The sequence below is a fragment of the Plutella xylostella genome, chromosome 7 (genome assembly GCF_932276165.1).
Source record: "Plutella xylostella chromosome 7, ilPluXylo3.1, whole genome shotgun sequence".
NCBI lineage: Eukaryota > Metazoa > Arthropoda > Insecta > Lepidoptera > Plutellidae > Plutella > Plutella xylostella.
In genome coordinates this window covers 4402960-4691317 of record NC_063987.1, presented here as the reverse complement: position 1 = coordinate 4691317, position 288358 = coordinate 4402960, and the positions used below count along the sequence as shown (strand labels likewise).

Genomic DNA, 288358 nt, shown 5'->3' with positions numbered 1-288358 from the left:
CTTAATAATTCTATTAATAATATAAAAATATTCAACATTCACCCACACATGTAAAATATTTCTAATACCGATTTTGAATCATAATCCGAATATATTGCGAATATTAAAGGCTGAGCCTGTAGTATTTGATACCGTGTACCGTATTCCCGAGAGCCCAATAAAACCCGGGCAGATATTAATTCTAGCCGTTAGTCGGCATATTTAAGTACTTTTAGTACCCGCGCAGCCCCATTTGTGGAACTAAAATAATGCCATTATAATATAGAGCAGGTATTAATTCGGAATGTTCGTGCCTGAGAGTGGTAATCACGTTAGGCTGTGCCGGTGCTATATTCACGTGCAGTCACTGGAGTTATAGGGAAGAGCAGAACAAGTCCGGATAGAGAGGTCTGGTATATCCGTTGGGAACCACCGCTTTTTCCATAGCTTTTTCTATTCTAATAGTAAAGTTGTGGTATGTAGAGAAGTTTCATGTTTTTTTTTACGCACGGTTGGCTGAAAAAGAAGAGCAGCGGTTACTGTTACCAATGAAGTCTATAATAATATAATATGTACCAAAGTTTAAATTAAAATACTAGTGATGTTAAAGTCACATCTTATTGTATGTATGTTCGACGTTGGATGCGAGTGCAATGCTGGTTCCATTTAAACCCAATACATTACATTACATAGTAAAGATTTAACCAAATCCAACTTTTCCGAAATTAAGAAACTTCTATCTAATAAACTATTGACGTTAAGAAAATTAATAATAAGTCTTACATAAGTAATACATATTTAATTAAAACTCACTTTGCAGGTGGTTAGGTCTCTATTAAGAATTCAAGAGATGTAATCTTAATCATAGTCCGAAAGTCTGAAACGTAGGATGTTCTTTTCATTAAGAAGTTTAACTTCAACTTTACCTACTTTTAGATGGTCACTCTAGCCTACGAAAAACTAAGTATCGGACCGCTGCCTGCAGGTAAAGGTAAAGGTTGCATAAAAGCTCCCGTTTGTTCGTTTTGTAAGAAAAGAACTTCTCAGGAGAATAGAGTAGATTTCTTGACCGTGTTGAGAGCATAAGCTGCAGTCATATTAGTATACTTTGTTTTACATTGGAGCTGATAACTCGTAAGAAACATGCATACTATCACTGTTTATAAAAAACAAAATTAAACAACCATCTTCAATTCTAGTTTACGTGTCAGTGTCATAACCTCGGCATAACATGATAACATACTACCCCAAACATTGTGCCATATCGATTATCTAGCAAACAATGTAGGCATGCCTGAACTAACACACGGCAGCTGCTCACAGAGCCCACAACTAGAACGGTGAGAATAAGCCAAGGAAATCAATTCCCGAATCCTTTGTCAAAGTTAGCGGTTGCAGAGTTTGTCGAACACCCACTCATTGTGTGGAGGAAATAAATCCAGCAGACAACTGGATCGCCGGCTTCCAGCTCACCTGCAGAACTCTCCTTTTAGGGTACGTTTCCACCAGAGATGTGCTATGCTACGTTGCTATTAAACGCGTCTGCTCTTAACCAAACATATTCATTGGTCCACATAGTGACACTGGTAAGAACGGTCTGTGATGAGAGATCTGTGACTTTCATTGGTGCATAGCAGATCTCTGGTGGAAAGGCACCCTAATGCCTGTAGTTAGCGATAGCTGCTTTGTTTCCTACACAAAAGAGAGCTACGAGTATGACACAGCTTCATGAAAACACTTAAAGGTCAAACTGACGACTGAATTATAATTATACTTTCTTATTATGTACAGCGTTATATTACCTATATATAGGTAGTTATAAGCGATCTATGTATTCTTTATCTACATCTTTTGTATCGGAATCCAAGAGGAGAAGCTATACTGAATAATGCAATTCCACTGAACCAACAGAACGCGATCATAACCGCATCAGCCGTGTGTGGCGGCGCGTGCCGCGGCCGCGGTTACTTATTCAGCGAACCTTTGAGGGTCACTCTCTGAATCGACGAATGTACGATCAAGAATTATCATGTAATCGACAAGATAGATCCGTGGTTCCCGCAGCGCACCGAAGCTTCGGAAAAATAAAACAGCAGCGTTAACCACGACTCTACCTCGTTGTACTTGGAGTACCGATGTTCGATCGCCGATTAAGAGAATGACCTCTTGTACAGTTGCAGCTGTATACTTCACTGTGTGAAGCTCTGTCGCTGTGTATGTGTATTTGGGTGAACTTTTAAAAATTATCGAGATATATCGGCAAGTCTGTGCAAGGCAACATATCGGCATTACGTAGTTAGGTACAGTCTGGAACAAATATTTTTTTCTACCTAAAAGTAGAGATAAATGGTCATTGCCAAGCGAGTTACTAAATATACTCATTATTATCATAACCGGGGTAAGCAAAAGTGCAGTGCTGCCAGGATGTTTCTTTTTTGAAAAATCGAATGGCTTTCTGCGGGATTGCCACTACGACGATGAGGACTGCACGTGGAGTCAAATGTGAGTTCATGTGAGCCAGGCACAAGGCAGGACAATTTCGAGTAAGTGGCTTGAATATGACAGTGGCACATACAGCTTCTAGGTTAACTAGCCTAGATGTTTTCAGTGACAAAGATGTAAAGGTCTGGTATGATATTGCAGCAATAGGGTACTGAACTAACAGTCAGATGACAGTCAGTGAATTACTGTAGTAATGAAACAAGAAATTAAAGACATATTTTGAATGTTATATTTTTAATTTATTTTCTGTGATTCCACTTCCACAAAAAATGTGTCAGTAATCCCAAGGGATATCGGTTTTTCAGCAAATAAGAATTTTTTAAATTGGGGCTTGCATATTTCTTTAGTTAACCTTCCCATATCGGGATATAATTTACTTACTGACCTATTTAAATAAAAACTTTAAAGGTTATAATTGAAAATTTCTATAAAGACAATGTTTTAAACGAAGGATATTATAATTATTCGATGTCTCATTAAACTCAGACGACATTGGAAAGATGCTCGAGGAGTTTCTTACGCCATTTCATCTCCTCAGTGACTGAGCCTTTGTGAAACGGTGGTAGGTATAGATAGACTCATAACACTAATCACAAATTTTAATGATTGTGAAATTTTACGTTGAATAAATGATATTCTATTCTAGAAGAGATTCCGACACACCGGATCACTCGCAGCGCACTGCAGAGCAAGCGGACAAAACAAAGGCATATTTACCGACCGCTCGGCCTCAGTCCGCTCACCGCTTGTTTATTCAGTGGAGCGGAAACCGTGTGTCCTGCAACATTCTGCTAATGCCGGAAATTAATAACAGGATCTCAAATATTGGGATCTGATAGGTGATTCTAGTTTCATAAACACAGTTGTTCTAGTTTCGAAAACACTGTGAACACGATGCAACCTTAATTCTCACATTAAAAAGACATATTTGGATTTACAGATTTGCGGATCCAGAAAGCCGACGAAACACAACTAAACAAGGCGTGCTAACCGAAATTGGTCCAAATACAGACGAGATTACGAGCCAGTGGTGCATAAACAAGCAAATCAGTCTACAAGACAAATGGAAACCGATTTTCCCATGCATTCAATAAGAATGAGACTCGAATGATCGATGATTGATGGCGTAGGGGGCTGATATTTCAGGGAATCTACAATTCTACATCCAATCATTCGGACTGCCTAAGGGTCGCCTTGGTGCGACAAGGGTGTAATGAAAACACCTCGTCCTCACTTTAAACGGTTTCTAACAATGCTCGAGAAGGTTCGCTCGGAAATTACTGTTTTAGAAGATCGTCGCCGTAAATTCATGGTCTTTGTTGAGTCCTTTCAGTTTGTGAAGAGTGGAATTATTTCCGAACGCTTTCGTCTGTGATTTACTCGGGGAAGCGTTTACTGCAATGAATGAAATTGTACAAAAGGAACTTAAAATATACCTACCGATTTCTTTTTCTCTTTATTATATTATCCTGTTGAAAATAGGTTTTTTTTCGTGTTATATCAATACCTCTGAAAACACCCCATCCTGGTGTCATGATTATACACTGACGAGGAATGAAAAAGTTCTACTCACAAAATGCCAACACCAAAATAATGGCCTCAATTTTTCAAAACATTTAGTTTAAAACTGTAACGCTATATTTACGTTTTCAGTTGGTATGCGTTATATCCTAATGGGCTGTTAAATGTACTTCAATATTTCAGACGGTGGCGTCATTAAGCTAAGCTCAGCTATGCTATGCTATGCTATCCTTTTCCGTGTAGGAGTAATTTGGTGGTATATCACTGGAACTTTTTAATTGCTCGCCAGTTTACTATGTAGATTTGTATAACCTAACCCGACCGCCACTAACAAAAGAAAGCGAAACTCTTGCCAAATTCCTAACAGGAAAACTCAGGATAACTGAAGAACAAGATAGTAAAAGAGGCGTATTCTAATGTGACGGGTTAAATTGCTGCTCGTGAAGCAGTCAGCCTCCGATATTGTTTCGCTGTGACACGTGACGAGGGGTCGACAACGCAAAAAGGGTAATGTTCGAAATGTTACCGATAAATTGGAATAGGCTCGTTTTTGTAGGCTGCGGAGCAATACGTATGTGTCTGGTGTGTAGGTATCAATGTATAGTAAAACTTATACCTAAACCTTGAAACGTGGGGTTATTTAATGTTTCTGACTGACTATGCACCTCTAGGTAAGACATCGAGGCCTCAAATCAGTATATAAGTACTATAAACTTTAATCTCTTCTAAAAAAACGTGGAAATTAATCTTTTAAAGCTGAGTTTAGAACTACTTATAATTTACTTGTGCGTAAAGTTCCACAAACCCGAGAAAACTGTCGGTTGAGGGTAAACATAACATATTTCGTTTCAAATAACTTGAGAATGTCGATTCAGTCAGGAGGGAGTCACCCTCAAATGAAATGAACAATTTTAAATTAACCGAGACATCAGCATCATCGTAGTATTTTGAAGTTATAGTATCACCTTTCTTCGTACTTTCTTACTCCTGATAAGAATGGTACTTACACATTAAAGTGGCTGATAAATCTAGCACTGCAGATATAATGTCTCGTAGAGTAGATTTTCACTATTTCCCTACATACCAGCCAATATTAAAATGAGAAAAAAACCTGAAAAAGAGATAGGTACCTACATATAAAGGGAAAATCCGCAGTAGTGTTTTCAACTAGCAATACTGCGGTTTAATAAAAACATCCTGAAAAATAAGGATAGGTAACAATAGAAGCCATACTGAAAAAAAACTTTGTACTTTACTTTCTTTGTAAAATGATTTGTACTTTTTTTCAATGTTCAGAGTAACTATTTCTCCATTACACATTTCCATGTTGTATAGGCGCTTCACGGATCTGTGCGCCTCGCAATATTCAATCAGCGACTTGTCTCTCGTGGACCGTAATCTAATACATCACCTCATGTAAATGAGATATATAAATACACATACATATTATATGTAGTATAGTAGGTTCTAATTCGGGTGTAATTTAATATCATAATAAGATTTGTAAAATTTTAAATTCCTATAAGTACCTTACCTTTACACAAAAAATACATACCTACCAATAATACAGGTACCTATATCTACATTATTGACCAATATATTTATGTAGATACTGGCAAATTATGTTTATTGTTGTCTAATGTTTCTACGAATACCTATTTATTATTGAAATTTTACTTTGTTTTTGAGTAAGAATGACGTACAAAGATCAGGTATTTTAAATGTATTTGTTGTTATAAAATATTGCGGTAATTTTTATATTCGTTCGTACAATTTACACGGATGTTGAATATTAAAGAGTTAATCTTGACATTATCTATGCTGAGCACGAATCAAGTTCGTTTGCAAACATTAAAATATTTAAATTATCTGTATTTAGATCGTTACGTGCTAAATAAAAGAAACACTGAAGTATACTTCCTATAAGTCATTTTATTGCAACATAAGAATTAAAAACCGTATGCTAATGTTTAATGTTATAGCCACCATAATTTTGCTTGTAATTAGTTATTCGACAAATAATATTCTATTCTATTCTCTGTGGGGGTGTAGGTACCTGCACCTGGCTCTCTCGAATGGAACCTTTGTGCATATCCCCAAGGTCTAAACTGCCTTCCTAAGCTTGGACCATTTTCCCACCACGCTACCGCTGCCGCTGGTCCACTGCGGGTTGGTGGGTTCACATATATCTAGATGTGCTCTGACAAATAATATTAAAAACAGATACTTAATGGGAAGCAGGGAAATATTTAGCTAAATATACTGAGAACTTTCTTGAAACCTACCGGTTGTCCGAGAAGATTTTGGAAAATTATTTAAATTTAATTTACAGCACGTTAATTACCTGCCTTTACCTTCATCATAATTATACCGTAGATATCTTAGTAAATAAGTAAGTCGCAATAAAGTAGGCCGGTAAATCTAACCCAGAAGTAGTAGGTAAAGGCGACTTAGCGAAATAATCCTCACACGGGGGCGCCACCTGTTTTATTAAATCAGCCGTCTGCCGCGAATCCGATTACTGCCGCGGGCTCGGGAGGAGCAATCTACTATATTGACACGGCCAGGAGACGGGTTGGACCAGCGGCATTGAACCCACATTTGTAGTTACTGATTCTGAAGAAAATATATGAAAATGAAAAATATTTATTAATATTTAAAGGTAACTTAAATAACAACACACTGTGATCCTCACACTAGGTAACCCGTATCGTACCGAGATCAGGTTCGAATTAACTAAGTGAAACTTAAAATTCTTCGCTAGTTATTCGTCCCAGTCGTTATGATCGACTGAGTAAATCTTATGTTACATATTCTTGTGCTCTGAAAAGAAAAGCAATCAGGTGAATGACGGTGTCTAGCACTTCTATCCTCCATTTTATCATGAATCCTTTTCATGTCTCGTCCGTAGACAGTCTGCGAAAAGCAAAATGCAATTCTAGAAGGAAAACAGGGATGGGAGATAAAATTTGTGTGATATCATGAAATGCCTTGTAGGTAGACCCACTTGATTGAGATATGATTCGTAAGAATGTTCAGGAGTCGAAACCAACGTCCCATTTGGTTCGACTCCAGACTTCTAGCAAACACGAGGAGGTGCGGCAACTAAATTGTTTATCCGCGTACGTTTTAGCAGATTTCCTTCGGTTTTCTTATGTTTTTCTTACATTTGAGATACTTCTCATTAATAATAGAAAAACTTAAAATCGTTAGTAAATACCTATATACGTACGTACGTTACATACCCAAACCCAGCCTTTACCATGTTTAAAATTAAAAACACAAAATTTACCAACTTAACTTTTAAAACTCTAAAAAGGCAATGTCTGTGTTAAAGGTGTCTCAAAAAATAAGTCTTATTACTATTATGACACAAAATAATGTCTGCAACAATCCTTATATATAAAAGCTATAGGGGAATAATCTCTTTTCCCTAAACAATTTTCAGTATTTCACGTGTATTGAGATGCTAAATTGCACATTAGTCTAGTTCGTAGCTGCAGTTCCTGGCTCAAAGCCAAGCTGCCCAAACTACCACATTGATTCTATTTGCAACACAATTCGGTAGATCTCACTTTCTAATAACCAAAAACTATATTAAGTTAAGTGGGTAAAATGTATGAGTAAGTAAATATAAAATTAAATTCGACTAGTTACTGCAACTCACGCACTGAGTACAAAGTACTTATAATAGATAATAGTATCGTGATTACACTCACGTGTAAAGAAACAGTTCCACTTACAAAATGCAGACACCAAATGGCCAAATTTTTTTTAACATTGAATAGGAAATTATTACAAAATATTTATGTTTTTAGTTGGTTTAATATTTAGTTGTTTAATATAAGTTAGTTTAATATTTATGTTTTCTGATGCGCTGTAAAATTTACTTAAACATTGCAGAAGGCGTCATTAAGTTAGCTTTTTTCAGTTTAGAAGTAATTTGGTGTTTTTCTCAGTGGAACTTTTTCAGTGCCCGTGAGTGTATTATTGAATATTGATTATTCCTGGAAATGATCCTGTACCACCGAGTTTTATGAACCATGACCAGCCAGCGCCACCCTGTGGTAAAGCAGTATTTTTTTCCATTGACCAAACTCACATAAATAATAAACCCGTGATCCAAACAAACCTAGTAGTACCGTGTGCCGTTCAAACGAAGTGATGCTAGTTTTATTTCGGATTGAAAATACTGAAACCGTTTGCAAAAACAAATAGTAGCCTTATTTATTCATCTCGGAACCGACGCTACGTTTATAGAGCTTACTCTGAGGTCTGAACTCAAAAGTAAAGGCACGTTCTGCACTACAAAAAAGCCCGTTAAACTCGGCCCGATTCCGCATATTTGGTTAAGAAATGCAATTGCATTGATCTAGACTTAACAGAGTAGGTAAATTTACCTACTCTGTTAAGTCTAGATCTAGGTTGAACTTAAAAATCTATTGCAGGTTAGGCTAGCGAGCGAGCGTGTGGACCACAATATTTGTACAATAAAGAGACAAGTACAAAAGAACAGGATTTATAAAGCATTGTACGTGTTTACTCTATCCTAAATTACTATATCACCACCAAAATATAGATATTTAAACAAGGTTTATCACTATTTTACGTGTCTAAACTAGATAGTTTAGTGGTAGGGTTCCGCTCATCTGGCATAATCTTTATTGACCAAAACTCATTTCGCATAACTCGTATGGTCTAAACTTTTTTGGCCGAACCATCACTTTGCCAAGACTTATGTGGCATAAGGCTCGTTTCGTCTAAAACTCTTTAGGCACAATCTTTAAACACCTAAGTTCCGTTTGCTCAAATTTATGTTCGTCTATACCTATGTATAATCTTGTTTCTCCTAATGTTATCTTAATAAATAATATATTAAGTATGTAGTAAATGTACAAATTGTGGTATTTTTCCCCTACATCCCGAAAATCACGATATTGTATGATCAAAAAATCGAAAGTTAACGACCAATATAATTATTACAAACCCCATGAGATCGAAACCTAAAAATAGGTGCGACGACGAGCAAAGCGAGGAGGAGCGTGTTAGGTGCACATGTTCATCAAAACCAAAGCGGAGCGCAGCGAAGCGGAGCGGAGCGTTTTCCAAACATCGGAAACAATACAAGGCACCAGTTTGCGCTATGTAGGGAGACGCTCCGTCAAAGTTAAAGCCAAACGAATATTATTACTTTGTATAAACCTATGCCATAGCATTATTAGGCTATTCAAGATTTGGCCATACCATTATTAGGCTAAACAATGTTATGCGAAATAACTTTTTACTAAACGAGATTTATGCCATACGATTTTCGGCGTAACGAGACTTTGACCAAACGTTACTATGCAATACGAGATTAGGCAAAAAAATCTTATGCCAAAAAAGGTAGAACCTTAGTGGTAAGACCATATTTTTTTCAATACTTAATCAGCAATTACCGACGAAGCCTCGTGTGCGGAATCGGGCATCTGTCGGCAGCTGCGTCACCCGTGTTTGTTTTAGCTACAGAAAATATTTCGTTCCCTGAAATTGTTCCGGCGCTGAGCGTCGGGCGCAATAGAAAAGCGAATTTGCGGTTCCCAATAAACTTGTCGCCGTGTCGTGGCCGGCTGCTGTGGCTCTAACGTACTATGTACCTACTAGTAGTGTAGGTAGTACCAACGTTCAACTACTCGTACATAATATAGGTATATCTACGTGATCCTGTACGAAAATCGACGACAGGTATGAAAAAAATGGAGAATGTCAATGTTGTCTGGTACAGATTGATAATTATAGGTAAATAATAATAGACTAATAAGGTCGCCTTTTGGTAAAATTTTAACGAATTATTTAATAAATTGTATTGTTTTGTAATGTCAGATAGTAACAAGTACACTCACGGGCAATGAAAAGTAGCAGTGAAATAAACACCAAAAAGTACTTACTCCTAAACTTAAAATTCTAGCTTATAATGACAACGTCAGCGTTTCAGCATATTTTACAACCTAAAAAAATGTAGAAAGGGTGCAGATATGTACCACAAACTGGCAAATGTCTAGATTTGCACATCTCTACAGGACGTTACCCGCGTGATTGGCGTTGCATAGCAGTTACTGTCCAGGATCAATGGTTTCAAATGTAAAAAGCACTGGGCTCCGTTAGTATACAGAGTGTTACCAAGCTAAAAAACGGTAGCTCAGGGGGCAATCTGAAAAACTATGTGAAATTTGTGAATAAAATACAAGTTTCCATAGTAAAAAAGTCACGTGACCAAAAACGTTTCTATGGAGGAGTTTTTTATACTAAGTTCTTTTTCAAAAGTCGTAGAACAAAAGTTGTTCAGATTGACCTTGAGAATGTGCGACTTCTTAAAAGGAGGTGACCCCTTTCAGCATAGCTTATACGAATTTTGCAACACTCTATATAGATAGTCGCACATTCACAAAACGTCAGATTGAGTTTGATCGTGTTTTCGTCGTATTTTAAACTTAAGTATATAAATACTAAATAGGTGCAATCCATCATCATCAATCTGTATTCAGCCTTCCTCATTCTACCGGCCACCTGCCTGATAAAAACATTAATTCAGGCAATGATTTGCTGGTTACTATCAACAGATAAGTTAAATACGATTACTTACATAAGAATATAAAACGATGAAAAACTGCTCAATCGAACAGCACTACAGAAAATCGATGTGATTCAAAATTACAAACTAACGGACATAGCAATATACCGGAGCGACGGCAGCCAATAAAATGTCTGCGTTTCAAAACTAACATATGAGTGGTTAAATCTAACTCGACATGGCACGTTCCACTGTGGAACAGAAATACCGGAAACCGATTTTCATTCCATTTTCAAATTCATGCATTTATGAACTCTCGCATTTTCCGAAGAATCGGAATGTCCGTACATATTTTAAAAATAGAATTTTCCCTTGATTTGTTCGGAATAAAATTTCTTTTCTACAACTTTTTATTTAAAGCTATTGTTACAGCCTGGCAAATAAGAGTACTACTCTACTCTTGTCTTTCAAGCTGCCGCTGTAAGCAAAAGTGACCTACTCGAATAATAAATAATAATAGCTTTATACAGGGTGTTGCAAAAAGGGTATATCAAGCCGAAACCAGCATGTGCAGCATGTTATATCTAAGCCCGGGAAAGAAGTCAGAATCCCAAAATACGTTACCGTTTTTGAGTAATTAACGTCCAAAGTTTTACTCGAAAACTGGGTACCAACAACCCTAGTGACACAGTGACCTACATATCAACGAGTGTCAACGACCTTATAAAATCACGTACCTATGGAAACCGATCCGTTCATTTTTAAATATTTTATTCTTTAAGCCCGCGCTACACTCGCGCCGCGAAAGCGTAAAATGCGAGTTCACGCCGGTATTTGTTTTTACTTGTCTCTAATTTTACGTAAATAATAGACAGTGAAAAAAAAGACTTAGTAAAACTATTTTTTCTGTTTATTTAATTGGGTTATGAAATCCGACGAAATAAAAATGCCGGAAACGGGAACGGGTCTTCGACTTCGTACGACTGGCAACATCGTAGTTTATTTTCTCTATTGGCAACAAGGCAACAATATGGCAACGGGTGGAAAAATTGCTTTCTGCTTTTTTTATGTTTACTAAATAATATTACTAGTAACTAATTTGGAAGTTCATAGGAATAATTATAATCGAGATTCAGTGCGGATTTAAACTTTAGCATAATTAAACAGAAACACTTGGAACTTACACAAGTCTGACCGATTTAACCTTTTTCTCGTGGTTCAAGTGTTTTGTTGTTTTTCGTGTTAAGTATTACTTCAAAACAGTTAGTATTGTGAAAGTGGAATGTGATTAATGTGATTATTTGAGGCTGCGGTGGTTCATCAAATGTCTGTGAAGAGTTGAAGATGTAGTGTTGTGTTTGTTGTGGAAAATGATTGTTGTGAAAATGGATTGAACTTTGGAATTAACTAGGTATGTTTTTCTTTGATTGTATCCCAAGAATGTTCTTGTTGCAATGTTTCAAAACTAGAGAGGTATAACGTACAAATTCCAAACATACTCTTGTGTTTCTAATCAGTAATATTTCTAATTTGCGGCCTCCGATTTATCATATGCTTTTGAGGTTATGTTTTTGTTTACAATAAACACGTCAGCTTTTGACGTAATGATATTAGAACGTAGGGTTGCCAAAAACGATACAGACTAAACTATGGATTAAATTTTGTATGGGACGATAAAAATGTCGTGCGCCCGATTCCAACATCGAAAACGTTATCTCCGGGATAAGTTGTGTGGACCCTTTTCGGCTTAATATACCAATTTTGCAACACCCTGTAGTAGTAAAAACACTAAGTATAAGTAAGCTGTAGCAAACTAAAGTAAAAGTATAACTAATATAAAATATTCCAGCACCATGTAAGCAAGGATAAGAAAGTTGGTCTGCGAACTCCCATCATCCATTTACGTCGTGTTATCAGCTGAGTTGGCTCAAGTTCAGCAACTTACGGCAGATAAGTGAAGTCGCCGCGAAACAACTTAAAGACGCTTTAACGGCATTATCAAACTCGGGTTTTGATGTCCGTAGCAAATTGTTTTTAAATTAATTTAACAACTTTTTAATTCAATTTTAATCGTAATTGATGATCCATTAATTATTCTCAGTATTTATTTACATAAAGCTGTAGGAGATAATGTTGTGTTAGGTACTTTTTATGAGTGTCATCATCATCAGCCAATAATATGCCAAAACTAGACACATAATAATAGTCCATAATTCTCGATCCTTTTACCTCAACCAACCATGACAAATAAAAACAGGTTCATGGGTCTATCAATTATTTTATTTTGATTTCAGATATTCAGATGTCTTGATTGCTCTCACAGATATTCTACATTCAACAACTACAGGTAGCTATACTTATCATGCATGTAGCGTAGCCGTGGGCTCTTCTTTAAAGTGTTGCCCAAATAGACAACATTTTGAGCCATAGCTTTTAAAGCGTGCCCGGGGCAGGATTCTCCTCTAGACTTTCCGTCCGTGGTTATTTTCCGTATATTCCTTCGGGGAAATAGTCTGTGCTGGAATCCCTGAAGTCTGCATGAAACTTCAGCTTCAGGCGGATTCATCGTTACAATGCAAGTACACGCGTGTACAACCTGCTTTATAATGGGTTTACACGTCAGCGCAGGTAACGCTTTGCTGAAACCGAAATATAGGGACTGAACAGGGAATTTTGCTGAATATTTCTATATAATATAGAGATAGGTACCTTTACCTACTAGGTATTAAGTGTTGAGTTAAAACTTACGGGATAAAGGAAAAAAACATATTATGTAATGTGAATCATTCGTAAATGAGTTACGGGATAACGAAAAAAAATATTTAAGTGCCATAATTTTTAATAAACCGATTCCAACAAAGGGGTCACTCTAGTTTACGAAAAACGCAGATTCTGCACGACGACAGTGGTAAGGACGGGCGAAGAGGGCGGCGGGCGCGGCGGCAGCTCTATAGCTCTCATTCGGTCGTTTTTTTAAAAACTAGAGAAGCCCTCCAGCCCAATCGAGCACAAGTTATCAACTGATACAAACTAACCTAACATGTCCATTAAAGTTTCACATGTAACTTGAAGCTGCTAGCGGCTTAACTTCATCAAACATGTTACTTACACAACTGTCGCAGATCTCTGTGATGTTTTAGATGGATTATAAAAGTTATTGGTATGTTTACAATTGGTATTAATTAATTGGTATGTTTATATTATTATACATACGTATTTACGTCATTAACGCAACTCTTCACTGCATCTTAATAGAGCTCCACCTGTAGTTTAAAAAAAACTTTTAGTCCACCTACAAAAAATTATACAGACAAAACATCTTAGAGACAACTTCTATTGGTATACCTACCTAGACTTTTTTAACCAGGTCATTAGAGTAAATGTTGACTTTCCGAATAGAATTAAGGAGCACTAGTTTACTCAAGAGTGCTTACGACAAATAACGATTTACGGAAATGAAAATTGGTTACGAAAATCTTTTCATCTGAACTCCTATTTATGTGCTGAAAGGAGTGTCTTATAAAGAAGAAATCGGTTTCTTTTGATACGTATTGCAAAGAATGATACAACTATCAACTTGTAGATATAACTATGTATTAGTGATGTAACGAATATTCGCATTCGCATTCGCATTCGCGAATATTCGCACTTTTTTGGATATTCGCATTCGCATTTGCATTCGCAAAATTTTGTGCGAATGTTTTGCGAATATCAGTACTTATTAGAAAAAAGTATTTTAAAATAATGGTAGGTTAACAATATCAAAATTCATTCGTCTATAACCTTTTATTACTAGTTTATCTTAATCACATTACTAGTCTTACTTTATCATTTGGTATTTTTATATTTTCTTTATTTATTTTTTTTGGGTAATGAAACTTTAGAAATAGTTAATACAAGGTGGGCCAAAAATAATCACCCTATTGGAAGTTGCTCTCATTTGTACAAATGGCAAACAATTTCAAATTTGTTTTGATATTGGTGGACTATACAAATGCAGAATAAAAATTCAGAAGCCATGGAGTGATATACTCCCCAAGATCGCGGAATAATTGTGTATACTTATTCATTTTTCAGGACGCTTTTTTTTCGTTTTATCTGATTATATGCGCAACCTGTCAAAGGTCACTATAAAAGGTCACTCATTTAACTGTCTGCACGGTGACGTCACGTGTAGCTGCACAGTAGTCGAGCAAGTAATGAGCTATAAGTACATTGGCATGACAATAGATGAACGATTTAACTGGACGCTACACATTGACGACATCTGTACAAAAATGAGACAAGTACTGGGCAAGTTTCGCATACTACAATACTGTACACCTCGAAGTATACTATATTCTTTATACTACGCTCTAGTTGAATCTATTGTAGGCTATGGTGCGGGTGCCTACGGGTCAACATTTGTTACTCATACTAATAAGATTAAATCACTTCAAAAACAGTTCCTAAAGACATTAACAGATGATAAGACCCGGAAACAATGTAAAAACAACTACGAATTGCTATTTAAAGTTTGTAAAATTGTACCAATTGAAAAAAAATATTTGTTATGTCATGTGCTTGAGGAGTATTGGCGTGATGACTATAAAAAACCACGCAAGTATAACTATCCAACTAGACAAGCTGAAATAGATAGCCTACTGGTGCCGAAAGTTAATAACTTCTATGGAAAACGGACCAAAGAGTACATTGTGCCTAAAATCTTTAACGAACTCCCCAGAGATCTAACACTAAAAGCTGATGTATCCAAAAAAGTTGTAAAAGAAAAATTAAAATCTTTTTTTGTTAATAACACCATAAATATATGTAAACATTGAAAAGTACTTACATAGTGGCCTGTTACCTACATTTGAAATAAGTAATTTAGTGTAAGTTAAATATACCTACTTAAGATTATGCATATTGTTATATACCTAGCGAGTCCTCTCCCGCTAAACTATATTGTAGTTTGGGAGATTTACTATCTAAATTGATTGTGTATTTTTTGGGAAATAATAAAATAAATTATAAAAAAAAAATAAAAAAAAAATATATATCTCTCATTTTTCCCTGCAAAATCGCCCGGTTTTGACATTTGAGACGGTTTTTGTGGGGTTTCTTGACCGTCCCGTCTTGAAGACCCGTGTTTATGTGAACGAGTTCGAGAATTTCTCGCCCGAAGTTCTCGTTGAAGTGATGAGAAATGCCATATATAAAAGAGCCCGTATGGCAATCAATTGTGACGGCGCCCATTTGGCCTATATCATCTTCTAGACTTTACCAATAAAATTGTAAAGGTTCATATAAACATAATCGAAAAACAGAATCCGAGTTTTTCATTTAGAAAAAAAATGAGAGCCAATCAACATTGGATGACTTCTATTGGTCCACCTTGTAGTTTTATAAGACCTAAACATGTTCACGTGCAAAGAAACAGTTTCACTTAAAAATGCAGACACCAAATAGCAACATTTTTTTAAACATTTAATAGAAAATTTGAATAAAATATTAACGTTTTTAGTTGGTAATATTCTGATGCGTCGTTAAATGAACTTAAAAATTGCAGAAGTCGTCATTAAGTATTTTTTTGCGCTTAGGAGTAATTTGGTGTTTTTCTTAGGGCCTGTTCCACAATGTCTGGTTAGTGGCTACCTGTCGGATAAAATACATACTGTCACTGTCTAAAAAATAATGACAGAGAGTGACAGCATGTATTTTATCCGACAGGTAGCCACTAACCAGACATTGTGGAACAGGCCCTAAATGTAATAAATCTTATTCATTGCCCGTGAGTGTAAATAAACAAACAAAAAGCGTATTTTGACAGTATAGTGTCAGAGCAAGACAGCCATACATTTAAATATGTTTAAATGTTTCGTGTAAATTGTCCTCAGAAACTGCACACAGTCGCAATGTGTAGTAGGTAACTGTTACGGAGCTAAATAAAGTGTAACATAAAAAAAAATGCGTCTAGTATTTCTAGTCTGATTCGGAATGCGCCTAGAACGGAACTTACCTCGTTCAGTACGAGACTGCCACCAAACCATACAAATAACCCCAAATTTGAACACAAACTGAATATTCGCATTCGCATTCGCATTCGCGAATGTCGATATCAGATATTCGCATTCGCATTCGCATTCGCGAATGTCCAAAAACACACATTCGTTACATCACTACTATGTATACGGTTAAAAAGGGCACGTTAACTTTTGCTCTACTACATACTTAGTTCCTAAGAAAAAGTTGTTCAGAATGAAGAGCTGCGTTATCCCCTTTTAGGCTTACTATAACTTCTTTGCAAAATCCTGTATACTTACAGTTACCATACGGCATAACATACAACAAAATCAAATAGGTAATTTATATAGCTATTATTTATACAGTCTTAAAAACAGCGAATTTATTTCCTAGAACTTGAGTAACACTGTAACACTGAAATGGTTTTCTTGTGGTACAGAAGAATTGTATAAATAAGTAAATAAGGAAAAGCCTTAAGATTTAACCATCTTATACATAATGCATACGTAAATGAATTAGCCATCCTCTTTATTTCTTGATAGGTAAGTGGTACTTCCACAAAATCAAGAAATGAAGTAGGTACAACAAAAACTTAACCGATCTAGGTGATTATATTTATTATTATATTAATTTGTATTCTATTATATTTATCAAGTATTCTAATCCAAGATTTATCAATGTGATGTTATTATGTGTTTATGACTGTATAAACTTACCTGGCTTCCCAATGCACAGGGTATCCTAGATTCCTAGATTGAGAACAGGAACACAAAATGAAAACCACTTACGGTAAATTTGGCGTTTTGGATTTAATTATCATGTTGCAAAAAGGGTATAAGTACTAAGCCGAAACCTACATAATGCAGCATGTTATATCTAAGCACGAGAATAAAACCAGAATGAAAATTCATTTTCCATAGAAACTTTGTTGGTCACGTAGGTTTCGGCTTAGTATACAGTTCCCCAAAATTGATAATGCACATAGAAATCTTCGTCATTGTTCGGCAACGGTCGTATTCCCGAGCGTTAGAAAACTATTATGTATTTAGAGTGGTTAAGTGCATTTTCTTCATGAAATTTTAGTAGAATTATGTAACTGGTGCTAAAAGAGATAATTGATTTATCAGTAACGAAATTTGATTCGATAATTCATAATATTCCATAATATTAAAATTTACTTCGAAAATGTTACAGTAGGTACTTTTCAAGTGTCTTACTGAAGCTGATGTAAAGATGGGTGAAAGAAGGTTTGAATAACACAAGGTTTATATTATAAGGAGAAATGGATTTCAAACACAGGTTTACATTAATTTTTTTAAATCTCAGTTCAAATTTATTTACAGCACTGATTATTTCACATTAATAAAAATGTTTACATTAAAATCTCAGTTCAAAAGTATTTACAGCGCTGATCATTCACAATAATATTACAATTACAAACTTGGTCTTTTGGGTGTGGCTTTATTGGCAAAGTGAAGTCTATCAATGTGACGTATATTTTATTCTTAAATGTGCCTCATAATATGGCATCGTCAAAAATAATTAAAGTTGAAATTGAATTCACATTTGAAAAAAATAACAAGAACGATGTGGAATTGCAGCTCTTTATAATTCCACAAAAGTAATACTGATCTTGACCTTGAGACCCTTGACTGATCGGTGACAGCCACCGACCGCCCAAATTGTTTTCGATTATGTGTCACATGATATTGATTACTATTTCTTTCGAACAAGGATCAAAATGCAAAAGGCTCTTACGATTCAATGATTCGGGTGTTTCCGGGAATACGACAGTTTGCGAAGATTTGCATGCGCATTATTAATATGGGAGAACTGTACTTACTTACCCTTTTTGCAACACCCTGTATAAGTATGAGAGATAAAAATAGGATACACGGCTGATACAGACGACGCCCTCGGGCGCAGCTAAAATAGCCCTTACTTACCATCAACACTTGACATTCCGCATCCGAGCACAATGCAGCCGGTTAGTGCACACGCTCACTAGTGCTGCCCTCTGTACTCAGGACGATGTCGATAGTTTTATAAATAAACATTGAGTTTTCGCTCTATGTCGTTTTGTTCAAGGTGTATTTATAATCATTTTAAATCTCACTTTCTTCCATCCAAAGATTGTCTGGCAGAGATTGCTATAAGCAATAAGGCGGCCTCTTTGTACTGTTTTATTTTAAAAAAAAAGTTTCGTAATTTTGTTCTAGTTGCAAATAAAGTGTATTGTATTGTATTACTTGGCTAGCTGTACTGACTTGTCGAATATTCTTGTAACTAAACTCGCATCGAGCGAAATTCAGTCAGTCGGTACCTTTAAGTACATGGAACTGGGGTCCTGAACCTGAAGGTACCAATTTTCCTAACGACTGTCACAGTGACGAGAGACTTCCGTTGAATTTCAGGCGGCTGTCGGCTTCGCTAGCGACGAAACATTTGAACCAGCTGCAGGTAAAACGCACTCGAAATCCTGAATAGGGGCCCTATCGCGAAATCAAAACGAAGTAACATTAACGAAGTAATCAGTGTCAAATTCAATACAATTTGAATCTGAAAATCGTTGACTAAACAAGTTCTCGATAGACATACACACACGGGGGATTACATACATACTTACACAATTTAGGAACAAACAGTCTGGCACACAGATACCTGACCCGTGAGTGGCCACTTTATGACAAAACCCCTCCAGCGTACGAGGAAACCCATGCATGTCCTTCTCAAGACTGTATTCTTTTACCGACACTTATCGATATAAGTAAATATGCATCTAAACAGCACTAGCACAAGGTCGAGATTGGTCCGCCGGACGTCCTGCACTTGTCAGAGCATCCTGCACTTTGTGTCGCATCTGCATTTAAGGTCAAGTACCTGCAGATATGAGCGCTCGCAGTGTGAGCGTGGCCTTAAGGGACAAGGACGAATTGTTCATGTGTTCCTGAGGGTAACTGTGGAGAATACTCCTAGCAATAAGGCAGCCTTTTGGTAGTCAGTTTTTATATTTGGAGTTCAATAATGAGTAACATTTTTTGGGTCAAAGTAGTTTAAGTATTTTATAATTTTACTGACAAATCTATTTTTATTCAGTCAGACAGAGTCGATCCTGAAGAACATGATGATTGGGCATGAGAGTAAATATTGATCAAATGGTTCGACAGTCAAAATAGAATTTCTGGGTATTTTTAATTTTCCGAAAAATTACAGCTATTCCATTCATTTTGTTACTGAATCATTTCAAAACAGCTATTTTTCACTCACAAAATTGTAGTACAAAATATTTTTTGATTTATTCTTCAGTCTTCACCTTAATGTAACCGTATATGTACAGTTGTACACACTCATACATCATACATACATACCTAGGTAAATTTTGTCGTAACTACAAACGAACATAACACAAGTGCTCAAAGTCGCACATCCTCTCTACGCTATTTACTTCAACTCACACGTACTTACATAATGTGTTATATACTTACATAGTAGACAGTACCGTGTAGAGCACATCTACCGTTCCTTGAGTAATTCACTTCGTAAGTCTGAATATCTTTCAGTTTTATGAACAGAAGCGGGCCCGGTCTAGCGCCTGGAGGGTTTCTCTAGATTGGTATTCGAACGTACACGAACTTACTAGATCTATCATGCAATCGGCCCGTTAATTATAACAAACTTACTAGATATAGATATATGATGCATTCAGTCCGTTTATTACAACGAACTTACTAGATCTATCATGCAACGTTCAACGTTTAACGCATCCGCTTAATATGACAAACTTACTAGCTATCTATCATGCAATCAGTCCGTTTATTATAACGAACTTACTAGGTCAGTTTATTATAACGAGATAGAGTTTTTCGTTAGCTAGAGTGATCCCCTATTCGTTGTGTCAATGTGAATTCTGTACACAACTTAACGCTATCAGCCATGTTGTTCAGTGGAATGTCACTTTATGTTGCATTCGATCAACATTCGATAAAGGAATTTTACGACACGCTCGCCTTGCGACAGGGACGTGTGAGTAGATACGGTTTATATACGCCTTATACGTTTACCGGTACGGTTTAAAATTGGGTCCTAAATATTTTTCACCATTTCTATCTTTATTAAAATTTATTCTTGAACTCTTTGGTAATAACGAATAAGGTTGTTTCCAACCTTAAAATCCTTTTAAAAGTTAAAAAAGTTTAAACGTTCTAAAAAGTTTTACCATTTCAAAAGTTTTTTCATCCTTATTTAAATTTTAACATGCACTCGTTCCAAATGACTACTTTTCACTGTAGATAAGTACCTACGAAGTGAGCTTATTTCCAGTATTTTGGCAAAATCTGGAATTATACTAGCTTTGGCTTCAGCCGGCGCCTACATAATTAAGTTAGCGCTTTTGCCCGACGTGAAGTTAGGTTAGATATTCAAGTGAAGCCTAGTTTAGTTTAAAGTTAGGAGTTTTACTAAGGTGACCCACGCAATCAAAGAGACTAAACTTAGGTGTTTAAAACTTGGTATGTGCTATTTGACCATTGTTGGTCTTTATGTGCTTTGGGTTTAAGTGCATTTGGTTATATATTTTTATATTAAAAACGATATTGAAGGTATTCGTATAAAAAAAAAGTTGCTGCGACTATAACCTACATTCACTAATAACATAATAACAGAAACGTTGCAATCCGTATTCTAATGTATGCTTGCAACTTGCCAGGTTCTAGTATTAAATAGTGTCGTTATTGTTTCAAATTTATACATCGCTAAATTAACATAATAAGTTGCACTCTGCTCTATTTCTAAATGTTCACAAAGTCACACAATTGCAATTTACTGTGGGTAATATTTAATCCTCTTAACTTCTATTTCAGAATAAAATAAATGATATTAAAATTTAATTTTAATGTAACAATGATTATGGAATCGTTTTTAGGTAAGTATCATCTTGATCACATTGATGACATTGATAAAAAAGAGAGTCCATGGCATTAATACCTACCATATAAAATTTCCTTAGTCCCGATCCTACCAGCAAGTAGCAAGTCTGAATCTTCAGTCGTCTCTCCTACCTCTCTCCATTTACCTACACTTCTACTTCCACCCTTAGTAAATCCAGTTCATGTTTATCCGATCCTATGGTCCACCCTCAAGTCCCTACGCCATTCCATGCCCCTCGACCTATATTCGGGCTATTCTTGAAACTCCTTGCACTGTGAACATTCAACGGCATAATACGAAAATTGCCACGAGCTAAGTGGCTATTTCTATAAGCTATTGTTCGTTTCGTTGCGAGACAAGCACGAATATGCGTCAAGTGCAAAGCCGGCCCGAGGATTGCCCCTCATTCGGGACAACAGTCCCAATGCTCCTATGTGTTTTATTATCTTTGGTATTTAGAGTAGTTGTTGCTGTCCTATGGTACCCCGGTGGTACAGAGGGCCTTTACAAGCGTGCGCCACGCCGTTCTGTCCTCAGCAACCGCTCTGGCTTCCGTCCAGCTCAGGCCTTGCGCTCGCAGCTCGCCGTCCACTGTGCGCCGCCATGTGTGCACGGGGCGACCGCGTCTGCGGTGGCCGCCAGGCGGTTTCCATTCGAAGGCAATGCTCGCTTTGCTCTCGGCTCCTTTTCTGATTGTGTGGCCAATCCATCTCCATTTTCGCAATGCGATTTCTTGTTCGATGGAGGTCTGCTTACACACGTTCCACAGGTCAACGTTCCGGATTGTGTTCGGCCAGAAGATGCGGAGGATCGACCTCAGGGATTTGTTGACGAACACTTGTAGTTTGTTCATCAATCCCTTAGTCACTCTCCACGTTTCACAACCGAACAGCAGAACCGATTTGACGACGGAGTTGAAAAGGGAGATTTTCACGCGACGCTTGAGCACGTTGGAGTCCCACACTGGTCTTAGTTGTGCGAAGGCAGCTTTCGCCTTATTTATTCTTGCTGCAACGTCTTCGTCCGTCCCACCTTGGTTGGTGACTGTACTGCCGAGATACACAAAACGGGATACTGTCTGTAGGCTTTCATTTTCCAGTACAAGTGGGTCGGTGTCAGTCGACTTTACGCGCATGTCCACTGTTTTTCGACGGTTAATTCGCAGGCCCATCTGGTCAGCAGTGTCTCGCAGTTTCTCCAACATTGCTTCCAGTTGGGCTAATGTTGGCGATATCAGTACAATGTCATCCGCGTAGTCGAGGTCCTCCAGGACACTTGTACCCCAACTGATGCCTTGGACATGTGTTGTCACCTCGCGCATGACGTCATCCAGCACAATAATAAATAGTAGCGGGGACAAGAGGCAACCCTGTTTTACACCGGCGGTGATATTTATTGGTAAGCCCAGCTCTTTTTCATGTATCACCCTACACGTGCTTCCCTCGTACAGGGACTGGACAATTCGGACTATGGCGCTCGGTATCCCTCTACGGTACAGGCTGGACCACAGCGCGCTCCACTTCACGGTGTCGAAGGCTTTCTCAAAATCTACGAACGCGAGATATAGTTCGGATTGCCATTCGACACACTGTTCTATCAGGATGCGCAGGGTGTTGGTGTGGTCAGCGCAGGAGCGGCCGGGGCGGAATCCGGCTTGCTCTTCTCTGAGCGTGGGTGATACTTTGTCCAGTATGCGGTTGAGCAATATTTTTGCTAACACTTTAGCGGCAGAAGGAAGCAGGGTGATGCCACGCCAGTTGTCGCACTGGGATAAATCACCTTTCTTAGGGACTTTCACTAAAAGGCCTTGCTTCCATTCGGCAGGCACCAGTCCAGTTTCCCAGACTCGGGTCAGAAGGGGGTAGAGTAGCGAAGCAGTTGTCGGGGCGTCAGCTTTCAGCATGTCCACATGGATATTGTCTATGCCTGGAGCTTTACCGCTCTTCAGCTGCTTAACTGCTACGACTATTTCGGTAAAACTAGGCGGAGTCGTAGCAATATCCAGTAGTTTATTCCCTCCGCTGACGTCCCCTCCAGGTGATGGCTCTGTCTGGGTGCGGTCCAATACTGCTTTAAAGTGCTCTGTCCACCGGCTCAATTGCTCTCCAGAAGTGCACAGGAGTCTGCCTGGTGTCGCCACCTATCTTTTAATATATTTACTTTCATAATTTTCGCAAGGTTTCGATCCTAAAATCCTTTTCCCTATTTCCGCTTATGTCGTGCACCGCAACGCTACGTGTGGCAACACTGTCTGCGCCACCCACAGACAATCAGTTCCGAAAACGAATTCATGGCCGCCGTCGCGCTAAGTTATTCGCGATTGAACTTATTTTCAAAATAGACGATTGGCTAGTTGCTAAAGTCTTCCGCTTCTTCTTTATTCGTGGTGAACCGCTAACCGAAGAATATCAGTGTGTGTGTTGAGTGCTGCAGTGCTTTGGATTGCTCTGATCTCTGATCGATCGAGCACGTGGCGCCAGGCGAGGGTCTGGAATCCGGCCGCCTTTTCCTGGTCTCCTGAACTGCCTCCAGCGACCAGGTAGGTGCACGACACTTCATCAACCCTTTCCCTCGGTGAGACACCTTGCTGTAGTTTCTTTTATTTTTTTTTCTATCGAAGGGACTCCGGCTTAGCGGCGTTACCACTGCCATTTCGGTCCTTGAGCGGCTTTTTCGGTGTTCGGGAACCTTGGCCACTGATGCGTTTGGTGATTCCGTAGAGTTCACGCATGTCTTTCCGATTTGCAGCAGAGTTCGCTCGATCGGCCAGTTCATCGTAAGCTCTTCTGCGGTCTCGTCGTGCCAACTTTCGGATCGATGAGCGCAGTGATCGATACCGTTCCTGCAGCTCTGTAGGACATGCTCCAGGATGGGGCAGCATTTGGGCTTTGATGAGCGTTCTGGTGTTAATGGCTTGCCATAACTCTGCAGACATCCACTCCTCTCTCCTCCGGTTTGAGTAACCAAGCACTTCTTCGCCAGCTTTGGTGAACGCCGTGCGGATGCGGCTCCAGGACTCTTCCATCTGTTCGTCTTCGAGTTCCTCCAGTAATTCGAATTGGTTCCGAAGGGATAGACGAAACTCTTCCCTGTATACAGGGTCTCTTAGTTTTTCCACTTCGAAACGTCTGGCGGTTTTTTCAGACTTTCGCGACGGGATAGCCAGTCTCAGGCGCACCTCACCCAGAACAAGATGGTGGTCGCTGTCGATGTCAGCTCCTCGGCGGTTACGAACATCCAACAGAGATGATCTCCAGGTGCGGCTGATCGCAATATGATCAATCTGATTGCGTGTTACACCGTCTGGAGATATCCAGGTGACTTTGTGACACTCCTTGTGTTGGAACAGCGTTCCGCCGATAACAAGCCCGTGATTTGAACATAGCTCACCGAAGAGTTCTCCGTTCTCGTTTATTTCTCCGATGGCTCCAAAAGGACCCATGTAGTGTGTCCGATAAAAACAGTTTGAGCCCATTTTCGCGTTCATATCACCCATGACAATAACAATATCCTGCTTGCGAACACACTTCAGGGTCGCTTCTAGTAAGTCGTAAAATTTAGACTTGGTTTCGTCTGCAGCTGCATTGGTAGGGGCATAGCACTGGACAACCGTCACCTTGCGAACGCGCGAGGCAAATCGTGCCACTATGATGCGTTCTGATATGGGCTTCCAATCCAGCAGACTATTCTTCGCACTGCGGCTAAGGAGTAGACCCACTCCATACTCCTTGCTCGCGCCCTCGTCTTCCTTGCCGCTGTACAGAAGTGTGGTTCCATAGTCTGCAGACTCTTCTCCGAAGCCGTTCCATCTCGTCTCGCTTAAACCTAAGATTTGAATGTTGTAGTCCCTCATGATTTTTGCCACTTGTGGTAGTGCTTCAGGGCGAGTCATGGTTCTGACATTCCAACATCCAATCCGTGTCCGTTGTTTCATGCCAAAAGTCGTCGTTGAGGGAGTCGGGTTATTTTCGCTTCTTGTTAAAGGTTTCATAATCGGTTGAAGTTTAAGGGTGTGCAGGTGATTAGCCCACAGCACCCCGATCACGGCGATGGGGCTGCCATCTGTGCGTCCGTGCCCGCAGAGCCAGTCTGTTTAGGGGGTACCCCAAGGCTTCTGGCAGCCTGAAGAGTAGTAGTCGGTACTTATTATACTCTCTTTGTCTTTAGTCGGAAGATTTAATTATGTCTACTATCTACATACATACCTCTATAGGTAGTACCTAAATATGTCTCCAGGAAAAAAATATGCATGGAAATTGCGTATAGCAGTCGTACATCTAATAGTTGCGTTAGCAAAAAACCTCGTGGAAAATATAAATATTTTTTAGAGGTGGATACAACAAAAAACTACCTCCTAAAAATACATAGTAGATTTATAGAGGTTTAGAGGTTATATTATTAATTTGAAAAGCCCCAATAGTTATCAGGAAGCATAAACTCCCTATCAATAGTTCCACTATGGCCTTTATGAATAAAGTTTCCAATGGTACTTGGTACAGTTTCGAGCTCGTGCCAAAACTTATGTAATTCAGCCTGTAAAGCCGTAAAATATGTTTTCTACTGGTTTTCGTTAGGAGAATTGTTATGTTCGTTTAATAATAATAGATATTAGATAAAATTTCGGGGCCGAAACTGTTGATGAAATGTTTCCCTTAAATTCCCATGGTGAAATTTCTAAGACGAAATAGAATTAACAGCAACAGCTAGTTAAATAATGTTCTGGACTCAACAATGTAAAAAAACTGTTAGTGCCAGCACGGTAAATAACCAATTATAAGTACCGAAATAATTATAGTATAGCATAAACTAAATTGTGGGGAAAATTTTATTATTTCCATTCCTCAACAACCTAAGCATCACGCAATCATGATTAGGTATGATTTGACTATCACCCGTACCAGCAACTATAGGTTAGATAATAAACAGAGGTTGTCTGAACATATATAGTTTAAATACTATACAATTACCTACTTGAAACAATGCCCACATTATAATCTAATAAGCAGGTAATAAGTACCTATATCTATAAATAAATGCACTAACTCACTCGATTCATAAATATCATGTGGCATGTCACAGTTATTTTCATCGGAAATAGCTAGATTTACACAAAGTGAAATAAAATGTTTTAAAAAATTCCATTTTCGATTCCTGTCAGTTACACGACGAGCCGTGAAGATAACTGAGGCCTTTAAATACCATTGATCACACGCACAAAACCTGCCCGCCGCCGCCGCCCGTCTATCTATCCATTATTTTACTTTCAAAGAGCAAACAAATCAAATTCAATTATCCGGTCGGAGTTATTTGAAAACGTTAGAACAGAAATAACTTACTAAGTAAACTTCGGTGTATGATAATTGATAAGTCTACTTATAGCTTCATAGGTGTTGTTTAACATTTCTATTTTTTTACATTATAATAATACACCATATTGGTATATTGCATAATACTTTTTTAGTGATCCACATCATCAATATTCACTGTTATTAAATTAACAGGCAAAATTAAATTTTAGCAATCCTATAAATTTGGCCAGTGAAAAATGAGAATTACGTAAAACCTTATAAAATAGAGTACCTATTATACACAGACAGCACTAAAATTTGAATTTGAGCATTTACAGTCAACATCAATATACGAATGCAAAAGCTGCTAACCTAAATTATACATATACCACAGTAAATTTTAGTCTTGCCATTCTTCAAAACAAACCTATGACTACTTTTTGTAATCTGCTACGATTACAAGGAGTAGTCGGAGTTCATAGGTGTTTACAATGTTACTGGCGACGACCCAGAGGCGAAGTGGGCCGCTGCACCGCATACAGGTCACGGCTGGACCTCCTCCTCGTCTCAGACAACCAATTTGAACAATTCCCTTTGTTAGGTCTCAGAGTTATTTGTGTTTGTTATTGCAGTTGTTTTGGGTATGGATTTTTTGGGGATTGCGTTGTTAGCTGCCTGTTGTGAATCTGTTATGAAGCTGTTCGTGGAAAAGCGACACTGTTAATAGAATAAAATTAAACATTTGCGCTAAAATAAAGGCAGCAATAAAAATTACAATTTAAAAACAAAAAAAAACAATAACGTCAATAAAGCTTTGAGCTTTCAATGCAAAATACAAAGTTGCAGTACAGTATGAAATAAACGCGATTAAGTTTGAAACGGGCTGACTAGTTGGCTCCATTCATTCGTGAAAATGGAGCCAAATTACCGATCGGATGTTTGATCAGCTCGGACTCAGCTGCTTCAGTTGGACCTCGGCCATAAAAAGTTGCACCTAGAATAAGTGGCGCAGTGTCTGGTGGTTGCCCATCTCAGTTTGTTATAAATTTGTACGTTTTATGAAATGCGGCAGTGGGATTAGATTATTTGTATCATGTTTGCTAAGTAGACAGATAACTAGAGAGGTATTAACTCATTACCTAGACTTCGTTTCATAAACAGCAACTTACTTCATACTTACGTTTTTTTGTTTTATAGTTATAAGGAGTTTTTAAAAAAAAGATTAATATTTAGATAGGACAAGAATGAGTAGAGTATAGCACTTGCTCGTCCATACAAAAAGAGAAAACGTTTTACTACCCCTAAATATTATCCAATCTCCATGATTTTTTAATATGTTATTGACACAAGGAATATCTAGGTTTATAGGTTTTCCTTTTTTCAAAATTTTCTATAGATTCAAACTTATAGGCACCTCAAATAAAGTTTTTTTTGTGATTGCGACTTTGTTGAATTAAGCCGTTTGTGGATCAATAACAACGTATTTTTTAAAAAAAAGCGAAACCTATAAACCTAGAATATATTAAGCTGAAGCGATTGACACTAAAATCAAAGAGATTGGTTGATATTTAGTTAGTGTAAAACGTTTTCTCCCAAAACCAGAATTTCATCAAGAAAAGTACCTATTGTCAGTCCCGAGCTGCAGTGCTCTCTATCGCACGATTGAGGGTCGGGGGGGGAAGCAAAGCACACGTACGATAGGGATGTCCATAGTAAAGTCGATAGTAGAGATGGGATCCCGCCTGCGTTATCGATATCTATAGATATACAGGTGTCCCATGTTAAATTGCACATCCGAATCATAGTAACACAACTCGTCATTCTAAACATCTTTTGTTTTAAGACTTTTGATTGTTTGCGAATTTTATTTTTGCTAATTCATATAAACTTTGTTGGCTATGAGATTTTTTACCATAGACATAGACAGTAGATTTTTTTTCACGAATTTACAAAAGTCGTAAAACAAAAGTTGTTTAGAATAACAAATTAAGTCACTATAATTTGGATGTGCACTTTAATTTGGGACACCCTGTATATAAAAAGATGTGAATAGGAAAAGTTTAAAGTACTGGTAGGTTTTCAAGCAAAAAAATGACTAGTGACTATATTATATTTAATCCTCACTCAACATGGATTAGGTTACTTAGGAAATTTTATTTACTTACATCTAAACTAACATAGTTACTTACATAAAAATATAATACTTACTTACTTACTATAAATTGACTTGAGGCCACAAAAGCGAATAATAAAATGTATTCTATCATATAATTACTTAGGTAAGTATACTAAGACATCATCAGCCAATAATCATCCACTGCTGGACATAGGCCTCTCCCAAGGAGCGCCACAACACTCGGTCCTCGGCCTTCCTCATCCAACCACTACCCGCCACCCGCCTAAGGTCGTCAGTCCAGCGGGCAGGAGGGCGTCCCACGCTGCGTTTGCCTGTGCGTGGTCTCCACTCGAGAACTCGTCTACCCCAACGGTTATCGGTTCTTCGGCAGATATGACCAGCCCACTGCCACTTCAGCTTGCATATTTTGACACCTATGTCGGTAACCTTAGTCCTCTGACGGATAACCTCATTTCTGATACGATCCATCAGAGAAACCCCAAGCATAGCTCTCTCCATAGCACGCTGAGCGACTTTAAATCGGTGGACCAGTCCTACCGTCAGTGTCCACGTCTCTGCACCATACGTCATCACTGGCAGGACGCACTGGTTGAAGACTTTTGTCTTCAGGCTCTGAGGAATGGCCGAGGAGAATATGTGACGAAGTTTCCCAAATGCAGCCCAACCCAGTTGGACGCGCCTTGCAGCCTCCTTGTCGAAGTTGCTTCTGCCTAGCCGAATAGTCTGCCCGGTAGACATATTCTTGCACAACTTCGATTGTTGCCTCACCAACGGTGACCGGCTCCGGTTTGATGTGAGCATTGTACATGACTTTCGTCTTGTCCAAGTTCATACCGAGGCCTACACGTCGGGAAGCAGCATTTAGGCCACTTAGCATCCAGCTGAGTTCCTGCAGAGATTCTGCCATAATAACGATGTCGTCCGCGAAGCGGAGGTGTGACATGTACTCGCCATTTATACATATGCCATGTCCTTTCCAGTCCAACGTCTTAAAGACATCTTCCAATGCATTGGTGAACAGTTTCGGAGATATCACATCCCCCTGTCTCACTCCACGTTGCAGTTGGATAGGTCTTGTCTTGTGATCCTGTACTTGGACAGTCATAGTAGCGGCATTGTACAGACATCTCAACACCTCGATATAGCGCCAATCGATTTGGCATCTCTGCAAGGATTCCAAAACTGCCCATGGATCGATGGAGTCGAAGGCTATTTCATAGTCCACAAAGGCTAGAGACAGAGGCTGATTATACTCTTCGGTCTTCTGTATAATCTGCCTTACTGTGTGGATGTGGTCTATTGTACTAAAGCCTTTTCGAAACCCAGCCTGCTCTGGGGGCTGGAACTCGTCTAACTTTTGGGCAAGACGGTTCGTGATAACCCTTGAGAACAGCTTGTATACATGGCTTAAATGCGAGATCGGTCTATAGTTCTTCAGAAGGGTTTTGTCACCCTTCTTAAAGAACAATACCACGACGCTCTCAGACCATGCCTCCGGTGTAATGCCATTGTGAAGAACCGAATTGAAGAGCCTCTGGAGCTGTTCGAGGATTGCAATACCTCCAGCTTTCAGAAGCTCTGTAGTAATTCCGTCTTCACCCGGAGCCTTGTTGTTTTTAAGCTGCTCAAGGGCTATCCTAATCTCGCCTATATCGACGTCGGGGATGTCGTCAGTATAGTGGCGTATTAGTGGCGCTCTGGAATCGGTGAGCTGAGCCACAGACTTCTGCGCGTGTGAAGCATAAAGTTGTCCGTAAAAACCTTCGATTTCGGCAAGAACCTCCGGCTTAGAGGCAACGATATACCATCTGCAGACCTCAACTTCGTCAAGTAGCCTCTCCCAAGTTGCTGAACGAAGACTTTTGACCCCCGATTTTGCTCAATTGCTGCTTCTATGGCGCGAGTGTTGGAGCGACGGAGATCTCTTCGAATCAGCTTCTTTATACGCTTGTTGAGTACCCGTAGTTCTGACGAAGTGTCACCTGCCGACGGAAATTCGCGTCTCTGCCTCATAAGCTCGAGTGTCTCGCTTGAAAGTTTAGACTCCTTGCTTTTGCTTCTCATGCTAAAAGAAATAAATACTAAGACAACTCAACATCTATAAACAGCCCCGAAACTTTGTTAGTAGGTACTTATAAACTTATATTTTTACAAAACTATCATAATATTTTTTAGATTCACTGCATATATAGATCTAAATAACCTTACATACAAAATGATAGTCCAAGTACCGGCAAAAGGTCTATTTTCCAATCATCAAAAATCCATTTTATGTACTTACCTACTAACTCGTTACTAGGTTGGTAATTACCTACATAATAAAATACTTACTCACATGAAATTATCACTAATTCCTTATACTTCTTTCTATTTATCTTCAATAATTTCAAGTTTCGCTCACAAGGTCACAAGTCACAACTCACATTCACAACACAGAAATAATAATATGAAGGTAAGACGAAGACACTCCGTGTTTGGTTGGTCGCAATTTCTCGCCAACCGGCGCGGGGCGGCGCGGTGGCGGCGGCGGCGGTGGCGGCGCGGCAGCGTCCATCGATGTGTGCGTGACGCTACTTGCATGTGTGTGTGCGGTGCCCGGCGCGGGCGAGTGCACGAGCGACAGCAATACTTTTCCTAAATACCTATTTCGCTAGGATCGCGAAGCTATACTCTCCTCTTAAGTACCTAAATACCAAAAGTAATATCACACGCGAGCAATTACAGTTTCATTCACTTTGTCACTGGAATTTTTCATTGCCCGGGAATATACATTTCCGTAAATTTCCACTGATATACGATGGCCAAAATGCACTCAGGTTAATCCCAGTATTAAATAAAACTTGGCATAACATTTAATATCATCTACAGATAGATACAAGCATTGACCGATGCCATCCAGGGCAGCTGCACCAAGGTCGCGTATAAACGTTTATAAGAATATCCAGGTCATCACGGCTCGGGGCATCAATTATTACAGCCAGTCAACTACAAGTGGGGGCAGGGGACGTGAAGAAACGGAGCTAGATGGGGGGGGGGGGGTTGTAGTGTAGAGTTTCTAGGTATATTTATTTTCAGTGGTAAAATTTGTGGATGTATGTAAGTGTTGGGTTGATTTTTGCACGTTTTAACATTTTCGGCTGGTTTGATACCGTATTTATACATTTTTTATAATTCTATGGGATAGGTGATAGGGAAACGTTTTAAAATTAATTAACTAGGCAAAGTATACTATAAATATGGAATTTTATTATTTATTGTATTCAAGTCAAGCATCTAGGTGACCGTATCGTGGTCTACTAACTCCATACCATTTGACGTGTGTAGGTTTGTTGATTATACACAATTTATTGTTATTGTAACAACCTCATTGTTAAAGTTTAACGCAAATCACGCAATCCTCTCTAAGGCCTGGGTCTCCTATTTACGCCGTAGTTCGCGTCCAGCGTCACGCCGTAGGCCGCGTCACGATGCTCACTATAGAAATGTACTGATGCGGTCTCCCTCACACGCTGACGTTGGCGCGTAGACGCCGTAGGAAGGCCGTAGGACGTTGATTGAAACGTTTACGGCAAAGTCGGACGCCGCATATAGCATAAAATAGGAGACTCAGGCCTAAGCTAGAACCAGCTTTGCGATTCTGTAAAATCAGACATCTCACTTCGATCTTCATTCTCCCTTCACCTTTCACTTCACGTATGTCATCTCATAAATTATTTGCCAAAATCTCGAAATTGCGGAAATTACAGAATGCCAATTTCAAAACTCACTCCGGATTCAGAATCGAGTTTTGACAATTAGCTTTATAGAATCGCAATGCTGAACCATAAGCTAGGCAGCATTTAGTTTCTGTAAGGCATTTAGTTTCCATGTATATTGATTAATAATTAATTTAAAAATCGACTTACTAAACCACTTTCGCAACACCTGTATTGTACTGTAAGAGTCACAAAGCAAAGTAAGAGTAGTGTAGTGTACAGTACTTATATTATTATGTTCAATTTTACATATCCCTATCAAAAATATACAATGTAAGGTGTAACTCTTTATGTTCAAGCTTAAATTCACGTCTTCAGTAGGTATATACGAAGAAAATTTATTATAAAGGGATATGCACACCTACTGGATCTAAGTAAAGGTAGTTAGTATTGTTTAAAACTTGTTGAAAAACGATCGAGTGAAAGTTCATAATCTAGTCTATGCGATATCATATCATACATTCTAGATATACGATCTACCATCGAAACAAATCCATTCTGTTCCGATTATAAAACAATATCCCGTGCGTAACTCGTCACGATAGCATATGTCATGTGCGTCAAGCGGTTCTAATAGGTAGACTACCGGCTGATTCCGCGACAGTACCTAATTATTTAATATGGTAACTTATAATTAACCTGTGCCAAATGGTGAATATTTAAATTGTTAAATAAAGGGTATTGCAATTTGCTATAATAAGCTAAAATGGGGTGACTATATGACGCAGTATGATAAAATTTTGTACTATTTAGTACTAATCTACTTACTTTACATACATATTCCCAATCTCCGCTGGGGAGCAAAGGGCCGAAGTGAAGCGCCGCCATCGATCTTAGGCCAGCTCAGAGACATCCGCCCAAGACATCCCCGCCTGGCCCATTTCCTTTTTGACAGAGCGCTGCCATGTCTCTCGCGGTCTGCCTAGTCTTCGTTTACCGCCCTCGGGGTGCCATGTCAGTACTAATCTAATCAAATCTAAAAAAAACTCATAGTTGATGGTAGGTAGGTAATGCATGGCTGGTATAAGCAGTTAGCTCTGCTCATATTATTATAATTATTATTATTAAGCTTTATAAGCTAATTTAATATGTATTGTATACCAATTAGTTTTAAGTGTTTTTTTGAAGAGATGGCTCAGGAGTTTCTTGCCTCCGTTCTTCTCCTTAGACAGAAAGAGCCCCCCTTATCCGAACGGAGAGTAGATTGTAAAAATTGACGTTCATCAGAATTTTTTATTAATAAAAATATTTGACTCTTGACTTTTTTTGACTTTAGGTAGATCGCTTTATGTTCGGTGTTATGAAAAAAAATCTTTCCCTTAAACAATGTACAAACACCTTAACAATGATTTCACTAGACGACGGTTACAGTTTTGATGGAGGAACATATGAATTCACATTTAGTGTAGCTACACGTGTGTGATGTGTGCCGCAGTGAGAACGGCGCTTTATGAGAGTAGTAAATATGCATGTTTATGATGAATTCACTGTCTTGATGTCTTCCCTTTGTTACGTATTTCTTCATAAACTTTTATATTATTTAAAACGTCTATGAAGCTATACAAAAAAGTAATTTCCTATGTATTACTTAATAAAGATCTTTTTGGTCGCTTTAATAAAATTATATCTGTGAAAAAGCCATAATATTACACGTATACTCTACTCGTATATGATGTATGATTTATACCTTGTCTACTTACGTGACTCCAGTTCCAGCAGTGTTAGTAAAATTTTAATATTACGGTAATGTAAGGACTATCACCTCCCACATTAATGTTACTTCATATAATATATGGTTTTAGATGATAAAGTAATGCTCTTACGGGAAGGGAAACACGGTGAGAAAACTTGCACATGATAGGCGCATTACAGTGTTTTAATTTTTATGAGTTATGAGTGTCGGAGGTAGACAGGTATACCCTGTATGATAAAGATCAGATCCAGTATAGCTTATTTTTATCCCAATGCAATTTATAGAATGGGTAATGCATGTTTCAGGGCATACCCAATGCGGGGCACCGATGTAATCGAACTTGCAATTCTATATACCATTAAATAAACAACGAATATCACTGATATCGACCTCTTCTGTAACTATAACTTGAAAATATTATATTATTATATATATTATATATAATATTATACATTTAAGTACATACGCGAGCAATGAAAAGGTTTCAGTGACAATAGCACCAAATTTCTTCTAAACGGAAAAGGCTAGTTCAATGACGCCGTTTGCAATATTGAAATACATTTAACAGCGCATCAGAGTATTACCAATTGATTTTATTTATAAAATTCTAAATTAAAAATGTATGAAAATAATTAAGAAAAATAAGAATAAGAATAATATTTATTCAGATAACTATAGGTAGTATTTTAACAATAGGACAACTCTTAATGCTAAAGGTAGATATGAAATACTGCTCTGAACAAGGAAATAACAGAGTTTTTCCTGTGTTTCAGATTAAAAAGTTACATAGAGAAACTTAAGTATCTAATTAAATAATCTTAGTAACTAAACATCTTATGAATAAGTTTAAACAAGGCAAAATTATGTAAAAGGAATGTGCAAAGTAGAAATAAAATTGTTTGCGGAATAATTGTAAATATGTACAACTTGCAGAGGTGACCGCATCATCATTGTAATTGGGTCATTTGGTCTACACATTTTGTAATTGGAACGTTTTTATTGCTAACGAGTGTATGTGATATGTGAGTACATACACAAAGATACCATACCATTACGTAGAGTACAAGATGAATGGCACGCCCGCGGGCCGGCTCGCAGTCACTTTGTCTTCGTTTGCACCTCCGCCGTAGATTCGACAAACGACTCTATCTATTTAAATTTACATCTTGTTGCCTCCTTGTACCATCGTCCGCATAGAATAACAGATAGGTGTTGTTATGTTATGTTTAGGATGTTTCTTAACGCGACTTCTATGTAAAGAAGTAAATAATACAGTAAAGAGTGTGATTCCTAACCTTATACACAAATATCAACTTAGTCATAAATTGAATAAACGGACTAACTAATACCTAAATATAATTTTTTGTAGTTATAAATGTTGTTGTAAAAAATTTCACTTCTATAAAATAATATAAAGTTAAATGAATGTTAGTTCTCATTTCCACTGGCAAATAAACAAAACAACTCATGAACTGAAACAGCAAGCTGAAAAACTTTTAAAGAAGGAAACTGTATCATTTTTAAAATTAAACTCTCGTTTAAATTTTATGCCAGCAACATAAATGATCATTTCAGAAAGCGAGCATTGCAGTTGTTTTTTTCTATTTGTAATCTTGTTTTTAATGGTGAACCTCAGAATAATGGTAGTAGTAAACCTTCTTAGCTCGCGCACAAATCGGCAGCATTCCAAAAAGTTTTTCTTACCGTAATCCGCGCTATCCATCTCATCATTAGCGATGCCGCATTGCAGAATCCGCAGCCGATGCACGGCCTGGCCTATTTCCCGCCACAATACCCACCAGCTACACCGCCGCCGCCGCCGCTGCCCGAATTAACTCGGCTTAGATTATCGGACTTTTCAAAAATGGAAGCACGCCCTTTTGTTTCTTTTTTACGACGGCCTCTTTTGTTTTTAGGAGACTGCCAGTGCTGATAAAATTGTTATCATTCAGTTGTTACATTTTACAAAGTTTTTAATGATAATTTGCGTAAATTCAGGACAAAATCATGATCTGTATAAAACGTGACATAAAAGGACATACAAATAAGTATATTTTGTACACCTACAATCATGTAAATACTATTTATGTACAAAATTGTACAGCTTACACAAAGAACGGTAGTTGACGGCCGTTTACAAATGCCACATGTATAATTCAATAAGGCAGCCGGTAATTTCAGTGGCACTTATCATTGTTTGCTACGTCACCTGCTACGGCTACGTGGCCGCTACGAGAATCTCGTAGCTACCAGTTGGCGCGAAGACGCCGATCGCGCGGCGTTTTTATTTTTTTATTCCCTCTGTGTTCGCGGCTGGATTTATTCAGCCAGACCAAGTTCGAACTTTAAAAGGTATGTGAAATTTCTTTGAAGAAAAAATATTAATTTATGAGCTAAAGTTTTGTAGTTTTTAAAAACCGATTTTAATTCGGAAAGTTTTAATGTTTTTGTGTGAACTCGTAAATGCTCGCGGGTACTAAAGGCGTGAAAGTTTTATGCGTAGTGCTGCAATAATAAAACTGATAATGGGTAGTTCTATTTTTAATATCCTTGTCATATTGTTGTTAGTGTTTTAAAATGAGTAGTTTGTGTTCTTCAGATGACGGCGCCGGCGGAACCCACGAGGGTCGCACTGCCAGCGGTCCCAAGACTCGGCCTGTTTTTCCTAGCATTTTTAATTTTCATCAGTGGTAAGTGTTTTCCATTTGTTTATATTTTACTGTTGGCCTAGATTTGCCCGTGCGTAAATTATAATCCTGCTCTGCAGTGCTGGGTAGCTTTCAATTTAGTTTGTGGTCAAGCCATGTTGGAGTTAGTAACTCTCAATGGTTTAATTACAAATTGGTAGGAATTTCAATTCTAGTGAATTAGTTTCATATTCCAATTGGAATCCGTTCATTAAAATGGTAAATTATTTTTTCTTTATTAAATTGATATTAATATAAAGTAAAGTTCCTTAGCGTTTTGTTTACAACAAACTTGTTAACCCCCTCTTTATGGTTATGATAAAAAACGTGTAAATTTGACAAAGTTGTTAAAAAAACAATAACAGGTTTGACAGTGGTTTAACATAATGATTGACATTCATTTATTATGGAGTAGTTGGATCGTCCGTCCTTGAAGACAAACGGACGGACACAGCCCCCCCTCTCCCCCCTTACCAGTTCATCTGTTGGTTCCCAGACTGTCATACTTGATAAACAAGTGATAATGCAGAGCTGTATGCAAACGCAGGGTGAAGGTCTCTATATATCAGTCAAGAGGGCAGGATGCCTTTTCATCTTCTAGATATTGATATACATAATAAATATGTAGTTGATTGTTTTTCCCCTTTATCCCCTTACTGATGTCGGTGACAAACAACTGTAACTAAACTAAAGTCTTATCTGAGAGACTATATAAGTGCCAATATCTCCATAGTCGGTTAGAGCATAACCAGGTATTAGTGGTTGACTTTTGACACATCTGTCAAGAATTTTATATGGAGATGACGTATAATTGATGAACCAACCCTGTGAACCCTGGTCGCTGTCGGAACAGACTATGAAGAAATTGGCACTAAATTGACACGTGCAAAAATATCAAATTGAATATAATAAAATGTGGTATAATTAGACATTTGCACTCTGGTCAACATAGTATCTGAGATAAAAAAACAGACTTTAGGGTTTGCGACTTTTGTCACGATGGACAAAAATATTAGCCGATCAGATAAGTTGTCAGTCGCTGACTGCCCAGCGTGTTCCGGATGCGGACGTAATTATATTAAATTAGGTATTGTTGTTACAACGCTGAAGAGGGCGAGGCTTCTTTCACGCAGAGAAATTGGTGACAAACAGAACTACTAAATCGATTAGTTGAATTAGGTTACAACTTTTCTAGTTTGAAATACTGTGTCCTTGTTATCTCTACGACTAATTTTTCACTCTTACTAATCGTATGTTTCGTTATATTATTTCATTTATGTAGCACGCAAAAAATATTATTGAACTAAAGCATCAATAATTATTGCATCCTAAACAATAATTATGTTAGTATGTATAATAATGAATTATGTGTACTAAGAAACAGATTCGTGCACCCCCTGGGTAACACCAACGACACACATACTACCTTGCCATGTCGACGAGAAGTTCACTGACAAAGTAGGGTACATACGACTTCGGTAGGTAGGTACTACTCTACCTACTAAGCTCGAATACTGTATACAGTATGTAGATCGTATCAGTAAAGCTATATAATTTCTTTAAATCGCATAAAATTGTTGCCCTTATCGCTCTAAATCTAAATGCTATAATGGTGTCGAATGGCAAATCAAACCTACGGATGCCCTACAAAATGTGTTTAACTATAGCGATGAAATGAAAATGCCAATGCAAATAAAGTGTCAATGCCAGGAATAAATAATAATTGATGCACTAATAAGTAAGTGTGCATATGACGACCGAATGGCGTAGTGGTTAGTGACCCTGACTACTGAGCCGAAGGTCCCGGGTTCGATTCCCGGCTGGGGCAGATATTTGTTTAAAGACAGATATTTGCACTCGGGTCTTGGGTGTTGATATTTATATTTAGTATCTATCTATCTATGTAATTGTGTAGATATATCAGCTGTCCGACACCCATAACACAGGTTCTGCCTAGCTCGGGGTCGGATGGCCGTGTGTGAGATGTCCCCACATATTTATTATTTATTTATTATCTACTATTTTATGCCGGGCTATAGGGCTCTTCTTCTGACGGAATTTTTCGGTAAATTTTATATTGATTGGAGATAAGGACAGTGCGTGTTTTCCCACAATAAACTAATGCCTAAACGGTGGATCAAACGCAACATATCAATAATACAATTATTGTAACTTTCGTTAATGATGATGATATTGAAAAATAGAAAAGCCCCACCTTAAATTGCCCTTTAGTAATGTGTTTTGGTGTGGCACAGTAATAACACTAAATAACTAAATTGTTTCCACTAATACTGACTCAAACTCGTATCAGAGACACGACACGATTGGACGGATGAATTTCATTAGTTGGTATTTAACATTAGTTATAACTCCTGGGTTTGAAACGCTCATTGGATGAAATAAGATATTTCCCTGTGTGGAATATTACACAATTGCCGCCTCGAGTGTTTATGTACCTCTCTCAGATCCTATGGTAGATAGCTAGGTAGGCACTTATATAACGTGATAGATTCCGGAAAAGCCCTAGGTAATTTCTTATTAAATTAAATTTATTAGACATTACCTACTTACATTCCTACGCGTCATTCTATGTAAGTATAGCATCGTGTCTTAAAACCGGTATGAGACTAATAAATAATGTGAGCTATTAATAGGTCTAGATCCCCATTATGTATATGAGTAACATAATTATAGGCAGTGTCCCGTACCAAAACCATTATCTTTATCCCCTTGGAAACGTGCCGATAGAAGCCCTACTGGGATCTCGTTTTCATCCCATCACATGCGTCTATTTTTACACATAGATAACTCGTGTAAAGGCGAGCTTAGAGGGTAAATATAAACACTACTACTAGGGCACGTGCATTGCGGCAGTATAAGAAATGGAGCCCGCAGTCTGTAAATAAATAATAAGAGCCGACACCCTCAGTCGGACAGGCATCACGACTGATACCTAGGTATGACAGGCGTGTCGAAAATGTACTTTGAAGGACCTTTGCTTTGTGCACGAAAGGTTGTTTTGGCTTATTTTATTCGTACTTCGTATCCGGGTACCTAATTCGTTACGTAAGAGGAAATTTTAAACGTTTGAAATATGAGTTCAACCTTTAGGGTCAATTAAGACGTACCACAACCACACCACAGCTACAACCACACCACAAGGATGCCGGGCGTATATTTTATATTGAAAATGAATAATCCAATTCACACATGCCACATTTTGCCGTTGTTATCGACCACCTGTGTAATACGACCACATCGCAACATCGCGACGGCAACGGCGGTTGCCGTGTGAATTGGATTATTCATTTTCAATACAAAATATACGCCCGACCACACGGCGTGGTTGTGGTGTGGTTGTTGCTGTGGTGTGGTTGTGGTGTGGTTGTAGCTGTGGTGTGGTAGTGGTACGTCTGAATTGACCCTTATAGGTACTTATGCCTATTGCAGGTATTATTCTCAAGCTACGTATCTGCGAAAAGTCAGTTACTGAATTGGAATTGTAGATTGCACAAAAAGAGCCTCCTCCATTAACGTTATCACACTTTACCTATGATGCTACGGTGACAAATCTTAGCCACGAGAGTTTGGGACCAATTAAGATCTAAGATCTAACGGATACATCTTAGATTCTAGCTATTAAATAATTTACATAATGCATTGCAATATGTCACATGCAATATATAAACCACGATTGATAATTACGACCACACAAACCAAAACCCCCAACCAACCTAACATCCCTTCCTTACAGCAACATCAGCAGCCAACGCGGAGTCCCGGCGCTGCCACTGGTGCGGGCCGCTGGCTGAACAAGTTCACCGCAGTCGCCGCGCGCCGCCCTGCCCCGCGCAGTGGGGGGGAGGGGAACCGGAGACTTTGTGCGAGGAGGGGTTCCAGTACTGCGCTGTTGTTGCTACTGCGCCGCGTAAGTTGAATATTGTTTATATTTTTTATATACTTTTAGTGTCCCACTGCTAGGCAAATGCCTCCTTATACGTTGTATACAGACCACCAGGTTATACGGAGTATAACTTACCACTTAATGATGGCCTATGCCCAGTAGTAGATCATTGGTTGGTGTATGGAGCCTCCTGGAGAAACCTCTTTCTCGAAATCACGTCAGGTGCACCCTGGGCAGTTAGCCAATGAAGCTAAATTTATAGGCCAATCCTTTCACCAGTGACAAGCTATTGGTCCTGGTCTAGCTATTGTTATTATCGCCGGAACGAGCGGAAGACTGATTTTTGTTCCTCAAATGTCCTGATTAAGCAAAAATTATGATTTTCTCTTTCCAGCTCACGTGGAATCGCGGTTTTGCGTGAAGCTGTACCAAGATGAATGCTACCCGATTTACTGCAACACGACGAAGACTTGGAAGATGACTTGCCCGTGTCGCGGAGACCTCTGCAACGGCGCCAACACTGAGCGGGAAGAAGACGCCTTCGCAGCCCTCGCGAGGCTGGTCGCCAAGACACACCGCATCAAGAAGAGACTTGTGCAAGAAGATGATGATAGCGTCCATATGGTCAACAATGCCACCACAGCCGCACCACAAACCCATGAGCATTCAGACAAAGATGAAAACAAAGAAAACGAAACTATCGATAAAGCTGAAGCTAAACCGCCAACTGTACAAACAGAAGCCAACACTATCAATATAAGAACTAGCACTGACGACAAAATCAGACAAGTGATGAACGAAAAAGCAATGGACGATAACAGAATTGATACCAACATTCCAACCATGAAACCTATGCATAATGAAGTTATTGATATAGAGATCGACTTAAAAATGGTTGAAGTGACTACTATGGCAGCTCCAGCTAGCGTGGCCAAGCAAGAGGATGTGAAATCCACAATGATAGTTAAACCAACTGAACAAGTTATTGCAGCCGAGTCTTTACAACAAAATACGAGTCCTAAAGCAAAAGAAGATCCAGTAACAGAGCCAACTACTACAGAAGGGACTACGCAAACAGTCGCAGTAACTACTATGCATACAACCACTATGATGGCTACTATGATGGACGTTAAACATGCAGAAACAACAGAAAGTACTATGGAGAAAAAGAATAACGGCATAAGGCTTTCTAGCAATATGGTTGTATTACTTATTAGTTTATCTTTTATTAAGATCACTTTTTAAATGTTTAATATAATAGGATAATTTTACTCATATCACGGATAATGAGCACCTAATTTTATATTTGGAAAGACAAGACAAACATATCATGATGCGTGTTCCTAAATACCTATGCGATGTGTATACCAGAAATGCCTTAGTAGTCCATCAATAGATTAATGATCTCTAAAAGCTACGAACTAGTTTTAATTTTGGGTGTTAGTCGTTTATTATTGTGATATTAGTGTAGATTGACTGTCAATAAAGGAAATACTTACTCATAATATTATTATATTGATTTTATTTACACATTATGTACAATACATCACTCCAGAGAAAAGTCGTAACGTTGTGATAACTGTCTGTTACTGCCTTGTTTCTTTAAACTATTAGAACCTTGGTCATATGCTTCTCTTATATCTGAATCGAATGGTTTGCTAGCTTTAGAGTGCTTCGGCACAGGTCCATAGTAATCATAAGTTGGTGGGGGAGCTATTTCTGTATGATTAGAAGACAATTTCCTTTTATCCGGTTTTGTTATTACAACTTGATCTTCATCATCGCTGAGTTCATTCACAATTGGAACTGGTTCTTGAGGTTTAACAAAGTTTTTATACTTCATAGTTGAATTCTCTTTCTTAGACGTTGAAAAATATAATCCTTTTGCTTCGTTTATATCACCTATCATTGGAGGGGGAGGCGTTTTGACACGAGGTCTCACTTCTGACCAAGTTTTGCTAGCAGATGGCTGCGGATCTAATACTCTTCCCGTATCATCAAAGCTAGCATTCGATTTTTTACTCTCTCTTTCCTTAGGAGGGGCGAATTCTTTAATTCTTTTGTCTCTTTGCTGCTCCACATACTCTTCTTGAGTCATCTCTCGGAATTTCTTCTTATCTTCGACTCCTTCTTTGCCGATGTCCCATTCTCTCACGTATGCCTCCCGCTGCTTCTGTCTCTCTTTCTCTTGCTCCTCTTTTCTCTTTGTTTCTTCCTCTTTGGCTTTGGCGTCGGCTTCGTTTTTCTGTTGCGTCAAGAATTCTAGAAGACATTTAGTGAAGTCTTTTTGTTGATCTGTAATAGAAAACATTTATTAAAGAAACTTAAAGTATAATAATTCATATGCAGATAAAAGGTTCAATTCAAGAGAGCCAGTTGCAGGTACCGACGACCCCACACCCCAATATACAGATAGCTTTTTCAGATAATATAGAGATAATATAGGAAAGGCACCTATATGTATAAAGGCAGTTGACGACAATAAAAAATACTGAAGGAATAACTGATCAGAACTACCCAAGTTCCCCAATACCAACCTCACCACACCCTAACAACACCTTACAATCACAACACACAAACCCATACCTTCAGGATCCTCAGGCGGCAACCCTTCACGCATGCGTCTCCTGGCTTTCGACGCCGCCAGCCTGGCAGCCACCAGCTCTTCCCTCTTCCTCCTCTGTTCTGCAGCCACCTCCTGGGCTTTCAGCGTCTCCTCGCGCACCCGCTGCAGCTCCGACATCTGCTGGCGACGCTCCGCCTCCTCCGTGGAGAAGGAAAAGTAGCCCACGCCGTGGATACGCGCCTCTGCGGTAGAGAGATTGGGGTTCAATCACTAGTACTAATTAGTTATTATTCTGTGGTTCAGTTTAAGAGTTGTTTGGTTGAAGAATGAATGTAAATTTGATGGATAATGAGTGTCTGAGTAATGTTGTTTGTTTACTGATACAGAAAGGCGCAAGACAGTATACTAAACAAAATAAATGTAAGAAAGTACCTTACATCTAGATTTTTACCAAGATGGGGTGTAAATACCTACATTCAAGTTTATCATATTTCTACTGGAATTATGGCAAATTATTTGGTCATCGGCTTATGTTCAGCGGGTCGTAAGTTGGATGACTATGAGCTGCTCACCATCAAAGAGTAGGTCCTGATAGTGCACATCTTTGTCCTTGCTGAGTAGTTCCTGTTCTTTCTTCTCCCATTTTTCCCGTAGAGACTGCAGGTAGTCATTTGTCTTTTGGACCAAAAGTGGCTTTTCAACTGGTGGAGTTTCAGACACCTGAAAGTTTTAATTACAGTTGTTTCTAAAAATAAGAATGAATTTCTCTACATCATATAGTTCTGGTGCAGCTCTCGTTAAAGAGCCACTTGTAATTTGAAATAATTGAAATAAGTTTATCTTTTTAGAAAAGCGAAAGGTAATTTACCTGTGCATCTTGTGGAACATCCCTTTCTTTATTGACAATTCTTAGTAATTCTTTGTCTTTCTCTTGGTACAAGTCCAGGTCAGATTTCAGACATTTACGGGTTCTGCCTAAACAGTCTGTGAATTCAGTCCTGAAAACAAAATAAAGTTATTATACTTAAATTATGATAAACTAGCTGTTCCCGCGCGCTTCGCTTCGCCTTAAAAAGTTTTCCCGTGGGAATTCCGGAATAAAAAGTAGCCTATGTTCTTTCCCAGGGTCTAGAGCGTATGTATACCAAATTTCATTCAAATCCGTTCAGTAGTTTTGGCGTGAAAGAGTAACAGACAGACAGACAGACAGACAGACAGACAGACAGACAGACACAGTTACTTTCGCATTTATAATATTAGTTAGGATAGGGGTAGTTATATTCAAAATGTTATATTATAAATTAATATATCACTGAATGGCATAATAAAAACAACCCACCCAACAGCCCAGTTGCAGAGGACACAAATTTTCTCAAAAAAAAAATATGGTTATACCTAATAATGCTATTTATATCTTAGATAATAAAATTTTCCTGCTGCAAGTCAGCCTACCATTCACTTTGGTCTTCATCAGTCTCCTCATACACTGGAGATGGGGGTCTCGGAGGGCTGGCTTCATGCTGGACAGACTCCTGCCGCTTCTTGGTGTTGAAGTCTACAAGAAATCGACTGGCCAGCTGCGACGACCCAACACCATCAGCCAAATGTTCATACAACTCTGCTTTTTTCACTAGAGCTGATCTGAAAATCAATCATGTCATGGACAATTTTAGTAAGACCTGACAAATGTTGATACTATTTGTAGCATAATAATGATGTTGTGGACTTGACAGACACTATAATACTACATGATTTTGTTTTTCAAATAAAAGGTTTATTAAAGTTGGAAGTAGGAATTTAGTAGTTCTTTATGTAAGGACTGTATATTTATATACAGTGTAAACTCTATATAACGACACTGAAGGGACTGTGTATTTAATGGCGTTATAGAGAGTTGCCATGGAGAGTTTGTTTTTCCTTTATGTGGACAGGTAGAACGACTATATCTAAAGCATTTGCCAACATCACTTATCTTCTCTCTTGTTTCTATTGCGTGTATCAGTAAAACTTTTTCGTCAATACACATTGATTTTCTTTTACTAGCCATATTTACAGTTTGAAAGTTTGTGAGCAACTAAGAATATGATAATGTATAGACAATCCATCATCCCTACTTTTTAGTCATGGTCAAGCAAGATCAGTCTACACGTGCAAGCAATCCCAATTTGTAAACAAAAGAACGAATTTCTTAGAAAGTTCGGTATGGGGGATGGCCACAGTCGAGTTTATTGCAGGCTAGGATAATAAAGCAACAAAAAATCGTACACAGCGCAGTTTTAACTAAAAAGGTACTGTTTATTACTCAATTGTTAATGTTATTGAGAGTGTGTGTAATGCTATGTAGAGTGTATCATTGTATGGAAGACAAGCTAAACCAACCAAAACCAATGTATTTCGACGCTTTAGAGAGTTTGTCGTTAAATCGAGTGACGTTACATGGAGTTTACACCGTATATCTGTTACAATTATAGTTTAAAAAACATACTTTGACTTCCTACAGGCCTCCAGTTCCTCAGTGTCAATTTCTTTTAATTTGTCTCTAAAACAAGGTTTCTCTATGTCTTTTTCACATTTCTCAGGTGGCTTTGAAGGCGCAGGCTTAAAGTTTTCTACTTTATGCTGCGGCAAGCGCTTCTTTTCATTCACTTCTTCTTGTTTCTTCAATAGCTCTGCTTTCAGGCTAAACAACTGAAATGTATAAGACCCATGGTTAGTATAGACTAAATAAAAGAGTACATAATATAATATAGTGTAAAATTCAGAGATAAGAGTGCTGTACATAGATACTTATAAAATATTTATAAAGAGTTATCTATATATGTATTATTATAAATACGGTTATAAAGCCACTAGCTTTATACTTTACAGCTCTATTTATTCAAATATTAAATACGTACCGTAGATTTATTAAATAAAATCTTTTTATTTTGCTCGTTCATGTTGACTGCTGGAAACACCACAATACAAATGACAATGACATAGAAATTAGTTGGGCTATTATAATGAGAAACAATATATAACACAAATAATAAATAATCTTCTGTCCAACAAATTCCCAGTAAATTAATTCCATTCAGTGAATGAATTTATTTATTTTACCTTTCGTAAATCGACAACAATCACGAAACGAAAACAAAAATCGTCAAGGCGTCTGACAGCTGACGAGTTTGTCAAAATGTACTCTGTGAGTATAGTCTGTGAAATTAAGCTTGCCGCACATGTACGGTATCTATTTTCTATACAATATAGTTTAGGCACGGTACCGCATATAAACCTGCTCGTATTAAAATTGGTGTATTTGCTAAAACTGTCATTTATTTTCACCAAAGTTATTTCCGAATTTGCCTACAAGTTGTCTTTTTGGCAAATAAAGCCATTGAAAGTTTTGGCAAAGACGAATAGTGGGGCAGTAAGAAAAGGGCATAAAGAATGAACGATTGAATGAAATGAAAAAAAAAACACAACTATCATGAAGTGGCATTAGAGTGGTCAAGTTGCCAACGCGTCAATGTTTTTTGTTTCAACGTTGCAATACTTATTCCCAAAAAATAATGAGCTAACTTCATATTTATCTGGCAACCATCTCGCCATAGAGAAAAAATAAATAATTGTGAAAAGAGTGGCATCTCAAGGAGTTTTTTGTCATACTCTATACGTCATACTGAACAGTGCCATCTCTTTTTATTTCTCAGCCTCATTGTACATACATACAGGGTGCCCTTGGGACACCCTGTATATATAGATATAGCTGTTCCCGCGCGCTTCGCTTCGCCCTAAATAGTTTTCCCGTGGGAATTCCGGGATAAAAAGTAGCCTATGTTTTTTCCCAGGGTCTAGACCGTATGTATACCAAATTTCATTCAAATCCGTTCAGTAGTTTTGGCGTGAAAGAGTAACAGACAGACACAGTTTCTTTCGCATTTATAATATTAGTAAGGAGTAAGGATTGTTATCACAAGTTATTAACTTCAATCTATAATGATATCCTAATCCTAACTATCCTAACTAATATCATAAATGCGAAAGTAACTGTGTCTGTCTGTTACTCTTTCACGCCAAAACTACTGAACGGATTTAAATGAAATTTGGTATACATACATACGGTCTAGACCCTGGGAAAGAACATAAGCTACTTTTATCCCGGAATTCCCACGGGAAAACTTTTTAAGGCAAAGCGAAGCGCGCGGGAACAGCTAGTAAGACATATTTGCCTTAACGTAGTTACACCACACAACAGTTATTACATTTATTAGCTAAATGTAAGTTCAATCTACATATTTATGTACCTACCTACATGCAACAATAAATAAAAAACAAATTATTATATAATTATTTATTACCTCGCATATAACAATGTTTCAGTTCAGTTTTGTTCATGTCACTTGTAAAATAATATGCGAGTGGGTGTGTGTATTCCCTTTTTATTCCTTTCACCACGAAAACCAATTCATGTTTTGCTAGTTTAATGTTTCCCAAGAGAAGAAAATCCTTTCAATTGACCCCTAGCGGCATCATAATGCACTTGTGGTGATAAAGTCATTTCGTCTAAGATAATAGTGCATCATTTATCCTCGCGAGGCAAATCTTTGACGACATTTATCAGTTTGGTACACATAGTATTTTAATCTTCAGCGGATATGAAGATGTCGAACGCTCTTTGCCAGTGCCGCCATTTCAGCTCGGTTCCCGTGGAACCACGTGGAACCTGGATCCATATGGAATCTGTTAGGTCGCAAGAATTTCATAAAAACACTTTTAGCTGATAAAGATGCTTTTTCTTGACACATCATTTTTATTTTTATATAAAATTTATAAATAACGATATACCGAGAATAAAGGCTTTTATTTTCAAAAATTAAACATGTTATTTGCGAGACATTGTAAGACAACTGAACTGACACTGACACGCAATTTCTTCATAATAGCCATAGATCATGACAATGTTGACATTCAAATACTACTTATCTATGTGTCTTGTTATTGTTCTATGGTCTTGTTCATAACGCCATCTTACATCTTTTTTGGTAATAAGAGTAATATAAAGAGATGGCGCTACCTTGTACTAAAAGTTCAGCCATTAAGGCACTGACCCCCCCCTGCATCTCGCTCAATGGCCGTGACGATATTTTTTTCATTCTAGTGACAAAGAACTTTTTGTGTATCTACAAGCAAGAATATATTTAATTTGTTAAGATAGATTATACGTAAATTTAAATAAAATAGTTGAAAGTTAACAAGCCTACATCCCCGATCGTTTGACCTAAAGTGTGTTGGACGTGAAATCAAAATGTCAACTCCAGCTAGAAGACGCCTGATGAGGGATTTCAAACGGTTTGTTTCTAGATGTTTCTCATTTATTTTAGTTTCCACCTCTGATAAAACTATTTTACGTGGCCTAATCTTTATAATGTATTTTTTTCTTGAAACGGTACCTGCTGATTCATCTAATTACATCACTGTCGTTTTCATCGATTTATACTTATCTTTGCCAAAGTCCCCGTGTATTTAGATCTCAAAATAGAGCATTTAACTATGTAAATTCATGTAATTAACATTACTTTTGCACTGGAGCAAACTCATGAGTCACCATAAACATACCGTTTGGTTCTGCTTTTGTTGGTATACTTTCTATGTAGGTTACATACCTATTTATACATTCTTTCTTGTCTAAGCTAATGCAAAGCCAAATGACCCGAAAAACTAGGCGAAGAATTTCAACTGTTATTTACATATTTTATGCACATGTCCCAAATTATACTTTGTAATAATTAAAATAGGGATACCTACCAACCATTTGTCCAAACAAATACAAAACTTTAGAAGGTCATCATAACAGTATTTATTAGAACTTGCCTACTTGATGTAAAATGGTAAGATTGTTCTAGTATATAAATGAAACTAGATATCATACACAAAATTTATTATGTATTGAATTTTTTACGTATTTAGGTTTTGACCTCTATATGACTTAAGAGGTCAGGATTTCTGAACCATAGAACATAGTATTTTTTTGTTGATTCATGTAACTCTTACATTATGAAAAAATTGTCTTCGCATATTATATATGAGTATTAATGTGCTGTGTCCCCACAGTTGATAGAGGCTGTACACAGCATACTGCTTGCTTTCACCACACAACTCATCCTTTATCTTGTCAAAATTTCAGCTTGCAAGAGGACCCACCTACTGGAGTCTCTGGTGCACCAACAGACAATAACATTATGATCTGGAACGCTGTGATATTTGGCCCACATGATACTCCATTTGAAGATGGAACATTCAAACTCACTATAGAATTTACAGAAGAATATCCCAACAAACCCCCAACAGTGCGGTTTGTCTCCAAAATGTTCCATCCAAATGTTTACGCTGATGGAGGAATCTGCTTAGACATCTTGCAAAATAGGTGGAGCCCCACATATGATGTCTCTGCCATTCTTACTTCTATACAGGTAAATAGATAATTTTAGTGCTATTTAATTTATTTAATAAGCTTACATATAAATGTAGTTTTACAATATGTCCCACAAAACTGTTTATATACAGTTTATCTGTGGGATCGGAGTCTCTTTATACAAAACAAATTATTTATGTTTTCGGTATTGTTAATTATACATTAACTATCAACTGAAGAGTGCCCTAATGGAAGAGGCCTAGGGCAGAGTATTTTTTTTTATTATCTTGGATAAATGTATCATTAGACAATTAAATAAATGGACTTAAGATTATACTAAGAGTGTGATCCAATGCTTATGTATGGTATTACCTACCATTTCGTCCGAAATGAGTTACAACTTTGCTATAGCTACCAATCTGCTTTTGCCATTTTCAGTAGGGGGGTACTGCAATCTGAGATTTGATTGACTGTTTGTACTTATTGCCAATATACTGATCTAAAAAAACCATTGACTGCTACTTACACTTCAGAAGCCATACTACACTGTCCTTCAAAGGCGATGCAAAGCTCTCATGGTAAAGTTAGTACCTTAGTACCTAATACAATATTAACACACTTTGTATATTTTGTTTCAGTCATTATTAAGTGATCCAAACCCCAACTCGCCAGCGAACTCGATGGCCGCGCAACTTTACAAAGAAAATCGTCGGGAATACGAGAAACGGGTGAAAGCGTGTGTCGAACAGTCGTTTATTGATTAGCGGGGGCCTGGTGGGCTCTTCAACATCAGTGATGTCAAGATTTACCTGCCTACCCGTGGCCGCTATCGCCATGTACATTCATTGGGACATTCTGTGTAAATTACAAAAAAGAAAACCATAAGTATACCATCAAATAATTAATTTATTATTGCTGTGGTTTTAAAAGTACGCAAATTGTTTTGTAATCATATTACACTTAGGAACATCAAAAATATACACCAATAATAATTATAACGTAATTTGTATGTTTAGAATGCTAGAAACTTAATGTTATTGTCAGTAAATTATAGTGTTCCAGTGTATCCCAAACCATTGATGAAAAATGTAATCTTTAGGTAAATTTATGTTGAGTTTTTAGCATTAACATTGCCTTAAAATTATACATATTGTAATGCCCAAAATTTTGTACTAACTAAAGCCAAACAATAAGTATTACTTTTATCTGTTTTGCTAGTACCTCACACACCATACTTCATATTGTATAAAACTTACTTATTAGCTTATTATCAAAAATATATATTCATTCACACTAACTAATAATAGTCTAGAAAATAGGCTTCATATAAGAAAATACCAACTGTAACGTCATTCGAATATGTAACTTTTTACGAGAAAAGTGTTGTATTGAATGATGTTAAAGTAGGTAATGTATGTTTGGTTAGAAAGCAAAATTGTTTAATCACATTTATGTATGTATTGTTTGTAAAATTTATTTACGCTTTCATCCAATTAGTCGTATCTCTAAGTAACAATGTTTACCTTGAAGAGTACAAGTATTTGAAATATTTATTACCTGTGTATTGGATATTTAGAATTAAAATTATATCGCCATTGGTCTTAAGCTGGCGCACAAAATATGCTTGTTAGCAGTTGTACCCACGAGGCACGTCCCAATGAATCGCATCAGTACTGTGTGTAGATTTCAGGTTTTCTATAACTAATGGTTGAAATGTCTTAAGTATGTGTTCTAAGGACATTACATATGTGTAATATTTGTCTTCTAGTAAAATATTATTTTCGGTTTTACTCTTGTGTTTTTATTGTATTATTAATTTTTATCCAACAATTGAGGATGGTAATAAAGTAGAGTATTTAAATGAAAATTGCGTCAATTTCATTGTTATGAAATTAAACTCGTAACTCTTCTATATTATAAAATTTTCATAAATATTGAAAACTAACTAGGTAATTGAAATTCACAGAATCATTAACTTAAACATTATAAGGGTAATACTTAAATACCTAACACTTGAACCTATAAAAACAACTTTTATGCATATACCTAAGTGCAATAAAAGTACAGTATGAAAACCTAAACTAATGTACAACATAGGTATTATAAATAAATTCGCTAGGTTTACAATTTTCAGAAAATTAAATTCAGATTACGTCTATTATAATTTATACCAGTTCAAAAAGGAAAATTGTAGAAGGCCCTATCTAGTCTTCAAGTCTTCCTTCAGCTTGTAATGCAGTAGCTCCATACAGACAGTGGCGTCCTCTGCGCTGTCGTGGCCCTCCACTGAGTTCTGAATTATCTTCTTCAAATACTCTGACGACAGATTTCTCAAGGCTCTCTTGTAAGGTGGACCCATCTTGTGAGGAAACAAAACACTTGTGTCTATCACTGTATCATGAATTAATTTTAAAGCCTTGAAGTCTGATTCTAAACTATGCCCTATCAAAATTGTTTTACTATTAAACATAGTAAGCAAAGTAGCTTGAACATCAAGCAGGGTTGTTCTCACACCAGTCATTTGTTCTTCAGTTATACCAGAGTACCTAGTATTGTAGTCAATGATAGGGTGTAAGGGTTTGACCAAAGTTTCGTAGATTACTTTACAAGACGCATCTATTACTGTTATTCTAGTCAAATCTAAGCCATTAGTTGTGTAACACATTTCACAATCCAAAGAATATATCCCATAATCTTCCATTTCTCTCTCTGGGGGTAGTGTTCTTATGTAACCCTTTAAATTTTCATAGTCTACATACTCATACACATGGTATGGCGCTACACAGCAACCATCTGAGGTGCCATCTTGGCTGCAGCATTGATAACGGACTTCTCCCCTAAATCTGTATTTATTATTTGGGTGATAAATACATTCCTCTTTAACTGCTGGGAAATTCCGTTTATCAACTGTATACTCTTTTTTACACCTGGTGCAAGTCCTGAATATACCTTTAGGCGGTTTTTGCTTCTTATTCTCAGCATAAATCATAGCTCTTCCCTTAGTTCCATTAGGATGGACTCTAGGAAAACCATTATCTTGCAGCTGTTCTTCTGTAAGAATCCATTTTGATATGTTGGCGTAAAACTTTGCACCAGTGAATTCCTTGGGATTTTCGAAATTCCTTTTATTCTTATTTTCTATGCTCCAAGACCCAGCACTACCTGATGTTCCAGAGATGGCCGACGGAATCCTCTGTAATGTTGTGCAATCCGAACCTGTCTTCTTAACTCCATTACATTCTAGTAATTCCTTCCGTAACCTACTTACAGCTAATACAGCAGAGTTTTTGTATATTTGAATTGTTTTGCATTTTTTACTTGTAGCCAGCTCTTCATGTTGAGCTCTAGCATATGCATCAGTATGTGAAAGGTAGATTTTAATACATTCATCAATCATCATATTTAAGTAAGTTGATCTAATATTAGCTGGTATCTTTGAAGCAAGGGGTTCTAAAACACCAGGTCTATCTATGAATTTTTCATTTGGCATATGAGCTACTCTAGAAACTCCTTTCTTAACAGTTTGTGTGATAGTGCTTGTGGATGGTTCTGGTTTCACTTCTATTTTTGGAGGCATCACTCTCTTAGCATTCATTAATGTGGATGCATATGGAACATGAGCAATCCGTATTTTGCCAGAGCTTACTGGCGGAGTGAATGAACTCTTCATCATTTCAGTGCTGGCACTAACAGCTTCAGCTTTCTTGGCTGCATGATATTCTCTTACTTTGGGTAACCTTTCTGCCATTTTTTGAGCTGCACTGACTTTGTAATCTGGTTTTATAGGTTCCTTTGGAGTAATCTTTATGTTTTTGTCAATAGTATGTGAAACTCTTTTCTTTGATGGTATGTATTCATCTGAATTGTTGTCTTCTTTTGATGGCATCTCTTCTGCAATTTTTGTTTTTACAGATGGAACATACTCTTCAAATATTTTCTTACACTCTAAAGCAATAGCTTCTTCATCTGACTCAGACAATTCTTCACATAACTCATCACTAAAATTATTTCTATCATCAAAATCTTCTTGATCAGATGGTAAAACTACAGTTTCAGGCTTTTCTTTAATCTTTTTTTCCTTAGATTTATCTTTTTCCTTTACTTTTTTTTCTGAAGACTTGCGATCACTGTGCTTATGGTTTTTATCTTTAGTACTGCTCTTTGAACTAGAGTGTTTTGAATGAACTTCTTTAGAAGATGATCTGCTTGAGCTTTTTGATACCTTATCAGATGATTTAGAACTAGAATGTCTTTTCTTATCAGATGATTCCTTATCTTTATTTTTTTCTTTATCTTTACTAGAACTTTTGTGACTGTGACTTGATTTTTTTTCTGAACTTTTTGATTTACTATCTGATTTTTCTTTGTCATGTGATTTAGATTTATCTCTTTCTTTGTTTTCTGACCTTTTTTTGTCATGTTTTTCTGATGAAGACTTCTTACTTTTATTTACATCATCATTAGTTTTGCTTGACTTGCTGCTTTTATGCTTTTCTTTTGATTTGCCATTATCAGCATTTGTTTTATCATCCTTTGACTTTTCTTCGTCTAGTATTTGACCTAAAATATCAAACTCTGCACCAAGGTCATCAAGACCATTTAAGTCAGTAGTAAGTTTAAGTTTTTTTGGGTCTGGTTCATCTTCATCACTGGAGAAACAGGGCACCTGTGACCGCGGTGTTGGTTGGTAAGTTACAGCTGGGGCATTATTTTTGGAATTCACTTTCACTGGTTTATACTCCAACAGTTTTTTCTTACTTCCACTTTTGTCAGAAGGTGTGTAGTTCAATTTATTAGCAGACTTATTCTCAACTGGCTTATATTCTTGTAATTCTATCTCTGTACCTTGTAAGTACTTTTCTTTGGACTCTTGTCCACCCTCTGGTAAGTAAGGGTCGAGTGTGGGCTTTTCAGTAGACCCTGGAAGATACGTTAGAGGTGGTGGTATGTAGATGAAGGGCTTGGAATCTACAATCTCAGGCCTGGTGATAGGCAAACTGACGGGTTTTCGGGGTGTATAAGGAACTGGGATATGTCGTTTTCGTTGTTGTTCATTGTTATTTTCGTTTTCAGTATCTGTATTTGTAATTTTTTTGAGTTCGGCGATTGGAGTGGGGTTGTATGTCACTTTCGCTGGGATGTGATTCTGAATTACTTCGCCGTTGGTGGTCACACCATTGTCGGTACTGGCCGCAGAGCTTGGAGAATTGGATGTCTCGGTTTGCTGCAAAACTTTTTTCACAGCTTCGGACACTAGTTGTTGTAAAATAACACCACTCTCGATGCCGTCACTGGCTAGACCCTGAGATTCTTTCTTTATGTGGCGAAAATGACAATAAGGTCTTTCACAAAGCCCACTATCATAAAAAGGGCAGCTTATTCCTTTGAAATAACCGGTAGAGGGCAACATTTTTTAAGAAATCGCCGAAATATTACTAATAAAAAGGAAAACAAGCCAACATTTGCTTTGGTTTCGTTGGTAATTTGACATTTAATGACCGAATGAAATTATTGTGAATGAATGAAAACTGACAAAAAAAATAATCTGTGAACATAAAAAAAACATATCCATAGACTGTGATGGAAAAAATATGGAAACTCAATGAAAATCATTATTCTGAGCACCACTATGGTCAACGTACGTCGTCCTTGAAAGTATAAAAATATTTCACCCCAACTACCAACCCTACTTAAGTAAAACCCAAATTCATCGGTTTGTGTATCTCTCCGAAGTAATCTCCATTTAATACCAAATAAATGTAAGTCACTTCCTATGCCCGATGCCCTGCTGTGGGTGTAGAAAGTGTCATGGTCAAAGGATTTAGCAAGCAGGTTGCTCAATGTTACGAGGTCGTTGCAGTCATGGAAGTGGCTAGGATGCAATATGCTTACTCCAGTAGTACTGAATCGGATCATTGCCCGGATTACCATTTAATAAGCAGAGAAATGGAAATAATAGTAAAACTTTATCATTTGTGGCCTACTTCGTTTAGGGAAATGTCAAAACTTTTGACAGATCTCCTAGACAAATTCTTGACTTTGTTCGAATATTTATATCCCGATTTCAGTGAATAACATTGCAAAATGCTTGACGAAACTGTGAAAGACTACGTTGCGTATATGAAGTTAAATGTGTCGAGTGAATTAAAAACAGTTCAAGATGTTATAGACAATATGCTGACGAGACTTGAGGAGTTGTCCAGTGTGTTGCAAATGATAAAATCAAAGAACAGTGAATGTGCATCAAGTGTCTCGGAAGATATCAACAAATACCGCACTGAAGTCATTACCCTCTCAAAGAAAATAAACACTTTGAATGAAGTGATGGTAAAAGTGCACAACAATGTAGATACTCTAGAAAAACATGTTGAAAAGGCTGAATTAGATTTTGGAGTCAACAATGACAACCGAATCAAGAGTTTCCTCAAGCCATTCCTCAAGAGGTCGTCTACACCAACCCCTGACATAGCAATAGTGACCCCTCCAATAAGTTTTAAATTTCAGAGTGTCTTGGACAATTTTGATGAATGTCAGTGATATTAGTGCCTAACTATTGAGGTTAACTATTGTAGGTGACCTTGTAAACAAAAAACATATTTTTTATACAAAAATGGCACTTATAATCTATTTAGCACTGTAAGTTTAAGAGTTAAGTATCACATAGTTATTAAAAGTAAATACTGAAAATTTGTTTCATTGTGTTCCAGTGGATCCAAAGCCTCCTTCAGCTCTCTTGGTCTCCGTCAAGTTGGTAACCTCAAGTAGGTCGGGGTAGAATATCTTTTCACAAATGAGCTGGGCAATCCTGTCACCTTTCTTCACTGGGAAGTCTTGATCAGAGTGATTGAAGAGGACCACTCCCACATTGCCACGATAGTCTTCATCTATCACACCAGCTGGAAAAAAACACATGTTGATACAGATGTTTAACATTAATTTATTCAACATACCTTCTTGGCATAAAGTTATCAGGCTGAATATACAATGCAACATCTAACATGCTGAAAATAACACATTACTAGGTACTTCATAAGCTACTCCTTATCACCAACCTGAAGACTCATAACTGCTGTCTATGATTTTCCTTATAGGTACCTAATTTTACATAGATGTAAAAAGTTATTAATAATATTACCTCCAACATCAATGAAGTTCTTGACTGCAAGCCCTGACCGTGGGGCCACTCGGCCGTAGCAGCCGGAGGGCAGCTCTATCTGCAAGTCTGTCTTAACCAACTCTTTGCCGCGGGCAGGCACCACATAGTCATAAGCACTAGAACGAGGTAAGTAATAAAATTATAAGTATTGAGCATTGTAGGTTAGTGTGTGGGACTTCACACTGACCGAATTATACTCCAATATATCAAGCAAAAAAGAAAAACTATTTTAATGCTAAGTTTACAGGCTTAATACTGTTGGTGACCATTTCCACTGCTGGGGATTGTGGAATGTACCACAACATAACGTGCATAACAGGTCCCAAGCAGTAGTGTTGAATGGATACACATCTTCTTGGCGATGCATACCATCAGGAGTACCCCAAGGATCTCTTTTAGGACCCCTCCTCTTTGTAATTTTCATAACAGATATTGATAGTTGCTTTCAACACTCCCATCATTTGCTTTTCGCTGACGACATGAAAGTTTACAGGGTTGTCAATAATGAGTCGGATGCATTACTTTTACAACAAGATTTAAATAGACTTGACATTTATTGTGAGCGTAATAAACTAGATTTAAACGTCTCCAAATGTTATTTTATGACATTTACGCGAAAACCATCACCTTTTTCAACAAATTACAGTGTTAAAAATCAATATCTTACTCGAGTATCTAATATGCGTGATCTGGGTGTTACTCACGACAGTAAGCTGCTGTTTGATAAACACATCGATGACATCGTGAGTAAAGCATCTAAAGCATTGGGTTTTTTAATGCGATCATCAAAAAAATTTAAAAACATGAAAACGGTTAAACTACTTTATTGTTCGTATGTACGGAGTCATTTGGAATACGCTTGCCAGGTCTGGAATCCTAATTATGAAACATACTCTGATAGAATTGAAAAGATACAAAGAAAATTCACACGATATCTTAAATTCAAATTTAATACAGGGTGTTAACTAGAATGCGTTTGAGCGGGAAATGGGGGTAAGTATTAGTCTAACCAAGCACGTTTCTAAGAAAAAAAACATCAGAATCTCGAATATTTATGTTTAAAGTCTAAAGTAAAGTGGAAAGTTTTACCTTAATCAAAAACATGGTCACCCTTCACAAACACATAACCAATGAGACATTCGATTGCAAAAGAACACACACTGTAAATTTGTTATCAACTTCACTTTTCATAATTTATTTGATGTAACTATGATTGTAATTAATTACACAGTAGGTAATAACAATTATTAAATAAAATTGAAATTATTCATGGTGATTAATGACATACTAATCAACAATTAAACAGCTGATTGTCATAAAGTTTGATAGATCGTACAGAATATAATTTATGACTTTCTAGGAGCTCAGAACAATAATTAAACCTTTTTACTCAGAATAAGGTAAGCGTTTAGTATTCAACTATTCACCCTTGATACTCACCACATTTTATTTTTCTTTTATTACCTAAAGATGCGTACAGACCGGCCCAACGAACGCCCACCGATGGACATTTATCATACATAATACAGGGGCAGATTGAGCAACGAAGGTCAACAAAACCTGTTCGTTGGCGTTCGTTTGGCCGGTCTGTATGCAGCTAAAGTTAAAAGACCACAATGCATAACAGGATGATAACAGGGTCTACTTCAATGACGAATTGGTTTACTTACACTTGGTGTTGTGTACTTGCGATTGAGACGTCTTTGATGACGAATAGTACGGGAATCCTTATAATAAGTATGGCCTCACTTTAAATACCAGTAGAATAATAACAATCTCGCGTATCATAACCATCGAGTATTTATGATAGTCATTACCTTCTCTGTGGATCTAGTCTGTCAGTCAGTCATTGTTGTTTACTTGTTTACAATCATTTTTTACAATTAAGTATTACCTAAAAGGGAAAAGGTACCTACAATACTATCTTTTGATTACCAAGCCTTGTTCCTCATTTCGTTTTATGTTGTGCTGTGCTGTGAATACGTGTGACCTATGTTATGAAGCATAAAATGAAAATGTTCTGTATTCATAAAAGATAATTTTGTATCAATAAAGTGATACTTATGGAGTAAAATGAAATGTCTGCAATGGATTGGGTACTTTTAGTACCCAAAATCTCGGTAGGTACCTTGACGATGTAGCTCCACGAGTGTGGTGCTGATGCACGCATACTTTTTTATTGACCTTGGCTTTGAATTGTTTGGCCTTGATCTTGGCTTTCAAGTTCATGGTCATTCTGTCAAACGTACCTAAACCTGAATAGGGTGACTATGAAATTTTAAAATGTACTAAATAAAACTGTTTTATGTTGGTCAGCTTAAAGCAAATAAAATACGTTTTTTAATGTCTTATCGTGTTCAGTATCATCAGCTGTATCTACCATTTCCCGCTCCAACGCAATTAAGTTAACACCCTGTATATCCGTTAATATGACTTATGAACAGAGATGTGCCAAATTCCATCTGCTGCCACTGCATCTGCGCAGAATAATATCTGACATAATTTTACTCATAAAAATAATCAGAGGATCTTGTGACTGTCCCTCGTTACTTAGAAAAATCAATATTAATGTACCCGCTCGCAAATTTAGGAATAATAAAGTATTTTTCGTTCCTTCTGTTAGTACCAACTACAGAAAGAATTCATATATTCTTAGGGCGTGCAGCACTTTTAATAATCTGTCTAGCGAAACTGATTTAGATATCTTTTGTAGTGGCATCGATTCGTTAAAGAAATACGTTATTAGAACTTTCGTGGCATCCATTCAACAGTAACATTTTACTTTATTTTATTTAATATATTTGTGTAGGTAATTTACCGAAATATAAAATCTACCAATAGCCGTAGTGGTTTACAGACCCGATTATTTACATAATTGTAGTCATAGCATATAACTTCTAGAGCATCTTACCTTTATAATAATTTTTTTTTTTCTTACTTTTTCTCATAACGTGACGTTGTTTTAATCTACGTTAGTAGGTACTTACGTAGCTTTTAATTTGTAACGTAGGTATGTGTTTGTGCAAACTTTGTCATAAACTACGCTCTCCTACTTAGTACCTATATTTGTAATTATATGTGAAAGCTTGTTATTAACTCATATGATACCTAATATAATGTTTATATCTTTGTACTTAAAGTTGTTAGCTTTCCAAATAAAATAAAATAAATAAATAAAATAAAATAAACAACATGACTGTCTCTTTTATGTATTTTTATTATTTTATAATCAGATACCTTTTTGTGTTTTTTTTTTTATTTTTTTGTTCATTTGAGGTGTCCTCTTTGTTTGCACAACATGCATAACGACAAGCACATGTTAAGAAGGTAACCTAGTAATTTAACATTTGAAAACGTACCTTTTCAAATCAAAGCCCGCAGCTTTTTCTGATCCTTTGACTGGAGGGAACGCATGTTCAGACATACGAGTGAATTTCAGAGTTGGTTGGATTTCGGCAGGCATCTTGCGAAATAAATTCGTAAGTATTTTCTGAAGCTTAAGTATCGACAGCGTGCTGTGGAAGTTCATTAAATATATAGTCACTTTTACTTGTAAATAATGTGAGTAAAAAAATACTTACTATCGAAGATGATGATAGGTTATGTGCTCAAAAGTTAATTTGCTAATTAAATACATAATAAATATAGGCAAGCTAGTAATTAATTAAAATAAAATACCAGCAAACAATGGGGAGCTTCCGAACTAGAGAAAATAATGAAATAAACGAAAATACTCACAAGCAGCAAGCAACAGCCGGCGAATCAGTTGATTTTGGCGCGAAAAATTTACGTCATGTTGACGTCAAATTTTGGATAAAAGTTATCTGTGTGTTAAAAATCATACCGTCAGTTTCTCAAAATAATAAATGCCATCTATAAATGGGAAGTGAAAGAGGTGTAAGCCTTAAGCTGCGTACACACCGGCCCAACGAAGGCCAACGGACGGGTTTCGTTGGCCTTCGTTGCCGCAATCTGCCTTATTATGTATGATAAATATCCATCGTTGGGATAACCGTTGGCGTTCGTTGGGCGTTCGTTGGCCCGGTGTGGACGCAGCTTTAGACAATAAGCTCATAATAACGACCACAACACACAACAGCCTTCTCGAGATAAATGCCTAAGGGGCCGTCCATTAATCACGTGAGGCTCAAAGGGGGGGGGGAGGGGGTACGGAAAACCTCACGAAACATCACGAGGGGGGAGGGGGGGGTCTCGTTAAACATCACGTGTATTAATTTTTTGTCAAAAAGCGCTAGGTATTTCTGAACCGAAATTTTTAACGGTGCAAAAAAAATTACGATTTGTAGTATGACCTTGATTGACTCGCCCACCGTTGCTAAGCAACGTCTCCCCGCGCGCCGCGGTTAATAAATAAATGTTTTTCAATTCAAAACGCAATTTTCGTTATATTTTTTCTAGTCAAAAATAGCCTTTACGTAGACTTCCAAAAAATACACGTGATTCAGGGGGGGGAGGGGGGGTTGGTCCCAAACCTCACCAAATATCACCAGGGTGGAGGGGGGGGTCAAAAAATGAGAAAAACAACCTCACGTGATTAATGGACGGCCCCTAACTTATGCTCCTTGCACACAACCCATAATAATCCACTGCAGGTCTGCAGGACATGAGCCTCCTCCAAGGTTATTGCCATTACCTCCACAAACATTTCACGTGAATATCTGCCACGGCCGGGGATCGAACCCGGGACCTTGGAGTAGCAGTCAAGGTCACTAACCACTTCCTACACCATCCAGTTTCATAAAAGCAAAACGTTGTACTACTGTTCGATTCAAATATTACTCTACCAGGGTTTGATCTCCATATTAAATTCTTGACAGATATATGTATACTTATGTGTCAAAAGTCAACCAATAATCCCTAGTTATGCTCTAACCCTCGATTTTGAAACTTTTAAACGTCAAAAGAAAATCTCCCATAAGGGCGACTTGCACAAACATAATTATTAAATCTCGATTTAAGCCAAAAATATTTATGGATTGACGTTTCTTAATTATTTTTCGGGATTATTGCTTGACTTTTGACACATCTGTCAAGAATTTAATATGGAGATGACGTAACTATAATTGATCAACCTTTCCCGTTACGATCTAATCGTCTATGGAGAAATTGAAGCTAAGGCCTAATTACACACCATTCAGTTAGGTTAAAAATACCTCGGTTTGGTTACATGATGGACTGTTAAGGTTAGTGAGTGTCCCACCATGCTAAATCAAGGGGTTAACTCCTTAAATCGGTTGATTAACTTAATTGCTGCTGTGGGGTTCCGTTAACTCTGGCTGTAGCTCTTTTACCTCGCACTGAATCGATTTATAAACCCAGATTTATAAATCAGGAAACCCACGGAAAAACCTGGAACATCAAACTCCAAATAAAAGGAGCGATGCCGTGTAGTGAATAGTGTAGCTCAATCGGGTAAGCCTACCGGATTTTCCACTGGAAACCGCGAAAATTTAACTGATTTCAAAAATCTAGACAGTAGGTACCTGCTAACTATGAACATTGCTAAATTACTTATCTATGAGTAGGTAGGTATACCTGGTTCTACCTTTTTAGGCCTAAGATTTATTTGCCTAATCTCGTATTGCATAGTAACGTTTGGTCAAAGTCTCGTTTCGCCGAAAATCGTATGGCATAAATCTCGTTTAGTAAAAAGTTATTTCGCATAATCTTGTTTAGCCTAATAATAGTGTGGCCAAATCTTGAATAGCCTAATAATGCTATGGCATAGGTTTTACAAAGTACTTAATCATATTCGTTTGGCTTTAACTTTGATGGAGCGACGCTCTACATAACGCAAACTGGTGCCTTGTATTGTTTCCGCTGTGTGGAAAACGCTCCGCTCCGCTTCGCTGCGCTCCGCTTTGGTTTTGACGAACATGTGCACCTAATACGCTCCTCCTCGCTTTGCTCGTCGTCGCACCTATCTTTAGGTTTCGATCCCATGGGGTTTAATGGCGATTGTAATTCGATTTTTTAATCATTCAATATCGTGTTTTTCGGTATGTAGGAGAAAATACCACAATTTTTACATTAACTACATACTTCATTATATCATTCAATAGGATAATATTAGAATAAACAAGGTTATACAAAGGTATAGACGAAGATAAATTTGGGCAAACGAGATTTAGGTGTTTCAAGATTGTGCCAAAAGAGTTTTAGACGAAACGAGAGCAAAGCATTTGACTTGGTTAACCATAGTCTCCTTCTCTACAAATTGTCAATATTTGGAATACACGGTAGCTTGTTGCAATGGTGTAGGTCTTATCTCGAAAACAGAACTCAGTTGGTATTGATTCGAGGATTTAAATCTGACCCAAGAGAGGTTCCGTCGGGAGTTCCACAGGGCTCTCATTTAGGACCTCTCTTCTTCGTCATGTTCATAAACGATCTGGTTGTTGGGCTTAGGTCTAAATTCAAACTGTTTGCTGATGATGTCAAACTATATCGGGCTGTCAGGAATCACGAGGATACACAACTTCTGCAAGCTGATATTAACTTGGTCCACGAATGGTGTCATCGTAATCACATGACATTAAATGCTTCAAAATGCTTTCACATTTCATTTACACGTAAGAAAATCCCTCTAACAGCTAAGTATAGGATAAACAACACACCGTTAGAAGAAGTTGAGACCATTCGTGACCTTGGAATTATTATTGACAAAACATTAAGTTTTCGTGAACATATCGATGTTACCATAAAAAAAGCGTCCAAGCTTGCAGGCTTTGTTACTAGACAAACAAAAATATTTAGGGACTCTAGTCTAGCTATTACCATGTTCAACAGTTTGGTTCGTAGTATCCTGGAATATAGTAGCCCCGTTTGGAATCCTAGCTATAAAATTCATGTGAACAGGCTGGAACGGGTTCAGAAACGTTTCCTATATCACCTAGCCTACACAGAGAATAAATGCCGTAGCCTTGAATCGTACAGCGACCGCAGGAAGCATTACAAACTTCAATCACTTGAGGCTCGGAGAAGGTGTAACGACATAATATTCCTGACCAAAACTGTTCAAGGAAAGGTGGATTCTCCAGAAATTTTGGGAAAAATTAAATTAAACATACCACGCTCAGGCAGCCGACTCCAAAACAGAAAAACCTTTTATCTTCCGACATGCACCACACTACACGCTCAACACTCCCCTTTATACAGACTCTTAGCGACATACAATAGCGTCCAGGACTCGATTGATATTTTTGGATCCACTGTCTCATCAATTAAGTACCAGTTGAAAAGTTTTATTATGTAATGTATTTGTTTTCGCGTCTACGCTACGGGTTGTTTTAGTTAATTAAGTAGGTATAGCAATAACAGCACACAAATATTGTTGTGGTACTGATACTCTTATTTATACTGTAGTATGTAAACTTGTAAATAATTTGTTTAAGTAAGTAGCATAAGTTGTTCACTTATTAAGTTATTGGAATAGCACTAAGTTCATTTTTGTAAAAATTTAATTCTAATTTTTTATGCATGTTGTGCTCACTTCTAGTAGGGCTTATTCATTGTAAGGTAGTTAGGCAACTGTTTTTGAAAACTGTAAGAACTAAGCTCAGTTTAGTGAGCCAAATAATAAAAAAAAAAAAAAAAAAAAGAGTCTTATGCCACATAAGTCTAGGCAAAGTGATGATTCGGCAAATAAAGTTTAGACCATACGAGTTATGCGAATCGAGTTTTGAGCAATAAAGATTAGGCGAGATGAGGGGAACCCAGGTATACCTACTAGGCATCTAGGCATAATAAGTACTCCTCAGGCATTAACATAGAAATCCCACAGGAATAAGCCATACCATAAGACCTAAAACTAAAAAAAATAGTAATAGTAGGGGTCAATGACGAAAAACTAAGTTTCGGAGCGCTGCTGCTCGAGCCACGACTCTATCTCGTTGTATTAAAGCTGCCGATTGCAGGCTTTTGTTCGTTCTTTTTTCGTCAGTATAACATCTAGGTAACTAGGTACTAACTAGGCTTTCGGGTGAGGATTCTATATCTGGAGCCTCCGATTACCTAAGCATTGATGTATAAGTAATACTGATCTAGTAATTAATAAAATAAAAGTCTAGACAGCAGGCAACTTAAGAGAGTTTTTTTCCGATTTTTATTGTAACTATTCATTCTAAATACCTACTTATAGTTACTTACAAATAAGTTATAGCTTTTGGATGCCACGCGATTTTTTACCTAATTCTCTAAACAATAAAAATAATGTGATTATTTATCCGCATACCCTTCAAACATTGAGTCATTTTTTACCTACTACCAAATCCGCCTCTCTGGCCCAAACCGTACAAAAAAAACTACTACCTGCCATTCAGGCGTTTTTCGAGATTTGTGCATAGTATAAGCCACCGATCTACGGAGATTATCCGTCCCCTCAGTAGTATCCCAACATGTCCTCAGACAGGACTCGCGTCGATCAATATTTTGTTAAAACGCACGCGGAAGTCTAACCGCCCAAATTGATACTAGGACCGTACGCGTACACCGACACTTCGACTGTATTGATAAACTCCGACCCCGCCACCGCTTGCACTGTCGCCCTCCTTGGACAAAAAACACAACAAAGTACAAGAGCATTCGGTGAATTATGCAGTGATTCATTCGGGTGAACCCAACGAAGGGGAGTTTGTCCATTTTTATATTTACAGCGTGTCCCTCGCGGCATGCGCGACGCCAGTCCAGACACTACAGTCTCACTCACCACCACTACTGCAACTGAATTCATGTAAATAATACTTTTACACAAGTATTTCTACGCGGATTGTTGTTTCTCAAACAACAACTAGTGTAACAAGTGAAGTGATTCGTTATTAAGCGAGAAAAATGTGTGGTTTGTGTGAGAAATAAGCGAAAAGTGTGTGTGAATTACTTTACGAGTAGCTTCGATCGAAGGAAATGCCGCCCGTTCTTGATGTATTTCAGGAAGCGTTTCAGTGGATAACTTTTTGTTCTCCCTATTCTCACTAGAGGTCAGTATAATCAATAATAAATATGTTTATGAACAATAATCCGAAGTTTTGTCTCACTTCTTTCGTAAAATTACGATGTTAACTTTATGTATGAAGGGTTCAAACACCTCTTCCCTTGGCATCCCTTCTCCGCCCTTTACGCATCATCGACCGGTAGAGTTTTGGGGTTCGTGTAGAGCCGTAGTAGCGTAGGTAGAGCTACGAAGGGTGCGATTGAGTAGATAGGTACTATACGTAGATATAGGTAACATACATTCTATACAAAAATGTAGTGAACATACCTCTACCAATGATGTCGGTATGCTCATAATGATAACTATTAGTCGGAGGAACACATACGATAGGCAGGTACTTACTAAGTTAACCATTATTTATGTAGTACTAAATCCATACATTGTTAAGCAGTTTAGGAAATAGCACCTATAGATATAAATAAGTACTTACACCATCATAAAAGATTGTAACTACAGTTAATTCAATGTCTACCTACTTAACATTTAGTTAAGCGTAGATATTAGATACTTAAGTAGTAAAAACTCTTCAAGGATATAAAGTAACTATGTTTTTCCTCTGGAAATTAGTTATATCAAAGTCTATCATGACGAATACCAGACTTTTTATTTTAAAAAAACCCCTGGCCGAAAGTAAAGCAAGCTAAAAAAATAAATAAACAGTTTTATTGTCTATGATATGATTTTAATTTGCACTTGACAGGAATAATGCGGCGTTAATTAACTAGACGTTAATCACGATGTTACGATAACTGCTAGCGTTAGTTAATTGTTTATAGTTAGGCTAGGTACCTTTAGTCATAATTTTTCTTAAGTTTAGAATAAGTTATTTAGATTGTATTGTGTACATAGATATTTACAGTTTGATTAAATGATTCCATAATTGTAATTTAACGTTAATCTAACCTAATGTCATAAAATTTTGAATATTTTTGCATTGATAAATAGCTAACTACGGCTATCAGCTTAGTGTGCTCAACAAACACGTTTCAAAATCGCCCGCTGCTGTAGTTGACGCGCACAACAGAAGAAAAGAATTCAATAATTTTATTGATAGAGCAGTGAATGAGGCGTCTCGAGTGCGCGGGGAGTGAGCAAGCGACATGTTTGTTTTCATACCGGTCCGAATTAACGTTGCGATTGGTTCAAAATCCATAACTGGCCCCCGAGAGCCAGGTGTCGTTCACACCGCGGCCTCGCGCGCCGTCTCTCGTCTCGTTAATCACTCGAGCTACTATTGTTAACGCACCGTGTACAGCCATCTTTGTCAAATTACGGCCGATTCATTTCAATAAATCCGTATTCGACAACCTCCAATAGTGAAAGAAAACGCGTTCCCGCCGCCCGTAGCGTGGTGTTGTGGAATTATGAGGACATTCTCTTTTGTTTTAGTGCTAACAAACACCAGTGTGCCCGTGTTGTATGGAAGCGTTACGGCTCGGCGTTAACGACCATTAACATGACGGATGATGTCCTCTTTTCGCAAAAAGAGTGCAAAGTGATCGTTTGAGTGATAATGTGAAGGGTGCGATGTGTATTTAGTTGGGCAGCTACATGTGATGAGAACTGCGTCGCAATTAGTAGTACACATTGCATAAATGCGTGGAATGGCGTTGCGAGCGTGCGCGCGGCGACGGGCATGCGCGCCACTCGGCTCGGGGCCGCTCGGGGCGCACTGACTCTCCATAGTTTACGTCTCTAACAAAATGGGAAGGTCGAGATTCCCTGGGAAGCCGCTCAAATTCCAGAACAGAAAGCGTATTAGTGTACTATCGGGTGTCGTTTACAATGAGGCAGCTGCGGACGGGCAGGCGCCCGCGCCCGCAGCAGGCGCGGGGGAGAAAGAGGTAATCCTCACGCGGACACTGTTTGTGCCCTTTGTGGCTCCGTTACGTAAAATTACCAGTGTATACGCGGAAATGTTGTGTTTACGTAATAACTCTGCACCTAATGCATCCATGTAAACAGCCCCAAGTGTCTCTACAACAGTGAAACTTTGACATTTTGGTGTCCTGTCAACAAAGAGATCACCATTGTTTTGCTAATAAACTCTCCTCCGAGGGTGCCTGAATGTTTATGAGCCACTAAAATGCAATGTTTGAGCTGCTAAACTGTAGAAACATGTCCACAACAATGGATCTGCTGGTTACATGTTGACAAGAAGCCACAATACATCACTGACAAATGGTGTCCTTGAGCAAATTGAATTATTGATTTAAGTAGCTACTTGTTATTAGTAGCTCTACATTTCAATAATTTGAAGGTTTTGCATTCAAATGTGATCTCTATTCAATCAAAATAGCTTATGTTTACTCTATCTGTAGTGACCCTGCATCTATGTAGAGTCTGACAACATTGACCATCTTGTCATAAATACATGAAGGTTAACATTAAATTTAACTAAAACAAATGAAATTCATTTAACTAAAACAGAACATTCTACATATAATCATTTCGTTTTAGTTTAATTTGATGTTGTTCTCTTTAAAAATCTAAGTAGATGAATTTTAAGGTTATAATTTTATTTTACTTATGCTAAAAGCTCTACATAACATTTTCAGGAAGAAGAAAAGAAAGAAAGTAATAAGGAAACAGAAACAAATGGTAGCAAAGAGACTGTAAATGATGAACCAGTGAGCAATACTGCGGAAGTTCCAGATAGCAATAATAGCGAGACCACAAATTCCTCTAAATCCCCTGTGAGAACTCGATCTCAAAACAAAATGGAGCCCGGGAAACCTGAAAAACCTAAACCAGTGAAGAAAACAGTTACCTTTGGAACTGTTGAGAGCTGTGAAGATACTTTCTTACCCCTGAAGAAGCTACCGTCAAAGAATCAAGCGCCCCTTCAGCCAATTATTAAAAAGAAATCTGCTCTCAAACAAACTGAATATTCAACATTCAGTAGTATCCTGAAGCCGGCTAAACTGACAGATCTTAGTTCTAAATCTTCATTTGACCACCAAGAGGGATACCTAAGAAAGAATCTAAATCCTCTTTCAAAACCAGTAAATAAGTTCTCTCAGTATAGCGAGGGTCGGTGCCTGTCTCCGCCTCCTCGAAATGCATCTCCCATTGAGAGGGACAGCTCAAATAAGTTTGTGTTACCTGTGAGGAGCGCCCACTCCTCAAGAGTTATAAAACCAAACAAGAAGTTTATAGATGGAGAGGACCAAACAATCATAACATCCAGCAGTATAGGCGCTGGCAAGCTACTTAAAAAGCCAAAATTAAAGAAAGTAGTATTCAACAACCTCCACCAAGATGACGATGCTCCAGAGGAGGAGGAAGCAGAGAAGCTTGACAATGACAAGCTCAGAGAAAAGATATTGGCCTCAAGTCTGTTCAAAGACAAAACCACCAACTCCTTCTCTGGTCTTAGCGGATCCCGCAAACTCTTTTCAAACTATGAAAAGGAGCCCGAATACTCCCAAGATGAGAATTCAAATGTGGAAGGTCTGGAGAAGGTTAAGACAGTGGAATCTCACAAGGATGAACGGGCCGGGCACGCTTTACGGAAGCTGATGGACATATCTGATGCTAGTAGCACTAGCAGCACAAGTAGTGGGTCCGAGTCAGAGGAGAGTTGGGACAGTGATAGTGCAGCGGGGAGCGGGGAGGAGGAAGAGAAACCTCCGCCCAGCCCTGAGCGGGAGAAGGCTCCAGCCTCGCAGCTGCTCAGCGGAAAAGTCATCATTCGGGAGGCTCGGCTGCAGCTGAATCCACCCGCGCCGCTGGTGACGGGAGCTGATGGACCCTTCTCTACATTTACTCCTACTTGCTCTTGTAAGTATCATTTTGTCATTTTTTCCTCTATTCATATTATAAGTTGTGGTCTCTACTGAAAATAATACAGTGATCTCTCATGTCAGATTCATGCATATTTCTGGACTATTTGTGGTCAGAGTTTCTGTAAATAATATGGAAACACATAAGCTGTTGTATTGAGCCATAGCTGGTATTATTATGTTCTGTTATGTATGTATAATTTTATCAGCTACAAAATTATTCCAGATGTTTCCAAGAGCTATAACTTTAACTTGTAGACTTGCATGTGATATCTGTAATAGTACAAAATACAATCAACTTGCCCCACTCCACACACAAACCCAAAGTATTAACCCACACCTATTCACATTCCAGCACCAAACCCCAACATCCCAGTAACATGTGGCGTGTGCGGCGCAGTTCGCTTCTACAAGTTCGTGAAGCAAGCGCGCAAGTTCGGCATCTACTCGTGCGAGTCGTGCCGCAAGTTCATCTCCAAGATGATCAAGAAGGAGAAGATTGCGCAGACCTCTGGACCGATTGTGATGCACTGTTTGAAGAGAGAAGGTAATTTTGATGGTGTTTTGTTTTTGGGTTGCTGGTGGCTTGCTAAAATACACACGTTAGCTTGTTTGATAGTAGTTATCAGAGTAGGATAGCCATAAAATAATTTCTTCAGGGATTTCTGGGAAAAAAAGTAGCACATTCCAGTCTCCAAATTCCCAATGTGGGTTTCGTGTTTAAGATATATCTCCTCGCCTATAGAGAGACAAGTAAATCAGCTCTTCACCCATGCCCATGACATACCGAAAAAGCAGCTTAATCCTCAGACGACTATTTAAATTAATTTAGTAGGAAAGTAATGATTAGAATAGATATGCTTGCTAGTTAAACACAGTTATGAAGTTATCTAAAGAGGTAATATACAATTTCTGTGCAGCTGATTGGGCTAGTCTACAGTTTAGTGAGTATTGAATCATGTAGAGAACCCGACCATGTGACGATATTGGATCCAATTCACCTTCATCTCATGTAGTTATTAGATTAGATTTCAGCGCCATATAAAGTATTGTATGGCAAGCCTTTGACTATTAGGTACTTACATAATAATTGTAAAGTAGGTAATCCCTTCATATTTTTGCTTAATTTTCTATGTATCCGTTGTTAATTCATGTAGTATTCATTGAGTCCGCATGACACATAAGAATCCTAAAATACATAAGTATTCTAAAATACATAAGTATTCTAAAACCCTTCGTTCTTCATGTAGCTTAAGTGTCCCAAAGAATCATCATCAAATTTCATAGAAGTCTTCACTATAATGTTAATTCTTCCTGCATGACCAAACTACGTAACATTAACGATATCACCATAATATTTTGAACACTCACTTAAACCCAAATCTCTGTATTCCAGGCAACTGCCACGTGCCTCCAATCGTGCGCTCGCAACAATGGAAGTTCAAGCGATGCGCCAACAAGTCGCGCTGCCCCGCGTGTTGGCTCCAAAAGTGCCTCAAAGCCTTCCAAGTACCCGCCACTATCCGAACAGGCCTCACTGCTATGCTGCCTCCATATATGAGAGCATCGGCCAAGCCTACTAGCCCCCTATCCCAAGTGAACCCCTTGAGGCTAGGGGCCAGTACTGCCCTGACTGGTCAGCCAATGTTTGGCGCACTAACGGGTGAGGCTGAAGGCAAACCATTTGCTGTGAAGACTGGCAAGAAGCCCGAGCCTGAACCCGTGAAGGTTGAAGCGACTGTAGTGGCTGAGAAAGAGGTATGATTCTTTTTAATCCATAGATGATTACTGTATTAAAATCTAACTTATAATGAAACGGTTTAAGTTGGAGTGTTAGCAAAATTATCTGAAATTTAATTCTTAGTAAAATTTATAATATTTTTCTCTTATTTCAGGAAAAACCCAAGAAAGAAGTAACAACAACGCCAGACGAAACTAACGAAGAGTTCAGCCTGAATAGAAAACGCAGGCTACAAAGAGTAAAAGTTAGGAAGAAAGATAAGACGGAATCCAAAGACGCGAAACAAGTCGAGGATCCAAAGAGACAGAAAGTGGAGCTCAAAGGTCCAAGAGTCAAGCACGTCTGTCGAAGTGCGTCGATAGTCCTCGGCCAGCCAATAGCAACATTCCCTGACAAGGATAAGGACAAATCAGATGACGATTCTGTCGCAATAGACAAGGATAGCATCATACCGGATGAGACAATAAGCTGTGATACAGAAATGGAAGAGAACAAGCCGCCTCAGATAGTTCCTGAAGTGGCGGTTAGCAAGGATGTTGAGGAGACGACTGAAGCTAAGAAACGTAAAGTGGATGCGTTGCCGAAAGTGGTCGGTAAAGGCGAGTCGAGCGAGGATGAAACTGTCATGGAGCTAGTGCCTAGGAAGACGGTTATGAAGCCTCTCAGCAACATCACCAACTCTACTGTAAGTATCGCAGAAAGATTTATAACTGTATAGGTACAATACAATATGATTTTATTGATAACAACATATATTACATTTCAAAGTAACAATAAGCACAATAGGCGGCCATATATATCATATCATATCATATATATTATAATAATAATAACCTGTACTTTACATCGTCGAAACCATAAGAACGCTACAGTAACTAACCCATTTTTTTAATAATTGACCTCTCCATATTTATATTTGCTATTCCTCACACTTTCTATCCAAAATATCCTTAAATTTATATATCTGTATAATAATAGCTATCCTATACCCGTATTACAGGCTCTGCCAAGCTTGGGGTCGGATGGCCGTGTGTGAGATGTCCCCACATATTATTATTATTAATTATGCAAAATATCCATAAATTTATCGTATATTTTATACCTCCAGGGCCGCGGCCGCATCCAGAAGTGCGACCAGAACCGCGCGGAGCTCATCTGCGTGGACTTCTGGGAGAGCTACGACCCGGACGAGGTGTGCTCGTCGGGCTTCGGCCTGATTGGCTCGGCGCCCTTCCCCGTGGCACGGCTGTGCTTCCTGTGCGGCAGTGCTGGCCAGGAAAAAGTGAGTATGATTGTGTTCAGTTGTCTAATTGCTCTATTAGGTGTCACCAACCTTCTTAGTTAACAACCTTTCTTTTTATTCCAATAAACATTGCGTCTACTACCAGCTATCCTAGGCAACAGAGGCTACCAAGCCTTTTCATTGTCCTTCGAGCCGGATTATGATTCTTATGTATTTGTAAACATTAGGTATATGTAGCTAGGTTATGTTTCTGCCCTCTTGAGCATAGGGTTGTCCAGAGAAGCACCACCATCTGCTTATAATTATTACTAACTTATGTGGTAATGAATACATGATTCTTTTACCGTTCATAGGTAACAATACAGTGGTCTTTTTAACATGTGGAGGCAAGCTGGATTTGTCTCCTAACAGAATATACAGGGTTGTACATACATATGTTACATGAAAACGGTCGCGTAATTAAATCCCTATGTGCATGTTGCCGGTACTTTTTATTAGTTATATAACTTTTTTTTTATTGTTCCTAAGTTAGAAATCATTGACTACAAGAATGAGTGTATTTTGTCCCCTTTCAATAAATTTCCACCCTCCCCCCACAGATGCTAAACTGCTACTCCTGCTGCGAGTGGTACCACAGCTGGTGCCTCGACCAGCCGGCGGGCGGCGCGGGCTGGGCGTGCGCGCGGTGCGTGGCGTGCGCGGGCTGCGGGCGCGGCGCGGCGCGGGCGCGGTGCAGAGTGTGTGCAAGGCATTACCACGATAAGTGTCTGCCGGCGGCGCCTAGCGGGCAGTGGAGCGATTGGCCTAAGGTACGCACTATATAAGAGTAGCATTAGTAGGACGTGGTATGACAGGGGGTGCGCGGAGCAGCCAGTGGATAAAGCATCATTGATGGCATCTGTTTCTTCTTACGTGGTCATAAGGGCCGCCTATATAGCGGACAGTGGAGCGACTGGCATAAGGTACGCTCTATAATATATAATAGTACCTAGTAGTGTAACTGTGGTATCATAGCCGGTACGTGGCGTGCGCGGGCTGCGGGCGCGGCGCGGCGCGGGCGCGGTGCAGAGTGTGTGCGCGGCATTACCATGATAAGTGTCTGCCGGCGGCGCCTAGCGGACAGTGGAGCGATTGGCCTAAGGTATGTACTGTATGAGAGTAGTAGTGTAACTGTGGTCATCACCTATCATAGTTGGTGCACGGAGCAGCGGTACGAGTCATAAGGTGCATGTAAAGAGCCACCGCAAGTGATGTAGGTATGTTTGTAAATACATCCGGCACAACCTCGGCCGTCAGCCACTGAAAACTAATCCAAGTGGCTAAGATAATGTCTGAGTGGCTTAGGCCGAGCTTTTGATCCGTGGTCATCTTTAACCATTAGTCAAGTCACTTGTCAAACATGACAGCTGCATAGGAATTTTGATGGTTTTTAAGTTTTTAACGTTTTTAACTAATGGTAGCCATTTTTGACCAATGGTTGAGTTAACTAGGGATCAAAAAACTGGCCCTTATTGGATTATCAAAACAAGGATGTTAAATTTCACTCGCACTCACTTAAAATTTAGGCCTTACATGTTATACATATACAGTATTCAGCAGGGAAATACTTATAAATTACACTGTAGCTATAGGTGCACTACCATGAATATAAAACCTCAATAAACCTTACTTTGTCCACCAGATATGCGGCTCATGCCTCAAATGCAAGTCGTGCGACAGCGGGCGGGTCACCAAGTTTGTGGGCAGCCTCCCCTTCTGCAGCTCCTGCTTCAAGCTGCGCCAGAAGGGCAACTACTGCCCGCTGTGCCAGGCCTGCTATAGGGACAACGACTTCGATAGCAAGGTGAGGATTGGAACTACTGTAGCTATTTTAAATAAATGCTAAATTTCTAGATTAAGTGCGGCTTGCACAACAAAGTTAATCATAATTAAATCGTTTGTGTATAATATAATTATGATCTCTTGCTCTGACAGGATATATGTCATCATAGATCATATTTTATATTTCATTTTGATTAACTTTGTTGTGCAAGCCGCACTAAATTACTGAAAAGTTACATTTAGAAGAGCTAAGACCCATGGTAAATTTCTCCTAATCATATAATACAGACATTGCTTTTAGAATCCCAGCTCTACATGTATGACAAATTATTAATTTTATAGTATCAAATATCTTTATTATAATATTTTTTTGAGTCATATAACATATTACTTATAAATCACAATCTCAACCTACCTTAACTTGATTACCATACCTAATCCTATTCCAGATGATGGAATGCGGCTGGTGCTCACGATGGGTGCACGCCAGCTGCGAGGGTCTCTCCGGAGAGGGATACCAGCTGTTATCAGCCCTCCCTCCCTCCATCGAGTACATCTGTCGCCAGTGCATGCCCCACGACCCGCCCTGGCGGAAGATGCTCACTGACCACCTCAAGGGAAGACTTCTGCACCTGCTGAAACTACTAGCCAAGAACAAAAAGGCCTGCGCACTACTCAAACTCACCCCGCACAAAAACACGCCCGTCCCGAACAAACCCTTCAGACTTATGTCGCCGCAGGCGATTAGGAAACTACACTTTGATGATACGGATACGTTGAAGAACACGACAGAGACGAAAGTGTATAGAAATAATTCGAGAGGCAGACGGGCTAATGTGCAGAAAACAGAGGATTCGGCCAAAATATGGCATTGCAACTCGCTTTTGAGTGATGTTCAGATGGAGAAGGCAGACATGCCGCACCCGTCGCACAAAGTCGTCAACCTACAGGAGCCCCTGATGCAGAACAAAGAGATATGCTTCTCAACAGGACTGTACGGAACCAAAACAGAATTTGACGCTCCATGTGTTGAGGTGCACGAGAATAATCCTCCTGAGAAGGAAAATGCCTCGATGTTGCCGACGACCGTACATGATGACAAATACGACGCTATTTCTGATGATGACGAACCTATGAAGATTGTTTCTCCAGAGAGAAGCGAGCAAGAACTAAGTCCGCTAGTAGCGAGGCTAGACGCAAACATGGATGATCCTAACAGAATACTATCACCATCGTTACTGGACATCAAGAAACGAGTAAACAGCGACGAATATGTATCGCTAAAAGACTTCAACCACGACATGAAAGAAGTAATACAAAGGACGTCGAACGTAGACTTGAGGTCGATTTACAAGAATGTGTTCTCAGAAACATTCCCGTGGTTCGACTGCGAGAACAACTGCTTACAACCGAACTTAGAAGTGGAAGGAGAACACGACGACACAGAGTCCTTGAAAGACCAAGAAATGACGGAAACCAAACCTGGCAACACAGCACAGATACTTGAAAAACCGGTGGATCAAATAGTTCCGAAGTTGGAAGTTGAGGAGCAGAAAGTAGTAGAAGACTTGATAGAGTTCTACCCTGTGGATTCTAGAATATGCGTTCTGTGCAAAGTGACGGGTGACGCCAGTCCAGCGATGGAAGGGCGGTTGCTATACTGCGGCCAAAATGACTGGATCCACGCAAACTGCGCTCTCTGGTCAGCCGAAGTGTTTGAAGAGATCGACGGGTCCTTACAAAACGTCCACTCAGCTATATCGAGAGGGAAGATGATCAAATGTGCCGCGTGTGAAATGAAAGGTGCTAGTGTCGGCTGCTGTGCCAAGAACTGCAGTGAGACGTATCATTACGCATGCGCGAGGAAGCAAGAATGCGCTTTCATGGACGACAAGAGAGTCTTCTGTCCACCCCACGGAAAAGACATCCCAAAGAAGCAATTACAAAAAGACGCAGACTTCGAACTAACAAGGCCAGTGTACGTCGAACTCGACAAGAAAAAGAAGAGATACAGCGAGATAAGCAAAGTACAATTTCTGCTCGGATCACTAACGGTGCAAAGTCTCGGAAAGATAGTGCCGTCTGTGTCAGATTATGAAGAGTTCTTGATGCCTGTTGATTTCTCCTGCACACGGCTGTTTTGGTCCAGCAAAAAGCCAGCTAAAGTTGTGAGATACACGATAAGGACAAAGCTTATACTATCAGAGCCATTGCCAGGTTTCGACTTTGGTGTCAACATAACTGTAGACCACACGAAGCACCCTCAAGTGGTCGAGCGAGTGATGGCGGAGATAGGAGCGTGGCATGAGAGCATCGAGACAGGGGCTGGAACAGCCGCCATGCTATTCAAAAACGACAAATCCCCAAAGAAATTCGGCAACTCTGTAACATTAGAAGACTTAGCTGTAAAGCAAGTAGTAGACTTCTTATTAGACAACGTGTGTAAGCAAGAGCAAGACGAAGAAGAACCGCAAAATACGGCCGATTTACTACCTCCAGAACTAAAAGACGCTATATTTGAAGACCTAAACCATGACCTATTGGATGGAATTTCTATGCAGGATATATTCCCCAAACTTATGTCCTATGAAGACCTTGTCACGATGGATGTAATGAAAAATGAACTATACGGAGTCATGAGTCAGTCTGATGATAAGAGCGAAAGGGGTGACTCTAGATCTACAACTGACTTCATTGACGAGCTTCTAAACGCAAGACTTGAGTCAGGAAGTAAGGAGCTGAAAAGAAGCAAGTCGGAAATGTTGTTACAGAATCACAATCTGAAAACGTTAACAACTGGTCGTGGTCAGCAACGATCCAGCAGTCTGACATGGAATAACAAGTTCGACTCCAGCCTGCTATCGTCAACGATCAAACGATGCAAAATGGGGCGAACATCAACTGTCACTGGCAAACTCAGCCCCGTACAACGAACGCCTCTACTTGAAAGCCCATTGGAGACGGCCAAAGAAGCCCCAACAGTTGAAAAGAAACCTAAAGAAGAGACTACTAGCACTACCGCCATCTGTGATGAAGCTCCCCACACTTCTGGCTTGAACTACAGAACCACATCGCCTAAGGAAAAGGATTCGGAAACTACAGAGGAGAAATCCGACAAGACTGAAGGCTACTACACTGATGTTATTGACTTCTATACAAAGATCCAGTGTAGTCCGATATCTCAGTTGGACGGCGCCGCTGATTGGTCAGGGTCGGAAAGTACTTGCAGCTCTCGACCCAGTAGTCCCAGAGAAAACGAAGACTTCTCACCGATACAACAACTAGATGGCGCTGATGACCATCAGAATGACCAGAGAAACCAAACCAACCAGTTTCTGTACAGAGCCAGCGGTAGCGAAAGTACTTACACCGTCACTATTGCTGGTAATTCCCTAAGTGGTCAGCCAGAGCTGGTCATGAGGCCGTTAGATGACAATTCCGGTAACAACCACATGGAACAACCAGTCCGGTGTGACCGATGCCAGTGCACTTACAGAAATAAAGAGTCGTACGATAGACACGTGCCTTCGTGCGACATGATGTCGACGAGTGAAAGCGAGAGTGAAAACCCGAAGTCTCCTGAAAACAGAACTTTGACGACGCTTCAGAACGCGTTCCAAGGCGCTTTCGCCCAGCCCATGATCATACACGCTGGCGTAGTCAGTGGCTCGGAAAACACAGTGAAAGCTGAAGGCATATCAGCTAGGAGAACCTCTATAAACACTCGCCAGATAACCATCAATGGAACCATTGTAGAAACGCCTTCTCCAGGCCCTTCAAACGAAATGACAATGACTATTACAGAACAAATGAAGTCAGGCACAGTCATCTTCGACCAGAGTAAAACTAACGTGCAAGTATCGGCGAACCAACAAGTCCTGTCGTCTCCCCAAATAGTTGTCACGCCGCAAATGCTTATGCCTAAAACTTCTGCAGCTGGAAACCAAAAGATGATGGCTCCACAGATTATAACCCAACAAGGAGTTTTGCCGTACAACATTTGTGTGAAACCCGGAAATGGTAACAATTTGCAACAACTTCAAGGCAGTGATATGGCCCAGTTCCTCTCTCAAGCTGGTGGCATCCAAGTTATAACATCAAATTCTAACCAAGTGCTGACAATACCGACCAACCAACAAGGCAACATCAACATGCTACAAGGAAAGAGCCAAGTGACAAATTTCCCGAACATGGCAAGCGCGTCGTCTATCCAACTGCCGGTAAACTCACTTCAGGGTATGAACAACGCTTCAATAATTCAAAACATCCAACCAATGATCCGGCCCAACATTCAAGGGAACACTATAGTGGTGCCAGCAATGACGACCCAAAGGCTCTCATCGCCTAACGCGCACCATAAACAACAGATACTTATCCCTGGAAATCCACAGAAATCTCCAAAGAAACAACCAACACCGGTTCAACCCAAGCCGATATTCCAGGCGGCTAATAGAGGCAGAGGCAGGCCTATGCCTAAACCTACAACCATAAAACGACACTCGAAATTAGAAAAGACATTCACAACCATCAACCAGCCTTTGGGAGCTGGAAACACTGTTATACAACTGCAGACAAACAACCAGACTGGACAACCATCCATTATAGTACAGCCTGTAGCCAACCAGAATCTAATGTCAGCTTACGTCGAAGCGTTATCACAGCAGCAGAATCAGAATATGCAATACATAGCCACTATTGGACCTCAAGGGGACTTCAAAACTGGACCGACTCAGTTCATAACACAAGGCGGAATGGTCCCTCAGACATTCCAGATACAACAGACAGAGAATGGCGGCTTAGTGGCTGTACCGAGTGGGGGAATCCCTGTATTACTTCAACAAGGAAATGTTGGTCTTCTACCGCAGACGTTGCAACAAGGGACTATTCTACCTCAAGGCACAATCCAACAAGGAATCTTATCTCAAGGACCCAACGGCCACACGATCCTCCCACAAGCGATACACACCCAGAATGGTACCACTATCATACCGCAGGGAACGTTACAAGGACTTACCTCTGGAAACTTGACTTCTCAAGCAACTCTACTACCAAACAACACCTTGCAAACTACAGTTGCTGTGCCCCAAAGTGGCATGAACAGCGGACAAACAACTATACTGCCTAATCAATTAACATCACAAGGAGCTACCATCTTACCTCAAGGTACTTTACTGCCACAGTTCTGTAACGACCAAGTGCTACTTCAATCGACGCCAACCCTAGAAATGGTAACAGATCCGAATGGCTGTATGTACTTGACAACAACGCAACCTGTGTACTACGGCTTAGAGACCATCGTTCAGAACACTGTGATGTCTTCACAACAGTTTGTGTCGACAGCTATGCAAGGAGTGCTAGCTCAAAACAGTAGCTTCTCAGCCACAACAACGCAAGTCTTCCAAGCAAGTAAGATAGAACCGATAGTGGAAGTTCCAACGGGCTATGTAGTCGTTAATAATGTTGGTGAACAAGTTAATTCTTCGACACCTAATGTGGTCACAGCACAAACCGTTCAAACGTCTCCGCAAACTATGAAGAACATGAAGACACCAATACCTAATTTGACTCTACAACCACTGCCAGACAAGGGCAACTCTAACAGACAAGCGCCGAAAGTACTACAAATGAGCCCAGCGTCTATCGCTGTCGGGTCTCAGCAAGGTACCATCATCACTGGAAGGTCGAATATGAATCCCATAACGTCGCAAATCCACACAATGACGCTATCGAGCACTCCACAGAATATGGGAAAGATCAACATGTCGAAGCCAAACTTCGTATCCATGTCTCCAAATGTTACGCTTATATCTTCAACTGGACAACCCGTCATGGCGATCTCACAGTCTATTCCCAATTCCGTGTCTTTCTCGCTGCAATCGATACCGCTATCGCAGCCGATTGTGTCGAGTTCAATCGCCCCATCGATGAATAAGAATATGGGTAACGCAAAGATGGAGAACTCTCACGTAATAGAAATTGGCGGCAACTTGCAAGACAATTCAAACTCCATGCCGACTATAAACGTGGCACAGAGTCTAAAGTCACCTACACCGTGGCGACAAATCAGCACTCCCATCAGTGTGTCGAACATCGACAACAACAAGACTCTGGAGTTGCAGAACTCGATAAAGACGAGTTGTTCCATGAATAATTCGTCAATGAACATTCAGAGCAACATGGGTAGGCAACATTCCCACAATGAACCTGAAAAGATGAACCAGATGACGATTAGTGGCATCAACACTTCAATGCCGAGCAACAACCACATGCATCAGTTTGAGTCCAGCCACGTGAGCCATCACTCAACTACTCACACATCCACCAATAACGTCATCCAAATAACAGCTGGCAACATCTACCAGCCATCCTCATCTGTAATGAGCACAAGCTTTGACGCTGAAACGGCTATTAAACTGAGCAAAATCAACGCTCTTTCTAAAGCTGAAGGGGGCCATCTTAATTTCTCTCAAGAAATTATGGCGTCGCACTCACAACAACACGCACAAAATGAGAAGACATTCCAGAACATCGGAAACAACGACAACAAGCACATGGAAGCCATCAACAATCAGATGAATATACATAAGCTTAACAGTTGTCAAATGGCCAGCAACAACTCTCCCTCTATCAACATCGTGCCCCACAACATGATGCGACCTCCGTCGCAAAACAACCAAAACACTATTTCTGTTCCCAACAATCAGAATCAGATGTGTTCAATATCGACCCAAAACAACTCGTCTCATGGAATCCAGATGCAAAACTCTGCTCCCAGTGGAAATATGTCGTGTCAGGAATCGAACAACAGAGTGAATATTAGCGTCAGTGAAGCCAACACCCAACAATCGCCATCCTGCAGCAACCAACAACATGATGTATCAAATTCTTCTCACAACTCTATGAATGTATCTCACGGAAACAACCAAATGATGTCCCACGAAAACAGCCACCATTCGACCAACCAGATACATATAATGAGTGGGCAAATACAACACAATCGCCAGCTAGACAATAGTTCGCAAATGCAACAGAACAATCTGATGAATCAAGCCGCATCCAACAGATCCTTCCACGATATGAATAATCAGCAAACACACAACCAAGTCAACATGGCATCAAATCGGTCAACTCCAGACAATACTCACCTCATGAACCAATCAATGAATATGCATAATATGGGCAATAACCACAATCTAAATCGCTCTCAGAGTGACCTCAACCACATGCATATTCAACAATCCATGTCGAACATGAATAATATGCAGAATAACCGTATGATGATGGACAATATGCAAGGCCACTCAATCAACAATATGAGCCACCAAATGCATTCAAACAGATCAATGGACAACATGCATAATCAAATAGTGCACAGCGTCTCACAGATGAATCACCACATGAATAATACGAACCGGCAACAGATTGATAACAACTTACATGTGAACCAGCAGATGCAAATACAATCAAACAGGCAGATGGACAATGTAGGTCACCACCATCAACACCAGATGCCTAATGTGATGCAAATACAGAACAACCGCCAACACATGGACAGTAATTTGATGGGAATTCACCAGCATATGCCAAACCAAATACATAACCGTCAGATGGAGAGCAATATGCACATGCATCACATGTCGGGATCTACTCCTAATATGGGCATGGGGAGTCAAATGGAGAACTCTGGAGCAATGACGCCGAATATACCGAACTTGCACGGCCGACACGACAACTCTATGTCGATGCAAAACATAAACCCCATGAGCCAAATGCAGGGCAACCGAGCTATGGATCACCCGCCGCACATGCAACACCAAATGAACAATATGAACGCTATGAATAATATGAACATGCACAGCAATATGAGCAACTCAATGCAAATCGGTAACCAGACCCATCAGCCGATGATGCATGTGCCCAACATTCCCGATATCAAGAACGAAATGCAGCCGTCATCGTGCAGTGGAAGTTGCTCGAACAATTCCTCTCAGTTCACGAGCAACCAGTCGTCATTTGAAATGTGCGCTAGCGGCAACAGCAACCTGAATATGCCTCCCGGGAATATGATGCATGGAATGAACGTTAACAATTCAAACATGAACAGTAATATTATGATGGGCAATGTCAATAACAGCGGGATCTACGGCGGCAACCAATCCGGTATGACCAGCCATGAGATGCTGATGGCGTGTAACAACTCCTCAGATCATGGAGTCAACAACCTGATGCCACCCACAAATAATCATATGATGATGAATAATCCACAACCACATGGTAGTAACAACCAGAGCCAAATGATCGGCCCTCAGGTGCCCAACAACACTCAAATTAACATCAGCAGCTGTAGCATGAATTCGAACACAACCCAGAATCAGATCACCAACATGGATCCCCAAATTAATAGAGCAAACATCAGTGTCAACGAACAACCGAAATTCGGACAGGAAGCGTGCAGAGGCAAGAATATCATGGGGCCACCAGCCAACACCAACATTGGCCCTATGCAAACGCTGCCTAACAACGACTGTGCTAAAGTGAATATCGTCACTAACGATAAGCAAAACCATTCGATTTCAGTCAACAACCAAATGCAGGGTTTCATGCCTATGAATGCACAAAACAACAGAGTGATCAACTTGCCTGAGCGAGGCCGGATGAATAACGCTAATTTGGAGAGTAACATTCCTCAGCATATGCCCCAGCAAATGCCCCAACAAATGCCTCAACAAATGCCCCAACAACACAACATCCGTGTTGTCACCAACAACAACACCAATGTTCCGGGCATGCCGACCGAGCCCCTGACCTTCCAACAGAAGAGCGAGAACAGCAGCACCATGATAAATGTCCCGTTCCAGGCGATACCGAACAGTGCCCCCATGAACATCAATGTCAACTCCAGCAACAATACTGTAAACATCACAGTGCAAAACAACCTGGTCGACCCAAAGATCGCTTCAAAAGCCTCCACCGACATCAACTTCCCGTTGCAAGCCAGCACTAGCATAGTGCCGAATCAGAATGCCAACAACAACATGATATGTATTCCGGTGCAGCAAAACAGCACTATTAGCTTGCAGACGCAAAGCACTTCGAGCATAAGCTTACCAAAGGCGCCGCCGACGCAGCAGTCAGGGATACCAACGAACGTCGTCAACCCGATGTCGAAGAGGCCTATGAATAGAGTTCTGCCGCTCCACAGAGATGGGCAAAGCAAGACTGCTACAAATACTTCTGCTGCTCCTAAAACACCAGCTGCCGTGGCGAGGCCCAGGCCTGTGAGCCATGACATGCCAGACCTGACCATGAAGGACGAAACCATTGACAGTGATTTGGAGAAGGCTATCGAGGAGTCGAAGAGGATGATGGAGCTCGAAAGGATCAAGCGTGAGAAAGAAGAGCGCGATGTTACAAGAGCCACTCAACTGTCAACTGCTTCAAATCAAGCCAATACCAGCACAGCGTCAGCAGTCCAAGAATCAACTTCAGTAGCCGTCGTGCCTACACCGGCTGCGCCTAAAATGTCTTCATTACCGTCATTAGACGCAGAAATGATTGACGTGCAACCACCTAAAGTCCTAACAGTGAAAGACACCAATAAGGCTCCAGTGCCTACTAAAGTGCCTGCAGCTACTACCAAAGTAATGAAGCGTCCTCTAGGAGACAAAAAGAGCGAAACAGAGGCCGTAGCCACTAAGAAACAGAGCAAAGCTAAAGGCCAAGAGAACATCAAATCAACCCATTCAGACAAACCAAAACAAACACCCGACCCGCCGAAGGACGATGGTCCCAAGTTGATCTACGAAGTTACCTCTGAAGATGGGTTTACATACTCATCGAGTTCGCTAACAGATCTCTGGGGGAAGGTGGTGGATGCCGTCCAGAATGCGAGGAAGGTGTCAGGTTTGCAGCCCATACAGTACAACCTGGCCACTAGTCTATCTGGCGCTCATCTAATTGGACTTAACAACAACGGATTGAGATATCTCGTCGAACAATTGCCCGGGGTAAGTTTCATTATTTATTCTGTAAGCTGTAATACTATATAATTATTATTGATTTATATTATTTACAGATGTAGGCCAATAGAACTCCTTTTCATTATTTTATATCTTCATAATGTGTTTTAAATTTGAATTCTCACTTTCCTATAAAACTATACTTATAGATACTTATAGAAGTACTACCAAAACTAACCATCTAACCTCATCCTCAGGCAAGCCGCTGCTCAAAGTACAAGGCCAAGCAAGGTCGCGAGCTGTACAGCTGGGACAACGACCTTGACCTCAGCGAAGGGTTCAAGGAGAGCGTGTGGGGCGCGGCTCGCCTCGGCCCGGTCAGACAGAAGCCCAACCTGGACATGTTCAGCTGGATGGCCTCGCCGTTTAGAGAGGAACCGCCGCCGCCGGGGCAGGACGGCGGGGAGACTATGGTTTCTAGGTAAATATAGATTTCTATGACATACAGGTTGTCTACCTAAGACCGCTTTAAGTGATAAGACCGCCGTTTGTACCCCAATTGAGTTATACGAGTTTTCTATCTATCTATAGATAGATAGAATAGAAGTTCACGATTATAATTAGCTAGGCATTTCGAAACAGAGTTAATAGCTGACTAGCTTTTTAATTTTTTTCTGCAAACTTAAATTACTGCTGCCTGGATAAAAAGTATCTTATAGCTATATATCTCATTCTAATGATAAGTTGTATCATCAATCACCATAATTATAAATATATTTATAAAGAATGGTCCGATGCAAGTGAGCCAGATGCAAGAACTAAAATCCCCAAAAACAAAAACGATGCCCGCAAAATAATTGACTAGCAAAATTTGAAATGACAAACAGCACAGTCATAAACCTAAAATTCACTTTTCAGACGCCTAGCGACGCTGCCACTAGCCATGCGGTTCCGCCATCTGAAGGAGACATCGCGCGCGGCCGTCGGCGTGTACCGCTCGCACATACACGGTCGCGGACTGTTCTGCAAGAGGGATATTGAAGAAGGTATGCTGTTATTATTGTGACTAGTGGAATAAGTTTGAACTAACCCCCTTATTCATAGAAAAGTTATAGCACATTAAAGCTATTTAACTGTTTTGCCCCTCTTTAACTTATAACCAATTGTTCTTTGACAGAGAGGGTAAAAACAGTTCAATAGCTAAAACGTCCTATAACTTGTCTATGAATTAGGGTGGTTAGATTTTATAGAAATTACTAGCTGTTACCGCGCGCTTCGCTTGGGCTTAAAAAGTTTTCCCGTGGGAATTCCGGGATAAAAAGTAGCCTATGTTCTTTCCCAGGGTCTAGACCAAATTTCATTCAAATCCGTTCAGTAGTTTTGGCGTGAAAGAATAACAGACAGACAGACAGACACAGTTACTTTCGCATTTATAATATTAGTTAGGATAGTTAGGATTAGGATTAGTTAGGATAGGTACTTATCTGGTATAGAAGACCAAGGAAACAATACACGTTTCCTTGGTCTTCTATACCAGATTTAAAGGCTGAGCATCGCTAAAGTCGATCCAATGTTAGGGTCAATGTGCTCTACCCTTTATGTTATCATGATCTTAAACTATTGACTGACAGAAATCGAATTCAGGCCTTCTTGTCCAAAACGTCTGTACAACCAACCAACCCAAACAACCCCTCTATTCCAGGCGACATGGTAATCGAGTACGCGGGCGAAGTCATCCGAGCAGTGCTGGCGGACCAGCGCGAAGCTCGCTACGAGGCTCGGCGAGGCGCGGGCTGCTACATGTTCCGTATTGACGACCAGCTCGTGGTCGACGCGACGCTCAAGGGCAACGCGGCCAGGTTCATCAACCACTCGTGTGACGTGAGTATCTGTACATCTGTAGCGTAGGGTTAGCGTAGCGTAGACAGTGTCTTTAGCAGACAGCGTGAGGCGACCAGCTCGTGGTGGACGCGACGCTCAAGGGCAACGCGGCCAGGTTCATCAACCACTCGTGTGACGTGAGTATCTCTACTTCAGAGCCCCTATCACAGGCTAACGTGGCAATACGGTAGCGTTGTACAATACTACACAAACATATGGAAAAGAACAGCGCCAACGTAGTCACTTTTGGAACTAACTTTTTGTTACATTTTGACAGTGACAGTTGACGATACGCAACGTTAACGGAGGTTCTAAAATCTTGTAATCGCTACACAGGAGGGTTACTCTATCTTTACTGACGAAAACCCAACGAAGGAGAGTTGTCGTGTAATCGGCACGTTTAATACAACATGATAGATTCGAGGCTCGTGAAGCGGCGCTCCGAAACTTCGTTTTTAGTCGTATAGAGTGACCCCCGGACTGCGCGAGGCGCGCTACAAAAAGCTAAAGGATTAGCCAATCAGCGTAAGGAAGTCGCTGAGTTCCCAAGTGTGTGTAATGTAACATGTTTGCTACGGACGTGTACAGCAGATATGGAAATCGCAGCCTCCTTGTAGAGATCACTGTGCTGTCTTCGGTCTATAACATATTTACAGACACCTGCATCCCCATTGATACATAACTATTATTCTGTATGATATTAACCGATTTATTTGATGTGCTAATATGTGTTTTTTTTTTATTCGCAGCCGAACTGCTACTCCCGCGTGGTGGACATCCACGGACACAAACACATCCTGATCTTCGCCCTGCGGCGAATCACAATAGGCGAGGAACTTACTTACGACTACAAGTTCCCCTTCGAAGAGGTCAAAATACCCTGCACCTGCGGGGCCAAGAAGTGCCGCAAGTACCTTAACTGAAAGGGGTAAGAGTGAATTTGATTTGTCAATTAATCTTGGATGAAAGGAATTTGAACTTTCCCGAACTAAGGACGACTCTCGATGTCGGACTAAAGTGAAGTGAAACCATGGACACGTTATAGTTAATGCGTTAAAATAGCATAATAACTGAAAGTACATTACTGAAATTAGACTTAATATTTGGAACAATTATTTTAGTAAACGGAGTGATGGGGAGTTATATCGATGGATCTCCTAAGAATTCTAAGTGTGAATCGTTAGAATTTGAGTGCGGGGAAGTGTGTTGTATAAAATACTGGGTTGAGCACAATTTTGTATGTATATAAGACAATAAGTCAATTCACATATCTTGTTGTTTACCGGCCGGGCGGCGTTGTGGCCCGAGTTATTGTTTCAAGTTATCTTTGAATCTTGTTATGATCTCTTTCATGAATCTACCCAGTGTTTAAGTGATGTTGGATTTTTGTATCATTAGTTGAGCCCTTACTTAAGAATTATGTTGTGATAGGTTCCGTGTACATAATTTGTTTAGTTTTGTAAATCATGTTAACGCGTTCGCGAACGGCTTAAGAGGTGCGCCCAAAGTGGACACTTGCTTGATGTGATAAGTCTTGAGTCCTTCTTGGCTACGAGTACAGTTACTGTATATTTGTTTTTTATTTTATCTTTTTACTAGTTGTTCAGTCTCGATTAAAGCGGACGTGTAAATAGGAAGGTAACTAGTGTAATCAGTTAGTACATGAAATGAGTAGGAATATTTCGAGTACAATGTTACTTTTATTTAGTGATTAAACGAGTATTGTATAGTGAAATCAAATTGTAAATAAGAGGAATTATCTGTCATAATAATAATAAAAATGTTAAGTCATAGAATAGATTGTATGTTGAAGAGCAGTATCACCCCGTGTACATATTTAAGTTATTCAGTGTTTGAGCGGCCCCGTTGCAGCAATGGAGAAGAAAATGCTAAGCGAGTTGTAGATGGCGCCACTAATGGATATGCCTTGTAATGTGGTTGGTTGATCATAAAGAGATTTGGAAAAATGAACTTTCTGATTGGCCAGTCCACGGCTAGACACACACTTGCTGGTGTTGCCATATTTATGCAGTTTTCTTCCCCATTGTTGTGGCAAGATAAGTATAACATGAAATGCACATTAATGTCAGCTTTAAATATTAATCAGCACAGTTTGGGTTTTTAGACACGACAAGTTAAGACAGCTATTAATTTTATTTTTACACAATTATAATATGTTTCGTAAGCATTTATAGACTGAACAGAATTTATAGGCATCACATAACTCTCATCACATAAGAAAAAAAAAACAACTTCTCAGTTAGTTGTGTTTTTATTCACAATTAAAGATAATTAAATTAGTTACAGATCGGATGCCATAGTTAAATTAATTCGTTAGAGATAGTGCATAACTGCGCAACAGACGTGGTAAAGAAATAATAATTCAATGTGACCCAATATAGATATATCTAGATGAAAACGAATAGACCCGATTATTTAGTGTTTTCGAAATTTGTATGTGAAAATGTCTGACAGCTAGAATTTTAATTAACATTTTACATTACAAGATATCATTATGGCAGTATATTAGATAAATTTTATATAACAATGCAATCAAGTATTATCTGTCTACAATAATTTTACAATCATTATTCATACATAAATATTATATGGATTTTTGTAATAGAAACCTGGTACCATTTATGTAAGATAATAATATGGCCATATACAAAATTTATCAACGTTAGCCATCAGTTTGTAAACAGAGGTTGTTATTTTGTGTACGTTTCAATACATTCAAGTTATAACTTGCATCGACATTATGATAATAATAAAAGTACATACAGATTATTTTAATTACCTATTACGTTACAATTTTAGTAATTATACAGATTTTTTTATTAGCAGAGTGAACCAACAGGATGTAAGAAGATCACATATATTAACCTTAACTTCTGCTTTTAAAAAATAACAGTTTATACATATTTTTAATTTGTATTTTTTAAATGAAATAAGATTAACTTGAAATTATTTTCCTATTTCCATTTTCAACTATTTCTTAGATTTTTTCATCCCTATGACATGGCATTATGAAGTCTCTTTTATTCCGTGAATGTGTGTTATGAAGAGGGAGGGTGGTTTTATTAGGTTTGTGAACAAAATGCGTGCTCCGGTATATCCGTGCATTTTATTAGTCTATTCTTGTAAAAGACCAAAACATCACCAAGTGATAATCAAATATATTTTAGTGTAAACCTCTGCTCTTGATATTATTTTCTGTGTTAAAAGTAATGCTTTTATTTCTAATGTACACAATGCCATTTTGCCTAATGTTATTATAAATTATATTGATTGCTTTTAAAGCACCAATTTTTACAATGCATAGTTCTATGACCTGTCTATACATTTTATTACTTTATTTATTTCTATCATTATTTTGTATTGTGGTAAATTTTACCAAAAATAATAAAAATACTAAAATATGCTTTAGATGTTGTTTTTAATCTATCCATAATCCTTGCTAATAAAAAATACTGGTCACACTAAAGTAAGAAACACTTTTTGTACACAAGCAAAACAAGCGAGGCAACCTAACAAAAACAAAATCTCACAAACCGGAAGTAGACATTGCAACCTCCATGCAGGATAATACCTCGTCATATTTGCAAAGCCATGGCCCACACGTTGACGATGCAGTACATGAACTTGTTCTCCCAGCGCACCGTGCAGGATCCGTCCGTGGCCGTGTCCCAGTAGTACGCCGCTGCCGTGTGCAGCCCCGCGCCATTCTTCTGAGTTATTGTTATACGCACTGGAAACAAATAGAACGACAGTTAAAAGGGGAGGATGTTATTATTCTCCAGATAAACTGAAGCACACACACGATCGGTACTCAGGAATCCCAGAAGTTTCGCGATGAACAGTTTTGCAGCTGCCAGCTGATTTAGTCATTCTGAGAGTCATTCGTAGTAACTACTTACCTCACCTACATTATCTATGGTAGGGAGGTTTTACAAAGATTCCACTTTACTGATGTTAGCTGTTGTTAGCATTACATACCAATGTACTTGAAAGGTTTCTGCATCTTGTTGATCCTGGCGAGGGTCTTGTCCGTGATGAGCGCGATCCACTGCGGCGAGCGCGAGTGGCTGTACGCGTTGCCGCCGAGCACCAGCTCTATGTTGTCTCTGACCACCTTCTGGACTTCCTCCACGTTGAAGGTCAGCTCCTGAGAGATAAACGAATGTAAAAGTAAGTAGGTACAGTCAGCTGCATAAGTACCTATACACTTTTGTACCTTGTCAATCTGAAACCGCCTGAATACATTGATGGTTCGTCAGTTTGACAAGGTACATAAGTGTATAGATACTTATGCAGCTGACCGTACTCAGTAGGTGGTATTCAAGAGTGGAGGACTGTGTGCCTTGTCATTATTATGCAACTAAGTACCTACCCCTAGGCTAGTAGCACGGGGCGCATATAAGACGTGAATCATGACCATGCAAGTAGAAATCCATGATCATGACATAAGATTTGCATCGCGCTCACTTCACTCATATCGCGCAGCCTCAAGAGCGAGGGTGACAGAGAACTTTTGTCACGTCTTCAATAGGTCCCGTGCTAGCCCTTCTGACCTACCCACATTTGTCTCTGTGACCCAACTACATTGAGTTATTGTAGAAAATGTTAAATTACAGTTAAGTAATGTTAAATTGGTAGGTACTTACCTATCTGCTATATGTAGAAGTGAATGAACTATAATATTGTACTTACATCGTCCTCATCCGCTTCCGCTGCCATTATTTCAAATAAGTTTATCAGCCGCGTACAGGATTAGAAACCAAATACCTATGGCGAAAATCAACAACATTTATTTATTTACAAATTCTCATTGATTAATTAATAAATATGACAGCACTATGACGGTAGACCTCAGAGTAGACTGTACAAAAAAGGTTAGGTAATTATAAAAAAGTCTCTGGTTTAGAGGGGGCAAGCTGCGTAGTCCCGATATTATTACGCACCACTCCACTCCACCACAACCCGCGCTTCTATGGCACCACTGTGGCTCTAGGAGACATATCAAATAGGGTAAAGTATTGTATTGCATGTCTCTGACGCCCTCAGACATCCTTTGTGTCCAATTCAGAGCAACTCAGCGATTCTAAACTCTCTTGTTAATTAATCACGCTAACAAGATTGGCTACATTTTCAAAGCAAAACTTGTCGTCATGCTCCAAAGACGAATTGCTCGTCAAAAAGCAAAGGTTAACCGAGGCCTTTAGTGAATACGAAGAGCTCAATCAGGATTTGTTGTATTTAAATCCAAATGACGATGAAAATATAGTGCTAGTGGAGGAAACATACTATCAAACCTTGACATGTTTCAATCAGACATTAACGACATTAAATTCTGGAAACCTACAAGAGCCAACAGCTTACAACACAACAGCCCAATGCAGCCAAAGAACGAAATTACCTGCTATAAACATTGGTAGCTTCAATGGTAAGTTTGGTGACTACACACCTTTCATAACATTGTTTACATCTATGATTGATAATGATAAGTCCTTAGACACAGTACAGAAGTTTTATTATTTGCGTTCCTTCCTTCAGGAGGAACCTCTAAACTTGATTAAAAACCTACCTATAACTGGGGATAGCTACAATGTTGCATTGGAACTACTGAACAACCGATACAACAACAAACAGAGGATCATAAATGAGCACATAGGTCGTCTTTTAGATCTAAAGCCGTTAACCAAATCTACTGCCTGCAACCTCAGGGAATTTATAGCCACTGTAAGGCAGGAGTTAGCGGCATTAAAAAATCAGGAATCTAATGTAAAGTATTGGGATGCAATATTATTATGTGTTTTGTCTCGTAAACTAGATGGCTACACAGCTCGAGCTTACCAGCTCGAAAGAAATCAAGATGCAGATCCTGCCGTGGAAGAATTTCTCAAGTATCTGGAGCGGAGAGCCCTTGCGTTGGAAAGCGCTGAGCCCAGTCAAAATGCTCAGCATACAAGCGTGGACAACCGGGCATCCACAACTAAGTCCAGACCCATGGCTGCAACACACATCGTGACAGGAACACAATGCTCTCACTGTAAGTTAACTGACCATAAATTATATTCCTGTAAAAAGTTTCTAACATTGACTGCGCCTGATAGGGTAGAGTTCATACATAGAAACAAGCTGTGCATGATTTGTTTAGGATCACACAAAGGCAAGTGTAGGTTTCACTTCAGGTGTTCTCTGTGCAAGGATAAACACAACACTATCTTGCACTGTGACAAGTTCCCAGAGCCTGCGAGTGCACATCAACCAGCACCAGTGACTTTGTCAGGATATGCAGAAAATAATGTTCTTCTCCCTACAGCGAGAGTAAAGATCATAGGCAGAGATGGTACAGAGTATCATGTACGAGCACTCCTGGACAGCTGTTCCCAGGTATCATTTGTTTCCTCAAAGCTAGTCAAATTACTTGGGGGAAAGCCCAAGTCAAGTGATTTAAATATTATTGGGATCACAAATAAACAGAGCACCATCAAAGCATGCATTCCAATCGAAATTCAGTCATTGAGATCGCCATACAAGACCACAATTACCTGCCAGATAGTAGAAAGTGTTACATGCAATCTACCTCAAAACAAAATTAACCTTACAGGCATTCAGATACCCAAAAATGTTGTTTTGGCCGATGAAAAGTTTTACGAACCAGGTGAGATCAATATGCTCATCAGTTCTGATGTCGTGTTTCAGACGCTGTTGCTCCAGACGGAGCCGATAAAGATCGAGCTTCCCGAGCAGCCTCCGAGCCCAGCCCAGCCGCCGAGCACCGCGTCAGGGCCACAGTCTGAGTCAACCAGCGATAGCACGGCGCCAGCACCGCGACGATACTTGAGTATTATTAACACTGAGTTCGGACACATAGTAGGAGGTAACATACCATGTCATTTAGCACAGGCAGCGTCACACAAGGTAGTCTTAAAATGTACATTAGCCCCTCTCAATGATACGATTGCTCAATTTTGGAACACAGAAAAAGTGCCTGAAATTTTTAGCGAGAAATCTTCAGAACAGGAACTTTACGAAGAGGTATTTCAGAGTACTGTTAAGTTAGAAGATAACAAATTCCAAGTTGCTTTGCCTCTGAAGTTACCACTTTCCGAGGTAAACGACGCACTTGGCGACTCGTTTCACTTTGCACACAAACGGTTTTTGAACTTAGAGAAAAAACTACATGCAAACCCAACTTTGTTCAACCAATACAAAGAATTCATAAACGAATATTTACAGCTCAATCACGGTCATTATATAGACATTGAGATGTACGATTTAAACAAGGATGCGGTATATTTTCTTCCGCACAGAGCAGTCATCAACGAGAACAGCAAAACTACGCCAGTGCGTACTGTTTTTGATGCAGCAATGCTAACAAACAAGAAAATTTCTTTAAATGATTTACAACTTAATGGACCTACAGTCCAAAGAGATCAAGTAGAAACATAGACTTTTCAGACTCTCACACAGCACAGCTGATTGGTTTTGCTGACGCCTCGAGTACGACGGGCTACGGATGCTGTTTGTATCTGCGACTCATAGATGCTTCAGGGACAAAGGTAACAACACATTTACTCAGTTCAAAGTCCAGAATAAATCCCGTGCAAAAGAAAAATATGACTGTTCCAAGACTCGAGCTCAATGCTGCACTTTTGCTTTCTAAATTAGTAGTCAAAACCTACGCGACGTTGCAACTTAAGATTGATATTAAGAATGTATATTTATTCAGCGACTCGCAGGTTGTACTTGCATGGCTTAAAACGGAGATTACAAAACTGCAAGCATATGTGGCGAATCGAGTAAATGTGATTCACCAAAACACATCTAGATGGCGCTGGCTGTATGTTAATACCCATGACAACCCGGCAGACCTGTAGGCCCACTCTTGGCACGCAAGACGTAAATTCATATTGTGTCAAGATCGAACACAAGTTTATGGCAATTTCAAGTTAGATTTGGCACTCCCGACATGAATTGGCTCACGATCGTGTTCTAATTCGAATTGGTTCTAACTTGTGTTGGATTGTGAGTCAATTTTGACAGTTACTCTGTGAAAGAATGAATGAAAACGAAAAAAAAAACAAATTGTCATTAAAATTCTTGTTGTCATGGCCGGTCGGTGGATTTTCATAATAAGTAACAACGTAAAAGTTTAAAAACCAATATTATGGTAAGTTGTTCAGTTACCAAACGTGTTAGAATCATCTGTATATCCACTATGATCATTATAATGAACCTAGTTTTTCCCCACAGAGTTCCGCTCGGCCGTCGTACCGCCAGACGAAATTACTTGTAGAATATCTAGAAAGTTACCCAGGAATGGCCAGGGATCTTCTTAAGACCGACCTAGGGAAGTTAAAATTATGAGAAAATAACATCAATGGCCTCGACCTTAAATGCGGTCGAAGGGTCTTGAAAAGATGGACTTAACGTAAAGTAAGTTAAAATCTTAAGTTTACTTTTCATTTTGTTATGACTACCAAATTAAAATCCCCGTAAGCTAAAATCCCCCAAGATGACCCACTAATCATACTTCATTACTTTTTTTAAATATTAAGTATTGGAAAGAAAAATATTTTATTTTAAATGTTAGTTTATGTTTAATGTGTAATTATTTTTTTCAGACTGAGGACTGCCGTGGTAAATGGCAGGATCATAACATACTTAAAGTCGAGGTGCAGCATCCTAAGCCCATCCTAAACTATCAAGCCGCTCAGCTCATCCTCACAGCACCTCACAGCATAGATCCAGCCGCCGCTACCAAGTTGATGTAGAAGTAGACAGAGTGATGGCCATAGAGGAAAAGCAGGGATAGGCCGAACTGCTGACAGCATGGGCTAATGCCCTAAAGCCTAAAGGGGACCTTGCAGCAGCTGCCCGTGATGGAGTCAATATCCTCATAGAAATTGCGCAACAGCTATCAAGAAATACAAAGTTAAGGGCATCTAGACCCATAACCATCGTCACTAGTTATGGGTCCAGATGTTGTTGTGCAGTAGTGGATAATGTGATGATTTAAGTAGAAATTTATATTTCCGGTGACTAAAATATTATTTTATATTAGGTAATACCTATGTTGATTTAAATATATGAACATTTTTGTTTTAAGAAATGTTGAATAATACTAGAAAAAGTGTTCCTATGTTAATATGTCCCTTATATATTATAAGTTTGTAAGTATTTCAACAGTGGTGGTGAAATTATTATTCTACAAAAGTATGTCTGTATTATTATAAAGATAAAGAATTCTGAAACTTACGTATGTTTTTATTTTTAAATCTTTTTCATTATGTACTGAAATATTTACAAGATACTATAGTATTTAGGCATGTAGAGGTGCTGGTAGAGGTGGTTCATCTCCATAGTAAATGGTGGATCCTCCCACCAATCCGGGTGTTGTGGCTTAACGGGCTGCTCTATTATATTCTCTGCGGGGGTGTAAGTACCTGCACCTGGATTTCTCTAATGGAACCATTGTACATTTCCCTAACGTCTAAACTGCCTTACTATGCATGGACCATTTCCCACCATGCTGGTCCACTGTGGGTTGGTGGGTTCACATTATAATCTAGATATGAAAACTCTAGATATGCAGGTTGCCACAATGTTTTCCTTCATCGTTAAAGGGATGGTATACATTTAACTTAGAAACCATGTAAATTGTAGCGCCAAACGAGCTATTCCCATCATACTGGTCCACTGCGGGATGATGGATTCACATATTATCTTGATGTGCGAAATCTAGATATGTAGGTTGCCTCACGATGTTATCTTTCATCGTAAGTGCAATGGTATACATTGTTACTTAAACTTCATGTACATTGTAGCGCCAAACGAGACATAATTCAGCTACTTTATTCACAAATCTCCACTCACAAATTGTTAATGTATTATTTTGTTCTTGCCTAGATATCTTGTCTCACGAAGTTTTTCTTTATCGTAAGAGGGATAATATAGGTACATTTCACTTAAATCCTATGTAAATTGTTGTGCCAAACGAGCCATTACATATGGGTTTCACATATTATCTAGATGTGCGAAATCTAGACATGCAGGTTGCCTCACGATGTTTTCCTTCATCGTAAGAGCGATGGTACACATTGTACTTAAATTTCCTGTACATTGTAGCGCCAAACGAGCTATAATTTAACTACTTTATTCACAAATCTCCACTCAAAAGTTGTTTATTTGTTCTTGCCTAAATGACTTGCCTAAACACAAGAATGAACACAATAACATCTGTCAAAAAGGTGGTCAAGAGTGCCAATTCACAAGTTGGACTCGATTTTGATGGTTTTTGACGGAAAACCGCTCAATAGTTAAGACAAGATGGCGCCACCGTCGATTTCGGGAGTGCCAAATGGCGAGAAGGCAAGATGAAACCAATACATTGCGTGCCAAGAGTAGGGCTACTGATCAGTAGGGGAGTCAAACCAGGAGAGCTGAACGGCAATAATCTGTGGTGGAGAGGCCCAGAATTTCTACAAAACAGTAAGTGGGACCCCTCTTATAATGAGCCGAAAATACCTCAAGAGGTACCAGAGGTAAGGAGCTGCGCTGTGCTTGCTAGCGCTCCCGTGTGTATAAAGCCAAACCCGCTAGAGTACGTTTTTAAACGCTTATACGAATGCTCTGATATTAACAAAATTGTTAGGCTGTATGCATACATATTAAGGTTTTTGAATAACACTAACAAAATAAACAATAAATTGAACACTAGCTACTTAACAAGCTCCGAATTGCACAACTCGCTTCTGCAAATAATCAAATATGAACAAAGTCAATATTTTTCAGCTGAAATAGAATGTTTAAGTAAGGGTAAAAAACTAACAGGCAATCTGACTAACCTCCATCCATTTCTCGATGAGATGGGACTATTGCGTCTTTCGGGTAGGTTACACCATGCAAAAATTGCTTATTCTCATAAACACCCAGTCATATTACCTAAAGGTTCGCTGATCACCACTTTGCTTATCAGGAGTGAGCATCAACGCTTGATGCATGCAGGAAGCAGGCTAGTTCTTGCTAATTTGAATCAAAAGTTTTGGATTGTAAATGGTTTGTTAGAAGTTAAGAAAATAGTTCATAAATGTGTAACTTGTTTCAGACATAAGGCAACTGTAGCTAAACAGTTAATGGGCAGTCTTCCCGCTGGGAGAGTTAATAAACCTAGCCGCCCATTCGAAATTATCGGCGTGGACTTCTGTGGACCGCTAGAAATAAAATTATCACGTATCAGACGATCCGTAATAGGTAAAGGATATATTTTAGTTTGTGTATGTTTCGCAACAAAGGCAATTCATTTAGAACTGGCTTCCGATTTGACAACTGAGACCTTCCTAGCATGTTTTAGACGACTAATTTCGAGACGAGGCTTGCCCACCGAAGTCCACTGCGATAATGCAAGTACATTTAAATGTGCAAATTCACAATTAGTTGAACTTTACTCACTGCAGTCTTCACAAAGGCACCGAGCACAAGTATATGAATTTGCTTCACAAAGAGGCATAGATTTCCACTTCATACCAAGTTACTCAGCGACGTTCGGAGGCATTTGGGAAAGTGCAGTGAAGAGTACAAAGCATCATTTAAAAAGGGTATTACAGAAAAACGTACTTACTTATGAACAGATGAATACGGTTCTTACAGAGATAGAATGTATTTTAAACAGTCGTCCATTGTTACCATTGTCAACAGAACCTGATGATTTTTGTTACTTAACCCCTGGTCATTTTATCACTGGTAGTGCTTTGACTATGTACCCAGAAAAGAATGTAAGTGATATACCGCAAAATAGACTTAAGTTTTGGCAGTTATGTACAAGTTTAAAACAAAAATTCTGGAATACATGGCATAAATATTATTTAAACATTTTACAGAACAGACCGAAATGGCGACAAGAGCAACATAACGTAAAATTAGGCAGTCTTGTGATTTTAAAAGAAGACAATATACCTAATATGTGTTGGCCCATGGCTAGAATTGTTAAGTTATTTCCAGGGCATGACGGTAAAGTAAGAGCAGTTGAGGTTAGAACGCCTAACCATAAGACCCATCATCGATCTATACACAAAATCTGTATTCTGCCTTTTGAAGATAATAACTAATGTAAAATAAGTAAATACTCATGTATTTGTTGTTGCTTGTCGCTGGCACTACACACTCTAGTTAGAGATGTATAAATACTGTTTTAGGGCTGACACTAGCAGCTTATTTGGGCACGCGAACCAAAATATTTAGTTTAATATAGTTTTAGTTTAGTTCGTAGTGCTAAGAATTCATTAAAAACACGACTGTTGTATTAAACATAGTGTTATGTAACAACGTAAATTGGTTATTCTTAGAGTTATGTACCATTCCAAGAAAATATTTCGTAGGACTAAGAATTTATCAGTAACTCCAACTGTGTATGTATTTAATTTTTTATAAAGTACTAATTAACTTTGTAATTCTTAGGGTTATGTACCATCCCAAGAACATTATTTCGTAGGGCTAAGAATGTTACTTCGAGATTTAATTATAAGTATAAAACTGCTACCTACCATCTGAAAATATTAATTAAATGTTTATAACTAACTTATATATCAAAAATACAGTCCACTATCGAAAGTAAAACTAGGTTTGTATAAACAGTATGATTTATTAATATTACATAGATTTTCATATACAGTATGATTTATTACTTTACATAGACTTTTGTTAACAAGTAGGTATTAATTCGTTCTGGTGTGGTGGCAGCATGTTGCAATTATTAAATGTAGCAACACAAAAGTCCATAGACTAACTAATTTTAAGTACTAATATTGGTAGTACTGTAAACAGTTAGGTTTCCGGTCTTCTTCTCAATAAACGTGCGAACGTGTATCAATACAGAATTGTGGTTTAATTCAGTAAATAGCAATTCCCGCAACGATCCAGCCTCCAAACACACGCGGACCCAAGTCCGCACAGTATTAGTTATATCATGCTCTGCTTTGATTTATAGGTGCTGGTGTAAATGAACGGTAGTTAGTAACTTGTTAAAACTGAACCTAAGCGCTGTCGATTTTTTGTTGTAAACGCCGATTTGCCATGAACTAGTTATTTAACTATGCCTAACTTACATTACACTACACCCTCCCGTTAGAGAAGTACCTACTTACTTAACTTACTTTTGTTCTTCCGGCCGTATACAGTTAGCCTAGCTGTAGACCCGTAGGGAAACGTGTAGTGAAGAGGTACATAGTTTGCAGATTAGGATGATACTGTCGTCTACATACCTGTTGTTACATTTTAACTTTGATCAATAAAAGCAAAACTTGACAGACCCTAAAACACTACAGGTCACGCATTCAACGCCTGCATATGGTGTTTTCTCATAGCATGTTGTCACGCAACCCAAAGTTGACATAACTAGTTGGTAGAAACATGGAAGTAATAATACTTGTATTATTACTTCCATGGGTAGAAATCACGCAATATCAAAGAAGCGTGCTACTCTTGCGAAGGAACAGTTAATACGTAGGTAATTAGACGTAAGCTGTCTCCTTAGGTTGAATATGCACTACGGCCTTCTCCTCTTATTTATACAACCAGCGCGCTTTTCCTTTAGGGCGCCTCATGGCTCCAGCAAGCTGTAAGTTTGTAGGTAGTTATCAAGTTATGCTATACTTACTTTTGCCCTTTTGCCTTCACACGTTCTCGGTCTTCAAATCCTCTCTCTCTATCTCTCTCTCTATGCAGTAGGTACAAACTCCACTACCGGTATAAACTTCTTGTTCCGAGCGACATACCATGGCCTGCGCCAGCACCCAGCACCCAGTTGGAGACTGCGGTGCGGATTGGTTTTTATAATAACTCAGAATAACAACCTCATATCCTACATTTTCTATTCTGTGAGTGATCAAATTTTATTGTGTCATTTTGACATCTACATCATTTATCGTTCATTCATTTCATTTCATTCATTCATTCACAGATTTTTTTGAGGTGTTGTGTTTTTTGCTGTGCGATCCGTAGCATTTTTCGATTTTTATGAGAAAATTTAAGTGAAGCACTACTTTGATACTAAAGCTTGAAATCCTGCAATTATCCTAGGTGACGATGTTTTCGTGAGTTGAAAGTATTCCCTTCAATTTGATGGAGTTGAAGGTTTGGGTTGAAGGGATACAAAGGATTGTTTGTGGGGTCACCGAGACTACCACTTGCCAGGTCAGTGGAGAAATTTCTCATAATAATTTATTTAGCATGTTATCTGTGTTATGGGAACAATATTTAACTTTCCAAATTTGGAAAGTCATTGCTGATATTTGATACCTATTACTGGATTATAAAGTTTTGTTGTTACAGGATGTAGTTTTTGCGTTAGCTCATGCCACTGGAAAAGTGGGCAGATTCACATTGATAGAGAGATGGAGGAACAATGAGCGGCTGCTGGCGCCCCAGGAGTACCCCCTAAAGGTAACTGCATTTCACTAAATTAGCTACAATATGCAATTTATTAATCTTAAATGATCAAACTTATATAAGTCTGTCTCTTCCAGATTCTCATGAAATGGGGTGAATATTCAAATGACATTCAGTTCATACTCAGACGATCAGAGTCAGGCAACAATCAGAAGATATTACAAAATCAAAACAATCACTCTAGATCTCCTATTGGAAATGGGTAAGGCATTTTCATATTGTAAATATTATTGCAATGCATTAAATCTTTATAAACTGTAGTGATGCACTGGCTCAAATATGTTGATGACACTATTTTACATTCTTCTAATCTTTGTTAGAAGCTTCATTATAAACTATTGTATTTCAAACTAAATAGTGTATAGGTTTTGGCATAGTTATATCAACCTATTACTTTTTTATCTGTGAATGGTAGACTGTAGTGTTAGTATTTATTTTTTATTCCCTATCCAGGGGCCACAACACATCAAACCCAAACATGCTGGACAGCCATAACTCGCCAAACCGAATGAACACCACACCACCGTATAATAATAACAATAGTAATAACACATCCCCTGGGAATCCCATTGGTGTTGTGAAAGGCATCCAGCAAGCAAAGACTCCAGAGTCACATAGTCCAGTCCTTAAAGATGTCCCACCTTACAGGTATGCAAAATCAATACACTTAATACATTGAATAACATGTCCTTTAATAAAATTTATATCACAATAAGTTGCATAAAAATGTTAAGACCTGCACCCTCATAAATTTCCAGCCTAGATGTTTAAATGTATTCTAAAGTAGATTATCTATTTGTTGATTAATTTAAACAGTTTATTATTGATTTTTTAAATTCTCTGTTATTTACAAGCATGGCCAATATGCATGGACATTGGGCATGGTCTATAAAATAGAACTTAAATTAAATGTAATAGCTACTTACTAATTTTATTTTTACATAAACCTAATAATTTTATTGTATTATTCTGGGAGTTACCTATATAAAGCAGCATAAGATGTTCATGTTCGACAAGTCGTTCATGTCTATCTTCTATCCATGCATTTGTAAAACGTGTAGTCATTAAAACAGCAGTTAATAATAAACCTTCCATCAATGTGACATTTGCAGCTTTAAATACCCAATCCTGAAATCTTTCCAGAGATCCCCCACCGCCGTACCGATCGCCACCGCCACCGGCACAAACCTCACGCAAATCACCAAACCCTTCAAGAGGGAACCCTCGCCAGACCCCCATGTCTCCAGTGAACGTCACAGAAGACCCCGACCGGGGCCCGGAGGCTGTCAGCTACAACACCCAGTATAAGGAGCTGGTGTCACTTGTAAATTTTCAGCGAGAGAAGCTTTCTTGCCAGCAGGCTGATATGATTAAGGTATGTGAGGTTGTGAGGATATTTTAGTTTCTTTTGAAAGTAAATTATTGGCTATGCATATATTATATTAGCCAACCAATGCATAAATATTCTTATATTTTTGATTAGAAAATGGAGATTTAGAAATCTTGTATGGAAATGATTATGTTTTAATTAGTCATCAGAGAGATCCTGTTTCTATGAATCACCACATCAACGAAAACATGTACAGACTAGTCAGTGATTTGTTTTTGCTACCATTGACCCACTACAAAGTCAAACAACACACATAAATACTAAAGCGGGCTTCAGAAGCAGGTAACAATAATTATAGCTGACCTTAATTTATAAAGAACAAAGTATACAAAGCTGTGAGAAGCGCCGACGTGGGAACATGTGGGTGATAGTTTGAATACAATTGAGTATTGCGCTTCATACTGATACGATCTGAATTTAGATCTAAACTATATGGGTAACGCTTTCTCACCTTTCAACGAACTTGCGAAAACATTTTAGAACTTAGAAAATGTGAATTATGATTATGAAATAAGTATTCTGCACACCTACCACTTTTCACAACACTATTATGTGAAGTATGTACCTAATGATAGCTATGGGACTTTAATAAAAGTGGTAAACATATACATAATAACTAATTATGCCTGAGGATAATAATTGAAACATACTCACGCCTTGTATACAGTATACAGTACTCATTGGGGTAGGCAAGCGTGTATTTGCAACCTCAGTAATGCGCCCGCAGATACTGAAACAATATGAAAATATCTCGCCCTAAGTCAGTCAATATCCTTATCCATTCCTGCTCCTACTAATCCCTCTTCTTACTCATCATCATCAGCCTGTTTACTGCTGGGGGTAGGCCTCCTCCTTTGCGCACCACTCTTTGTCCTGGGTTGATCTCATCCAGGTGCTTCCCGCCGCCTTACTATTGCTACTATTCTTACTTATTGCTCCTAAATATCCAAAGAGTATAGATATACAAAGGCGGTCTTACTTATCGCCTAAACGCGATTATTATTTATTGTAATGTTTATTTCCCAGTACGACGCGGAGATAGGCTACTGGGAGACGAAGGGGCGCGAGCAGGACCGGCAGGTGGAGCTGCTGCAGCAGCAGATCAGCTCCGCCGACAGCCAGCTGCGCATCAGCACGGAGCAGGTCAGTGCCGCCCGTTCACTCAGTTGTATTGAGTGAATGAAACTGTTTGTTTTGTCTTCTTGCCTATAAAGTCGGCAGTATGCACATGGTAGTTTTGATTTGTATGCTTTCGAAATTGATAATGATTATTATTTTGAAACAAGCAATAATATTAAACAACCTAAAAATAATATTAACATACCTAGTTGAGCGATAAATGCCTTGACTCCTTCCAGTATCATTTCGATAAAATGAAGGATGTTACAAATTGTATTTCTAGTTATATATATATATATATATAGCGAAGCCTGACAACGTGACAACCGAATAAGTTACAAATCTCTTATTTTCCACCACCTTACAAAATCAATTTCTCCCCAACAGGTGCAAGCATTAACCTACGTAGAGGAAGAGAGCGAGATAGCCAAACAGAAAGAGAAGACGCTAAAGTCGGAGATAGTCCTAGTACGGAGCAAACTGGCCAACTGTGAGACTGAGCTGCTGCAGTGCAAGAACAAGATCCGCAAACTGATGGAGGACATCCACACCGAGCAGCGTCTGGGCGCGAGGCCGCAGGAGAACCGGTGAGTGAATAGACTATAATAATTATATGACACGAATTAACTCTAATTACTATTGCCTTCCCTACTATATCTATCTGGATAGAGGCGCATTATTGCACTAAATTTTAGCCTGTGATATGTTGGTCGAATTTAATAGGGGCGGGCTTATTGGCTTATCTATGGCAAAATTTGACCGCATTTTTTTTTTAAATGCATTTCTACCACCTCTTGACCGACGATCTTAAACGGGTGGCTGGTAATGGCTAGATGAGGAAGGTCGAGGACAAAGTGTCGTGTTGCAGCTTGGGAGAGGCCTGTATCCAGTAGTGGACGACTAAGGCTGATGATGATTAATTTCTACCAGTACCGCATCTAATAATGACTAGATTTTTCAAAGAAATGTCCTGATATCGTGTATCTTTATTAACACTATTCCACAGACAAGCGCTGGAGCGGTCGATGCTGGCGGAGGTGGAGAGCCTGCAGAGCCAGATCCAGCAGGCGAAGCACGCCACCGAGATCAACCACCTCACCGCCGAGAACCTCAAGCGAGAGGTGAGAAAATAAATATTAATTAAATTCACTTACTGCACCTACAAACGGGAAGTGAGCGTGCCATCAACAGCTCCGACACCTATCAGGGAGGGGTCTCACTACCCCAAGGCGACTCTCCTTGTGAGTACTGTGGCTATACGCTGCAGCGGCTAGATCCACTGGTCCATGGATCCCTGATGTCAGACTGTTGTCTGACTGAAGGTATAGTGCCTATAGTTTATGACCGAGTCGTCGAGTGCTACAGGTCACTAAAATCAAATCAAGTAGTTTAGAAAAGGGGTTACGTGCACCTACAAATATAGATTCAATCTTAGTTACCTACTACATATCAATCACTGGGGTGTACGAAAGGAGCCTCGCCGAGTACCGTTCTTTATGCGTATATTTATGCGTAATATTTATATTATTTTTAGTAAGATGTAATAAATGTATTGTCCACCTATTTCGTCGTCTATTGTGTCTATGCTAGAGCTACAAAAAACACCACCTATCTAACCTCGCCACACCCGCTTCCCAGGTGGGCGTCTTAGAGAGTGCTATAATGGAGAAGAAGCGGCAAGTGGAACGCCTCGTGCAGGAGATGAAGGAGGCCAACCTGCAGAGCCTCAGCGGCAGCGTCGACGAGCTGAGACACCCTCTGGACGGTGAGTTCACTGTCGATGAACTGATGGTTGTTTAACCTGTTGTGTGCCAGTGGTAATATTGCGTAGTTGGCGTTCAATGTGTTAAGCCCTCATACCATCAGATGATGACTGATATTTACACTACCTCTAGTATTATAAGATTTATAAGAGTAATTTCATGTAAAAACTACTGAACAGATTTTTCAAAAAACTTGGTATGCAGGAAGCTGACAACCTGGATTAACCGTTTAACACAGATTCATAGACTACTTTTAATCCCCAATTCCCACGGGAAAACTTTTTAAAGCGAAGTGAAGCTCGCGGGAATAGCTAGTATAAAATTACTTTCTTCAACTTCAATGTACCTATTTGTTTTCCAGGTCTCTGTAAGGCCGGCAGCGCCCGCCGAATCATCGGTTCTCCGCGACAGCTGGAGAACGCAGCCCCCACCAATAAAAACCCGCACGGAGTGTGGGTTTAAAGTATTAACGTATTTAAGTATTAGTAGAAGTAATATTTCTGTCGATGACCTTTTGTTCTAGCTACACGATTCACCTTTTAATTAAAGTTTACGCAAAATAGATAAGCTAAAATCTGATTGGCCAGAGAATCCGCCATTTTGTTGGGCAATGGCGCCAATAACTCGGTGCTTATTTAGTAGGTAATAGATTTGCTATAGAATGCTCTCAGAGTTATGTTTTACCTTATAGTTTTATAATAATCTATATTAGCATTTATTTTAACAGCCCGAATGTGCCATGTATCAGTCATGTTTGATAAAGCCTATTCGAATAGGATAGGACATCCTATTCAATATTATGCTTTTTTGTGTCCTGCAAATATCGTCCGCATGCCTGTTCTAATAGGGCCCTTTTACTAAAATCCTAGTGCTAGACAAAAGACAGATTGTGTGACTCGTTAATATTACTTCGAATGTCTCAAGATTCTAGAGTAGGTATAGGCACTTCAATCACCGCCTCCAAAAATGTGATGTTCTAGTTTGACAACATCGCCAATAATTTTTTCAGTTTGCCAGTCTTGCACCTTTTATAAAACTACTTAAATTATTTATTGGTGCATTACCGGCGGACTGGCGGTGGAGTAAGTTGCCTTAGTTAAGCTTTGTGTTCAAATAGTGTCATATTATTTAAATGTATTGTCACAAATTTTGTGCTAATTTGGGAAAGTGTAGTTTGTATTTGTTTATGTAATAAGGAAATCTCGGCCTAATAAAATTGATCTGAGTATTGTATATCGAATCTTGCCCGCTATGGACTGGTTTGGCTTAATTTAGATATGAAATTTACTGTACAAGTAAATTCGGATCTTCTTATTGAAAATCTGTCTTCATTATTTTTACCTAAAGTGAGTTAAATTGTGTAGTCCAAATAGAAAGGGATCAAATTTTGGAATTTCTTATAGGCGTACACCTATTTATCTAAGAGTATCGTATATCTTATAGGTTTTAGTAGCGAAATTATTATTTTAATATTACCATTATGTGTGTCTCATAGTATTATTACTTATTATGAACTGGAATGTGTTTTGTAGTAGGTTTTTTTAGACTAATGTATTGTATTGGTGTGTAATAATGATTAGATAAAACACGAAGATTGCAATATAGAAGAATTATCTTATAATATAATAATCTAGTCGAGAACTTTAGCCATTGCAATATTTTATAAACCCGTATTTAAAGGCAACGGCATTTATTTCCCACTATTATATTATTAAGTAAAGTTTTATCACAAAATAGTTCTTTTTATAACACTATAATCAATGTACTTTTGAAACTTTATGTGACATAATAATAGAAAAACAATATAATCTGCATAGTACCTAGCATAGTATCAAAAGTATTCAGAAATTGTATAATAGGTATTGTTTATTCGTGTCAGAAATAAAAAGATTTTATCGAGTAATGTTGCATTTCATTAAATCAGGGGTTTCGTAAACAGTAAAAGAAATGAGCTAATTATTATGAAAAATGTTTATTTATTTACACATTCATACATCGGTCAAATTGCCTTCAATAATACTTTTTTATCAATATAAATTGCTTTTCAACCGCACTTTCACTTCAATTTGTGCGTAATTCACTGAGAAATTGCACCAAAAGTCTTAAAAAATAAATCACTTCAACGCAAAACGGGAAGCCCTCATTACCCAGCGAGCTCCCAACGCGACTTAACAATCGAAAACATAACATGTACACGTACGAAATTAAACCAAACATTAGAATCCGAAATCAAACCTTAACCTAACCTTAACTAGCACTATGCTTTCTCCTCCTTTTCTCTGTTGTACCGTTCTAGTTCTTTTAGGAATTGTCCCTTGGGCTTCATTACGTTTGGGCGGTCGCCCCGGCACTTGGGGCAGAACCACTTGCCCTTGGGCTTGGTGGTGAGTGAGACGCAGGAGAAGTGGAACCACTCGATGGGGCAGAGGTCGTTGTCACAGAGGATCATCTCGCCGAAGGAGATCTGGTCGCAGAGACAGTAGCGGGGCTCGTCTGGGTCTATGGCGTCCTGTTCCTCGGGCGGGGTCTCTGAACGTGCCGCCACTTGGCGCGCTTTGCGCTTCTTCTTTTTGCCTATGCCTGGAATGGGTTGTTGTTGTTAGTACTGATGGTATGTATGTAATGTAATAGATATGGCGTTTCAAAAAGGGGGGTAAGCCGAAAGGCTCAGGGAGTCAGGGAATCATTATGAATAACAACTGTTATACGATTTTTGGAAATTTGCCGTGAACAACAAAGTTTTTATGGAGATGAAATTACCTATTTCAGTACTATTTATGCAACACATAAAGGTTTTATTAGGGTAGAGACTATTGTGAGAAATCTTGTCATTCTTAAGTTTCAAAACAATTTGATCTAGATCCAACATAAGGGCGGCAAACAGCCCACCAGTATCATACCTTTCTTCTGCGTGGCGCTGGTGTTGTGGTGCGCGAGGCGCTCCGAGTCGCGCTCGCTGGAGTCGGCGCCGTCTGTGCCCGCGCTCGCGCCCGTGCGCGTGCGCCGCGCGCGCTTCGACATGCGCTCGCCTGGGGGGAGGATGGGAATGTTAGTGAAGAAGTGGGGCGGTATAGTCGACTAAAGGCGATTTGCACCACAATACAAAATGTAAATTGAGCGTTAAATATCTTATATTGATATAAGTTAATGTGGATCTGGATGTATATTTATGTGGGTGTGGATTTTGGTGCAAGCTGCTATGTTTACTTTGGGGCCTTGGGGCTCAACAGTTGATGATGTTGAACTGATTGACTGGTGAAAGGATCAGCCAGTCAGATACATTGTCAGTTGCCAACTAAATAACTATAACAGACAGTAGCAGTCTGTATAGCAGGCATTCAACATTCGGAAACTATCGCAAATAGAGACGCCAAAGGCAAAATACAGCTACAAAAATTCATTACCAGTTTTATCTCTATCAGGTTTCTCTTTCTCCCGCTCAGCGTTGCGGTCGGGCGGCGGCGGCGGCGGCGCGTGCGCGGGCTCCCGGGCCGGGGTCGCCGCCTCCTTCTCCACTCGTGTGGACTCGGGGGTGCTCGGCTCCTCCTTGGCTGTGCCGTTTGTGTTCACGTCTACACATGCCACTGGGGAAGGGAGTGAAGTTTTAGTTGTTTTGTTCATAATGTTAAGGTAATGTTTTGTAATTATGAATTTCATATAAATAAGCTCTAGGATATTTGAATTTCATTCTATGGGCTGGTCATAATAATATAGCTCTGCTCATATAGCATGGAGTATGGAGTGCAGTTTAGCTTGTCAACCTTTTATTCATCTTAGTAATAACTGATTGATTCTTGGGTTTTGAAAATTTTTGCATAATAATGATGACATCTATAATTCTATTCTATACTGAGAGGGGCAAAGTTCCTGTATGTGACTTTCTGTCAGCTCAGCCAGCCTATCTTCCAAATAGATGGACTAGCTAACAGAATATGCTTAGTCATTTAACCCAAACATTCATAAAATATCTGGACAAACTTACTCAGCTTCTTATGATCCACCTCCAGAGACCGCTGCTTATTATCAATCAGGTCCTGTAGCAGCTGCACGACCTGCAGCTTCTCGTCGCCGATGTCCTGCGCGGCCACGAGCGCGGCCTGCAGGCGGGCGGCGGCGCGCGTGCGGCGGCGCTCCTCCGTGCTCGGTGCCAGGCACACCGCCAGGTGGGTTTCTGCGTCTCGCAGGCATTCTGGAAATTAAAAAAAAACATTATTTTAATGACATTTAAATGCAGTTCAGTTATTAGATGTGGGTGGTCTGATAATTAGAGTCTTCATCTACTAACCATGTAAAATAAAGTGATTTATTATGCAATAAAGCATTGCTATATTTTTTGTTGTAAGAAACCCAAAATTCAATAGCTTAAATAGATTCATTCAAATGTTCAGTAATACGTGAAGAATAGTGAGGATAACAAAAAGACAAGGAAGCAAGATATGTGATGAAAATGGTTCCTACCAGAAGAAAGCTGTGAAATGACCTAGAAATAAAATGACCAATAAAAACATAACCTACAGTACCTGAAATGCTTTAACATAGCTAAGTACCTTAAATAGATCAAACAATATGTTCATTTTGTAATAATTAGGCACTCCACACGCAACAAAGGCAAGAAATATGGAAAGACGCGTCATTTTACAAAGATGGTAGACCAGTCAACAAGTGTGATTTTTTTGCGTTTTAGTGGCTTAATGTTGTGTAATAAAGGTAAATAAGTACACAAAAGGCAAAAAACTGATCGTATGAGTAAAGAAAACAAGAATTACCTCTGTATGTTACGTCAAGCTCTCGCATACGCGACAATTGTCGCTGCAGATCATTTGGAAGATTTTCAACACAATCTAAATAGTTTTCCACATAAGCGGCTGAAAGCATCGCTTCTGTAGATGTTTGGCTCAACATGATTACTATTTAATAAGCACTTTTCATTATGAATAATCAATTAGGACAAAAAATCAAAGCCAAACAAATGTTCGCTGATCTCTCTCCGAAACCGTCAATCAAAGACTAACTTCATTCCGATTTGTCTTTTAAATTTACATGTCAAATCACTTCTCCATACATTTGGCGCGTACAGAGTATAAATCCAAATAATATGAATTAAAACCTTTATTGGTTGAAGTTCTACAGTAAAGATCTTGAGATTTTTTTATTTGTAATCTATATTTCTTAATTTAATTTCAGCTTATTATAATGATTTATAGTTGCTATTTTTATGAAATAGGAAACTTAGTTGGTAAAGCTCTGTTTGGAATGCTGCTGTGTTCAAAAATCAAACGCTGTCAAAGGCTGAGCTTGTGGTGGCGAACCTTCTGTCAATAACTAAACATATAGCTCAGAATAATAACGGAATCGGTTCGTCACTCGGCACTCCTCCGTTTTTCTTGACAGCGCCCCAGTTCAGTTTTCGTGTTCAAAAGATGGCGTAGTCAAAAGAGAAGAACAATACTGTTAGCCTTTCAGAATAAGGTAAAACCACAAAACCTTTGTTTTACAGCGCCATCTATTTCTCTAACAATATTTTTTTTTAACAAACGCCTTTTGCCTCAGTACACTATGGTTACTTGTTTCTTCAATAGAGGGCGGTAGTAGTATTTCACACGCTAAATATCAAGTCTTACATGTATGAAAAAAAATAACTTCTAAACTACTAAAAATTGCTGAACATACATGGGGGTGATTTGGCTACCCCTAAGGAATCAAACATTTTCCTTTGGACGTCACTCTTTGGGCCACCCTGTATATGGCTAATATGAAATGAAAATTAGAGAAGTAAGTAGGTACTTTAATGTTCCTTGCACACGTTACGCGATGCAAAATATTTAGCACTCTTTAACGTTTTAGTGGTAGGTACCTACCTAATAGAAATCCTATTTCCCAGAAAGAGTAGGAGATTATCCGGTAACTATACCATCTTCTTCTTAAGCTGCGTATAGACCGGCCAATCGAACGCCAACGAACGGGTTTTGTGGACCTTCGTTGCTGCAATCTGCCCTGTATGATGATAAATATGACGACCTTACGCGGTAGCTGGTAGTGGCTGGATGAGAAAGGCCGAGGACCAAATGTTGTGGCGCTCCTTGGGAGAGGCCTATGTCCAGCAGTGGATGATTATAGGCTGATGATGATGATGATGGTAGTAGGTCTATGGTCTATGGAGTACTATGGACTACCTATATTCAAAGAGAATTATAAATAATGACGTAACGTGGCCTACATGATCTCCTAATGTCAGTGATAATGTAAGTTAATGGTATGACAGTGTAAATAATTTCACAATAATTTTAGTATTTTTTGTGATATTTTAATTTAAGTGTTAAATTCCTAAGTTTCGTAACAATGTTATCCACATTAGTTATACACGAAAAACAAAAATCCGACTCTGGAGTTTCACAGTGAGTTTTTGGACCCTTTTAACTCGACTTATGTACTTAAACTTATACTTATATTGCATAAAATATTATCATTACCTATAAGAATACCTATATAAGTCCTTCTTATAGTCAACTGCTGGACATATTATCCTCTACCAAAATGCGTAAAGTATCAACTCTCTGTCCTCGGCCTTCCTAAACCAGCCACAATTTTTTTTAGGAATAAGTACCTCCTAAGTGTAACGTGTCGATAAAATAACCTATCTGCTATTTTTCTATTCTTTAAAATACGGTAGATAGAATTTTGGGTTCTACCTTTTTTGGCATAAGATTTATTTGCCTAATCTCGTATTGCATAGTAACGTTTGGTCAAAGTCTCGTTACGCCGAAAATCGTAGGGCATAAATGTCGTTTAGTAAAAAGTTATTTCGCATAATATTGTTTAGCCTAATAATGGTATGGCCAAATCTTGAATAGTCTAATAATGCTATGACAAAGGTTATAAAAAGTAAAAATATAATATTCGGTCTTTAACTTGGATGGGGCGTCTTAGCGCAACTGGTGCCTTGTATTGTTTCCTTGTATTTAGGAAACGCTCCGCTCCGCTTCGCTGCGCTCCGCTTTGCTTTTGACGAAAATGTGCACCTAACACGCTCCTCCTCGCTTTGCTCGTCGTCGCACCTATCTTTAGGTTTCGATCCCATGGGGTGTAATGGCGTTTGTAATGATTATAATGGTCATTAACTTTCGATATTTTGATAATTCAATATCGTGATTTTCGGGATGTAGGAAAAAATACCACAATTTGTACATTTACCACATACTTAATATATTATTTATTAAGATAATATAAGGAGAAACAAGATTATACCTATACGAACAATTTGAGCAAACGAGACTTACGTGTTTCAAGATTGTGCCAAAAGGGTTTTAGGCGAAACGAGCCTTATGCCTCGTAAGACTTGGCAAAGTGATGATTCGACCAAAAAAGTTTAGACCTTACGAGTTATGCGAAACGAGTTTTGAGCAATAAAGATTAGGCGAGATGAGGGGAACCCAGAATTTTGATTTTCATAACATGGAAACTACCACACAATAAGGTGTTATAAAATTATTCCTGAAGTGCGAATCAACATCAAAGTCAATGACCAGAAAAAAGACTTTTCAGTGTTCCCCTTTGTAACAACCGACAAATTAAGTTAAAGGAAAGTATTTACAAAGTAATTCCTGCACGTAAAATCATAATTTCAGTCTGTTTACTATGCAGTTAGTCAAATTTTCGGAAAACTAAATCCACGTGTGTTAAAATATTTTTAGCTTATGAACGTAAGAATTTTGTTCCATTTTGTTACAATTTTCTTTGTAACGTTACAAAAAGGAAAGCTAAGGGCACATTCAGACTGACAAGAATGTGATGACATTTTTTAAACTAATAAATTACAAAAACATTTTAGTTGTACAGAAGTTTAATTTCAATTATCCTAACTAGTGATACCTAATACCAAAATAATTAATAATTCAATTAATAAAAAAAAACCTCATAGTTATATATATTTTTTAAATATTTTTGTTCAAAAATTACGTAAGTAGTTCGTGTTTTAATTATTGACCGGTCAAAATAATAACCATCCTTTTCGCTACGCCGTAGTGCTGATTAAATAAAAATTGTTTTATTTATTCATAGTAGTATGATCGAGTCCGTATAGTACCTTTTTGTAACATTTTTGTAACGTTTCCCTTTTGTTATGTTTTTGTTACGTACAAAGTTTGGCGATTTCACCCTTTTACCGCTTCATCGGGTCAGTATCCACAACTGCGTAAACTTTGTTTAATGGGAACTTAACAACTATGGCAACTTCCAACAGTACCAAAGACCTAACATATACCATGTCTGAACAATTTGCGAACAGACATAATTCTTCCTTGTTTTCCTGGCGCCATTTTCACTTAGCGCTGTGTTAGGCTAATTGAAGGTGTAGGCTGGTCTAGATTTATTCTAGAGCGTAGGAGGACTGTGCCTTATGATGTTTGCTAGGAATGGAAGATCTATTTTTGGCCATTTAACAGCTTAAAATACTTTGTAGTATGTAATTAAAAATGAATTATTTTAGATACGTAGGTATCTGATATTAAGAATAATACAGTAAGACCCCCAGCAGACTGCAGACTTTTAGTCGGCCGATAGTTTGGTCGAGCTCTATCAGTATGGAGTATCGGCCGATACATAATCGTTGAATGTGCGCACTACCAAACATCTCCATACCGACCAAACTATCGGCCGACTAAAAGTCTGCAGTCTGCGGGGGGTCTAACTATTACTTTATTGATCAAAAACATATTTTATGTAGTTCAAATGATACAATGATATAATGGGTGGCCTGATAGATAAAAGCGACTTCTTCCAGGCAACCTTTGGGTGGAGGAACAACTACCGTGAAAGGCCCATTATTAGTCTGTCGGGGTTTCTGTCGATTCATTGTTTTCACAAATACCGTAGTTCCAACAGTAACAGCGAAGGATTATGAAATTGTATAAACAACGTTGTTTCTTTGATCATTCGCCTCGGTTGCTAATGCAAGGAACAACGGTATGAAACGAAACCATAGACAATAGAATTGTATCCTTCAGAGCATTCGGATTATACTGCTTTGAAACGTAGCATTAGGCTGTGTGTATTTATGGCATGCCCTGAATTCTTGATAGTGCCTGCGAACAGATTATTATTAAATCGGGCCAGCTATAATTTTTTTCCTTTGTGCTGGTTGGTCTACTTCGAAGTACCTACGTGGTGTTACTCTAAGAAAACATCATGTAGAAACATACACATCTAGATTCTCTCACGTGGATACAAAACGAGAAAGTCAGTGATAAATTTCCACCCTGTATAATTTAATACCTAAGTAGATACATATTACATAGGCACGGAATAGGGAAAGCTTCCGGGAGCTTTGTGGCTTCTAAACGGATTAAAACAGACGGACAGACAGATCCCGTGCTTGTAACAGGATAACTAGCGAGTTCGAGTTACGGGAAGCCCTATCATCAGTTAATGTTACAAGTAGACTTTTTAACTTAGAGGGTAAAGGTTGTTTTTACATGATGAAACTGTAAAATATTAGTTTGTGATGCGATGCTAAGTAGCTTGGGTGTCTGGTTGGGGACTTAAAAGTAATAATTTGTTGAAAGGTTTAAGTTCTAATGTAGGAGTGTTAAACTAAGCTGCAGTTTTCGTAGCTTAGGTTGAAATGGTGAAAATTCAATAACATGACTACGTATCCGTAATTATAATGAAATGTTATCACGGGGGAAACATAATATTTTAGAGCTGGACTAGGATTTATCTATGTAGGTACCGTGGTGAAAATACAACCCAATCAGATTATCGTCAGGTGATATATAGTCCAATAAATGCCTCTGAAAAATGCTTACTTATAACCTTTAAAATTAGACTGAGAGCTCTGATAATATCATAGTAGGTACAATGGTATTAGGGAGTTCTCTGCGCGCCTGGTCCGGAGTGCGCAGACAATGCGCCTCGCCGCGCCCTCGCGGAAGCTGCTGCCATTACGCGCTCCACTGCTCTCCTCGCGATGTCTGCGCGCCTAGTACCTACTTATGTCTGGAACGTTCTCATAAATTGAGAATATATTTTGCAGTTTTTTTTCGGGATATTACCGGTGGTAGGTGCAGTTTTTTATTTCTTCAGTGTTCTAGATTGTTTAAAATATGGTATGTTAAGTAACCTTATGTTTCTATAGGTCACTTTCTCCATATATTGAATATTGATAGAAGTTTATTACTTGTGCCTTGTGCATGTGCATGCTTTAATAAAAGTATACCTACCTAGGTACTAGGGCATGCAATACCGGAACAATTTTCAATACCGGTATTGAGTTCCGGTATTACAACTCAATACCGGGATCCCGGTATTAATACCGGTATTAGACTTCCTTGTAATAAATGCCATAAACTGTGTTTAAAGGTCGTATACATCAAAATAAAACAAGAAAATTAAATCATATTCTGTATTTTGTTGTAGATTTTTACGAGAATTAAGTTTTTGAGTTTAAATTTTAGAATAAATTATTTTTTTAAATCCGGTGCCGGTTTACGCATGGTCAACAGTAGATTTCTAGCAGCCGAAAACTGCATTAAACGGTTGGGAACAAGTGCGCTTTCACAGTATATAGGAACACAAGGCTAACTAAATCTTAATCGCTTTATTTATAGCCTAAAAATGTCCGATTCCGGTATTACTTCAATACCGGTATTAACTTTCAATACCGGTATTGAAAAAAGCGGGAATTTTGTCCGGGATCCCGGTATTACGGATACCGGTATTGCGGTATTGCATGCCCTACTAGGTACACCCAGAATGTAACAGCTCATTAGATGAACCTTGCGTGGGAACTTTGTACATAAAACCATGGTTTGGTCGTAAATTCTTGTGCACTTTATGCGGTGAATCTTGCTTGTAGACGGCATACAGATTCACCGTGTCACCTGTTTAAAAGTTAATATTATGAAACAGCGCCTAAGGGATTCAACCCAATCAGATTATCGTCAGGTGATATATAGTCCAATAAATGCCTCTGAAAAATGCTTACTTATAACATTCATTTGGAACTTTTGGAAGTTAGCGACATGTCGCTCGCATCTTTTTGAGTTATCGATAGGGATCGATTCTGGGTCCTCTTGACGCAGAATGTCCGATTCGCAAGTAATTTGTTTTCACTCAAAATTACCAGCAATATGCAAAAGAACTGATTTACGAATAAACCGACTGGGTCATAACGAACTTCATTTTACAATGTTTTACTCGATAAGTTGACTAACTAGCAGCATAAATGACTAGGTAGGTAGGTACCATATACTTACTTACTGCTTAGTACGACTTATTAGATACTTACAGACTACGGACGGTTAGATATGAAAGTAAGCAATTTTAATTCTCGTTTAGTACCTATTTATCGATGTTCTTAAAGAGAAATGTACCTATCAATAGTAAGTATCAAGTTCCAATGTAAGCTAAGAATGTATGTAAGCAATCTCTTTGATACATTATTGTAAGTACTGCATTTGCTTTATTGAAAACTATTACTTTGATATCTTGATTATTTAATCAAAAATATAACTACTTATAGATCTTCGCTATGCTCCGTCATCGTAATTTTTAACTCTCTTTTTTATTGAATTCGCTAGTGCCTAGTCGTATGAGCTATCACTGAGAAAATGATAATTGGACGCAAATGTGTAAGTGATTATGGCGCTAAACCATTTAGTACCAGTAATTGGACCCATTAAAGTATTATAACCAATGACGAAGGCGTTACACCTGCTAAGAAACCTGACCAAAACTACTTGACCTCTCCCGACTCTGCATTTACTCTTATTGTGTGTCAAGTTTAACTGGATAGCTATTCCAAGGTATGCAATGGAAATGGATAAGTTTCACTTGTAGCTACTAATGATTGGTAATAATATTGGCATTATTTTTGCGGTCTCAGCCGCTCCGTGCCGCTGGCTGCCATGCCACTGACATAGGTTTTCATACTGTGAAAGTCATTGCCACTGCAATTTCCCGTCCTTAGATTGTGGTTGGCGATGCAAACGGTTTTTTTGGTTTGGGTATTACAGGACTTATAGACTGTAATAAAAGTTTGTTTTGGTATTTGCAAGTTTTATATCAGCTCAGTAGGCTATTATTTAATAAATAATTTACTTAAAGAGCACACCTAAACTAAAAGTGAAGTCCGAATCATGCCACGAGACAACGGGAGATTTTCTGAAAGCACATTAAAAAAACTACATCATATATTAGAATTTAGTTCTTTTTATGAGTTGTCAGAAAGCCTCCCATTGAGTCCTGATGACCCCTAGCCTCGGTACCGCTGGTGCCGGCACGTGGCGATGTGGCCTGATACTGATCCCACTTCTGATTCTGCAGACAGGAGTCATCGGTGAGCGAGATGGTGTCTCCGCCGGTGGACCTGGACGCAGGGGGCTCGCAGTCCCTCGTGACGGGAGACTCCGCCAGCACTGTCAGGTCAGTATGCTCCTCGCTTCTCATTCTTATATGAATAATTAACCTAACCAACGTTAAAACACCCGAGATTCAACACTAAAAGTTGCATAACTTTTAGACGGCCAAAATATGTCTGAGAACATTCGGGGTAGCATTAATTATGACCCAAATAAAACAAACCGAAAATCGGTTTAGCCGTTTGGGCAGATATAAACACAGATACATTTCTTGGTGGATGACATTTGCTACAGAACTGTTAAATTGGAAGAACGGGCAAACGTGGCACGCCCTGCAGCCCACTAGACCGGCTATACTTAACTGTCATCAGGTAGGTATAAGTTGGATGAGGAAGGCTGAGGATAACTGTACAAGAACTGTACCTATGTCTAGGGATGGATGGATAGGCTGATAGGGATTGCGAAAAGCTCAGCAAAACATGTGTTCAATGTGAAATTTGCTGAACTAACCTAATTAATTGTAAGTAGGTAATTCGCTATAGTTATTTCCACATCAGATGTACAAAGTATGATAAGGGTCCTGGTACTGAATGGCACAGGGCTCTATTTGTACGCTTAGTACAAACGGCGGCAGGACAATGTGGAAATACGTTTAGTAGTAAATCACCCTTAAACATAACTAAACAGATCACAATAATGTGTGGATAATATTGGCGCACTATCGGTTGACTGTACTTGGCCCGTCTGGGTGATTCTACTCTAGGACCAGAGATTGTTCATTTCCACTAATTCCACTTACAACTTATAATTTATAAAGAGGTGCATTAAATATAAATAAGTGAAACAATTTTGAGATTATGGGCCACTTGCACCAACATATTAAATCTGGATTTAGTGTTAAATCGCGATTTAGTATCAAATTTTATATGGATCGACGTTTCTTAAACCGAGATTTGACATTAAATCTAGATTTAATATGTTTCTGCAAGTGGCCCTAAGATTCCTATATGATGCCTGTTTAGAGATTAAGATTTCTATATGAAATACGGGTGTTCTGGAAAATAGTGACTCAACTCTTCCACACTTTTTCGTACTTATGTGTCTCATACATGTCTCAAATGGCATTTCTTGAAACATGGTAGAACTGTACGCATTTAGCATCAACTAATTAAAAAAATATGCTCGTCCAAACGGGTCTCATGCTGATACGAAAGGCCTACTTAAGTCTTGTCGAATTTGCCGATCAATAAAACAAATAATGCTTGCTGTGATTGATGGTGTCTGCAGAGAGTTCACTTGTACTCTGACCTGATCCTTTCTGTATGCGCTTTGTTCTGTTGTACGGTGTCTATGGCTGTAGCCTGGTTTATAAACCCACTTCCGGTTTGTGTTTGCCCATTTTTCTGTGATTTAAAAAGGGGGAATTATAAAACGAGCGAACAAAAAAAAACTTTGCGACTGATGATGACATACTGTTTTAATAACTTGAGCGGTATGAATTTGAGTAAGCGAAAAATTAACTACACTGACGACGAATATTGATTTATAATAAAATCCAGAACGAGCTTACAAAAAGTGGATTGTGATAAATCCATTTCAGATATTAAAATTTTATCCGAGCGACTTCATTACTAAGTGAGCGACTGGAAATACAGAGAGGGCAACTTCAATATTAAGATAGATTCGATTTTTCTAAGTGAGGTTATACTTAGCGATCTACTAAAAAGTTCACTAAGACGACCGAATGGCGTAGTGGTTAGTGACCTGACTACTGAGCCGATGGTCCCGGGTTCGATTCCCGGCTGGGGCAGATATTTGTTTAAACACAGATATTTGTTCTCGGGTCTTGGATGTGCCCGTAAAATGGCAATAGGCCCGCCCCCTATTACATTGGGACTGACATAACACTCTGGCGAAAAGTGGGTGCAGCAATGCACCTCTGCCTACCCCGCAAGGGAGTACATTAGTACAAGGCGTGAGTGCGTGTGTGTGTGTGTAAAAAGTTCACTTTGAGCAAAGTTTTGTATGCTGCTTTATTAATGATTATTGGTTACTGATATTCTATTTGAGGGCTTATGTTTTTTTATTTTGATACGCTTTTTTAATAAAAACTACAGATTTTTTATTCAGGCCGGTATGATTAAAAAATCTGACGGGAAAATTGCACAGAACACTATATTCGGTTGGATACTGTCTGGACGAGTTCGGGAAAATATGGAAGGTACTAAATTAGTGAACATGCATACTACGATAAAGGAAAATATTATGCTTAATCAATTTTGGGAGATAGAGAACAAGCCTGACGTTATCAAAAGGCAACTAACGATAGAAGAAGAGCTTTGTGAAGAAAAGGTTAAATCAACAACTGAAAGGGATCAAAACGGCCGGTACCTAGTGCGATTACCATTTAAAGTTGAAGACTCAGAATGTGAATATGGTGGTACAAGAGAAGGGGGTTCAATAGCACGAAGAAGGTTCAGTGGTCTAGAAAGGAAGCTGGTGAAGAATCCTGAGTTATATGGAGAACACAAGAGAGTCAGAAACGAAGGTGAAGAGCTAAATCAAATGGCACAGACAGTAAGAGGAGATAAAGAGATAGACAATCCAAACGCTAAAGAATTAAGAATAAGAAATTAAGAAAGGCTGGCAGATTAGAATTAATATATAATAATAGAGTATCGTCAATCATACCTATCAATGTTTCTTAGTATTAATAAGAAGTTTTTTTTTAGTTGACTGAAGAGTCTTATTTTATTTTTTGTTCATTTGATTGAAATAAATGCCTGCATATTACTTTATCTTTACGGAGTACATCGTTTTATTTAATTACCATTATATTTCAATAATAAAATTTCTCAACTAATAGAATAGTGTTTCTTCAAATAGTTATTTCATATTATTTTTATTTTTTAAATGTGAGCTCATTATACTCTGCTCATTAGTGTATTTTTCAAAGTGGTTTTTGTATTCGAAACACTTCATTTAAGATAATATGCCGCTCAGTATAACAAATACATTTGCCAAATATTGAAAAAAATGCAGCACGTAACGTTGACACTCAAATAAATATTAGGTCGCTCAAATATTATGAAGCTGCTCATTTTGTATTTTAAGTAACTCAAATTAATGTTTGTAAGTTGCTGTTCTGTTGATTTCTCTTCACTCGCAGTCAGTCGCTCAATTAGTAATTCTATAACCCAAATTAATTAATTTTGACACTTAGAACTGTAATTTACAGTCACTCGTTTTATTGCTACCCTGCAAGTATGAAAAGGGATAAACCGAGGTGTCCGCTTTAGTGCCAATTTCTCCATAGTCGGTTATCTAACCGACAGGGATTGATTTATAAATTAAATGGCATCTCCATATAAAATTCATGACAGAATGTGTCAAAAGTCAACCACTACTCCCTGGTTATGCTATAACCGACTATGGAGAAATTGGCATTAAATAGGATAAAGTAAATTTTGTTAATCACTAATCTCAGATAAGATAGTTAATCAACACAATTTTAATTCGATCAGAATTAATTGATATCCGGAATTGAACAAGAATGCATCACGAGCCCTTAATTAAAGCTAATAGGAACATATTTATTTATACAGGATGTTTTGATACAAACGAAACAGAGATATAAGATTATCATTTTAAAGCAAATAATTTCAATTAAGTATCTCGTTATTAGTACCAAAACAAAAAAAAACTTAAAAATAAAACTTTAATATGGCGTTGTTGTCAGACAACCTTTGGATGATAGAGTAAAAAAATAAAACGATTGGAGTTAGCTGTTTGGTACAAGCATTGGACTAATATTTTAATATTAGTTCAATGGGTACAAGTATAATATACCTATTATAATACATAACACTACAATTATTCCTTCTACGGGTTTTCTTTACTATGATTTTTTTAAGGGCTACCCTGTATATAGATGCTTTTAGTTACGAACCACCTTAATTAAATCACTTTTACAAGTTAATTGAAAATGACAGCTATCCATACCCACCGCTACAGGAAAAAACTTTAAATTACTTAGGTAAATACTTCTGCATTCATACGTTATTTACTTGGCGCAATTCAAATGAACTTGTTTTTCTTATATGTGCTTTCTGAAAATTGCTTATTCATATCAATTTATCAATGAGAACAAGAACAATAACCATTTCCCGCATTGAGTAGGTAGGTATAGCCAATAGCGCTAGGAGCATAATAATCAATAGCTAATAGGCCTAACATAATAGTACTTATCCATAATACAATATCGATTTCAATCGGATCACGATTGGAAATCGCAATATTTTACCCTGGCAATCGAAATGTAATGAAGACGTCAACACTGGACCACTTGGCTCATTTAATTATGCCCGCCGGCTGATCATTACCACTGCCATGGACATGAGCGTTTAGCAGGAAAAGAAGAGAGTGAAAATGTTTGTCTATGGTCTATGGAAAATGAGGGGGAAATTATTTAAGGCTCTCAAGAAAGAAAGTTGGTGTAGCGTTTTTTGTATACGCATACGTATAATAGTAGGGATTTGATGATGATGATGATGAAAATCAAAGTTGAGGCTGATGTTGTACTTACTGTTCAGCATCTAATATAAGGCCGTAATGGATAAGGCCTCGTCCTCTCAATCGAGAGGCCGTGGGTTGAAATCCTGGCCTGTACCAATGAATTCTTTCAATTGTGTTTTCAATTAAGGAGTTTAAGTACAATAATACCACGTGCTCTTACGGTGATGGAAAACATCGTGAGGAAACCTGCACATCTAGATTCTAGATGTGTATCCTAAGTGCATTGAACTTATCCCAAAACGGCGATATGGTTCGCAACCTATCACGTGAGTACAAATGTGCTGCGAAAAGTGGGTGGCTCGCTTTGTGAGCCACCTCTGACTACCCCTTCGGGGATAAGAGTCGTGAGTGCATATGTATAACAAATACAAATACAAATACAAATATCTTTATTGATAGCCAAAACATTGTATCAGTGTTATAATATCCCTAACCCCTACACTAGGATTCCCTGTGTCGTAGGGATTAGTCTCTTTCGTCTTATGCTATACAATAAAAAAAAAATTATAAGTTTAGAATGAAGGTTAGTAGTAACACAGTATTTATAATTTTTTTGCGACAAGACAAATTTTTCTATTAATCCTCATTTAGTTAAGGTAAGTAAGTAAGTAAGTAAGTTGTTAAATATATGTATGTATCTAATATAATGTAGTTGTTTAAAAAAACATAAAATAACTTCATATAAGCTGTATGATTAATGAGTTAAATTGTAGTAAGTATACTTAATGTACCTATAGGTATATGGTATTATATTCCATGTTGTTTCATTGCATAAAGGAAACCCTTGATTCAGATAAGTGAAGCTTGCTTAAGGTTGCGAATAATTTGTTCAGCTAAAGTAATGTTGCATTATTGTTATCTGTTCGGAAATGCCATCCTGCGTGCATACTTGCATACATACATAGGTTTCCTATTCAGTAGGGTTACAAGAACTAAAACAATACTTAAATACTTATGTACTTTATTTATTAAGTTTTAAGACTGGTGTTACTGGACCAAAAGTGAAACATAATCTGATGATGGTAGAGCATGGATGGATCATGTAATGTAAATCGTAACTACTTAACAAAACATGAAAATAACATAATTTGTTAAAAAAATAATATAATCATAATCTTTGATGTTGATTTAAAACTACCTATATTTCAAGATTTAAAAAACATATCCATTTTGATTCTACGTATAGTAGCAAGTGACCCCAGCACTCGACGAAACCACACCATGTATAATCTGAGTCAGTAACATTAAGCAGCTACTTTATAAACACAGCCCTACGACACAGTTGATCAGCATTAGCCGTTGACTTCTAACCTCCTTGCCACAGCACACAATGAAGAAATACCAACAGTACATAAACTCCATACAAACGCCCGCCAAAAGACCTACAGGTTGAATTTTCCCAGTCTTAGAGAATCTTGGGCGTGCAAGTTTGTATGAGGGTAATTTACTGCTTTATAAAGCTTACGTGTTCTATTGCCATGTATTGCCTTGTTTCAAGCACCATTCATCAGTCTGTGCGGATTGTTTGTGTAACTTACGAGGGAAGGGCTGAGATTAAAGACCACCTGTTCACTGTTGAGGCGTTCAATATAGTGTTGTGAAAGGTTTCTGCATGTAGGGCCGGTAAATGATACGGTATGATACCGCCGCTGTATGGTTTGATTCAAACGCGTGCTTCTTTCAAATCTGGTTAGTATTTTGTTTGGTTGTTCGACACTGATAATGTTTTCGTTTTCAAGTTTTTAATGCATTGTTACACCAACCACGCTTCCTATTGTTTGATGTTTGACCAGGAATGTTCCCTTTCCTTTTCTCTGAAAGTTAAAGGCATATAATACACTGCCGGGCAATGAAAAAGTTCCACTCACAAAACGCCGACATTAAACGACCCCAATTTTTTCAAAGATTCAATTTAAAATTGGATCAAAATATTACCGATTTTAGTTGGTAATATCCTGATGCTCTGTTAAATGTACTTCAATGTTGCAGAAGACGGCATTAATCTAGCCTATTCCGTTTAGAAGTAATTTGGTGCTTTTCTCAGTGGAACCTTTTCATTGCCCGTGAGTGTAGTATATAGAGTTTTTTTTTTTTTTTTTTTTAAATCTATTTTTATTTGGGGACTTTGGTTTCTGTAGAAACATGTCAGTCCCATCATACCCTAATAGAAGATAACAATCAGCTATTTCTTAACTTTAAACTAAATCTAACAAAACTAAATACACTCGCGAGCAACCAAATCGACTCAAGCCTTCACGGCGCACATATACATTGATTTTCCTAAAACGATAAATGGTAAATATAAAAGTGATATGTCATTCGAAAGCTGAAGAATTAGGCTTTCAATTAAGATCAATACCATAAAAAAAAACTAAGCGCAGATTTAATGACGCATTTTAATTGCCCGTCAGTGTTAATTACCTCATTAGGAATCCACGCCTTGCGCTACCTGATCCCGCTATAAAACCTTTCCACATCCGGTGTACCTTATCAGTCGCTTGTTGCAAGTTGACCGGTACACATCTCGTTGCATTGTATTCCTTGTTTTCGCAAACCCATGGATACCACACCAGAAGAAGCTGCTCAAGTTGTTGCCTTGCTGCAACAAGGGTTAAGTCAGCGAGCAGTCGCTGCCCAGCTCCACTTGAGCCAGTCTGCTGTATCCCGAGTATACAGACGGTTCCAAGAGACTGGTGCCTTCAATCGAAGACCAAGAACGGGCCGCCACCGCTGCACTTCAGAGAGAGACGACCGCTTCATTGTCTCAACCTCGCTGCGCAATCGACACCTTACGGGCGTTGATGTGCAGCAAGAACTGAGACGTGTACGACAAGTGGCTGTCAGCGAGTGGACAGTGAGAAGACGCTTGAAGGAAGCCAACTTGACACCAAAAAGACCTGCATCAGGCCCCAAATTGACTGCAGGCCACCGACAAGCGCGTCTTCAGTTTGCTCGAGAGCATCTCGATTGGAGCATTGCGCAATGGCGGTCGGTCCTGTTTACTGATGAGTGCAGAGTGTGTCTGCATGGCAGTGACAGGAGAGGCCGGGTCTACCGGCGTCCGGGGGAACGATTTGCCCAATGTTGTTTCGCTGAAACAGTAGCATATGGCGGCGGTTCCTGCATGATGTGGGCTGGTATTTCTCTAGAGGGAAAAACCGCACTTGTTTTCGTGCCTGGAGGCGGCCGAGGAGGCGGGTTAACAGCTGATCGGTACATCACCGACATTCTACTCGGTCATGTTGTGCCCTATGCAGAATTTGTCGGTGAAGACTTCGTGCTAATGCACGACAATGCCCGCTGCCACACGGCACGAGTCAGTCGGCAGTTTCTGAGAGAGAAGGAATTGCGCACGATGGACTGGCCTGCGCTCAGTCCTGACCTGAATCCCATCGAACACTTATGGGACGAGCTCAAAAGAAGAGTTCGGGCCAGGAATCCAGTCCCTGCAAGCGTGGACGAGCTGAAGACAGCTTTATTAGAGGAGTGGGACGGCATTCCTCAGGAAACTGTCAAAAAGTTGATAAGGTCTATGAGAAACAGGCTGCAGGCTGTAATTAGGGCAAGAGGGGGCAATACAAAGTATTGATTTAAATAAATAAATTTTTATCTTAACATTTTTTGTTTAATTTGTATAATACGATACCCATACCCTTTTTTCCTAAATTCCCGTTTTTCCTACAATTGCGTTCAGACATCATTTATTTCAAAAATGATGAATGGATTTCAATAATAATGATATCAAATTAAAGCTGACATCTTAAGCTTTTAAATGACATATCATTTTTATTATTTCTATTCATAATTTTACTTGTATTAATGTATGTTTGCGCCGTCAAGGCTTGAGTCGATTTGGTTGCTCGCGAGTGTAGTAGCTTGCAATTTTCAGACTGTGGGCTTGCTAGAATATATTGCATGGCTCCTAAATCTAAAACATTAATATTAAGTAACTTAAATAATAAATCTCTGTCGGCCTGGTTCCGGACACACTCCATTACTAGATGTTGGGCATCTTCAATCACACCACACCGATCACAATTGGGGGATTCTGTCTTCTTCATCAAAAAACCAAATTTATTTAATGGCAAGTGTCCGGAACGCAGTCTGTGAGCAACAATAACATTTTCTCTACTAATATTTATACTTGCAAACCAAGGTACTTTGAGGGGTTCACTTTGTATAGTTTTGTACCAAATGCCTTTGTCTTTAGATTTAACATCAAAATATTCTTTCCATAAATTCCAACATTTCATCCTTATTGTAGGTAGTGCCTCAAAGTAGCTTGGTTTGATACTATATATTACACCATCGACAGCGGCTAGTCCGGCTAACTCATCAGCTCTCTCGTTACCTCTTACTCCCACATGGGAAGGGACCCATTGTATGTTCACTTTTCTGTTAGACACATTAATACTATTTAACTTATTTAAAATTTCATATGCTACAGATACACCTCTGCATCCAGAGGCGCAACGAGCTATATGTTGAATAGCGCTTTTACTGTCAGAGAAGATAACTATTTTCTCTGCTGGCAAATTCAAGGCATAAGAGAGTGCTGTTGAGATCGCCACCAACTCTGCTGTCATTATGGATACATTCGATACTATTTTGTGTTTGTAGCCAATATCTAAATTGTGATCATAGTATGCAGCACCGGTCCCACAATCTTGTTTGGACCCATCAGTAAAAATTTTGTACCAACCATTATATTTCTTATAAATTTCCATGACAGTCATATCTTTTAATTTCTTATTTTCATAAAAACCTTTTGGTTTATCTACATTTTCTAAACTATGCCAAATAATACCTTCAATTTCAATACTGGACAGCCAAGTATCGAGGGAAAATATTTCTAACGGCCATGAGGAATGAATGTTCTCTGTTTTAGTTATTTTGTAGGTTGTAACTAATAACGGTTTCTTTTTGTTAAGCCAATATCTGTTATCAAGTAAACCTTCTAAATTGCTTAATAACTTAATCGTTGAATTATTTTCCCATGATTGGCTTTTGAGGCAAAACTTGTAAGCAAGATATTGGCGTCTTACATGTAAAGGTGGTACACTGACTTCGCTTTCCATAGCGTGAATTGGTGTGCTCCTAATAAATCCACCGATTATCCTTAATGCATGATTCTGAGCTTTATCTAGTTTGTATGTGTGACAGTTGGCACTGCAATCGTACAGAAAGCACCCATAGTCAATGCACTTCTAATAAGCGCAATGTACAACCTTCTCAAGTGTTTAGGGTGTACTCCCCAACCACTGCCAGCCAAAGCTTTCAAAAGATTTAGAAATTTCAGTATTTTTTCACAGCATTCATTAATATGCTTTCCCCATCTCAGTGTAGAATCCAACCACATACCTAGATATTTGACAGTCTGTACAGAAGTTATGACCACATCTTTAATTTTAAGTTCTATCTGTTGCCTTCTTCTGCCTCTACTGAAGATACAAAGTTTCGATTTAGATGGCGAGAGCTGAAGTCCTAATTCTTCTAGTAAAACAATCATTATATTAAGTGCTCTTTGGATACTGGCTGCTCCATCTTGTAAATTATTACAGCTAGTGTATAAGGCAAAATCATCTGCATATTGACAAATAAGGACATCAGTAATTTGTTTGCAAATTTTATGGGTGACAATATTAAAGATCAAAGGTGAGATTGGGTCTCCTTGAGCTATACCTCTGCAAGTCCATCTGACAATAGGTTTGTCTTCTCTACCTTCCCCTTTGATCTTCAAATAACGTTCCCTAAGAAAATTGTAAATATAGTTACAAATCGTTCTACCTAGATTCAGTTCATCAAGTGTACACACAGCCCGCTCGACCAGGATATTATTATATGCGTTTTCAATGTCTAAGAAGCAGCCAATAGTTGGTATATTTTTAGTAAATCCTATCTGAATTTGTGTAACTATCCTCGCTAAACAATCCAAGCACGATTGGCCTTTTCGAAAACCTGTTGAGTATGGAGATATAATATTATTTCTCTCTACTAGCCATTCTATACGTTTGCCTAACATATCGTGGAAGATCTTACACAGACAGGAAATAAGGGATATCGGGCGAAGTTTGGGCTCACTATTTGGAGTATTTCCTGCCTTAGGTATTGGAATAACATGAATACTACGCCACTGTGTCGGAATATAGCCTGTATGTAAAATTAAATTATAAAGTTTTAACAGGTATATTTTGCCTTGCCTAGGTAGTCTAACTATCATAGAATAGCTAATGTTATCTTCACCAGGGGCGGTATCTCTATTCTTCTTCCTAATAGAATTACATAGTTCTTGTAGAGTAAAATCTTTTTCTAATGATGCGTTCGAGGAATAAAATATTGGTGATTCTGGTTGAACAATGTCGGGCGCTAAAGAACAAAGTAGATCTTCTTTTTTCTCCTGCGATACATACAATTTGGTCTGTTTAAATCCCTTCATCCACCTCATTTTACGCCACATTTCTGATACAGACGTGGTTTCATCAGTTTCGCTACAAAATTTTTGCCAACTTAGAGATTTTGCCTGCCGTATTGCCTTCCTTGAATCAGATATTTTTTTCTCTAGATTAGATAGATTTTGCGGGGTCGGGTTTTTTCGAAATGTTACTAGAGCTAGCCGTCTTTCTGCAACCAGTTTAGAGATGTCAGCACTCCAGTAAGCTTTGGGTTTAAACTTTCGGCTAGGATTCGTGCATACTTTAGTAACTGGAATGTGTTTATCGGCTGCGTCATTAATTTTATTTATCAAAAGATCGTATCCGTCTTGTATGTTATTAATTATATTTGGGAGATCGGTCAGTGAATTTTGTAGAGTTTCAATGTACGAACTCCAGTCTGCCCTCTTATAATTACGATTACACTGGAATTCTACTTTATTACGGTAATTAAGATGAATTTTAATAACAAGATGATCGCTACCTAACGATTCTCTAGTAACTAGCCAGTTAAAGTTAGCGGCAATATCCGTGGAAACAAAAGTTATATCCGGGGAGGATTCCTGTAATATCCCATTTACTAATTTGACTCTAGTTGCACTTCCGTCATTCAAGGACATGAACCCGAACTCTAATGTTGAATCTAGTATATATCCGCCTCTTGAATCAGTTTTATACGACCAGTTAGAGTGATGCGCATTGAAGTCTCCAGCAATCATGGACTTCTCCGAAAATAGAGAGAACAATTGATCCCAATCTGACTGAACTGTGCGTACAGATGACGGACAATATACAGAGATAATATTTTTTAATGTATTACAGTTCAACAATCTTATACAAATAACTTGAATACCACTATTACCCAAATGTATAGGACATAATACACACTTAATTGATTTATGAACAATAAAGGCTACACCACCAAAACTATCTTCTCTATCATTTCTATAAATATTATAATCACTTACATGAATAGCAGACTCAGGTACAAACCAAGTTTCGCTTATAATAGCTATGTGTGTTTTTTCTTGGCGTAGTAGAGCTTCAAAATCTGTTAACTTGGGCCTAAGACTCTGTGCGTTCCACTGGACTATATTGATCACCTGTTCTGGTTCCGTATTTGTATTATCCATCGATACAAATATTAAATAGCTTCTTGAATATTTCTCCGTCTTTAAAAGTATACATTACAAAAGAAATAACTTCATCTACAATCAGTTGAAAGAACAAAGAAACTTTGTCTTCCAAACTCTTTTTACCTAATAAGATATCTTTACATTTGTTCAAAAAAATTGATATATTAAATTTTGGCTTCGTTTTGTTTGTACTTTTGCATTTATCATTTTGAGTATCTTCAGCAATCTCATCTTGTTTATTTTGGAGCTCAAATTCAGATTTACTTTTGCTTTTCTTAGTTCTGGTCTTTTGTTTCGTCTTTTTATTTTTAGGTAACTGGTGATCGTATTGATTGTTAGATACTTCAGTCTCACTTTCTTCTTTGGATGACTCTTCTCTATGGACTATAGCGTGCTCAATCAATACATCTCTATATGATCTGTTTAGGCTAGACGGAATATTCGAAGTTACATTATCTCGACTAACATCCATAACAATCTCTTCCTCTTCCATCACTTTCTCTTTGTTTTCCTCTAAGTACAACGCCAGCGCCTTTCTGTACGTCAAATTATTTTGGGACATAATATTGCGTATCTTTTTCTCTTTTGCAAAGACAGGGCATCGCGATTTATCTAGTGACATGTGGGGTCCTTTGCAGTTAATACATACATAATCTTTTGTCTCACAATTGGCGTGGTTGTCTCCACATTTAGGGCACAGCGTCTTCATGGATGGGCATACTTTTATGGAATGTCCATATCTCCAGCAGCCAGAGCATTGAGAGACAGGGAATGTATAAGACTCCACCTTAAACGTACACCCGTATCCTTTTACATACGGGGGTAAGGTGGAAGCTTTAAAACAAATACGTACGGTTTCGCTATCAACCCAGGCTCCATCTTTCATGCGTTTTAGTCTTTTGATAGACACTATCTCGCTGTCACATCTATATTCTTCCATTAATTCTTTTACATCTACATCTAGGTCCACCTCTTTTACAGTGCCATATACTAAATTAACATCTTGCGTATATTGGCACCGATAATCTAATTCTTTCATTTTCTCACAATTTATTAATTTCTCTGCATCTTCTTTTCTATCAAAATTTATCAATACTTTGTAGGGGTTTTTATATTTAATTCTTGAAATATTTTGTACCTGTTCAGCTCTTAATAATTTAGCCAGACCGATTTGTTTAGGCAATATCTGTCTAGAGGTTACACAAACTTCATAGTTTTCTTCTAGGTCATATTCTTCTCTTGCGGTTGATTTTTCACTCTCTATTACCTTCCTATTCCTCTTCTTTGGTCTTTGCACGGTGGTGAATTCACCTTCATCTTTACTTTCTTCGCTAGACACATAAGGTCGGCCTCTCTTCTCTGGTAATCTTCTCGACTCCAAGTCTAAATTATCACACACAAAATCTTCTCAGGCATTTTCTCTTTCAACAGAACACTCATTCTCTGATCTCACATCACTGTCTTCACTTAAAAGCACCGAATCCGATGCTTTTTTATTAGTTCCACTCATTATCACATGAGTATTTAAACTAGGTTAGTTTCAAAATAATTACTCTTTACTGAGTTAAACAGCAACAATTTGCTACAACACTCGAGAAAATAAAGATAAAATTATTATTTTTGAAAACGCAAAAACAGCAAATCGGTATATAGAGTTGAATAAGTCTTAATGAGTAAAATTAAGGTGTACCTAGTCAGGTTGGCCTATGAACTGTTTCATAAACATAATAGGTACTTACTATATAATAAATAATAAAAACTTGCATAACTATAAAGTAATGAAGATGGCAGATGAAAAGATTCAATTCAACGACGACATCTTGTGTTACTATACAATCTATCGACTTTCGATTGTCGAGTATCAAATATCTTCACACATGACTCTTTTGTCTTTTTTACACACGTCATAACATTGTAGACAAGTGATATAATGATTGATGGCGCAAAGCTTTCATGTTTTAGAAAGGAATTTATTTCGGTTCAAACTGGAATTGGGCCATGTCCGGTAGTTTTAGCATTACAAATAGATATTAGTATTATCATGAGATGCGTTTTTTAGGGTTCCGTAGCCAAAATGGCAAAAACGGAACCCTTATAGTTTCGTCATGTCCGTCTGTCCGTCTGTCCGTCTGTCCGTCTGTCACAGCCGATTTACTCGGAAACTATAAGTACTACAGTGATGAAATTTGATGGGAATATGTGTTGTATGAACCGCTACAAAAATATGACACTAAATAGTAAAAAAAAGAATTGGGGGTGGGGCCCCCCATACATGTAACTGAGGGATGAAATTTTTTTTTTCGATGTACATACCCGTGTGGGGTATCAATAGAAAGGTCTTTTAAAATGATATAAAGTTTTCTAAAAAACATTTTTCTTAAAGTGAACGGTTTTTGAGATATCAGCTCTCAAAGTCGTAAAAAGTATGTCCCCCCCCCCTCTATTTTTATAACTACGGGGTATAAAATTCTAAAAAAAATAGAGGTGATGCATGCTAATTAACTCTTTCAACGATTTTTGGTTTGATCAAAGTATCTCTTATAGTTTTTGAGATAGGTTGATTTAACTGTAATTTTGGTTAAGTTATTGTGCTTACTACGGAACCCTTTGTGCGCGAGCCCGACTCGCACTTGGCCGGTTTTTTTTTTTATAAACGTACATACAGTGCCACAAACTTATCTGTTCCGGTGACAGCTCACATAAATGTCTAATATTTCTTCATTCTATAAGATTTTAAGTTTGCTTGTATTGTTAATTCGCTCTTGCGGTGTCAATAAACCCATTTCATCTTTTACAATATACAATTCATTAGTAAGTAATGAGATATGGATCAATTTAGTTCGCTCTCACCGGAACAGATAAGTTTGTGGCACTGTATTTGAAGTAAACACAACGATGTGACAGGCGAGACTCTAGTCTAGACTGTCTTGATTGAACTTACAGGCTATATATTATGCAATCTGTATGTTATGTATGTACTCGTAAAGATATATATTATGTATCTAAGTAGTCACTTTAGTATTATTACCACTTCAGCACTTAGGGTTTACATCTGCTAAACACTAATAAAGTAACGTATTACCGTACTATCACTATCCAAAGTAATAATAAATGGCTATTCCAGGTCTCAAGTCTATCTCATGATCTCTAATGCACTTGATAACATTTGAGTCTTATCCACTTCGACGCCTCGGACATCAATACTCGACTCTATCTAAAGGAGGTAGAGACGAGTATTGTTAGAAAGCTTTTTGTAATCTTCTGATTGTGATTGGCCGTACCGACGTTTTGATACGATTAAAAGGTTCAATTGATGTAATAAAGTTCCTGTTTCTATCTCTTTCTCACTTAGATGAGAAGTAGAAAACGCATTGTTGGATTTATTAGCCGCATGTCATGTTAGGATTCTTAAAGTTTCCCTGATTTGCCACAGGGAAACTTTAAGAATCCTACACAAATGAAAATATTATTTTATGTATCTTGACGGACCGTGAATACTTTTCGATGGTCATTATTTGCTTAAGCTCACCATTAGGCATCGGATTGGTAGGTAGAGACTACAGAGGTATAGGCGATACTATCGCTGGCATCGCATTAAACGGATCGTACTTACCAAAACTCCTCAAGTGGGTCCACCTCATTAGCAATACCAACGCCGTTTTGTTTCGTCCTTTTGAGATTCGTACCTTATGACGTCATACGGATTGCCGGTCAGGTGGCCTACCTTTTACCGTCCGTAGACTACGATTATAGGTATCATACGTTTACTGGAACAAAGTGACTTTGTCTTTCTTAAGTTTCTGTGAGATAAGGCAGCTATTTACACAACACAAGGTTTCTCTATTGTCACTGTTATTTGATACTCTCGTGTCTTATTCACTCCACAAATATGCGTCTGCGGTAGCATAGGGTACCATCACTGCGTCATCATCGTCATCAGCCTATAGCAATCCACTCCTGCATGCAGGCTTCTCCCAAATCACGCCACTGGATGCGATCTAGCATGTCACTTGGTGGTAAAACTGCATCGGATAGCCAAGGTATAACCGAACTATTATCAGAATACTTTGCCTCAGTTTTTGAGAAACCGTCTTCACCCATTCAGCAATTTCAGCTTGATAACATGGTTAATGACTCTCTATCAAAAATTATATTATCAGAGGATGAAGTAATTAGAAAAATTAAAAGTCTTGACACTAATAAGGGTGCTGGGCCCGACAAAATACCGGCTAAGTTCATAAAGAATTGTTGCGACCAACTATCATATCCCTTAACATTATTATTTAATCGTTCCCTAGAAACGGGTGTTTTTCCATCTTGCTGGAAGTTGGCGCATGTGGTACCAATACATAAGGCCGGTGATAATACTAACTGCGAAAACTATAGACCTATAAGTATCCTATCGTGCATCGCCAAATTATTTGAATCGTTAGTGTACAACTTCTTTTTCAGCCATATTAAGCCACTCTTGTCTGAACACCAACATGGGTTCGTTAAGGGAAAATCCATCTCCAGTAACCTCCTGGAATACAAAAACTACCTTTGCATAGCTTTTTCTAGAAGAGGACAAGTCGACTCTATATACACTGACTTTAAAAAGGCCTTCGATAAAGTTAACCACTCCTTGCTTTGTACGAAATTGTCGTGTTATGGAGTCCATGGTAGTCTTCTGCGTTGGGTAGAGTCTTATCTATATAAAAGGAGCCAGTTAGTTGCTATTGGTGGTTACCAGTCCTCTCCTGTTTTAATTGATTCTGGGGTCCCACAAGGCTCTCACCTGGGTCCTTTGTTCTTCATTGTTTTTATCAATGATCTCATTCATAGATTGTCATGTAGGTGTCTTCTATACGCGGATGACCTAAAAGTATTCCATAGTATTGAGACTGACAATGACTGTGCTCTGCTGCAAAGAGATGCTGACGCAATTTCTGAATGGTGTCATGCAAACAATATGTATCTCAATGTGAGTAAATGTTTTATTATTACATTTACAAACAAAAAAGCTTATATAAAAAACAAATATAAACTTGAAGGCCAGGTGTTAGAACGCAAAACAGTGGCGAAGGATCTTGGAATCCTATTTGACCAAAAACTAACGTTTAGAGACCACTACGATCACATTATAAACAAAGCTTATGGTATGCTAGGGTTCGTAGTGAGATCTACAAAAGTCTTCAAAAACCCAAATAGTTTTATTTATTTGTATAACGCCCTGATTCGGAGTGTTTTGGAATATGGCTCTATAATTTGGTCACCACATTACGCGGTGCACTCTGAACGGATTGGAGGAGTCCAGAAAAAAATGCTCCGAATTTTGAGCTTCAAATCAGGTTACGGTCGAAGTTTGATTTCATACACTCAGCGACTAGGTCAATTTAATGTAACACCTCTTTATGTTCGTCGCATGCATCAGGACTTATTATATCTCCATAAAATTATCCATTCCGTTATAGACTCCCCCACATTGCTGTCATTGATTACCTTCAATCTTATAAAAATAATATTTCATTTTTTAACCCTATTGCAAGAATGTGTCGTCTATATAATGATTATGCCAGCACAAAAGATTCTGTTGTTGATGTTTTCGATCCAAAAGTCATCAGATTTAAAAGGCAAGTACGAATGTTAAAATTTGATACAGAGTAACTATAACTATATTATTATTATCACTTTTAAGTTTGCATGAAAGTTTATATTTTTAATAACTTTATATTTATATAGTACCTAAATTAATTCACCTACTACTAACGTATAATTAAATATGTATATCTAGGATGTTAAATTAGTGCTTTTGTTTACATACGCTTTCCAGGATGTGTATATGTTACTGTAAAAGCCCGAACAACGGTAAATCCTAAGATTTACGCGTAAAACCTAAGATTTACCAACTCTTAATGGTAAAAGCCCGAAAGATTTTGCGATTCGCACTTTTACCACTATTCACTTGGTAAATCTTAGGATTTACATTAAGGCACGGTAAATGTTGAAAAAGCCAGGTTATAACTTATAACCTCCGTAGTCGAACAAAGCGTCCGTAGTCGAGCGGGCTTCAGTGATCGTAACTGATCACTGAGGTTTAGCAACAACCAGCATGGTCAGCCATTGGATGGGTGACCGATTTCAAGTGGTTCTTTTCTGGATGCTTTCGTGCTTCGGACGGCACGTTAAGCCGTGGGTCCCGGTTGCTGCTTTGGCAGCAGTCGTTAAGCCTAGTCAGAGGCCTTCGGGCGGCTTGAAAACGTCTGACAGTCGGGTTGCCCACTTACCCGACAACTCGCTCAGCACAAGCTTGCTTGTGTTGAGGTCCACCAACCCGCACTAGGCCAGCGTGGTGGACTAGATCGAAACCCTTCCTTTATTGGAAGGAGACCCGTGCCCCAGCAGTGGGGATGTAATGAGTCGTAAATAATTTAAGTTTTTGATTGAAATAAATGAATAGGTAATAATTAATCTTTTTTTTATTCCCAAAACCAACTTTTACTAGGTGTCAGTGGTAAAACCTAACATTTACCAAATTCTAATGGTAAAAGCCCGAAAAAAATGACCCATTTTCACAAATCCTTACATTTACCAACTCATGTTGGTAAATCCTAAGATTTACTGGTAAATCCTAGGATTTACCGTTGTTCGGGCTTTTACAGTAACATATACATACCTCGGTAGTTGATCTAGATTGTATCTTAGAAACTTAAAACTGTGTACCATGTTTTGATTAACTGCTGTTTTGTGTACCATATTGATAAATAAATAAATAAATAAATAGATCTACAGGTACAGGTATAGGTTTAAGTTACCATCATGCTGGCCCGATTTTTCAACTTTGTCCCCTCGTAAGCCTTCATTTTTGTCGATGACCAAGCCTACGGAGTCGCACGGATTTGGTTTCTCCAATGATGTATGTTACAAAACAGACACAACAAGAAATATGTTGATGTTGTAGTCCTAAGCTACCCCAGTGGTACAGAGGGCCTTCACGAGAGTGCGACACGCCGTCCTGTCCTCAGCAACCGCTCTGGCCTCCGTCCGGCTCAACTCAGACCTTGAGCTCGCCGTCCACTGTGCGCCGCCATGTGTGCACGAAGAAATGTAACTTCTATTATTATGCGATAGACAAACACTAGATTCCTCGATAGTACACCAGTCCTCAACTGTACAACAACGGTTTACTGCGACTGTGGTCCGCAACTCTGATGCAGCTGGAGGGTGAGAGGTCACGGCAATCAGCGGAGATCAGAGTTTACTAATGTAAAGTAAAAGACAATGAGTCTCGTTTGTTTGTGGCGGAAAGCCGGCTTTCAATAAACTGTTCTGTCAGGTCTATTATAGCCTATTGCCTGTGGAATAATGTTGCTTTGGATTGGATTTGATATTATTACTAAGTAGTAGTACTACGAATTTAATATTTTTTTATAATTGGGCGATTGAACTTTATTTCCGTGCCTAGATATTCTAGTCGGTCAAGTACCTATTTGTCACCGATATGCTGTACTGTAAATGATCGGGCATGGTCAGTGCTGGATGTTCTCGGAGCCGTATAGCTGCATGTCAGTAATCTATACTACTTCTGCCTGCCACTGATAAATTATGCAGGCCAGCGTTGGTAAGCTGGAAAAGTGTTCCTGCAACTAAGCTCCTGGTGCCATTGGGTATATGCTTGAAGACTCTTACCCTGAGTCCAAAAGAACTTTTAACTTAAGTACTTACATGCTTACAATGTATACCATCGCTCTTACGGTGAAGGAAAACATCGCGAGGAAACCTGCATATCTAGATCTAGCACATCTAGATATGTGAACCCACCAACCCGCAGTAGACCAGCGTGGTGGGAAATGGTCCAAGCTTAGGAAGGCAGTTTAGACATTGGGGATATGCACAAAGGTTCCACACGAGAGAGCCAGGTGCAGGTACTTACACCCCCACAGAGAATAGAATAAAGTCCAAAAGACCAACGAAATGCTGTCAATATTTGGTATTTGAAGATATATTTTTTGCGATAATCGCTTAAAATGCAACAATTTGTCGACCGACCGACCCAGCATCGTCCTACTCCATGGTCGGCTGGCTGCAGCGCGCTCGCGGAACAATACTCAGCCGGGTCACCGACCGAGGGTTACTCTATTAATAAATAAAATAAATGGGCGAGAGCTGTCATGCTTTATTATAGTGTTTCGTAAGCTATAGTGATCCCTGGACTCCGCAAATCCGCAGACGCACAAAAAATATGCGGAAGGTTGACCGCCATGCTTTAGATAATATTATTGGCTTAGTTCGATGGAAACAGAAACATAGTTATTTTTTTGATACGGCTTTAATATAGTTGAACATTCACCAGTATCGTACAGCAGCCATATCAATAATAATCAGTCAATTTTCGATACACAGGTAATTTTTGAATGACCTATTTGTATGAGATCATATGGGAAAAAAACGTAGACATTTACAATGAATTAAAACATGACAATCAATAAAACGCATACGAACCGCCTATTGGTTGAATAATAAAAATCTATCGTGTAATTATATAAATAAAATTGTTAGTGATGCGGGCCCGGGCACAAATGTAGCCAGGTAAAGTATAGATACTTTCTTACATAAAATGAGGACAGGAAGGTTGCAACAAGGTGCTATAACAGCGTTATCGATATTACTTTATTGCGTTTGTGCTCCCATGGTGATTATGATTATAAATATTTCCGGAGTCCAATTAGATAATATTCATACAATTAATTAGAGTCCGGTCGGTTTAGCTGTGAAGGTAGCGTTCATTTTTATCTCTAAAACTAAAAATGATAGATAAATAGGACACAGAGTTCAGTAGATGGAAGAAAACATATCAATGATAAAATAGTCTTCTTTATTTTAAAGTCTGATTGGAAGACTGTTAGAACCATTTTAATTTTGTTTTAATCAAATCAGTTTGGTTAGTGAAGTACTACACTAAGGGCCACTTTCACCAACATATTAATAAATAACAACATAATAATAATCTAGGTTTATATATGTTGGTGCAAGTGGCCCTAAGTTAATAACACTACGACAAACGATAATTTCCATCAACTGTATACATCAGTAGGCCTCGTAATAATAAAGCAGGAGGCATTAGGTACCTAAGACTCTCAGCGAATAATATTACAAAGATTCAAGATAGAAGCATAAATAATTATGATTTGTAGTTTTAAATAGGATGAGCTTCGTAGACGAAGTGTGGTTGGTTTTTGTTTAGTTCATCAAGAGTTGCCCCTGTGTCAATAAAATATGAATATTTGACATTTACTTTATGACTCCAAAGTGTGACACATACAGCAACTAGTTTTATAGGAGTACCTATATTTTATAAAATAAAACGGAATAAAATAAATAAGGAAGTGTTCATATAACTTCCAATGCCACTGATAGACAAGAACTGTCAAATAATGTGGCATCCAGGTAATTAAAATAGAGTGCATTCTAGATCCCGTAACGGTTAGTAATAATTTATGACTATAGGCCATGAGTCGTGATCCATGGCTGGAAGAAGGTGGCCTGGCTTGTTTATACGAAGTTATATTATACTTTATCGGGAACTGAGCGCGATCAGGGGCAACCCATCAGTCTTATCTAATGATTCATACTTTAGTTTTATGCATTATTTATTTCACTGACTGTAAGTGAGAGTGAAATATTTTTATTATATAAACGTTTTTTTTTAGGTAGATAAGGAATAGGAGGTACGGTGTTGAGATTGAGAGTTGTATTTCATTTCGACATCACGACGATAAATCTTTTCAGACAAAGACTGTTTTTATGAAAGTAGTGACATAATTAATTACACTGTTTCATAGTCACATGACACAAACAACACGCACTTTGAACATCCAAAACCAAGGGCGTACCCAGGATTTCAGCTAGGGGGGGGCAGCTCATACCTACCTGATCCGAGGTGATGGTCGGTCGGGTTATATAGAAACAATATCTGACTAAACAGAAAAGATACTTTGTTTCCAACACTTCATATTGCGCACAGTACGTAACACGTTTTTAATTCCCACTTTGCAGGAAAATTTACGTTTATTTTATCTTCTAGGGGGGGGCAGCTGCCCCCCCTGCTCCTACCTGGGTACGCCCTTGTCCAAAACCCAAGAACAATTTTAATGTTTTATTTTTATACAAATATCTGCCCCGCCGGGATCGAACCCGGGACCTTCGGCATGGCAGTCAGAGTTTATAACGACTACACCATACGGCCGACTACGTCATTTAACTGCTGTAATTTGGTACCTAAAGGTTTAATAACTACCTAAGGTACTTATATTAATTTTTACTGATTGCGATTGTGCAACCAACTGATGTGTAAGTGCTAATAAATAATGCAGACTTGATTTGATACATCCATTAGCCATTTGTTATTAAAACCTATGAGAGTTATGAGATCTTGAAAACGAATGGGATGATTTATTTGTGTGCCTTCTTACACACTTTTACTTTCATTGATAACTTTAATTATGAAATGAAATGAATTAATCACAATCGCAAGAAATGAAAATTAAACAATGATGTCGATTCTGAATGCATAAATTCTAATTTTAGTACTATCTACTATCAAAACCTTAAATTCTTTGTTAAAAAATCAATTTGCAATGGCAAAATGTACAACTAAAATTATTTTTTTTGCCTTCAGAACCATTTGTACATTACCCCTCATTTTGACTTGTTTAGAGCTCCTTTCTACTTACTATACGGTTTTTGCATCATCCTGTAGACATTAAAGACAGTACATATTGTTGATGGCCTAAAACAGTTGACGGAGTTTTATTTTATATCTATATTTATTCAGCATAGATAATACCTATGTTTTGTAACATTTTGCAAGAATAATATCCCATGCTCACGAGTATTTTCAAAGATTCATGATTAATTACTATTTTGTTATTTTCAGGTACGTTGGTCCAATTTCCTACTCGGTGAGATCGCGATTTAGTTGCATGCTGGTGAGTCCACACTGGCTCTTACTTCTTTTTACAGTATTTTAAAATTTAATTTGAACATTTTCCGTCTAACGTATTAGACAGCGTTTATCACATAATAATAAAACAGTTAATTTTAGTAGGTAAGATATCGTGAATTTCCTTCTAATTGCCGCTCTAACTTTGGTTGAATGACAGGAGGGTCGCACTAGCTTACGTAAAACTGAAGTGTCGTAGTGCTGCTGCCGCTGCTGGGAGATAGATAGATAGATAGAATATTCTTTATTTGCACACTCACATGAAATAAACTTACATAACTTAAATACTAACACGTACAAAAATGGCGGCCTTATCGCTTAAAGCGATTTTTTCATAGGAATGTCACTTTCTAAATCAACGAACCAAAAAAAAATCGGCACGAGACAGAGGTTTTCGGAAGCTTCGGAGCTCTGTGCTAAACGCGTCTATTATGTCTTTAACTAACGTAGGGTAAACGTACCAGTTTGCCGGCCACTACCCCTTTCCGGCCACTTGACACGTTATTTTTAATAATAGGATAGTATTGAGACATCTCCTTTCTAATTTCACGCCATTCGACCCGGGCGAACATCACGGTTCATAATCCGACGGCATGACCTCGAAATTTGCGAACTTAGCCCACAGTCACCATTTTAAAATTTGGTGTGTGGATTCGTGGCAAATTTAGCAGAAAAAATAGCAGGTGGACTGATTTTCAGAGGTAAGTTTTTAAGTGTTCGTACTGTTTTATAAGTGATTGAATTGGTCTGTGTGAATTAAAGTATGTTTAATTTCAATATTCAAGTGCCCAAACTAACAAACTTTTTCATAATTTGTAATATTTCCCTCTGAACACTTGGTCCGACTGCTTAGTCCGACTGATCGGACCAAGTGAACTTTTTTTTCCTATTGGTTCGAATCATCGGATGAATAGGAAAAGTGAGTCCACTTTGTCCGACCGATCGGATCAAGTGAACTATTGATCCGAATCATCGGACGAGTAGGAAACGTGAGTCCACTTTGTCCTCTCTGCTTAGTCCCCGGTTTTTTTCAATTTGACGAAGCCTGGAACATCAAAGTGCAAATCATACATACCTAGGTACATACATATACTAGATACTCCGGCTGGTTACGATGCGGAAAGCTAAAGATCGCATCCAGTGGCGTGCTTTGGGAGAGGCCTACGTCCAGCAGTGGACTGCTATAGGCTAATGATATAATAAAGTCTCACTGTTGTTCTCTTTTTTGTTGTGCTTAGAATGTTTTTACTTTATGTTTTTTAACCTATAGTTCTTAAGTTACCTAAAGTTCCGAATAAAGTTTTGTTTGATTTCTAAAAGTTGTCTCACTAGCCCTATTCTATTCTATTCTATTCTATTCTATTCTATTCTATTCTATTCTATTCTATTCTATTCTATTCTATTCTATTCTATTCTATTCTATTCTATTCTATTCTATTCTATTCTATTCTATTCTATTCTATTCTATTCTATTCTATTCTATTCTATTCTATTCTATTCTATTCTATTCTATTCTATTCTATTCTATTCTATTCTATTCTATTCTATTCTATTCTATTCTATTCTATTCTATTCTATTCTATTCTATTCTATTCTATTCTATTCTATTCTATTCTATTCTATTCTATTCTATTCTATTCTATTCTATTCTATTCTATTCTATTCTATTCTATTCTATTCTATTCTATTCTATTCTATTCTATTCTATTCTATTCTATTCTATTCTATTCTATTCTATTCTATTCTATTCTATTCTATTCTATTCTATTCTATTCTATTCTATTCTATTCTATTCTATTCTATTCTATTCTATTCTATTCTATTCTATTCTATTCTATTCTATTCTATTCTATTCTATTCTATTCTATTCTATTCTATTCTATTCTATTCTATTCTATTCTATTCTATTCTATTCTATTCTATTCTTTTCTATTCTATTCTATTCTATTCTATTCTATTCTATTCTATTCTATTCTATTCTATTCTATTCTATTCTATTCTATTCTATTCTAAAAGTTTTAGTTCTTTCTGTCCGACTCCGACTACTTGGTCCGATCGGGCGGACCATAAGTTCTAATTTCAAAGTAGTAATGATAGTCCGATTCATTAATCGAACCAATAGGAAAAAAAAGTTCACTTGGTCCGATCAGTCGGACTAAGCAGTCGGACCAAGTGTTCAGAGGGTAATATTTTGGGTGGTCGGACAATAGGTTATCGATTTATTCCAAAATCTAATTTCCGGCCGGGTGGTCGGAAAACCGGTATATTGTAGTCTTTAAATTTTGCCTATATTGCGGAAACCTTAAGTGCATTAACATAGATTCCATTATATTAGTGAACAGCTATAATTTTGTGAATTGACAACTAGATTCCGGCCGCCAGAATACCTCATAGTTTCAAAGATATGACCTTAAAAAAATTACGAATGTTTAGCGGCCGATAACCAGTTCAAACAAAACCTATTTCCGGCCGGTCGAAAAAGCGGCCGAAAATAGGTAAAAATTACACCTAATTCCGGCCGTCTGAAATAGCGGGCGGCAGAAAATAGGTAAAATTAAACCTGATTCCGGCCATTAGATAATAAAACGGCTGATAATATTTCAAGGAGGTATTTATTGATGCCAATGCCAAGAGTAGCTATTTGTTTGACTTTAGATTTTAATTTGTTATTTCATAAACCCTAAACTACTGAATAAAACTCGTTTTTCTACTGCGAATTAGGTGGCCGATAACCAGTGCACTCGTGGACGATAACTGGGTAAAATGGCCGATAACCGGTATATTTGCTATTTTTACAAAAAAGATTTTTTTGAAAATCATGTATCACTGCTACGTCTTTAAACGTTATGTTTTATGAAACTAGACTATTGAAAGATCGTATTATATTTTTTTGGAAAATCTTGACACACAGTATTATGATAGAAATTAACTCTGAAGTCAACAAGTCGCTTAAGTGGCCGATAACCGGTACTGTTACCCTAATTCTTGTTCGTTCGTTTTTTTGTCTAGCTAGAGTAAAGTAACCCTTAGTAACCCTCCAGACTCGGATTATGAAACTGAAGCGTTTCGTTCGGACGAGCTTATTTTAGTCCAACGCATTCGAGCCCAACAGGAAGCAAACCGACCTATATTGGCCCTATTTATGGAGTTACAGTTGCTTTTGCATTATACACACCTACTAGTTTTGAAGCCGCGCTCGAAAAATATTGAAGGTATTTTATGATTGCTGGTATGTGTCTGTGTGTATTTTTAAAGTACACTTTAAAAATTATATTCCTTTTTACAAAAAAACAGTGTCCAAGGTAGTTCTGGAATGGAATTCGTACCGTTAGGGTTAGACCACAGAAGAGTACCTACTTATAAAGTATGCCATTGCCCCCTGCTCTGCCCTAAGGAGCACCACAACCCCTCGGCCTGCCTCATCCAGCTGTCTGTCTGCCATCGAGGCACTGTACCTTCCCTATACAGTGACCTGGCCCTTTTGTTGCTAGTTGGTGTTTCTGTTTACGTCTAGTTTCGTAACTTTACGAGTATTCGAGTAGTCCCGACGCGTCCGCGCATGTCTCAGTTACAATCGGTGAAGATTAGCCCTTGAGATAATGCAGCTGCTGCCGCTACACGGGTTCGTTATCGACGTAGATAAATAGTGACTATATGTATCGTGATTCGCCATAAATACAACGTCGTGATTATCGACATCGATAACAGACCCGTGCCGCAGCCGCGGGTGGTCGAGGCAGTTTTTTTTAAATTGTTTAAAAATAAATAACTTTTCTAAATGAAGATTATAATGCTCTCGCGCAATGAAAATGTTTGTCAATAGCACTTACTTATAGTGGTAGGAAGGTGGAACTTTTTCATTGCTCTGTTATTCTATAACCTTTGACTTACGTGAGAAACTGGGTCTAAATACCTATTAATGCTTGGAATACATTACTGTGCTAGGTCAACAGTAGTGAAAGGTTGAAACAAAATCGATATTAAGTTACGATTTCACTTTAACTTCTCTTGTACTCAATCTATTTATAGTTAAACTATGTTCAGTACTTTTACCTTTGCCTATCAGAGGCTGTTAGGCATAAAATCGACGTTATTTTATCTGTTTGAAATGTGGTTGCGGATAACTCGGGAGCAAATTGTTGACCTCTGCCCTTCCCCTGCCCGTCTCTCCCTCTCTGCCCTCTCCCGTTCCTAGCGTCGATTTGCGTTCTAGTCTGATCATTTTAACATGGCATACCCTACTAATGGCATATACTACTACGAGTGTAATTTATGAGTGCATAATAATATTAGGCACCTAATATACTTAATCGAAAAGTACGTAATAAGAAAATGTACCGAGTAAATTAATACTTAATTGAGGAATTGTAAATACGTTCCTATAGCTATTTCTTGCAAAATGTGGCGCAATAATCATAATTGTTTGAGAACACATTTATCTCTTTTTGCCTGTATTAAGTAAATATGAGATAGCAATTAATTTCCGTTAGCGTTTTTCGACTATACGATACGTAGATGTTCCGATAATTAATTTGATTAATATTATAACATATCAGTGATTCCTGTTATCAGTAGAGCACACCTGCTCACCTGCAGGTCTATCTTATATTATCATTTACATATTATATTACTAACTGTTGCCTACGGTCTTCGCTACACCATAAAATAACTTCCACTACTCAATTGGATGCTACAGCTCTGAAAGTCACGAGTGGAAAGGAGGAACACATTAAATTAAGATAATTTTACTTTCAAATGTGTTTTAAGAGTGTAACTATAAGTTGCCAAACGCTGAAATAATCGCTGATTTCAGCAATTTCTAGAACTCATTGCCTGCACTGGGCGCAAAAGGTTTATAAATATATTTCTCGGTTTCGCCATCAATATATCTTTAGAAATAGAGCATCCAATTTTAAGCATCTATTGATATAAGTATTTTTAGTACCCCTGTTTATAAGTTTACTGTAGATGGTCTGTGCAATTACTCTTATTACTATCTATTAGTATTCAGCAGTCAGTTGTCATGACTAGGCAATCGTTTATCTAAGAATAACTTTTGGTTCACTAAAAATACTGATATCGTATACAGAGTGATTAATTTATTTTGTGAGTAGAGGATACGTGGCTACTGTAAAAGTTTACTTCAAAGGTTGGCGGTCAGCTCTACATTCTCTTCTCTATTCTTCGCCCAGCGTATCAGCTGATCTACGCTGGCCGTATGACGCCTTTTAAATTATAACCATAACCCACTCTACTACACACTATTGTGATGTTAGTAAAACATAGCATGAGTCATATGACGCTGACGAATGATTTGACAGCTGTCATAGGACTCGTGCTATATTTTACATAATTTCATCCGCATCCGCAACACGTTTGTTTTTTAAAATACATAATGATTTGTTACTAGCTAGGTACTTAATTGAAATAATCACTCAAATAATGATTACGCACATGATGTTGATACACCCTATATTCTATAATATTATTTTACTTAATCTATCACCTTATACATCGCTGAACAAGAGCTGATATTCTTCCACAGATACTGCGACGCCCTGTATATATACTAGTTAATCAATGAACTGTTGTGTATCAATCAGTACCAAGGTCGTCACTCAACTGGACCGCACATGTATGTGGGTCTTGCGTACAAGAGATCTAACAAAATGACGCGTGTTTATTTCGTATTATTAATTTTAAGCGGAAGTGCGGTGTTTCAGTCTGTGCATGCAGCCAGGATGCTGTGCATATACCCGGTGCCGTTCCACAGCCACCAGACGGTGTTCCATGCAATGACGGAAGCACTGGCGGCCGAGGGACACGAGCTAGTGGTCCTCACACCACTACCACACAAGAAACCAATACCAAACGTCACAGAAATAGATGTTCATGACATTTCATATAAACTTTGGGAGGACAAGTACGGTGAATATCAAAAAACCCACGAGTTTACTGCTGATCCAGTCACGTTTTGGGAAGACGCGGTGACTCCAATCATACATAGCGTCGTGGACGCACAGATGAGCTCACCAGGAATGCAGGCACTCATCAACGATCAGAACCAGCATTTTGATGTGATATTAGCGGAAGCTCCCGCCCCGCTCAGCATCATGATCGCAGCGAGGTTCGACGCTCCTATTATTTTAGTGAGTTCATTCTTCGGAAGCGACGACAATTTCCTCACAATCGGGGCACCGATTCATCCTATTTACTTTCCGGAGTATAATATGCAAAAAGTCGGGAATATGTCTTTCTGGGAAAGAGTGAAGCAAATATACACAACATTGCGACTGAGATGGATGGAGAGGGTACTTAAAGACAAAGAAAATGCAATGATAAGAAAACATTTTGGAAATGACGCACCTACAATTACGGAACTTAAGAAAAGAGTTGAAATGTTATTTGTAAATGTACATCCTATTTGGGATAACAACCGACCTGTTCCTCCATCTGTAGTATACATGGGAGCACTTCATTTAAGGGATCCGAAACCAATTCCTAAAGTAAGACTAACTATAACTTGTTGCTGTTGCTGTAAAGTTCACAATCCAAAGTATAAAATCCATTGTAAATTTTACAGGATCTTCAATCCTATTTGGATGCTTCAAGAAATGGTGTTGTTTACATGAGCTTAGGATCTAAGATCAGATTCTCAGATCTTCCAGCAGGGACCATGCAGGTATTTTTGAACGTGTTCGCATCTCTGCCCTATGATGTGTTGATAAAGTGGAATGGAGGAGAATTGAAGAACAAACCCGCTAACGTAAGATTGGAGAAGTGGCTGCCACAAAATGACATGCTCCGTAAGTGAAATTTATTGGTTGACATTGGTAACATTACATTTTGTGCCTTCATAATCCACATCAATAATATATTTGTATTACAGATCATCCCAAAATTAAGGTATTTTTAATGCAAGGAGGTCTTCAGTCTACTGACGAGGCGATAGCAGCGAATGTACCATTGATTGGATTTCCAGTGTACGTCGATCAATTTTATAACGCCCAGATGTTTATCAAGCTTGATATCGGCAGACAATTGGATATCCAAACGATAAATGAACAAGACCTACGACAAACCATTATGGATGTTGCTGAAAATGAAAGGTTAGATCCACATTTGGTTTGAAGTTTCTAGCCTTTATTGATGGAGGCCATATACATCCGTAATTGATTTGATGTTCATATTTTGTTACTCCTTTATTCGAGAGCAGTTTTGAGAGTTTCTAAGTCAAAGCACCACATTTACCGTGAAGTGGTTGGCACAAAGCATTGCTAATTATCTCCAATAGTGCTCTTTAGAAGATGTTATGTCAGGCAGGACAGCGGTTGAATGACATCTACGTGGATATACCCTTAGATTCTCAGATCTAGATTGGAGTTAGAGTAATCAGCTACATACATGTGTCTATCGTTTGACCAGGTACCGTCGTAACATCGCAGCTCTGTCGCTGGTACTGCAAGAACAGCGCGAGGGTGGGCTGCAGCGCGCGGTGCGCGGCGCGGCGCGCGTGGCGGCACAGGCGGCGCGGCCCCTGCGCTCGCCGCTGGCCGACACGTCACTCGCGCAGCTCCTCATGCTGGACGTGCTGGCGGCGGCGGCGGCGGGCGCAGCGGCCGCCACTGTCACTGCCGCCGCACTAATCGTACTGCTGTGCAGAGCTGTGAGAAGAGCAACAGCGCCGCAGCCAAAACTTAAGTCTAAGTAGATGCGTGGAATGTGATATTGATAATTAAGGGTATTTTTGTAAATAAATTATTTAGTTTTAAGTATATTGAAGACTGATTTCTCCCACATACTTACTGAAAATCATCAAATTGTTGACCCTCTCCATCTCTGCCCCTGTCTTTGTCTCTGCCCTTCTCTCCCTCTCTGCCCCTCTCCCGTTCCTAGCGTTGACTTGCGTTCTAGTCTAATCATTTTAACATGGCACATCCATACATAACTGATAATGTAAGCAAATTAGATTTCTTCTAGTTCTTTCTTAGTTTCATGTGTGAATTCCGTAAAAAAAGAACCAGGTAGTCAGCTCGAAAATCCGATGAGTAGTTTCTCACAAACTTTACCCTTTATAATACATATTATCTAGTGGTGCTAGTCCACCTAAACCCCACCTAAACCCTTCCTTTATTGGAAGGGGCCCGTGCCCCGTGCCCTAGCAGTGGGGACGTGATGATGATGAATATTTAACTAGCTTTAAATTCGTACATAAGCATAGTAATATATTATGTCAACGGTTAAATCACTGTTATCTATTTTAAAAAATAGCATACACACAGAGAGACGCGAGAAGTCACTTTGTCTTAGGCCCGGGTCTCCTATTACGCGCCGTAGGTCGCGTCCAGCGTCACGCCGTAGGCCGCGTCACGATGCTCACTACATCTACGCGCCAACGTCGGCGTGTGAGGGAGACCGCATCAGTACATTTCTATAGTGAGCATCGTGACGCGGCCTACGGCTTGACGCCGGAAGCGACCTGCGGCGTAAATAGGAGACCCAGGCCTTAACTATGTAGTGAAGTAGGAACTACAATCTATAAATACCTACCATTAAACAAATTCTGTCCGGGCCGGGGATCTAACCCGGGACCTTTGGCAGTCAGGGTCGCTAACCACTAGCTACACCATTTGGTCGTCCGCGCACCTTGTATTGTAACGAGCCAGCGGTTTACCAACTAGGATAACTGCCGAAGGCAATAATTGACCAGCAATTTGGTGTGTGTGTCTGTGTACAGTGCAGTGCACTGAATAAACGTTTTTATTTCTTTCAATTATTGTGTACAGATTTGCTTTTGTAGTGCTTTTTTCGTGAGACTTTATGAGACGGACACACGGCGTAGTAGGTATTCCATGTTGAAATAATAAAAGTAGATTTAATTTATCAATAAGAAATTGCATAAGTACCTATCTATAGGCATTGATGATAATATCTTGCATAATATGGCGCAATGATTAATATTTAATTAATTATTTATAGATAAATTTATATAAGTACCTATCTTGTCGCATTGATTATAGAATTTATAGCTAAATAGGAAATAGCAATTAATTTAAGTTAGTACATTTGTCGTTTTTGACTAAGTATACGTAGGTGTTGCGATTGCGAGAATTAATTTTATTAATAAGTTAAAAACATAATATCAGTGACTCCCGTTATCAGCAGTACCCACGTGCTCCTTATATGCCTAGTATTTACATAATAATATTTTACTATCTGTTTCCCGCGTACTCCGCTTAGCCTTAGGGTGCTTTTCCACCAGAGATGTGCAATGCAGCTATGCTGCGAAGATGTGATATCTACGCTACGAAAATATGTGACCGTTTCCACCAATACTACGCTAGGTAGCTGTGCGAGGAAGATGCGCTACGAAGATGCGCCGCCGCAAAGTAGGTACTGTAGGTACATACTGTAGGTCTGCTCTGCACATACATAGCTACACCACTCGCGATGGTCCATAGCACATATCCATAGCACGCATCCATAGCACACATCCATAGCACGCATCATTCCATACAAAAAACATATCTTAGTTGAATCCGTTTCCACCAGTGCTAAGCTATGTGCACCAATAATATGATTGGTGGATATCAAACGCATCCATAGCATCGTAGCATAGCACATCTTTGGTGGAAAAGCACCCTTAAGCTGCGTACAGACCGGCCCAACGAACGCCCAACGATGGATATTTATACATATTAATACAGGGCAGATTGCAGCAACGAATGTCAACGAAACCCGTTCGTTGGCGTTCGTTTGGCCGTTCTGTACGCAGCTTTAGAAGAACTTCCGGTGGTGATTGTGGTTTTTTTCATATTTGCTAGACTTCCACAGTGAATTCCAAACCAAAATATGACAAATCGGTCCAGCGCTGCAATGGGGCCTTTATCAATATTATCAAAAACCCGCTTTTAAAGTTGCAATACTTAGTGAATAGTGCATTTAGATATGAATTCTAACCGACTCAGGACGAAGGGGGTTGAGAATTCTAGCCTAGTGGTTGGTCTTTCTGAATTTTAAGATGTATGAATGGTAGTACCAGTTGAAATGCCTGTGATATTTACATATAATATTATTGAGTGTAATTTTTTGGTAAAGATTCCTAAAGAAGGCCCAAAGCGAAAGTTGCCCCAGAGTAGTGAGATGTCAAAGAGATCACATATTAAAGCATCATAATATTTATTAATTGGCGATGATTCGACAGACTGTGTAATTACTATCTATAGTATTCAACAGTTATCATGACTTGGCAACTCGTTTTATCTAAGAATATGGTCTCGTGTTCACTAATACTGATAATACCGTATACAGTGTGATTAATTTATTCTGTGATTAAGTGATACTTATGGTTATACTTAATAACACATACACACATATGCACGGCTGTTATAACCGAAATGATAGAAAGAGGTAACTCACAAGCGTAATCCCATTTTAGGTTTTTTTTTTTATCTTTATTTATTTAATACATGTTAGATTACATAAAGTTAAAGTACAATAACCATGCGCTGAAACCACTAGATTTAAGTGCGACATGGTGAGATCGCTATATCGCTAAACAATATAAAAAAGTCTACATTTTTTAATTATTATTTTAAACCTGAATACGTATAAAAATAATATATTTTATGATAGGTACATTATGATGTTCTTTACAAGAAAAAAGTTAAGACAATGAGATACAAAAATGAGTACTTGCCTAGGTACACACAATCAGAACTTGACTTTTACTAAGGCCTTTTCTAAATTGATTTTACATGAAAAATTATTAGTTATATATATATATATTTATGTAGCTTACTTAGGTATATTACTTAATGTAACAGGAAAAATAATATGCTTTCAAGACGGCTTTTCTCTTGGATACATTGTTTGTGAGGCTATCGACGGTTATCTTTGGTATCCTATTTAAAATACTGGGGAGCATGTATTCCCAGGTCCTTTGTCCGTAAGTATTATTATACCGCGGAGTAACATAAGTAGGTAAATAGTTCAAGGTCCGCAGATTTTTTGCCCTTGACTTTTTCTCTAAAGAAGGGATGCGACTATATTCCTCATCCACAATACATAATTCGATTTTGTCGTGAACAGTTAATGTTTTACAGTAGTGAAACAAACCTAATTCGTTGTGAGTGTATTTTTGTTTTATTTTTGGAGGTACAATGGTCTTCAGTATCCTACGTTGTAATTCGTAAATTTTATTTATGTTAGTTGTGAATGTACGGCCATAACTACTAAGGCAGTAACTTATAATGGAGTCTGCTAGTGATAGGTACAGCGTTCTTAATATATTGAAGGGTAATTTGAATTTTAGAATTTGCAACCGAGACATTAACGCCCTCAGTTTATTACTTAAGTGTTCTATATGCGGTTTCCAACTGAAATTTTTATCTATGATTAGACCTAGGTAGGTATGTTGTTTAACTAGTTCTAATCTATCACAATTACAAGTCGCATTGTAGCTATCGGAATGGAAGCACTGGTGTGTGTGAGATGAAATGTGAGGCGTGAATGTTGTGTGTAGGTGTGGTGAGTGAATGTGTAGTAATTTAGTTTTTTGTGCGTTTATGATTAGACCTACGTCATGAGCCCATTTGCATAACTGGTTGTAGTTGTGTTGGAGTTGTATTTGAGCTATGGAGATATCTTTGTGTGCAGTAATTAGACAGGTGTCGTCGGCAAATTGATAAACCGTTCCTTCCGTAAATATGTTGGACATGTCGTTTACATAAAGGAGATATTCGGTTGGCCCGGTGATAGGTGCCGGGTATAAATGTATAATTAAATGAACACACTTAAATATTACATCATGGAAACACGAGCATTAATTTCGAATCATAACCCACTTCACGGTTTTTTTTTATATCATTCTATGTATGTTGTGTCTGCCCTCTGATTCACGGGGGGGACATAGGATACCATGAATAACTACAAAATATGTAGATACGTATAGATTAAATAATAAGTGAAAAAACTAATGTAATAATTACATACCTACAAAGATAAATTATAATATGTATAAAGTGGTCCTATCATCTCATATTGGGACACCCTATAATTTATAATCTATCACCCTATACATCCCTGAACAAGAGATGATATTCTTCCATAAGTACTGAGACGCCCTGTATAAATACTAGTTAATCAAAGAACTGATGTATATCAATCAGTAGCAAGGTCGCCACTCAACTGGACGACACATACTCACAAGCGATCTAACAAAATGACGCGTGTTTATTTCGTATTATTAATTTTAAACGGAAGTGCGGTGTTTCAGTCTGTGCATGCAGCCAGGATGCTGTGCATATACCCGGTGCCGTTTCACAGCCACCAGGCGGTGTTCCAGGTCATGACGGAAGCACTGGCGGCTGAGGGACACGAGCTGGTGGTCCTCACACCACTACCACACGAGAAACCAATACCAAACGTCACAGAAATAGATGTCCATGACATTTCATATAAACTCTGGGAGGACGGGTACGGTGAATATCAAAAAACCCACGAGTTTACTGCTGATCCGGTTACGTTTTGGGAAGAGGCGGTGACTCCAATCATGCATGGCATCGTGGACGCACAGATGAGCTCGCCAGGAATGCAGGCGCTCATCCAGGATCAAAACCAGCAGTTTGATGTGATATTAGTGGAACCCGTCGTGCCTCTCAGCATCATGATCGCAGCGAGGTTCGACGCTCCCGTCATATTGGTGAGCTCATTCTTCGGAGGAGACGACAGCTTCCTCACAATCGGGGCGCCGATTCATCCTATTTACTTCCCGGAGTTTAACATGCAAAGGATAGGGAATATGACGTTCTGGGAAAGAGTGAAGCAAATATACACAACTTTGCGACTGAGATGGATGGAGAGGTCATTTAAAGACAAGGAGAATGCAATGATAAGAAAACATTTTGGAAAGGATGCACCTACTATTACGGAACTAATGAAAAGAGTTGAGATGCTGTTTCTAAATGTACATCCGATTTGGGACAACAACCGACCTGTTCCTCCGTCTGTGGTCTACATGGGAGCACTGCATTTAAGGAATCCGAAACCAATTCCTAAAGTAAGACTTAATATAATTAGCTTGTTGTAAAGATTTAAAATAATTCACTATGTGATACCCTCCATTGTAAATTTTACAGGATCTTCAATCGTACTTGGATGCTTCCAAAAATGGTGTTGTTTACATGAGCTTAGGGTCTAAGATCAGGTTCTCAGATCTTCCAGAAGGCACAATGCAGGTATTTCTGAACGTGTTCGCATCTCTTCCCTACGATGTGTTGATAAAGTGGAATGGAGGAGAGCTCAAGAACAAACCTGCTAACGTAAGATTGGAGAAGTGGCTGCCACAAAATGACATGCTCCGTAAGTGAATTTTATAATGACATTTCCAAGGTTTGTTTTTAATGTTTTGATGTTTTCAAATAAATATTATTTTTTTACAGATCATCCCAAAATCAAGGTATTTCTAATGCAAGGAGGTCTGCAGTCGACTGACGAGGCAATAGCAGCAAATGTGCCATTGATAGGTTTTCCGGTGTTCGGGGATCAGTTTTATAACGCCCAGATGTTTATGAAGCTTGATATCGGCAGACAATTGGATATCAAAACAATAAATGAACAAGACCTGCGACAAGCCATTCTGGATGTTGCTGAAAATGAAAGGTTAGATCCACATTTGAAATTCATTGTACATGTTATCCTTGCGATTGGTGATGAATCTAAAAGCAGTTTTTATACATAGTACTTATTACTACTATATTGTTAATACATATTTTTTTCTTATTTTTTCGAGAATTCTTTTAACAGGGTGTTATTGTTATTTATACTGTTATTATAGTCAAAGCTCCAAATTTTACCGTGAAGTAGCTGGGGAAAAGATTTCTAGCCATATCCAGTGTCATTTCATGAGAGAGAGCTATATCCTCAGTACGCAATGCGATTGGATGAGGACTTTTGCCTTGGAATAGACTCCTAGAGTGTAATCAAAAGCCTGAGTAATAAGCTGCAATATCTCTCTCCTGTCCAGGTACCGTCGCAACATCGCATCGCTGTCGCTGGTGCTGCAGGAGCAGCGGGCGGGCGGGCTGCAGCGCGCGGTGCGCGGCGCGGCGCGCGTGGCGGCGCGTGCGGCGCGGCCCCTGCGCTCGCCGCTGGCTGACGCTTCGCTCGCGCAGACCCTCATGCTGGACGTGCTGGTGGCGGTGGCGACGGGCGCGGTGGTCACCACTGTCGGCACCGCCGTGCTAGCCCTCCTGCTGTACAGAGCTGTCAGGAGAGCTGTTGGCACACAGCCAAAACTTAAGTCTAAGTAGATGTGGGTTGAATAATATTGATAATTAAGTAAATAATAGATGTATATTTTTGTAAATAAAATTATTTAGTTCTTTATCGACGACTGTTTTATCTTCGACATACTTGTTATTTTTGATTCTTTTTACTTTAATGACCAGTTATGATCACTGAAGCTAGCTTGGTTACGTACGCTTCCTTACATTATGGCATCAGCCTCATTTGTGTCTATGACGAAGTTCCACAAGGTAACATGTGTTAACTATTATTATTTTTAGCAATCAAGATAGGTTCAAGGTTGTCAAAGGTTACCTTGTCGTAGACTCGTATATGATGATTTAAATCAGTAAAAAAGTCTAATTACATTCGTTGTGAGTTGGTACTTTTAAGAGTTTCGTAACAGGGAAAAAATATGTTAAAGTTGTTATATTATATGGTCGATGTAGGACCTATGTAAGTATAAGTATGTCTAGAGTTTTATTTTGATGTACTTACTTATCAAGTGTTTCTGCAAACTAAATATTTTGAGTCGTAATCGTTTTTATTTTATAAGTATAAGTATTTTTATTGATTTTCGTTATGCCCATTACAATCGAAATACATTACGAGTACAATCTATAATTTTATTACTTTTTGTAGGTATAAGGCGTCAACAGTTTCAGATTGAAAAATTGTGTTATGTCAATCTTGTGTCAATCCTTACATCATACTCTAGTCAGAAACTGGACGGATATTAGATAACTGAGAACGTTAGTTCTATGACTTATGAAAATATGAAAAACATACATTTACATACAAAATTTTATTTATCATAATTAGGAACTTTTACTTTAAGAAGAATTTTTTTTGAAAAATATCCAAATGTCAGAAAGGCGTTTACTTAAACTACCACTAATGCAATGGCCTGAATAATATTTTTTATAGGTAATGAAATAATTGGGTGTTGGAAAAGTAGTAGGTATACTAAGCCGAAAGGGGGTGGCTCAGGGAGTCATCCTGTACATCATATTTTCTACGACAGTTAGAAGTTCGCGAAAAAAAACAAAATAAAATATGAAAGTTTCTATATAAGTAGCTTATGTGAATATAAAAACTCGCAAAATTCCATAAGTCGTAGAACAAAAGTTGTTCAGAATGACCCCCTGTAGATGTGCTATACCTAGGATTCAGCTCACGAATTCAATCGGTCAGGAGAAATTGTTGACTGATGATCGTGCTCAGAGCGCTATTGATATCGCCCTTTAGCCCTTTACTTTGTAGCTTGCTTAGAATAACAATACACGTTAAAGATGATGTGTTACATTAAAAAACAAAGCCAAAAACTGTCTGCATTTTGTTCACTATGAGCAAACCGTTTCGAATTCAACCTAAAGACAACCAATATACCAATGTCATTGAATGAATAAGGAATTCAGGACTAAGGAATTGAATAAGGTCACATATCTTCTAATAGATCTAATTAAAAATAAGAGCTCAGTGGGGTGTTATTTGCGGAGACGTTTCTTTTGCACTGACTCTATCTTATTCATATATTGTTAATCTAAGGTAGCTTGTAAAGCTGATATTGATGTTGATTCTGAAGGCAGAAATTCTAATTTTAACGCTGTCAAACTAAAAAAATTGCTAGCATAAAATGACATTTACGGAAACAATCATAGAGTCGAATTTTAAACAAAGAAATTAAGGTTTTGACGTCTCTAAATTTAAAATTTCCGCCTTCAGAATCGATATCATTGAAGAAAATTACGTTTTCACGAACTAAAGATATTCCACCTGTCATTGGAGCGGTTTGTCTCGCGGTTGCGGTAGTGAACAGTGCAGTTATTGGGAAGACAAGTTGCCGTCTTCGGACTAGATAAGTTGGTGTTAAATAATCGCGAATTTACAATACAATACAATACTCTTTATTTGCACCAAAATAGAACAGCATACAAAATGAAACTTAAAAATAAAAACAGTACAAAAAGGCGGCCTTATTGCTTATAGTAATCTCTGCCAGACAACCTTTAAGACAGACAACCTTGAATTTATTTATCATGATTGTAATAATAATTCTCATTCGCTATATATTTAGGCTTACAATCGTTTTTGCAACAGATCTGTATGAAAATTTTGCGATTGAGATACGCTAATCTATAATTTACGTTGATAGCACTTGCTAAATCAAATGTAATAGCGATTTAGCGATATACAGATATTTATACTAAATTTTAAAATAACCTCATGATAAGATTAGAGCGATTACTACGATTTATTTGTAAATCAGACAGCTTTGTTTGCGCTGGAGGGTTACTCTATCTTGAGTTAGCTTGACCAAAAACGACAAAAGAGTACGTACGAAACGTAATTAAAAAAAAATGACTTGATATTGATAGAGTCGTGGTTAGCGCACCGCCACCAAACATTATTTTCTTTTTAGCGCAGTATTAATCTTTGGTTTTCGTATCCTAGAGTGACCTCCAACAAATCCGTTTGATTCATGCTACCTCTATTAGCTCAGGGAAATGGAACTTAATACTGATGTTATGCGCCGCGCGATCATCAAAAGGCATCACAGTGCAGTGTCGGTGTAACGTTTTGCTGTACAGTTATTGGTAATGTCTTCTTGTGCTTTTGATTGCGCTCATCGTCTGATAGAGCTTATGTCTGATCCACATAGAGGAGCAAATGGTATAAAACAATATTTACAAAAACAATTTGTTTGTTTAATATCATTTGCTTATATAATTATATAATAATAAATTTATTAAAATTAAAATAATTTAAAAAGCGTACCTGCTTATAGATTACATTATATGGAAAAATAGTAGTGATTTAAGATTATCGGCGGTATCTATACCTATCTGCTATCTAATCAGCTATTCGTCTGATTTTTATATAATAATGTTGTAATTCAAATCTAATTTTAATATGAGTGATTTGAGAATGACAGCTTGGGACAGAAACCCCTCTCTCTCTCTCTCTCAGCCTTCCGTAGTCCACTGTTGGACATAGGCCTCTCCTAACGATCGCCACCCCAAACGGTCACCCGCCATCTGCATCCAGCGGCTTCCCGCTACCTTCCGCAGATCATCAGACCAACGGGTTGGGGGGCGACCGACACGCCGTTTGCCGACACGGGGTCTCCACTCCAGAACCTTTCTACTCCAGCGGTCGTCGGCTCTGCGGGCTACGTGGCCAGCCCATTGCCACTTCAGCGTGCTAATCCTTTTGGCTATGTCGGTAACTTTAGTTCTCCTGCGGATTTCTTCATTACGAATCCTATCTCGCAAGGACACGCCTAACATAGCCCTTTCCATAGCACGCTGAGCAACTCTGAGCTTGTGGATAAGCCCTTTGGTGAAGCACCACGTCTCGGCTCCGTAAGTCATCACTGGCAACACGCACTGATTGAAAACTTTTGTTTTCAGACACTGAGGTATGTTTTCAGTGAAGATGTGTCGTAATTTCCCGAACGCTGCCCATCCGAGTTGGATTCTACGAGCTACCTCTTTATCGAAGTTGGATTTACCTAATCGGATCACTTGTCCTAGGTAGGGATACTGATCAACAACTTCGATGGTGACACCTCCTACAGTTACGGGCGATGATGAAACATGTTCGTTCGACATGACCTTTGTCTTGTCCATGTTCATTTTCAGCCCAACTTGTTTAGAGGCATCATTGAGGTCTGTGAGCATTTCGCCTAACTCCTCCAGCGTTTCCGCCATAATAACTATGTCATCAGCAAATCGTAGATGAGAGATATATTCGCCATTGACGTTAATGCCCAGTCTTTTCCACTCTACAAGCTTAAAAACATCTTCCAGTGCACAGGTGAACAGTTTCGGAGAAATAACATCTCCCTGTCTCACGCCCCTTTGCAACTGGATCGGTTTTGTGCTATGTCTATGCTATGTCTAGTCTGTTGAGATATTGGTACGGTGACCAAACAAACGCGGTACGGTGGGGCGACTCGACATCTAGTGACTACAGACTAGAATGCGGAGTGCGTCAAGGGGGGTTAACCTCGCCGGACCTCTTCAACGTCTATATTAATGATCTGATCGGGGAGCTGAGGAGCACCAAGATAGGATGTCACGTGGCTGGGGTTTGTGTTAATAATCTCAGTTATGCAGACGATATGGTGCTTCTCAGCCCGTCAATCAATGGCCTCAGAAAGTTGGTATCAGTCTGTGAGCAATATGCTGTTGAACATGGACTGATGTACAATGTAAAAAAGACTGAAATGATGGTTTTCAAGGCGTTGGGAGGTCCGGCGAGGGTACCTGAGGTTAGGTTGGATGGTTCCCCAGTGCGTAGGGTGCAGCGCTTTAAATACCTTGGCCACTGGCTTACGGAGGACCTCAGAGATGAGGAAGACCTCGAACGTGAGAGGAGGGCGCTCGCGGCTCGGTGCAACATGCTCGCACGCCGGTTCCACAGGTGCACGCCAGACGTTAAGATAACCCTCTTTCGGGCGTACTGTCAAAATCTTTACACCTGTCACCTGTGGACTAACTACACCAGGAGATCTTATAGTGCGCTGAGGATACAGTACAATGACGCGTTCCGTATCCTCCTCAAACATCCGCTTTTTTGTAGCGCGTCGAGCATGTTCGCTGAGGCGCGGGTGCCCGACTTCTTCGCTATAATTCGGGCTCGTGTGGCCTCATTCTGGATGCGGCTACGCAATACTGGTAACGCAATCCTCAAAAACATTTGCGATGATGTGACGAGTCCTATTCAATCGCACTGGCGCTCTGTGCAGCAGGACGCTAACCGTAAATAGTACGTAGGTATTCTGTGTACCTAAATGCAATAATTATAAGTTATTTTATTTTTTATATTATTTGACTGTATTATGTGATACTAATTTATACTTTAATTTTTAATTTATATTTCAATTGTAAACTATATGGGAAATATCCTGAAATAAAGAATTTATTATTATTATTATTATGTTCGTGTAATCGAACTGACATTGTGGCAGCATTGTAGATACATCTCAACACCTCGATATAGCGATAGTCTATATGGCACCGCTGAAGGGATTGAACCATCGCCCAGAGCTCAATAGAATCAAAGGCTTTCTCATAGTCCACAAACGCTAGACATAAAGGTAGATTATACTCCTCGGTCTTCTGTATAACCCGCCGAAGCGTGTGTATGTGATCTATGGTACTATAGCCTTTTCGGAACCCGGCTTGTTCGGGTGGCTGGAAGTCGTCGAGTCTTTGCTCGAGACGATTCGTAATAACTCTCGAAAACAGCTTGTACCCATGGCTCAGAAGTGCAATGGGTCTATAATTCTTCAATAGGGCTTTGTTGCCTTTCTTGAAGAACAAAGTCACTACACTTCTGCTCCATGCCTCCGGGCTTGTGCCTTCGAGTATGACGGAATTAAACAGCCTCCGAAGTGCTATTAAAATCGGTCTACCGCCGGCTTTCAGAAGTTCTGTCGTTATTCCATCATCTCCCGGAGCTTTGTTGTTTTTTAGCTGTTTGAGAGCTATACTAATCTCGTCTAGACTGACGTCCGGAATATCTTCGGTATAGTGTCGGGTGAGTGGCGCTCGGCTGTCGTGAGCACCGCTGGTAATAGGGTTTTGTGTTGTGGTGTATAACTGTCCGTAGAATCTCTCAATTTCTCCCAGAATTTCGGGCACTGATGAAACGGTGTTGCCAGTGTCGGTCTTCAGTTGGGTCAACAGAGTCTGCCGAACAGATCGATCTCTAGCAAAGACTTTGGAGCCCTTGTTTTGCTCTATTGCGTCTTGAATGCGCTTGCAATTGTAGCGTCTCATATCGCAACGTCTTGCTTTGGCGATCTGTCTGTTTAGACGTCTGTATTCGACCATATCAACTGAAGACTGCAACCTCATTTCTCTCCGTTCTCTTATGAGACTCAGAGTCCCATCTGAGAGTTTTTGAGGTCCTCGGTTGGTTCGGGACGAAAAATATTTCGATCCTACCTCTCGGACGGTTTCCACAAACCTATTATTTAAATCGTCAACTGTAACGCAATTCTCTAAACATATCAGGCGGTCGCAAAGCTCAGACTGAAAGCTTTCGGGATCCTGGATTTGAGCAGGAGTAGGACGGAGCGTGGACTTCATTAGACGGGAGCGTTCTATTTTGCAGTTTATATTCAAAGTGCCTCTTACGAGTCGGTGATCGCTGCCGGTCTTAACCCTACTGATCACTGAGACATCATTGAATATGTGCTTCTTATCCGTCAATATGAAGTCGATCTCGTTTTTAGTCTTCCCATCGGGGCTAATCCACGTCCACTTCCTTTGTGGCTTCTTCTTGTAGAAGGAGTTCATCATATAGAGGCCCTCCTTCTCCAAGATAGCGTCTTTGATAAAAAATATAGCAATGTCATTCTAAGAGAGGTCAGTTATCTTTGCCACAGACTGTACAACGAACTTACAACGGTTTCTTTCACATTAGCGTTAAAAAGTCGTGGAAGCTCCCTCGTGGCTCGTATAGCAGTCCAATTTGCCGCCGCCTGCGCGTGCGCACAGCCTTACACTTGTAGTCGTATCGTAAATATTGCTAACTTTAGGCCGGCCGCACTGTTTGTACTTGTCTAAGGAAGGCCGAGGACAGAGATAAAATATTAAGATAAAAATTATTTAATCGGTGTTCCCGTAAGACCTAGTACATCATCAAGAAGTCCTAATTCACAAAAATAAGCGAAAAAAAGTTATTTTTGTTCGTTGTATTAATGTTTTTAATTTACCTACTTCTACTTACTGGATGGATACGCATTTTCTCAGGCAGGGTCGACTTTTTGTGTCAGCAAAATTAGATGTCCGAAAAAGTTGCAATCTATAGTCCATAAAATTATCACTGCCTCCTACTGGTAGATTATAGGTGTGACTCTACCCTTATCAGCCACACACTGGTCAGACAAGACATCACGACTCAAGGCTTCAATCGTAACTCCCCATTCGATCTTTATTTAGTTGGTGTCGAGATGCAACACACAATCTCGTCTGAACATCTCTAATCGCATTCACTAAGCGAAATCTGGTGTTAGTTTACAAAGCATTATGGCCTAAAGTTGCTGTCTACGCCGGTCTTTTAGTTTAACTTAAATTCAGAAATTTAATAATGTGTGCGTCTTGCATTATATAAAGTAAATAATAAATATTAATAATTAATAAAACTAGAATTGTATAAATAAATAATTTAAAGTAAATAAGTATAAAGCGTAAAGTATTCTAATAACTAATCTAACATAATTTCTAAACGCACACACTTAGTCATCCGCACTGCGTATTAGACACGTATGCGGTTACCGATCCAACGTCACTTCCCTACTTACCGCGACGCAAGAACCATTGTCGGGTCTAATTGTCGAAGTGCTAATTATTTGCTAATTTAAAATATAGCACTACAACTGAAGTCAACCCAAATCTTTTATTTTGTTCCCATCGTGAACAAAAAGTGGCGACCGTGACAGGACCTGCTGTCTATTCGGATTGCTGAGCACAGGTCCACGTTCCCGCCTAAGTCAAGCAGAGGTCATCGCCACGTCTCACACCTTGGAGCTGGTCTAAGAAGACTACGGGTCATCCCACTTCAGCCAGCGCCGAGCCTACCCCGTGCCGTGCAGCCGCGACCCGCGCCTACTCCGGGAACGAACCCGGGACTCCGCCTACGTGAGCAGCAGCCAGCCCCAGAGCCGCGCCGCCGTGCCCCGCGACGCCCGCCGCGACGCACCGCCGCAGCCGCCGCCTGCCTGCCCTTCTAACTGTGAGCCCGTTCCTATTATTTCCTACCTTTCCTATTTGATTCGTGCATTTATTGAAGCTTGTTCTCGAAATACTGAGTGATCTAGACCTAGGTATCTTAGTCGCTTTGCGATATATCTAGCTAAACGTGCCTTCTATCCGCTTAAGCTACGCATTTAAACGCAAGTTTATTAGCTTATAAATTCCTAAGGCTTGTTACGTCATCTCATTCTACGTCATCGAGTCTATTTGCAAGTCATCGCCTAAACAAAGCACTTATCTTTCACAAAGGCCTAATCTAACTAATAAACTAAACTATTCACAAAGAAACTATTATAAATAGCCAATAAATACTTACTTATTATTACGCAACTACATTTCATCCCAATTTTGCATTCCAATTCCAAGTCATTGCACAACTAAACTTTATCCACCTATCGTAATTATTATTGCTGCGGATATTTACGCTTTTGCAAACAATTGAACCTAAACATTAAACACTGCCTAATTAAATACACTTATTCCTAGCGTTTCTAATAACTTCACTTGCTTACATCTCGCCTGCAATTATCTGTGTTCCCTAGCTTCAAACTAAAACGTAACTTTTATAATCAGCTGCTAAACACAACGAACGTCTCAATTCCAGCGGACTGTGTGGTGCATTCCAAGCGCGGAGACTCCGTGTTCACTGCGCGAGCGCATAGTCACCGACTGCTGGTGTCGAGCGGCCGCTGCCTGCGCGCGCCGTGCGCCGCCAGACGAACCGGTTCTGCTATCGGCCAGCGCTCTGCCCAGCGACAACGAAGTGAGGAGCGTATCGTTCAACTTTTGTTATTATTCATAACTAACATCAGCTGATCTATACCGTTAAGTTCATCGCACGCTTGCAATCATGGAGGACAAATTAAAGGAATTGCTAATTAAACGTAGTTCTATTCGAGGACGCGTTACTAAATTTAAGAACAGTGTCGATTTGCTAACTACCGAAACCATTTCCTCCATCGAACTAAGCAAACTTTCGATGAAAATAACGAAATTTGAGGCGTTATTCAATGAGTTCGACGAGTTGCAGGGTGAAATCGAGATTTTAAATGAGTTAAATCTCTCCTCTGAGTTAGCTACCAGAGATTTAATTGAGCAAGATTTTTATCAGGCCATCGCTGTTGCGCAAAATATTGTTCAGACTAAGTCACCTTCTAAGCAGGAGGACAACTTAAGTAACCCATCATGTTCCGCCAATTCCCAGTGTCATCACCAACCGGATGAGACACTAGGTTTCAAATTACCTATAATTAAAATCCCAAATTTTGACGGGACATACTATAAATGGATGGAGTTCAAGGAGACCTTTACCTCATTAATTCATGATAATGAAAAAATCAAAAACATACATAAATTTCATTATCTTAACTCCTACTTAGAAGGCGAGGCCTCTCGAGTTATTTGCAATTTAGAGGTAAATGACCTAAATTACGTCAAGGCTTGGCAACTCCTGTGCGAACGATATGACAACAAGCGGCAACTAATTAATAACCACCTAAAGTCACTTCTAAGCTTCGAGTCAGTGCGAGAGACCGATAAGTCATTAAGGTTTATTATTGATCATGTTTCAAAAAACTTACGGGCTCTCAGCACTCTCGGCCTACCTACTGACAAGTGGGACATGCTTATTATATTTATGGTCTCAGCAAAATTAGATCCCAGTACATTTTTTAAGTGGGAGGAAAACAGGAACACTCTGCCAGATATCCCCACACTAGAACAATTTTTCCACTTTCTAAAGAACCGTGCTGATGTTCTCGAAACCGTGCAGCGTAGTAGGCAGCAAGATAGGTCTAAACCTAATAATAATAATAATTTCAACGCCCAAAGTAGGCCTCAAACTAAAGCCATGGTAGTGACTTCTAAAGAAGCTTCATCTCCCCCGCCTAAATTTCATTTTGAATGTGTCGAATGCAAAGCTAATCATCGTCTGTATGAATGCCCCACATTTAAGTCTAAGAAACCGGAGGAGAGAATGAGTTTAGTCACTGCACTAAAATTGTGCACTAATTGTTTAAGAGGAGGTCACAATTCACGCTATTGTAAGTTACCAGGCTCGTGTCGTTTGTGTAAACAAAAACATAATTCGTTACTTCACCAATCAAATGAAGTCTCCGACTCAAATCAGTCAAGCTCCCTAACAATGTCGGCCCAGTCTTCCACAGAAGTACTGTTGTGCACTGCCCTAGTTAAATTAATAAATCCTGCGACCAACCAGTCAATCAAGGTCCGAGCTTTACTGGACAGCGGCAGCCAGAGTTCCTTCATCACTGAAGCTGTTAAAGATAAGCTTAGTTTGACCCCTCAGCCGTCTAACACTAATATTGTAGGTATTGGAAACACCCCAATTAATTTAAAAACGGAGCGTTGTGCACTCCAACTACAGTCCAATGACTCATCCTATGACGTCAAAATGACGTGCCTAATAATGCCTAAGATTTCAGATAATTTACCTAAAGTTGCATTCGATATTAGGCATCTAAATTTATCTAACTTCTCATTAGCCGACCCCAGCTTTAATGAGCCATCCCCTATCGAAATGCTTATAGGTGCTGACCTATTTTGGGATATAATCGGATCTCAACAGCACTCGTTAGGCGAGAAAAACCCAATTTTAAGAAGTTCCAAGTTTGGCTGGCTCATCGCAGGTCCTATAATAACTAAAACTATGCCTAAAAATAATAATAAAAAATCAAATAAAAACATATTGTGCAATTTTGTGTCAAGCAATGAAAATCTTGACAGCCTAAATGACGAGTTAAGTAGATTTTGGAAAATTGAAAGTTTTCCTCAGGTAGAGCCATTAACTGCTGAAGAAAAACAATGCGAGCAACATTTTCTCACTAACACTACTCGTTCTACAGATGGTCGTTTTTGTGTAGCTCTCCCTCTTCGAGACGATCCAGATTGCCTAGGTAACTCGTACAGTCTGGCTAAAAAAAGGTTTCTGAATTTAGAAGCTCGTTTCAGGAGACAACCAGAGTTGAAAAAAGCCTACACCGACTTCATCCACGAGTACGAAGAGCTGGGTCATCTCTCCGAGTGCCCAGTAGGGAAGCCTAATCTTTCGTATTTTCTTCCCCACCACCCTGTTTTTAGGGACAGTAGCGAGTCAACTAAACTTCGTGTGGTCTTCGACGCTAGCGCTCGGTCTACTTCCGGATTTTCCATCAACGATCTGCAAATGGTCGGTCCTACTATACAGGACTCTCTCTATAACATTCTTCTTCGATTTCGACTCCACAAGTATGTTTTATCAGGGGACATCGAGAAAATGTTTCGGCAAGTGTCTCTAAGAGAGTCAGATCGTCCATTGCAGCAAATTTTATGGAGAGACAACGAAGACGAGCCACTGAAGACTCTACAACTCGGTACAGTCACCTATGGGTTTGCAAGTGCTAGTTTCCTTACAACCAGATGCATATGGCAGGTAGGCGAAGAATGCAGTGACCCCTCTATCAAGTCCATCATTCAGAGAGACTTGTACTGCGACGATTTATTAACAGGTGCAGATTCAGAGGAGCAGCTTCGTTACATTCAGCGCTCAGTATCCAGCGAACTTGCCAAAGGTTGTTTCAACTTGCGAAAGTACCGGTCTAACCTAACTAATCTTTTCTCCGGCAACGAGGAGCTAGAGAAAGATAATCTCCTAATCAGCAACTCTACCAGTACTTTAGGTATTGGATGGATTCCTCCATCTGATATGCTACATTTCCAAATTGAGTACACGCCTAGCAAAATTTTAACTAAAAGGTCGATTTTGTCCTCTACATTTAAAATTTTTGACCCACTTGGTCTTTTGTCATTGTGTACAATCAAACCTAAAATTATTTTACAGGTTCTATGGACTCTCAAAGTTGACTGGGATGAGCCGGTCCCTACAGAAATCCATAATTCCTGGTCAAATTTCACCAAAAACTTAGACTCACTGTCTAACCTTCACAGACCTCGGCGAGTTTTAATAGATAATGCTGTGTCTATTGAAATGCACTGTTTCTGCGATGCCTCACAACGCGCCTATGGAACGTGCATTTATCTGAGGTCCACTAATTCCAACGGTGATGTCAACGTCAGTCTGTTGACAGCTAAATCTCGTGTCGCTCCTATCCAGCTGATGACTATTCCTCGCCTTGAACTTAGCGCTGCTTTGCTTGGAGCTGAATTAAGCTCAGCAGTGTCACAGGCTCTTCATCGCAATATCGATCGTCACGTCTATTGGACAGATTCAAGTGTCGTACTAGGTTGGTTGATATCTAACAAAAAGGCTAAAACATTTGTCGCCAACAGAGTATGTGCAATCCTAGAGCTCACCGATGCTTCATCCTGGCGCCATGTACCTACTTCAGAAAATCCTGCAGATCTTGTTTCCCGTGGAGTAGATCCCCAACATGTAGGTGGCTCAACTATTTGGTGGCATGGACCTGCGTTCCTGAAGGAGTCGGAGTCTTCATGGCCATCCTCTGAGTTCTCAGAAGTAGTCGATTTGCCAGAGTTGAAAGCTAATCCCGCTTTCGTGGCGGAGGCTGCATCGTCTTCGAGCGATGACAAAATTATAACTTTTACAAATTATTCAAAGCTCGTGCGTCTTCAACGAATATTTGCTCATGTTTTAAGATTTATTAATTCTGTTAAAGATCCTAAATCGCAAAGAAAAGGTCCCCTACAATCAAACGAATTAGAAAACTCCCTAAGGACCTTAATAAAAATGGCTCAGCTAGAGTCCTTCCCAATTGAGTTATCCCTATTAAAGAAAGGTAAACCTGTCCCTCAAGCTAATGTCGCATCCCTTAACCCATTTATTGACAGCGAAGGTATTATGCGAGTTGGGGGTCGTATAGGCTCATCTAACTATCCCTACGACAAAAAACACCCCATTCTTTTAAAGTCAGATCACCATCTAACAAAACTTTTATTCGAGTTAGAGCACGAACAACTAATGCATGCTGGACCTCAACATCTCCTCGCCTCTATGAGAGAGCGCTATTGGCCAATCGGAGGTAGAGCACTAGCACGACGCGTTACTCGTCATTGTTTCGTGTGTCGTCGATTTAAGGGTCAGACTTTAAACAATATCATGGGGAATCTGCCCTCTGACAGAGTGGAACCTGACTTTCCTTTCCACACTGTAGGCACTGATTTTGCTGGACCATTCCTAATAACAGACCGCAAGGGACGAGGCTGCAAACTAACCAAATGCTACCTATGCATTTTTGTATGCTTCCGCTACAAATGTGTCCATCTAGAAGCCGTAAGTGACCTAACGAAGGATTCCTTTATTCTCACTCTCTCTAGGTTTATAAGTCGTAGAGGCAAGCCAAAGACAATATGCTGTGACAACGGCCGAAACTTTGTTGCTGCAGCTAAAGAGATAAATAGCTTCCTAACGTCACAAGCTGACGCTATATCTGACTTTGCAGCTCGTCGGGGCATTGAATTTCGATTCTCACCTGCGTACGCTCCTCACTTCGGCGGTCTCTGGGAGGCCGGTGTAAAGTCAGCCAAATTCCACATGCATAGAGTATTAAAAGACACTCATTTAACTTTCGAGGAACTGGCGTCTCTATTTGCTCAAATCGAAGCAATCCTAAATAGCCGTCCCCTATGTCCAATCAGTCCCTCACCAAATGATCTTTCCCCCCTTACCCCGGGCCACTTTTTGATAGGCAGGCCACTAACGGCCTCACCATCTCCGTGTCTACTGGAAGCTAATCCGAATCGCCTCGATCGTTTCCAGCGCCTCGAGCAGTACCGGCAACACTTCTGGAAGCGGTGGTCGAGCGAGTACGTCGCCGAACTCCAGCAGCGCACGAAGTGGAAGACGAGAGCCACGGACCTGCTCCTAGATGACCTGGTCCTCATCAAGGAAGACGCCGCTCCCCCCCTGTGCTGGCGGCTCGGCAGAGTCGACAAGCTGTACCCGGGCTCCGACGGCGTGCCTCGCGTCGCCGACGTGCGCACTACCCACGGCACAGTGCGGAGAGCGCTAAATCGTCTCTGCATCCTACCTACTCCTCAAGCCAATGAATCTTGAAAGCCGAAGCTTTCAAGGGCCGGGAAGATGTCTACGCCGGTCTTTTAGTTTAACTTAAATTCAGAAATTTAATAATGTGTGCGTCTTGCATTATATAAAGTAAATAATAAATATTAATAATTAATAAAACTAGAATTGTATAAATAAATAATTTAAAGTAAATAAGTATAAAGCGTAAAGTATTCTAATAACTAATCTAACATAATTTCTAAACGCACACACTTAGTCATCCGCACTGCGTATTAGACACGTATGCGGTTACCGATCCAACGTCACTTCCCTACTTACCGCGACGCAAGAACCATTGTCGGGTCTAATTGTACAAGTGCTAATTATTTGCTAATTTAAAATATAGCACTACAACTGAAGTCAACCCAAATCTTTTATTTTGTTCCCATCGTGAACAGTTGCTTATCAGAGGATTTACTTTCTCCGTAATCTGATAATCAATTGTTCATTGAATATTGAATATTCTCATTCTCAAATATCTGTGTACTAGGTTGTAGTAGCACTTTAATATATCACCTTACACAATAATATCTACTTATTGATAGAAAAAGCTCAGTTGTCAGGTATTCCATTTTCTATAATTATAATCCAATTCTGCCAGATTGTTTTCAAAGATTATGAAATAACAATTTTACGGATTTTCACTTTGAAAATTTTATTTCTATTCTCGTCAAATCATTGTCTGGAGGTAAATTTTTAGATGACCCTCATCCGCTTTTCCCTTAAGGTATATTGGTTACATTATGCACGCAATGTGATGTAATTAATCGAAATATATTAAATTATACTAACGATGTAAGTGCAAATAGTGCAATTACTTAACCGATTTCAAATGAGCGGCAATTTGTAGTTTTCCCTTTCCACTTCCTGTCATTAATTCGCGCCGGGATAAGAAATTAGCCATTTGCCGACACCACTCTTACGTTACTACTGGACATTCATTTTACGAGATTATAAAAAAATATTATTATTACGGCAAATCCACCTTCTTTGTTACATAAAATCGATCATAATAATAATATGTATGCCCTGCTGTGCAATGTGAAATTTTATTAGTGAGATATATGCGACCTCCTGAACAATATCTGACGGAGACATGAGAGTTTATTTTTCTATATCTACATGAATAAATTATGTATATTATCTGTAAGTATATGTTTCTAATAGGTGTATAACATAATATCACACTATAATGTAAATTGATCTTAAACTTCAAAAAAATTATTGCAACTCAATTAGTTTTCCGCTTCCGCCGCGGTGGCAGAGCTCTCCTCACAGCCCTGTACAGCGCTACGGCGAGTGCCCCGGCAGCAACAATGGCGACCGCCGCGCCCGCCGCCGCCGCCGCCAGCACGTCCAGCATGAGGATCTGCGCCAGCGACGCGTCGGCCAGCGGCGAGCGCAGGGGCCGCGCCGCCCGCGCCGCCACGCGCGCCGCGCCGGGCACCGCGCGCTGCAGCCCGCCCGCCCGCTGCTCCTGCAGCACCAGCGACAGCGATGCGATGTTGCGACGGTACCTGGACAACAGAGAGACATTGCTTCTTATTACTCTGGCTTTTGTTTAGACTCTAGGAGTCTATGGTCTATTCCAAGGCAAAAGTTCAGCGACAGAAAGATTTCATGCGACGGTACCTGAACCAACGACATACATATTTATGTAGCTGATAACTTTGTCTTAAACGAAAGTGTCTAGAATAAGGTAAATGTCCTCGTCGATGTCATCCAATTGGCGATAAAATTTCTTGCATAAAGCACACAAGAGAATGATGCCATGTTGCAACGGTACCTGACAACACGAAAACATCTAGATTTTTTGCTCCAGCTGTGACAACAAACTCATCAGCAGTTTATGTACAACTTTACATTACATTACGACCCATTACGTCCCCACTGCTCGGGCACGGGTCTCCCTTAATGAACGAAGGGTTTTTTAGGCCTAGTCCACCACGTTGGCCTAATGCGGGTTGGTGGACCCCAACACAGTTTATGTACAAACTAGCTATATATTCCTGGATGATGCATTCGTGACACAAAAGGTTTCAGGTTAACGCAAGTTTTCTTTCTGCAATAACATCTAGCACTATTTGGTAAAAGAAACTAAGTATCACTATGTATACAGTATTATATCCTTACGTCTCATTGCCAGCTATTTCAAGAATAGCAATCCGTAGATCATCTTCATTCAATGTGTTCAAATCTATTTCCTTTCCAATACCAAATTGTTCGCATTTCTGTGCGTTGTACCACGCGTCGCCAGTTATTGGCATTACCACCATCGGCACGTTAGCCTCTATGGCTTCATCTATTGACTGTAATCCTCCATGCGTTATAAATAGTTTAACATTTGGGTGGTCTGAAACAAAATGTTTGGTAAACTATTAACTTATTATATCATCAACTTGATACATAATTATCTTCAGATAAATACATCTTGCTAGACACTTACGAAGTAAATCATTTTGTGGTAGCCACTTCTCTATTCTTAAGTTTTCTAGCTTAAATCCCACATTTTCATGTTTAGCTTTCAGCAGTATATCGTAAGGCAGTGACTTGAAAACATTGAAAAGAGCGGTAGTTATTTGGTGAGGTAAGTCTGAGATGTTTAACGTAGATCCAAGACTCACGTAAATAACACCTTTTCTTGAAGAATCTAGGTATGTTTGTAGATCCTGTAAAATAAAACGTTTTGTTTTCATTATACTCTGTGCGAAAATTGGAAAATCTCACTTCAAATGTAGTCCAGTCAATAAATGACTCAAAATTAGGTGTAGAGTGCGTGAGCAGGTAACTAAGCGATTCCTTCAGAAACTTGTTCAGGGGGCTTAGGTTGATAACATACCAAAAGTCGAAAATTGTCATTTAAAAATCTACAGCTTCTTTCCTCTTCATTTTATTCGTTTATGAATAGGTTTAGCTGGTACTCAACCTTTTTTTTTTTCGCGGGCCACAAAAACGTTTAAGTCATGGTTTTGCGGGCCACAAGCAATTTTTTTTTGTTTTTTTTTTTTACTATTATAAAGTAAACTATCGAATATAATATAAAAAAACACACGCATATTCCCTATTATCTCTCATGGCACGCGGGCCAATGATAAAGGCCTGGCGGGCCGCATGCGGCCCGCGGGCCGCAGTATGAGTATAGCTGGTTTAGACAATATGATGCAATGTTTATGAATGTTTTGCGATTATTGATTTTTTTCTTGTAAATTTCAACTTTTTCCGAGGGTAATTGCTCGAAAACTCTTAGGTATTAGAAAAAAACATATGATATAAAAGTTTTAGATAATTTTAAGAGCTCCATTTCATTAGTAGAAAATATTTCTCCCCGATGCACCGTTTTCTAGATATAAGCTAAAAACCAAAAATTCGTACCTTTATCCCCCCCTCCTTCCCCCCGCTTATCATCTAGGAGTCAGGACTTTTAGTATGTTAACAACCTAAGCCCCCTGAACAAGTTTCTGAAGGAATCGCTTAGTTACCTGCTCACGCACTCTACACCTCATTCCTTGACTGGACTAATGTGACTTCTGCTGAAGAAATTACAAACGTAGTATTTTATACATCGGCAAGTATTGTACCTCTGGCAATTGTAGTGGTTCCTTCAAGTGCAGCGCGCCTAGATACAGCAGCGCGGGCGGCGCGGGCAGGTTGTCGGCCCACGCGGGGTGCACGTTCAGAAACAACATCTCTATCCGTGTCCTCAGTTCGGCGACGGAGGGCGCGGCGGCGCCGAAATACTTCCGAATCACTTTGTTCCGCTCTTCATTAGCGTAATACTCTATGTACCTCAGCCTGAGAAACGTGTACATCACGGACAGTTTATCCCAAAACGACAGGTTTCTAGTTTTCCGCTGGTTGTAAGACGGGAATATAAGCGGATGAATTGGCGCACCGATGGTCAAAAGGTTTTCGTGACTGCCGAAGAATGAACTCACTTCTATGACAGGCGCGTCGAATCTAGCTGCAAACATGATGCTGAGAGGCACGCACGCTTCAACAAAGATCAAGTCAAACTTTTGTTCCTTATCCTTGATCATTTTCTGTACGACGGGAGCGTTGAACTGTGCATCCAATAATTTCAGTTCCACCTGGTTTATAAACTGCATCGTCTGTACAGCATCTATGGAGATTCCGTCGGTTTGTTTCAGCATCTTGTCGTAGCCTCCTTCCACCCAAATTTGGGAGGATACGTCATGGACGTCTATTTCCGTGATGTTGTCCACACTGGTGCCGGCCGGGAGCGGGGTGATTACCACGACTTCGTTGCCGTGTCGTGCGAGTTCCTCCGTCAAAAGTCGAAGCACTGATTGGTGACTATACATCTCTGTTGGATAAACACAGAGTATCCTATACGCGTAAACCACATTCACTTTTAAAGTCAAACTCAACAATGTATAAAATAAAAACATCTTTGGAGTTGTAGCGTCATGTGTAAAATGAGGAGTAAAAGAAGAATGTTTAATTAATGAATGTCACGATGACATTGCTTACTATCTTATATTGACTCGGTAATACAGCCTTTGTTTTCAATAAGTAGGAATAATTAATTAACGAATTTAATTCGATTATTTTTGCGTTGCACTTAGTAACAGTTCTCATTTTTTTACAATAAAAATTTGGAACCAAAATTGATGGTTTAATCCAAGACCTCTGGATTTTGCAATCTTCTGACTCTAGACCAGCCCACAGAGGGAGTATAAATACTTACTTACTTACTTATTCCCAATCTCCGCTGGGGAGCAAAGGGCCGAAGTGAAGCGCCGCCATTCTTTATAAATACTTAATATTATACGGAGAATTTGATTTGTCTTCCTTCCTTGATATTTTATGTCACTTTTGTATTTGTGCTGTGCATATTTGCATTTACAGCTTATCTTCAGAGATCTAGACTGCAACTCAAAGATGGCAAAGATTTTCTTAGGTTTATTTTATTGCTTTTACTCTAGATAATTTTATGACATCCAGATAAGACCTTGTCGGTATGAATTAGAATTGATAGCAACTCCGTAATTATAGATGCAGTATGCATCTGGTTTAATGTTTATTGTAATCTTGGCTGCAGTTTAAATAGATCAAAGTATCAAAGCCATCTATTCGTGTGCCTTCTTATACTTCTGATAATACAAAATCTTCTATTAGGCGAGACACAATATACTCTCATTTTATTGTATGACCGATCAGTACGTAATACGGCAACATTCCGAAGCGAGCTATGCGCCAGAAGTCTTGATCGAAGATATTTTTTTAAACGGACGAAAAGAAAAGAAATGTTTAAAACTTTCGAATGTCCGGCGTCTCGCGCCTGCAGTCGTGAATTGTAACAACAATGCGCCCTCGTGACCAATTGCCATCGCTGCAGGTTGTTACCTTTTCAACTACGTGTTTGGACCTCTACATTTTCTTACCTTTGACAGATATTTTAAATTTTGAATCGAAAAAGGGGGGTGATAAAGTTCTTTGTATGGCCGTCTAGCTTCCGTGCGTGGTTCGATTCGAATGCTTCCTCATTTATTTCATACGTCTTATACTTATATTCACCGAAAGGTTGCCTGAAAGAGCCTATAAGGCCGCCAATTATTGTGCTTATTCTAACTTTGCGTGGTTTTGTAGTTTTCTTAAATGTGTAGGGGTTACAAATTCCATTTGTCTAATATTTCAGTCTAAAGTTCTTTATCGCAGTAGGTATCAAAGGCGATTCTTTGAGAATGCCTGTAGTACTATTCAGTCTAGCCCCAATCGTGCACTGGCTCATGACAGCATCGCCGGCGACGTCCAAATGTTTACGATTAGATAATATCGATTCGTCTCGATTGTCTGAATAGATCGATTATGTTGACATGAACATTGGAATAATTATATCTGATATTTAGGTCGAATCTTTTTGAAGACTAGACGGCAAAAATGATTCTATTGCGTAACTTTTCTAGCAAAAGAAGTGTACCTGCAAGGGAAGGAATTAAGCTTGGCCTACTTTTTAAATAAAAATGTGGTTTTAATTAATTTAGCTGAGGTGCTTGTCGCGTAAATTGTCCACTCTTCCCTCGCATGTCGCATAGCAGCTAGAGCCTCTCTTAAGTGGTAAAAACTTGGCTAAGTGTCACTTGCATCCGTAAATATTCTCTACATTATATCTGGCAGGGTTCTATTCTCAGGATTGTAGATAAAATCTTTTGCTTTTTCGGAGACAAACAGAACTATGAAGACTAGCGTCTGTCACCGTAATGAAAAGATTAGCCAAGATACACAGAGTAGTTGTCAGTTGCTGACTTCCCAAGTTAGAGCCAATGAAACGTTTCGTTAGTTCGAATGTTGTGTAGAGGTAGGCTGGATAATAAAATAAAATTTATTTGCTCATTAAAACACTTTTTATCACAATTTTTTACCAGTAAAAATGATTAATTAATGAACAAATACATTCATAAATATGAACCAAATACCACCTCTCACGACAGTACACATGTTTTAAAATGAGATGTGCCATTAGCCATACTAGACCCCCATCATCACAAGAGCTTTTCCAGTTGTAGAACTCATATTAATTAGCGAGACATCTGAAAGTGCCACATTACGAGGATGAGCCGAGGCTCGCGCGGTATGCCGCTCACCCGCCAGGGTCTTTGAAAGTTAAAGTATATTTTTTTCTCTCAGCCTCTGGTTATACGATTTTTGGTTCGATTCTATCCAGTCTTAGACAGTTTATATTCGAAGTAAAAAAAATCAATGAAATTGATGAAAATTAATCTATCTTAGCAAATAGCATAATATTTAAAAAATTATAGAAGGTGTTGAAAAATTTAGTGAATGTGACTTATATATCAAAATAAATGCGATTTATTTTTATTTTGCTAGAATGCAGCGTTTCTGAGATATAAGAAAAAAAACTAAACAATGGGACTTTCAAACCCATGCCCTACCCTGGCTCAATCTTCTAACTAGCCCAAACAAATTTATGAAGTCAAAAATGAGTTCAAAAAGCTTTCGTCGATATTTGCCGGTGCTTTAAGGAAAATCAGAATAAAATACTAAGATAAAGAAACTGTTAAAAGTACCTACAAATTCTATTAGAAGTCTGTACAAGTGCCTAAAGATTTAGAATCATGATTTTAATCTTCAGTTTTATTATGAGCATTCTTTGGAGGCATGTTTTCACTTTATCCATTTAGATTGAAATCTCGGCCGATTTGTTTAATGGCTTTTTGCAGGTAATATGATACCGTTAAATAATTTGCTAGTAGATATTTTTTGACATAAATATGTTCGAATTTTAATTGATGTGATGCAGATGCAATCAGTATTTTTTTTGTAAATAGAAACTTTGTTTTTCATTTCCTAAGTACCTAAAAGTTGGTTTTCAGGAGCAATCAGAATGTAGGCAAATAAATATATGGATGACGATGTAATCTAACCGCCGTATATATTCATATAGGAACCTACCTTAAATTGGGTTTAGGAGGTTTGCAAATCGGAGGTAAATTTATATTTTTAACTTACTTAAGAAAATTTGACGTATTGCATTATTTTGGTAATCATTATCATCTACTTGTCTAAGGTCGCCGGTCCGGAGGGCCAGAGAACGCTTCTCGCTGCGATTCACTTAATTTATTGTTTTGCGGGCGATGATGAAATCTAAACAGGCACCCTTACATTCAGATTTTACTTACTCTATATCTTCCATCTAATAGTGGTGGCGAAATACCTACTAACACAATAGTTTTTTTTTTGTTGCATCACTCTCAAAAAGGGCAAGAAGTTACGTGGCGACATTTGGATAGTGTAACGAAGTAGAAACTTATACTTATGGAGTAGTACTTGAACTGACAAATAGAAGTATAGATCTTCTTTGTTTGAGGCATTTTCCCAATAACATAATATTGCTCGTATACACTCACGGGCAATGAAAAAGTTTCAAAATCATTAAATTACTCTTAAACTACTACTACTATTAATACTAACACTTTTTTGGATCGTTGGTCCGTAATAAACGTTTAATAATAAAAAAAATAAACGGAAAAAACTATCTTAATGACGCCTTCTGTAATATTTAAGTACATTTAACGGTGCATCAGAGTATCACCAACTAAAAACATATATTTTGTTAAAATTTCCTATTAAAAGTTTTTAAAAATTGGGGCCATTTGGAGTCTGCATTTTGTAAGTGGAACTATTTCTTTGCACGTTAGTGTATTTTACATACTTACTCATTGAATTTATTGATTTAAGTATAGTTAGCTTTTAGGTGTATATAACTAACCAGAAAAATATTATTTTTCCTAATAACATAATTCCTAGAGAACATCATGTTTGTTACAATATTAAAAGCAAAAATGGCTATTGAAAATCTTTCGATCCTTTGATTCTAACCGCACTACACTTAAATACGCCACAAAGCTCCATCCATCAGCTCGTATATTTTATAGACGTATTTTACAGTTTGGCGTCGATCTGCGGTGGCTGCTGAAGAGCTGGGCGATTCTGTGTCAAATTCATCGTAGTCTCATCGATGAGACAACGATGAATTTTTCATTTGGAATTTTGTGAATGAAATATTTCAGGATTAGCGCCATTCTTTGCAATAAGTAGCTGAAGTCGAATACCCCACAGGGTAGTCAAGCCGACAGTACAATCAAAGTAGCGAAGCATTTGATGAAGATTATAAGTGAATTTCTTTTCCGTATAAAAAAACTTACCTATTTGGGCAAAAATCACAGGCGTAAATTCCTCTAGAATACAGACTGCATCTACAGCGCAGCAGTCGTGAACTAATAAGTCATGAAACATCTCTTTAGTGGCGTTGCAAGATAAAGCATTTCTAATACACCTCAATAATTGTTCACGAACGGTCAATAACCGAGGCTGGGCGTATTTCGAGGAGCAATTTATGTTTTCTCCTCTCGTCTGATGATCGATAGTGATGCCATAATTCACAGCTACACAAAAATACCGGTGAAGGAACGAACAGGCGAAATATAAAATAAGTGCAGCGTTTATGCTGAATCATGAGATGCCATGCCCTGTTCTGATTTATTCAGCCAATAATTGGACTTAAACCGTATTACTACATAAGTTAAAAAGCTTCAAATGGTGTTTGATACGGTAGGTATATTGGGTTAGTTCGATGCATAAGATTATATATTAACAGCGTAGTAAACTTCTGTTTAACATTCGTCTAGTTTTTGTGGTCAGAAGTAAGAGCGAAACATCTTATAACTTAACAAATGGGAATTTGTCACTTAGCCCAAGAAAAAGTAGCGATTGAGTTTTTGTTCGTTTCAAATTAGGCGAGGTTACAATAATGGCACCTCGGATAGCCGAAATGCCATCGTAACACCTTGCGTAACGTAATTTCTCGATCGTAACAGGAGGTCGCTCTAGAAGCGGAGTGCGAAGCTTAGGGAAAACGCATTTTAAAACCTGCTGCGGTATCATTGACTCTATCTCTTCAAATTAAACGTATGGATTGTGTGTTACCTATCGTTGGTTCGTTTTTCGTAAGCTAAAGTAGCCCTTCAGTGATCGCAGCGGGAGGCGGCGGCGTGCGAACACTAAATGTCTAACAGTTCGTTTTATCTGATTTATTGGTAAAATAATGGAAGGCTGTATAACACCAGCCGGAGACTGTGATGTGCGTTCTCCCACGATGTGTCATCTGTCGAATATATTTTATATTCTGTGCCGTGTGTTAGTGGGAACGGCATTGTTATTCATTAATTTTGGCACTAATTGCCCGTCATATGGAGAGAAAAAGACGCGTGAAGTTTGTATAAAATTAAAGACTTTTTGTAATATCTAAAGTAGTCACTTACCTATAATGAATTGATTTATATCAGTAATTAAATCATTAAAAGCTAGAGAGGAAACTATAAGGAAAGTTAATAAGAGTTGTAAAGAGAACGGTTTTCCTCAGCTGCAATTGCAGAAAGTGTCATAATCCCAATGCTACCTGTAGATACTCGTAATTATAAAGTATAAAATCAAAATCACAAAGATTTTGTTGAATGTATAAGTATAGGGAATAAATCGTAAATCTATTTCCAAAGTAAGCGGTGGAAATAGATCCCCGACATAGCGCCAAGTCGTTCCGTTCAGCCGGTGGCCTGGGGGCTGCGGGCCCAGTCTGCTGATTCATGACGGTAGAATGGAATGCCATCAGAATGAAGCTAACAGTGTCAGTAATAAAATTATAAAGCTATGTAATGCGCATAAGAAGCAATGTCTCTACATATAGATAAGCTGTCTAAAACCCACTTATGCCTACTGTTCCTTAAAAGACACACACATGTCAAAAAAAGTTACATAAATATAGGTTTACTGACATGTAGTTAAAATTAATATTTCATTGTCATTTTTCGGATTTTTTTATTTTTCCCGTAGTATTTATCTGGGTGACGCTAGTACTGCAAGACTTAGCTAGATCCTCAGCACTCATGCATCGTCGTGAACTATTCAGACCGCAGCACATCGAGGCGCTATTCTGTAGCAGACTCGGTGGTCAGGTCGGCGCATAACTCTCATCCGATAGCCGTGTTGCTGACAATTAATGTAGAATAACTCATCGGAGATCTCCTGGGGGGCTACTCTTGCTTCACGCAAGCTGTCGAGCAATCTCTACGTTCACTGCAACTAGATAAGAGTCACGGGTACCGTTGCATTTTTCGTCTAGCAAGAGTAGACCTCCTGGCCAGTGGCTGTGATTTACTGCACTCATTATCTGTAGTGGAATGATTGATGATGTGGGTCGGTGTGGTGTGGCTTTGTAGTAGACTTGGGATTATGTTGTAATGTTCTGTTTATTGGTGCTTTGTTGGTGATATGTGATATGGATGCGGCGGCGTGTTCTGCCGATGGTTGCATTTCTATCAACCTACCTATGGCTTATGTAATTGGACGTAATAGGATTCTTTCGAAAACTCTCCACAACTAACACTTTTTACAAATTTTGGCAATCCTATAAAATGATGTTGTGTAGAAACCTTTTTAAACACTACTCTATATAGGTATACAACCTATCTAATCGCCGTCTTTTAGATTACCTTAGCGAGCGTTCCCACTACGCCGGACCGGCAGATCTGCCGAAAACCGGACACCGGACAGAGTGTTCACATTACATCGGATCCCGGAAGAAATTCAGAGTCTTCAGTTGAATTTGGACCTGCGCGCGGGGGCGAGGGGAGCACGAGCGGGGCGAGCGGGGGACAGATACCGGCACAAACTCGTTCACATTACTCCGGGCCCGGTCGTTCTACCGGAGATTCGTAGTGACAAAACGTTCGGTAGAAATGCCGGGCTCGGCAAAAATGCCGGACCCGGGATAATGTGAATAGCTTCATATAAATTGTACAGCCACTAGCTCTTCCGGCAGATTTACCGGCGCGGCAGATCTGCCGGTCCGGCGTAGTGGGAACGCTGCCTTAGGCAGCGTTCCCACTACGCCGCCAAAACGTTCGGTAGCGCTGCCAAAACGTTCGGTAGAAATGCCGGGCTCGGCAAAAATGCCGGACCCGGGATAATGTGAATAGCTTCATATAAATTGTACAGCCACTAGCTCTTCCGGCAGATTTACCGGCGCGGCAGATCTGCCGGTCCGGCGTAGTGGGAACGCTGCCTAAGTCACTACGAATTGCCGGTAGAACGACCGGGCCCGGAGTAATGTGAACGAGTTTGTGCCGGTATCTGTCCCCCGCTCGCCCCGCTCGTGCTCCCCTCGCCCCTGGATGTAAAATGAAAAGAATGGAAAATCTTTCCCGTAAAATAGGGTGTACCCAATGTTTTCTTTTATTTTGCCTTCTATTAAGATACCACCACAACACAAGAATTTCGTCGTCCATTGTGCGCGCAGGTCCAAATTCAACTGAGGACTGTCTGAATTTCTTCCGGGATCCGATGTAATGTGAACACTCTGTCCGGTGTCCGGTTTTCGGCAGATCTGCCGGTCCGGCGTAGTGGGAACGCTGCCTTACCCTTTTGCAACATAATTATTTCTGTAGGTACTTATATACCTGCCTAATAAATTAGTATTTAAAATTATCTGAACAGAATTTGGAAACTTTACTTTCATTTACTTGTCAGCAACCGCCTTCGACCAGCCTAACTGTAAATTCATTATCTTTCCACCAATCAACGTGCACAACTATGTTTTGTCCCAATATTGAATATTCAGAACCGTTGATTAAAAAGTGAGAGTTTGCTTCAAGCGAAAGATTAAAAAATATTACAAGATATTATGAGTTAGCGCTTAAAAGTATAACAAATTATTTCGTAGCTCATGCAATTTATCACTTCATTAAAATGGACGGGCGTATCTGCGGCATTAGTTTTAACATTAATTACTTGTGGTCGATTAATGTCGCCGTGGGGTTCTGTGGAGTGAAGCGAAGTACTATATAGTATAAAAATATAATGCATAATTTTATTTAAAAACGCTTCTTGGATTAGTTATTGTGTAAAAATTTGAGTAGAAAGGACTACAGCCTCATTAATTCTCTTTTCCATCCAAAGGTTGTACAGTAGAGTTTGATATAAGCTATAAGGCGCCATTTTTGAACTGCTTTTCTTTAAAATAAGATTTTTTTGTATTACTATGTGTTTTGGTGCTATAAGGGTAAATATATAGAGGTACTATCTATATCTAACTTCATAAGTTCCAAATGTAGTACCTATTGACCGATATTTTTGCACTTAGTAATTATTATACCTCATACGGAACCATATTTCGTAAATCAAACATCATAGTGCAGTATTCGAAGAAACAGTTCCGGCAAATTAGTTTTACTTGAGAGATAATCGGATTATTTTCGTATTACTGAGAAGAGATTGCAATTATTGACTTGGGCCCGTTCAGTTTCGTCTGCCTTGATTAATTAAACGGACCGCGCCGGCGAAAGTTAGTTAAAACTAAATATACTATAGTTATGCCTAAGTAATACAGGATTATTTACTGTCTAGCTAGATCATCTAGGCTTTTTCAATACGTACTTCATCGAAAACTATCGCGTTATTTTTTTTTCTTTTGACCATTTTTATGCAGGAATATATGAACTTAAAACTAGCATACCCATTGATAGTAGCAATATATAAACAGGTCATAAGCATGCTCGTTTACTCGTATAGAGCGTAACAGTAGCTTTACTGACAAAAAAAGTAAAATCCTATAAAAAAAGCGTCTTACAATTTTTTATAAGGCCTAAGGTGTAGTTAGTAAGATGTCAATCGCTGACATTGCGTATAGTGAATATGTCACTCCGAAATGCTACTTTCATGCACCCTAGCGGTACTAGTTGTTATTCTGTGTCCTAGCTCTAACCTTACTTTACAGACTCTACATCTTAGGGTGCGTTGCACCATTTAACTTTAACTATTACAAACGTCACATCGTCTGTCAAAGCATCGGTTAAGCGAAAAATTGGTTGCACCATTCAACTATGGTTAAAATGACGTCATAACTTTAACGATAACAATAACCACCCCATGTTGGCCGGTTACTGTTAAAGTTAAAGTCAGGTAGCTGTCAAACCCGTTGTATAACCTCAAAGTAACAGTATTACGTACAAATATTAATATTCAATAATTCTTATCATGTCGCTTCTACGTGAAATAGTGCTTGAAACAAGTTCCTCAGAAATTGAGATTGAGATGGAGTAAGTACGGAACTTACGAAATATGAAGAGAAAGGTGTACTTTCAGAGAACTGATAGATTCGCAGGTTCCAGGTCTCAAAAATGTGGCCCGTGTGTTGGCTTTAAAACTAGAACCTTTCTTACTGCCTCCAACGACGAAGTAAGTGCACCTATTATTATGTTGTAGGTGTAATGATCATCTTCACCACCAAATAAGCGTCCACTTCTAGCCATGGGCTCTTCCAAGGAGCGAAACAACACTGTGCCCTCGGCCTTCCTTATCCAGCCACTACCGGCTACCTGCCGGTTGCCGGTCCAGCGCAGCAATCTAATATCAAAGTAACCTACGTAACTCTTTAATTGAATAACCTTGTTTTCAGAAATTTTGCAATCACTCAAATACAGAAATATATCAATGAAAATAAGGACAGAACTAAGAAGAGTGCAGCCCATTATTGTGGCTACGGCATAGCTGCATAATATATTATGTAAACAAAATAGAGACCCTGTGCTGTACCACCAGCTAGGTTTTTTATGATGATTCATCTGATGAAGAGGAACCTGTCTATGCAGTTAACAGGAATGATGAGCATAATCGAAGGATGTCAATAAATAATTATTTTAATAGATTACATCGTTAGTTTTTATTTCAACTTGTTAAGAATGAATTAATAAGATAATTAATAATAAAGGCTTCTATTCTATTCTATTCTCTGGGGGTGTAAGTACCTGCACCTGGCTCTCTCGAATGGAACCTTTGTGCATATCCCCAAGGTCTAAACTGCCTTCCAAAGCTTGGACCATTTCTCCACCACGCTGGTACACTGCGGGTTGGTGGGTTCACATATCTAGATGTGCTAAATCTAGATATGCAGGTTTCCTCACGATGTTTTCCTCACCGTAAGAGCGATGGTATACATTGTACTTATGTTAAAAGAACTCATTGGTACATGTCAGCGCCGGGATCGGACCCGCATCTCTGGCGTGAGAAGCGGGCGCTTACCCGACTGAGCTACCACCGCTCTTAATAAAGGCTTATTAGAGTCTACTTTGTCGCGGGTTTTATTGATGATAATCTTTTGGTCAATATTTGGAGGAACAAGAGACTTAGTTCCTATGACATGTTGACTTTGAGTGCTTTGACAGAGAATGACGGCTACAATGTACTCTGTGACGGCTTCAGTCCGACAGCTAGATTTGGTATTGCCTTACATAAAAACGTTTCCCACAATAACTTTGGGGATAATTATGTCTCAAACGAATAGCAACCCTAATAACATTAACAATGACCGACGATTTGATGGTGCAACACGTTACAGTAAAATATTAACTGTAACGACTCTGTCATTGCTAAGTTTAACCTTAACTATTACGATAACCGGGATGTTGATGCAACCCACCCTTAGTCAATTAGATATATCATTAATTTGTACAGATTGAAATATATCGAAAATTTTTGTTAAAACAAGAAATAAATCACAGTTTGACGTCCTCAATCGTCAAGAGAGTTTGTCACATGAATACACAAATAAATCCTTCATTGGTCCTTTCATTTCATTTCGCTCGGACTCCAGTGAGCAAAGACGCAGGCGCACAACATTTTGTGGTATCCAATTATGCAAAACCTTGTTTTATTTAATTACCATAATGTTTCTCTTTTATATGGTGTATTAAAAATTAAAAGTAGAGCGCTTGGGTCGGTAGGTTGGACGTCCTGCCGTCGTATTCGAGTTGAGAACCATAATATCATCATCCATATAACATTCCATTCTATAAGAACAACAAAGTCATTCTAGAGGGAACTGTATCACCATCTCATAAAACTACTGATGTAGTTTTTGGTGTAATTGACAGATTGACGATGCTTCAATAGAACCAACTTTGTATCGCAAAAAGATGCCGGGACCAGCACAGGTGCCGCAAACCACAAAACTGTGTATGAAAACGTAGGTTGAGATCGTAGTCTCATCAAGCCGATGTCTAGATAGATTTCTATTGTAGTTTAGCAATAAAAATAACAATTTACTACCAGTGAAACCTGTTGCGGTTAAGTCTCAGACCACACAGTTAGAGATTCCGATAATATAATAATCCCACTACTATTTAAGTTTAACTTTTATTTTTCATTGTGGTCCGTTCGAAAGTAATTTGATTCGTATCAACTGGGCTATTGGACCGACTATTAAGTACCGTTTATGGAGAGTGATATTTTGGTAAAAGATAAACCCACTGTAGCTGTTGTGATGACACAATAGCTTCCGTGTAATGGTTGAACTGTAGTTATACAAATAGATGAAAATTATTGAGGTTACCTAAATTAGTGTGAAAATCTATTCACCGTCATGTTTGTTTGGTGGCTCGAGTGTTTGTCACCGCACACAAGAAGAAGATTTAACTTAATATATATTTTTATAATAAGCAAATAACTAAATATTGTATACAGTGTGCTGTTTGTATAATATTATATCCAAAAGTGACGAGTTGATGACTCGCTTCAGACGGGTCCTAGCAATTAGAGTAAAACGACAACAAAACTGTAATTTCAACGAATTTTTGTGTTTAACGCAGCATGGTGGGTACTTTCTTTTTTGTGCTAAAGATAAATAGACTGTAAACGGCAACGGAACGAAAGTTAATAGAATGTCTGCTGTATTTTTTTAATTATGGAGATATTATGGGGTTTGTTGAATGGTCTGCCGGTGGTTGACTACCGTGAATAGGTTTTACTAGTGCATTCATCATTAGATTCATCATTCAATTCACGGCCTCTGTTACACATTAACTAGGTACAATCGTTGAACAAATATACAAAATTATTTACTTGAACAAATATACAAAAAGTAATTATTTTCATTCATTGCTTGAAAAATATAAGAGAGTTTGTAGTCCGAAAAGTTAGAGTAAGACCTGGTTTCTCATGATTCTGTTAGTTACAGTCTCAATCACGGATTTGCTGACGACGCGTTTAAGGATTAATACCCTTGTTAATTGGATGAGTCCCATGACGAAAATCTAACAGACCATTCATAAATCAAGCATTATGTGAATCATTCACTCAAACTTTATTCAATATTCTGTCATATTAATTGAAATTGGTGTCTATGTCTCTATATAATGTCAAACAACCTAACTTTTTGGTTTTGAGGTTGCCATGGTTACTATTTCTATCGAGGTTGTTTTTTGACATCCGTCATTGAAAATAATATAATTACGCCATGCCCTTTGAAAAACAATACAACGAACTAGATGGAGTGTCAGTGCAAAAGATAGGACTCAACAAATAACACCTCAATTTCTAAGTAAGGTATTATTTTAAAGTATTTTTTAGAAGATTTTTCATTAGTTCTCATTAAGTCATTAGGTTTAACTTCTTATATCTACTTCTGTGGTCTAGTGGTAGGGATCCCGGGTTCGATTTCCAGGTAGGGACATCAATTTGTGTTTCTATATTGCGGTTCCAAGTTAGGTTAGGACATTAAATTAAAACTTTTATCTCGGTTTGACAGTATATAAAACCCAGACAGTATTTCGCTTCATTTTTTATGTCACACAACATCTAGTTCGTATATTGTTTATCAAAGGCTCTGTTCATTTTTCCATCTTGAATTCTTGACAGATGTGTCAAAAGTCAACAACCCGTTGCCTGGTTACCGGTCTTAACCAAGTCTTAACGGAACCCCACAGCAGCAATTAACCCGATCAAGGGAGTTAACCCCTTGATTTAGCATGGTGGGACACTCACTAACCTTAACGGTCCATCATGTAACCAAACCGAGGTATTTTTAACCTAACCGAATGGTGTGAAATTAGGCCTAAGAGCACGAGAAAGAAGGGACATAGTCACTGTCTGTAATGCACTGAGTAGTCGGCTACTCAGTCGATTCGATCCAATTTCGAATTCATTCATGTGCAGAGTTCACCTACCATTATTTGCATCGAGGCATTTGCACCCGCCGCGCCGCCGCCGCCGCCGCCGCCGCCGCCGCCGCCGCCGGTAGAAATGGGAGGGTTACTCTATACTAACGAAAAACGAACTAACGAGGCCTGTCGTTCAAACGGCACGTTTAATACAACGACATCGAGTCATGGCTCGCGCAGCTCCGAAACTTCGTTTTTCGTCATAATAGAGTGACCCCTCAGAACCATCAAACCGTACCGAACCGTAGCTACGGTACTTTCATCGCGCACTCGTAATGCCTGATGACCGATGTGAAACTCATCGCATCTCGCTCAAATTAGAATACCATTAAACCCGGCTGAAAGTGAAAATGCCGACGAAATTACCAACATTTTAAAAAACTTTTCCCTTTTCTGAACGTTCGAAGATTGCCGCCATTAAAAGCGTTTGATTGTTTGTGACAATGCTGTCTCTAATTTATAATTGTGGTGCTTGCGTGCATATTGAAGTAAACAATAGAAGGTAGCCTTTTTTCTATTTTCTGTTCTGGGACTAAACTGTGTTACTGGCTGCTTTTAATACGTACGAATTTCTGTTTTAAAATTTAAGTACTTAAAACTTTACATTACAATTTTAAATTACTTAATTAAAACGCACATAACGTATTTTTTATAACAACATCATACTTAAATGTATACCTACAGACTATAGGTTCCATCAAGCTTTTTAACAGGACTTATCGGAGCATATCACGAAAGTTCAAAGATGCTGCCTTCAGACGAGATACCTAATAGTGTTTATGCATTTGTCCAGAAGTGAAATATACGGCGCGTTGCGTGTTCTCTTGGCATTTGTCGTCGCTACTGGGAACAGTTAGTTCTCTGTTGCGATGGTACTATTGGTCGCTGGTAGAGTCGATCGGACAGAGGTTTCGACCAGATATTATTGCTTGTAATCTCTGAAAATTCCAGTTTTTGTGCTGTAAGCTCTGTTTGAGTCGCTGTTAAAGCTTGGCCCAGTAGATTAGGTCGTCGATATATTTTATATAAATATATTAAAACTACTAAAAAATATATCTAAATATCTGCCACGACTCCAACCCGCACCTTCGGCATAACAGTCAGGATCACTAATCACTAGACCATTTGGTCGTCTATCATTTATCAGAGCCCAAGTACATAGGTACTTACAGATAATTTCTTAGTCATTTAATGAGATCAAAACCGAAATAAACCTTAATTCTTTGTTTCCGTTGACAAGCCACAAACCACTGGAAGTAATGCAAAGCCTAATTGTTACCCTTGAGCGCCACGGTGACTCATCATGTGATTCATGTAACAAAGACCTTTTTCGTCTTGCCCTGCTTAATCGACTCTAACAATGTCGCAGTAACTTGCTTCTTGATAATGTTTTGCCCTTTTAAAGCCCTATCGTTGTGACTGTACCTGGGCTGAATGTTCTCATTATCTCGGTACCTTGTTGAACATGATCGCTATTGTTAATTTGTGGCCTTCCGCGATTTATTGATAAACACAATGAATAAATAAGCAATACAATTAAATTGTCCAGGGACACTGTCTTAGAAGGGCAGTGAAAGCGCTAATGGTTTTCGAGATAGACCAGCCATGAATGTATTATGTGTTATTAACATATTTATTACAGTCATGATTCAATCATAATCGGCCTCCGAACAATTACTTTGAATTCTGGGAAAGGGATGATTAATATGCTCATATCTTATGTATGTACTTTAGACATGAACAAATTTTATGTTGTGCACAATCATCCTAATTTTGGATATGTATACTTACTTATTCAGTCTCAACCGTCACGTATGCGGCATGCAGAAGAACAAAGGATGAAAATAAATACTTAACCGAAATTCATACACCTGTGCAAATTAAGAACAAGAAGAAAAAATGCACGTTTTCAACGATAAAGGTGCAAAGTGATGGCGTCATTAAGTCCGTATAGAAGTAATGTGGTGCTATGTCACTGGAGCTTTTTCATTGCTCTCGAGTGTACTTATACTAACAACAACAATCTATATTGCTGATTACAACGTAGTGCCCCACTTTAATTACGATCGGACATTTATGTAACTTCCCCGTAATTATTACAGATTGCAAACAGCACTTGTGTTTATGAGTTATGCTGTTATTGTGACGTAAGCTTACACCAGCTTAGATATCGGCGGCGATGGGGTTCTAAAGGCGATGCTACACTGCAGTGTTCTTCTTCGTCTTTGGGTACCATCTCCTAGCGGAGGTCGGCAATTATCTGGCTTATTCTTTCCTTCGAGACTGCTGCTCGAAACACTGCACTGTAAAAATCCTAAAAGTGGTAATACACGCACGGGCAATGAAAAAGTTCCACTCACAAAATGCCAAAATCAAACAACCTCTATTTATTCAAACAATTCATTTCAAATTTAAACAAAATGTTACCGTTATTAGTTGGTAAGATCCTGATGCTCTGTTGAATATACTTCAATGTCCGTTTAGGAGTAAATGGTGCTTTTCTCAGTGGAACCTTTTCATTGTCCTTGAGTGTAATATAAACTGTGGTTATTTTGATAGATACGTGTACCATAGATTAATATTAACTTATGATTAGTCTATCTATGGTGTATTAACTTTAAGTAAATAATTGGCAATCGTAATAAGTATTTGCAAAATCGTTCTGATGATTGCTTTATAGATGAACCGTAATCTAGTTAACTTAAGTACAGATAATTTTTTCGCTCATAATTATATTTGTACAATAAAGAGTTAAATAAATAAATGAATACATCATATGTGAAAACGCCCTTACAATATCTTCAATGGCCAGTTAGTATAAGCTCATTTGTGATTACTCGGCACCTTGTCTACTCATAGACTTATGAAGACCAATTTAGTTACGTTCCATGGTGTAGGTTAGTGCCTACATAATATTTTACTATACAAGTTTGTACTTATACCAAGTACATCAGTTGATGATCGTCACTCAGGGCTGCTTTCGTGCTCCTTTCAGGCCCGTTTCACACCTAAGCTGTAAAAAATGCTATACCTAACTGTAAATTATACTCTTACAGAGCACTACAGTTAAGTACTTACTTTATGAAGAAAATAAATTAACGTAGTGTGTAATTTGTGACGCTACTGTGGCTGCGACTGTACCCACTTAGGTGTTTGTTGTTGCAAATACTAAGATAATAATGAACAGGTTTCGTGTAACCTGTGTGCATACATTGGTTGCCATTGTTTGTAGGTCTGACGTGTTTGAGCTTTCAAACTGATGATGTATTTTGGTGAAAACTGGTGAAATGCTATTGCTACGATGGGTATGATAAGTTTGAGGTTGTTGCACTTGTTTTTTGACAACAGCAAACTGTTCTTGTATTTTCCCTTCATGTTTAGCATATTTCTGAAGCTCTTCATTCCATGGGAACGCCAATCCACTTAGCACTAGTTACACAAGCATAAACATATGCCGTCTACAAGCAACTCTGGCGTTCTTTCCAGGGTTTCAACACTTTCACCGTTCATGAGTTAGCGAAGCATCCAAAGGTAAGCGTACTATCAGCTACATAGGTACCAAAGTATGTATATAAAAGAGTTTCGTATATTTACCCTAGCTCTCCACAAATCAAGGGTTGGCTGGAATAAATTGCTAACTTTGTATTTTGTAACTATGTTTGGCATACAATAAAGTGTGCCTAAATAAATAAGCTACACATGTAGCCGAGTGTACTTGGCAGTGTACACTGTACGTTAGCAAGTATGTTGCCGGTTCCGTGGTTTAGCGTCTCTCCTCTAATTTCAGCCCTTTATCTGGTCGGCAATTACAGCTGCTCTTGAAAGGCTGGCGGGCCATGCCTCTACGATGCTGTTTTGTCTCTTGTGTTTTAACCTCGGACTAAAATAGGGGTGGTATAAGTTTAACGTGTCTGTGGTAGCGTATATCCACTGACTAAACTAAACACTAACACACTTATTTCTTAATGCTAGTTATTTAATGTTAATATGGTTATATAAATGTGTTTTGAATAAATGAAGATAATTTTAAAAACTCACACACACTTAACAGACATCCACTGCTCAAACGAAGGCAAAAACTAATCCAGCAGCTACTTAAACACTATTACACACAGAGTCATAAGATCTCTTATTTTCGGGCGTGGGTAAAACGTCTAAAATCCAGCAGCTACACTCGGACATACACACGTCGGACCCATAAGCTCCCTAATTTTCGGTCGTAAGATAAATAATTAAAAAAAATAGATCCGGAGGAGGTGCCTGCGCGCCGGGCTGCGCACTGCGCACGCGCCGGCGCGCGCGTTACGCCCTTGTAATTGCGAAGATAATTATCACCCGCGGATTTATTACTGCAGTTATTTCCCCGACGATAAAATACTTTTTATATCTCGATACTAGCATTTTCTAATTTTATTGCCTATTTAAATGAATTTATCACGTCCGATACCTGTCTGGGACTCAGGTCTACTTATTTATTTTTGCAAATACGGGGAAACTCTTCGTTATGTTTGTAAATAATTGTGAAAAAGGGCGAGCTCGATTGCCCACCAAATTTTATGCCGACATTAGCTTAAATTTTCTTTCCGCAACATGGCATTACCTAAGTTTTTTTGTCTTTCTTCTAAAATAGCCTACATCATTTTGTAGTTGAAGAAGTTGGTTTCACTGACTTATTTCGCACTTTCCCTAAGATGTAAGTTAGCGGTAATTTTATTCGTATTAATTGGATGTTTACTGTGTTCAGGTAATTAATTTTTGTTATGCCGTAAATAATGTTTTATATGAATCGATTTGGAATCTCCGAGTGAAGTTTATAGCTTGGAGAGTAAATTGATTGACTTGAAAGTTTGGTCATATTTGCTTTTGAAGGGCTATAAAGACTTGACAAAATTTATATCGTACGGCTAGCTTTGCTTTGCTTTAAGGGCCCGTACAGGGTGACGTGCCGCGCCAATTTTGGGTTTTCAATGCTCTTCACACAGCACACGCAGTGACACGCACACATGTAAGTTTGCACAGTGGGTCGATAAACTTTTACTCGCCAACTTTATTGACAATTATGTTCAAGTACATTTTGGGTGATTTTAGGGTAAGTAAGTATAATTCTTACTTACACTGGTAGGCACCAGGAAAGAGTAGAAATTAATAGGGGTGCCACTTTACTCTATACTCGGAACCCGATAAGCTTTCTCAAACAAATGTGGTATTTACTTGTAGAAAGGTAACTAAAAGTATTAAAGTGTAGATAATAAGTTTCGGGCATCCTCCAGCCAACTGAACCCCGACGACAAAGCAAAGTAAATACATAGTGTCGCAAAAGGGCTATACTAAGCCAAAAGGGGATGACTCAAGGGGTCATTCTGAACAACTTTTGTTCTACGAGATTTGCAAATTCGCGAAAAAAAATATTCGTTTTCCATGGTAAAAAGTCACATGTCCAACAAAGTTTCTATGAAAAAGGTTTTTTTTGTTAATTTCCAAAACTCGTAGAGCAAAAGTTTAGAATGACCCCCTGTCTTACTCCTTTTTACCCGACTGCCGAAGGAGGAGGGTAATGTTTTTTGATTGTATGTATGTATATATGTATGTTTGTCTGTTTCTTTGTTCCCTCCTGTAGCCTAAACGGCTTGATAGATTTTGATGTATGAGGTATTGTTAGAAGCGTATTGATGGCGCGATGGCTATAGGCTATTTGACGTTCCATTAAAATGTACATAGCGCCCTCTTGAGGACATAACGTGATGATCGAAAAAATAATAATTCAACTTTGCCGTGTAAGGTATCAAATGAAAGGACTTGATTTTCACATTACAAAAATATGCATATTGAAGGTATTTAAATAACAACACCAAAATTATTGAAATAAAAAATGATCATGAACTACCTACCGACGTAAAATTTCATAAAATAAAAACAATTAAAAAGTTACAAATAAAAAAAATACAATTATAAAAAACTAAAAACCTGACTGTACGCTAAAAACATGAAAACGAGTCCCAATGTTAATGGAAAGTATCGCAGGCGGGGACCAACTTGACCGCCACTCAAGGCCGTTTTCTAAGTAACATTCAGCTAAATGGTGAACCCTCTGCTGGTATAATTTGTTTATATACCGCTTTTTCAATACCTGTAAGTACATTTTTTGGCAGCATAATATTTTTACTTAATTTTAGGGTTTCGAACGTCAAAAGAAAAAAAGCAACCGTTATAGGATCTCTTTGTTGTCCGTCTGTCTGACTGACTGTCTGTCACCGCCCTTTTTCTCAGAAACGGGTAAAGATATCAAGCTTATATTTCGCATAGATGGGGAGTACCCCAAAAAAAATATTATGGTACTCCCTGTCCCACACAAGTAAATTGGGGCTTATATTTTTTCCAGTTATTTTGATGTGTATCCTTTTTTTTTCTTTGTTGTTTTGTGTGTTTCTTTTCTTTAAATCTGTATTTTTTTTGTTGTTGCTGTCTATGTGTCGAAAAAATGTATCTTTATCTTCAAATCACGCCATCTATCGTTTGTTTTTTTTGTGGCTACTGTCTATAGAAGAAATTCCGTCATTGACAATTTTACGTTACGAATTTATTTTTATTTATTTTATTTTTATTTTTATATTTTCGTGGAGAATCAACAGCATTTTGTTAATAAATAATTATTACTTATGAACACATAACAACTTGATGCCATTAACAGAATGAACTTAGTAAACCCAGTAAACCTAACACATCCAGAGGAAAAACAAAATCTCTTTCTCTCTCTCTGAAAAACATACTTAATAGCCCAAACTCGATGCTTTTAGCTATTAACATCTTTGAAATAAAATTGAGCCACCACCGTGTTACTGCCCTCATCAAATCCTCACGAGACCATACCTCAACCAGCACCAAGAGACTGTATTTTTGATCCCTAACCTAATGTTCGTGCGTATTGTCATCACTTAGATCCATTCGCTATATTCCTGCTCCTCATCAGACCTTTACGAGACTGTAATATCACGAGAATATTGCACACTATCTAATTTAATTTAATGTATTGAATATACTGGAAGAATTATGCTTCCTCAATTTCAAATCAAATTATGTTGGTGTCATAAAAGTTGAAAAAGTGCAATGACAACCAATGTGCAGTGATTTTGTATCTGTACACGATAAGATCGCGAGCTGTCAATGCTGCCTAAACCGACGTGACCCTTCTTTGGAGGCCAGCGGCCAACTGAGTCAAACGTCACTTGTGTTTATGATTTTATAACACAGAAAGCCGCCATAGATATTTGTATGAAGATTTGAGGGAAAAAAATTGCTCAAGTTTGGGATTAATTTACACAAAATAAGTGTGTGTTTATTAAAAAACAAGGTATTTAGCGCCTAGTCCAAGCCTTTAACTTTATAATATGATAAAAATCATATGAAAATTCTTTATAATTACGATACAGTTGTTACAATACGGGAGTGTGATTGACTGGTTTTTCTTGATATTCTGAAATTAATTTACAGTTATCCATAATCATTTACTTAAATTCGAATGATTCAGCACCTAGCTAGACTCTTCAACTACCTGTGTGATTTTTTTCAAGGCTGTAGAGCATCATTTACTACATAATTCTATGACAATGCCAACCCTCGATTCCCTATTGCAGACCCTTAAAATGTTTTCTGTAGATATTTCTTACTAACCAGTAGATATCATCATATTTTCAGACCTTTTCATTGTTCATAGTAATCAGGCTGGTCGTTTCGCAGAAGTCTTTGATGACGAAATTATGATGATTCTTAAATTTCGCTGTAATGTGCGTCTCAGAGATGGCTATTCATATTCGCTATAGCTGAAATCTTGTGCCGTCATGATACCATTTCTGTTCCATACAGCTTTAGAAAGCATACAAATTATGAAGGCACTTTGGCTACAGTTATTTTTGCATTTCCTCTGCAAAATGATAATATCATCGCACCGAGACATTGACATTGTTAGTACAGTTGGCTCTATAGAAATGTGAAACTTCTTCTTATAACAAAAAATAAGAGACACGTATTTTTCCCCCACCACTAAACATGAATGCCTATTATCTAAGTGTAAAGTGGTATACTTAATTGAAAAAAGTGTTTGCTATTTTTCTACCTCTATTCCCTTAAATACAGACTTAATAGAATTTTGACTATATTATAATTTAATCGACCACACATTTTATTTACTCTAAGTTCACTAGAACATGCGCTTGACTGTACAGCAGTGTATACGCGGAAGCTCATCTTTAATGGATATTTAAATACGGGTTTTTAACTTTTTTCCACAATTTTAGCTTTGTATTTTGCCAAGTCGCAAAACAAGGTTAACCCTAACGAATTTACACTGCATAAGTATATATTTTAGCCAAAAATAAAGTTAAAAACACTTAAATTATCTATGAGAATAAGCGCATAACTTTCGGCTGAACCGATTTTGACCGAAACTCATGTTTCAGTAAATTTTATCAACTCGTGTCCAGAGTATCGTTTGTTACTTATATTTTGATGATGATTTTGATGGCTTATTTTGTTATTTTAATTACCATATTTTAATGACGGTGATCATATTATTATTATTATTATTCTTAATGGTACAATTCTGCAGGTGTAATTATGATGCCATATAGTAGTTATGTACCCAGTGGTGTCAGTAGTTACGTAGCAATTAAAAGTAAATTTTGGAGGTAGCTAAAGCGAAGTAAATAGAAAAGGATATAATTTTTAACTTTAAAATATATAGAAATAATGAAATAATGTTATTATGCAGACTAAATAGGTACAATATATCAATTGCAACTTATATAATTATGTAAATAGTGCTTTAGTATGCGTTGAATTCTTTTGTATAGAACCTATTTGTTATATACAAGTATAATAGAGCGGCGTTCGCAGGCACAATATAAAGGTTTTCTAAGTCATGAAAATCTAAAAAATTCTTATAGCGAAAAATATTATGAGGAATGAAATACAGTGGCGATCAATAAAAAAGTTCCATATTATTTTTTTCGTTTTAGTCGGTAAATATTCTGAAATAGCGCTGCTAATTCAATAGATCATAAGCATCGATTAGCTAGCCCTTTTCGTTTAGGACTAATTTAGTGCTATATGTCACTAGGGGCCACTTGCAAAAACATATTAAATCTAGATGTAGGGCCACTTGCACCAACATATTAAATCTAGATTTAAATTAAATTTGACACTAAATCGAGATTTAACACTAAATCTAGATTTAATATGTTGGTGCAAGTGGCACTAGAACTCTTTTACGGATCGCAATTTTGAGAATTTCACCAAATTGTCAGTCCCTTATATTCATCCAGAATCTATGAGATTTAATTCAAACGCTCATCGGAAATGTTGGAAAGGTGTTATAATTTGATTATTATGTTGGAATCTTGGGTCAATCCTGGGTCAATTCCTGCCCGGGGTCACTGGGCCACTATGCGGTCCGTGGGCCAACGGCGCGGCGGCGAATGCAGGGAGGAAATTTATCAGTGAACCTCTCGTTTCCATGCAAATGAATCTGTCAGATAAAGTAACTATCAATGTGTGTAAAAAGGAATAGCCGTTTTATATTGAAATTAAATACAGAAATTTGTAGTTTTTTTCCGACATTCAATTGTTGGTCCATAAGGAAAGTTGTTCAGTATGACGAGTACATTGAGCCGAAGGCTAGTTCACGGATAAAAAACCACCTTGTGCACTACAGGTGCATCTAAAATTTCACTCGTAGCAATTGCAACGCAACAGATTGAATAGCACTTTCCATTTGTACGGTGGACCCTGTATGTATCCAACGCTATTCGAATATAACTCTTACATGCTACAAATTAAGACGGGTGTAAAGTGAAAAGTGTTACACTCAGCATGTGCTGTATTGTACGGGCGTTACGTTGTGCGTTCCCTACGTGATGCCATTGCAATTTTAACGCCCGGTGGAAAGTTTTGGATCGGATAGGTATTTGGAATTATTTATTACTACTATATTTTTGAAAGACTATACATCTTGTTGAAACGGCCCCTAAGTAATATCCTAACTATATTATCCTAACTAATATTATAAATGCGAAAGTAACTGTGTCTGTCTGTCTGTCTGTTACTCTTTCACGCCAAAACTACTGAACGGATTTGAATGAAATTTGGCATACATAGGGTCTAGACCCTGGGAAAGAACATAGGCTACTTTTTATCCCGGAATTCCCACGGGAAAACTTTTTAAGGCGAAGCGAAGCGCGCGGGCACAGCTAGTAATATTATAAATTCGAAAGTAACTGTGTATGTCTGTCTGTCTGTCTGTCAGTCTGTCTGTTACTCTTTCACGCCAAAATTACTGAACGGATTTGAATGAAATTTGGTATACATATGGTTTAGACCCTGAGAAAGAACATAGGCTGCTTTTTACTCCGGAATTCCCACGGGAAAACTTTTTAAGGCGCGGGAACAGCTAGTATAATAATATGTCTTCAAACAAATATGTGTCCCGCTAGGGATCGAACCCGGGTCCCTCGGAACAGTAAAGTTACTAACCGCTGTGCCATCCGACCGTCGCAAGTTATTCGATAAAACTTAATAATTGCTGCCGTATGACATAAAAGAAATTTAATTTCCATATAACAAGACTTTACAAGACAAGTAATGCAAGCAGAGTTATTATTTATTATCGTGTACAGTCTCAGTTCATTGAAGCGATAGTTAGATTATTCTCATGTAGGTAAGTACAGTTAGTAGCCGAGTAAAGTTTATGGATAATGTACGAATTTGGTATAATTTTCTTTAGTTAGACAGTACCTACTTACACTCACCGTAGAGTATATGTAGAATGTTTGCATAAACAAGCTATTTAAAATGATTTTCTCCATTTGTTTGTCGTATTCTTGTAAACAGGAATGTTATTGTTATTTCTAAATGAAAGTGTAGGGTGCCTGTTTACTTATACAGATAAACAATATCATGTTACGTGGTTCAAATGACCCTTTATGCAGGTTTAGGGAAAAGTCTTCACCAACCTTTGAACTAGGTACATACTTACATTAAGGTGGGATTTCACGAAACGCTAAACGTCGCCTGTCAATCATCTGGCAGTTATTACTAAAATGTATGTTAAAATATTTTTTTTTAATACAATACGTTTAGTAAATGGTATAGTTTGTACAATAAGTACGTAGGAATTATATCTGCTATAATTACTTAGAAAATTCGCGATAATAGCAATCATATTATATATCATAATAAATGATGTCCTCTTCGTCGTATCCGACAACAGCGACTCTTGCTACACTCTGTAATGAATGTGGCTGGCAAGTCCGCCGAAATTCGTCTTGAACACCCTGTCATAAATAAAAAGTATTTAAGTATCGATATAATTTCACTCTGATTACGAAAGTATTAGATAAGATTCGATAAATTAATTACGAATATTTCGGCTCAAGTTTATAATGGGTGGCAATTAATATCGAATTAACCGTATCAGATTGATGCAGTCAGAGACCATGCTAAACTTATTGGTCTAATCACAGTTCCATGGTGTGACCACGCCACGGTTACTCAAGTGCTCGAGGTCAAAAGTATCCAATATTTTATATAAGTGCACTTGCGAGCAATAAAAAAGTTCCTGTGACTTAGCGCCAAATTATTCCCGACCGGAAGAAAATTTGTTGGTCATGTGTTTTTTTTACACACCTAAGCCCGGGGTGTATGTTTCTCAGCGTGTATGTATATGCATGATCTCCATGAACGTGCGTGAAAGAGTTTACCGTGTACCTACATATACGGCTGTGCGTGTTTTCTATAAAAACGGAACGAGGTAGAGTCGCGGTTAGCGCTACAGTTTTGTTTTTCCGAATCTTCGGAGCGCTGCTCTATCTGGTTGTTTTAAGCGCGCCGATTGGGAGAAAACATATGTTCGTTCGCTCGTCGATTTAAAAAGTGACTGCAGTTACTTAAAAACAACGTTTGAACACGTATTCACGCAAGCAGCAGCGTGACGCGGGGCAGTGTGGGAACTGGAGGGTTACTCTATACTGACGAAAAACGAACGAACGAGAGCTGTCGTGCAATCGGCACGTTTACAATGAGATAGAGTCGTGGCTCGCGCAGCAGCGCCCCGGAACTTAGTTTTTCGTGATATAGAGTGACCCCCCAGAGAGCCGCCCAACATCGCCAACACCGCTCGTCTGCCGTACGCGTCCGCTCAGACAGTTGCTTGTCAGCTGTATACGTATTGTCTTCCACTGCACCGTCCCAGCCCAGACGAGTATAGCTTCTGTTCCACTGCGGTATAGTCGAAAGCTCTTTACAAAGCTTCTGATATCTAGTGGACCAGCCATCAGCCGCGTCGGTAACAAAGGTGCATCTTCGTTGAATAAACACGGCCGTCGCACGTCACTCAAATGTGGTGGTTGTGTTGTGGCGGGAAAATGTTTTCAATGCATAGGTAATTTGCGTTTAATTTTAACATTTGGATGTTGGGAGGCAATGGTAGTGATTGTGAAGTAAGACAATTTTGCACTGAAATATGACAAATGGAAAATCATATTTCCTATACTACATATAATATAAATTTATACCCCCCTTATTCATAAAGGGGATAATATTATCAAAGAAGAGTCGAATTTCGAACAAGGAATATAAAATTGGTACTTAAAAAAATAGGCGGCTTCACATATATATGAAACGTAAAGTATATAAAAGTAAAATCATCACATCACATAATTACAAAGGAGAGTTCAATATCCGGTACATTGTTAATTGAAACAGACGAAAATACCGTATTCAAAGCTATTTCACCGACTTCAAATAAGAAAAGTAGGTTCCCTATACTTCGGTAATACAATGAGTCTGTGGCCGTCCAAAAAACAATGTGTGGACGTCATGCGTCAGTTGTATCGAGGTATTCAACTAATCACGGTCGATTCACACGGCATATCAACGGCTTTAAGCGGACGTCAACACCTGACAAGTTACCTTCTAATGGACGATTCCTCCATGAACCTATCTATACTTTGACAGACACACAACTCGATACGATATTTTTTAAGAGTACGTACTTCGATCATATATATCCAAGATACAGCAACAACGCACGTAAAACGGCCCGGCAAAATAGCGCTTATATTTATGACAAGCGCTGTTTCACTGTCTAGGTGAAATAATAATAATAAACCTTTATTTCAGGCATCAGTGGCCCATATTATAAACTAAACACATACATTTTAAATCATACAAAATAATAAATAAAAATAACATAATTATAACATTTAACTAACTTAAACTCTAGCACTATTAATAGCCATAAGTCTTTAGTGAATGCGGTAAGGTCTGATCGAAGGTTCCGTAGCTGAAAAAAGCGGAAACCTTTGTGAAAGTTATTTTATGGCAAACGTTATTACGTTACTACGTTATTACAATGGCACTGAAAACGTAGTGTAGAACGCCCTCACGCCAGATGGAGTGACAACTTTCTATAAATAAGTAAACATATTTCAGGACATTTCAGAAAGCAGTCCCTAAAAGGGCGATACTTGCGTATACAAATATACGAAAAGGTGACAAGTGGAGGGAAAAGAAGTTAAAACGAGAGAAAATATGAAGAAAAATAAATTGATCGACGGGAGCTCGCAGGCAACAGCTAGTTTGTTTATAGAGTTTATACAACCACTCGCTTGGTAATCCAATTATACATCAAAGAAGCCTCAACAGCTTGTAGCGATTAACAACGTCGTAAAAATTGATTATAACTCAGAAGTTATCTGGTCCGGCTACTGAGTTCTGTGCTTTATCATAATGTTGTGATACGCGTTATGCACGCAATGCTGTATTTACCTTCTGCATTGAATAGACGTGTGAACTGTAATAGTAGACATAAAATAACCAGGTATGCCTGCAGCTCAGAGCTCTAGCTTCCTAAACTCAAATTACGAATTCGTGGCACTGTTTTCCATCGATAGAAGACCATAAGGAAAAATCGCTGCGAGTACTAAACACAACTCTGGAAACAGCGTATAAAAAAATTATGATGATTGGATATTTTTTTGGCATATGTGTATCGATTCTAAAAGAGCATACTTTGAAGGTAATAAAATAAATTTGGATGTATAACAAACATTTTGAGTTTTATTGATCCAGTCTCGATACTTTTTACACAGATTTTAGTCTTTGAAGGTAATAAAATAAATTTGGATGTATAACAAACATTTTGAGTTTTATTGATCCAGTCTCGATACTTTTTACACAGATTTTAGTATATGTCCGTATGTACCCATTCAATAGTTTTATCTATCCACAGCTATTAGGAAAGCCATGCGACATTTAGATTCGCACAAACGAATATAAACAAAACTTTCTGTTTTGATATTCTAATGCGAAGTTATTTACGATGGCGCGACCATTCTTGTATTGAAAAGCATTTCGCCTGTATTTGCCAATAATTTTGTTATTATAAACCACCGGGATATGTTTACGAGTGAAATATAAATACGGGTTTATGGTGATAACTTAATAAGTCAGTCTGCAGTCCCTTTGTAGAGAACGGAAATTGCAGGAAATGCCTTTTATGAGCTGTCGGTATATAGAGACAATGATGATGATGATGATTGATGTCTTAATATAATACGTATGCATGCAGTGATAGGTTTCCAAACTAATCCTTTTAATTTATAAGTGGTTTGGAGTGAGTTATATTTAAAGCGGTGGTAGCTCAGTCGGGTAAGCGCCCGCTTCTCACGCAAGAGATGCGGGTTCGAATCCCGGCCCTGACATGTACCAATGAGTTCTTTTAACTTAAGTACAATGTATACCATCGCTCTTACGGTGAAGGGAAACATCGTGAGTAAACCTGTATATCTAGATTTAGTAAGTCTAGATATGTGAACCCACCAACCCGCAGTGGACCAGCATGGTGGGAAATGGTCCAAGCTTAGGAAGGCGGTTTCAGACCTTGGGGATATGCACAAAGGTTCCACTCGAGAGAGCCAGGTGCAGGTACTTACACCCCCACAGAGAATAGAATAGAATAGAGTTATATTTATGTCGATTCTGTTTTTTTTTAATAATGTCAAACTACCTATAACATTTTTTAACAAAAGAGTTATTGCCAAAGCAGGAAGGTGTGGAAGGAGCCTTGAGGGTTACTCTATACTGTCGAAAAACGAACGAGTGCTGTAGTGCCATCGGCACGTGTAATACAACGAGAGTACAGTGCTCCAAAATTGATAATGCGCATAGAAATCTTTGACAGATCGGTTGTTTTCGATTATGTGACACATGATATTGACTCCTATTTCTTTCAAACAAGGTGCAAAATGCAAGTGTTTTTTTAAGGCTATTACGATTTAATGATTCGGGTGTGAAGATCTGCATGTGCATTATTAATTTTGGACAAGTGTACAGAGGGAGTCTTGCCTCACGCAGCAGCGGCAGCGCTCCGAAACAGTTTTTAGTAATATAGAGTGACTCTACCTATACGACACAAATTAACTTAAGTACCTGTTCTTTAATTACAGATTTATTATGTTCGTTATTATTGTGGTTATTACATACCGCATTTTGATGAGATTTTGTGGCACTTTGTTTTGTTCATTTGTGAACATTCATCTTAAGTTGATTCTTTCTTGCTTGTTTATGAACATTTTCCTTTCAGTACCTACTCGTATTGACGCAAACTGTGATATTGGTCGTATTTATAATTATTTAATACGGAATAACAATAACTGCTGTAATTTATAACAAAACAAATGTCTGTGCTATGAGTTATTGCGTAGGAAAGCTTTTGTTCAAAGATTTCAATAAACTCGTTTTAGTACTTTTAATAGCCAGTAGTCCCAGTTAGCCGTAGTTAGACTCGTAGTAAAATTATACTTTAGCCTGTGGTGTAAACGTAAGCTTTCGTTTTTTAAAGCGTAATTGAAAACAAATGTTTTCTAAGCTCCGAGTCATTTTATGAGTACTATGAATTGATAAATTGTATTTTTTTATAAGAACGGTAACGTATACATTACTTTTTACACAGTTTGAATGGAAAAATGTTGCATTTTTTGAATTTCTGAATCATGATTGTTGATAAGTACACACACACACACACACACACACGCACTCACGCCTTGTACTAATGTACTTGCGGGGTAGGCAGAGGTGCATTGCTGCACCCACTTTTCGCCAGAGTGTTATGTTAGTCCCAATGTAATAGGGGGCGAACCTATTGCCATTTTACGGGCACATCCAAGACCCGAGAACAAATATCTGTGTATAATATCTGCCCCAGCCGGGAATCGAACCCGGGACCATCGGCTCAGTAGTCTGGTCACCAACCACTACGCCATTCGGTCGTGTTGATAAGTAATTGAAAAATAATGTTAATTACACACTTTATAACAGTAATAATGTGCCATACGTTGGACTTAATGCTAAAAACATTTTATGCCGTTCAACCCGCAATATGGTAAGGAAACATGTGCAAAAAAATAATATTAAAAAATGCTATCTATGCAGTCAAAACCTAGTTAAAGGTGATAGTAAACTTTACGCTCTACATTTGTACACGTATAAGCCTATAGTCTATAAACTATTGGACGATTCCGCCTTCTCTTATCCCTTGCAGTGTCGCCAACAATGCAATATGTCGAAACAGGGAAGTCCCGAGTGTTTGACGTTCACCACCGGAGATGCACGGCCGCCGACCCAAATATAAATATAAATTAGTTATTTGTAGCAGTTCCTACTTTCAAATAGTTTAGGCGACACGACGCGTTCCGATGAAGTGTTGCTTTTAAATTGATATTCGTTTCTTGACTACAGTTTTACATTTGGCGACGAAGTGGTGGCCAAAATTATAAACATTGGGATTTAGTACTTAACATAAATGTAACTTAAATAGTTATATCTATGTACCTATATAAGTACATCTACTTACTTATTTATTTATTTATTTATTTATTTATTTATTTATTTATTTATTTATTTAAAGGAAAACTTACAGCTAGAGATATCAGTAAAAATAGCAAAGTATGAGACAGACAGCCAATTACAAGTTTCCACATGTAAGAAACAAAATATTGCCATTATGCCTAATAAGTTCTACTTATTTCAGTGAATAGTAATAAATAAAAGTAAAAAACATTAAAATAGCCTTAAATAATAACTTTACGTAACTATAAGTGAGATTACAAATAAATGAAGTGAATGTGCCTATTACACAAAATATCTATATAAATATCTACCTACTTAACAAATTTAGAGCTGAATTTGTCGGTCAGACAGAAGTATGCCATTTTAGGGTTACTAACAAATAAGTCAAGACCTGGGTATTCTCTGGTCAGGGAGTTAAATGATCGTGAGGCTCTTAAAAGAAATGAGTTCTGTCGGTAGTTTGTGTGAACTACTGGTACATGCAAAATAGTCTTTTGTCTCATTTGACGATCAGGGGCTAATATGTTAATTTTACCTAATAAATTATTATGATTAAATTACTTAGCAACATATATAAGCAAATAAATAATGCATTGGACTTAATTTTTAAATACTTATGCGTGTTGTACTACTTACGCCTGGTTAAGCCGAATAAGTAAATCTCTATCGTAAAATTAATAGCCCAAAAGAGAGCCGTCAATTAACCTCACATTTACCGTTAACGACCATCACCACATTACACCATAAAAAGACCCTTAACCCTTCGCGCGTCACTGGCCGTAAACCTTAAACCACATGTCACCGGGCCAGCTGATTAAAAAAACAAAAACAGATCAGCGGAAGCGCATGCGCGGTGGCTCGCGCGCGGGAGGGTGGCTGCATCGACTAAAAGCGAGGGTGATCGCCGCGCGGCTCCAGTCAGCTGACGACCGCCGTCGCAACCACACGTCTGTTCCCCGCGTCGCTCCGCGCAGTGTCTCTGTGTTAACACAACCCTCTCGTGAATTACAATGGCCACCTACGCCCAATTCAAGCACGTCGAGCTGTACAAGATCGGTCATGGCAAGAACAGGTAAGCCAGAATCACACAGCGGCCTATTATTTTCAGGATGTGAATAGAGGGTGCGAGAGAAAGAGGGATGCTGCGGGTTGTGTAAGGTCAAGGATTATGCGTAAAAAGTTCATAAGCATAATTTTGTTGATGATAATCTTTTTAAAAATCTATTGTGTTCCCAAAAAAAATAATCATAAATCGAACCTATCGGTATTTATAACTTGAAAAAAATAAATTTTAATCAAAAAATGAACAGTTTTTCGTTAAATTCACTACAAATTAATATCACATTAGTGGAGAAAAATATTAGGATATTTTTAATTACACTAGATTTTTGAAAAATATTCTGTTTTATTGTAAATTTTCAGCAAATGCAGAGTGCGTTGACCCTTTTTCCTTGACTAGGTAGGTAAATAATATATATTACTAATTATTTAATTTATTATTATGTTTACCTTATAATATAATTGTCACGATTGATCTTGTTTTAGATAATTAAAAAAGTGTACATAATAAATAAAATAAATGTAAAAAAAAGAACGACCCAAAACGATAAAATGATGTGCGATAAAAATCGACAATACTGAAATTTAAAAGTACTAACTATTAATTTTATTGTATAAATACCAGATTTAATAAATAACTTGGCTTCCATGGTTTTCCATGAAAATGTCATGTGGTTCAAACACCATTTATATTCCATTTCCTACCGACCTCGTTTTTACGCATTTTACGAACTAGTATGATCCCATAACGTTCGTTACAGCTAAAGGGTTAAGTTAAAATATTTTTTTGCTTAAGAAATAATTTCCAATTTGATACAATACTTAATGAAATATTTACTTATCAATTGGATGTTACGTGTAAAAAAGTCAACTGTAAACTTTCATCTATAAATCTGGAGGAATGCAAGATTATATATTTTTATTTTGACGATGTTTTTACTAATTGTAACTTCTGAACCTGTATAAAAGCTTTCGTTTTTGAGTCAGAAATAAATACTATTCACGATGACTTCACTATGAGCTTTCCATCTTCTAATATTATGCGACTAATTATGAAGATGGTGTACATAGGAAATTCAAATAGAGCATGTCGTTTGTTCAGTGGAAATCATTTGAAAACCAAAGAACAAAATTGACTACCTCTTGGTCACAGCAAGACGATTTCTTGGTTTAAAAATAAAGCACCCTATGTATTTCGAAGCAATGGGTTAGTGTAAGTTGGGGTGTTTATTTACATATTCAGTAGGCGAAGGAAAGGTTTATTTTCGGATTATTAATGAGTTTTCGTGTAGATATGTATGCTTGGAAAAATATGTAATTATAACTTTACCCTCGTCTAATACGTAGCTATGCTTGTCGTGCTTTTAATTGTTTGGTGGTATGACTATTTACAATTATTCTAAAATTATATTAGTTAATACTTACAGGAGAATCTGCCATGTTTTAAAGAAATTATTTGAAAAAGTTTGGTGCTATGTATAGCAGGCTAGTAGCAAATAACTCCTAAACGGAAAATGCTAGCTTAAAGATACCGTCTGCAATATTGAAGTAAGTAAATTTAACAGCGCATCAGAATATTACCAAGTAAAAACGTAAATAAGTATTTCAAATAGTATTTGAAATAGGCCAATATATATTTTTCGCCATTTTTGAGAGGAACTTTTTCATTACTTTTCATTAATTTTAAAGGTAAAAAGTGTTCGAAAGTGCTGTCAAGTTGACACTAGTCGCACTCGCATTCTATTCTATATTTTTCGTGATCGCCCTGCAGGACCCCAATTCTCGACCACTAGTCTTTAATGTCTAGTGTCAGTGGCGCGACGTAACGCCAACGAACGTATTTTGCTATTTGCCACCTAAAATCCTCAGTCGTACCGATGCCGATAATGGGCGCCGGGCCTAAATAGTAACCATTTTGCAATTAATTCTTACACTAAACATTAAAGACTATATAGGGGCCTTACCACAAAAAATTAGGCAGTATTTAACGGGTGTTTTGTGCTGTCAAACGCCTACAAAATCTGTCAAATTTCGTTTTAAACACCTGTTAAATAGTGTTTAAAGTTTTTTGTGGTAGCGCAGTAGTAGTCGAGAATTGGGGTCCAGCGACCATAGTGCACGGGACGACCAGACGAGTTTTTCACGTATCGGTCGGGTCGCGTGCCGGGCCGTCTCATTTGCATCCCGCCCGGAAAGCGCCGATTACGCGCAGACACCAGACGCAGGAGCCCCGAGGGCTTTTCGTATACGATGTGTGTGTCAACAAGGCCCGCAAAAGTATTTTATTTATTTACACTGTATCGTACATAAAATGGTGACATTACATAACACAGGTTTACAAACAGACTTACATTATTTGCATACAATTACAATGGCCGGCTAATTGGCAAAAAGTAATTCCTTCCAGCCAATCTTCGATTGTAGTGTAGTATAAGCTTAACATATGCGGCAGATGTGAAAATGTATGTACCTCTACAGCATTGCGTCATTAGATTCGTAAAAGAGACATTGGATGCAATGCAAAATAAAATATCCGGGCAATACCTTGCTGAATAACAATGAGTATAATCGGACATTTCGTACGCAGACGACCTTGTGCGTTTAAGCTGCCCCCTTTGTATGCCCTAGATCTAGGCCGTAATTTACAAGTCCTAAGCTGCGTTACCTGAGCCTGCTTCACCCCCTAACACCCTGTTTGGGGGATTAAACATTTCGGTTTTAAGAAGTTATTGTTTAATTACATGAAGGAATATTAATACTAATAAATAAAATCAGTCGTTTTCCACATTCAATTTTAAAATTATACTGGTATTGTTTCTAACGAATGCCCGAGTCAGAGTTACTACATAAAATTGGTTAAACAACCACTGGATTTGTTTTAGTGAAATTTGATGTGCTGGCCGATATTGCATAATAAAATGTTAAGCACTTCATATTTATTTATGTAACCATGAAACGACTTGGAAATTATTTTATAGTGTTTTTTAATAATCGCTAAACGCCGCACGATTGCTCGGATATGTTAAAAAAGAAATAAAACTATATCTATACAAATAAACAAGCAAACGCAGTATCGCAATAAAAATAAAAATGTTGTTAATAAATTCTTCAGACTTTCCGTATGTTTTGTGTAGCCGAGCAACCCGGAGCAGTGATGGCATAGGAAAGGTTTTACCACTTTCACACCTCTTTATTGTTGATTGGTCCGAGTACACTCCTGATAAGTGTTTACTAAGTGGCCACTTAGACCGACACAAGTAGTTACTCCCAACCGAATGTGTAAACAAAAAGAAATTCAACTTAAAAAATGCAGCAATAATTGAAACTTTATCTCCGCACGCCACACGCAGAAAAAAACACTAACGGCATATCTAAATAGAGTAAAAAAAAGCACTCACACTTGACCGTTTTTTTATTCCAATTGTTCTGTCGCCACTATTCTCTTGACACAGATGCGTGTAACCGATAGAACGGCATTTTTTCTATCTCCATCTATGAAACATCTCAATGGATGGTTGTTTAGACAAAGATGCGATCTCGGTAAAAACAAGATTGAGCTATACGCTGCACGCTCGGCCGATGTAGATCGATAATCGTACGTTGCAAAAAAAAAAACTCGTCACATATCGGGACGGTACAGCAAGTTGAAGTTGATATCAGAGTGGACTGGTTATAAAACGACAAGGGTTTTAAGCTGTAACTGTTACGAACTGTACTGTAATTTAAGTATTATATACGAATATATAAAAGGCAGCAGTAAGTAAAAAGTACATTTACAGGAATGTAGTCCATTACTACATAATTATTATACGGACGGGACATAATAATAATTATTACAAATTAAATTACAACTGTGAAAAAGTAACAATTTATTGCTTATCTTCGGATCATGCATTCTTAAGCTAAAATGAAGATAAAATCATAAACTGTCCAGCTCGAACATTACGTTGAAACTTTTTCTTCTCTGGTAGAGTCAAAATTCAAGAGACGTGTGAGTGGTCAAGCCAGATCTAGACTATTCTAGACATATCGTTAATATCATCAGTTTCAAAATCTAGATCAAGTCGAGATGCTATTGTTGAACATTATTCTTAGGACACAAGTACCATAGTCTAATAACTATAATATTCGATATACGAATTGTCTTATCTGTCATGTGCACCTTTTGAAATATACTCTGCGAATACATTACTGTTAATAAATCCTAAAAGATCTTTTCAATCCTCGACCTTCTGATCAATTCATATTTACAACAGGTTATGGGCCCAGTCCTACTTGCATTTGGTGAAAGTTTGTAGTAAAAAGAATAAAAAATAACAAAATAACAAAATTCCAAATTTTCACAACCTCAAAAGGCGCTGTCATACCGGTAAAGCATAATAATGGGATCCAATATGTTCTCCATACCGAAGCTTACCGGACGGGACAATTTTGCAAGCTGGAAGTTTGCTGTGGAAGCCTATTTACAGCACGAAGAACTCTGGGACTGTGTGACCGGGGAAGGAGCAGATACGAAGAAAGATATAAAAGCTAAGTCAAAACTTATCTTACTAATCGATCCCCAGCTATATGTCCATGTTCAAGCTGCAAAAACATGCAAAGAGGTATGGGACAATTTGAAAAAGGCTTTCGAGGATTCCGGCCTGCTCCGTAAAGTGGGTTTGCTTTAGGATCTGATTAACACTAATTTGAATTCGAGTACAAACGTAGAAGACTACATAAGTAAAATAATGTCTTCAGCACACAAGTTACGTGAAATTGGGTTTTCTGTTGATGATGAATGGCTTGGGACATTGATGTTAGCCGGGTTGCCTGATGAATATAGGCCTATGATAATGGGTATTGAAAGTTCTGGTATAAAAATTAGTGCAGACTTGATCAAGAACAAATTGTTGCAAGAGATAAAGTCTGAGGGCACTACTGTCTTTTATACAAACTCTGGAAAACCACAACATCACGGGAATAAAAATAGCCAACAGAGTAAACCCAAAGGACCCCGTTGTTTCAACTGTAACAAATATGGCCACATAAGTAGTAAGTGCTGGTTTAAAAATAAAAAGACTGATGATGATAAAAAAGGATTCGTTGCTGCATTTTCAGCGAGCATGGTGAATGAGGCTGACAGCTGGTATGTGGACTCCGGTGCCTCATCGCACATGACCATGTGCCGCAGTTGGCTGCAGGACGAAGCAACACCGACCATCAAGAGCATCCGAGTAGCCAATGGCAAGACTCTTCAAGTGGAAAGTTCCGGTAATGTTCCTATTAAAGTCATTAATCATAAAACTGGAAATGTTGAGAAGATTCTGATTAAAAATGTTCTGTATGTTCCTGAACTATCAACAAACCTTTTGTCAGTCAGCAAAATAGTAAACAGTGGCATGAAAATTGAGTTTAACGGTAAGGGATGTGAGTTATATAAAAATGGCCAAAGGGTAGCTACTGCTACAATAGTTAATGACACTTATAAGTTGAATACTTACCGGAGTGAAGAAAGAGCAATGATATCTATAAAAGAAGAAGACAGATATCTCTGGCACCAACGAATGGGTCATCTGAATTTTAATGACATTAATAAAATGGAGAAGTGCACAATTGGTGTTAAGTTGACTTCACAGGAAGAAGATGTTATGTGTAAAACCTGTCTGGAAGGTAAACAAACACGGCATCCATTTCAAAATGAAGGCTCCTGGGCAAAAGAATTGCTAGAGCTGATCCACACCGATGTACATGTGGACCGATTGAGAGCTCCCGAGCAAAAGAATTGCTAGAGCTCATCCACACCGATTTATGTGGACCGATTGAGAACCAAGAAGAATGGACGGGAGATTGGAACGGACGGACGACAAGAAACTTATCATGTACTCCGATTACAATGTACTGCGATAATAATACAATGTCGAATTACCACGTCTGAAGCATCAAGCATATATAGCAGCTATGGGATTGCGTCCAGGGGAGGATGTTGAACATTATTCTTAGGACACAAGTACCATAGTCTAATAACTATAATATTCGATATACGAATTGTCTTATCTGTCATGTGCACCTTTTGAAATATACTCTGCGAATACATTACTGTTAATAAATCCTAAAAGATCTTTTCAATCCTCGACCTTCTGATCAATTCATATTTACAACAGCTATTATGACAAGATAAATTAAAATATTATGCATGATAATCTGAGAACCTGATCAAATCTCAGACGTTAAAAAATATTTAATTAATGGTAGCCATTCTGAAGCCACTAATATTAAATTTTTGCTAAATTTAATATTAGTGTAATGCGCAAATCTCTATGTTCCATATCCAAAAGTACCTACTGAAATGTATATCTAAGGTGTGCTCAGAATCAATACCAATGCTGTAGGTAATTTCATAAAATCTTAAAAACCAAAATTTGTGAAGAAAAATACAAAACGAAAGCATGGAATGGATAACCACTACTATGTAATAAAGTACGGTACGACGATACACATACGATGCACAAATGTACTGTAATCGAGTAAAAAAACTAATCGATCGGACGAGGAATCGAGATACCGATACGAGTATGCCGGTGATGTGATGACGACAAAAACTGCACATGAAAGTGTATCGTGTTCTGTGCTGTGTCTTTCACCATTCGATTTCAATTTCGAGCTATTTGCAAAATTCGTTCTCGTTTCTTACCACCAAATAGGAAATTTGCCTACGTAGGTATTTTATGGGCCAGTTGCTTTTAACTAGTGTGCCGAATCGTGATACCTCAGTACTTTCAGTACCTCCCTATGTACTTAAGTTCAGAATTCTCCCTAGATACTAATAAGATAAAGAATGACAGAATGTACAATAGCCCAAAAACATATTTATATATTTTTTTACCTAGGCATACGATTATAAATAAGTAGTAAGTACTAAGTAGCAAGTTGAAGGAACAGATGATTTCACAATTTTCACATCTTTCACCAATATATACCAGTTTGCATTAGAAGGTCGTGAATTGCGTGTTTTGTCAAAATTAGAGTAAGTAACAGTAAGGGATGGTACACCGAGTTATCGAGTTCCTACATAGCATAGAGGTTATTCGTGACCCGTAAAAAAATACACATAAGTTTAAAACATGATAAATGGGGTCGTTTGCTTATAAATTTGCGTGTCAAGATTGCGACCCTAACTTTTGATTTGATTTTTAGTGGAAAATTGTTATGTCTAGTTTTATGCTGGTGTAGTATCTGAATTACCATTGCGTAGCTTAGCCCCAATTTCTCCATAGTCGGTTATCTAACCGACCAGGGATGGTTCATCAATTATACGTCATCTCCATATAAAATTCTTGACAGATGTGTCAAAAGTCAACCACTAATATTCGGTTATGATCTAATAGACTATGGAGAAATTGGCACTTAGATTTGGAGGCCCCCCGACCTGCTGGACCGATGACATTAGACAAGTAGCCGACTGTCACTGGGCGAGGAAGGCCGAGGACAGAGTGTAGTTGCGCTCCTTGAGAGAGGCCTTTTTCCAGCAGTGATCGATTAAGGCATTAAAATAAATGATGTATTCTTTCACGATGCTACTCACAACTTTTTCCTTGATCAACCTCATACATCACATATTCTCATACATCACATCATCACATCTCATATATTATCCTCACACATACACATATTTGGAAGAGAAATTGTAACAAGTGCACTGCCATAGAACACAAAAAAACATATTCTTGTTTAATAACCAGCCAACAACTAACTGCGTTAGTTCAATTAAAATGCCGACGCGGCGTTGTCTGTTCTCGACGGATAGTTTCGAAAATTCCTTGAAATTATCTCACACTGCTCCGGTACTGCTTGTGACATTATCACTCATACAGCATTCGACATTTCACACAACGATTTTTAAACTCGAACACGTGAAAAAAAAATCTCTTATAAAATTATATAAGGCTGTTGGTAGTCGCGATTTAATAATGAACAGAGTAAGTATAATATTCTTTACTTGCTTATGAGTTATCATATCACAAATCAAATAATTTAGTTTTTTTTACTTAAAGTACATTGGAGCTTTGACCGCTTGCTTGTATCGCGGCATTCTGCTGAACCTTTCAGAATTGAAATAGTACAAAGTGGAAAGCTTGAAGAACAAATTAAAAACACTTGTGTTCATATTATAAGTTCCATATACTTGCTTATATGTAATATAAGCTACTACATATATTTTCATGACTCCTCAGTGTTACTGTTATTATGGCAGCGGCTGTACATTGTAGGTACCTATAGTATAGATATATCTATACAAAAATGCAGTTCCACAGACGGACGGACAAGAGGCTGCACTTTCACCGCACATTTATCACAAACAACGCATTAGTATACAAAAAGCCCTTTGATGCGTCGACAGTTCCTTACACAAGTGACTATTTATCTATTTACCTTTTGTGTTTTCACAATTTGTTATGCTTCAATTGATGACGCTATTTCGTTTTGATTCAAATGTCGATGTATAAAAAACCGGCCTGGAAAATATACAGGGTGTCCAGTAGGAAAGTTCACTTTTCGATTCAAGAAAAATAATACTAAATTAATGAATACCCAAATTTATTTAATATGGAAATATTAAAAAACTCAGCGGGTTTTATTTTTTGAATATCATTTTATCGAATTGTTTACCATCTCATTGTACACACTCTTCTAATCAAACACGTAAATTTGCCAAAAAACTCTTACAGAGTTGCTGGGAGATATTGTTTATATTTACTGCCGGATATTTTCTTTCAGAGTCGCTAGTGATCGTAGTTTGTTTGAATACACTTTTGAATTCACATAGCCTTACAGAAAATAATAGCATGAAGTGAGGTCGGGTGACCTGGGCGACCAGCAGATGTCTCCTAAAGTCGGTGTCAATTTTTGTGGAAAAAGTGCCCTGACCGTGTCCATTGACTGCCTGGAGGTATGAAAAGGGGTCCCATCCTGTTAGAACCGTGTTTTTCTGTTATAAGGTGGTTTGTTCTTACAATAGGAGCAATAAAATTTCAATTATAATCTTATATCGCTCCGAATTGACCGTCAAAGCATGGCCATTCTCATTATAAAAAAAAAGTCCTAATCATTTACTCAGTGCACATTTTCCTGGGTACAGCATGCTCGGTACAGTGGTTGTGCAGCCCGAAATGGGTTAATTAATGATAGAACCAGCATCACTGGCCTTTTTAATCCACTTTTTGAAAAGGTTTACACTTTGGGTAACCCTTGTGGGGCGAATATTGTATTGAGAACAAAATTTCCGAATCGCAGCAGCGCATGAATTACCACCTCTACAGCAAGCTTCAACAGAAAAAGCACGTTGCGCTCCGGTCCAAAGCTCCGCAAAACCGCACTCCTGACGCGTCGATTGAGACCTCTCCTGACTTCCTCGGGCTAACGATACTAATAATATACTTATAGCCACACACACACACACGCACTCACGCCTTGTACTAATGTACTCCCTTGTGGGGTAGGCAGAGGTGCATTGCTGCACCCACTTTTCGCCAGAGTGTTATGTTAGTCCCAATGTAATAGGGGGCGGGCCTATTGCCATTTTACGGGCACATCCAAGACCCGAGAACAAATATCTGTGTTTAAACAAATATCTGCCCCAGCCGGGAATCGAACCCGGGACCATCGGCTCAGTAGTCAGGGTCACTAACCACTACACCATTCAGTCGTCTATAGCCAATGATGTAATAAATATTTGATGATGATTGATGTCCTCCACGACGTATCCGTCGACGGCGACACCGAGATGGTTCCGGGCGTGTGCTCGGCAGTGGCTGGCGAACCCGAACATTGTCTTGAATACTCTTCGGCAGGTGTAGCAGAAGAGCTGGCCACTTGAGTCTTATGTGTAGTCGTACTAATAAATATTTACATGACAATGCTTTATAGCTTATCTATTTTAAGAGTATAAATACATATAATATAGAGGGTAATTATAAAAATTTATGATTTATCCATAGATCGTTCATATATCGGTGTTATTTAGGTATTATAGCACATTAGTGTATAATGTAGATTTACCGTTAGTAGCAGGTGTAAATTATATTTGCATCCATAATGTGACGTGTTGACGAGTTGGTATCAACTTTATAATCATTTAAGTTAACTGCATGCGATAATCTTGATGTGCAAACAACGGGTCTTATAATCTGGCATAATAGCTTTGGGCACTGTTATAAAATATATATCAAAGCTTCTGCATTATTCACATATTATAAACTTGCTTTAGGTTTTATCAGAACGTCAAAGTGTTCTACATTATAACTTAATTACAAATGGTCTTCTTTTTATTCTAAAGCCCAGTAAATTACAGAGTAGCTTGGTCATAAACCAGAAAATAACCCCAGATAAAAAATACTATAATAACTAAAATATGTCATAACACCCATAACAATATAAAATAAATGGCCAGCTAATTAAAAAGACAGTAAAGCAATTTTGATATGGCTACGTAATAATAAACCTTTCGGAAAATAACGTTTTTTATAACTATAAAAAGGTAATTATTTTAACTTTATTTGCTCAGTAGGCACGGTTGGAACTTCACAGATGAGAAGTCAAAAAATAAATTAAATGTTAGCAGTATTATACCGTATAGTCGTTAAGCCTAGTCAGAGAGTCAGCCTTCGGGCGGCTTGAAAATATCTGACAGTCGGGTTGCCCACTTACCCGACAACTCTCTCAGCACAAGCTTGCTTGTGTTGGGGTCCACCAACCCGCACTTGGCCAGCGTGGTGGACTAGACCTAAATCCTTCCTTCATTGGAAGGAGACCTGTGCCCCAGCAGTGGGGACGTAATGGGTCGTGATGAGTATTATACCTAATATGGGTACAGTTATTTATTAGGTATATATACATATTTTTTAACGTAAATTTTTGTTTAAAGTAAATTAAAAAACCTAGTTTATTTTCGTTCTACATCAAATGGCGAAGAACCCGTCTGACCGTAGCATGTAATTGCTAATAAATAACAATCGGAGTGCAATAGATGGCGTCGAGCGATGCGCATCGCCTTCGCCCGTTATGTGCAATTTTTTTATCACGCGAATATCACCGGCCCGTTAGACGCAGTCAGGGGGGTCACTCTCGGCGACGAACGTACACTTCCACAAACTTATCTGTTCCGGTGAGAGTTCACATAAATGTCTAATATTTCTTCATTCTATAAGATTTTATGTTTGCTCGTATTGTTAATTCGATCTTGCGGTGTTAATAAACCCATCTAATCTTTAACAATATACAATTCATTAGTAAGTAATGAGATATGGATCAATTTAGTTCGCTGTCACCGGAACAGATAAGTTTGTCGCACTATACGTTTTACACTCACGAGCAATGAAAAGGTTCCACTGAGAAAAACACCAAATTACTCCTAAACGGAAAAGGCTAGCTTAATGATGCCTTCTGCAACATTGGAGTACATTTAACAGAGCAGATATTACCAACTAAAAACAGTAACATTTTGTTCAAATTTTAAATTAAATGTTTGAAAAAATTGAGGTCGTTTGGTGTTGGCATTTTCTGAGTGGAACTTTTTCATTTCACGTGAGTGTATAAGCTTCGCAGAGCGATGTGATAAACACGACTATCTAGTTGTACTAAACGTGCCCATTGCGTGACTAAAGTGACTATTTTCGTTAGTTTTTTATTTATTTAGAGAGTGACCCCCAGGTTGTCTTGCCACTAGAGTTAAAATTGTTGAAAACAATATTTTTTTACTTCCTACATAAATATTAAATTATACATAACTTGAAATACCTAGTTCTCCAGATTAAATTGCACTCCAAGTAGGTTTATCATATGTGGCAAATATAATACAAGCCATCTGGCCAAGAATAACTTTATATCATATCATTAACAACTTAAAGGCAGTATACGTTTTATGCCACTGATTACTCTCATTTACATCGCATGCATTAGTGTTTTATTGAGAAAGGCTTGCGAACTTTATAGCTTTTCGTATTTTATTAATTACCCCTCAGTTATGGTCACATGTACTTAGCTACTTACCTCCAAAGAGCTGTTGACTACATTGTGGGAAGATTACTGGGGCTTTTACCTAACTTGGTGAATAGTTGGTTTATGATGAAGACTCGTCGCTGAAATTTAGGTTAATCCTTACTGTGTAGTGATTTTCATGTCGGGTGAACATTTTAACTTGTAATACTTAGGTACCTGAAACACGTAATTAGGTAGCCACGTAGGTATATACGTGGATAAATAATATGTATCTTGTACTAATATAAAAAAACGCATTACTAAAAATGCCATTTAAATAAAAACATTAATTATATATAGACTAAAATACTTACCTATATGCTATAGTTTGCAGTCCGTCCTAAGCTCAGAGTATACTACAGCATATGTTCTTATCAGTAGTAAACATAAAATAAATAATACCTAGCAATGTTTGCAGCAAGTCAAGCTGTCTCCAGGATATTATGCTACTTGAATGTCACTAGCTATAATTGTGTCCTCTCAGGCGGCTGACAGGCCATAGCCATAGCTAAGCCGGCGGACTACGATTCTTGCAAGAAAAAGCAAATTTCGGCGCGCTGCTGCTAACCACGACTCTATTCCGTTGCAATAACCGTAGCAAATGCATGTCAGCTCTTGGTCCTTAGTTTTATGTAAAACTAGAGTAATCTCCTGATACTGATAACACGGTAACCGGACATTTATTAAAATAGTTGGCGGGAATATTGTAAACAGTAAATAAAGCGAACAAGTTGGACTCGTTTAGATATGGCCAACGTTGGCCCTAATGAGCTATTGTTGGATATTTGCAAATTGCACTTGTTGCCGACAATTTATGGAATGTGTAGTTAACTTTGACAGTTATTTTAATAGCTTGACTACTTGTTACGCTGATGGTTTTGGTTTTTTATTCTATAGACTGGCATATTAAGTTTGCATAGTTATTTTCAATGGCAGGATTCGGCATTACTAATAACTTTTATCGTGGGTTTTAAAATGATGTCGACTGTCATAGACAAAATAGTAAGTATACTTATAACAAGTAACGAAAAAAAACAGCTAAAGTTTCATTATAAAGCTGTTACCGAATTCTCTACAGCCTTCAGATGCGTTCCCTTGTGATTATGATGTCGTCACTGTATGCGTTGCGTATTGCTTATTATGTGCCCTCAATTATTACCACGTGAAAGTGCTTTTATGGAGAAATTTAAATTGAATTCTAACCTATCGTGATTGCTTCATACATGTCTTTCGATTATGTAGTGTAGAATCTACATTATGTTGCAGTAGCAATATAATATTACTTATTACTCGGCCGATTACAATGGCTTTTTATAATGTAGCCGGCAGTTAGTTCTTCCTCGTCGCATCGATGGTATTTGGCAACTGAATGATGATTGCTCCACGTTTTAAGACATGGTATACTAGTATATTAGAATGATAGCTATAGTTACTTCACTAAGTATACACAAACAATATGATCATCATTCACTTTAGTCACATAAGGTAGTTAATGATAACGTACGTCCTTAAAAAACTTATTTATAGGATTCAGGGCATATTTTTCAATGGTAAAAGGTTTTATAAAAGTTAGTAGAGTCATGTATTAATGTCTATGTCTGTATTAGAAAGTGATAGCAACATTATTATACCTCTGATAACATTTATCTGACTGTTGAAAATCAGCCCATAGGCCCCTTAGTCAAATTAATACAATTGATGTAGGGACGACATAACAATGTATACCTAGCACGATATAGTTCAGCTTACTTTGCACCTTAGTAATCTAAGTCAGTCTCGGGTTGGCCGGGTTGTGAGTGGTCGCATACCAATTAACTTTTAACCATATTTCAAGTGCTAAATAAATATATAGTTACGTGGACTTATAATCTATTATTCGCAACCCAATCCCCGAGTCTCAACATTGGTGACCCCGACGATTGAAGTGAACCGCGATCGATAAAGTGCAATCATGAACCCTTCTCCGTCACTTCCGGCCGGTGAAAACGCTTTGGCGCAGATCACGGTGTCCAGCAGGATACCGGACTTCTGGAAGGAGTCCCCACGCCTGTGGTTTGCCCAATTCGAGGCGGTGGTGGCCAATCAGAAGCTGGCCGACGAATCACGCTATAACTTAGTGATAGCAAAGCTAAGCCGCGAGCACGTCGAGCAGGTCAGTGATATTGTATTAACACCTCCTGACACAAAGAAATACGAAGCGCTTAAAACTCGACTTCTCGTTGTTTATGAGGAGTCTGAAGTTCGACAGGTCCAGAAGCTGCTGAAGGAACTGGAGCTAGGCGACCAGAAACCCTCCCAACTACTCAGGAGGATGCGAGACCTGGCAAAGAAAAAATTCAATGATGAAACATTAAATATGCTGTGGATGGGGCATCTACCATCAGCAGTACAGGCAATTCTGACGGTGAGTGAAGTGAAAGATCTAGAGAAACTGGCTGGCATGGCAGATAAGGTAGTCGAAACGACCCGATTTGCTGAGATCCAGGAGCTGTCATGTACGCGGAGCAGTGCCGTACCCAGTTCATCAGCCACGCAGTCTACCCTCGTTGAGCAGATAGCTCAGCTCACGCGGCGCTTGGACAACATGGAGACGTCAAGGTCAAGAGGCAGGTCAGTTGGTCGTAACGGATGGAAGAGTCATCGCTCTGCGTCACGAAGTCGCGACCGTTCTGAACGCGTAAGGAGAGGAGACCCTAACTGGATGTGCTTCTACCACTTCCGGTACAAAGGAAAGGCCAACAAGTGCATTCAGCCTTGCGCATGGCAGAAGCAGCAGGAGTCAGAAGCAGGAAAAAACTAGATTCGGTGCAGCCAGAGGCGAGCAGCTGTACCGGTATAATCAGCAAACGCCTGTGTATTAGAGATAAAAAAAGTGGACTAAAATTTTTGGTGGATACCGGTGCTAACGTATCTGTGTTACCTGTGTCGAAGTATAACCATTTCGCGAGTGATTGTAGTGAATATAAGCTATATGCAGCAAATGGTAGTGTGATAAAGACATTCGGTACAAAAACAATGATATTGGACTTTTGTTTACGTCGACCGTATAAATGGACATTTATTATAGCGGAGGTAACGCAACCAATATTAGGAGCAGATTTCTTGGCTCACCACGGTTTGATTGTGGATTTATCTTCCTCTAGGTTAATTGATGATTTGACAAAATTGAAATCTATTGCCAGTATAGTGGAGGTGGATCAACCCACCGTGACAACAGTGGAGGATACGCACCCATTTCATGATTTGTTATGTAAGTACGTAAATATTACTAAACCTGCATCGTATAAGGAAGTACCTACACACGGTGTTTTTCACCACATCGAAACAACTGGACCTCCAGTATACGCTCGAGCTAGACCGTTACCACCATCTAGATATAAGAAAGTACAAGAGGAGTTTCGTTTTATGCAGGAAACAGGTATATGTAGGCCTTCAAAGAGCCCTTGGGCCAGTCCACTTCATGTGGTACCCAAGAAAAATGGGGAGTTACGTCCATGTGGGGATTATAGGAAACTAAACTCTATTACCAAGCCGGACAGATACCCGATACCTCGTTTATCTGACTTTACGTACATACTAACGGGTAAGAAAGTATTTTCTAAGATTGATATAAATAGGGCTTATCACTGTATTAGCACTGCACCAGAAGATATAGAGAAAACTGCAATAATCACGCCGTTTGGTTTGTTTGAATTCCCGCGCATGACGTTTGGGTTGCGTAACGCCGCGCAAACGTTCCAGCGATTCATGCACCATACTGTTTTTCAGGATCTGGACGTTGATTGTAAAAATAGTATCTTTTCCTATATCGATGACGTCATTTTAGCATCGCCTGACGAAGCTACACATCGTAAGCATCTAGAGTCATTATTTAAGCAGTTCGAAAGGTATAATCTTACTATAAATATGACAAAATGTGTGTTTGGAAAGGCAGAGATAGATTTTTTAGGCTATCATGTCACATCAGATGGGATTCGTCCACTGGATGATAAAGTTAAAGCCGTTAACGAATTTCCGCGGCCCAACAACATCGATGAATTGCGACGATTTTTGGGCATGGTTAATTTTTATAGGTCTCATATACCAAATGCAGTTTCATCTCAATCGATACTTACTAGTTTCATTCATGGCTCTAAAAAGAAGGACAAAACACCTATTGCTTGGACGCCAGACGCTGAGCTAGCATTTGAGGAATGTAAGGCGAGCTTGTGCGATGCGGTCATGCTGTCTCACCCGGTAGCGGATGCACCGCTCGCACTTATGACCGACTCTTCGGACACCTGCGTGGGTGCAGTGTTGCAACAACGTGTTGATAACGCTTGGTTACCTTTAGGTTACTTCTCAAAAAGTTTGTCTAAGACGGAACGGAAGTATAGCACGTATGATAGAGAGTTGTTAGGTATCTACTTAGCCATTCGTCATTTTCGGAATATGGTCGAGGGACGAATGCTGACAGTTTATACAGATCATAAACCTATTACGTTCGCGTTTAGTAAAATAAATAGCGAGAAAGAGTTACCTAGACGTACACGTCACCTAATGTTTATCAGTGAGTTCACCACAGATATCAGACATGTGAGTGGGCAAGACAATGTTGTTGCGGACACGTTATCACGCGTCGCAACTATTAGCTGTCCCACGGTTATAGACTACGAGGAACTCGCTAGGGAACAACAACAAGATACCTATATCTTACAAGTGTTGAATTCTGATGACACTGACGTTGCAGTTAAAAAAATAATACTACCTGGTAGTAGTTCATTTATTTTTTGCAATATTAGTAATGACAGAATTAGACCGTACTTACCTGAGAAGTTTCGACGTATAGCTTTTGATACAGTACATAATTTAAGTCACCCTGGAACCAGGACTACACGAAAATTGGTACAAGATCGTTTTTATTGGCCAAGTATGAATCGCGATGTTAGTCAATGGACTAAGACATGTATTCAATGTCAGCGATCAAAGGTCAACCGACATACGATGTCAGCTTTGGGATCGTTTCCCCAGTGTGACAGATTCGAACACATTCACGTAGATTTAGTAGGACCTCTACCGATTTCACCAGATGGGTTCAGATATTGTCTTACTATAATAGATAGAGGAACGCGGTGGCCAGAATGTTTTCCTACAAAAGATATAACTGCTGAAACTGTTGCACGAGTTATTCATGATAACTGGGTATGTAGATTTGGCAGCCCTAGGTTCCTGACTTCCGACCAGGGCCGGCAGTTTGAAAGCAATTTATTCAGTGAACTTATGAAATTATTAGGCATAAAAAAACTACGTACAACACCCTACCACCCACAGAGCAACGGGGCGGTAGAGCGCTGGCACAGATCGCTTAAAGCTGCGTTGACTGCTCGCTTATGTAATGCACCATCATCATGGGTGTCGGAATTACCTACGGTGTTACTAGGGCTTAGGACAGCGGTGAGGAGCGATAACGGGATAAGCGCAGCGGAATTGACTTACGGAACTACTTTGCGTTTACCTGCAGATTATTATGATACTAAGTCGAACTTAAATATTGATAGCAGTAATGAGTACGTATGGAAATTAAGAGATAATATAAGGAAATTTCGTTCTATGGCAATTAGGGAAAATAAAAATGGTAATATATTTATACATCCTGATTTAGAGACTTGCAGTCACGTTTTTATACGAAACGACGCTGTTCGTAGGCCTTTACAGCCTACGTACGATGGTCCTTTTCGTGTGTTGGATAGAAATAGGAAGGTATATTACATTCAAATGTCAAATAGAAAAGTTCATATTTCTATAGACCGTTTAAAACCAGCATATTGCTTGAGTGAACGTAACGACGAATCTTCAACGACGGACACTGAGGTTCCTAATCACGATTCTCCTGTCACTTGTACCACGCGCAGTGGAAGAGTAACAAGAGTACCTATACGATTCAGGTGAAGTTATTTAGGTACTTATTGTAGGTATTTTTTTAGGTACTTTTTTTTTGTAGATGATAAGTATGTCAACTAAATTTAATTAATATAAGTAATAAGAATACCTTGTATTTGTATTTCATATTTGTATTTTTGATGATATTCGATTATATTGTTATAACATGCACTATCTTACTAAGAATTTTAGTTTTATTATTTCGTCCAGTGAAAGCTACGATAATATTAAGCGACGCGATATACCTTTAATTTAGTTAACAATCAATGTAACAGCTAGCATAGCTACGTATCGCTTAGTAGTATGATAGCACCTTTACAGTTAGAATAAGTAGGTTACGTATAAGCATTAATACACTTTATATACATAAGTCTTTGCAAATATTTTTATTGTATCACGGATTGATTACTCGCAGTACTTATTGTCCAAATTAACAATACCTATACAATGGGTAAATCATACAGCAAGTCAGAGGAAATTATCATCGCCCAAAATGGCGCGAATAATGCTAGTAATAGCTCATTAGAGCAGAAGATAGAAGTATATGGCACAGTGGTGGCAAGTTTTCTTGTATTGTTTTTATTATGTGCTACGTGTCTCTTGTGCAAAAAGTGTAAAAAAGGAGTGAAAACCTGGGCTCGAAAGGAGTTCATTACTGCAATTTCATTAGATCAATTGGACAAAACTGCTAGGCAACAAACAGCTGCCAACGCGCAGTACGCATGAACAGTGTATCTACATCCTTATCTAATGTTACTGTTTCTTCTTACTTAGTATTATATGTGTTTGTAACTTGATCTTCATGTTAATGTATTTACATGTCTTGTATGTGTGCGACCACGACGGCAACCTGTGTGTTTAAAATTTATTAGTAGGTATTACAGATCATTTGTAACTTTGTTCCAAAATGTTTGACATATTTTTTTCAAAAAAGGGGAGGAATGATGTAGGGACGACATAACAATGTATACCTAGCACGATATAGTTCAGCTTACTTTGCACCTTAGTAATCTAAGTCAGTCTCGGGTTGGCCGGGTTGTGAGTGGTCGCATACCAATTAACTTTTAACCATATTTCAAGTGCTAAATAAATATATAGTTACGTGGACTTATAATCTATTATTCGCAACCCAATCCCCGAGTCTCAACACAATAACTACATGAATATACCTAATTAATACTACTACTATCTATGTATATTAACGTTTGTTTTATGTGTGACAAGACGAGTATAAGTTTGAGTTATATCAAGGTGAAATACTAACAGCTGATGTGCGCAAACGGTGTTTCTTGTTAATAATGCCAAGTATGTGATAGCGGTGCCTCGAAACGGGAATATAATGACATCGCAATAGCAACACTGATAGTGTTGATCATCGGCTCATGGCGTGGAGACCGCACATTCAGGTGAGACCCGCTACGTGTATATGACAAATATGTAGGTACCTACTAGTTACTTGGCCTATGACAATAAGTTATATTAATATACTCGTAGTTATAGAAAGAGATTATTTCTGAAAATTGAGACTTGGAAGTCAGAGTCAGCTAAATTATTGCCTTTAACTTCACTATTGTAAATCATAGGCATAGCTTAGGTTTCTACCAAGTAAGCGCTACAACATAGTCCTCGGCCTTCCTCATCCATCCACTAACTACCACAGCCAACCGTCTAATCATCATCAAAGCTGGATATGAATTTCTTTTTTACTGTACAAGTTTATTACTCTTTGAAATCAAACCCTTGAAAGCACACGTCGCACATAAATCTAAAATTTCATCAGCATGCGTACAGTGGCCTCTGCCTTAAGTGAAACATATCAAGTTCTAAATTGACTCTTATGAAGCACGAATTAAGAACGGTACGAAGCCCAAAGCAATACCCACTGCTTACAATATACATCAGTACTTATTATACTTACATGCGGAAGATTTATGCTAACTTTTTATCAAGTTAATCGAAACCTTTCTTTTGATTTATGTGTCAGCATAAAGACGTCTTGTACGGAGTGTCGTAAATAATAAAAGGTAGTTGCATTGTGACCGGTGATAGGATCAGGTGTCTGCTTGAGTTACGGCGGTGGAAATGGACCTAATAGGGCTGTACTACGAGAGGTTTCATGACGGCTGACCATTTTACTGGAACTTTCATCATTAACTGAAAACTGATCATTAGGAGAAAGAGGATACTTAGTGAAATGTTACGGTTCTTTTATGATAAGTAAACTTAATTTAACTTGAACAGTTTCTGGATGGGAATTAATACACGAAAATTGTGGATTAGATATACTGGTGTGAACGAATTAATTTATGATTAATTATCACGATTGTGAAAAGCGAAAGAGACAACAAACTGCTAGCACGACGAGAGTGGCTGTGTAAATTTTAAGCAGTAATATTTAGTCTTTAAAACGCCACCGAAATAAATTAGTCAACAGGAGGGTCTGTGCTTAGCTAGTGCGAGCCTACCAAAAACGAGGTTCCGAAGCGATCTATATGCCACGTTATTTACGACACTATCTCATGAGTCTCTGAGACAGAGACCCGATGGAAGCTGGAGAGTCCTGAAAAACGCCGAACTGGAAGATCTGATGGCGGGGGCTAACATAGTGGGAGAAACAAAAGCCCACAGACTTCGCTGGCTAGGCCATCTCCAGAGAATGGGAGAAGATCGTAGCGCAAAAAGAGCCTACATGGGCCGTCCGACGGGGCGCCGACCGGTGGGCCGGCCCAGGTACCGCTGGAGTGACGCGGTGGAGGCGGACCTGCGCGAGCTACAAGTCGTTGACTGGCGGGAGACTGCACTGGACCGTCAGAAGTGGCGATCTCTTGTATCGGAGGCCAAGACTCACTTTGGGTCGCTGAGCCAGCGGAGTATCTCATGAGTCAGACAGCTCTCGTTTGTTAATTTTTGTCAATCTAGAGTGACCCTACCGCAAGAGTGCTCGTGACGACGTAACTACGGGCTAACGGGTCCGTGGCGGCGGCGGCGGCGGCGGCGCGTGCGCAGAGTTCTCGCTTTGAAATAATTTTAAACCAACAGTGTTTTGTAAAAGCCAGAATGGATGGCAGCTATGGCTGAAGATGAAAGCTATGACCTTTATGAGGCTAAGATGAATCGAGATTGAAGATTGTGGTACTGGAGCAATGACTGGTACTGATAAGTATATATCTCTACCCAAAATACGTGTTGGTGTGTCATAAAAAAACTAATAGACTTTAAAGTTGACAATACAGCACGCCTGCTGAGTCCATAAGGTCGTTTGCGATAAACTTTTTTTGTAAGTGCGGTTTTTTCTGCAAAGATTTTTATCCATTTGATACCATCAAATAAAAAGTTAGCAAAACAGTACTTACGCTTTCGCAGTTCGTCAGTTCCCAAGTCATCAAATTTATCTTTTCACCTTCAGACATGTTTTGTAACATGTCTAATATTTTAACTGTATATACGTACTAAAACATACATTTGCAAGTGACAATCGTAAAGACAGCAGTCGAAACACCGCCGCCGTGTGAAAGTATGCACGTTGCATTGTAAATCTTATGAAAGTGAATTAATTTCACTGGATTCATATTGTCTTTGGTATTCTTTTAATGAGATCGTATTCTTTTAGCGTGACGTGCGGTATTGTTGTGTTGTTAATGAGGAGGTCCGACTCATCCTGGTTTTTGTTGAGAGTAATCTCTATGGTTCCCGGTACTGCAACACTAGTTGGCACATTAATTAGTGTAGTATTTTGGTGCACGCCGAGTTTCATTGAATTCTATGGTTGTGCTCTGTGGTGGGAACCAAAGTAGTAAAGTTTATAAACGTGGCACTCTTTCTATTCGGCATATGACATAAAAACGGGTACACTACATAAATCCGAATTACTTTTTTACGACTTTTAAAATTACGAATTTCATAATTCCGAATAATACACAATCCCGAATTTTAAGTTTCCGAATAACGAAAATCACGAATAGTTAATAAACGAAAATTCAAACAACATATTTATTAAAATGACGAAATTCAATTTTCCGAATATTATTATTTCGATGTTTTAAAAGTACGACTTTTTATTATATCGAATTGTTAAAATTACGAATCCCGAAGTTTTAATATTCCGAAAATACAAATTCCCGAATGTATCTTAGTTAACAAGAAATAGTTATTAAGAATAGTGTATTTATTAACAGCATAATCCGTATACAATTTAACAATATTTTTTAAGCTATATTATTTGAGACGCTCCGCTCCGCTTCGCTGCGCTCCGCTTTGTTTTCGATATCTATGTGCACCTAACACGCTCCTCCTCGCTTTGCTCGTCGTCGCACCTATCTTTAGATTTAGGTCCTAAGGTTTTTAAGGTTAAACACCATAAAAATCCGAGCAATTTTATTGCTTTGTTGTGTTACTTAACAACAAATACTACTAACACTTTTCTATTTACAATATTTTAACTCTATATTTGAAACGCTCCGCTCCGCTTCGCTGCGCTCCGCTTTGTTTTTCAATATCTATGTGCACCTAACACGCTCCTCCTCGCTTTGCTCGTCGTCGCACCTATCTTTAGGTTTAGGTCCTAAGGTTTTTAAGGTTAAACACCATAAAACTCCGAGCAATTGTTTTGCTCTATATTTGAAACGCTCCGCTCCGCTTCGCTGCGCTCCGCTTTGTTTTTCGATATCTATGTGCACCTAACACGCTCCTCCTCGCTTTGCTCGTCGTCGCACCTATCTTTAGGTTTTGGGTCTAAGGTTTTTAAGACGTTTATGGTTTTTTTGTCAAAATCACGAATTATCACATTTTCGATCGGGATTTGTATTTTTCGTGATTATAATAAATCGGTATTTTATTTTTCGTAAGCTTAAGTAATCGGATTTATTAACGTTCGTGTATTTGACAATCGTAATAACAAATCTTCGTGATTATAATATTCGAAATTATAATTTACGTGATTTTTAGAATTCGGCATTTTAAAAAATCGGTATTGCAATATTTCGTAAATTACATATTCGGTGTTTTCAAATTCGGAAAAAAGTTTTTCGGAATATTTGGGTTTTCCCCATAAAAACACTTAAGATAGTGACTCAGCATGTTCCCACCCAATTTTACAAAAAGTTTTGAATAAATAATTGTTAGCTTGATACATAGACACAACACTACAAAGTTGTAACTTCTTGTGTAAACAAAACTCAATTATCCCCGTCAGTCTACCACATTGTTGACGGCAAATTATTTAATTGTTAGCAAATTGTAAAATTGGCCAATCTTACTTAAAACTGCTACTTCCTCTTAATACTTACCTACTGTTATGAGGAACTACCGTGACTGTTTTATCTTCAGACAATGATAAATAAAAGAGTTTACTTGTCATTTGGGTTTCTCCGAAAATGACTAAGTCGAAAGCCGAGGAGGAATTTCAACTATTACTAAGTAGGTCAAAAAAACAAGGAAGTGCTTAAAAAATAATGAAGACTGCAAAAAAACACGATGATACGACGGTTTTTTGAAGAATTCCTTGCATACCGTTTTGACCTTATCCTATCGATGCATAGATGTGTCATGGAACTACTCATGGCTGACTGTGACTTTTTTTATTACATAAACAAAAATTCTTTTCGGGCCTCGAACTAAAAAAACCTTGTGAGTTTAGAACACTTATGAAACATACTTCTAGAGTAATTGATTATATTCAACTATTACAAGAGCCAAAAGAAACAATTCAAAAATTATCGAACATAACCGACTCAATTAGACGTTTTTACTTTTCCCTTTACGACATAAAACGAATTGTTAATAGAGCCCTATAAACTAACGTTTATCCAGATTTTTAAATACGAAATAATTAACTTAAGCTAAAAGCGACTAGTACATGAAAAGAAAGTACCTATCTATTTTAAACGTGGTTAGATATACTAAACGTTTTATATCCTTACTCTCGGTTCTTTTAAGCGTTTTCTTTGTAAGTTTGTGTTTATGCACACTTCAAAGTTGAACAATACATAAGGAGCTCAAATTGCTCTCTTTGTTCGAATATGTATTAGTATCAGTCCATTGGTTTTATAGCGGATATGATCTAATACATAATGTATGATCTTAAGCCAGCGCCCATATTGGCTTACCATGGTTATAAAACAATACTGCTTGCTTTGTACCGCATTTTAAGATTCACTGACTTAAAAAGTTCTAAAGTACCCATAGAACAATACATAGGGCTTCTTTTTATGTATCAATTCTACTACACTACGTGTATGGGACAAAATCAAACTGTTTGCGTGGGGGGTGCGTCTTTATATACCTATGTATTTTTTGGTGACTGTACATAATTTAAGAACGTGATTATTTATAAGCTTCTAAGAGAGTAACTATTTGCATATTGCTTTGTCAGTTTTGACATGTTAACGTGAAATTATTCGGAGTCACATTAACTAATGAGAGCGGCGCCTGCGCACGCACGCGTAACTCGGTGAGAGAGATCCGAACCAGATAAATGATTTATACATAAACCTGTAAAATTAACATGTCCATTCAAAATAAATTACTTAAGTACATGAGATCTTTCGAAACAATCCAGTTTCAATCTGTGTATACAGGGCATTATCGTACAAAGTGGGTATATGATAACCGCAACTTTGTTAGGCGCATAATTTTATCTCCAAGAATGGTTCTATCCTATGTGGCTCATCTCAATCTGGTCTCATGATATTTAGAGAGATGGATGCATGGTTATGGACTATACAGTGGCCTGCAGAGAAACCTGATCCCTCTTGGAGGTACATTGCTACTAAGAGGGGGTCAGGGTTCTATAGTTCATAACCATGCATCCATCTCTCTGAATATCATCAGACCTCAAGTCTACATTCTGGCGACGTCGCAGTGACTCTCCAGACCTAACGATTAAATATTTTGTAGCCTTATTCATGGGGTAAAATCTAACCTTAAAGTGCAGTTCTTTAAGTTTATGATGACATTAAAGTCTCTTATGGTCACAGCGCGCTATTTGTTCAACATTTTGTATTCAGATTTGCGCCGTAAACTACGGTTAATATGTGATTAGGCAGATAGGTTTATTCAATTTTCGACTTTAACTACTTCAGTTTTATTATTCTTTAGCCGCAGTTCTATTGCCATATAAGTACAGTTTTATGCACACAAAGCCAACATTCTTGGCTTTATTTAAAATATTCATTACAAAAAAAACTTATCCTCTCTACTTTACTTATCGTTCCGGTTTCCGAACAGATTTTCATAATAATTTTAATCTATCTATCTAGTCTATGGCACGCCACTCGCGGGAAAGCGGACTGTCTCGCTGGGATTCCTTTGGTCGTTGTTTTTATTTTATAATTGCTGTAAATATGGTCTATTTACTGAGGCTAGTCCCGTAACTGTGGCGACATCAACGTGCACCACTAGGTATTTTAATGTAACCTAGCTTAAACTACTAAATGAAAAGCGCATTTCCAAAAAATAGGTTACCTTCGAGTTTTGACACTGTTTTAATGAAATTACCCAAATGCAACGAACGACTGGAAGTAAATCGGATAAGAGATGGAGACTAGAAAAATAATCATTATTTACCTCTCAAAAGCCCAGCAACTTTATTATAGTCAGCCTGTGCTGCCATTCTCAATGCAGAGGACATGATGTAGTGAGCCTGCAGTTATAATTGATAACGGCATAGGGGTATTAATTTGAGGCAGTTTTCTAACCTGTCGATAAATCTCATTTAATGCTACTCGCCCGATAAGTGCGGCCGTATATTATCAGCGAATAGAACAGATACTTAGTTGTCGAGTGTGTAATTATTCACTGGCGGACATTAAATATGTTGCAGAGATTTATTTTGTTGCGTTGATTTAAGGGAGCAGGAACTCTAAGGTAAATCTGATGATGATAGTTACGTTATCTTTCTTTCAAAGGGAAATGGATACTTTTTTAAAGTTGTTAGCCTAATAATGCGATAAATGTCGCGTCGCCGTCGTCAGTTGTCAGACCAACGGATAGAAATTCTAGACAATGTTCTGATGATCATGAGACGGCAGCACAAAAAATATGTGTAACCGTTGATATTTAATCCATAAAAAAACTCATATAAAATATGTGTAACACATTTTTTTCCCAACCACACTTATCTACTCGTTCATTCGGCTCGCGCTAATACGTTTTTTTTCCGACATCACGCCAAGATTTGTCTTGTAATTGAGACTTGCCTGTTACAGCTTTCTCATTCTTGTCTCGGGTAGCATTATGTATACGAGATACATACGTGCCTAGTTATTATCGATGTTAATACATTGTAATTGTACAGTAAATAAATACACCCTTGCTAATACATTTTCTACTCTGTCGGGACTATTCTGGTATCTGTCATTTTCTAGTGTGATGTGTGATTTGTTGATAACTGTTTTTGACGTTTCTACAATTAGGTTGGTAATAAAATAACGGCAAGGTTACCTATGTATTTAACTATTCTATTCTATTCTCTGTGGGGGTGTAAGTACCTGCATCTGGCTCTCTCGAGTGGAACCTTTGTGTATATCCTCAAGGTCTAAACTGCCTTCCTAAGCTTGGACCATTTCCCACCACGCTGGTCCACTGCGGGTTGGTGGGTTCACATATCTAGATGTGCTAAATCTAGATATGCAGGTTTCCTCACGATGTTTTCCTTCACCGTAAGAGCGATGGTATACATTGTACTTAACTTAAAAGAACTCATTGGTACATGTCAGCGCCGGGATTCGAACCCGCATCTCTTGCGTGAGAAGCGGGCGCTTACTCGACTGAGCTACCACCGCTCCTGTATTTAACTAAAATTTACTAATATTTTCTGCAGAAAATTGTGCCTATTTCACCTCTCTCTCTCTCTCTCTCTCAGCCTTCCGTAGTCCACTGTTGGACATAGGCATATTTCACCTATTTAAATAAAAAAGCTAGTATTGTTTCTTCTGGTAGGTATATGATTTGTATCTTTAACTTGTACATGTCCCTATACATTACATCGTAGCTGATCTGATATCTCAACTTATTGATATTCACTCACGCCCAGGGGTGTTCTATCTGTTGTATCTCCATTGACGAGCGTTAAACTAAATTAACATACTATAATAATGACATTCATAAATATTAGCATAATAGCACAGGCACTATATTATCACAGTGTTGAATTATATCGACGTTAAGCTTTTACTACCCTGCTATCTAAGTTTTATCCGGCTAACAATGCATGCATGAGTGTACACTTCTAATAATAATTTACAATCTTTAAAAGGGAATAAAAATAAAGTGTCTACATTATGAATATACATCGGACAATAAACGTCGGCGTACGTACACAATTCAATTACACTGACCACCCGGTTACGTGACCAAATCTTCTCTCGTATTATTTATAGAGACAGTCAGTTGGGCCGATGGATGGCTTGAAATTAACTAATAAACGTTTAAGGTAACGTCTGTCCATTCGTCTCGAGTGCCTGTAATTGTTGGCGTAATGAAGCATGAGTAATTCCACGGGTCTGCAGGGGGTCACTCTATGTGACGAGAAACGAGGTTTCGGAGCGCTGTTGCGCGAGCCACGGCTCTATCTTGTTGTATTAAGCGTGGCATTTGCGTGAAAATTTTTCTTCGTTCGTTCTTTGATTTAGATAGTGGCCCCCCAGATACGTTTCAAACGCCTCCGTATCTGTGAGGAACGTATCAAGAAGTGGGTGTATCGATGCGGTCTGCGCGGATTACTGCTGCAATCTTGCGGCGAAATTATGAGGATTTCTACTAAAACCCCTTTATAACTTTACGACCTGAGATTGCATGTAATTACACCTGTGTGTGTCCAACTCTTTCTTTACATACTTACACATTTTTGTAGTGTGTTTTGTCATTACTAGGTTTGTTTGATGATGATGAATGTGTGGTGTGCCAAATAAAATCACACGCGGGGTCCCGTTGCGGACGTCACGTGGGGTCATTGTTTTGTTTTTCTTTTTGTTTTCCGCGGGAACGCACCGGGCGCTCGGAACAATGCAGATTGTGCGGAGTGTAGAGGCGGCCTTGTAATATGCGTTCATACTATTTGGTATACGAGTGAGTATACTGAATACTGCCATTCAGTGCAACATATGAATGGGACGGCCCGCCCCCAGTCCCTCACTGCAGTGCAGTCAGGGGGTTAAGTAATTTAAGTGAATACGATTCTCTCTGCCCACTTCTCGTTTGTAAGTTTTGAACGTGAATATTGGTAGTATTGTCTGGGTCTATGCTTGAGTTTTATTTGATTTATTGAGCACAACCTGGGACCTTTAATGCGTTTATTTTTATATAAGTACGTACTTACTGAAATATTAAAAAAGTATAAATTTAAATTAAAAAAAACCATTTTAATATAATAAATTCTTTAATAGATATTTCCAAAAACAAATAGCTAATTCTAGTTATAATCGAGATCTGGATTATAAAATGAGAGTCATTAATCAATGTAAGTATTAAAATAACACCTGTATCGATTTCGATGCCACGCTCTTTTATCTTGTTAGAAATTTCAATATAAATTAATCACAAATAGTTTTGGCAAGTCATTGAGATACGAAGGATGAAAATGAAGAACAAGTGTGTTGCAACATCCACTTCTAATAGAAATTGATTATTCTGTCTGATTAATGACAGTTTAACAATTAACTCTTTATAATTTAAGAATTAAAAAAAAAATCACTTCACTTTTGTTTAGCGTGTTTAGACGTTTAATTTTATAAACTCCTTATTCTCTCACAATAGAAACGAACCTCTTAGTAGAATGTAGTACCTGATATTCTTTTTTTCTTTATTAGATTGGAATGTAGGTCACGTTGAAGTGATGCGGAAAGAATCGTAAGTTAATTGCTATAATGTCGACGATTGAACCACTACCGACAGCACAATGTGGGAACTTGCTCCATAGAAACTTTGTTTTTTTACTATGAAGAGATATTTTTTTACGAAGTTCCATAAGTCGTACAGTAAAAAAAAACACAATGTCTCCTAAAGTCACCCTTTTTAGTCTAAGTATACCGTTTTGGCAACACCCTGTATTGTGCCGTTTTGCCTAAGAACCGTTGACTGGTAGGGTAGACTAGTTCTCAGGAAGAGACCACGAACAGGCAAGCGTAGCGTAGAATATATGGACAGGTGGCCGGTAGTAGCTGGCGTGATGAGGAAGATCGAGGACTAAGTTTTTTGGGGCTTCTTGGGAGAGGCCTATATCCAGGCCTCCTAGTAGTCCTCCAGGACTACCAGCTGATGATGACGATGAGTTGATAAGGTATCTCATGGTATGCTTATTCAAGTACATACATTAACGTCTCAAATAATACAGAAAACGAAACTTCACTACTATCGAATCTGTTGCGTAACTAATATCAATTTACAATCTAAAAAAGAATCTTTCAAGTAGAGGTAGGCACTTTTGATATTTTCAACATGCACGTAAGTAGCCAATAATATGTAATCATCTTTATTGCGATTTCTATCAACTCCAAAATGCATAAGAACTGTCTGTTTTGTGAAAGTCCAAATTACACATCTATCACTATTGTTACGGAAATCAAACGATATTGCCAGCTTTTAGAACAAGTCCTACCTACTTACAAATTTAATGGTAAAGATTTAGAATTGATATAGTTACTTTATATATTTTTAGGTTTACTATAGTATACTTTCTAAGCAATGGCCAAATTATTTACCAAATACCAGTAATTCAGTGTTCACGATTATAATTACAAGTTATTTTACAATAAATATATTTTATTCTCAATTCTCGTATTACTTGACGAGTCATTGGCAGCTCTCAGGTTAACTCTTCGAATCTCTATTTAGTACCTATCGCCATTTAAGTTAAAAATAACGTAAGTTTATTTGAAAATAAAATAAAAAATAAAGATGATGTGGCAACACCACACATTGAATGGCGCCAGTCAAATAATCTACGCTCGATACACATCTAAGCGGAAGAAGACGATTACCACAACAAATATGGCTAGAGCATTGGACTGCCGACAGCTTTGTGCCCTGATTATTCACTAAAAAGTAAATTAGCTGATGAAAATCGGTAAATTAATGTAGCATTTAGATTTAAGTTGCGGGAAAGCAGTAGCGCAAATACAGTGCAAGAGAGAAATGGTTAAAAAAAAACTCTGTTAGAAGAGTGGCTCAATTCGTTTGTTGTCTATTTATCGCAATTCGAAGTTAAATCATGATACAATCCAGCATTAATCAATGAAAGTGTATCGCTTCTTCCGTCCATTGTTTTGGAAGCGTCCGCCATTGTCTTTGGGCGCGTTCCTAATTTAAAATTTATTTAGAGCTGGCTGATTTGTAAAGTGGTGGCGTCTGTTCCAAATCCAAATTTGGAATTCGGTGCTGTCATCGATATACGTGTGTTTCTGTGTTTGTTTTAATTTAAAGTTTGTTATTTTAGAAGCTTTCTCACGACATCCAGTAATTAAATATTCCATTTGCATTGGAAATGGTTTGGTCATAGTTGTTTGGATTACATTACAATACAAGTGCAACGAAAAGCATCAATATTATGTTTGGATCTTTGAACTTTCATTTAAATGAATTTTCTAAAGTGCTTAGAATTAATAAGTCCCTTTGGTTCCCGCCTTACATTATTATGTTTACGTGTTTCAAGTTTCAACTAATTGTTAATTCCTTTTTTTATCAGCAATCGTGTACTTAAATGTGTTTTTGTTATTTACTGAATTAAATACTAAAACCTATTTTCGTTTCTTTACAGGTAAGAACTGAAATTACAGAAAGTACTTCACTCAAAGGCGCTTTATGATAAGTATGTTAAAGTATATAAGTTGGATCATATTCCTTATATCATAATCCTAATCCTAACTAATATTATAAATGCGAAAGTAACTGTGTCTGTCTGTTACTCTTTCACGCCAAAGCTACTGAACAGATTTGAATGAAATTTGGTAAACATACGGTCTAGACCCTGGGATAGAACATAGGCTACTTTTTAACAGCTAGTGTTCATATAATTAAATTATCATCAAATTCATATTGTTATCATCATATTCATATCATACCTCCATCAACAGCTCAAACACAGCCACTGCTGAGTATAGGCCTACAAATAGTTACAATTTGCAAACGTCTATTGCAAAAATATATGTATAATTGCTTTATTGGTCTGTGGTTCAAGTAGTAAGTACAAACTACTAGACGGCAGTAAATGTGTTAATTAATTTTGAAAGTGAGAACAGTGGCAATACAGGAAATGGGCCTCATATCGTCTTTAACACCAAGTGGAAAAGGAAATCATAGACTTTATAGTAGTAAAAAGATACATTTAAGTGTCGGGCTACGAGGCTGGCATGTCCCTTAGTATCTCTTAGCTTTTACACTCTTCTACCCATAGATATGCAGCTCATATGACTATAATCTTCGCTATATATTGCCTTTTAAATCCGTTTTCTTTATAATCTTCACATAATGTTGACCTACTTGCTACCGTATTTCCATAAAAATAGATAGTAAATAATTTTGTAATGGGCATAGCAGCTTACAGAATTTTCCCAAGGCATTTTCAGAATGCCCTGGAGAGAGAACGGGTCTAGATTTATTAGGTACTATCTTGATGATAACTTGATTGCGATAATTAAATTATACTGCTAGGTCATTTATTGAACTTCTAAGTCACTTATTGAAATGACTTAGAAGTTACTAGATAGAGAATTATCGATATGGTATTATTTTCAGTACATAATATATAATTATTCTATGTAGTGTGGTCGAGTGCACTCGTGCATATCTAGGTGCATGTTTAACATTCCAGTCGAACTCGTTTATGTTTCAATGGCATTATTCTTTGAATGAACGGTACAAATCACATTATTTATCGGTTTACAGTACAGTAATAGTAGTACAAAGTAGCACTTATTACATATTTCATCCTCACAATTTAGATACATAACCCGAGTTTTGATGTTTAATTTCGTATCGGCTATTTAAAACATTACATTAACCCCTCACGTACCTATGCAGTCGGTTACACGTAGCAAAATATACATTCACTTGTTTAAGCTAATATGATTCAATGAATGGCCCTTTCAATATTTACAGCCACACTTCGGCACACCCGTCACGTCCTGGCATCCTTCACAGAACTAACGGTAGCTTTTATAGGTCAATCTCCAGGTGTGTGGGTTAGATTGTGCGAATCAGGTCGATATTTGGACCCTTTCACTGATTGTTCGACCCTGCAGTGAAATTCATTTGTTAATGCTCTCCTATGAACGACATGATGATATAGCTTATCAAGATAGAAGTTTGATATATGATTAAACGAACTTACCTAAGTGAAGTTCGATCAATATTATATGAGTGGTTTCATTTGAAGATATAAATAACTGTGTAGTACTTTGACCTGTTGGGCAACAATCGCACGTTTTAAATTCACTCGATTCTAATTCGATAACTACTTTTTTCCCATCACTACTACTCCCTACCCCCTGACCGCCCAGCTTGCTGTCCTCATTCTTTTAAAGTAAGTATATAACCTGAAATCGCGTGTCTGATTCAAAACTTTGAATGGGTTTTGGGTGGGAGGGTATTTATATCTTCAAATGAAACCACTCATATAATATTGATCGAACTTCACTTAGGTAAGTTCGTTTAATCATATATTATATTTCGTGGTTTCATTATCGATATAAATAACTGTGTAGATGTTCAGAGCCAAAGTTTTGATTCAGGTCATTTGTTAATAACTGCTAGTTTATTGCTAATGAAACACGAGATTCTAATTCATAATCACAATGTATTTATTTTTATAAATCACATAATTATCATCGGAGGTAGGCACATAGGTACATAAATCAAATATTTACAATACACCCTGAGGTAGGTAATAGTAAGTTCTTAATTACTAAAATTTTTGTTTTAGTTACTAGGTACATAATATATTTATATTATATTAGTGCAAATTGAAACAGATATCAATCGTGATTAACTGGAACTATTATTGGGAATACAAACAGCTTTAGCAAAGTTGCTTTGTTGAAGCAGTGGTCGTTTATAATATTTTGCAAAGGTGGACGAGGACGCAGTCCAGCCAGCTGTTTTCCTGATGAGATCGAGAGAGAGGCCAGCGGAGTGCGCGGCGGACGTGGCGGCGTGGCGCGCGCTGTGCGCGCTGAACACCGCCGCGTCCACCCCGCTCTCCTGCAACACTTGCTTGATCCACCTGCTTATTGACTGTGCTGTGGCGTTCCTATGAGGGCGCTTCACAGTTATTAAGAGGTGGTCTGAACTTGTTGATCTCAGTTCCTTTGTGAAGGATATGTAATCAACAAGTGTCGTCGCTGGACAGATATCGAGATTATCATTAAAATATGGAAGGTACAGCACTGGTTGGTCGCGTCCTGGTCCTGATGTTTTAATTAAATCAACAATATTAATTTTAACACCGCTATCACTGATTATAATGTTACTCAACTTAATCAACGAAAATGTTTGTACCCTGTGAGCCGTACAAAGAGCTAATAAGCTTACTAATTTCTTAGTTAACTTCTCTAACGAAAGTTCTGTATGTGGAGTCCACTTGGATATGTGACTCAAGACTATTTGCGGATCCCAAGTGTTCGCATATTTTGGTAAGGAAGGTCTAGACCTAAATACACCTTTAATCAGTCTTTTTATAGATTTATCTTGGGAAATATCATTTCCTAGTAACATAGACAATGCTGACCGAAAAGAGTTGATAGTGCCATAGGATGCACCGTTGTTATATTGATCAGTGAGAAATTTAATTATAATTGATGTCGAAGAATCAAATTTTTCATGATTATTTGTGTAACAGTATTGCCACCATTGATTAAAACAAACGCTATATTGTTTTAATGTGCTTTTTGACAAAGAAGCTATCATTAGGTCGATGGCCTCCGGTGGGCATCCGCGGCGAGAGAACGCGAGCCGGAGAGCAGCGCCGCCCCCAGGGTAAGCGTCTGGTGCAGTGGGTGGCGCCGTCTGAAACGGGATGATAGCAGACTTGGGTTTGGATGCAAAATTACTATTTCAGACACTAAAATGTCCATTAATTTGGGATACCACGGTTGTCCTGGCCACATAGGAAATACGAGAATTCCCGTAGCTTCGTCGTGAATAATTTTCTGGATACAGTTCAAAATTAAGCAGAAAGGGGGGAACGCATAAAATAGCTTAGGCTGCCATGAGATTGTAAATGCATCTACGGCTACCGCATCGGGATCTTGATACCACGACACATAATCGCGACATTTGGCGTTAGTGCGAGAAGCGAACAAGTCTAACTCGGGTCTGCCGAGCTGTTGTACGATATACTCGAATGCGGAATTTGATAACTCCCATTCTACATCGGAATTTATCTTTCTCGATTCTTCGTCGGCTTCGACATTTTCCTTTGTGTTAATGTAGGAGGCGTGTAACCAAATATTTCGCTTTTCGCACCACTGCCATATGTCACGTGCAAGTGCATTCAAATGTGGGAATTGAATGCCACCCATTCGATTAATGTAGCTAATTGCCGTAGTGTTATCTACTCGAAGCAAGATAGAACAGCCGAATCGGTTTTTAGCAAAGCATTTTAAAGCAAAGAAAACTGATAGTAATTCAAGGTAATTTATGTGGTAGCCTAATTCTTCATCTTTCCAGCCCCCATTCACACGTGTGTCATTAGAATATGCCCCCCAGCCTGTGCGTGAGGCATCGGTGTATATACACTCGCGAGCAACCAAATCGACTCAAGCCTTCACGGCGCACATATACATTGATTTTCCTAAAACGATAAATGGTAAATATAAAAGTGATATGTCATTCGAAAGCTGAAGAATTAGGCTTTCAATTAAGATCAATACCATAAAAAAAAACTAAGCGCAGATTTAATGACGCATTTTAATTGCCCGTCAGTGTTAATTACCTCATTAGGAATCCACGCCTTGCGCTACCTGATCCCGCTATAAAACCTTTCCACATCCGGTGTACCTTATCAGTCGCTTGTTGCAAGTTGACCGGTACACATCTCGTTGCATTGTATTCCTTGTTTTCGCAAACCCATGGATACCACACCAGAAGAAGCTGCTCAAGTTGTTGCCTTGCTGCAACAAGGGTTAAGTCAGCGAGCAGTCGCTGCCCAGCTCCACTTGAGCCAGTCTGCTGTATCCCGAGTATACAGACGGTTCCAAGAGACTGGTGCCTTCAATCGAAGACCAAGAACGGGCCGCCACCGCTGCACTTCAGAGAGAGACGACCGCTTCATTGTCTCAACCTCGCTGCGCAATCGACACCTTACGGGCGTTGATGTGCAGCAAGAACTGAGACGTGTACGACAAGTGGCTGTCAGCGAGTGGACAGTGAGAAGACGCTTGAAGGAAGCCAACTTGACACCAAAAAGACCTGCATCAGGCCCCAAATTGACTGCAGGCCACCGACAAGCGCGTCTTCAGTTTGCTCGAGAGCATCTCGATTGGAGCATTGCGCAATGGCGGTCGGTCCTGTTTACTGATGAGTGCAGAGTGTGTCTGCATGGCAGTGACAGGAGAGGCCGGGTCTACCGGCGTCCGGGGGAACGATTTGCCCAATGTTGTTTCGCTGAAACAGTAGCATATGGCGGCGGTTCCTGCATGATGTGGGCTGGTATTTCTCTAGAGGGAAAAACCGCACTTGTTTTCGTGCCTGGAGGCGGCCGAGGAGGCGGGTTAACAGCTGATCGGTACATCACCGACATTCTACTCGGTCATGTTGTGCCCTATGCAGAATTTGTCGGTGAAGACTTCGTGCTAATGCACGACAATGCCCGCTGCCACACGGCACGAGTCAGTCGGCAGTTTCTGAGAGAGAAGGAATTGCGCACGATGGACTGGCCTGCGCTCAGTCCTGACCTGAATCCCATCGAACACTTATGGGACGAGCTCAAAAGAAGAGTTCGGGCCAGGAATCCAGTCCCTGCAAGCGTGGACGAGCTGAAGACAGCTTTATTAGAGGAGTGGGACGGCATTCCTCAGGAAACTGTCAAAAAGTTGATAAGGTCTATGAGAAACAGGCTGCAGGCTGTAATTAGGGCAAGAGGGGGCAATACAAAGTATTGATTTAAATAAATAAATTTTTATCTTAACATTTTTTGTTTAATTTGTATAATACGATACCCATACCCTTTTTTCCTAAATTCCCGTTTTTCCTACAATTGCGTTCAGACATCATTTATTTCAAAAATGATGAATGGATTTCAATAATAATGATATCAAATTAAAGCTGACATCTTAAGCTTTTAAATGACATATCATTTTTATTATTTCTATTCATAATTTTACTTGTATTAATGTATGTTTGCGCCGTCAAGGCTTGAGTCGATTTGGTTGCTCGCGAGTGTAGTTAAATCAAAGCTAGGTTGTTTGATAGGGTTATTTACTATGAGCACATTATTGTTCCACCAATCTTTATTGGTTTTGCAGGCTCTTTATCCTGCAAAATTGTAGGCGGGAGATCTACTTTCTGATCATACGACTTATACTTTTGCAGCAATAAATATTTTTCTCTTTCTAATATTTTGGTATACAACCAGCCGTATCGCATAGCTGGGCACGCTGACACAAGAGTACCAATTAGTTTGGAGAATTCGCGTATTGTAACAGTGGGCAGGCTTAGAAATTTTTGCACGAGTTGCAGAATTTTTTGTCGTTTATCTATAGGTAAGGACAATGTCATGTCTGTGGTGTTATATATGAAGCCCAGAAACTTACAGCTTTGTTGAGGTTGCAGGGAGCTTTTGTCATAATTTATTACAAAGCCAAGGCATTCTAATAATAATATGGTTTCTCGAACATTAGCAATGCACTCATTATAATTGCGACCTAGACACAGAAAATCGTCTAAATAATGGACAGATTTATATCCTTTTGATCGTAGATGGGTAACTACTTCCTTTGTTATCTTAGTGAAGCACCTAGGTGCTATGGCCAGCCCGTAGGGCATAGCGTTGAACTCATAGGTATACGGTTCGGCGGAGCCGGGTGGTATGTACTCAAAACGCAAGTAGGTATTTTCGATCTTCGACAGATATAGGAACAAGTAGGTATGATTCCTTGAGATCGATATTCGCCATGTACCAGTTTGGTTGAAGCAATTTGCAAGCAGTTCTAAAATCTTCCATTTTAAAATGATTTTTAGGTATAAACTTGTTTAAAGATTTTAAATTAAGAATAAATCTTTTGCTGCCGCTAGCCTTAAGTGCTAAGAAAGTTTTAGAAATATACTGATCAGGTATTGGTTTAACGTGAGATATAGCACCTAATTCTAAAAGATTATCAATAGCCAATGACATTTCCATTTGTTCTGTAAGAGACTGATGGTTATTAGGCTTCATTGTTTGATAAGGTTGTGTGACGAATGGAATAGTAACACCTGTTTTAACCCAATTTAACACAGTATTGTTGTTGGTGATATTAAGCCAGCAATTATGATAAAAGGCAATACGACCAGAATGTACCTGCATCAGGGACGAGTTGGGACACGCGACCTGCCCTGCGGCGGCGGCGGCCTGCTGGTCGCGGGCGCCGGCGCCGGGCGGCGCGCACTGGGTGGCGGCCTCCGCTGTCCCCCGCGCCCCCCCCGGCTCGGTGGGTATGGGTACCGAGGAGGGCCCGTCCAATTTCCCTGGAACTGGGAAGGTCTGGGTCCTGAGTGGCTGGACGTGGTGGCTTTCGGAGGTTGTGGTGTCTTCCTTATTTGCATTCCTTGTTTTTCTATAGTATTTGATGCTTTAATCTTCTCAGACAAATTATTACCAAACAAAGTTTCGTCCCGTACACTGTCTTGAATGACGTTCAGGAATGGCTTAGTAAGCCCAGATGCGAGAATTTTGATTCGGCCTTGTGTCTCCATAAAATGCAAATCACATAGCAACCGACAGCCATCACTTAATACTCTAACGGCCTCCACTTTATTATTTGTCGTCATCAGCGTCGTCAGTGCTCTGCTGATGGCCGTGATGCCCGCGCCAAGTTGTTGCTGGGCAGACTCCACTTTTTTATCACGTGACTTGACCATCTCGTTGGCTGTCGCGGAGACTTCAATGTTAAGTTTCGGCGCCTGCAGCAGTGTGCAGTTGCTTGGAATCAAGTACTGTTTGAAAATTTTGTCCTTCGCTTCTTTGGACATACCTTTTTTAAGTAAGGGCTGCCATAATTGGCATAAAGTTTGGTGTATTTCCTCGCCAAACGTAGGTCCCACGTCCGTAGCTTCCCCGAGAGCTTGTAAAATATCGGGGTCTACATCCGTCGTTGAAGTGGTGGGCTCGGCGCCCGTGGGCTGGTCGGCGACCGCTGGGTCTGTGGCCGGTGGAGGCTCCGTGGCCGACGCTGTTGGCTCGATGATCAAGTCCACTGCGTCTTCTGAGGGCGGCTCCGCGGAGCCAGCCCTTAAATCATCTCGGAGATCTGGAGGAGGGTCCATGGTCTCGATGATAGCCTCCTGGTCTCGGTCGAGCACCAGGGTCTCGCTCCCTGAAGGAGAAGAAAGGGTAAATCAGATTTGATTTGAAAACGCCGTGTTCATAAAATGAATCTATGGCGGGTAGTTTTGAAATTTTATTTGCCGTGTTCAATTTTGAATCTATGGCAATATAAAACCGGCATGAACGTTTGTAACTAAACAGATCATTGTCGGCTAGGTTTCAGTAATTGGTATCACAAGCACTTCGGAACACTTAATAATATTGTATATGGGTACTTACTGTAGTCATTTTCTGGGAAATCATCCGAAGATGAACTCAACCGCAAACGTCGTCGTTTCCGTCGATCTTTATCCATGTACTTTTTAATTTTATTGTTGTAATAGTCAATCCTTTCTTCGTAGGTTCTTTTAGACATTTTTAACTTGTTGACTGTTGCCCGCACGGAAAAAGAATGAGGACAGCAAGCTGGGCGGTCAGGGGGTAGGGAGTAGTAGTGATGGGAAAAAAGTAGTTATCGAATTAGAATCGAGTGAATTTAAAACGTGCGATTGTTGCCCAACAGGTCAAAGTACTACACAGTTATTTATATCGATAATGAAACCACGAAATATAATGTAAGTAATATTTATGTTTTGATGGACATTTTTTAATGATGAAGTAACAAATGAATGTTATTTGAAAGGTTCATCAGATTTACACAAAGGTCGTTATTGATAGGTATTTGAATGTGATGTATTCAAATACCATTATGAAAGTGAATTGAAAGAATTATTGTTTTCCGACGTTAAAAGGTCAATGAATGGACCGTGCCCTATTGTTAATGTAACAAATATGGTTTAGGAAACCTTTGTACACTTATTTTTATATTTCTGCAATAATGGATTAAATAAATAAAGCATCTATTATAACACAAACCTTCCTGTTGGCTATCATCCGTGTTGATTACAACTAAAGCTGATAGTGCGCACGCGGCGCATGCCAGTTCCTGATTAATGGCCTCTGAGTTTCCTCTAATTTGCCTTATTGTAAAACCCTGGATCCATCCTGTGGGCTTATCTCCTCTTATCAGGTGTTTATTGCGCAGTGGGCGCTATTTGTGCATAATGAAATATTGATTCATGGAATGGGAAGTATTTTGTGTCATATTTTTTGCTGGCGATAAGGATTACAATAAGTTACATATTATTGACGATGTTCATCGAATACTGGCTGCAGTACTTAAGCGAGATTGTTAAATAAAGCATCGTTACAATAATGTAATTCAAATAACTATGCAACATTCCGCCGACGTTGAGCAAGGTTCACATGATTGCGTTTACTTTCAGTCGTTGCAAAATTAATTTTCATTCAAAATTTCCGTCTTCGTTTCCCATGGGCCGCTATTATAAGCCACTCGGGTAACTCGCGACATCGATACATAAATTGAATCTCACGATTGGGTTCGTTCGATCACTGTAATTACTTGCAACATCGTCGTTCAGTTAATTCGAAGACTTCCGACGATTACCCCTCCAGCCGGCTTTATTATTACGAAAATTTATTTTATTAAGAAAGCGCTGCTATCTCCTCCCGCCATCGATTTAGCTCATCATAGGATATCTACACTGATAACAGCTAGACCTTTAGACCGCATTTGATATTTATTGAAAGAAACGTCGGAAGGTGTCCTAACATGAAAATGGCGTGCCAATGGCAATCGCACATGTCAATCGCGGCCGGGGACGTCCAATTAGAGGTGGCGCGTCTGCGGGCGGCGCGGGCGCAATCTGCAGCATCTGCCGCGTGATCCATTACTCTTGCTGCAGCTCTGCTGCGCGCGCATTACATCGATGATAAATATCCCCCCGAACAGGAAGAGATGCCTGCACGAGACGCAATATAAACCGTTTGACAGCAAACGTGACGCTTCGCAGATATCGGAATGAAAGCCGTTCCCGACGTCTCGCCAGTTATCGTGATCGGTCGTCCCGGTATTGGCAATCACGTTCCGCCATTAGCCGTGCTTCTAATAAAGATATAAATTACGAAAAGTTAATTAAAACGCTTATCTTCGACTACCGACACGCCTGTGTGTATCTCAGATGGACAGCGGGGACGCTTGTTTAGAAAATTGAACGATTTATCGACGAAAGGCGCCCTTCGATAATGCTACTTTCGCGGTGATATCCTTGAGTTTCTGCGCTCCCTTTACTGGTCGTAGATTGGCTCGGTCAGTGAATAGTGGAAATGTCGCATCGTGTGACATGTGGAGGTACATTTAGAAAACAAATAGGTGTCAGGAAGTGAGTTATTCCATTGATATGCGGCGGGCGGCGCGGTTCTCACGCCGCGTCACTCCGCGTCGGCGGCGTCCCGGGAGCCTCCGCAGCGTGCATGCTCCACCTCGCGTGAACCCATTACTGATGCAACACGAGGTGAAAGGAACAAGGATGCTCCGTTACGCAACAAAGAGAACTTTGCAATAATTAATGACGGGCATCTTGCAGTTGGCAATTGACTTGTAAATTTCGTTTGTCCGCTCATATAACACTTTCTAATCACGAGTAGGGAATTCTATTATCGGGTCAGCACAAGTACACGGATGGACCGAGAGCGGCGGTAAGGAGGTGGCGCTTTTTGTGCAATCTGCGCTATGATGGATGGAGTACGATCCTCTTTTGCGGGCATGCTTTCCACATCCATCAATTATACTTCCGACGAACAAGAAGTATAGATAAATAATAAATGCTGATGACAGGTCACCGGTTCCGAGTGAGTGATGGGCTCAAGTGGTGACAGTTTGCAATTAGTTACCAGTGGTTGACGAGGCCGAGTGGCAGGCCGAGATCTATGATATCGGCCCTCACGTTACTGGTTCTGCTTTTGACGTATTTGGACGGACACATCTGTATATGGTAGTAGAGAAGATATTGATATCACTATTGGCTCACTTTCATCTTATAGGTTCTCATATCATATCTCGGCGTTTACACGATCATTTGGGATAGTATTTTATAGCATATATCTCTATCGGCTATCATCAGTATAAAACTGAGCCTTTACTATGAGAACTATCGCTGCACCAATTAAAAAATTGTGTAAATTCCTCGCGGCTAACTGTTGATCAATTGCCGAAATGCCCACCGGGCTATTATCTTCAATCAAGCAATTGTAAAACTAATTAAAGTGCAGTTTCCGAGATCGTGCATCTAGAATGTTCCAATAACGCAGAGTAATGGATGATCTTGCACAATCATGATTGAATATATTTTCTATACTGAATATTGAATAGTCATAGCCACTCAGAACATGAATGAGTGTTATTTGGAGGTAAAAAAGCCTAATTCGGTGTACTATTGTGCGAGGCCATCAATAGCGAGAAAGTAAGAGAGTTACTTTACATTCTCGAAATTGCGAGGTCGAGGTTATGCGTCAACATTATATGGGCTTTTCGTTTTGGAGCTTTCATAATGATTTGCTGATGAATCGACGTTTGCTTCAAAGGTTTAGCCAAGAGTGATGTGAGAGTCAAAAGTCAACCAAACATTTTAGGTTAAATTTTTATGTAAAAAACCAAGATGGATGGATGGAGAGAGCACCAGAGAACGAAAATTCCAATTCCTAACTATCTGTTACAAAACAGAACGTGTAGGAAGTATTGGGTAAACACCGTGTTGTTATTTGTTTACGTGAAGTCAGCTTCGGTCGTTTCTAAGCGGAAGACGAAAATCCATCTGGACGCAAGCAGGGGTCGACAACTCTTCTCAAAATAGAAGAATTTACGCTGTCGTCAACTTTGAATCCTAATACTATTGCAATAGCGATCTTTAAGGTTCAAAGCAAAATTTATACACCAATTATTATTAATAGATACGGACACTTCTATGATGGTTACTATTCCAGTAAACCATTGGACCAAAGGAGTGGAACATCGGTAAGTGATGAGATGTCCAAGTCAACTGAAAGCAATTGAAGACTATTAAGTACTGGTTTAAAAAAAACATTACTGCAGCCACAAGTCAATCCATCTTGCAAAATTCGGCCAAAACATTGCGTATGATTTTTGTAGAAATTTAATAGTAAATACCTACCAATAACTCAGACTTACGTATGTAACGGATCATTCTAATCCGATTGGTGCAGATATTGACCAATGTTTCCGGTTCAAATCGTAGATTCATTAATTTAAAGCTGTTGCACTGATTCTGCGGACTCAAATTTCATTTTTTATACTTCTTTTGAATATTGAACGGATTATGCAAATATCTAGACCGACTCGAGGTTTATGTACTCTAATCCGTCTGTCTGATACATTTACATGCATTGCACAGTCGTATAAACTGTTCGGAAATCCCACGCAAAAAAAATTAGCTAAATATAGTATACCCGAGTACTTACTTATATACAAAATGTGAATATAAGTACTCGGGTATTATTCTACACAATCTTATCTCATTAATGATCAGTGTAAACTGTATGCAGACTCAATTAATCCATATAAAGAGCCATCCAACCTACGCAAAGTTTTACGTTATAATGAATTTACAATAGCAGACTATTTTATATGCACAAAAGCTTCCTTGTCGTGAATGTTAAATTGGGTTCTTATAAAATAGTAAATATTCACGTTAGATTGAAAGAAAAAAATTTGCTTTTCAACTTATTATCACCGGGATTCAGGAATAGCTCTACGTTTGAGATAGTGGACATAATTACATATCCGCTTATATAAAGTATATTTATATATACTTGTATACAAGTAAGCTCGTTCCACAAATGTCTTCCACATGGTGAAGTTTGGGATCCAAATATGGCCAGGTTAATTATAGTACGTTTAGAGTTACGATTTGTCCTTTTGCGTTGTGTTGTGTCACATTAGTTCGTTGCTTTTTTGTAGGTGTTTTGCAACATGATAAAAATAACTAGAGACATAGATTATTTAAAAAAATACAGCAGGCAGATATTGCAGACTCTGTAAAATCCAGGTACCTATCTAATCAGAATAAGATCAATTACCTATATTATTATCAGTAAAGAGCATCATGCACCGTTTAAAGGTTTTAATAAGGCAAATTACCTGCTCTACATTTTAACCTATTACTCAATAACACATAAATAAAATAAGCTTTTAAATCGAGGGCGTCTGTTCTCCATCATAGCTCCACTTAAGATATCTAAATCGTAACGAAACGAAAAGGTCTTCGATGAAGGAACTTTCTAAGGGCAAGATAACACGTCTAAGGTTAAAATGTTAACAGATTCTATCAAGTTACCACTTTCTTTTAAGTCTTAACATTTATTTTCCGGATGTGACAAAAGTATAACTCTATAAATTCTCAAGTGTATAAAAAGTGCGCTTTTCAAAACAATAAAAGTGTCAACGGTGATTAATGTCACTTTCCGATGATTTAATAAATAAATAGACTTTATTTTAACACAGTTGCTTGGCGGTGGTATCTTAAAAAGGCTGTTAAAAAGATTTATGACTTACGAATTCGTTATAGAAAGTTATTCAAGCTTCTGTAATTGCTATCATAACGGTTTATTTTAGTACAATATATTTAAAACGGCTTTAAAATAAATATGTAACATATTAACTAACTGGCAGGTAAAACCATTTTTTTTCTATAAAAATGCGTTGGTATAAAAAACTTAGCAGGTTAGTTATTGAAGATTTTTTTAAGATGTTACGAAATAGCAGTTTATCAAAGATCGTGATCAATTTATGTAATATCGAACAAGCCTTTAAATAGTAAGTTCATTTCGCAGTCAGGGTTCACTGAGCATCGGCGTGATACACTTTCACACACACACACAAACACACACACACACACACACACACACACACACAACACAACGGAAAACGAAAATAAAAGTTAAGAAATAAAAAGTGTTTTTGTCTGCTATTACTGCTATATCAATACTCGACCTTTATTATAGATAGATAGATAGATAGATAGAATATTCTTTATTTGTACACACACACATAAAAGAAACTTACATAACTTAAATACTATAAACTATGTACAAAAATGGCGGTCTTATCGCTTAAAGCGATTTTTTCAAGACAACCTTAGGGTGGAAGGATATTTTGATTAAAGAGGGGATTATATTTTGTTTTTTATTGGTATTTAGATTAGATACAGTTTTTTTTTAACCTATTTAGGACACCACTGATCCAAATTGTTCTAATATGTAAGTAAGTACTTGTGTCTAGTGCCTAATTTATAAAAAGGTCTGAAATAGATAAATATTAATTTAAATTTAATAAAAAGTGAGGAAAGTATTGGTTCTCGTATCTAAAAGGTACCTACATAATACCGGTTAAGTCACACAAACAGAAAATCTTCAAAGTTTTAACAAGTAGTTAAGTACTTATCCGAACATTTCTTGAAAGTACCACTTGGCAACGAAACTGTAGTCGGTAAATCGTTCAGTTATGATTATCGAAAGGCGGGCTTATCCTGAATATCGAACAAACGGTGTTGTCACGAGAGGCCGTGCCAGGGCGCCCTATCTCCTAGCCCTGAAAAATGCTGTAAAAATATACAGCCCTAACGTCCTTACATTGCGACGTCAATACTTCTCTTTCCGCGGAGTGAATTGAGATTTGTATACGTATAGGTATGTTTATAGCTTAGTGGACGTATTTTGATTTCTTATACTTGTACTTATGAAGAGCTTATCCTAAAAGAAACCAATTCATTATTAGGTAGGCATTATTACCTACCCAAAGAAAGTTGGAAACAATTCCCTACAGGGTGGGGGAACTGTGTGGCTACCACCACCGTACATTAGCAATTAACAATCCATAAGCAGCGTCGCTCTTGTAAAATTAGACGTAACTTGTATGGATCCATCTAACAGATGTTTGACAGGCGAACGACGACGCTGCTTACGGATTGTTAATTGCTAATGTGTCGGTGGTGGTACGGTAGCTGTATATAGAAAATGATACAGTCATGATTAAAAACCACTGCAAATAGATCGGACGGAAACCAACAGGCTGGTAGTAAACCCGTCGCCAGCTCGGGGTTGACCCGCGTGTGGCCGCGTTCGTCACCACAGGACAGCATTGCGTTCACGCCACTTGCACACAACACGGACTGTCCCCGCCCGGCCCAACACAGTCGACCCTGCAGATACCATCGTCGCATTCGTCAATGTCTTGTGTGCGGATAACTGATAACTGCACTCCTAGTTTCAGATTCATTAATGGCCGATTCAGCTAGATAATATCTATCACTAATTTCTCCTATGTCTTAGTGCTTCTGAAGCCATCTAACTGGATTTGCGTAGGGTGCTGCTATTTTACACGAATTCCCTGTGTGTCAGTGCATGAATACATTTATGTACTAATATTTAAAAACGCATGTTTCTAGCGTCTCCGTAACATTATTGATTTATTGAACGACGCGGCTAAAGAGGGAACCGGCCGTTCACACTATGTGTTCCGCACGCGCGACACATAAACTCGACACAAATGTGACATTTGCAACGCGGATCCCTTTGAAGTGCATCAGCCGCGGTTCGACGCCATCTTTTTTTATCGCCTCTTATTACTCCATTGACACCGCGATGCAATTTTGTTTAGATTCCAATGAACCGGTAGGAACAGGAACTGCAGACAGGACCGCAGTCTGATTGCGGCCTAGAGGGCTTAATTAGTTTGTGCTCGTATATTTTCTATTGAATCTATGCGTCGATACGTTTTGATTTGTGACCCGAGAGTGGGATGCACTTTCTATGCTCCATACAGATGCCACTGCGGGGTTTCATTACTGCAACTGACGTTTAATCGCATTAATAACTGCATACATACATGTAAAACCTGCAGCTATATTCCAAAAACATTATTATACCTCTACAATATTACATACCATAAAATTTGTTAACATCGATATGGGTATAAGACTGCCGATTAGGTAACATAAACAAAAATAAGCTGCAAATGTAAACAGTTTGAAAGGAAACGAAATAATAATCAGCGATCGCGTAATTATTTTACACTTTCGAATTATATGTGAGCGTGAAAATCGATGATTGTTCTCGATGCTTCCGTTCTCTCGACGAGCGGTCGTATCTCGATTCGTTCTGCATCGATGGCTGGCTACCGGTTGACTGCAGCTGAAATGTTAAGCAATGCGATGTTTCATCTCGCTTGGAACAATAGTTGGATGCCAACTCATGCAAGGAATTGTATTTTGTATCCACAATGTGGCCAAAGCTGCAGTTGTATGTACCTGTAACAGTTGAAGTTGTAGTTGTACCTATTTTAACGCCGAAATCAGCCGTGTTATTTCTATGGAGGCTTAATGCTTTCAGCTGTCATTTGTTTTATCCCCTTGTCATCTTTTGTTTCATCCGTCATATTTACTTAGACCGCGTTCTCATTAGTCACTGGTAATCGTTTTTTTGATCTGCCGATCTTAAAGCCATCATTAATAACAGTAAAGGCGTTAGTCAGAAAATAGAAAATCTAGATTCTTTCTAACGGTAAGGTTTTGTCGGTGACAGGTTAGGTTTCTTTTCAGTTTTCTTTCCGTATATTTTCGAGGGGGTATTCAGAGCAAGACGGTGGTGTACCGTTGGCGGCGGCGCTGGCTGCGCATACAGCGATTAGCGTCCGCCGAGTGACCGGAACGAAGTAATGAGTACATGAATATCTTTGTAATTATCTGCAGCGGTTTTTGCGAAGCCAGCCGCTCGCCGCAGCCATTGTCTTTAGCTACAATTTCAAAAGCGATTGGCGGAACTGATTTGCTTCTGCTAATTTTCTGCTGACAGATAAACAATTGCTTTTAGATATTCGTTTAGGCTGGGCCTTGGATGAAATGAGAACTCCACCCGATTCGAGTACATATTTCCATGTAACCTTTAGAGGAAGCATGCAAACTATCATGTGGAAAGTTTAGTGACACAGTTCACGACATGTCATTTCGTGAAAAATATCTGATTTATAAATAGTTTCGCGTGTCGCATGGTAATCATGTCTATTGTTTCGCCTTTTTATTATAACGTAGCCTATTTATTTGTCTGATGAGGTTAAATTTCATGTGCCGTGAGCGGTGAGTGACATTGAAGGCCAAAGCCAAAATTTCTCTTCCTTCTATAATATTATGTTTAACAAGTTTTATTCGATGTAATACCTAGGAAATGCCTCCATCATTTCACCGGTAATCATCATAAATCACAGCAACGTCAACAGCAGATATTCCTTTCCTATCTGTCACGTATCACAGAGTATCATTTCATAATTTCCCACGTGTTCTGTGTGCACTTTTACGCTAATCTGTGATGTGAACCACGGGCCTCCCAGACGCTGTTTGGCAGCACGTTAGCAGCCAATTTACAAGTGATTCCCTTCACTCGGGCAGCTAAAGGCGTGTTGTGCTGAACATAATTTTCTACATTCAATAGTTTATCTGTATTGTAACAAAGTGACTTAATCCAATGCAATCTCTTACACATTATAATTTTTTAGCACTATCGACTATCCATCCCTCTTCAGCTCTTGAAATCTGTCGACCGCTCGGTATCCTTCTGTAGCCTTAAATAGTGCCATTTATTAGCCTAGTCTTTATGATGTCTAGCTAAGCTTTGCAGCTACTTATTTTGAATGCCTGCATCTCGCCATATGGCCCAGCTCTCACAGTACTCAGTCGTAATTGTGTAGCTGCCTCCGTTATTCAACTCAGACCTATTCATAAGTAATCTAATGACACTGGCGTTTGAAATAGTTATATCAATTATACCTTTTACGGGTTATATTCTTGTTGTGGAGTAGAAAGCTGCAATTGTTGGTTCAATGAATAACACTAATGTGAATTATAATAACTGATTTATCATTCTATGATTATAAGGATGTACTTTCGACTCGGTGTTTGAACGTTATTATAAAAAGATCTGTTATAAATTTCTTCATTCCCTTTCAAGTATTTCATTATTTATAAGTCCTTCCTAATAAGTTTGGGCCCTTCTTGTATATAAAACGTTGGAAAATGTGATGTGAACACACGCTAAGTTGGTTCGTCAGTTCGGCAGCTCTTTCCCACGTAATATTGCAACATGTTAATCGCCGCGGCGTTGCCCGCGCGGTCAGAGGTGAGCGACGGACAGACGTGCTGACATTCCAATACTAGATATAGTTGTAATCGGGCCTACGTCTCCTAATGATGAGAGGAAAGTGTTTACAACGCCACGATTCGAAGGTACACGAGATATTATCATGCGATAACGATGTTTGGCTCTGATGATGTAAGCTTTTTTTATTGAGAGTGGCAGTGATTTCCTGAGTCAGCGCTTGTCTTGTATTGCACGCGAAAACAGTGACTGTGTATGTGTGTATCAACATCATAATCAGCCTATACCTATCACTGCTGGACGTAGTATCCATTTTCCAATGCACGCCACTGGATGCGATCTAAAGCTTTCCGCATCCAAGCATGTGTGTGTATGTTACAGGATAATCAACTGTAGATGTTAGCTACTCCAAGAGAAAAATCATCAAATTTATCAAACTGTAGGAGTATAATTAAATAGTTTTATCAACGCCATTAATTAAAGGTATTTTATTATATCTTAATTAATTAATGGTGATGGTTTGAGGGAAACGATAGGGGTTATAAATGGAATATACATACAAGATAGGAACTAATAATGAATTGAAAAGCTAAAATACCCCAATACCAAGAGGGTATAAATGTTATAAAAATACAGGAGGTTGTTTTTAGCAGAAAGGTTTTTTGTAGAAATTATTAATTTACCAGTTTCAAGTAAAAAGTTACAAATTAGCTGTGAAAAGTAATACTTATCGGAATGTGGTGGTGGACCAGTTTTACTTTATACACCTTATAATGTAACATTCCTTGCTGTTCCGCTTTAAAAATAACTAATATTATTACTTCTAAAAATGCTGTTTTAAGTTTTTATGTTTCCTGTCAAATTTAAGTGGCCTGATTTTATTTATGAAGCGCCGCCCTCTCCTTTCACCATATTTAATCTTTGCAGTATTGAATAAGTACCTAAGTAAATTTATTTCATGCTATGCCGATGCCAGGTAATTTATTAATGTAGCAAATTACGGATGCGCAATTTACTAACTACATAAATCTCTAATATTTATTGAATGTTATTCCCAATTAGTAAGATTTCTTGGCAAAAGAGATAAGATTCTACTCGTACATCTAATGGATATCGAATGTATTATATTGAAATTTAGTTAAGTTTAGTTAGTATGATATTGAAATTTCAAGTCACTCAACTTATACATCTTGTTTTGTTCGGAAAAATACAAAAAAATTGGCATGTCATAAACAATAATATATTTTTTTGAATAATAAATTTTAATTTATTCAGTACAAGAAACACAGTTAAAAACTTAAAGTTACAAGAATAACAATGAAAATATGTTGTACAAGATAATAGTAAGCTTCTGAAACCTGCAGGGCGATCACGAACAATATAGAATCGAATGCGAGTGCGACTAGTGGCAACTTGACAGCACTTTCGAACACTTTTTACCTATAAAATTGACAGTTGTCGCACTCGCATTCGATTCTATACGTTAGCTCGAATTTTGGAGACAGGGAGACCAGAGGCGCGAGCATAGGATTCGATACTATTTTCGAATCTACACGAAGGGTCGCTTTTACCAAACGCTAAACGTATTTAAATCAAATTTTAAATACATTTTGTACTAACTGACAGACGTATGACAGGCTACTAAATACGTTTAGCGTTTGGTGAAATTCCACCTAACATGGAAAAAACAAATGCCACTTTTGGAACTAACAAATTTGTCTTACATTTTGACAGTGACATTTGACGATACGCAACGTAAACGGAGGTTTCGAATCCTGTGCTCGGGCAACTGTAGAGTGATCCGGAAAAAACGCAGCACATTCTATTCGATAGTAGCAACAAAATGGCGGTGTATAGATTTGCGAAAGTTTGACAGCTATCATTCCATAGGTCATTGTCAGAATAATATTATGTACTCTGTGGTCATTCTTTTCGAAACTCATTCGAAAGGTAAAAAGTGTTCGAAAGTGCTATCAAGTTGACAATAGTCGCACTCGCATTCGATTCTATTCGTTAGCACGAATTTTCGTGATACGGGTACTGTGCGGCAAATAAATACACAGTGACATTAGTCACTTGAAAATTAAGTGAAGTAAAATTTTACTTGAGTTTTGTTACTTTCTCATTGGTGAGTCTTAATCCAAGATTGCTGCATAGAACTAAAAACTAATACTCGGCTGCCAAAAACTACTTATGATAATAAAATCAAGTTACTGTACACAATGTTTTAAAATTTGTCGTAGGTATATCAAATCTATACTTACATATACTTATAAAAAACGGTGTTCATAAATTAATTGAAAAACGATTCAATTAAAATACCCGTGTTCAAAGATACCCATGTGATGAATATAATTAATATCTAAGGCCTGTTAGTGCAATTAATTATTTCCTTAACAAGCTCCGAAAAATTCGCGAACGAGCACTTTTATAGATTTATTGCAATATTGTGTAAAACGTGGTAAAACTTTCAACGGGAATTGGAGCAAGAGTGATCATTCTTCCTGAGAACTCGCGATTTATCAAGAGATGAAACACCGCGATTTATCATCATAGAACTAGGTATGTATTTCATTCTTAATCAAAGCATAAATATCAAATGTAGAGTTCATATTCTCGTATATTTGTGGTAGAGATATTTTGTATTATTAAGTGAAAGCACGGATAATCTGGCACGTTCTTATTTTGTCATATCAAATGTGGCACTTATAATAAATGTAAAATGTAGATATTACAAACAATTACTTAGGTAGGTTTTGTAAATAATTTCGCCCTGAATTCTGAAACTCTGTTCTTTTATGCTGTAGGGAGATACAATTATTTGATAATCGATGGATGAAATGTAGTAAATTCAATAGATGCATTTTACATACATACAAATAATGTTATTATTCTCACGCCATCGTACATCACCAGTTAAATGAATAGGTTCTTACGGAGAAATAAAACTGGTTTCTTTGCAAAACATCGTATTTTATCTTTACGATCCGAAACCGAAGATAGAAAGAAATAGAGTAATAGTAAAAGGAAACAGCTGTTATATACAACCTTATTAAATTTAGTGGACGTGTGGGTGTTTTACGACATTCCACTCACTTAGAGTGTGTTTAATTGATCTATTATTTTATAACTTAATCAAGGGGTTGTAAACGTTAATTAAGCGTCCTTATTTAAAAATTCTACTCTGCACACTGTAGTATGTACATTACATCTGAATTGTAATAAAATAATAATAATAATAAATATGTGGGGACATCTCATACACGGCCATCCGACCCCAAGCTAGGCAGAACCTGTGTTATGGGTGTCGGACAGCTGATATATCTACATAAATACATAGATAGATAGATACTAAATATAAATATCAACACCCAAGACCCGTAAAATCATCATATTAAACATTCTGTATTAAATGGAACTATTCGGTTTATAAGTATGTCTGAGTTTTATTTTTATTTTATTTATACAAAACATTGTGTAACATAGTGAGGTTTTTAAATTAACGTGCCATTAAACCTGAAGGGTTTGTCATGACACTAGATACAATCGTGGTCTACAAAGCAGTAACATGAATATAACATTATAAATTCTACATATGTAGTACTTATCTTAGAGTTTTACATTTACGTCATACCTTTCTGTTTCTAATACTTAGTATAAACAAATATATAAGTACAGCTACTTAACTTCCTTTTTAGATTTCATTTAGGTACGAACACCAAGTCAGATGGTAAATTCCTTTACAAATTAATAAAATTAATTAGTCTTTATGTCACACATATTCTACCTTTCTACCTAATGAAAGACTTATTGAAATGACAGATTCACGTCACAAGAAATTAGGGCTGAACGTTTTAACACTCCAATCTTTGCCATTTCATCTTTCGATTATAAGCTGTATTACCAGGCAGTAAGGTGTGGGATGATATTCCGTTTGAAAGCCGCCTTGTCAGGTTTGATTATTAGCCAGTCTGTAACAGCTCTGTATAATTATGTTATAACTTATTGACCAATTAGCTGTCTGTTTACATGTTATTTTGCATATTTTTATGACGTATCTCGATAACATGTTACATTAAGATGTGTTATCGCTAGTGAAATTGAATACCAGTGTGTAAGTAATTTTATTTTGACAGCGTAAAGTATAAATCTTATATCAGTGCCATTAGATAAGGTTTCGTAAAGTAAAATAAAATAACGCCGATTTCACTTTTGAGGTGTAAAGTACATTCTCCAAAAAATAAATATAAACTACTAAGTTATACTGAACAACATCCAACAAAGAAACATAATACATCAACAAAATTTTGCAGTATGCACTTATCGAACTTTGTTTGGGATAAGTATCTAAAAAGCAGTACATCTCTGACGGTATGTTTCTTTAGGAAAGTTTTTCAGGTTGACCAGTAAATCTTTGCTGTTTCATTTTTTTGAGAGCATCAAATACACCCTGTATGTAACAGGAATGAGAACTTTTCTTGGAGACAACGATTGACTTCAGTACAAGAATATTTTTTTTACTGTTAAATTATATTGTGTATTTACAATGTTTTCTATATTTTCAGGTAAACGGGGCCATTCATTTACGAGTATACGTATGTACCTACACACAGCTAACTTTCCCATTTATCATACATAATAGATACCAACATAACTTTGTTTGCATGAAATCAAAGCTCAGGGAACAGAACCTCTACATTTTCCCTTGAAATGCGCAACCCACACTTGCATAAACAACGCACACCTTTGAATAACTATCGAGTTATTCAGGAACCAAGAAATTCAAATCGGATCGGACATTTGCACATGCAAATATGGGGACGTGTGTAATTTGTATTAGTTTATCTGACTTCGAGTCAAAATGTCCAAACCGACACGAGTTACGAGTGTGAGCCGAGGTGTTCATATCGTCAACAATCTGACAACTGGAAGACCAGTAGCGCAGTGGTTAGTGACCGACAATGTGCTGAGGATCGATTCCTGGCCGGACGGGTATTAACCTACGGAACTCCGAAATTTTGAGCGCATATACCTACTTAAATAAATGTGTGGAAGAAATCTTTACACTAGCCAGGAATAGAGACCGCTGCAAAGAGCCGACTGCCAACCTCCAATGATGGAGAGGCACTATAAGAAGAAGACCTACCTAAAATTTGCAATGTTATAATATCTATCTATACGACTTTTTATTTTTAATATGCTATACGGCGGATAAACTTTTTGATCAGTAAAAATCGCAAATTGTAATTAGTGTTCAATAAAGTAGTAATCAATAACCGTGAAACTTAATAAAAATCTCGTCAGTTTTAAAATTTATTATAGAATTTACATATAAATTCTGATTATACCGTCGTAATTTTGTCTATCAGCTAATGAAATAGAAAGGTAGAAAGTGAGGCCACTGCTAAGTGTGATGATGACAGACAAATTGATTCAATGACAGTTTCAATGATCAGACAATATTTTAATTAAGTAACTATAAAATGCAAACGTAATCGCTAACATTGACACTAAGTTTTAAATCACCCTGTAGGCATTATAGGAAGTCTTATCGTAAATAAGCTTCATAGTAATGCTAGGGATGTCTAGTTTAAACATCTAACAGTGTTGTGACATCTCACTAGACCCGCTTTTTATGCGGACATTGATTGATTCGATTCTCTCGATTAAATCTCATTGCGAACGGAATGTTAGTAATAATTAATGACTCTCAAGATGAATTACATCCGATGCATCAAGTGATTCAATTTATATTCCATTTGCGAGCTTTGAGTTTGCAGTTCGAGTTTGTAATGTTTATTCCTACTTCAGTTAAGTTTAAAAGATTCTCTCTTAACTGAAGTAGGAATAAACATTACAAATATTACGGTAAATATTAATAAAACACCTATATCCTCTACCTATACCTATATCCTCCAAAAATATCAAGGCCAATAACTAACATGTTACATGACCTATAATTAGAACAAACTTTTGATAATATAAGTTTTACTAGTTTGAACCGGTAATTACCCGGCACACCAAAAGGCAAAGGGTAAACAAATCGATTTGACGGTACTAGGCTCTTTTATTAGAAATTGGGGTTGTGGCGTTCACATTACATTAAGCGGTACATACAGGCAAGTCCAAGGGCCAGGCTTATTATGCCATCAATGGATTGCTGAATATGTCTGAATATAGTTTTTTCTGGCCGTTTCATTCGCGCGCGCGGTAGAGTCGTGGAGTAGACCATTGCCAGACGGTACTGGCGTGGCGGGGTGAATGAACTGTTTCGTGTTGAGATATTAGATATAGGTTGTTAGTAAATCTATGTCGAAAATCTATATTCCTGCCTACGTACGTTGCTAAGCTGACAAGAGGTATGATCGGACAACTTTCTTTTTATGTTATCGATATTGTCGTGATCAAGCTGATAATTATTATTATCATAGTGTAAGCTATAAAGAATTATCTTTAAACGTGAAACGTATAGGTATAATAGATGTTTTAGGTTTACAGATAAGTAATTAATAATAGGGAATATGCGTAATTTTTTTTTATACTTTTATTGGATAGTTTTACATCACTTTATTATAGTAAAAAAAAATTCAACGCCAAAATAAGTAATTTAAGGTATTTTAAAGAAAGTTAAAAAATTACAACCATCACGACCACTTTGAAATTCCCGTCAGGATGGCGGGCTGTCGTGACGTCATAATCGTTTAATTTCACGGCTCAGAATAATGAGTCCCGTCAGTCGGCATAGATTTTTTACCTAATCAATTAATCACAGAGTACTTTTGTATTTTCAACAAACCAATGTTGTCATGGTAACAAACGAAAAAGGAAGTGTATAAAGTGTGATCAGTGGCTGTTTTGTAATGGTAATAAAGTGTGACCAGTGGCTGTTTTGTAATGGGAGCTCGTAAATAGCTGCTAGTAGCTCTTTTGAAATGGGAGCGCGCAAACCAGAGGACCTTTGTACACAATTTTACGCTATTATGGCAATATGAATATAAAGTAATATTTGTATTGTATGTAAGTACTTACTGTAACTTTGGTTCTCAGTTAGAGAGACTAGGGTTAGTGGGTCATTCTATTCTATTATCTGTGGGGGTGTAAGAACCTGCACCTGGCTCTCTTGAATGGAACCATTGTGCATATCTCAAAGGTCTAAACCCCCTTATCTAAACTATGGAATAATAGTATAAAAAATATATGCATATTCCCTAATATTTGGGCACACGGCTCTCGACTTTTCAATAGTCTTTGCTGTCCTTTTCCGCAGCTGGCCACAGTTTAATAAATAATAATAATAATAAATAATTTTTTATTGAGCAATAAGCTTAGCCTAATACAATAAATAGATGTACACAACTTAAAATTAAATTACAAACTGACTTAGGACTAAGCACAGTACAAGTTTTAAGAGCGCTGGGGCCTGAACTAGGTGGTGGTCTCGTTCATACTGCGTAATAAATGTAATGTGTCCAGTTCTTCTGATTACGAGAATTCTTCCATAATTCAATTTAGAAAAAAATAACAACTTTTGAAATATACTAACGACTGCCATTATAACCTAAAAGTAGAAAGAGCAACTTGTGTCATGTTCATGTCATAATACTTACAATACAAATTTAATTTTATTGTGTTGCAATATGGAGCATATTTTAGTGGCTCGTTGACTGGCGAATGGCTGTTTACGCCTCATTACAATAGAACAACTAGTGGCAGTCCATACACTACCAACAAAAAATATAAAAAGTCCTAAACTTTGCAAACAAACAAGCATATCAAACAAGAAGTGGAGAGGTTATAGGAGGCTAGGATCTATTGGAAGAATTTTTATGTGATCCATCGTATCTGATCACAACGAGCATCACAAATACTCGGTGACATTAACATTTCTTTGTTTACACTTGACATTTATTTAACTATACGCAAACGCAAAGAAGTTATTATTCTGAGATTGATATATAAAGAATTATGACGTCACATCCGCCCTAAGAAAATGGGTGACGTTTCTCGGAAGTTAGAATTTACCGAAGTTTTTTTGTACTTTTCAACTTCATTTACTTGCTCAAAAATAAATTATAATCAAAAATAATGATGTAGTCGTAGTTATGAAACAACAAAGTTTATTATAAATAATATTTGACCTTTATTTGAACCACTTGCATATTCCCTATTGTTTAAATACACATGTACAACCATTAGATAACACCCTGTAGTCCCTAATGAGACAGGCAGAGATGCATAAGTATATAATTCGCTTTGCGATTGTAAAAATGACATCAGCAGTTTACATTGCTAAAATATTTACATAAGATACACAAGCATTGGAGTTTATAATAGGTACTTAGTAGGTATTTATTTTGCTATTAGACCGCATTTTCTCTGCAAAAGCTTTATATATATTTATCTTCAGCTAATTATATTTATAATCTGTTTACATAGTCATGAATCCGAGTTATGATTTTATAAAATGGACTGCTCTATGTTAGCACTCTCTTGAATAGCATGGGCTGTGATTTCACACGATGTGATGGATAATTTCAGCTACATAGTTCCCAGTTCGTTCCAGTTGAATTTGTTATGAATGTTTGAAGTTTTACAGATTTGTAGTTAGTATAAAACTGCTTATTCGAATATGATAATTAAAAGCTATGTTTTTCAATGCATTAGTAGTCCTACTCTGAGGACACAAGTTTAGTAGCTGTAAAAGTTAGCTAATAATACTTAAATGTGTTTCCTGTTGTATTGGAAATTCCGGAACTCGTTACAGGTACTTAACTACTTTTACCTATTCGTAATTGAGCAATCTCTCTCTTCAGCTATCGTTTCATGAATTTATGTAAATGTAACACAATAATTAATTAACACGAGCGCGGTAAAATAATGGCTATGGTTGAATTCTAGACTGCGTTTAAAGGGTTCAATAGTGTCTATGGAACTCTTCAGAACTTTTAAGATTCATAAATAATTAATACTTAGCTATGCATATTTAATATTCATTCACATCACATTCGAGACATTAATGATGACAATATTGTTCATATAACTAACTCGCTTTAAACAAAGCAGAAATTATATTCTCTCAAAGCGTTGTAATGCGTGTCACATTTTTTCCATAAAGCTTTTTTACAATTTATCCCACCGAACCCTGAAGCACAGATTGAACTAAATCCCTCGAATACATCAAATTCCTTCACCTTTCTCTACTTAATAGCGAGTCGGGTTTCATACGTTCGTCTGATGGTAGATAATTACACTGCCTTCTCTTTTCATGACAAAGATAAGGTTTATAACTGTTCCGTGCTTAATGTACAGTGTGTTTAGCGGAACCGGGCGCGTCGCGACAGTCACGCAAAACACTTATTAAAAAACTATGCCATCTCTTGGTCTGCTTACTCAGATTGAAAGCGATAAATATAATAGTTATGACTGTGAGACTACTAGTTTTATTTTGGTTGCGCTTACAGAACGTGATAAAGATAAGGCAAATAACTTAACCGTGATTTACTTTTCCTAAAGTACCTGTTGCATAATGCATTTTTTTAAATCTTAGAAACTCATGATATAGGAAGGTAGGTAATTAATTGCCGTTGCCAACAATTCTAGTCATCTTTTGAACTCTCATAATTCAAATAACTACAAAAACTAATACTTATCTACTTACTTACAATACAAGCCATACAAGCCACATTCCACTCATCAAACATATATAAAAAAAAAACCCTCTTTTATAAGAGGGGTTGTACCTATTGAAGGCCTGGGTTTAATACGGTGTTGACGCTACGTCCGGGATTAGAACTAAAACATGTGTAATACGTAATACCAACTAATCCCCTATGTATCCGAGGAGGGGGTATCACATTGATCCGATGATGGTGTCGGGTTTCCATTGAATGATTAGTGTGGATTGTGGAATGGCGCATGTATCGGATATGTCTAGTGTGTCTACTGAGCGGGTGTGTTTCATTCTGGTCACATTTTCGTTAAGTCACAAAATTCTGTGCTAATTATTATTTTACACTGTTTACGGAAAATTAACAGAAAGGGAAGTCGTGGCCAGAGCTCAACTTGCTGGCCCACGACAGAGAACGATGGAAGCGCCTGCTGTCAGCCCCAGACTCCTCGGAGGAGTAACGGGATTAAAGAAGAGGAAGAAGAAGACTGTTACACGGCGATATGAGCAGAATTCATCCATGATGAATGTCCATAATTATATCAAGGAGTACCTACCGATAATAATGAACACAACACACATTGCATTGGAATGGGATTGGGTTCCAAAATATTAACATTATTTACAAAGCTTTCTCTCTCGCACTCGCTCCATAACAACGAAAGTTAATTGGAAGAAAATGCTATCAGCATTAACTTCACCTACTCGTATGCACATTTTTTTCTGCAATAAATAATGTAATAATGCATAAACAGTAAACCCACCGATTGGGTGTTTTAAGCATACGTGACACCCGCAAATTATGTTATTTTCATACAACTATTGCAATGCGTGGAATACGCACGCGGGACGCGGGATAATGGCGTGAGATCCCGCATGATGAAATCAGCACCATATTAAAAACATCCATTGTCAGTGTATGGTGTACAGACGCGACTAGCCCGCGTCTGCGCCGCAGTCACCGCCACGCATCACCGCATGCGCATTCCAGCGTCTCGAGCTCGAGCCTCGTGGCAGTACAGTAAGGTGCAGAGAAACCTGACCCCCCTCAGAAACATTGTTACTATGAGAGAGGGGTCAGGTTTTTCTGCACCTGACCGTACCAGGTCTATAGCAACACTGGAAGTGCCGGCTTTACAGAACGTTGCAAAAGTGGTATACGGTATACTAAGCCGAACAGGAGTCAGAGAGGTAAAAACTATTGTCATAGGTCTCATCATCTCGGCCATAGGACGTTCATTGCTGAACATAGCCCTCCCGAAAAGCTTAACTCAGCATGTGTGTGTACAAATAAAGAATATTCTATATATATCTATCTTTACTCCTTGTCCGATCGGAGGCCCGCATCCAGCGCTTCCCTCGGAATTGACTAGATCTTCCACTGCACCGTCCATCTCTAGTTCTAGTTCTAGGTTAAGACTTTTCAACATTGACGAAAAAAATAATTAATTCTCCGTAGGAACTAGGAACTGTAACGTTCACGTAATTTATTTTTACTACGGAAAAGCAATATTTTTTATTCATATTTGCCATTGTCGTAGAACAAAAGTTGTTCAGAATGACCCGCTGAGCCCTTTCGGCTTATTAAACCATTTTTGCAACACCCTGTATAGGAACACTGCATGTGCCAGCTCTATAGCAACAGTGGAAGTGCTAGCTACAGCTATACAGCTGTCTTGATAGCTTGCATTTACACTCAGTTATAATGCGGTTTTTATGCAAATTGCCCCGCTCTGTGGTTCCGTAAGTGCCAATGGAGGGAAATGCTTTTTTTCGCTGCCTATGAGAGATGGTCAGCCGATGTTTGTATCTATATAAATGTGCAATAGCTGTTAATAACAAAGCAAGTAATCTCAATTTGTGTTTCATAATTCCGGAAATTATATTAAAACATTATTTGTAAGTACTTAAGTCAAACAATTGTATCTTCTTATAGCAGTGTTTGCGAGTACAGTGTAGGCTTCACCACATTCGCTTCTAATCGTAAAAGATAAATCGATAACAAAAGCATATTCTTGGCCTCGCCGAGGTTCCAAGCCGCTTATCAGAATGCTAGATTGTCCGACAAATTATACATGTAAATTGCTGCTTTATTATTAACCACTGGGCAACAGTTAACAACAACAGATTCGAGAAACATGCTTTACATTTTGAGAAAGTGGCCACTCTTATTAGCTTTTGTTTTCTAGAACGTAGCCACCTGCAATAAAATGTAAATACCTAATAAAATGTAATAAGAACGTAACAAGGAAAAAGTCAATTACCATACCACCTCTCATTTCAGCAAGTAGATATCGAGTAACTACAGCGGTAACTCTGTATACTGTTATTGTGTTTCGTGTCTGTCTCTTCTTTTTAATTTCTCCGACAAAATGTATTATAAACACGGACATCTTTTACTGAGATTCCACCGTTTAATTCTCCGCAGATTTCATCTGATTAGGAGAGTAATAATCTCCTTAATTGAGCCATTTTCACCGGTTGGCTGATTAATCAAAATTACCGAACGAAAGTGTCCAATCGTTCATCTGCTCAAGTTAAACGTATTAGCTTTCGTTGGCGATCGAAATGCAATTTCTCCTGTCGTCGCTATGATAAAGTTACGCGTTCTCTCATTACAGCCGTGGCTCTCATTACTTGAGCATTTGCGGGGCGCAACCGCACCGCCTAGGTATGCAGAGGCGTAAAATGATTACTCGCCATTCTGGCTCCAGCCCAGAGCCCCGGCCGTGTCCCTCGACCGCAGCTTATCAATTGCTCCGTTAACCAACAAGCTATATCCTTACGAGTGTCGGCTAATTGTGTAGATATAAGAGGGGCTTCAGGACTGCAACAGCGATCAACATAAACAAACTCAATCAGGACAACGTTTCTGAAATAAAAATAGATTTGAGGACTGTTTTTGTCTTCCGGGCGGCTGCTCCGTGCATCTTCTCGCATTTGTTTATGTCGGTCGGCGGAGCCTGACGCGCCATGTTGCGTCTGTCGCCTGCGCGTGCGCTGCTATGTATATCACAATCAAACGCCCGCACTCTCACGCACTTTCCCGCACGCGCCTACAATGCCCGCTGACGGATAAATAGTTTGTTTTTACAAGATTTAATTATAGACATCGGATGTTTTTGTGTTGATACGAGACGATGCAGCGTTCTATTACTATGTAAATTCAAAGTTTTACATCCGTGTATTCTTGGAGGTCCAGTGAAGTAATAACTTGGAGGCGTGTTTGGAATTATGGCTGTTTAGAACATTTTCAATGACGGGCTGTTGGCGGGCCGGTTGGCAGGCAATGACAGCGTTCGGCCGCGGTAATGGGGAGTAATCTGTGGTCGCCCGCGGCCCGCGCCACGTGCCGCCCTCGGGACCTCGGAATAAGTGTTACCTGTTAGATGTTCTCGAGAATCTCGAGCGCATGCTCATGCTGCCGTAATAGGTGTCCGACAGAAACTATTACCCTACGCATTCCTACAAACAAGAAACAAATCGGACAAACCAGAAACAGAATACACTTACCGCAACAGACTCTCGAGGAATGAGTTATGCGTGTGCCGACAATGTAATCGCATCTTTAATAACATGAGTATGATTACTTGAATTAATTATGGCGCCTGCCTGGCTGGTTCGGCTGACATCCCCTCATTATTTAGCGAGTGCAATTTGACAAGTTTGCACATTAAGTAAACGGCCGCAGGCATACGGTTAGCGGTACTGCAGGCAGTTTGCAGCGAGATCCGACTATGATAGCTGCCTAGACAAGTTGAATATACTGAAGCGATCACTATCTACACATCCAACAGCCTAACTTAGTCAAGACGATTCGTTTTAATTTGAAGTGTTATCAAAGTGTATTAAATGCTGCCAAAACCGACAGCCAAATTACTGTTGTTTAAAATTGACCGAGTTTTAATTGAGGTGGTTAATCTTCCTACGTGGGACGGGCCGATTAAAAGATAATTGTTTCGTATCTAGTCCGCATTGCCGAATTTATTGTATCTCGTTTTATAATTGAACGTTTATTAAATAATAATATATCAATTGATACTGTAGCGCCTCAGGAAACCGATGCGGCACGACATATTTTATGAGGACGGCGTTTTATTACCTACTAGATTAATTTATCAAATTGTCATCAAACCTTAATTATTGAGATTTTTTTTACAATGACATTTTGAATACTACCTACCTATAGAAGGTATAGCCTTGCCAGCTGGCACTGAACATGTCAAAGAAACACCTCCTAACCGAAACCTTAAAACCATCAACCTGTCAAAACCATTCAATCAAAATGCAAAACGCAGTGAATGACGGACATGACATATCGATCGAGTGTTGACCAGGGAGCGGCGTCCCCCGGCCGGAAGCCTGGACCCTCGGCTATGGCATGCGTGTCCAGTGTCCCACCTCCTACTATTGTGGGGCTTAGCTCTTTGATATCTAATTTTAATGGCTTCCATGCTTGCCGAGGGGAGCTTAGAGTGGCGGGTTTTAATGCGTTTTCAATTTGACTAATAGGTAGGTAGGTTATTACGATTGTATTAGCTGTAGGTAGGGACCTGTTTGTTTAATTATGAAATGTGGTTATTATCTAATAGGTATGTAACTGCATGAAAGGTAACAAACCCAAAGCCAGTACAAACAGGAACGAAGAAACCCTTTGCCTTGCACATTGCAAATACTGTATCTTCCCATATCTAACCTATTTATCCCGCTCTATTGCAGAGTGCCGAATGCACCGAAGAGCTGCATCGCAGAGATCTTCAGTGCCGACAAGACCGACGGGGCTCCCATGAAGAACGGGACCTCGCGACCCCGCGCCGTGCGGGACACGCCCACCCGCCCCCGCGACACGCACTCCAGGCTGTTTGGACAGGTACTGTAGCCTCTTTTGATCCCTGGAACCCTGGTACTTTTTGATGTAACTTGTAGCACCTCTAGCGAGGTCTATAACGGTATCTCACAAGTTATACCTGCCGTATTATGCAGTACTAAATATAAACAAGGAAACAAATGAAGATGGCAGCTGACCATCTGTCTGTTATTGTAAGTACTCTGGGTCACTGGTAGCGCGAGGAACTTTATCGCACCAAACGCTAGGGCCACCTGGCTGCAGGACACTCACCCCGAGACTAGTTTGACTGTCCTGTAGCCCTATCGAATCCTGGTACCGGCATTTAAGTGAATCCCAATAACTGAGGTTACTTAAGCCCTTATCATGGTCGTATCGCATGTAGATACATAATTTTTCCTCAAGGTGAGCCTTCACTAAACCTATTCTAACTATTTATGTAGTTACGATTGTTATCATTGTGTTATGCAATGGTCAGTGCAACAATATACCTATCACCTGTTATTTATACATAATATATACCATACCACCGGAGCACGTAGGGCATTCAGCGACTGTCGATAATCTTACTGGCAAATCCTTTCACCACAGTGACAAACCCTAGCTCTGACACTGTGTTACCGACACGCTAAGCAGAACCAAAACAACTTGACCTTCACGTTCCAACAAACTGTTTCCAGGCGAAGAACAACACCGTGGTGCCGATGGTGACTGACAACATCCGCAGCCACATCCAGTTTGGCGAGCACGAGAGGAACGGGGGCAGCCCCATGCACTCTCCCAAGATGAACGGAAGCGCCAGCTCCACGCCCAGTCGAGGTGAGGGGGAGCCCAGCGACCTCTGTGAGTCCATTTGAACTGTAGGCCTGTCGCACGCCTAGCAAATGGGATGCAAGCACCAAGCACGGTTTGCGAACTCTTTTTGGCGTCGATCAGTTTTGTTTTGGTAACTGATTTTGAAATTATTCTTCTGGAAGATCGATTCAGTTGGGTATTACAGATGTATTTTACCTGCCCAGTGATGTCATTTATATGGCAGAATATATGGCGAATTTTTAAAAAATCTCCTAGCAATATACCTACATAAGCCAACCTACCTACAGTATCAATTTTGTATGCCCATTTACTAACTGGCATATTTGTAAAGTTTCATCTAGATAAGTTCAATATGCCTACGAAAGCTCATAGAGTGCTTTGACTGAGCACAAAGCTGCCTCTGTTTATAAAGCTTAGGAATTCTTAGAACTGATCGCTGCCATAAAGAGTTCTTTCCACATTGGAAACGAATGCAACTGACATGCACCACTTACTACAAAGATGCTCTGTGTTCCGCATTGGGATTGTTTTGAAACATAATCAGGTATAATCTTAATACACTGCAAACACTGTTGCACGCTAGGATATCACAACGCCGCTTTTCTGAATACCTACAAAATTACATTGCTACAGTTCATTATCCAACAAAGACTCACCATCACGAAACACTGTTTGAAGTACCTACTTAGGAATAATTAACAATGTGATGTAACTTTTGTGTGTGTTGCTAACATTGAATGAGTTGACTAGAATTGAAGCATGGATTCTGATAACACACATGCTACCTTGGTACTCTGTTAGTGACATTAATTAATGTAATAAGGTGGAACCCAATTAACATAAAACTAAGAGTCATTTTCGGTATACCGTAAGCTAGGTAGGGTATTATAGGTAGTTGTGTTGTTAAAAAGAGGTCAATGTTCTGTATACTGCCATCATAACTCACGTTAGAGCTTTAGAAGTGACACAATAAATTAAGAAACAGTACAGCATATTGTTTCTTAAGAACGTTGACCTCAAAGCACTGGGTTTGAATGAAAACCGTTTGTTCTGTGACTGGGCACGCAGCTATCTCCGCGTCGCCTCCGAAGAGGAATCCAGTGACGGGCGATGGCGTCCTGCTGCCGCCGCCGCGGCGCGCGCACCCCGGCGCCGCGCAGCGAGGTGCTCACCACGACCTCCTCGACCCCCAGCCCACCCATCGCTACATCACCAAAGAATGGCCTCCCCATCCCGCCCATTACTACGTTGAATCCATCAACAGACCAGCCCTGTCCTTACAACAAACCCCGTACTCCCTCATCGGGCTACAGGACCTCACTGTGGCAGAGCGCCCGAAAATCGACCCCAATTCTCTTTCGCCTCAGCCTATTATTGACAGACACTGGCCTCCGTTTCCCGCTCAGCATTACCTGGAGCCGTCAGACTCGTCAGAGCACACTATCCCATACCACCCCTTACCTCCCCATGCATTCGTCGGCATGACTTCAGCTCTCGGTGAAAGACCACAACCAGATTATAAATACAATCCGGTGCCAACATTGGCCGGTCCGATTGATCCTTTTTTGATCTCTAACTTGAATCCTCCTCCGAGTCTGTTCAAGTATGAGAAAGACGGTCCTATACCTGATTACTCGTTGTTGCAAACCGAGGTTACTCCGGGGCCACACACTCTTACCGGATTCCCTCCTATATTCCGCAAGCATGTTCCCGGGTTCCTGTACGGTAGACATCGGGACATTGAGGACTTCGTGCCCAAAACGTGCTTTGTAGACTATGTCCGCCAAAGAGAGATGGGTGGGTGTTTAATTATTGTACTTTGAAGGAATGCAACATGCACTAAACCGTGTCAGAAGAACCTGAACCACAAAGATCAAGAATGCATGAAAATTAGTAAACAGCATGGATGATAACAATTTATTTCGCACTTTTAAATTTGTGGATAAGCTTTTCTGAAAGTGTTTGTTAATGCTATCAGGTTCTTCTAGCGGAGAAAACGCTTTTTGTAGTAGGTGTAGTTGCAATTTGAGGAACTTACATGACGATTCCTTCAAAGGACACAAGATTAAGCACTCATTTCAGTTGTTTAGTCTATTCTATTGTTTTTTTTGGATGTTGGTTCTAGATTTTATAAATATTTACGTGTAGTTAACAATGTTGTCTCTTATTTTTAGGTGAATTCTCAATGTAATTAGTTAGAATTTTGACCTTATTATGATATATTTTATATTATTTCTATGTTGATTAAGTAGGTAGGCTGTTTTTCATTTTACAGCACAACTCTTTCTTCTGTTTTCATGGTTAAAATACGCTTCAGTACTTATGTGGTACATGGTAACTTAGATCTATATTCTTTTTTTCAGTATCTGTCATCGTTTAATGTTGTATGACTTTCACATAGTTTCAGTAATTTCTACCTACGTATATTTTTTGTTGTCCTTAAAATTGTGATATGCCTCATTTAAATTATTCGGTAATACTAGTAAAATTCTTCCCCCATTTCACTAGTCTAGATCGTACAGATATAGGTTGATAGAAACATCAGCACGTAATTTACGAAATTGTAGTTGTTGGTTGTTTTTCTGGATACCCTACTTATAGATATAGTTATCGAAAGCCTAATCTAGTGCGCACAACTAAAGAACCATTTCGATGTGTTTCAGAAGGCAACCCGATCACCGGTCAAGGCTACAAATCACTGAACGGGCAAATCAACACTGTGACATCTCTAAACGGAAGCGGCATTCTACACAACCGAGTGCCCCCTGGTGGATACTCATCCGGCCTGTGGTAGACCTGGACCCACCTGACACCGCGACACACCATCACCCACATCGATAACCCAAGCCATTCATTATTATTAGCAAATCACAACAACGACTGAAATAGCAATCTCAAAAAATCGAGGCGTTTCGCAGTACCGTGATTTGCTAATAAGCAATCGCAATGTCCATTGTATTGTATTCATCTGTAGGAAAGCAGTTGTGAAAGTTTCTTTCGATCTAAATTGATTTGTATCGGTTGTGACCAAAAGAAATTTTTGGGTGATTGTTTTGTGTAATGACTAAAAGGCTTCATTAACTATACGAAACGAAATGTCGTGCTCTAGGCCTAAGTTTTTATATGAAGACGTCATATCCAATTACTGAAGTCTTCCAATACCTATATTTTCTTGGAGCACGTCATGTTGTTTAACAGAAATAACGCATCGTACACTTCTAGACATGATTTTGTAAAATAAATTGTGGGTGGCAGTGAGCGTTGTACAAAAAGCATTTATCATCATAATCATTTTAAACCAGTAGGTAGTGTCACCCCTCAGTAGCACAAGACAAATGCGACGTCCATTATAACATCCGAAGGGTATTTGTTGTTTAATAGAAATCCTTAGCCTTTCCCCTGTAACTTTTCATTTTCGTAATTAAGAATAGGATTAATAGATATTTTTGTAACAATATCATAACTTCTACTATAGTAATGTAAAATCGAGCTATTGACGTTGGAGTTTTTGAAATTATTGAGTAGATACCAACTTGTATTAACTTCTCTCTATTAGATTGTAAAGATCTCCACGGATTTAAAATAAGGTGTAAACAAATTAAGTGTACGTACTATTTTACGGACTTGTTAGATCAGTGATGTTATTGGAGTGAGGATGCTTATAATATCAGCAATATACCAAAACTACTAGTGCCTTGTTTGGTGTTGAATGAAATTCTATAAGAATCTATGTGCGGTTGAAATAGGCATACGTATGTAAAGAAAGTGATTATATATCTATATTTCACAGTATAGAAATAGTAATCAATACGGCACTCGGACTTAATCATACAAAATAAATTATCCTAGCATAGTTTTATATCAGACACTATTTAAGAATTTTTATTTTCGTTTGTTAAATCAAAATGATTACTTTATTGTAATATTTAATAGAGGGTTTCGTGCATTTATTTTATCTTTTTATACAACTTTATTTTGTTTAGTAGATCCCTCTGACTAGAGTTTAAATAAATTTGGATTATTTGGTTGATTATCTGTTAACGTAAATCTAATAGTAATGGACCAGACGGTTTTAAGAGTGTTTTTTCTTATGATAAGTTTGGTAACACTAGAATTAGTAGGCATATCATCTCAGTGGAAGCATTAATGATTTTAACATGGAATAGCATTATCACAGCCTAACAGTTAATGGATAATAACCATTACTTCAAATAAAGTTTTTTTAATTAATTGGTTGTTTTTATTTACCGTATCCATTACATCTAGTCTTTACTTAGCAAACTAGGTATTCATGAGCTAAGATCTAGTTTGGTTCAACAGAGTCAGGTATCAGGAAACGAATCTAAAATGGGAGCGGTAGACGATTCCCATTATTGTTATTGATAGTTTATTGGATAGGTGGTTAGCCGGATTTTGTATGAAATCCCGATAAGTGCCCTTGTCTAACTGAAATTACTAAAACGCATAAAATTCGGTGATTTGCCTATCGAATAACCGAGTATAGTGCGACAAACTTATCTGTTCCGGTGAGAGCGAACTAAATTGATCCATATCTCATAACATACCAATGAATTATACATTCATATAGATTAGATAGATTTATTAAAACCGCAAGGGTGAATTACCATTACAGGCTAACTTAAAATGTTATAGAATCAAGAAATATTAGACATTTACGTGACCTCTCACCGGAACAGATAAGTTTGTGGCACTATATATATTATTATACCATGAAATAACCTATAAACAAGTATTAAAATTATCCGGGATATGACCACAGAACGTGTGCAAAACATCTTTAAAAATGATACAGGGTCACTGCCATTTCTGAGTCGTTTGTTTGTCCGCGCAGATTATGTTTTAGTTTTAAAAAGATTGAAAATACCTTTTTAACTTGGGACTTCTTTTATTGCATTATTGTTAGGTGATTCTACTTGTATAGTGACGGGACCATCGTTCTGAATGGAAACTTGCATGTAGGCTCCGAACACACCATCTGGAATACAAACAATATTATATACTATTTTAAGAATGTTAGTAAGTACCTATACAGTATAGTTCAAGTTGTATATCATTGCACCCCAACTAAGTAATCATTTTGAACTATAATCATGTCACTATGACATAACTTTTATCCAGACTTTGTAAAATAGGCTATAAGACAGTCTGTTGTTAGGCCCAAAAGAACATCTAGGATCACTTCCTGTACGTATGTGCATATCTCCTATACACCTACTCTATAGTTATATGTAGAAACTGCGGGTAGTTAGACACGAGCTGGTGACAGCTTGTGTCACCTGTCACCCTTGCTCCACCTCAATAAGCACCTTGGTCCGAGCCAGTCTATACCTTATCCTGCTACTCGCAACTTGATGAAGACGATACCATCAACGGCATCATCCCGCTGCGTTAACCTATGCCTACGTGGCTCTACACTGGGCCAAGGAAACTCAGCCCCTCAAAATGGATGTGAATCGGTGTAAATCAGACAGGTCCATAGCAGGTAAGTTGGGACTCTTCTTTCGTGTCTCATTCACTAGATACTTATATATATATCTTAGAAAATATTGAAAAACAAAATGGTAGAACATACCTTTGATTTTGTCTGCTTTGTATGACTTTCTGAGCATTTGTAAAAAATCTTCATAAAACTCTTTAGATTTTTCGCCTGGCATTGCATGATGGAAATCTGGTTTATTACCCTGAAAAATGTATGTTGTAAATACGAAATTAGAAAGCATAAATGGGAAATTCAAAGATTTTCTAAGAAATTTAAATGGCTCTTAATAAGTAACTACAAAAAAAATGGCAATAAATTATGTTATGATATATTTTTTTTGCAACAAAGTAAGGTGCTTGGCTCACTGCACAAGTTGAGGTGGCATCGCGGGGTCAACATATAGGGTAATACTGTTTACATACCTTCAATGTGTGATACAGTGTGAACTGGCTGACACAGAGGATCTCCAACTCCTTGTCCACCACGCTGTGAGCCCATCGTTTACCCTCATTGTTCTCAAATAACTTGGTATTGAGGATCTTTTTCACACTGAAATTCAATATAAGTACCTACTATTATTTATAATCATTTTCAAATAGCACAGTTTGTTCTGAGATAACACAGCACGGAATAAATATTACTGGCATGGAGATTATAGCAAAAACCCTCCAGTCTTGGAGGAGGCCCATGTTTACCTACTACTTACATATTAGAATACCTTAGGAATGGGAATAGGAGTTTTACTAAAAGTGGTTATTGAAATAGACTAGAATATTATAATTTAATTGATACAGGAATGCTTCTAGTTAATTATTACCTTTACTTACATGTACTCCATATCTTTAGTTGTATCTGTGTTTGAAATGCCAATTAGAACACATAGTCCTTGATCTATACTGCTAACTACTTCGCCGCCGACTGAAAATTTATAAACTTACCCCCTTATTCATAGAGAAGTTACAAAACGTTTTAACTAATAAACTGTTTTGTCCCTCTCCAACAAAGAACAATTTGTTCTTTGACAGAGAGGGACAAAACAGTTTATTAGTTAAAACGTATTGTAACTTTTCTATGAATAAGGGGGAAAACCTGGATAGTAGCTATTTTCAGCTTACAAGAGACAACTTTGTTAGACAATGAAGGAATACCCCATTCTTATGTATATCCAGTACAACTATAATAATATTATAAATGGCGAGTATAATCAAACTGGCACTATTTAAAGTCAATTGCTTTTTTATTCCCTTACCTGAAACACTACTTTTCATCACTCGCTGTATGAGGGCCTTCATATTAAGTATAAAGAGAGAGGGGGGGTCAAATATTTTTAACACCTTTAGAAATACAAAAATTATGCCTATTTAATTTAACAAAATGCACGAAAGAAACAAAATCGAACTTTATATAACCTCAAACTAAAACTTTGATGCCTTTGATGTTGTTTTGACTTTTTTTCTTTTGACAGACCATAATTTGACAGTTTTACACCAAGCATTGACCATTGACATAACACGGAACGTTCTGAAATAATGCCATAAGCGTGTAAATAACTTTTAGCCCCTGTTTCACAATGTCTGGTTAGTCGCTACCTGTCGGATAAAATACATGCTGTCACTGTCTAAAAAATAATAACAGAGAGTGACAGCATGTATTTTATCCGTCAGGTAGCCACTAACCAGACATTGTGAAACAGACCCTTAGTGTTAAGTTCAAACAAAGAACTAACGATAAGCTTCAGACCCTATAAACAATAAGGAAAAAAAAACAGATACATACTAATTCAGTACCTCCTTTTGTAAAAATCGGTTAAAAATTTAAATGTACCTTATATGAAAATTATAGTTTCAGAACGGAATACAAAAAGCCTTAGCTACTCGACAACAGGTGGCAGGCTTGTGCAGAAATATTCTATTCTACAATAGATGGCGCTAAATCATCTTCCATAAGTTAAGGTGCTTTCAGACTACGTCCGCCGTACGCTATAACTTATGGTGGTGTTTAATTTCAGTCTGAATAAAACAGCTAGATAGCTAGAATAACTCAGACTAGCAATAGCAACCTAAATGAACGCCTCAATGCGTACACATCATAACTGCACCGTGCACCGCCCACTCTAGGATGCAGGGTCAGTCTTTAAAAATCAATACATGTTATGTACTTACCTATATATACAAACTCTGTATGTATGTGTGTAGGTTTGTAGAACACAGGGCAATCATATTCATACGAATCATACACTCGGCTGACGCTCTCCATTCGACTTTGTAAAAAAAATCGGTTCGTGGTTTGAGCCAGGATTGTCAAACGTGCTCCTAAAATCCGCATAACATGCATTATAAATCGAATAATAAATTATAATCATAATTATATAATCGTCCAAGTTTTTGAAGCTTTTCTTGATTTTCTAGATACAAGGGTTCTACTGTACTTACTTCCACGGGTTGTCTCCACGAGCGAGGAAATCGAATCGAATTAACAGTATGCAATGCATACGGTGTTGCATAAAGGGTAAGTATACTAAGCCGAAAGGGGCTGACTGAGGGAGTCATTCTGATTAGTATACACTTTTTGAAACACCCTGTATACATTATACATATATTTTTTCGCGAATTTTGAAATCCTGGTTTCATTTTCGGGCTCCAGATATATACCATGCTGCACATGTAGGTTTCGGCTTAGTTTGCCCTTTTTGCAACACCCTGTATAGGATGTGGTAGAAAGTTACCTACTTATGCAAAATATAATCAGCACTTCATGCCAAAATGTTTATGTTTTCGGCTAACGGCTAGACCGATGACCACTGGTGGTACTCTCATTCAAGTAAAGGAGGGGGAAAGAGCCCTTTTAGGGCCTATACCTTTGCAGTGGATGATGATGATGATGATCAGTAAGATAATAATTAAATAATTAAATAGGAGATTATTCTTGTACGACTAGTTTATTTTCAATATTAAATCAAGAAACATTAAGTTCCAACAAACAAAGCTCAGTTAGCTTAAATAAAGATACACAGTTTTAGTCTTAGGGAGTGTTGTGCTTACAAAATTTTCAAGTTACTTATATATAAATATTTAGCAATGTTACACCAATATTTTAAAGGTTACATTCACGAAGTTATTCAAACAAGATATTTACTTAGGTATGACAAATTAACGGGTAACAACAAGTATTACATGATTTAAATACGAGTCCAAATACTAAATTAAATATGATACTAAATAATACTTTTAAAATTTTTTTGAATTTTCGTAATCTGTATGGATAATAAAATCAATAGAATTTCTGAAATTTACCATAAAATCTAAATTAATATTTCAGATCTGAGAAACTTTCATGAAGTGTAAGATGAAAAAAACAAATTTGCAACAATATGCTAGTAGTTACTTTTAAAGTATGAATAAGAAATGATACGATGGTAACCTACACTCGAACTATAAAGTCGTGAAAACCGAAGTGGGTCCCAACTAATTGTTTAAGATCGTATTTAATAGATCTGCTATATTTATTAAAGGACAACTCCGTTAAAAATTCACAATCAGTCGGTATTTAATTTTTAAAATGTATGTAAAAGTAAGTAAAACTGATGATCATAAAAAGTCTTAACAAAATCGCACTCTTTGATGTCAGGACTTTATAGTTTGACTGTATTTATGCTTTGTTTTTCCTCCTCAGTAAGAAATATTATAATAGTAATGAACACAACTATGGCCAGATCTGTGCTTTTGTCAACACTAGCCTATTCCTACTCCTACTGGGTAAGTTTCTTTTAAATGCAAAAAACATGGGGAAAAACTAGAAGAGTTTAATACTTACTTAATATCGAAAATTGTTTGACTCGGGCATTATTTTATAATTAATCAATTAGTCAACTTTATAAGATATAAAGTACCTAAATCGTAGGTTAATATTTGTTTTTATGATGGAGGTATTAACTCTAGGTACAAATCGTATCATGACATGACCGATCAATTCTTATCAGACAAATTAACAAGACAAATACGTAAATAACGACGACCATAATAATATTAACATACACATTTACAATAATAGCCTCTTACAACCAGATAGGTACTGCGATTATATTCAAGATATAGTAAACGCCATCACATCATTTACCAATACTGATAAAGTTTAACTTAGTTTAAATGATGGGGTCAAATAAGATACCCACGTTTTATTTTCAGAGGTGATCTAAAGCGGCCTTTTCATTAAAGTCTGTTCAGTAGTTGAAAATTTCATAGGTACTTAAACTTATGTTCTGTAAGTAATTAATTATCTTTAAGTTTTGAGTTTGAAATGTTTACTATATTTTAAACATAATCATTTTCGTTACCTTATTATATATTAAATAGAAGCCTACTGTAGCCACAACGTTTTATATAAGACACTGAATTAATTTCTTTATATTATTGCTAAAATGCTTAAAGATGAAAATAAATACATAACTGAAACTTCTATTGACCATTGTCAACTTAACGAATCGCCAATAGGATGTTCGCTGGACTGGATTCCTAGATTTCATAAATAACTTAGAATAACAAATCAATCGCCTTACTATAATTAATCACACTCTGTTTACAGTTAAGTATAGAAACTTATAGAATAACAGTTCAAGGTACTTACTTAAAATAACAATTCAATAAAAAATATAGCAATCAGCCAATCAGCATTCGTCCGCTCACTCACACAACCACGCGCGCTTAAAATTTAAAAAGTAGCATTTCACTCTTTGGGTTCTATTTTCAAAGCTACGTTTTTGTTTTCTAACGGTTGCGGGACCCTTGCCGAGATAATGCCGTAGACTTGCAGGTGGTCCAAGTACCGCTGCCGGCTCTCAGGGTTGGTCAGGACGGTGGACACAAACTCAGTAGTCTCCTTTTGCAAGTCGACTATTTTCTGTTGGATCAGCTTGTTCTTCTGCATCAGCACCACAGTTTTCCAGGCCAGTTCTAGTAGGACCCTGTTTTGTAGGGCCTTGTCCATTAGGATGGGTTGGGTAGGGCAGACCACGGGCTGTGGTCGGTAGTCGTCGTTGGGAGGAGACGTGGCGATAGTGAGACGTTGGACTCTCTGAAGACGTCTGGTTTCGCGAATACGCGTTGAGTGAGTTCCTGAGAACAAGAGAGATATGTTTTATATTGGTTTAGTGCTATTGTATGTAGCTTCGAGGAAAGGTAATTTAAGCTTCCTTTGTTTGATATTGTGGGTGTATTGTGTGCGTCATCTCATTATTGTTAGTTTCAAGAAGCTAGATTTACTAGATTTCATGTATCAGGTAACAGCTAATGGAACTCTATTGTGTATTAATATATTAACATCCATTAGCCGTAACTAAATAGACCTGTCTAAAGACGGGGTAGGGAGGGGGTGATGCCTCCTACTCCCAGACTAAGAGACAAATCAATAAATATCAGAGCAGTTTATACTATATTTATCGTGATTACTTCTACTGTTTCACTAACAATGTTATGTTTTAGGTTAGTTATTCTCAGTGTTCGATTCATCATTCCCCATCACGTCCCATCTGCTGGGGCCTAGCCGCCTAGTCCGATTAATGTGTGTTCGATTAATTTCTACATACCTACTCAAAGGCCTTGCTTTGCTGAATGTTTTGCACAAAATGCCTAGTACCAAAATAATATTAATTGCAATACGTAAATATAACCTACAATCATAATAATGAATGTTAAAATCTCGACGTCAATATAAGGCGCAGGTATTGATCTGTAGATAATAGAATTCATCCGGCCGTCATATCGTATTTGACTCAGTTGATCATCTATTGTTCACGAGACGCTGAACACAGAACAAGTGAAAGGTAATGGCGGCAAGAACCCTGACCCTAATGTAACCACAACAGTCTATAGCGATACAAACTTAGATCCGAGGGCCTAGTTTTACTCAATACTCTAGATGTGACATCTAAACGCTTGAATGTGCTAAGGTGGCGTTTCTGAAGGCATGTGTCTTAACCCATATATGCCCAAAACTAATTTTATTATCAAGTTGTGCAAATATGCAAAAAACTCAAGTGGGTCGTTACGTTAGTGACCCTCTGGGCATATATGGGTTAAACAAATACTTGTCCCGGCCGGCAATCGAACCCGGGACCCGAGTGCAAAAGTCAGTGTCACAGTGCCATTGCGCTGGTCATTTCCACTTTGAACATTGGTCAACCTTTTGGTCATGCGTCCATTATATTCAGTAATACAATGCACAATGTAGTCACGTGGCGAAGATGTTTTGACAGCTGTGTAGGTACTGTTTGTACTTATAGTGACTTATAGGTACTTATAGCATTTCAGTAGTGAAAAGCCGCATATTGCGGTTTGTAGACTTTTAAAATGTTCATACTATATATCCTTCTCCTATATGATGATATCTCTTCCTGAATATCAAATTTAATGAAAATGAAATGAAAATGCGTTTAGTAGTCTTTACGTGAAAAATTATCAAATATTATACTAAAAAAATTACGCGTTTATAAATGAGAATTGGTAGGCTCTTCAAGTTTTCGGTTTTTGTCTTTTGTTTTGTATACTTGACAATTAATACGGCGGAAAAGCTCAAACGTTATTATGTAAATTAAACATACATAATGCATTATGTACTCGTAGATGCATGCTTACTGACAACGAAAATCTCCTACCTACCTCAAGTAGCAGCTACTTCAAGTGACAAGACAAAAGAGTAAAAAATACAATAAATATAATAACTAGAGCTTGAGTCACACTCTCACGGGTTATTTATTACTCATTACAGCATGGAACCGCAATCGGTGAACGACCTCACTCACTGATACATAATACACTATCTTTGTTTTACCCACTTTCGAAATAAGAGCTTTTATACGTTTCATGTGTTTTTTTTGTGTTTTCAACAACGGAGGAAGCATTTGACTAATCCTTTGACCACGGTGACAAACCCTAGGGATCTGCTGTAACCTAAAAGGTATTGGAAAGTATCATGGAAATTATTATGATCAATATTTTGTACCTATTTCAGATATACTCGACACACACACCGGTTAAACAAGAAATACATTCTCGAGCAATGAAAAAGTTCCATCTGCCACTTTTCATCGAACTTTTTCATTACTCGTGAGTGTGATTAACAACTTTCAACAGACAACATTTGACAGAAATATGAAATTGCCTCACTTTGTTACTATTATGAAAAAATTATGAAAAGTGTATAAAGCTGTAAGGAAAAGCGCAACGATAGAGAAAAGGCAAACTCGTTGATTTTCCCTTCGAGTTAACTTCTGGATCAGTCGGAAGTTTGTTTCAAGGTTGAAGGTGCTCTCATTTGTTATGCAAATCCAACTTTATAATACGTTTGCTGTATTTACATCATGTAAATAATAATATGATGTATTATAATGATTTCACGTAATGTATACGCTATTAATAGTTCGTTTTATTGAACTGTTGTCGGTATTAGTATCAGTGTCTATTTTTAAATTGCCGTTTAATTAGACTTTCTGTATCTACCTATGTCATTTTGTGTCCAAACATAAATTGACCGAGTATTTTACAGCGTCTGGTTGAGATAAGCTTATAAATTATCTAAACATAAACTAACATCCTTTATATCTGAATAATTAAAATCTGTTTATAAACCTGTGTTGTTTAATTTGTTTATTTTGTGCACAATATAGTGTAAATAAATAAATAGGTACCGGAGAAATGACTGTAAACAGCAAAACTATTAAATAACATTGCTGATAATGGTGAAATACCACTACTAAATGCATGACATTTTACGAACGACTTTGAAAGCTCTGCGTCGTATAATACTAGATTGTGGGGGCAGAATACTGGGAATACTTACTAAGTACCCACACATGTAAACATCATGGACACAAAAATAGTTTATCCACTCGACTCACCTCTCTTAATTTTCCTTATCCTTTTCTCGCACATCTTGAAAGCTGATTGCAAGGTTAAGAAATCCAAAAAAATAGATCACTGGATTCACAGGGAACAGTTATTTATTTTGAGTTAAGTATTTTTGTGTATAAAACAGTTAAGACGCACGACCGTTTGGGTTGAGCGCAGAACGTTGAATGATTTTCAGCTGGATTCGTAGCAGGGCGTAGCGGCGCCGTAGCGGCGGCGTAGCCTCGTAGCACGCCCGGGAGAGCTCGTAGCAGATAGTTAGAAAGAGACGGAAACCGTATTGCCATGACAGTAAACATATATACCCAAAATATTTTCAATTAAAATATTTTTATCGTGTTGGATTAATACTGAATCATCGGACTTTCAGCCCCATTCATCCCACCCTAAAGTCATACCGAATCATGGAAAAAAAACGATGATGAATGATGAATGTTTTTTTTTTATGCTGGCTTGAGTCACTTTGGTACCTGAAGTACACTCATGAGCAATAAAAAGTTCCACTCACAAAATTCGGACACCAAACGAACCCAAATTTTTCAAAGTTTTTTTTTTTTTTTTTAAATATTATGGTTTTTAGTTTGTAATATCCTGATTTGATGCTTTGTTGAATGGACTTCAATGTTACAGAAGGCGTTAGAGCTAGCCTTTTCCGTTTAGGAGTAATTTGGTGCTTTTCTCAGTGGAACCTTTTCATTGCTCGTGAGTAGTCGTGAGTGTATAAACAAAAACAGCGCCTCATAATCACTAGTAATACTTACATGAAGTTAGGCGATGAAAACGCAAAAAAAAACAGTTTGCATAAAAATATTGAAACTGAAACTCAGGGTCAAGGTCAACTCGAAAACAAATCAATAATTCGCTGTACATTATGATACATCAGTTACCAAGTTATATTACAAGTTTCACAAGAAAAGCTTTAATCCAGGTGAAATTTCCCTGCACCTGGCAACCCAGTCCCCAGACGCATCGGGCCGCGCCGCCGCGTGCATGGCCCGGGTAATTAGGGCAGCTAGCATGCGGTAAGGCACGTGGCGAGCGAGCGAGACAGCGAACAAAACAAACACTATCTCCGTCCCGCTCTGTATCTGTCCCACGTGAATTCGAATGGCATTCCTCAACTATACGTATAGTCGTGGTGGGTAACGTGACATGTTAGTAATTTGGATGACGCTCGAGTTATTTTTTGGCTGGCTTATCTGTTATGGACTCCTTCAGCGTGTTTTGTTCAGGGTTTCGCTGTTTATCTTTTTTACACGAGTAAAGGGATTTAAGTTGCAGCAAAATAGGTAAGTTAACATGAGGTTACTGCTGATATGCGGGGGAGCAAATTTCATATGGATTTCATGAAAATTAAACCCATATAAATAAACTGGTGCAGCCAGTATGTAGTCCAACAAATGGATGCAGATTCAATGAAATAGCGGAGTGACCTGAACACCCTTTGCAAGGATTGCAGTAAAAGGAGGATGGGTGGAGGGGAGGTCCCAGAGTCTTCTCAACAGTAGTTGACCGGCACATAATATGTATAAAAGGTTACAAAATTTAATCCGCCATCAAATAAAAGTTGCATAATTAATTTTACGGTTAAGCAGATTTGATTAAATCTGGCTAAGAACTCTCAGGCTACAATTATCTATGATCCGAAAGAACTTCCACTGACAGATACACAAACAAGTTAAACTTACAAAACCCCTAATTTCGGGCCGGGGCTTAAAAAATAGCACATTTATCTTTTCACGTTTCACGGCTGATTTTGTGCCCACACTGTGCCCAATTCTAAGGACCTGCTTCAGAATGTCTTGATAATTGCAACCTGCATCGTAGGATCAGGATAAAAGACATGCTGTCTATAACATAATTACAGAGTTTGACAGCATATCTTTTATACACTCAGGGGCAATGAAAAAGTTCCAGTAAGAAAAGCACCAATTTACTCCTAAGCGGAAAAAGCTAGCTTTATGGCGCCGACTGAAATATTGAACTATATTTAAATGTGCACCAGAATATTGCCAACTAAAAACGTAAACATTTTGTTGAAATTTCCTATTTTAACTTTTAAGTTAAAATAATAGACTATTTAATACCGGAATTTCGTAAGTGGAACAGTTTCTTTGCACGTGAGTGTAAAACCCACAGGTAGCCATTATCCAGTCATTGTGAAACAGGCCCTAAAAGTCACGTGTGAAAGTTAAAGTATCGTCACTTTTCCACCTCAGCAGGCGCGTGACTGTTTTTTTTCACCACAAGCGCCGTATGCATAAGTTTATCGTATCATATCTTGTTGCAGTACTACGGACTGGCACGTGGGTTAAACGTATGTTCAACGCTTCGTCGGAAAATACATGACTCATAGTACCTATGTGTCTGTCGCTAGCTCAAGGCGTTTTTAATCCGTAGTGATTATTTATTTATTTATAGACACTTTATTGCATACAAAAAACATACACAGACAAAAATACAAATTAAGAAAATTTTGTACACAAAGGCGGGCTTATTGCCAAAAAGCAATTTCTTCCAGCCAACCCTTGGTTGGTGGAGAGTTAATGGGTGTTCGATGGTTTTATTATGATTAGATTTTGGGGTGGTGATTGTTGGGATAAAGAGTTTATCTGGGAATCCATGGATATTTATATTTGAGTACTAAGGTATAATGAGTATACTATAAGTACTGTCTTGTAAACTTATAATAAAAAATTATAATTTTACCTTTACATTAGTTCTCAATTGAGTATTTTTCATTCAGATCCAGTTACGATTAGATTATTACTGAGCCTTGAAACTGACCTTCGTAGTCCGTAGTAAAACTATAATGACTAAAAATAATAAAGTTTCTATTTTTATCATGTTTTTTCTACGTAATTCTTAATGTGTAACCTTGGTTAAGGTCTTAACTTACATTGGTAACAATTAAACAATAGGTAATAATGACATTTTATTAATTATGTGCTTACAATAAAATTATTGTTATGAACTTATGACTGTAAGGAGCTGGTCAGTGAGTGCGTACTAATATATACTAACAAAATGCCAATGCATTTAAAATTATGAATATAAATATATAATATAGAAAGGGTTCATAAGTTATCCTAGCCTTTAATTATTCATAACTGACACAATGACCATACATAATAAATAATAACATAACAAAGTTATAAACTGATCTTTCAATTATTGAATGATTATATTTTTTTCTTGAAAAATGGCCAACCACTATACGTCATCATTCAAATGAATCTAATTAAAAGTTCCACTATAGATGTGTAATTCCCCATGGTACGCCAATTCCAACGAACCCAGTGGCGACGCCAGCCGGCATGGATTCGAACTTGTGCCTCCCTCGTGGGAAGCAGCGTGCTCTACAAAGTAACACACATTATATAAATTAACGTGACAAGTTGAGGAAACACGTGGCAACGTAAACTGGAGGAAACAAGGCGTAAACGTGAGGACAATGACATCACTAGTACAGCCAGCCAAATAAAATTACGTATTTTCTTTGAGCCAACTAGAACCGCTTAATTGAAAATATTATATCATAACTTCCGTATGAAAGCGTTTTTTACAAAACTGCTACGTTTAACGCTCTCTTCATGATATAATTTCAATTTTTAGAAACTATCTCCTAGTAGGTACTTTAAATTAATGTAAAAAACGCCAAAAACGGCTTATTCGGAAACTGTACCAAATTTTTAAAATCGTTATTTTTATATTCGTTAAAAAATAATTCAGAATAATGTAGTCAGTAGTTCAGTAGTTTCAGTACCCATTATATGATTTATGTCGAGTCGAAATGGCTTTTATGATTAATAATAATTTATTAATATCTGCTCTAGTCACGTGTTTTCATTTAAAAATGTCATTTTACTGTCCCTGCTCATATAAAATAAAATTTATTGGTGAGCGAAATTACGACGGCAGAACTGCTACGTTTTTGAAAAAACCTACATTATTAGGAAAACATATTTTTGGCTGCATTAGAAATTAGAATGAAAACCCTGAACATTTTTAACTTAATTTACAGTTGTATGACCGCAACGGCCTAAAGTAAAAAAAGGCTAAACCTAAGCTTAAATAAATAAATAAATTTCAACTCTCCCTACCTAAAATTAAGAAAACTACACCTTCCCAATCCCAACGCATAACAGTACAAAAATAGTGCAACTACGTGCAACAATGCGTTCACTATGCCGACCCAACCTAGTCTCTCCACACCATAACCCTGGTGATCCATCCTCACCTTAAACTCCAGGCTATAAGAGCCAAGCAGAAGTTCCGAAGTAGCAAGCCAAGAGTCCAAGGAAGAGTGCAACGGTGGTGCGGCGCACAACGTGCTTGGGTTAGGTCATGGATAAGGCGTGTCACAGAACCAGCGCATGCGCAGTTAACTGGTCACGTTTTATTACGTTTCTCGAACAATCCACGATGCGGCTAGCTGTGTGTGTGTGTGTGAGAGCTTCCGTTTTTATCTGTCAACTGACAATGCATCTTGTCACATTGCTTCGTTTGATTAGCTATGTATAAGTTTAATTTTATGATAAGCAACAAAATAATTCGAATGATAGTTAGGTGGGCAGTTCTTCTTTTTAACCTACATAATGGATAAAAAATAATCCCGAATTTGAAAAAAATAACTTTAGCTTTTTGGTGAACTCTTATAATTTTTATGATAGCTACATTTCTATTCTATCGAAAAAGGTGGTTGGCCGCGAAGTTTAAGTATTTTTTCAAGATTTTCAGAACATAATACGTGGATAAGGCAAAGAAAATTACACCTTCGTCACAGAATCTTTTATTTTATTTTAACGAAATAGTCTTCGTCGATTAAAATGAAACTTTTTTGATACGTTAATAAACAAAATACCATTTTAGAAAACATATGAAAGAATGGATTTTTAGTTATAACAAAATATTTATTAAGTAGTTATTACCACTCTGTCACAATTTCAGCTAAAATGAAGCTTGTTTTTGCTATAAATATTTTTTCGCTACTAATTACAGTAAAAAATTAACAGCATAGACGTTAACATCAATGACTAAATTTAATATGATTTTTCCAAAGTTGCACTATTTATAACATAACATATAAACGACCAAAAATAAGTTGACTACCAGGAGACACCAATCGTTACAGAGTGGTAAACGATGTGACATAGTTGTTATTTTATTAAATATGCGGCAGCGTTTTGGAATAAAACAGTTTTATTTAAAAATAATAATTTAGTAACTTACATATAAATCATTATGATTTCAAGTTAGTCATAAAATTTACTGGAGATATCTTTATTATTAGTATAACTAATGAAATCACACTTGAGAACCTCTGGAGAGTGAAATATCCGTATTTCAGGAACTTAAAGGACAAATTTGTTCCAACTACATAAAATAATGTTTATCTGCACAATTAATATTTTTGGCAAACTAAAATTTAAGTAACATAATGAAAATTACGTAATTTGTTAAAGTTTTAATCAGCCATATTTCGAAAATACAGCAGTGGCTCTTAGAACTTGAAAAAAATACTCTTTCCTTTTTTAATTACCTTAGAAGCTGGAAGGACTTTAATGTTATCATCAAACATCCGATAAATCATTCTCCACCATATTATACAGTCTACCACATTCATCGTCTGTTCTTGAGAACAATAGCACGAAATAAGCTTTTTCACTAACGAAACTTTTTATTAATGAAGCGCAAGTGTATTGGACGTTCCTTTCGCTTCGTACTTTAACCAAAACGTGTAGTTTCTCTTCAATTTTTCTTTGATGAATATTCTCAGGTTGGAGTGTTTGGTAAGAATGTGACAGATTTGTCGTGTGACAGAGGGGTAAAATGTGATGCAAAGTCGATTAGCATTTAAATAGTAACATAAAATGTATTATTCACATGTTGATTTCAAAGTAATTGTTATTACCAATGAGTAAATAACAAAATAATAATTTCATTGTATTTTATTTTAACAATTACCTACGTGACGAAGCTGTCGCCGAATAAACACACGCACCTCCTGTCACACTTTGCGGGTGGCCGATACGCGGTGTCTGGATCTCAAAGGGGAAATCTTTCCAAGGGGAAAAGGAGACCTTAAACTCAGATCGATGGCAATAAGGACGAGTGGCTCAAACAAATATTTTAAATGGCAACCTACGTGACAGAATGTTACTACTAAAACATTAGGTAGTAAGAGACAAATTTTCAACAATTTTTTTAAATATTTCAGAAATCATTTAAAAATATATATTTTGTTTTACTAAATAGGTAATATCTTCTGGAGTTTAAATAAATTTTTATATTTTATGTTGTCATATATATTTTTTGTAACATTATCGAATATGCGCAGGATGAAGTGGCGGGAGACAGCCAAGATTCGTATGAAATACTCCTCTGTCACGCGGATTTACCACTCCGTAACGTAATTTTAAATACAAAAATATAAATTTATATTTTTGTAAACGTGCACAGCCGTTGTGTTTTTTGTACAATGCACGCTGAAATATAAATAAATAAATAAATATTTGTAAAACTCATGATTTTTTCTTCACAACTGATGGAGACTAAGTTATGTAGGTTAAAAAGAAGAACTGCCCAGGTACGGTCATGTGCAGAGAAACCTGACCCCCCTTTCATACTACTACCATGCAGTTATAAACTATAGGCTGGCGAAAATTTATACTCGGTATACCGTGGACTGTACTGAGGTATTGACGTTATGTACCGAAGCCGGAGGGCTTTTCTTGCGTGACGAAAAGCAAACTGTCGGTATTTGAGTGCTAGGCTTCTAGTGTTTAGCTTGTGGGAATTCCTAACTTCTTCAATAAAACTCAGATAGAATTTAGAACGTCGCTGATTGTCCAAAAGGTCGAGAAATATGTTGCGCGGTCGCAAAG

The 288358-nt window shown here is 38.3% G+C and overlaps 17 protein-coding genes and 1 long non-coding RNA gene across 28 annotated transcripts; 8 read left to right on the top strand and 10 right to left on the bottom strand.

Moving 5' to 3' along the window:
* The first annotated feature begins 36570 nt into the window (after nucleotides 1–36570).
* Nucleotides 36571–42448, top strand: LOC105383374. The gene is made up of 4 exons (XM_011553411.3): nucleotides 36571–36706; nucleotides 36954–37044; nucleotides 40796–40969; nucleotides 41340–42448. Exons 2-4 carry the CDS (start codon nucleotides 36954–36956, stop codon nucleotides 42188–42190), a joined length of 1116 nt encoding a protein of 371 aa, XP_011551713.3. The 5' UTR covers nucleotides 36571–36706; the 3' UTR covers nucleotides 42191–42448.
* On the bottom strand, nucleotides 42445–46702 carry LOC105383375 (coiled-coil domain-containing protein 174). 2 transcript variants are annotated; one of them, XM_038106868.2, is made up of 8 exons: nucleotides 46611–46702; nucleotides 46409–46458; nucleotides 45997–46199; nucleotides 44964–45152; nucleotides 44380–44509; nucleotides 44084–44231; nucleotides 43532–43753; nucleotides 42445–43240 (listed from the first exon to the last, which is right to left on the bottom strand). In XM_038106868.2, the coding sequence occupies exons 2-8, from the start codon at nucleotides 46448–46450 to the stop codon at nucleotides 42492–42494; spliced, it is 1683 nt and encodes a 560-aa protein (XP_037962796.2). In that variant the 5' UTR covers nucleotides 46451–46458; nucleotides 46611–46702; the 3' UTR covers nucleotides 42445–42491. The 2 variants fall into 2 exon arrangements, with proteins under 2 accessions (XP_037962796.2, XP_048478112.1); XM_048622155.1 differs by having other exon boundaries at nucleotides 46409–46455; nucleotides 46611–46658.
* A 1908-nt stretch (nucleotides 46703–48610) lies between these two features.
* Nucleotides 48611–51695, top strand: LOC105383376 (ubiquitin-conjugating enzyme E2-17 kDa). Its single transcript, XM_011553413.3, has 3 exons — nucleotides 48611–48842; nucleotides 49678–49963; nucleotides 50544–51695. The coding sequence occupies exons 1-3, from the start codon at nucleotides 48799–48801 to the stop codon at nucleotides 50667–50669; spliced, it is 456 nt and encodes a 151-aa protein (XP_011551715.1). The 5' UTR covers nucleotides 48611–48798; the 3' UTR covers nucleotides 50670–51695.
* LOC105383377 (RNA exonuclease 1 homolog) lies at nucleotides 51629–55427 on the bottom strand. The gene has a single exon (XM_011553414.3). The coding sequence runs from the start codon at nucleotides 55313–55315 to the stop codon at nucleotides 52106–52108; it is 3210 nt and encodes a 1069-aa protein (XP_011551716.3). The 5' UTR covers nucleotides 55316–55427; the 3' UTR covers nucleotides 51629–52105.
* Nucleotides 55428–55633: 206 nt separating this feature from the next.
* On the top strand, nucleotides 55634–56592 carry LOC105383379. Its single transcript, XM_011553415.3, has one exon. It carries the CDS (start codon nucleotides 55990–55992, stop codon nucleotides 56440–56442), a length of 453 nt encoding a protein of 150 aa, XP_011551717.3. The 5' UTR covers nucleotides 55634–55989; the 3' UTR covers nucleotides 56443–56592.
* LOC105383380 (deoxyuridine 5'-triphosphate nucleotidohydrolase) lies at nucleotides 56583–60925 on the bottom strand. Of its 2 annotated transcripts, none has more exons than XM_011553416.3 (4): nucleotides 60800–60925; nucleotides 60421–60576; nucleotides 57041–57177; nucleotides 56583–56801 (listed from the first exon to the last, which is right to left on the bottom strand). In XM_011553416.3, exons 2-4 carry the CDS (start codon nucleotides 60522–60524, stop codon nucleotides 56599–56601), a joined length of 444 nt encoding a protein of 147 aa, XP_011551718.3. In that variant the 5' UTR covers nucleotides 60525–60576; nucleotides 60800–60925; the 3' UTR covers nucleotides 56583–56598. The 2 variants fall into 2 exon arrangements, with proteins under 2 accessions (XP_011551718.3, XP_011551719.3); XM_011553417.3 differs by lacking the exon at nucleotides 60800–60925 and adding an exon at nucleotides 60740–60788.
* A 6825-nt stretch (nucleotides 60926–67750) lies between these two features.
* LOC105383381 (histone-lysine N-methyltransferase trithorax) lies at nucleotides 67751–89930 on the top strand. Its single transcript, XM_011553418.3, has 13 exons — nucleotides 67751–67915; nucleotides 68630–69854; nucleotides 70212–70403; nucleotides 71253–71614; nucleotides 71752–72282; nucleotides 72706–72879; nucleotides 73440–73649; nucleotides 74522–74683; nucleotides 75111–84668; nucleotides 84878–85101; nucleotides 85539–85666; nucleotides 86323–86501; nucleotides 87251–89930. Exons 1-13 carry the CDS (start codon nucleotides 67775–67777, stop codon nucleotides 87422–87424), a joined length of 13260 nt encoding a protein of 4419 aa, XP_011551720.3. The 5' UTR covers nucleotides 67751–67774; the 3' UTR covers nucleotides 87425–89930.
* On the bottom strand, nucleotides 88758–91364 carry LOC105383382 (dynein light chain Tctex-type 1). The gene is made up of 3 exons (XM_011553420.3): nucleotides 91215–91364; nucleotides 90501–90669; nucleotides 88758–90252 (listed from the first exon to the last, which is right to left on the bottom strand). Exons 1-3 carry the CDS (start codon nucleotides 91239–91241, stop codon nucleotides 90098–90100), a joined length of 351 nt encoding a protein of 116 aa, XP_011551722.2. The 5' UTR covers nucleotides 91242–91364; the 3' UTR covers nucleotides 88758–90097.
* A 3036-nt stretch (nucleotides 91365–94400) lies between these two features.
* Nucleotides 94401–95560, top strand: LOC125488765. The gene is made up of 3 exons (XR_007266484.1): nucleotides 94401–94680; nucleotides 94764–94946; nucleotides 95135–95560. It is a non-coding gene; the product is annotated as an uncharacterized LOC125488765 (long non-coding RNA).
* A 4897-nt stretch (nucleotides 95561–100457) lies between these two features.
* Nucleotides 100458–106201, top strand: LOC105383383 (bromodomain-containing protein DDB_G0270170). Its single transcript, XM_038106845.2, has 10 exons — nucleotides 100458–100700; nucleotides 100839–100949; nucleotides 101033–101157; nucleotides 101409–101603; nucleotides 102099–102330; nucleotides 103372–103488; nucleotides 103852–104051; nucleotides 104471–104585; nucleotides 105103–105229; nucleotides 105589–106201. The coding sequence occupies exons 1-10, from the start codon at nucleotides 100629–100631 to the stop codon at nucleotides 105687–105689; spliced, it is 1395 nt and encodes a 464-aa protein (XP_037962773.2). The 5' UTR covers nucleotides 100458–100628; the 3' UTR covers nucleotides 105690–106201.
* A 979-nt stretch (nucleotides 106202–107180) lies between these two features.
* On the bottom strand, nucleotides 107181–110247 carry LOC105383384 (inhibitor of growth protein 1). The gene is made up of 5 exons (XM_038106847.2): nucleotides 109994–110247; nucleotides 109210–109416; nucleotides 108632–108811; nucleotides 108128–108256; nucleotides 107181–107807 (listed from the first exon to the last, which is right to left on the bottom strand). The coding sequence occupies exons 1-5, from the start codon at nucleotides 110127–110129 to the stop codon at nucleotides 107485–107487; spliced, it is 975 nt and encodes a 324-aa protein (XP_037962775.2). The 5' UTR covers nucleotides 110130–110247; the 3' UTR covers nucleotides 107181–107484.
* Nucleotides 110248–111467: 1220 nt separating this feature from the next.
* Nucleotides 111468–272300, top strand: LOC105383385 (microtubule-associated protein Jupiter). 5 transcript variants are annotated; one of them, XM_038106882.2, is made up of 6 exons: nucleotides 111468–111622; nucleotides 117549–117647; nucleotides 267128–267278; nucleotides 267935–268073; nucleotides 269139–269234; nucleotides 270734–272300. In XM_038106882.2, the coding sequence occupies exons 1-6, from the start codon at nucleotides 111567–111569 to the stop codon at nucleotides 270862–270864; spliced, it is 672 nt and encodes a 223-aa protein (XP_037962810.2). In that variant the 5' UTR covers nucleotides 111468–111566; the 3' UTR covers nucleotides 270865–272300. The 5 variants fall into 5 exon arrangements, with proteins under 5 accessions (XP_037962810.2, XP_048478015.1, XP_037962811.2 ...); XM_048622058.1 differs by having other exon boundaries at nucleotides 267935–268097; XM_038106883.2 differs by lacking the exon at nucleotides 269139–269234 and having other exon boundaries at nucleotides 111469–111622.
* On the top strand, nucleotides 146271–155091 carry LOC105383409 (UDP-glucosyltransferase 2). Of its 4 annotated transcripts, XM_048622055.1 has the most exons (5): nucleotides 146286–146375; nucleotides 152930–153766; nucleotides 153846–154068; nucleotides 154149–154368; nucleotides 154733–155091. In XM_048622055.1, the coding sequence occupies exons 1-5, from the start codon at nucleotides 146340–146342 to the stop codon at nucleotides 155016–155018; spliced, it is 1602 nt and encodes a 533-aa protein (XP_048478012.1). In that variant the 5' UTR covers nucleotides 146286–146339; the 3' UTR covers nucleotides 155019–155091. The 4 variants fall into 4 exon arrangements, with proteins under 4 accessions (XP_048478013.1, XP_037962808.2, XP_048478012.1 ...); XM_048622056.1 differs by lacking the exon at nucleotides 152930–153766 and having other exon boundaries at nucleotides 146271–147212; XM_038106880.2 differs by lacking the exons at nucleotides 152930–153766; nucleotides 153846–154068; nucleotides 154149–154368; nucleotides 154733–155091 and adding exons at nucleotides 147290–147512; nucleotides 147596–147815; nucleotides 148132–148481 and having other exon boundaries at nucleotides 146272–147212.
* Nucleotides 169772–173470, bottom strand: LOC105383410 (UDP-glucosyltransferase 2). Its single transcript, XM_038106881.2, has 4 exons — nucleotides 172380–173470; nucleotides 171248–171470; nucleotides 170935–171154; nucleotides 169772–170318 (listed from the first exon to the last, which is right to left on the bottom strand). Exons 1-4 carry the CDS (start codon nucleotides 173208–173210, stop codon nucleotides 170033–170035), a joined length of 1560 nt encoding a protein of 519 aa, XP_037962809.2. The 5' UTR covers nucleotides 173211–173470; the 3' UTR covers nucleotides 169772–170032.
* LOC125488734 lies at nucleotides 224755–238136 on the bottom strand. Its single transcript, XM_048622057.1, has 4 exons — nucleotides 237361–238136; nucleotides 229197–229202; nucleotides 225671–225673; nucleotides 224755–225098 (listed from the first exon to the last, which is right to left on the bottom strand). Exons 1-4 carry the CDS (start codon nucleotides 238119–238121, stop codon nucleotides 224822–224824), a joined length of 1047 nt encoding a protein of 348 aa, XP_048478014.1. The 5' UTR covers nucleotides 238122–238136; the 3' UTR covers nucleotides 224755–224821.
* LOC119694609 lies at nucleotides 241719–243292 on the bottom strand. The gene is made up of 2 exons (XM_038121363.2): nucleotides 242959–243292; nucleotides 241719–242728 (listed from the first exon to the last, which is right to left on the bottom strand). The coding sequence occupies exons 1-2, from the start codon at nucleotides 243092–243094 to the stop codon at nucleotides 241719–241721; spliced, it is 1146 nt and encodes a 381-aa protein (XP_037977291.2). The 5' UTR covers nucleotides 243095–243292.
* A 656-nt stretch (nucleotides 272301–272956) lies between the features above and the next one.
* LOC105383386 (D-aminoacyl-tRNA deacylase 1) lies at nucleotides 272957–274997 on the bottom strand. Of its 2 annotated transcripts, XM_038106885.2 has the most exons (5): nucleotides 274820–274997; nucleotides 274398–274488; nucleotides 273993–274119; nucleotides 273664–273772; nucleotides 272957–273066 (listed from the first exon to the last, which is right to left on the bottom strand). In XM_038106885.2, the coding sequence occupies exons 1-5, from the start codon at nucleotides 274860–274862 to the stop codon at nucleotides 272960–272962; spliced, it is 477 nt and encodes a 158-aa protein (XP_037962813.2). In that variant the 5' UTR covers nucleotides 274863–274997; the 3' UTR covers nucleotides 272957–272959. The 2 variants fall into 2 exon arrangements, with proteins under 2 accessions (XP_037962813.2, XP_011551727.3); XM_011553425.3 differs by lacking the exons at nucleotides 272957–273066; nucleotides 273664–273772 and having other exon boundaries at nucleotides 274388–274488.
* A 1492-nt stretch (nucleotides 274998–276489) lies between these two features.
* On the bottom strand, nucleotides 276490–281655 carry LOC105383387. Its single transcript, XM_011553426.3, has 2 exons — nucleotides 281462–281655; nucleotides 276490–278681 (listed from the first exon to the last, which is right to left on the bottom strand). Exons 1-2 carry the CDS (start codon nucleotides 281493–281495, stop codon nucleotides 278293–278295), a joined length of 423 nt encoding a protein of 140 aa, XP_011551728.2. The 5' UTR covers nucleotides 281496–281655; the 3' UTR covers nucleotides 276490–278292.
* Between the last annotated feature and the right edge of the window lie 6703 nt (nucleotides 281656–288358).

Coding starts and splice junctions, on each gene's coding strand:
- LOC105383374 (XM_011553411.3), top strand. CDS start 36,954: ATGACGGCGCCGGCGGAACCCACGAGGGTCGCACTGCCAGCGGTCCCA. Junction 37,045..40,795: donor ATTTTTAATTTTCATCAGTG/GTAAGTGTTTTC, acceptor CCTTCCTTACAG/CAACATCAGCAGCCAACGCG. Junction 40,970..41,339: donor TGTTGTTGCTACTGCGCCGC/GTAAGTTGAATA, acceptor TTCTCTTTCCAG/CTCACGTGGAATCGCGGTTT.
- LOC105383375 (XM_038106868.2), bottom strand. CDS start 46,450: ATGAACGAGCAAAATAAAAAGATTTTATTTAATAAATCTACG. Junction 44,510..44,963: donor GATGAAGACCAAAGTGAATG/GTAGGCTGACTT, acceptor TTTTGTTTTCAG/GACTGAATTCACAGACTGTT. Junction 43,241..43,531: donor GCCGCCTGAGGATCCTGAAG/GTATGGGTTTGT, acceptor TTTCTATTACAG/ATCAACAAAAAGACTTCACT.
- LOC105383376 (XM_011553413.3), top strand. CDS start 48,799: ATGTCAACTCCAGCTAGAAGACGCCTGATGAGGGATTTCAAACG. Junction 48,843..49,677: donor CTGATGAGGGATTTCAAACG/GTTTGTTTCTAG, acceptor TCAAAATTTCAG/CTTGCAAGAGGACCCACCTA. Junction 49,964..50,543: donor CCATTCTTACTTCTATACAG/GTAAATAGATAA, acceptor ATTTTGTTTCAG/TCATTATTAAGTGATCCAAA.
- LOC105383377 (XM_011553414.3), bottom strand. CDS start 55,315: ATGTTGCCCTCTACCGGTTATTTCAAAGGAATAAGCTGCCCTTTTTAT.
- LOC105383379 (XM_011553415.3), top strand. CDS start 55,990: ATGCTTGACGAAACTGTGAAAGACTACGTTGCGTATATGAAGTTAAAT.
- LOC105383380 (XM_011553416.3), bottom strand. CDS start 60,524: ATGCCTGCCGAAATCCAACCAACTCTGAAATTCACTCGTATGTCTGAA. Junction 57,178..60,420: donor GCGGGCTTTGATTTGAAAAG/GTACGTTTTCAA, acceptor ACCTCGTTCTAG/TGCTTATGACTATGTGGTGC. Junction 56,802..57,040: donor GAACTTCATTGATGTTGGAG/GTAATATTATTA, acceptor GTTTTTTTCCAG/CTGGTGTGATAGATGAAGAC.
- LOC105383381 (XM_011553418.3), top strand. CDS start 67,775: ATGGGAAGGTCGAGATTCCCTGGGAAGCCGCTCAAATTCCAGAACAGA. Junction 70,404..71,252: donor GCACTGTTTGAAGAGAGAAG/GTAATTTTGATG, acceptor TCTGTATTCCAG/GCAACTGCCACGTGCCTCCA. Junction 85,667..86,322: donor CAAGAGGGATATTGAAGAAG/GTATGCTGTTAT, acceptor CCTCTATTCCAG/GCGACATGGTAATCGAGTAC.
- LOC105383382 (XM_011553420.3), bottom strand. CDS start 91,241: ATGGCAGCGGAAGCGGATGAGGACGAT. Junction 90,670..91,214: donor CGGAAGCGGATGAGGACGAT/GTAAGTACAATA, acceptor TTTATCTCTCAG/GAGCTGACCTTCAACGTGGA. Junction 90,253..90,500: donor GAAACCTTTCAAGTACATTG/GTATGTAATGCT, acceptor ATTTGTTTCCAG/TGCGTATAACAATAACTCAG.
- LOC105383383 (XM_038106845.2), top strand. CDS start 100,629: ATGGAGTTGAAGGTTTGGGTTGAAGGGATACAAAGGATTGTTTGTGGG. Junction 101,604..102,098: donor AAAGATGTCCCACCTTACAG/GTATGCAAAATC, acceptor AAATCTTTCCAG/AGATCCCCCACCGCCGTACC. Junction 104,052..104,470: donor GCGAGGCCGCAGGAGAACCG/GTGAGTGAATAG, acceptor ACTATTCCACAG/ACAAGCGCTGGAGCGGTCGA.
- LOC105383384 (XM_038106847.2), bottom strand. CDS start 110,129: ATGTTGAGCCAAACATCTACAGAAGCGATGCTTTCAGCCGCTTATGTG. Junction 108,812..109,209: donor GGTGGATCATAAGAAGCTGA/GTAAGTTTGTCC, acceptor TCCCTTCCCCAG/TGGCATGTGTAGACGTGAAC. Junction 107,808..108,127: donor CAGCGCCACGCAGAAGAAAG/GTATGATACTGG, acceptor AACCCATTCCAG/GCATAGGCAAAAAGAAGAAG.
- LOC105383385 (XM_048622058.1), top strand. CDS start 111,567: ATGTTATCCACATTAGTTATACACGAAAAACAAAAATCCGACTCTGGA. Junction 117,648..267,127: donor GACTCCGCCAGCACTGTCAG/GTCAGTATGCTC, acceptor GCTCTATTGCAG/AGTGCCGAATGCACCGAAGA. Junction 269,235..270,733: donor CCCCGGCGCCGCGCAGCGAG/GTGCTCACCACG, acceptor GATGTGTTTCAG/AAGGCAACCCGATCACCGGT.
- LOC105383409 (XM_048622056.1), top strand. CDS start 146,340: ATGTATGTGGGTCTTGCGTACAAGAGATCTAACAAAATGACGCGTGTT. Junction 154,069..154,148: donor GCCACAAAATGACATGCTCC/GTAAGTGAATTT, acceptor ATTTTTTTACAG/ATCATCCCAAAATCAAGGTA. Junction 154,369..154,732: donor GATGTTGCTGAAAATGAAAG/GTTAGATCCACA, acceptor TCTCCTGTCCAG/GTACCGTCGCAACATCGCAT.
- LOC105383410 (XM_038106881.2), bottom strand. CDS start 173,210: ATGTTTTTATTTTATACATTGTTGAGTTTGACTTTAAAAGTGAATGTG. Junction 171,471..172,379: donor AACCACTACAATTGCCAGAG/GTACAATACTTG, acceptor TTTATTTTACAG/GATCTACAAACATACCTAGA. Junction 171,155..171,247: donor ACCACAAAATGATTTACTTC/GTAAGTGTCTAG, acceptor ATTTTGTTTCAG/ACCACCCAAATGTTAAACTA.
- LOC125488734 (XM_048622057.1), bottom strand. CDS start 238,121: ATGATAGCTTCTTTGTCAAAAAGCACATTAAAACAATATAGCGTTTGT.
- LOC119694609 (XM_038121363.2), bottom strand. CDS start 243,094: ATGTCTAAAAGAACCTACGAAGAAAGGATTGACTATTACAACAATAAA. Junction 242,729..242,958: donor TTTCCCAGAAAATGACTACA/GTAAGTACCCAT, acceptor CTTCTCCTTCAG/GGAGCGAGACCCTGGTGCTC.
- LOC105383386 (XM_038106885.2), bottom strand. CDS start 274,862: ATGAAGGCCCTCATACAGCGAGTGATGAAAAGTAGTGTTTCAG. Junction 274,120..274,397: donor ACTAAAGATATGGAGTACAT/GTAAGTAAAGGT, acceptor ATTGAATTTCAG/TGTGAAAAAGATCCTCAATA. Junction 273,067..273,663: donor CAAAGCAGACAAAATCAAAG/GTATGTTCTACC, acceptor TTTGTATTCCAG/ATGGTGTGTTCGGAGCCTAC.
- LOC105383387 (XM_011553426.3), bottom strand. CDS start 281,495: ATGTGCGAGAAAAGGATAAGGAAAATTAAGAGAG. Junction 278,682..281,461: donor GATAAGGAAAATTAAGAGAG/GTGAGTCGAGTG, acceptor TCTTGTTCTCAG/GAACTCACTCAACGCGTATT.